This window comes from Haematobia irritans, chromosome 5 (assembly GCF_050003625.1).
Source record: "Haematobia irritans isolate KBUSLIRL chromosome 5, ASM5000362v1, whole genome shotgun sequence".
Classification (NCBI taxonomy): domain Eukaryota; kingdom Metazoa; phylum Arthropoda; class Insecta; order Diptera; family Muscidae; genus Haematobia; species Haematobia irritans.
This window is the reverse complement of record NC_134401.1, coordinates 80748108-80964212: the sequence shown is the minus strand read 5'-3', so window position 1 is coordinate 80964212 and position 216105 is coordinate 80748108. Positions and strand designations below refer to the sequence as shown.

At 34.4% G+C, this 216105-nt stretch overlaps 3 protein-coding genes and 4 long non-coding RNA genes across 7 annotated transcripts; 2 read left to right on the top strand and 5 right to left on the bottom strand.

Annotated features, from left to right (window-relative positions):
• Nucleotides 1–15250: 15250 nt before the first annotated feature.
• LOC142241575 (uncharacterized) lies at nucleotides 15251–15980 on the bottom strand. Its single transcript, XR_012723702.1, has 3 exons — nucleotides 15608–15980; nucleotides 15441–15514; nucleotides 15251–15377 (listed from the first exon to the last, which is right to left on the bottom strand). It is a non-coding gene; the product is annotated as an uncharacterized LOC142241575 (long non-coding RNA).
• An 11964-nt stretch (nucleotides 15981–27944) lies between these two features.
• Nucleotides 27945–108701, bottom strand: Tsp42Ef (Tetraspanin 42Ef). The gene is made up of 6 exons (XM_075310402.1): nucleotides 108621–108701; nucleotides 102930–103168; nucleotides 34345–34518; nucleotides 34110–34271; nucleotides 29364–29561; nucleotides 27945–28541 (listed from the first exon to the last, which is right to left on the bottom strand). Exons 2-6 carry the CDS (start codon nucleotides 102984–102986, stop codon nucleotides 28470–28472), a joined length of 663 nt encoding a protein of 220 aa, XP_075166517.1. The 5' UTR covers nucleotides 102987–103168; nucleotides 108621–108701; the 3' UTR covers nucleotides 27945–28469.
• Nucleotides 108702–119976: 11275 nt separating this feature from the next.
• Nucleotides 119977–155119, bottom strand: Tsp42Ee (Tetraspanin 42Ee). The gene is made up of 5 exons (XM_075309100.1): nucleotides 154986–155119; nucleotides 150924–151000; nucleotides 124271–124630; nucleotides 124003–124197; nucleotides 119977–120864 (listed from the first exon to the last, which is right to left on the bottom strand). The coding sequence occupies exons 2-5, from the start codon at nucleotides 150981–150983 to the stop codon at nucleotides 120793–120795; spliced, it is 687 nt and encodes a 228-aa protein (XP_075165215.1). The 5' UTR covers nucleotides 150984–151000; nucleotides 154986–155119; the 3' UTR covers nucleotides 119977–120792.
• Nucleotides 155120–155729: 610 nt separating this feature from the next.
• Nucleotides 155730–156204, bottom strand: LOC142241777 (uncharacterized). Its single transcript, XR_012723805.1, has 2 exons — nucleotides 155981–156204; nucleotides 155730–155923 (listed from the first exon to the last, which is right to left on the bottom strand). It is a non-coding gene; the product is annotated as an uncharacterized LOC142241777 (long non-coding RNA).
• A 2700-nt stretch (nucleotides 156205–158904) lies between these two features.
• Nucleotides 158905–159662, top strand: LOC142241430 (uncharacterized). The gene is made up of 2 exons (XR_012723632.1): nucleotides 158905–159405; nucleotides 159474–159662. It is a non-coding gene; the product is annotated as an uncharacterized LOC142241430 (long non-coding RNA).
• A 30316-nt stretch (nucleotides 159663–189978) lies between these two features.
• Nucleotides 189979–206046, bottom strand: LOC142239302 (23 kDa integral membrane protein-like). Its single transcript, XM_075311090.1, has 5 exons — nucleotides 205892–206046; nucleotides 195520–195711; nucleotides 190566–190727; nucleotides 190302–190499; nucleotides 189979–190217 (listed from the first exon to the last, which is right to left on the bottom strand). The coding sequence occupies exons 1-5, from the start codon at nucleotides 205949–205951 to the stop codon at nucleotides 190146–190148; spliced, it is 684 nt and encodes a 227-aa protein (XP_075167205.1). The 5' UTR covers nucleotides 205952–206046; the 3' UTR covers nucleotides 189979–190145.
• On the top strand, nucleotides 195004–195711 carry LOC142239304 (uncharacterized). Its single transcript, XR_012722983.1, has 2 exons — nucleotides 195004–195137; nucleotides 195412–195711. It is a non-coding gene; the product is annotated as an uncharacterized LOC142239304 (long non-coding RNA).
• Nucleotides 206047–216105: the final 10059 nt, after the last annotated feature.

The window sequence follows — 216105 nt, the reverse complement described above, 5'->3', positions numbered from 1 at the left end:
GTGTGCGGACGTGAGCCTTTAAAAGATTTGCCTGAGTGAGGGTTCGTGAAAGTGACTCGTACCAAAAATATCGTGCGTGAGTAAAAATCTTTCGTCCTAGATGTTCGTGACCATGAGTAAAATATTGCATACCTCTACACGCAAAGAAAAAAACGTTTGGAAAACGTGTACCGAAAACGTTTTTCTTTTGTTAGAGTTTTTTGAATTGCTTCGAAAAGTATACACTTTTATCACCAAAAAATTCGTTTGTTACAAAATGTTAATTTTTATACCCTTCACCACTACTGTGGTACAGGGTATAATAAGTTTGTGTATTTGTATGTAACGCTAAGAAGGAAATGTCTGAGACCCATCGTTTAGTATACCGATCGTCTTAAATTCTGAGTCGATTTAGCGATGTCCGTCCGTCTGTCTGTCTGTCTGTCTGTCTGTCTGTCTGTCTATCCGTCTGTCTGTCTGTTGATGTATTTTTGTGTGCAAAGTACAGCTCGCAGTTTTGGTCCGAGTGTCCTAAAATTTGGTATGGGGTCCTGTTTCGCTTCAAAGACGATCCCTATTGATTTTGGAAAAAATCGGTTCCGATTTAGATATAGCTGCCATATATATTTTTCACCGATCTGGTCATAATTGGCGTGTATATCAACCGATCTTCCTCAAATTCCGTACATCCCAATAGTTTATGAGTCTCGAAAAACCTGCAAAATATCATCCAAATCGGTTCAGATTTAGATATAGCTCCCATATATAGCTTTCGCCCGATTTACACTCCTTTGTCCACAGAGGCCAAATTTTTGCTCCGATTTAGTTGAAATTTTGCACAGGGAGTAGAATTAGCATTATAGCTATGCGTGTCAAATTTTGTGGAAATCGGTTCAGATTTAGATATAGCTCCCATATATAGCTTTCGCCCGATTTACACTCATATGACCACAGAGGCCAATCTTTTACTCCGATTTAATTGAAATTTTGCACAGGGAGTAGAATGAGCATTGTAGCTATGCGTGCCAAATTTGGTTGAAATCGGTTCAGATTTAGATATATCTCCATTATATAGCTTTCGCCCGATTTACACTCATATGACCACAGAGGCTAATTTTTTGCTCCGATTTAGTTGAAATTTTGCACAGGGAGTAGAATTAGCATTTTTGTATGCGTGCCAAATTTGGTTGAAATCGGTTCAGATTTAGATATAGCTCCCATATATATGTTTTTCTGATTTCGACAAAAATGGTCAAAATAGCAACATTTTCCTTGTAAAATCGCCACTGCTTAGTCGAATAGTTGAAAAAATGACTCTAATTTTCTTAAACTTCTAATACATATATATCGAGCGATAAATCATAAATAAACTTTTGCGAAGTTTCCTTAAGATTGCTTCAGATTTAAATGTTTCCCATATTTTTGTACTAACATTGTGTTCCACCCTAGTCCATTAGCCGACTTAAATTTTGAGTCTATAGATTTTGTAAAAGTCTATCAAATTCTGTCCAAATCGAGTGATATTTAAATGTATGTATTTGGGACAAACCTTTATATATAGCACCCAACACATTTGACGGATGTGATATGGTATCGAAAATTTAGATCTACAAAGTGGTGCAGGGTATAATATAGTCGGCCCCGCCCGACTTTAGACTTTCCTTACTTGTTTTAATAAAAAAAGTTGTTTTTGAACCAACAACACAGTCCATTTCGTTTATATCAAACACTGTTCTTTTCTGACTTTAGGTCTTTAATAAGACACATTTTACAGTTTAAAATTTAATATACTACAATGTAATGTTGAACATTTTTTCGGAATCTTCCTAACATATCTGGAATATATGTAAAAAAAAACATTGGTCGAAGCAGGGATCGAACCCACCACCCTTGGCATGCAAGTCAGACGTAGCAACCACTGCTCCATGGTGCCCAACTAAATGTATTTTTCTGTGAAATAAACTTTGTTTAATCGGCTCGTGGGCGCCGCAAGCTATGCTATATAAATATAACTTATGTGGGTAATTGTCTATTGATGACAATAACGGCTACATAGCTCAGTGGATAGTGTGTTGGCTTACAAATTGCATGGTCCGCGGTTCCATTCTCCGTCCAGGCGAAAGGTAAAAAAATTTTAAAAATTTATAAAATCGTATAATTTCTTCTACATTGTTTGTATTACAGAAAAAGGTGCTAAAGAATTAAAAAACTTCGTGGAAGTGAGAAAGATGTGAGGAAAAATGCAAATAGCCAGAAAAAAAATTTTTTCAGTTAGTCTTTATGAAATTGTTTTTACATCCTGGAAAAGAATAAACGTTTATCACAAAAAGTATATACTTTTCTTCCAAATACACTTCCTTTCATCGAAAAGCAAATGAGAAACGAACTTTGTCTAAAATTTCGTTTGGGAGGAAAGAATTATTTTTTTGCGTGTACAATTTGTGCAGTTTAATATTTACCACTGTGTTGTAAAAATATATTTTTATTTTTTTACACCCTGCGACAAACAGTGTATTATAAATTAGTGCATATGGAAGGAGAAGAGATAGACACATAGAGTCTTTTACAATATTGCTCAGTGTCGGAATCTGAGCCGATCTAACCATGTCCGATTGTCTGTGAACACATTTTTGTAATTAAAGTCTAGGTCACAGGTTAAATCCAATCTATTTGAAATTTTGCACAAGTGTGTTTTGGAAGAAATCAGTTCAGATTTAGATATATCTCCCACATATATCCATATCGGTTCAGATTTAGATAAAGACCCAATATATATGTTCTTCAAATAAGACCAAAATACTACGATTTTCCTTGTAAAATCACCACAATAATGACTCAAAATTTCCTATATCTCTTATATGTATGTATCGACCGATAAATCATAAATTGCATAAAACTGCTTTGTTTTCTAACATTGTGCTCCGCCCCAAGGCATTAGCTAAAGCTTTTTCATAAATGAAATATTTTTTATTGGAATAAAGTATTTATTTAATTTCGTTGTAATTTTTCTTAGTGTACACTTGGATATCGACATTTTAATTAGTTCCGCCTTATTCCCAATTAACTAGCTTTATTTATGTCACATCAGTGCTCAAAAACATTTGGTCAAACAAAATTATCCATTTTGATGGTTTGATCAAACTTTTGTTGCAAGAAAATATTTGCCATAGTGTGAACACAGTTCAAACATGTTTTCCCTAACTTTTATTTGAACGTGTTTGATCAAATAAAAACTGTCAAATATTTGAACGCAGTGTGACCGCAAATAAAACTTTGTGTCAAACAGGTTCTGTTTGGAACAAATTCGATCAAACACATTCGTGTCAAATATTTGACTAGTCTGACCGTAGCTTTAGAGTAAATTGTCAGCAGATGCGATGAACTAATGCATAGTACAGAGATCTTTATCGGCATAGTGGAATGTGATTAATGTAAAGATGATGTTACTTGAGTTTTGTTGTGTATACATGAGCGTGGGGTTGTTTTTATCAAAGATTATAGAAGAGGAAGATGGGATATTGGCTACTGAGCACATCAAACCATTTACCACATTAGTTTAATACTCGAACCAAACGCGTATACGACAAGTATTGACATAGCATTAAAATGCAAATAAAAAGAAATTAAGAGCACGAAATAAATTTCCATAAAGGGGAAAATGTAATTTTTTTTGCTGTTGCCTAAAATTTAACATTGTTTCATTAAGAAAATTACATTTTTCATTAAAAAATAAAAACTAAAAACAACTAAAAGATTACAAACATGTATTAAACTAATCTGCTAAATGCAACATTTGGTATGACGCAAGCCAATCTCCCATCTTCCTCAAATCTATAATCTTTGGTTTTTATTTTTGTTCATTTAGTGGTTTGTGTGTGTGTGTGTGTGTGTGTGTGTTTGTTATTCGCGGATGGTTTATTTGGCTGGATGAGGTGTTGTTTTCAATAAAGGCACATGTGTTTTTGTTGTTGTAGGAATGTTTTGGCTTTGCTTGGTTTTGTTTGGCATGCTTCAGTTGTATAGTTGGCGTTGGCGTGGGTTGTTGCATCTTTTAAGCAGATATGCAACAAGGAAATATAAAGGCATGGAATATTTTGTATTTTTGAGACATATATTGGTGTTTGTTTATTAAACCTTTTAAATGAAAGTTATTAATATTTTAACGCTAGTTCAGAAAAAAGTTATTAAGAATATTTAGGAAAATATGTTGAAATTGAAAGTATTGAAATTTTTATTATTCAATGTAAAAAATTAATATTCAATTCCAGACGAATTTGAAATATCTCAGCGTGTAGTTTAGTCATAAATTGGTAAGTATTTTATACCCTCCACCATAGGATGGGGGTATATTAACTTTGTCATTCCGTTTGTAACACATCGAAATATTGCTCTAAGACCCCATAAAGTATATATATTCTGGGTCGTGGTGAAATTGTGAGTCGATCTAAGCATGTCCGTCCGTCTGTCCGGCTGTCCGTCCGTCTGTGGAAATCACGCTAACTTCCGAACGAAACAAGCTATCGACTTGAAACTTGGCACAAGTAGTTGTTATTGATGTAGGTCGGATGGTATTGAAAATCGGCCATATCGGACCACGTTTACGTATAGCCCCCATATAAACCGATCCCCAAATTTGGCTTGGGGAGCCTCCCGGAGCAGTAAAATTCATCCGATCCGGTTGAAATTTGGTACCTGATGTTAGTATACGGCCTCTAACAACCATGCAAAAATTGGTCCATATCGGTCCATAATTATATATAGCTCCCATATAAACCGATCCCCAGATTTGACCTCCGGAGCATCTTGGAGGAGCAAAATTCATCCGATCCGGTTGAAATTTAGTACGTGGTCTTAGTATACGGTCTCTAACACCCATGCAAAAATTGGTCCATGTCGGTTCATAATTATATATAGCCCCCATATAAACCGATCCCCAGATTTGACCTCCGGAGCCTCTTGGAGGGGAAAAATTCATCCGATCCGGTTGAAATGTGGTACCTGATGTTAGTATACGGTCTCTAACAACCATGCAAAAATTGGTCCATATCGGTCCATAATTATATATAGCCCCCATATAAACCGATCCCCAGATTTGACCTCCGGAGCCTCTTGGAGGGGCAAAATTCATCCGATCCTGTTGAAATTTGGTACCTGATGTTAGTATACGGCCTCTAACAACCATGCAAAAATTGGTCCATATCGGTTCATAATTATATATAGCTAGCGGACTTATAATTTTTTTGGTAAAAGACCGAAAAGACCAAATCAACGCATCAACGCTGTTTTCCACATGGCATAAAATGTACAGTTATATTTTTGTTTCTACTCATTTGGTTTTTTTGAGCGTTGATTTGGCCTTTTCGGTCTTTTACCAAAATTATAAGTCCGCTATTTGTTGCTCGATTTTGTTAAGTAAGGGCTTATTTTCTTTGTAAAAATAGCTATACGTAAAAAACCCAAAATTGCTGTTAGCAATTTTTTTATATTTTATATGAATCTTTATATGGTTTTTTCTGCCACATTTTTACTAAAAAAACGCCGTTTTTTAACCTTTTTAAGCCGCCAACATCCAAACTACTTACCCGATTTGAAAATTTTCTGAGAATGAGTTGTAGACGGCTCAATTTTCTTTAATTTGAGTAGTATTAAGATCAAAAAGGTTAAAGAAAACGAAAGATATGCTCAAACTTGGAAGTGTACCTCCAAAAATTAAAAAAAAAAATTGTATCTCGAAAACCAATCGACAGAAAATTTTTTAAAAATCATTTTCGTGTTTAGTAGGTCATAATCAATAAGAAAAAATATGCTAGAAACAATTCACAAAATGGCTGTTGGCTATTGTTATATATAGCAAAAGTCATCCGATGCGGTTGAAATTTGGTACATTTTGTCAATATATGGCCTCTAACAGCCATGTGAAAATTGGTCAACATCGGTCTTTAGTTATATATAGCCGATGACTTATTACACAAAAATTGGTCCATATCGCCAAAAATAATCTACCAAAACTTTATTTCCATAGCAAATTTTGTCAAATTTTATTACTATAGAAAGTTGTGTCAAAATTTCATTTCTATAGAAAGTTTTGTCAAACGTTTATTTCTATAGAAAATTTTGTCAAGTTTTTATTTCTATAGAAAATTTTGTCAAATTTTTTTTTTGTCAAACTATATTATATACGTATTTAATCGGCCTTTTTTTGTTTAATATATACCCCGTATGGGCTAACTTACAATTTAGAAGACAGTGTTAAAAAGTTTTACGATAACTTGCCATCGGCAAGTGTTATCGCAACCCAAGTAATTCGATTGTGGATGACAGCCTTTAGTAGAAGTTCCTACGCAATCCATGGTGGAGGGTACATAAGATTCGGCCTGGCCGAACTTACGGCCGTATATACTTGTTTTCAAATATATTTTATCTTGGTTCCGAATGAATTTTCTCTCCGAATACTCATTTTAATATTTTACTTAAGCATATACAATTTTTGGCGAAGTCTTATATCACAACATATATATGTTTACTCATAATATGTAAATTTATACTTGTATATATTCACACATAGTATTTTTCCTATATTTAATGAAATTTTCTTTGTGTATATATATTTGTAATGCGCCAATTGGTTACTTTCATTATTTTACTTCCAGCATACACTTTGTCTCTCTTTGTAAACACATATATGTTTATGGGCTATTTCTAAATTAATATATGTTTGTATCCAAGCATATTATATTTACAAACATTGTATGTCCCAAACATAATATGTTCTAACATATTCACGTATATGTCCCAAACATATTATGCTAGTTTATGAACATTATATGTTTGCACTCAAAAATATTGTGTTTAAAAATTTGAGTTCCAAACATATAATGTTTATACCCAAACATATGAAAAACAGTCTTTTTCGTCCGTGCACTTAGAGAAGCTTTGAAACCCTCAGAAATGTCACCAGCATTACTGAGGTGGGATAATCCACCGCTGAAAAACTTTTTGGTGTTCGTTCGAAGTAGGAATCGAACCCACGACCTTGTGTATGCCAGGCGGGCATGTTAACCATTGCACGTGAGAAGGCTGTTATGATGGCAAATGTTCGATGGGAGAATTGCAAGGGTTGTAACGACACCAAGCAAATATGGCCCCATATCAACTTAAACCACACACTAGATGTGCTAATGATCTTGGGACGTCAGATATCACTCCTGATATCTGCTATAACGGGTCGCTGCCTGATAGACGATTTTGCAAAAACTATTGGCGCGAAGTATAATGACTATTGTATGAGCTGTCATGATGTGGAGGAAAAAGAATCAATTAAACACCTCTTGTGTGAGTGTCCTGCATTTTGTGTAAAGCGCAAGCAACTTTTAGGAGCATATAGCTTCAGATTACTGGCGGATCTGGAAAACGTTAACTTAAGCAGTCTGCTAATGTTTTTGGAACAATCTGGTTGGTTCAACAAGGAAAAATAATCAAGAAGGTTCAGCGGTTAAAACTAGAAGTGCCCATATGTAATAGGTACTTTTAGTTAATGTGGTATCACAATGGACTGAATAGTCTAAGTGAGCCTGAATCTTAATCGGGCTGCCGATTTAACCTAACCTAACCATTGCACCACGATGGCTCTTTCAAACAAATAATAAATATATTGTTTTATTTGTAATCCAACACAAGTATGATTGTGGCATATATGCTTGAAGCAGAATGTGTTTTGGAGTATATATTACAGAAGTTGCCTTCCGATAGGGAATAATCTTTTGCCAAAAACGTACGTCTTTTCCATTAATTTAAACAATTTATATTTTTGTTTGGACGTATTTGTTCTTGCACAATTTTTGTAAGATCAAATAAATATTTGACGGAATGGGGTGCAAATATTTGCAATATGGTGGTCACACTACGATCAAACTGTTACATTTTTACTAGGGCTGTCACCCGGGATAAATCCGGTCCCAAAATCCCGGGACGGGACGGGATTATTCCCGAATGCCGGGATTTTTTTATTTTTAATCCCGGGATTTTTCGGGATCCCGAAAAACTAATTCCAATTTATTTAATTGGTTGCTTTTTAGTATCATTCATCAATAAATTGTAGTCTTCATTCAGTGCAAACGGCCCTTAGATTTCATACCCGACAAATTGAGTTAATAAACATTTATGGTACACCTTGAGTAAGAATTTAACATACATGAGGTATACTATAAAAATCACAATTTCATCAAAAATCGAAGTAAACGATAACGCCACATAATGGTCAGTACCATGTTCGCTTTTCGCGTTGAAATTTCACGATTTATTTTTTTATTTATTTATTTTTCATAGACATCAAGCCCATTGGGCCAAATCTGTCCGAGTACACAGTGAACAATTCATTATGTTATTTTCTTTTCTTTCTCAATATAAACAAATTATAATAACTAATTAACTTATTATACCCCCCAGCACAAGTACAAAGAATAATGTATATAATATATATAAATTCAAAATTCTTTATCAAGTGGCTAACTTCACATTTTCCAATTATGTTTCTAATCTTTCAAGTACCATTATCTTAAATTGGTTTACATCATACGAAAACCGTCAATTATTATATGAAATTAAATTATTCCAAATTAGCGCGACTCGAACCAGGAACGAATTTGCTATTATGGGCGTCGAAAAAGGTGGTATTAAAATAGAAGCTGTTCTTGACGAATTCCCAAAAACAAATCGTTCTACTAAGTATTCCGGAATCCTTTTGCACATTACCTTGTAAAACATAAGCATACTTCTAACAACAATAAAATTTCTGAAGTCACATCCCAAAAAAATTTTACAATATTCTGAAACATGTTCACACGCAAAGAAAAAAAACGTTTGGAAAACGTGTACCGAAAACGTTTTTCTTTTGTTAGAGTTTTTTGAATTGCTTCGAAAATTTTGAACTTTTATCACCAAAAAAATTCGTTTGTTACAAAATTTTTATTTTTTCAATAAAAAAAGTTATTTTTGAAACAACAACACAGTCCATTTCGTTTATATCAAACACTGTTCTTTTCTGGCTTTAGGTCTTTAATAAGACACATTTTACAGTTCAAAATTTAATATAGTACAATGTAATGTTGAATATTTTTTCGGAATCTTCCGAACATATCTGGAATATATGCAAAAAAAACAAAATCAAAAAAAAACTTTGGCCGAAGCAGGGATCGAACCCACGACCCTTGGCATGAGAGTCGGACGTAGCTACCACTGCTCCACGGTGCCAAACTAAATGTTTGTTTCTGTTAAATAAACTTTGTTTATTCGGTTCGTGGGCGCCGCAAGCTATGCTATATAAATATAACTTATATGGGTATTTATCTATTGATGACCATAACAGGTACATAGCTCAGTGGTTAGTGTGTTGGCTTACAATGTGCATGGTCCGCGGTTCGATTCTCCGTCCAGGCGAAAGGTAAAAAAAATTTTAAAAATTTATAAAATCGTATAATTTCTTCTACATTGTTGGTATTACAGGAAAAGGTGTTAAGAACTAAAAATCCTCGTGGATGTGAGAAAGATGTGAGGGACAATGCAATTAGCAAGAAAATAATGTTTTTGAGCTAGTCTTTATGAAATTGTTTTTACATCCTGGAAAAGAATAAACGTTTATCACAAAAAGTATATACTTTTCTTCCAAATACACTTCCTTACAGCGAAAAGCAAATGAGAAACGAACTTTGTTTGTCTAAAATTTCGTTTGGGAGGAAAGAATTATTTTTTTGCGTGTATATTAACTCAATTGAAGCGCAGTTTCTTGTTCCTCTAGGTTAGATTAGGTGCAGCCCGATGTAAAGGGTGATACGGTCAAAATTTGGTCAATATAAACTTGACGTATTTCTTTAAATTTTGCATTTAAAAAACCTGAACACCCCTCATTTTGAAGGTATGTGTGTGTAGAATGTTGCTCCTATTTTGATTTTGGAATTCACTCTTCAGTTGTCAAAATGCCGTCCAAGCAAAAAGAGCAGCGTATCAAAGCTGGCAAAATCGCTAAAAGTTGCCAAATCAACCGTTACAAACGTAATTAAAGTGTTTGGGGAACGTTTGTCGACAGCCAGGAAGTCTGGATCGGGGGGAAATCGAAAACCGGAAGCCGCTGAGACGACAAAGAGAGTTGCCGGTAGTTTCAAGCGAAACCCTAACCTCTCTCTCCGAGATGCCGCAAATAAGCTGGGTGCATCGTCTACAACCGTGCATCGAGCCAAAAAAACGAGCCGGACTATCGACTTACAAGAAGGTAGTGACTCCAAATCGCGATGATAAACAAAATACGACGGCCAAAGCGCGATCCCGGAGGCTGTACACGACGATGCTGACGAAGTTTGACTGCGTGGTAATGGACGACAAAACCTACAAGCAGCTTCCGGGACAGGAGTTTTATACGGCAAAAGGAAGGGGAAAGGTAGCAGATATTTTCAAGCACATAAAACTGTCAAAGTTCGCAAAGAAATATCTGGTTTGGCAAGCCATATGTACCTGTAGCTTGAAAAGCAGCATTTTCATAGCTTCCGGGACTGTCAACCAAGAAATTTACGTGAAAGAGTGTTTGAATAAAGGTCTGCTGCCTTTCCTGAAGAAACACGGTTGTTCCGTACTGTTTTGGCCGGATTTGGCATCTTGCCATTACGGTAAAAAGGTCATGGAGTGGTACGCCGCCAACAACGTGCAGGTGGTTCCCAAGGACAAGAACCCTCCCAACGCGCCAGAGCTCCGCCCAATTGAAAAATACTGGGCTATTGTCAAGCGGAACCTAAAGAAGACCAAAAAACGGCTAAGGACGAGCAGCAGTTCAAGACAAACTGGCTTTCGAAGAAGGTGGACAAGGTGGCCGTACAAAATCTGATGGCAGGTGTCAAGCGTGAGGCCCGGCAATTAGGATTTGGAAAAGCGAAAGGCTAACTGAATATTTTTCCTGAATTTTATACTAATTGAACTTGAAACAGAAATTTAATTTGATTTTTTAGATAAACGATTTCACCGATTATACACGTTTTCCCTTGACCAAATTTTGACCGTATCACCCTTTATCAGGCTCACTTAGACTATTCAGTCCATTGTGATACCACATTGGTGAACTTCTCTCTTATTATCGCTGCCCGATTCCATGTTAAGGTGGGTACTATGTTCGGTTTTCGAGTTGAAAACCACTTTATTTTCGCGATTACTTTTCCTCAAATAATTAAAATTATAAATGAAAACAAACTTATTCCTGTAAAGTCTTGTCGAAATCTAGAGAAACAAGAAACAGCGCATCAATTGAGTTAATTTATCTGCTTTATATTGAACTGTTTTAATAAAGTAACCACGAAAATTTCAACGCGAAAAGCGAACATAGTACTTACCTTTAAGCTCAATGACAAGGGACCTCCTTTTTATAGCCGAGTCCGAACGGCGTTCCACATTGCTGTGAAACCACTTAGAGAAGCTTTGTAACCCTCAGAAATGTCACCAGCATTACTAAGGTAGGATAATCCACCGCTGAAAAACTTTTGATGTTCGGTCGAAACAGGAATCGAACCCACGACCTTGTGTATGCAAGGCGGGCATGCTAACCATTGCACCACGGTGGCTCCCTTCTTGTTCCTCTGGATTTCGGCAAGACTTTACAGGAATGTGTTTTTTTTTTTTCATTTATAGTTTTGATTATTTAAGGATTAGCAATCGCAAAAATAAAGTTGTTTTCAATTCGAAAACCGAATATAGTACCCACCTTGAAAAAGCAATGATAAAAGGTCCGTCAACAATATGGCAAGATCGCGTTTGTCTGATAAAAATTTGGATGCCTTAATTGATTTCGTGACAAAAATTAATCAACTATTTGATCAATTCAATTAATTAATTGATATTGGCAATATATTTCAATCAAAAATTAATATAATGCACACCCAAAATCTTATTTAATGTTGTTTGAAATAAAAGAAAATATGCGTTTCTTATAAAAATATTCAATATTTTATTTTTGTGAATTAACATACTACAAATTGGGTACTAAATTCGCGTTTAGTCGCTAAAATCAAAAATAAATCAATAAAAAAAGTATAAAAAAACCCTATTTGATGCAAATTTTAATATAACTTTATGAAAAATAGCACAAAGCAACATTTTATAAAGTTTATATTCTTTAAAATGAAAGAAAAGTAATAGTTAAAAAAATGTCGATTTTAGCGACTAATCTCGATCTTAATACTTTCTGGGTATTTAGTTCTTATTTGAGTGTTTTGTTCTAACATAACATACACATACAATTACGATCAATAACAACTAAAGGGTGAAAAATAAACTATATAAATCATTTTCTTCCTTACCATAATAACCAATAAGAAATCAGCAGTCTGTAAGCTAAATTAGTTTTTCTGAAAATAAACAGAATAATAAGAACTTATTTCTGTTCAATTAAAAGTTGAATTTGAATTCTTAGTTCCAAGATGAAGATTTATATTCTTCTTGGATTTGGAATTCACTAAATTGGCGATTTGGATTCTGAGGAAGTGCTTGGACTCTTTGAGCTTATGGAGGATCTGTACGACGATCTGAGTGCACAAATCCTTAGATGTAAATCAATGGAGGCTATAAGGAGGTCTAGAGAAGGCGGAAACAAATTGAGGTAACCTCTAATGGACAAAATGCTGATGTGAAGTCGATCTATATTAATCGACAAGAGGTCATGAATAACGAATGGCCAAGAGAGAAGCCATTGGTGCAGGAATTATGCTCCAATGGAAGGAGCTCCGACACCGAACCAACTATTACCGGAATAGATCAGATGAGTCATACTCAATTGGAAGGAGCCCTGACGTCAATCCTACTAGTTGGGTCTATAGGAATAGATCCAAAGAGTCATCAGATGAAGAGCAGTTGCCTACCAAAACTGAAGTTGATGGTACTGCTGCCACCGCACCTGATGGTACTGCTGCTATACAAGACAAAAGAGCTGCCGATGCTGAAGAGTCTGGACCAGTCTCAACCAAAGGAAACCTGGAGGAACCACCAAAGAACGTCAAATCAACTGAGATTCTGGGAGAATCCCTTTCTTTATTTTCTTTACAGGAAGAAGATTTGGCCTCTGAGAGTCAAGATTATGTGGAGGCTCGGGAAGAAGAAGGAGGTGCGGTTGTTGCTGAAAGAGCAACATATTCAAGGCATGAGTGCAAGGGGTATCCAGCAAAAGGGCGAGAGAAGCAATTAGCCACCACTCAAGTGAGCAAGCGAGGTGAAGAAGCTTCGTGGAATAGATCCAAGCAGTGTTGGCAGGTTAGGGGCCCCCCCAAATTTAGGGGTTTTTTCATGTTTAGGGGGATTTTTGGGGGTAAAAAAATATCTTAGACCTCATAAAGTGGACCAATTCTCAAGCAAATTCGGAACAATTCTGGCATGAATTATGAGAAAAAAGATGAGGGAAGTCAACAAGAAGATCCTAAATACAAGCAAGTATGCAATAGCATTATTTTCGTTATCTTTTTTAAACGCTTCTGTGGAAAGGGCATTTTTAATATTTGACACAATTAAAAACAATCTTATTTTAACTTAGCAGCTGAAAGCATTTTAAGAGTAAGACTGCTTTTTAAATTGATATATTGTATTATTACATCCAAAGAAATAATAATTTCTTCAGGGACGAAATTCTAAACAAACGAAATTGTCTTTTGTTATAAAGCAAATTTTATTTTTTATTTACTTCAAAAGAAATTTTTTTAGCATCAAAAGAAAACTTAGTTTGTCTAAAATTTCGTTTCTCAGAAAAGAAAACTCTTCTTTCAGTATATATATTTGTGTTAAATTTAATTTTTAAAGTGTATCACTACAGGACTTTTTCACGGAATTTTGGACCCGTTTTATACATTTTACATTCTTAAATTTTTTGGGGGTTTTTGAAAAAAGTCTAGACCAATTTAGGGTTTTTTTTAAGATTTGGGGAGGAAGAATCAAAAATCGCCTGGCAACACTGGATCCAAGAGAGGAAGAGTATCACTCACCGCCGGAGTGCAACGAAGGGCAGAGTTGGTGCATTTTACGATAGTGATTATCTTCAAGGAACAGTTCGCTAATCATGGATGCAGTTTGCACAACGAAGGAATAAATAGAAGGAAAATAATGCTGCATTCGCGCAGGTAGAAGAAAGCCCCAAAAGAGCCAAACTGCACACAAAAAAAATTTTTTTGATTTCAATCACGAAAATCGCGGATTCAATCATTTTTTTAATTGAAATGTCTTCAATCACGAAAATGATAGTATCAATCACCCATTTTGATTGAAAACCAACACGATTTTCAATTAAAAATTTAATTGACTTTTGTCACGGAATCAATTAATTGTGTAATTGAATCAATTAAAAACGTGATTGATTTTTAACATAAAATTCAATCACAGTTTTAATTGAATCAATTAAAATTTTAATTAATTTCGCGACAAAAATCAGTCAACTATTTGATTCATTCAATTAAATAATTAATTGAAATTGGCTATAAATTTCGATCAAAAAATTTATATATTGCGACCCCAAAATCGTATTTAGTTTTATTTAAAATTAAAGAAAATATGTGTTTCTTATAAAACATATTTAATATTTTATTATTTTTTGAATTAAGCAATAGACAAATAAATTTGGTTCTTGTCATTTGTGTTTTGTTCTAACATAACTTACAAATACAATTACTATCAATAACAACTATAGGGTGAAAAAATAAATTATATAAATCATTATCTTCCTTATAATAATAACAACCATGTTAGCATGTTCCTTCTAATATGTAGATGCGCCTAGATTTCCAATAAATCAGCAGCCTGTAAGCTAAATTAGTTTTTCTGAAAGTAAACAGAATAATTCGATTTTAATTTTGTTCAATTAAAAGTTAATTTGTTAAACATTACCTGCATAGAATATCAAGTTCAATTCTTAGTTCCAGGTTGTAGATTTATAATCTTCTTTTGCAGTTGTAGTCTTTTAGCATAAAAGGGTGTATTAAGGAGCTCGGTAATTTAATTTTAGTAACAATTCCTTTCCAAAATTTCCACACATTAAAATCGTCTATTAAAATCTGAACCAATCAAAGACAAAAATAATGGGAAAGCAATGTAATATTTGGTATTATATTGATGATACTTTGCAAATTCTGGAAATAGAAAAAAATATAAATGGAAAATACATATTTTTATTATTTTCGGATATTTTTCATATTTTTAAATCCAAAAGAAAGAACTTTTTACCATTACATAATTCAGCTCATTAGTTTATATACCAGATATACTGCTCTCTACTTGGGTTCAAACTGAAAAAGGCAGGTAAAACAAAAATGCAATTTAATGCCAACGCTACTTCGCAACTTCAAGGTGAATCTTCCACCAAACCCATACCGCTCTTGGTTTTAAGAAAACTATGAGTGAAAAAATTTATAATTTTAAAAGATCAATACGGTACCCACTTTTTTATTGCAAACATATTATTATATATTTGATAAAATGATGGAGTTGATGGGATTGATTGGTCAATTTCACGAAATAAAATTGGTCACTAAAAGAAATGAATAAAAAATATATTATTTTAGTCAGTTTAATGTAAACAGGCTCCAATGGAAAACGGTATTCACATTTCACAATTTCTTACCTTCAATAAACGTAGATTGTTTTCCATTTTTACAATGCCACAAAACACAAACACAGGTAATTTCAAATGCGTTCTGTCATATATTTTTTTCAAACCTTTACCACGTGGCCGTTTGTTGTTGCACACTTTATTTATTTCAACCCTTTGCTATGATTTGTTGTTGCGTTCAAAATATTTATGCACACATTTTGAATGCAGCAGACAGAATGTCGCCAATCATGTTTTTCAATTTACGCGAAAAACAAAAACCCAACCGTTCGTTACGAGTTACTTCCACAGACTGATCTCTCCATCATACATTGTTGAATAAATACCCATTCTCTTGTTCTCTTTTCGCTCTTTCCATTGCTCAAAATTATTCAATTTCAATCACAAAGGTGATTGGATCAATCACATGTGTAATTGGAAACGGAAAAAATTTGAATCACGTTTGTAATTGAAATTTTTTTCAGAATTGATTAACAAATTGATTGAATCAATTAATATTTTAATTGGAAACGTAACAAATATCAATCATTTTTTTAATTGGTTTTTATTCGGATTTGATTAAATAATTAATTGAATCAATTAACATATTAATTGAATCCGTTTCCAAATTCAATTAAGTGTTTAATTGAAAAAACGTTGGTGATAATTTTTTGTGTGTGGACACATGTTTGATTGTTCGAAGTGCTACGCTATAAGACTTTAGCGTAAAGTATAATTAGTCTTTAAAAGTTGAGTATTCTGTTTAGAATAAGAGGCGTAATTTGAAAGGTAATCATATTCGGTATAAATTTATGTCTATTTGGCGGCCGCAGAATGTTTAGATTTCTAAACATGCTCCATTTTACAATACCGCAAAACACAAACGCAGTCCTTTACCGCATGGCCATTTGTTGTTGCACACTTTATTTATTTCAACCCTTTTGTATGACTTGTTATTGTATTCAAACTATTTATGAACACATTTCGAACGCAGCAGACAGAATGTCGCTAATCATGTTTTTCAATTTAAGCGAAAAACAAAAACCCAACCGTTCTTTACGAGTTACTTCCACAGACTGATCTCTCCATCACATGTTGTTGAATAAATACACATTCTCTTGTTCTCTTTCTCTCCATCACTCAAAACTATTCAATTTGAATCACAAAGAAAACGGAAAAATTGTCACGTGTGCAATTGAAAATTATTTCCGAATTGATTAACAAATTAATTGAATCAATTAATATTTTAATTGGAAACGTAACAAATATCAATCATTTTTTTAATTGGTTTTTATTCGGATCTGATTAATAATTAATTGAATCAATTAACATTAGCATTGAATCCGTTTCCAAATTCAATTAAGTGTTTAATTGAAAAAAAAAAATCGGTGACAATTTTTTGTGTGTATGGAGACATGTTGTTCGGACTTGTTGCCACTTTCACCTGTAGTATCTTTAGAAGTTTCGCTTTTCTCCAATTGTTTCATTTGTTTTTTAAGTCTTCGTGTATTTTTCTAAGATTTGAGGTCGACTTCATTCTTTTCACCAACGATAGGAGACGATTTCGTTTGATACCTCAAATCCCTTGGCAGCCACACAACGAATACGGCCCACTGTGGCCACTGGTTCAATGGAATCGAGTGATTCTCCTGGTTATATTACGGAAAGTTTTTGTTTAAAATGTTGCTGTTGCTTCATATATTCCAATTCCAAACTTAATTGAGAATTGTGTAAATTGTACAATTTGCTTGGTTACATGAATTTCTTTAAAAGATTAAGCTAAAATTGCCAAACTTTCTGGTGAACTGAAGAGTTTTGGAACAACACTTTTTTCGATGGCAGTTTCATAGAACTTGATAAGACCATTTTCCTTTTGGATAACACAGAAATAAAAGTTGTTTACAAATTGTTGGTCGTTATTTATTTATTTTTGAAACACCAATACTTACAAAGAATTTGACAGACGGTGTACTTCAAAGCTACCAGGGTTGGATGAAGAAAGTTGTTTTTGTGTTTTTAACTCTACCTCTTAATAAGTGTACCCTGAGTAGAGGTGTGCGCGTCACACGAAATTCTCGTGACACGCGTGATTCACGCGTAAATCACGTGAGTCGTGAACAAAATCCAAAGCAAGTCTCGTGAATGGGACTAAAATAAATATGTCGTACGTGAGCGTGCGCGAGAAATGAAATTTATTCGTGAATGTGAGTGAATAAAATGTCTGCAAAATCATGCTCAGGAAAAAAATCAAAAGATTTAATTCATACTCGTATGTTAACTGAAATTAATTTAGCTCTCGAACTATATTCTATTTTTGAATTTTGTTACCTTTGGTGATTTCCGTTTGGAAAACGCCGTGAGTCTCGTGAATTTGTCGTGAATCTTGCGTGAGTGTGAATCTTTTAAAGTAGTTCTTGCGTGCGTGAGTACTGGTTTTCATTTCGTGAATGTGCGTGAGTGGGATTGGCTACCACAAGTATCGTGCGTGAATAAACATTTTGCTTCGTGAAAGTGCGTGAGTGTGAGTGAAATTTCAGTCACGCGCACACCTCTAACCCTGAGTCTGACCTAGCTTAAATATGCGTGGCGTAAGTGAAATTTCCCTCTACGGACATGTGGAACGCAAGAGCTGCCACCTATTGTTGGCTTTTGCACTCGCGACTTGCATTTACGTCAAGCTGCATACTATTCGGCGACCAATATAAATAGAAAAATATTTGAAATTAAGTGCATACACTTAGGGAGCAATAATTCTACAAATATAATTTTCCATTAGGGATATTTTTGGCCATATAGATGTCTCTTATTGTTGTAGCGAGAAGTTCAGTATTTATGGTATTTTAACAGAAGAAAATTTATTTAATGGAGATTCACACAATCAAGAAATATTTCTTCGAGAGTGAAATAACTCTCACGCACATATCTCTAATTGATCTATACGTGATTTAGAGCAAAGGCATTTACCTACAGCAAAACAAGTAAGGAAAGTCTAAAGTCGGGCGGGGCCGACTATATTATACCCTGCACCACTTTGTAGATCTAAATTTTCGATACCATATCACATCCGTCAAATGTGTTGGGTGTTATATATAAAGGTTTGTCCCAAATACATACATTTAAATATCACTCGATTTGGACAGAATTTGATAGACTTTTACAAAATCTATAGACTCAACATTTAAGTCGGCTAATGGACTAGGGTGGAACAAAATGTTAGTAAAAAAATATGGGAAACATTTAAATCTGAAGCAATCTTAAGGAAACTTCGCAAAAGTTTATTTATGATTTATCGCTCGATATATATGTATTACAAGTTTAAGAAAATTAGAGTCATTTTTTCAACTATTCGACTAAGCAGTGGCGATTTTACAAGGAAAATGTTGCTATCTTGACCATTTTTGTCGAAATCAGAAAAACATATATATGGGAGCTATATCTAAATCTGAACCGATTTCAACCAAATTTGGCACGCATAGCAACAATGCTAATTCTACTCCCTGTGCAAAATTTCAACTAAATCGGAGCAAAAAATTAGCCTCTGTGGTCATATGAGTGTAAATCGGGCGAAAGCTATATAATGGAGATATATCTAAATCTGAACCGATTTCAACCAAATTTGGCACGCATAGCTACAATGCTCATTCTACTCCCTGTGTAAAATTTCAATTAAATCGGAGTAAAAGATTGGCCTCTGTGGTCATATGAGTGTAAATCGGGCGAAAGCTATATATGGGAGCTATATCTAAATCTGAACCGATTTCCACCAAATTTGACACGCATAGCTATAATGCTAATTCTACTCCCTGTGCAAAATTTCAACTAAATCGGAGCAAAAATTTGGCCTCTGTGGACAAAGGAGTGTAAATCGGGCGAAAGCTATATATGGGAGCTATATCTAAATCTGAACCGATTTGGATGATATTTTGCAAGTTTTTCGAGACTCATAAACTATTGGGATGAACGGAATTTGAGGAAGATCGGTTGATATACACGCCAATTATGACCAGATCGGAGAAAATATATATATGGCAGCTATATCTAAATTGGAACCGATCAAAATCAATAGGGATCGTCTTTGAGCCGAAACAGGACCCCATACCAAATTTTAGGACAATCGGACTAAAACTGCGAGCTGTACTTTGCACACAAAAATACATCAACAGACAGACAGACAGACGGACATCGCTAAATCGACTCAGAATTTAATTCTAAGACGATCGGTATACTAAACGATGGGTCTCAGACATTTCCTTCTTAGCGTTACATACAAATGCACAAACTTATTATACCCTGTACCACAGTAGTGGTGAAGGGTATAAATATGGGAAACATTTAAGTCTGAAGCAATTTTAAGGAAACTTCGCAAAAGTTTATTTATGATTTATCGCTCGATATATATGTATTAGAAGTTCAGGAAAATTAGGCAGTGGTATTTTGACCATTTTTTCGAAATCAGAAAAACATATATATGGAAGCTATATCTAAATTTGAACCGATTTCAACCAAATTTGGCATGACGTATAGCTACAATGCTAATTCTACTCCCTGTGCAAAATTTCAACTAAATCGGTGTTAAAAATTGGCCTCTGTGGTAATATGAGTGTAAATCGGGCGAAAGCTATGTATGGGAGCTATATCTAAATTTGAACCGATTTCAACCAAATTTGGCACGCATAGCTACTCCCTGTGCAAAATTTCAATTAAATAGGAGTAAAAGATAGGCCACTGTGGTCATATGAGTGTAAATCGGTCGAACGATATATATATGGGAACAATATCTAAATCTGAACCGATTTCACTTGACTACACTACTAATTGTACTCCTAGTGCAAAATTTCAAACAAATTGGGGTAAATCTCTGGCTTCTGGGACCGTACTAGTCCATATCGGGCGAAAGATATATATGGGAGCTACATCTAAATCTGTTCACCAATGTGGTATCACAATGGACTGAATAGTCTAAGTGAGCCTGATGCATCGGGCTGGCATCTAACCTATCCTAACCTACATCTAAATCTGAACCGATTTCAATAAAATTTGGCACACTTGACTATAGTACTAACTGGTTGGCTGATAAGTCCCCGGTCTAAAAACACATTTTTTTGTCAAAATTCGTTTTTATTATTCAACATAGTTCCCTTCAAGAGCGATACAACGATTATAACAACCTTCCAATTTTTTGATACCATTTTGGTAGTACTCCTTCCGTTTTGCCTCAAAATATGCCTCAGTTTCGGCGATCACCTCTTCATTGCAGCCAAATTTTTTCCCTGCGAGCATTCTTTTAAGGTCTGAGAACAAGAAAAAGTCGCTGGGGCCAGATCTGTTGAATACGGTGGGTGGGGAAGCAATTCGAAGCCCAATTCAATTTTTGCTTCGTTCTCAATGACTTGTGGCATGTTCCTTTGATATCTTTAAGGCCTCTGCTATCTCGATCAACCTCATTTTATGGTCATTCAAAATCATTTTGTGGATATTTTTGATGTTTTCGTCGGTAAACACCTTCAGCAAACAGTATTTTATCAAAACACGAAATTCCTTTTTTTTTTCATTTTTTCACAATAACAAAAGTTGCTTCACAAAAGACGCTCTATCTCACAAACTAATTGACTTACAGACGTCAAATTTTGACACGAATCATTTGAGGGTTGGTATTATATAAAAATAATATGCATTTAATACTAGCGACGCCATCTATGTATCAGACCGGGGACTTATCAGCCAACCTGTTACACTTACAAACTAAACTGCCTGTGCCTCAGACCAACTGATCGTCGCACACAGCTATCTCTTATCTATTTTGTTACATTAAGATCCCACACACATGCGCTCTTATCAGCTAGTATAAGGATTTTATGGCGATCCTAAGTAGACAAATGCATCTCTAACATAATGATAGGGACCAATTCTAAGATATTTTTATTATTCAAAAGATATTTATTTCGAATAATAGGGTCTACTAAATAAACAATTAATAACAATACGAAAATAATCAACATAGAGTAACTTCTGCAGTTTAACTAAAATAAGGCAAAAGAAAGAAATCAGTGCCATCTTGGTTTTAATCAGTAAATTATTATCCAATCAGATATTTAGTGCTGCTTTTTAACAAAAGATGGCGCACACTTCTTTCAACAATTTAAATTAATCAGAACTGTGACACTACCGCTGTAAAATAGTTCCAATAGATGGCGCCATTTCAGTCCGTCACAATTATGACATATTATGTTTTTCTATAGGTGGCACTTTTGTACCTATCAAAATTCTATTCAATTAATTGTGATACAAAATTATTCCAATAGATGGCACAATCAAAATAACAACCCATGGGTATTAAATTCGCCTTGATTGAATTGTCAAATATCTCCATAGAAAGATTATTTTGGAGGAAAAAGATTATTATTATGAGGAAGATAGGAAATTGTTGCATTTACCAGATTAGTTCAATACATGTTGTATATAAACAATTGACGGATTAGAACTAAGAATGTTCCTGATAGCTTCTTTATCACATACCTCTCGTCATGGCGTTACAAAATGTTTACAAATAGTCAAAAAATTAAGTTCTTACAGTTCTTACTTTTTACAAAAGAACTGCCCTTTAGAGCAAATGCATGTTAATCCAAATACCATTGGATTACATGCATTTGATAGATTTAGGTGTGATGCGTAAAATACTACTTAGACTTATAAATAATTGCATGATTGGTGAAGACAATATAAACAATATTTCGAGCTCGAGCTAACCGTTGTCGTGTGTCAGGAGAATTTGTACGGAATGAACTTACTCCTTGGAAAGCTACAGTAAGACAGTTTTGGTTACATATGTTATGGGAGTTGTTACCTTGAAAATCCAAGTAAGTCCAGACATCTATTACGAATTCTTGCTTCTGCATTGCGCGTAAAAAAAATGATAGGCTAATACGAGGGCGGATCGGAAACTTCTTAGCCTATCAATGAAAGGGAATAGTTAGTTATTCAAAAATATTTTTATTTTTCAATATAATCTCCTGAAACTTCAATACACTTAGTAATTCTATTCCTTGATTAAAATAGTTTTCCTCAAGGTCTTCAAAATAGTGGGTTCAACTGTAATTGCATCTTCATTTGATGTAAAACGCTTGCCAGCAAGGAATTTTTTAGATTTGGGAACAAGTAAAAGTCACTGGGAGCTAAATCAGGAGAATAACATAAGGTGGGTGGTCAAGCAACTCGTACTTTAATTCATTGATTTTAGCCATTGTTAAAACACTCTTGTGTGCTGGTGCGTTGTCTTGATAAAAAATTATTTTTTTGTGTTTTAAGCCAGGACGTTTTTCTCGAATTTGTACATTTAATTCATCCAAAAGGTTGCAATAGTACTCTGAATTTATTGTTTTACCCTTTTGCAGATAGTCAATCAATAAAATACCTTTGAAGTCCCAAAAAGCCGTTGCCATAACCTTACCAGCCGATTGAATTGTTTTTACCTTCCTTGGGGCACTTCATCCAGCTTCAGTCCATTGTTTGGATTGTTCTTTTGTCTCTGGATTATAGTGGTGGATCCATGTCTCATCAACAGTTATGAAACGACGCTTAAAATCCATTATACTTCGCTTAAAACGATCCAAACAAGCTTGAGAAATGTTCATTCTTATGCGTTTTTGATCGACCCATATTGCAGAAAGCTTTTTCATCTGTAGTTCTTCATGCAAAATTAAATGGACTCGATCATTTGAGATGCCCATGATATAGCAATTTCACGCATTTTTATTCGTCGATCATTTAATACAATATCATGCACTTTGGCTACAATTTCTGTTGTTCTTGCTGTTTTTGGACGTCATGGTTCATCTTCAATGCTTGTACGACCACGTTTAAATTCAACAACCCAATTTTTTACTGTTGCATATGAAGGAGCACTTTCACTTAACACATTCACCATATCATTATGAATTTCTTGTGTCGATAAACCTTTTTTATGTAAATATTTAATGACAGCACGCATTTCTAATTTTTCCATTGTAAAAAAATTGCGGATGCATCTATTTTGAGTACCTGTTTCTATATGAAGGAGTTGGCATATCGAAACAAAATTTAACATGTGTTCATAACAGAGATGGAAGTTTCCAAAACACTTAACTTTTTTCTGTTTATACCGCGCTTTTTGTGCTAGGCTAAGAAGTTTCCGAACTGCCCTCGTAAATAAGCCATAAGCCACATCATTGCATGCAAAGATTATAGATTTGAGGAAGATAGGAAATTGGCTGGCGTCATACCAAATGTTAAATTTACCAGATTAGTTCAAAACATGTTTGTAATCTTTTAGTTGTTTTTCGTTTTTAGTTTTTAATTGAAAACATTTATTTTCTTAATGAAACAATGTTAAATTTTAGGCAACAACAAAAAAAATTAAATTTTCTCCTTTATGGGAATTTATTTCGTGCACTTAATTTCTTTTTATTTGCATTTTAATGCTATGTCAATACTTGTCGTATCTTTGATTGTTATGGTAAACTATGTGTACCTCCCAGTATATTTAGTTTCCAATTATTTCTTTTATTTGGTGTTTGGTATTACCAATAAAATTTCGACGTAAGCAAATGTTAGTACTCACGACAAATTAATGGTTGTCATGCCTGTAATTTCCGTTTTCTCCGACAGGACGTCTTTCTTTGCTCACTGTAGGTACTTGACTAGATGTTGCAAAGACTCAATTTTCAATATAAACACCGCACCTTCCAGCGACTAGTAACTCTACACCGAAAGAATTCTCTTCGTAAATTTTACGAAGAATTCTTCATTAACTATTCTTCCTGAATTCTTCATTAAAATAACGAAATTTTCATTCATTTTCGTAAATTTTATGAAGAACATTTTACGAATATACGAAACTTCTACGAAACATTCTACATTAACTTTTCTTCGTAAAAAGTTCGTACTTTTAACGAAACTTTCTTCATATTTCATGAATTTTGTGAAGAAGTTTTTACGAATATTTTACGAAACATTCTGCGTTAAAATTTCTTCATAAAAAGTACGAAACATTTTCTTTGAAATAACGAAGAAGTTTCATTGAAGTTGTAAAATTTCCGTTCGCGGCATTAAATTGTCTTTTATAATGTGCTTGAGTGTATTCATTTATTCTATTTTTTATGCAAGTCTATGCTACTTCTCATTTGGGTGATAGCGCGCTATGAATAAAAGTGAAGCAATAAAACTAAAAATTATTCAAAACCTTAAGAGGTAAAGTAGTGATGTAATTTTTCACACTTGCAACTACAACCAAATGCACTTTCGACTATAAATTTTTTCTAAAAGTTCGAACATTTTTCAGAAAAAAGTACGAATATTTTTCATAAAAACTACGAAAATTTTTCATAAAAAGTACGAAACATTTTCATAAAAAGAACGAAATTGTTTCATAAAAAGTACGAAGATTTTTCATAAAAAGTACGAAGATTCTTCATAAAAAGTACGAATTTTTTCTTACAAACTACGAAAATTTTGGAAGAACTTTTCTTCGTAAAAAGTACGAAATATTTCGTACTTTTAATGAAAAGTTTCTTTGGTTGTAAAACAATGACAAATTTCGTACTTTTAACGAAATTTTTCGTTCTTTTTACGAAGAAAATTCTTTCGGTGTAGACTACATTGTTTTAGCCTGTTCAATATAGATTTAGGATCAAAATGATTTGCAGGCATCCATGCATGTCCTCTAGAGTGGCTCCTTCCCAAAATTCACCAATTATCATCAACGCAGCTTCAATCGATCCCCTGTTATTGGTAGCCGTCTCAAGACTCTCTTTTGCAACTGAGGCGAACGATCGTTGATCCCTTTTAAAAGCTGACAACTCATACGTTGTTACGTTAATCGTTCCCGTTTGCAAACTTCCAAGGAATTGTATTGCTTAACCGACATCGCGCTTGGGTCGCCTGATACCTTTCTTTAGAATAAAGAAAGCAAAGAAAGAGACTGCGTTCCTTAAGTCTCTTTCTTGAGGGATTACCATCTTTTGATGTCATTACCTTACGAAAGGGAAGCCCTTGTCGTGCAACCTGCTAACTGACAGCTCTATCGTAAAGATTAGCATTTTTGAGGTACGAACATATGTACTGTCGTTTGCGTCGAAAAAAATCATAAAATTTGTAATTTTCATACATTTCTGAATTAAAACCCATAAAAGCAATACCAAAACAATTATAGAAAATTAAAATAAAACGTATGTGTATGTTAAAGCGAATATTTATTATGTTTTTATATGAATATTGCTATTTTAATTTATTCCTGGGCAGAGCTGCCTTGGAAAAAATTGATAAATTAAACAATTTTTTTCTCATAGCCCTCTACACCTTGACATTTGTTTTCTCTTTATAAGAGCACAAGGCTTAATCTTGTTATTCTCATAGACCTTATAATACATAGAAATGTGTCAGTTCCAAAAATTAATTTGCTGACATTTCGTTTTGATTTTTTCTTAAAGAGTCAGTTCCAAAAATTAATTTGCTGACATTTCGTTTTGATTTTTTCTTAAAGAGTCAGTCCCAAACATTAATTTTCGCGCATTTGCTTTTGTGTTGTTCGTAAAGAGCAATGCTGCTCAAAGTTAAATTTCGTATTTTCGCGGTTTTGGTCACAATTTTCTGCTCAAATATGATCTTTTAATATATTAATTTATTTATAAATCCTCTGTTGCATCATAAACGTTCTAATATTGTGTAAAATTGGCAAACTACATAAAGGAAAACGAAAGAGATTGTAAGCGTGCTCTTATTTTTATCGTTTATTCTTAATCTTCGGAACTGTCAAACATAGTTTGACACCAATGGCTCATCTATGTATTATCAGGTCTATGGTTATTCTCAATTATCTTTGCCGTAGTTCCAGCTAGGGTTGCCAGATGATGGTTGCCGAAATCCCGGACTTTTCGCCGTACATTCCGGGATTTGTTTAAATTTCATATAAAATGTTATTTACTAAGTAAAACAAAAACATGACTGCCAATTTTTTATATCTAATGTAAATATCATACATTGGGAACACAAAAAGTTCACTTAAAATATAATGTTATTTTAGTCTACTTCATTTTCTGCCAACTAACTTAGTTACTCCGTCTGTTTTTATAAATGATTCTAATAAACAATTCTGCTTTATGTTATAAATTATTTAAAATACTAAATACTGTGTCGCTATAAACAATACTTATAGGTATTGAAAATACAATCTGCTACCAATTTGAATAAATTTGGACGAAAAAGTTGACTACATTTTAACACTTTATTTTTCTAAATTTGCATAATTGCCACAGTAGTCAGGATAAAGTCCATAATTCTGTACAGGCTTGCAAATTCCAAAATTCTTTCTCACAAATTTGTATATCAAACATTGTGTTTTTTTTTTTTGCAAATGTTGCTGATTTTGAAAGTCGAAATATTTTTCCGAATATGCAATTGCCGTTTTCAGGAAGTCTGTAGCTTCGTGCTCATAAACGATTCTTTCTTTTAATTGGGAGCGCCCGCCTTGCATACACAAGGTCGTGGGTTCGATTCCTGCTTCGACCGAACACCAAAAAGTTTTTCAGCGGTGGATTATCCCACCTCAGTAATGCTGGTGACATTTCTGAGGGTTTCAAAGCTTCTCTAAGTGGTTTCACTGCAATGTGGAACGCCGTTCGGACTCGGCTATAAAAAGGAGGTCCCTTGTCATTGAGCTTAACATGGAATCGGGCAGCACGCAGTGATAAGAGAGAAATTCACCAATGTGGTATCACAATGAACTGAATAGTCTAAGTGAGCCTGATAAATCGGGCTGCCACCTAACCTAACCTAACCTAACCTTCTTTTAATTGAACATTTTGCATTATAGGCATAACTTTGCTTATTTCGCAAGGCAATAAAGGATACATTAAAGGATATATTTCTACAAAGATATTTGTGCCGTTTTCTATAGCCAATATCAGTTTCTGGATATTCTTCAGAATATTTTTTTAAGAAATAATGTTTAACAGCTGGCCAACATAAAATTAGTATTTCGATTGCAAGTAATTGAAATTCCGGAATTTTTGTAAAATTTTCGGACACTTCCTGGAGACGAAATACCCGGACAATCCATGCAAATACCGGCCATCTGGCAAGCCTAATTTCTAGACGAATTTCGGGACAATTAATATTTAAATTAAAAAATTAAACATTTTCAATAATTTTCCCAACCGAATTCATTTTTTATAATTTAATTAAAAGTGAATTATATGAGTTAATCTTTTAACCGATTACGTTTTCAACGTCAATCAATTTTTTATTTGAAGATATTTTGATATTTTTTTCTGTGTACGAAATAAACCTTCGCTCATACAAATGTTATACGACGTACCAAAAAAAAAAAACGCCCCTGTTGTAAAAATGTAATCATCATCTATACAAAATAGAAAATTTTATTTGTAATTTATGTTAGACATTAAAAAAACATTATTTAATAAGGCAAATTAATACAAAAAAACATTTGTTCGTATTTAATATTTTTATAGTTTTATAATTTTTAGTAGATGTGGCTAGCTGCTCAATTATAATTATTTTTTGTTTTCTTCAATTCAATACTCAACAGACAATAAATATATATATTAAATCCAACCGGTGGCATATTTAAGACACTGGAGGCATACGAGCAATGACTACAATTATCTGAGGCGAGGATAAGCTTTGGAGACAATTAAAATGTGCCTGCCTGGATGGCTAACATTCATCATATTTTTATACCAAACTTATAAGACTATAACAATGAATTGACGACACAATTAGACATCGGTATTTTTCATTGCAAATGCGATGTTTTAATCCAAGTGAGTCCTACAGCGAATTGAAAATTTTTTTGGGCATATCATGATTCCTTCGTAGAGCACTGTTGGGTCAGTGCCTCCGCTTAATAATACGAGCGTCGGCGATCGTTACGAATACTGTTACAAAGGCAGCAGGCAATAAAGGATACAATTAACTGCAAAGAAAAAAAGCAAGGGAAAATAAATTAATATTGAGAATTTCAAAATGGATTTTCTTTAATCGACTAAAAACCAAATCTGTTTTTTTGTTTTTTTTTTTTTTAATAAAAACAATTTCCAAAAATTTAGTTTGCATCACACAATTGTGATACGTAAGTAGTGAAAGCTTGGATCATCCAATGAATTTTACATGGGCTTGTCACAGGACGGAAGTACTACGTTTTTTGGATCCTTTGCATTGCTTTAAAAGACTTAGATGTTCATTTCAATAAAATAATTTAAAAAACGAAACAAAATTTTTCCCACAAATTTCATTTTTTATTGAAATTTTTTCAATTTAAACAAATTTTCCCTCCGACTGTGTGTTGAACCTGGATTTTGTTGGCACAACAACAGAACGCCATAGCACACTCATCCACAAACGCTATTGAACATGAAGCATCGAAACGCCAATTAAAATGTATGTGATATGATCATAATATGACACCAAGGAATGACAATGTAACCACTTCTCGAGATGTTCTGTATTATTATGAATAAAAATGAAGAACACAGCTCCAAATCTAACCAGCGGTTAACTTTTTTTTAACAGTCATTTGACCTATTTTCTAAGACATTTCGAAAAGAACTTCACCGGAAGTGGAAACAATTGTTGGAGGATCCTGAGATGTGCTTAAAATGAAATATTTGTGGAACAAATATTTATTTTACTGAGCAGTTATAAAATTAGAAGTCGCTATTATCCGAGCCCATTGGATTTTATTTATCCCACAAATTAAATACTCACCAACCTAAATCTTATTTTTTGAGTTTCTTACCTCCAAGCCTATTAGGATGCATGCTAGTATATTGAAGATATTCAGCAAATTGATCCAATAATCTTCAAATTTAATGCGGCATCCTGTTTCTATCAGATTTTGTGGGATATTGGGATCATGGTCAATAAAGCACGTTGGAGGAGGCATACGTTCATTCACAATATAATCTTGGGGACTAGCCCGACCACAGCAGTTGAACTGGAAAATAATCACGACAAATAAAATATATAATTTTCTATTTCAAAAGTAAGTAATTCATTAAAATTCATATAATAAATTTATAATAATAATAATATACGAAGCTATTCTAAAACGATATTTTAGACAAAGTTCACATAAAAATAAATCCTTAAAATTTGGCTAACGTCTTTTTCATTAATATAACGATACATTTTCACCAAACCAATGCAAATTTTTATTTATATCCAAAAAATCTTTCAATGACAATATTACGAAGTTTTTTCTACAGTGTATGTCTATGAATCCAATAAAATGCTAATCAAAATATTGGGTACAGTTGAAAGGAATCCATTACATTCTTAATACTCGCAAAGTAAATTTTATTAAAATTGTGCCAACCGTATTTTTTATTTATCTAACAAAACGGTTTAAACCTTTCGTTGTTGAATATAAAATACATCGTTATGATGAAAAATTTCGTTCTTTTTGAGTATTTGATACATGATAAATTTTCATTAAGACAATGAAAACTGTAGTGTGTCTTATTCTCTTTTATCGGGATAGTTTCCCATCCTCATTAATTTCAAACTTTTTAAATAATTTTTAAATAATAATTTTAAATAATTCCCTTAAATAATTTCTTTAAAATAATTTGAGCAAATGATTTTTTTTTTATTTTACCTTTCTTAATAATTCAAAAAGTATATAATTTTCTGAACTATTTTTCCGTAAGTGATCTCACAGATCCACCGTGGTGCAATGGTTAGCATGCCCGCCTTGCATACACAAGTTCGTGGGTTCGATTCCTGCTTCGACCGAACACCAAAAAGTTTCTCAGCGGTGGATTATCCCACCTCAGTAATGCTGGTGACATTTCTGAGAGTTTCAAAACTTCGCCGTTGAGCTTAACATGGAATCGGGCAGCACTCAGTGATAAGAGAGAAGTTCACCAATGTGGTAACACAATGGACTGAATAGTCTAAGTGACTATTCAGTCCATCTAACCTAACAGATCTTTTCATATTGTTCCTAAATAAATGTTCACATTTTTTCGTTACACTAAAAACATTAAGGGAAAATACAAATCAGCGAGATATCTCTATTCCATCTAGGAAAGTTAATTTAGCTTTCGGATAATCAAGATTAAATAACTTGTACATTTTTATTTTGCCATCACGTATGAGCTTCCGTCGCAAGTATTTTATTTTTGCAGCCATATGTGTCAAATTGCCATTAAAAAAATTGTCGAGATTCCAAATCGGAAATATAAATATCTTTTAATATGAGCTTATGTGACTTGTGATATTTGTTCATTAGAAGGTCTCCTTTGACGATATTTAAACATTTTAATAAGACATCCACTGGCAGGAAATAATATCATATGATTCGATTGGTATCTCATAGTGCTCGATTGGTATCTGATATTACTTAAACTGCAACAATTATTAATTCATCTTGTTTAAGGTTAGATGGCAGACCACCAATAATAATGTCTCCTCTATTCATCTGCACTGAAAAAAAAGAGTACTCGGTTCCAAAGATTTTGTCTTTACTTTAAAAAATGTGGTATTGATTCCGAGCCAAAGAAGCGGAGAATACAAGTAAGGATACTTTTAAGACACAATTCTCTTTTAAATTTAGGTTTTGTGTACTTGCTTCTAGGAAGCAAATTTTAATTTTTCGCTTTCTCAGCTTTTTTTTCTTCATATGCTATCAAAGTCCTTTAAAAACGAGTTAACGGTAACTTTATTTTCCAAATTAGGACTCGACTTCCAGTAGAAATTATGCTATGTTTGAAGTAAAAAACTTCTTTAAAATAAAGTTTTGAAAAACATGTCCTATATTTGAACGATTTTTTGCTTTGTAGTCAAGATGCAAAAAGACAACAAATTTAAAGACAATTTCATTAAATTTAAAGAATTTTTCTGAATTATTAAAGTCAAGTTGACCTTAGCCTATAAATTTTTTCTTTCATGTTAAGATACCCATTTTTAAGTCAAATCACTTAATTATAAGGACAATACGACTTCATTGAAAAGTTTTCACTGGTGTTTCTTTCAATCGTAATTCCATGGAATACAGCTTGGTCACAATATCCGAAGGAGTTATATCTATCGCCGCAATATATTGTGGAAATTTATAAGTGATACCAGAAACACCCTTCACCTTCAATTGTATAATGTCTTGAGTGAAAATCGGTGACGCCCCAGCACACTCGATATGAAATACATCTTTAAAAAACCCGCATTTGTTTTTTGTGTCCGCACGGATTAGATTTTTTTTACATTTAGAGCAAGGAGGTATTTTGTCCGTGTGGACAATTTTCGCCGGCATTTTAGTTTATTACACTACGTTGGAATTTTAATCACAGTTGATTTGTAATTCTATTTTATGCTGTGTTTCTCACTCTTCTTAATGTTTTGTTTGTATTAGGCTGTCACTTTCCCTGTAGTATAGTGGTGGTAGAATGCATTCTTCCTATTTTTTATGAAAATCACATCGTTCAAACCGTTGGAAATGTCTTTGGCGCTATACGAAGTTCAACTTTCTTCAAAATTAGTTCATTTTAACTTAAAGAAGGGGTCACATTTTTCTGGGTGTATGAATGCCCTAATCAGTACATCGACACCTTCATCTACACACCATATCCTAGCAAAAGTGAAGATATCTTTGTCTAAAGGCCATAATAAATTTAATTGTCCGAAAAGACATCCCAGCAAAAAATACTTCAGCAGTAAGAGTTTAGTTGCGCTTTTTAGTATACAATAAAGTAGGCAGTGCATCCACACTGCATGAATCGGTGGCAATAACATAAACGAGTAATCAAACAAGTTTATGATCATTCGTTTACGTTATTGCATCCAATTCATGCAGTAAAGATGCATGAAATGTAGTGCTGTTTTCCTTCACGCCAACAATGCTATACTCAAGATTATATATCTCTTCTGAGCAATATTTCTATTAAAATGAGCAATTATATCAGCGCTATGTAGAAGCTGCTCTAAATCGGGACATCGCCCACAGAAATTAGCGCTGATTCGGTTGTTTTGTAAGCAGTTGGTACTGCCTCTCTCCCTTACAATCCTGCTGAAATAGTGCTCCATTTTTTGCTGGGATAATCTCACCTCATCAAATATCAAACCACCAGTTAGGTTAGGTTAGGTATAGTGGCAGCCCGATATTTCGGGCTCACTTAGTTTATTCAGGCCATTGTGATACCACAGTGGTGAACTTCTCTCACCCATTCGATGTCCGTGTGTGTGTCAGCCCAGAAAAAAAAAAACAAACAAAATCATTCTATGCCCGTGTGGGCCTAAAAACAAAAACTCCTATCCATTCACAAGTCCTCCTATCATCGAGAGCCTTTCTTTCAACTCAGGAAATAACACCAGACTCGGTCATCTTAGTTTCGTTTGTTAACAAAAAATTCGTTATAGTAACGAAACACCTCATTGTATTTACTAGAGGTCTGCACAATTCCATTTGTAAATGCAGAGTACACGTGTACTTGCTACATGAGTACATCTATTTGAGAGAGTCGCAAAACTATTGGTACACATTTTGATGAACACCAAAAGCCACGAGTAACTTCTTGTTGCTACTCTGATGTCTTCATTACCAACAAACACATATTCCTCTTTCTCTCTTATTGAAGTGTACTCAGAGTGATCACGTCGAGTATGTTGCGAGAACAAAACTTCATAGAGCACTCCATGTACCACGTGCAGTTTCAGAAATACAAAAAACAGTTACTTTCCATAATATATGTTTTGGTTTGTTATAAAGAACGGCAAACGTTAAGGTAAGTGTGTGACATACATAAATATATGAAATATGTGATATACATTCATATCTATTATTAATAATAATGGAAAGTTTTACTTCGCACATAAAGGTAGGTACTTGTTCTGTTTTCGCGTTGAAATTTTCGCGGTTACTTTATTAAAACAGTTCAATATGAAGCAGACAAATTAACTCACTTGACGCGCAGTTTCTTTTTCCTAAAGATTTCGGCGAGACTTTACAGGAATACGTTTATTTTAATTTATAATTTTGATTATATTAGGAAAAGTAATCGCGAAAATAAAGTGGTTTTCAAATCGAAAACCGAACATAGTACCCACCTTAACTGAGAAATACTTGTGGTACCACGTGAAGTGAAGAGAATCCATGTTTTACTTTTTCTCAAGTACTTACATTTTTATTGTTCCTTTTTTTCGGAACACATATTGTTTCGGATAAGTACTTGGTGGTATTTGACAAGCAAGTGTTCTCTTCACTTCACTACTTGCGCTCTGAGAGAAAGACAGTGTATGTACTATATTCGACAGCGAATTGCATACATGTAGTAAAAAGTTATTCGATGCAGACCTCTAGTATTTACCAATTTGTTTCGTTGTCTCAATCTTAATAATACATTTCGTTAATATAACCAAAATTTTGCTATCAGTATATTGGAATAATAATTTATTTCTATAGCAAATACTCTACGACAAATAAAATAAATTAACAATTAAAATGACAGATTACTTTTTTTGGTTTGTAGACTAATAAGCCAAAACTTACCCATTCTTCATAGATGGACATAGCGCCCTCCTTCTTGAGCTCCTCTTCCCATGCTGTATCCAGAGCATTTGACAAATTGGAAGCCACAGAATCGCGGCCAGCTACCATAAAGAATACCACCACAGCTTGAGCAAGTATGGCTAGAACCATTAATACTATAAACTGAAATAAATCGATAGTAGTATAATAAAAATAAAAAATACCGAGTTATCGACGCATCACAATGCAGCCTTACCGTTACAGTGCAACCGACATTCTGTCGAATGGCTCCAAAATTTAAAAATATGAATACCACAAACGTGGTTACACCTACACCAATGTAGGCATATGCTCCCATTGAACCAACATCATTAGGGTTGTTTGTGCAGAGAATATAGACTCCGAAACCAATGATGACCGCTGCCAAAAGCTGGAAATATAGAAGAAGACAGTAAAAATTAACAATCATTGTCAGATCGGATGTATTATGTCTCTATACAAATACTGAACATATTATTATTATTATTTTCTTTTAGTTCAATTTTATACTTTTTTCTTGAAAAATCTCCAATCCAATACAACTTCTCTTATCCCAAGTATGTACCAATTTTTTTTTAAAGTGTGTACAAATAGACCGAATGTTAACAAAGAACACCTTTGGACAATTTTCAAAAATAGTAAGAATGAATTACGGAATGTGTTATTAAAATTGAACAAACGAAAAAAAAATCGTAAATATAACGAACATTTTCGCTATTGTAACGAATTCTGTTAATCAACGAAACGTTTCGTTCTATGACCGAACATTTTCATTGTCGTCTGAAAATCGCGAAAATTGTCTTTGTGTGTATGGCCATTGACAAGGAACGCTTTTCTCGTCTGGAAGGAAATTAAAATAACTGAAGATATTTCTGAAGCAAGATGTCAAAGTTTGGCATGCAACTATGTATCGAGTCCATCATAACTATATGTCGGTAACAAGCACCGTCAAAAAAAATGTTTAGATCAACCTAGAATTTGATACAATTCATTTTTAATTTAAATTACAGTGAGACCCCGCCCCCCGTAAGGAAAATATAGGTTAATTTTATAAACAAAATAAGTAAATATTTATTGACAAATCAAAGAAAGTGTATTATTTATTAGACTTAATTAATTTTTTCTCTTGCAAATATCGTAGTTTGAAGGAAAACATTGGATATTAAAGTAGCAAAAATGTTGTTTGCGCCATGGGCGCATTTTTAGTAAAATTTACAAATTTTAAGAAATTATAAACTATTTTGTGGGAAATATGAATGTAGGAAATCTTTATCCTTCATTGGGGTGTATCTTTTTTGCCCCTTTTTTTAATACATTTAACTAACGTACACAAAAAATTGAATTCAAGAAAACTTTCTTATATTGAAGAAGTTTTTACAAATTCATGATAAATTCCATAAAGTAAAATAGAGCTAAATTGGCTTTAGCGTCATGCACTAAACACAATATTTTCCAAACATGTAACACTAATTTTAGGATACGCAAGAAATTTTTATTAAAGGGAAGTTCATAATCTTTACATTAAGAATTGTTTTCCTTAAATTTAAGGCACGAATCGTTGGAATTTGCGTCCTCAGATAAAGTAATTTCGTTTTTTTTTTTTGAAGTAAAACTAATTTCCCTTAAAGTAAAGAAAGACATAAATTAACTAATCTTTGAATCTTACGATTAAAGATAAAAATGCTTCAAAACAGGCTAATACATATTTTGTATTTCAGGTATCTGTTATAATTTGGACTTTTAAACTAACATTTATTTGTATCGCAAAAAAGAACTAAAATGAGATATTAGTTTTCCCACGACAAGAACAAAACTTAATCCTATTAAAAAATTAATCGATTTAATTACGTCACCGAAATTCAAACTGAATTTACATTATGAGATGTTTCATAAGAAAAACGCCGAATCGTCTACACGGACGGAAAAGGCCGTTTCTCATATTTTTCGGTGTAAAAATTATATGTTTGGGGCATATATATTAATATGTTAAAACATTTTATGTTCGATACATTGCATTTGCATAAATATAATGTCTCTGAATACAAACATATACTAATTTAGAAATGTCGTATAAAAATATATGTTTAGAAAAAGGGAGAGAATGGAGCAAAATTATGGCGACGGAGATAGATAACAAAAGAGTACAACATAACATAGCGAGAGAATCAACCCAGCGCTGATTTTTGTGGGCGATGTCTCGATTTAGAGCAGCTTCTACATAACGCTGATATAATTGCTCATTTTAATAGAAATATTGTCCAGAAATGATATATGATCTTGAGTATAGCATTGTTAGCGTGAAGGAAATCAGCACTACATTTCATGTATCTATACTGCATAAATTGGTTGCAATAACGTAAACGAATGATCATAAACAGTTTGATTACTCGTTTACGTTATTGCCACCGATTCATGCAGTGTGGATGCACTGCCTACTTTATTGTATACTAAAAAGCGCAACTAAACTTTTACTGCTGAAGCATTTTTTTGCTGGGAAATGATTACTCTACTTGAAAGACATATTTTGTTATGGATAAATGTGCTTGCATTCATTTTGGTATGCGTCTGGCACATGAACGAGGCACCCCAAACATTTTAAATGTTTATGTCTAAACATTATTTTGACACATTCAATTGTGTATTATTCTTGTGGACTACATAGTCCGACCAAGAAAAAGTGATAAAATAGCGGAGAGCATTCAACATTTATGAAGTGATATATTTAAGAAATATAGAAAGGAATTAACTATTTGTGACCTTAAGGTGGCTATTAATTTCGAATTTTTTCACTAAAGTGAAAACTAAATCAGTAAAAAAAGGAATAAAATTATACATATTTGTTGCAGATTTTATTATAACTTGATGGGGAATAGCCCAAAGCAAGTTTTCACAAAGTTTGTATTCCTTAAAAAGTATTATTAAAGAAAAGTAATCGTGAAAAAATTGCGATTTTAGCGGCTAAACTCGATCTTAATACTCACCTTTAGGGTAAAACGTAATATTTTTTGCACAGTACAAAGAATTTTTAGTTTAAAAAAAATATGAAAAAATATATGCTTTGATTATATTGAAAAAAGTAAAAACTATCGTGTTTTCATTTCTTTTTTCTGTTTTTATTTAGACATGCAGCGAATTTCCTTCTATGAAAGCTCGAATATTATGATTTTACCTCATTTGGTTTCACAGTGGACGTGATGATTTTTTTAATTTAAAAAAATCAATCACATTATGGGAATACATTGGAAATTATTATACTCTCATGGATTTGTTTTCTATCCTTATTTGCACAATAAAAATTCTATAAAATTTCCATAATAAAAATCATAGTGGGTGGCTGTCGATGTTTGCATTTTATTATACCCTCCACCATAGGATGGGGGTATATTAACTTTGTCATCCGTTTGTAACACATCGAAATATTGCTCTAAGACCCCATAAAGTATATATATTCTGGGTCGTGGTGAAATTCTGAGTCGATCTAAGCATTTCCGTCTGTTGAAATCACGCTAACTTCCGAACGAAACAAGCTATCGACTTGAAACTTGACACAAGTAGTTGTTATTGACGTAGGTCGGATGGTATTGAAAATGGGCCATATCGGTCCACTTTTACGTATAGCCGCCATATAAACGGAACCCCAAAATTTGGCTTGCAGACCCTCTAAGAGAAGCAAATTTAATCCGATCCGGCTGAAATTTGGTACATGGTGGTGGTATATGGTCTCTAACAACCATGCAAAAATTGGTCCACATCGGTCAATAATTATATATAGCCCCCATATAAACCGATGCCCCGATTTGGCTTGTGGAGCCTCTAACAGAAGCATATTTCATCCGATCTGGCTGAAATTTTGTACATGGTGTTGGTATATGGTCTCTAACAACCACGCAAAAATTGGTCCACATCGGTTCATAATTATATATAACCCCCATATAAACCGATCCCCATTTGGCTTGCGAAGTCTCCAAGAGAAGCAAATTTCATTCAATCCGGTTGTAATTTGGAACATGGTGTTAGTATATGATCTTTAACAACCGTGCCAGAATTGGTCCATATAGGTCCATAATTATATATAGCCCACATATAAAACGTTCTCCAGATTTGACATCCGGAGCCTCTTGGAGGAGCAAAATTCATCCGATCCGGTTCAAATTTGGAAAGTGGTGTTAGTATATGGCCGCTAACAACCATACCAAAATTGTTCCATATCGGTCTATAGTTATATATAGCCGATCTCTAATCACAAAAAATTGGTCCATATCGGTACATAATCATGGTTGCCACTCGTGCCAAAAATAATCAACTAAAATTTTTATTTCTATTGAAAATTTTGTGAAAATTTTATTTCTATAGAAAATTTTGTCAAAATTTTATGTCTATTTTGTCAAACAGAATTACATACGTATTTGATCGATCTTTTGATTTGATTTAATATATACCACGTATGAACTTACATACAATTTAGAAGATGGTTTTAGGAGGTTTTAAGATACCTTGCCATCGGCAAGCGTTACCGCAACGTAAGTAATTCCATTGTGGATGGTAGTGTTTAGAAGAAGTTTCTACGCAATCCATGGTGGAGGGTACATAAAGCTTTGGCCTGGCCGAACTTACGGCCGTATATACTTGTTTTAATTTGAAATGCCGCAGTGACAGCGAGGCATCTATCGCAGAGCAACGGATCAAAATTTAAGTGAGTAGAAAATTTCTGTGCAAATTTTATTTTTTCTGCCTGTAAGGAAAAACAAGTATGGCAGACACGACTTCTATATATTGTACCTTGAACCCTACTAAATTTGTGATATTGGGAATATATCAATAATATCATTAAAAATATATAATATATCAATAATATATGAGGGTGACTGATGACTTCGCATTTGAGAAAAGTGTACACAGAAGATGAAAAATTAAACAAAACATTTTCGTTAAAAGTCAATTCGTCGAGCCACCGTGGTGCAATGGTTAGCATGCCCGCCTTGCATACACAAGGTCGTGGGTTCGATTCCTGCTTCGACCGAACACCAAAAAGTTTCTCAGCGGTGGATTAACCCACCTCAGTAATGCTGGTGACATTTCTGAATGTTTCAAAGCTTCTCTAAGTGGTTTCACTGCAATGTTGAACGTCGTTCGGCCTCGGCTATAAAAAGGAGGTCCCTTATCGTTGAACTTAACATGGAATCGGGCATCACTCAGTAATAAGAGAGAAGTTCACCACTGTGGTATCACAATGGACTGAATAGTCTAAGTGAGCCTAATACATCGGGCTGCCACATAAACTAACCTAATTCATCGATTTTGGCCAAGATCAAAAGTCGATCTTGGTCCCGACTAAAAGTCGATTTCCAAAAATATCAATAGCCGATTAGTCGTATTTGTACAGTACGAAAAGACGACTTGGAATTTTTTTACCACAAGTCGATTAGTATGCCGACTTGATTCCATGTTTGGATCAATAATTTAATTGATACAATTAACTACTTAATAAACTTAAAAAATTGAATCAATTAAGAAAATTATTGAAAATTTTTACATTTTCAATTAAATATAATTATCCCAATTCAAAATTTAATAAAAACAAAATATCCAATTAAAAATGTAATTGAAAGTTTCGTTCGGAAATAATTCGTTTCATACTATTTTCTGGTTCATTAAATTTTTACTCAAATGTAAAAAAAATTAGACTATATCTATAATCGGAAAATTCATAAGAAAGTATAAACTCCTCCAAAGGAAAAATAATTACAAATAAACAAAAAACCCAATAAATAATTGATTGCCGAAATGGAAAAATTAATAAGAGTTTTTCGACCAAAATCAATTAAAATTTTACTAATTAAAAAATTAATGGAAAGTGCCGAATAAATCTATTATTTTTTTTAATTCTAATTAATTCTGTGATTGATACTATCATTTTCGCGATTGAAGAAATTTCAATAAAAAACTTAATTGAAGCAATTAATTTCCTGAAAAAATATTGACCAAATATGAAAGATGGGCAACCTAAAGTTTAGGGTATGCAATTGACATAATTTTAAAGACAAATATCTTTAAAAGAAAGAAATTTTAATTAAAAGAAAGTTTTTTTAAGCAATGTTTATGTTTAAAAATATTCTCATTAAATTTAGAACAACAATCTTTGGAATTTGAGAATCTCCGTTAAAGACAAATGTCCTTTGGATTAAACATAAAAAGCTTCAAACATAAGCTACGACTTATTTTGAAAAAGTTTGCATCTTTGGTGTAAGTTTTTTTGTTTTTAAATTAAAATTAGATTTTTTACTTTGAAGTAGCTGTTATAATTTTGATTTTCAGACTAATTTTTTTTGTACGTGAAAAACTTTATTAATGTACACATATATCAAAAAGGAGAACCAAAATTCGATAAATGAGATTCATAGCCACACCCAGAGAAGGAATATGATAACCTCAAACATGTTTCAAGAGCACCATGTTACTTTTTCACAGCGACCATGTAGCATTTTTGTCGCAAAAATATTCTTTTCTCGTCAAACATGACATGCTTTCCGAAATCAGATACATAATCTCCGAGAAAAGAGCATGGTTTCGACAAACATGCTACATGTTTTACGTGAAAAAGTAACATTTTGGTCTTGGAACATGGATGGATCATATTCCTTCTCTGCACTGAAAAAACAATGAACCCACCAGGAAGAAAACTTTCGGTTAATTTTAGAAAATTTTGAATATTTTTAGAAAATTTTAACTAAACGGTATTACAAACGTTGGCATCACGCCGATGTCATAAAAATAAGTAAATATTTTTCGACAAATTCAAGAAAATTTATTAGACATAACTAAGTTTTTTCACTTGTTAAAGAAAATTTTGTAGTTTGAAGGAAAAACTTGGAGTTCAAAATTGCAAGAATGTCTTTAGTGATATACGAAGTTCATGATGGACGCATTTTTGGTAAAATTTACAAATTTTAAGAAATTCTGAACTATTTTGTGGAAGGTACGAATTTAGTTAATCATTATGCTTCATTTGAGTTTATTTTTTTCATCGGTTTTAGTTAATTTAACTAACGTAAACAAAAAATTATTAGAGTAAAGGAAACTTTCTCCAAACATAATAATTCCATGAACTAAAATAAAGTTAAATTGGCTTTAGTGAAATAGAGAGTTCACTTTTGTTTGAGTGCGGGTGCAAATTTTAATTTTATAGAGCCTAGATTTAGAGCAAGATAGTTTCCAAAAGTGTGTTTATTTTAAAGAAGCCGCATCTTTGGCTCGATGTCACCACCAAAACAACTTAAGGTTAGCACAAAATCTTTTTATTCATCTAAACTTGTTCTTAAGTGTATATTTCATATTTAGATATCATAATTTTTCATTTGAATTACATTTTATAACATTATTTTTTTTTTTTTGGTTTCGGTTTGGGTTTCATATCACTAAATATGTTTATATTTGGTACTTATTTATACATTTACTTTCCATATCATCGTATTTCCATTTATGTTTGTTCTGTTCGACTGATAGGAGGGAATGGAAACATTAAAAACACGTGGCTTTCAATTTTGGACCGATAAAACAAAAGTCTTCATTAAGAACAGTTGTGGGGAATCTACACTCAAAAAAAAAAAGTGAACCCTCTATTTAACAAAAGCCAGTTTAACTTTATTTCAGTTCATGGAATTATTGAGAAAGTTTCCTTTACTCTAATAACTATTTGCATACATTAGTTAAATGAACTAAAAAACGGGTAAAAATTGTACACAAATGCATCATAAAGATTTACTAAATTCTTCTTCTTTAAATTTGCAAATTTTACTACAAATGCGTCCATCTTAAACTTCGTGTGGCACGACGAAAGACATTCTTGCAATTTTTAACTCCAATTTTTTTCCTTCAAACTACAAAGTTTTCTTTAACAAGTGAAAAAATTAATTATCTCCAAAAAAATTTCTTGAATTCGTCGAAAAATATTTATTTATTTTTGTGATATCGGCGTGATGTCAGCGTTTGTAATACTGTTTAAAATAAAGTAAATTTTCTAAGATTAACCAAAATTTTTCTTCCTGCTGTGTTCAAATCGAATAAAGATTAAAACAATTTTTTCCTTGGCCTTATAATTAATATGATTCGACTTAAAACTGGGTATCTTTACACGAACGAAAATTTTGTTTGACTGAGCTCAACTTGGCTTTAATAATTCTTAAAATGTCTTTAATATTAAAGAAATCATCTTTAAGTTTGTTGACTTTTTGTATCTTGAATACTAAGCAAAAAAAGCGTTTAAAAATGGGAAATGTTTTTCAATACTTTATTTCAAAAACGTTTTTACTTGAAACATATCATAAATTCTACTTGAAGTCGAGTCTGAATTTGGAAATTTAAGTCGCCGTTAACCACTTTTTAATGGACTTTGATAGCGCATGAAGCAAAAAGCTGAAAAAACGAATAAATTCAAATTTGCTTCCTAGAATAAAGTACGCTAAACACAAATTCAAAAAAGAATTGTGTCTGGAGTTTGTCCTTATTTTAATGCTCCACTTCTTTGGTTCGGAATCAACACCAAAAAAACTTGAAAAAACGAACAAATTCAAATTTCCTTTCCAGTATTAAAAAGCATCCATGGAAAAAAACCTTCGGAACTGAGCATCCTTATTTTTTGGAGTGTATAAACCTTCTTTTGGAAGCATGGAATAATTTTATTCTACAAGTGAACCGCACATCTGATTTCTTTAGCAATTGTTTTATAGGGAGTTCCTCACCTTTCTGATTCATATCATTTTTCTGGTTTATGCTAAAATTTCCTAAATTATCAATCATTTAAACAATGCGTCATGAATGACTAAAAACATTCAAATGCAAAATTTCAGTTAAAACGCATAACGTCATAACTTCAGGTGTGAATGAGTGATCCAACAAATGTCACCAAATAATATTCTAGACCACATTTCAAAGTAATACAAAATCAAGTAAACGGAAATAATGATTCACAAGTATTCCCTGCCACAAAAGCATTGGAATACACCTCATGTAACCTGATGACATCACTGTCCATCCAAGTTTTTATCCTAGCCACAAAATGAAAGCAACAACAAAGTGGCTTTGACTATCCGGGAAAAAAGCTCAAGTGGTTAAGATTCCCTAGAGTGTTACAGGAGTGAATAAAAGAAACTGTATATCCATTGATGTAGGCCACAGTAGCTGGTGGTTGTAGGAATATTTCCATCGGAACTGGGTTAACGTAAATCAAAAGCAGCATCATTAGATGACGCCAAGTTGTCCAATTATTCGCCGTCGAAATGGTGGCGTCACAAATATGACAATAACAACATGCCGGAGACAAGAACATTTGTTGTGGTGGGTCTGAATTATGTATTGTTGTAATTCATTAAGAGGGTGAATATATTTATTAGACTGGTCCTTATGTTAAATTGAATAAGAACGCATATGAACACATTTTCAATTGAATTATTGTACTATTGTTTAATTAATTGGATGAGCCAAAAATGGAAAGATTAAAAATGTGAGTATATAATTTGATCGATATTTCGAAAAACTTCAATATTTTTCGAAAAATTCTAAACAACAGCCAGTCTAATATACAGCCATGGAATATCTTGTGTACACACTAATTCCAAGGACAATGATGGAACTTCCGAAACCAAACTAAATAAATACAACATAATTTTTTGTTGAAGTCATCACTAAATTAATAGCGAATAAGTTATACATATATTTTAATTCTAAGAGAAAATTCATTCCAAACTGATTTTTGTTTACAAAAATAAAAAGCAATTAAGTGTCACGATATATTGCTACTATTTCTTATAAAATATCATCTAATATTTAATTAACTCAAATATTTTATTGTTATATGTTAATTAACTTATTTGAATGATATCCCAGCAAACATTTCTTTTTAAGAGCATTCCGCGATCCTCTATCAATTTTTTTCCACTTCCCATGAAGTTCTTTTGGACAGGCTTATAAAGACGATACTTGGCGTATTAAATATTAATAAAAACTAAAAGTGAAATAGGGGGAAAAATGTTTTTTAGTTTTTTTTAATGTCTCATGTATCTTAGATTTTAATTTTTTTCTCCTATTGTATAAAATTTAAGATTTTGTTCGATATAAATAAAATAAAAAATAATGTTATATACATGATACTCGTAGTAATGTTCAAATCCAAAGTTCCAAATCCAAAGTGGGGGCTAAATTTTTTCTATATACAGTGAAACCTCTGAGAGGTGGACAACCACGGTCACCCCAATTTTGTCCACATTTAGGAGTTTTCCTCTTATGAGAGGTTAATTTTAATGTGTTAATAAAGCAAAAGTCTCCGGTTTTCAGAGTGTCCATGTTTGATAGGTTTCTCTGCATATATACACGGACGAAAAAGACTGTTTTTCATATGTTTGGGTGTAAAAATTATATGTTTGGAACTCAAATTTTTTAACACAATATTTTTATGTGCAAGCATATAATGTTCATAAACTAGCATAACATGTTTGCGACATATATGTTAATATGTTAAAACATATTATGTTTGGGACATAAAATGTTTATAAATATAATATGCTTAGATGCACACATATATTAATTTGGAAATAGCCTATAAACATATATGTGTTTAGAAAGAGAGACCTAGAGAGTATGCTGCAAGTAAAATAATGGAAGTAACCAATTGGCGCCTTACAAGTATATCCACACAAAGAAAATTCCATTAACATTTCTTACTACCAGTGTATGCCTGAGGTGAAACATAATATGTTTGAACGATACAAACAATATTTTGTTTGGACCAATCCTGAAAGTATATATGCATGAAACAAAATGTGTTTGGGGCATATGTTACAGAAGCGATTTTTTTTGAGGGTAGAGCTTCTACACCCTCAAAAAGAAGAATCTAATCCAAATTTGGCAAACTTGACAGCATTATGAAATGTACTCTTTGTGAAAAATTTTAATCAAATTAATATTAGACATTGGCTTCTGGGGCCATTTAAAAGCAAATCGGGCGAAATCTGAACCGATTTGCACTGAAAAAACAGTAAATCGAAATAAAATACGAATACGAAAACTAAATATTGGAGTAAAGGAACCTTTCTCCAAACATAATAATTGTATGAACTAAAATAAAGTTAAATTGGCTTTAGTGAAATACACTGTTAGAACAATATATTTTTCATATGTTAAACACAATATATTTAAGTGCCAACATGTAATGTTCCTAAACTAACACTAAATGTTTGGGACACATATGTTAATATGTTAAAATATATTATGTTTGGGGCATGAATGTTTCATAAAAATAATATGTGTGAATGTAAACATATGTAAATTTACAAATTTCGAGTAAACATATATATGTTTACAATTTCTGTGAAACGGTTGTATGTTGTTTCGGAAAACTGCTTTATGATAAGACCAAAAATTTGAAATGCTTAAGTCTAAATATTATTTAATTTGAATATTAGAATGAGTATTCGGAGTAAAGAGAATAGACATTCCGAACCAAGAGCATAGAGATTAAAAAAAAAAAAACAGTATGTGTGGACAAGTTTTTTGTTTATCATTTTGGCATTGTGGACACACATTTTTTAACGGCCTTAAAGATAAAACTGAAATTAAGTACAAAACACTATAAGTTTTAAAGGCATTTAAAATGGTGTTAAATGCTAGTAAAAAAAACGGTTCACGCCTAAATAAATTTATGTGTACATTATAAAATTATTTATGTATGTTTATACTCTTCTTTTGTTACAGTTTTTGATTTTCTTCCAAAATTTTAAACTTTTATACCAAAAACAGTTTTTTGTTATAAAATTGTTATTTTTGCAAAAAATAGTAATATTTTATTCAAAACCCATTTCGTTTATATCAAGCACTGTTTCTGACTGTAAATCTTTAATAACCCACATTTCGAAGTTTCATTATAAAAATTTAATATAGTATAAATGTCTAAATTACAAAAAAATTGGTTCGATCGGAACAGGAATTGAACCCATGACCCTTTGCATGCAAGGCAGACGTGCTAACCACTGCTCCACGTGGCCAACAAATGGATGTTTCTTTTAAATAATGTTATGTTTGCATGGGCTCATGGACGCTGCAACCTATGCTATATAAATGTAACTTATAACGATAATTGTCTACTGGTGACTATAACTGCTACGTAGCCCAGTGGATAGTGTGTTGGCTTACAAACTGTATGGTCCTCGGTTCGATTCTCCGTCCAGGCGAAAGGTCAAATTTAAAAAATTTATAAAATTGAATAATTTCTTCAACATTATTTGTATTACAGAAAAAGGTACCAAGAACTAAAAATTTCGTGGAAGTGAAAATTATGTTAGGGAATGAGCACAATCTTCTTTGGGGAAAATTCTTCCAAGCATATAATATTTTTGGGCTCAAAATGCTTCCAAACATATAATATGTTCACATAAAACAAACATATTAATGTTTCGACAGTATCCAATAATATATGTGCTTCCTGCAAAATATGTTTGGAACATATGTTAGAGAAGCGATTTTTTTTTTGAGGGTGTAGAGAGTTCATTTTTTTTGCACAAACTTAGTACACCCTGTACCACAGTGGCGTTGAAGGGTATAAATAGCTATAAAATTGGTCATACATAAAAGCGACTGAGTGTTCCATGTTATTCGTTAAACATGGTGAAACAGGTACTGAAGAGTTTGTCCAAGACTGGTTAGGTTAGGTTAGTCCAACTAAACATATCCAGAGCTGGTACTTTAGAATGAGTCCAAGTCATGTCCTAAAGTTAGTTCACTCCATAAGTTTTAACAGAACTGGTACAGGTCCATACGCAGCAGAGACTAGCTCACTGTTAGAAAAATATGTTTTTCATATATTCCGATATAAACAAAATGTGTTTCGGGCACGATTTTAAACCACAATATATTTAAGTGCGAACATGTAATGTTCCTAAACTAACACTAAATGTTTGGGACATCTATGTTAATATGTTAGAATATATTATGTTTGGGGCATGAATGTTTCATAAAAATCATATGTGTGAATGCAAACATATATAAATTTACAAATTTCGACTAAACATACATATGTTGTGATATTTTATTCAAAGCGACAGAGAGAGTATAGAGAGAAATAGAGATGGAAACCGGGAGAGTTGACGAAAGATATCAATATAACACAGCAAAAGAGTCAAAAGAGAACAATTTCTGTGAAACCGCTTGTATGTTGTTTCGGAAAACTGTTTTATGAAAAAGCCAAAAATTTGATATGTTTAAGTCTAAATATTATTTAATTTGAATAAAGAGAATATACATTCTGGACCAAGAGAATAGACATTTGAAAAACAAACAGCTTATGTTTTCGCCTTGAGAGCAGCATTTTATGTATGTGTGGACATGTGTTTTGTTTATCATTTTGGCATTATGGGCACAATTTTTTTCTTGGTTCGTTAGAAGAAATCTGGGGTCTTCATAAAAATAACGAAAGGGCACTATACTCTTTTTAGAGTTGGGACAGGAAAATGAAATAAGGAGGAAATAGTGAAAAATTACACAGTAAAATGTAAAAAAAACAAACTTTAGTTCCTCTTTATTAAAAAGTAGTCCACGAGGAGTTGACAAATATAAAAGCGGGCATTAAGTTCGAGTTTTACAGCTAAAACAATTTAAAAAGTTTATTTTCTTTAAAATGAATTATTAAAGAAAAATAAAAGGAATTTTAGAGCGATGATGTTAAATGCTAGTAAAAAACTGTTCACTCCTAAATAAATTTATGTTAATATTATAAAATTATGTATGTATGTTTATACTCGACTCCACGTTCTTCTTTTGTTAGTTTTGGAATTCCTTCCAAATTTTAAAGTTTTGTACAAAAACAGTTTTTTATTACAAGATTGTTATTTTTGCAATAAAAAATAATATTTTATCCAAAAATCAGTCAATTTAGTTTATATCAAGCACTGTTACTGACTATAAATCTTTAATAACGCACATTTCGAAGTTTCATTTAAAAAAAATTAATATAGTATAAATATAAATGTGTAAATTAAAAAAAAAAAAAAAAAAAACAAAACAAAAAAAAAGTTCGGTCGGAGCAGGGATTGAACCCACGACCCTTTGCATGCAAGGCAGACATGCTAACCACTGCTCCACGTGGCAAACAAATGTATGTTTCTGTTAAATAATGTTATGTTTGCATAGGCTTGTGGGCGCTACAAACTATGCTATATAAATGTAACTTAAAACGATAATTATCTACTGGTGACTATAACAGCTACGTAGCCCAGTGGATAGTGTATTGGCTTACAAACTGTATGGTCCTCGGTTCGATTCTCCGTGCAGGCGAAAGGTAAAATTTAAAAAATTTATAAAAGTGAATAATTTCTTCAACATTATTTGTATTACAGAGAAAGGTGCCAATAACTAAAAAATTTCGTTTACAAGTATGTTAGGGAATGAGCACAATCGTGTTTGGGAAAAATTCTTCCAGGCATATAATATTTTTGGCTCAAAATGCTTCCAAACATATAATATGTTCACATAAAACAAACATATTAATGTTTCGGCAGTATGCAATAATATATGTGCTTCCTGCAAAATATGTTTGGAACATATGTTAAAGAAGCGATTTTTTTTGAGGGTGCTGCTACCGGTTCTGCGACTGATAAATTTCTTGTAAAAAATGTCCATGTTTTAATACATTTTGTATGAAGAACATTTCAGAAATATTATATCTCTGGTGTTTATAATCGAATCGATCAAAATGACATGAAAAACGACAGAACTACCTAGAAATTAAACAACCTGATTTGTTTAAAACGTGGATTTCGGCGGCGCAATATCTATATGAAATTTGTAGATCATTTTGTAATACCACTAGCCAATCCATTTCATGCAAACACTTGGAAACAATGAATGCAAATAAAATATAAAATAAATCATCAATAAGTTTTGCAATTTATTGATGTTAGAGAATTGTGCAAGCAATGAAGGAAACTAGAGAAACTACTCACAAAAACGTGCAAATAGTATGAAAAACGGCAATAGATTTTTTATGTCTAAACTGCTACAAATATACATATGCCAATTTACACTAATTCTGCTCGCTGATTTAATGTTCCTATGAAAAGAATTTATCATATGGCTCGATTCCGCAGACAGCAATTATTCATGTGCAATCAAATTGCCAAGGTGGCCAACTAAATTGATTCTGAGAATTTCTCTAATACATTGTCATTCACTCTCTACAGCATTGAGAGTTGCATTTATTGCAGGGCTGAGTAGAATATATAGGGAAGTACAATTACTCGAGTATTGTTACACCCAGAGAAGGAATATGATCACCTCAAACATGTTTTAAGAGCAAAATGTTATTATTGGGTGGTGACCATGTAACATGGTTTTTGCAACCATGTTATTTTCTCGAAAATCATGTATCTGATTTCGGCAAGCAGGTTATATTTGACGAGAAAATAACATTTTAGTGACAAACATGTTACATGGTCACCATACAAAAATACATTTTGCTCTTGAAACATGTTTGAGGTTATCATATTCCTTCTCTGCGTGTATTAATCGATTAACCATCACTGTAATTGTAATTTCAATCTCAGTAATTAACCGAACAAATCTCACGATTAATCGAGTAATGATGGCGGCATTTCATTTAAAGGGTGATTCTTTTGAGGTTAGGATTTTCATGCATTAGTATTTGACAGATCACGTGGGATTTCAGACATGGTGTCAAAGAGAAAGATGCTCAGTATGCTTTGACATTTCATCATGAATAGACTTACTAACGAGCCACAACGTCGAATTTTCAGTGAATGGGCCCTAGAAAAGTTGGCACAAAATCCGCTTTTTTATCGACAAATTTTGTTCAGCGATGAGGCTCATTTCTGGTTGAATGGCTACGTAAATAAGCAAAATTGCCGCATTTGGAGTGAAGAGCAACCAGAAGCCGTTCAAGAACTGCCCATGCATCCCGAAAAATGCACTGTTTGGTGTGGTTTGTACGCTGGTGGAATCATTGGACCGTATTTTTTCAAAGATGCTGTTGGACGCAACGTTACGGTGAATGGCGATCGCTATCGTTCGATGCTAACAAACTTTTTGTTGCCAAAAATGGAAGAACTGAACTTGGTTGACATGTGGTTTCAACAAGATGGCGCTACATGCCACACAGCTCGCGATTCTATGGCCATTTTGAGGGAAAACTTCGGAGAACAATTCATCTCAAGAAATGGACCGGTAAGTTGGCCACCAAGATCATGCGATTTGACGCCTTTAGACTATTTTTTGTGGGGCTACGTCAAGTCTAAAGTCTACAGAAATAAGCCAGCAACTATTCCAGCTTTGGAAGACAACATTTCCGAAGAAATTCGGGCTATTCCGGCCGAAATGCTCGAAAAAGTTGCCCAAAATTGGACTTTCCGAATGGACCACCTAAGACGCAGCCGCGGTCAACATTTAAATGAAATTATCTTCAAAAAGTAAATGTTATGGACCAATCTAACGTTTCAAATAAAGAACCGATGAGATTTTGCAAATTTTATGCGTTTTTTTTTTAAAAAAAGTTATCAAGCTCTTAACAAATCACTCTTTATTATCTACACCCACACGCTCACAAAAAATCGCTTCTGTAACATATACTCCCAAACATATTTTGCTTCAAGCATATATATTTTTGGGTATTGCCCAAACATTTATATGTTTGATCTCTTCCAATATTTAATATGTTTGAAAGCATATTGGTCTAAACAATATATGTTTGGGTAGTCTAAGTTCCAAACATTTTGTATTTTTGCATCCAAATTCAATAATGTTATTATTCAATATGTTATTATGTGAACATATAATATGTTTGGAAGCATTTTGCACCCAAAAATATTATATGCTTAAAAAAATTCTCCCAAACAATATTGTGCTCAAAATTTTATTTATTTATTTATATATTTACAATCATAATGAATTATGAAAATAAACAGGTAATATAGGTGCTAACAACATAGGTTTTCAACCTGAATGCTCAAAATTTTGTTTCTGCCCAATTGTATATTCCCCCACATCTTTCTCACTTCCACGAGATTTTTTAGTTCTTAGCACCTTTTTCTGTAATACAAACATTGTAGAAGAAATTATTCAATTGTATGATTTTTTTATTTTAATTTTACCTTTTGCCGGACGGGGATTCGAGCAGCGGACCACACAGTTTGTAAGGATCCCAGAAGTAGCTGATCAATTGCCCAAGGAAAAATAAAATGTTAATTTTGTAATAACAAGCAACAACCACCAACTTAATTCAATATCGCTCCCTGTTAAATAGCGCTCCAAGCTACTAAACACATATATGTTTATAGGCTATTTCTAAATTAATATATGTTTGCATCCAAGCATATTATATTTACAAACATTTTATGTCCCAAACATAATATGTTCTAACATATTAACATATATGTCCCAAACATGTTATGCTAGTTTATGAACATTATATGCTTGCACTCAAAAATATTGTGTTTAAAAATTTGTGTTCCAAACATATAATGTTTATAGCCAAACATATGAAAAACAGTCTTTTTCATCCGTGCAGAGAAGGAATATGATCATGTTATTTTCTCGGAAATCATGTATCTGATTTCGGCAAGCAGTTTATATTTGACGAGAAAATAACATTTTAGTGACAAACATGTTACATGGTCACCATACATAAATAACATTTTGCTCTTAAAACATGTTTGAGGTGATCACACTGTTAGAAAAATATGTTTTTCATATGTTCCGATATAAACAAAATGTGTTTCGGGCACAATTTTTAAACACAATATATTTAAGTGCAAACATGTAATGTTCATAAACTAACACAAAATGTTTGGGACACATATGTTAATATGTTAGAATATATTATGTTTGGGGCATGAATTTTTCATAAAAATAATATGTGTGAATGTAAACATATATAAATTTACAAATTTCGAGTAAACATATATATGTTGTGATACTTTATTCAGAGAGCGACAGAGAGAGAGAGAGTTAGTATAGAGAAAGAAATAGATATGGAAACCGGGAGGGTTGAATAAAAAATATCAACATAACACAGCGAGAGAATGAAATGAGAGCAATTTCTGTGTATGTATGTTGTTTCGGAAAACTGTTTTATAATAAGGCCAAAAATTTGGTATGCTTATGTCTAAATATTATTTAATTTGAATAGTAGAATGAGTATTCGGAATAAAGAGAATAGATATTCGGAACCAAGAGAATAGACATTTGAAAAAAAAACAGCATATTTGTATTACAGAAAAAGATGCGAAGAACTCAAAAATTTCGTGGAAGTGAAAATTATGTGAGGGAATGAACATAATCTTCTTTGGGGAATTCTTCCAAGCATATACTGTTCTTGGACTCAAAATGCTTCCAAACATATAATATGGTCACATAAAACAAACATATTAATGTTTCGGCGGTATCCAATAATATATGTGCTTCCTGCAAAATATGTTTGGAACATATGTTAGAGAAGTGATTTTTTTTGAGGGTGCATATTCCTTCTCTGGGTGTAATATGTATGTTTCACATGCAATATGATACGCAATTTGGACTCGACTATGCAAAGGAAGTCCCTTATCTTTGAGGACCGAGAAAATTCCCATCGTTATTTTTACAAAATATTCGGCATTAACGAAACATTCTAAATTTTTTATGTATTTTTTTTTTTCGTAAGAAGTTCGTAATTTTAACGAAACTTTCTTCACATTTCGTGATATTTGTGAAGAAACATTCTGCGTTAAAATTTCTTAAACAAATCACGTCATAAAAAGCAAATTTACCTTTGCTACATACAAATGTCTCTAATAATGTGCTTTTTCAATGCTTTAATGCATGCAGAGACAAAAAGTTGTTAAATTGATGCTAAATTTACCTTTTTATACCCTCCACTATAGGATGGGGGTATATTAACTTTGTCATTCCGTTTGTAACACATCGAAATATTGCTCTAAGACCCCATAAAGTATATATATTCTGGGTCGTGGTGAAATTCTGAGTCGATCTGAGGATGTCCGTCCGCCCGTCCGTCCGTCTGTTGAAATCACGCTAACTTCCGAACGAAACAAGCTATCGACTTGAAACTTGGCACAAGTAGTTGTTATTGATGTAGGTCGGATGGTATTGCAAATGGGCCATATCGGTCCACTTTTACGTATAGCCCCCATATAAACGAACCCCCAAATTTGGCTTGCGAGGCCTCTAAGAGAAGCAAATTTCGTCCGATCCGGCTGAAATTTGGTACATGATGTTAGTATATGGTCTCTAACAACCATGCAAAAATTGGTCCACATCGGTCCATAATTATATATAGCCCCCATATAAACCGATCCCCCGATTTGGCTTGCGGGGCCTCTAAGAGAAGCAAATTTCATCCGATCCAGCTGAAATTCGGTACATGGTGTTAGTATATGGTCTCTAACAACCATGCAAAAACTGGTCCACATCGATCCATAATTATATATAGCCCCCATATAAACCGATCCCTCTAAGAGAAACAAATTTCATCCGATCCGGCTGAAATTTGGTACGTGATGTTAGTGTATGGTCTCTAATGACCATGCAAAAATTGGCCCATATCGGTCCATAATTATATATAGCCCCCATATAAACCGATCACCAGATTTGACCTCCGGAGCCTCTTGGAAGACCAAAATTCTTCCCATTCGGTTGAAATTGGGTACGTGATGTTAGTATATGGTATCCAACAACCATGCAGGAATTGGTTCATATCAGTCCATAATTATATATAGCTCCCATATAAACCGATACCCAGATTTGACCTCCGGTGCATTTTGGAGAAGCAAAATTCATCCGATCTGGTTGAAATTTGGTACGTGGTGGTAGTATATGATATATAACAACCATGCCAAAAGTGGTCCATATCAGTCCATAATCATTTATAGCCCCCATATAAACCGATCCCGCGATTTGGTTTTGGAGCCTCTTGGAGGAGCAAATTTCATCCGAGTCTATTGAAATTTCGTAGAAGTTTCTACGCAATCCATGGTGGAGGGTACATAAGATTCGGCCTGGCCGAACTTAGGGCCGTATACACTTGTTTTATTTCAAGTATGTCTCAAAAAAATCAAACGAACTAAACGTGGGTATAAATTTTAATGATCGTACAAATAAGTTCACTGCTAGAACCGTATTTGTAATAACCGTACCACCGGTTTATCATTAACGTTTTCCTATTCACCCTTTAAGGAAATCTTTTAGTGAATAGCAATTGTAAGAATTCTGCTTTCTTTGTAAAGAATTATTTCTTTGCATTTATAAAAGCCCAGACTTTTTAATAAGTTTTGTAAACAATTAAAATCAGCTGCATAAATATGGCTGATTAAATGATACAAAGTACGCCAATGATGTATGATATCATTCATTCAATAGTCTTTAATCCATTTTATTCATGAACAAAGGAGGTCATTTGATAGTCACTCTTGAACTTTACGAGTTTATTCCTTTGTGTGACTTTGTGAAACCAAACCAAAGGACACGAGTGACGCGAAGCGCTGTCTCCTCGTGTATTTGAACACAATTAATGTCTGTTCAAGTAACTACTAACATAAATGGCTTAAAAACTTATTACTTCATTTAAAAGTTAGTTTCCTAAAAGGTGGAGCAACATCATTATTCAGGAATTCACATGTTCGCATACGAAATTCATATTTGCCACACCCGACCTCTAGATATAAAAATGAGAGATAATTGAATTGAATAGCAGCGCTTCCCAAACCAACTTTAACAATGAATTCTGAAATGTTTAGTCGATAGTCTCTTTTTAAAATTTTTATATAATTTTGTTAGAAATTGTCATGGCATCAGGATGTAGGTGATAGTACGATTTGGCCCGACATCCAAAGGCTAAATCAACTGAGAGAACGGTTTTGATTCAATCGGTGTAAAAATGTAATCTATTTTAAATTAAACTAAAATGCATAATCTTAGCTTTAAACATATTTTCATTAAATTTAGGACAATAATTTTGTGTTTCTTCTTTATGTAACTGAAGTAAATCAAATTATCATTAGTATAAGGAAACCCTACTCAGGTCGAAAACTTATGTTGTTAGAACCTATATTTCCTGTTTATTTTCAAAATTCATTACGATTGTAAATATATACATAAAAAAAACTTTTTGATAAGAAAAAAATGTTTAAATTAACAGAGATATTGAATATTGTGATTTAGATAAGACAAAAAACTTCAAATAGGACTCATTGTTGCATTTTTGGGTTTAAAGACAAAATGTTTTACTTTGTAGTGTATGCTATAGTTTGAATTTTTTACTAAAATGTTTTGTACGTAAACACACCCGAAAATAAAATACAGTCCTTCGGAAAGCAATTTTAGACAAAATAAATCCCTTTTATAAAGTATTATAAAATATTTTCTTTAAAAACAAATATTTTCTTTAAAACATGAAGTTTTGACTAGCATTCACTAAAAATAATATTTACGTAATATTAAAGATTACGCAACCTACATTTTAGGATGCACAATTTACAAATTACTAAGGACAAATTTCTTTAAAATAATGAAATTATAATTAAGATAAAGTTTATAATCTTCGCTTCAAAAAAAATTATTAAATTTAGGCGACAAATTTTGGAAATTTGCGTCCCTACACTCAAAACAAGTTTACTTAGATCCAAAGATTTTGACCTTCCCTTAAGGATTTTGGTATAGATTCCGAGCCAAAGATGCGGCTTCTTTAAAATAAAGAAAATTTTTAGCGACCTATCTGGCTTTAAATCTAGGATCAATAAAATTAAAATTAGGGTATAGGTCTTAATTAACGAATTTTTATTCTCTTTTCGCGGTTTATTAATAAAGGTACTCACGTATCCAAATTATAGCGGATACTTCAAAGTAAAAAATGTTTTCTTAATTCCAAAAAAACTTTAAACCAAAGACCCTAAAGCCTCAAAATAAGTCTTAGCCTAATTTGAAGCGTTTTTATCTTAAATCTAAAGTTTCAATATTTCAGTTAATTTAAGGACAATTTATTTAAATAAAAAATGTGTTTCTTTAGTTTAAGGAAAAATTAGCCTTAGTTGAAAGACATGCGACTTTAATAGAGGGACGCAAATTTACAAAATTTGTGTCCTAAATTTAATGAAAAAGATTTTTGAAGCAAGGATTATAAACTTTATTTGAATTAAAATTTCATTATTTTAAAGAAAATTGTCCTTAATATTTTGTAAATTTCGCATCCTAATATTTAGGTTGTGTAACCTTTAATATCACGTAAATATTTTTTTCAGTGTAGGTTAAAGTCGTCTATCTTTGAACTAAAGCCAATTTTTCTTATTGTAAAGATACACATTTTTCATTTAAAGAAATCGTCCTTAACCCTTTCGACCCCGAGTTTTTATCGCTAAAATTCAATCACGCTCAAACACATTCACGAAGAAATATTTGAACTCACGCACGCCATGTGGGTAGGAATTCACGGTCACGAAATGAAAAGTCATACTCGCGCATTCTCACACATGAACAACGTTTATGCCTCACGCTTTCGCACGATTCATGACAATTTTCGTAATTCACGACAAATCTCGTGAGCCACGAATGAATATTTTCGGAACACGACAATTTTCGTGGCTCAATAAAATTCTGGTAATTAACGAAATTTCTCGTGACTCACGCTATTGAAATCTTAAGCGTGATTAAATAAGTAAAGGTGATTAAAATCGGTGAGCTTGAATTTAATCGTGAACGTGAATTTGTTCGTGATTGTGACTCTTTGTGTCTCTGTTTTACCGTGAGTGTGAATTTTATCGTTAACGTGAATTTTATCTTGAGCGTGAGTTGGATCGTGAAAGTAAATTTTTATCGGGAGTGTGATTTCGGAGAAATTTTACTTACACACAACCACGAACACATTTTGGTTTTTACTCACGCGCCACACATTTGTCTTTAGTCCCGTCACGAGATTTCGTTTAAATTTCATTCACGGCTTCGCGTGAATCACGCGTGACTCACGAAAATGTTTTTTTTTTTTTTACTTTAATCCATGTCAATTTAACTGAATGAAAATTCTATCTTAATTTTAATTTTATTGATTCTAAATTTAAAGCAACATATGTCGCTAAAAAATCTTTATTTTAAAGAAGCCGCATCTTTGGCTCGGAATCAATACCAAAATCCTTAAGTGAAGGTCAAAAGGTCAACATATATATTTCAACCGTCGAACGGAACGGACGTGTTTTTTAATAGCGGATAAAATCATCGTAATAAGTACCTACTACGAATTTCAAGTGTGGTGGGATATTAGGCCACCATGCAGAGAAATTCAAAGACATCCACTGGGTTGCTAACTTCAGGGCCCAGTGGACGAGTATCGACTGGAGTGATAGATTTGGGCAATGACCAAGAGTTAGGCCCAATTAGTCGACCTGTAGACGGGTCGACAGGTGGCGACAATTTGACAAGTCGGACCTTTTCCAAGGTAACGGCATCAAAAGGAGGTAATCCCTCACGAAAGAGATTCAAAGAACGCAGAAATGCTTTGTTTATCCTAAAGAAATTAGGATCAGTCGACCCAAGCACGTTGTCGGCTAAACAAAGCGATTCCTTAAAATGGGCTCAAGGAATTCTTGAGGCTGGAAAAAGGCAACGATCACCGGATGAGCTGCCATCCTCCAAAAGGGATCAACGATCGTTTGCCTCAGTTGCTAAAGACAGCCTTGTGATGGCTATCATTAATAAAGGAGCATTGGACGGTATGGTTCCAAAGCAAAAATGGGGGGAAATTGAGAATGCTTTGTCTGGCGTCTACTCACAGGTGCTGGAAAAGTTTCCCGGCCCAGATCCTCGACACCAAGAGGCTGGTTGGTATCAAGGACGATTTAAGCTAGTCGCATTTGAGGACCAGAGGTCTATAGAATGTTTTAAAGCTGCTCTGATACTAATTGGTGAAGTTTGGGAAGGAGCTGCTCTAGAGTTAGTCGAGAAGAAAGACATACCGGCTAGACCAAGAGCACATGCGTGTATGTTATGGCTTTCATTATATCCAAATGAAGGTGTATAAAAACGATCTGCTAAAGGATTCAGAAATGGACAAGCCTCTGTCTGAATCAGAAGTAAGCGGATCCTCTTGCGAAGTCGAGGGGGATACCAAGACATTTGAAGACATGGATAGATACCGTATGCGTGAGGAGGCTTCTACTGCCTCAGAACTCACCAAAGTTGAACCTATGGTTATTGCGAGAGTCACCGATATCTCTGAAGAGGACATTCTTGATGACTCGATTGAAGCGGCTGATGTGACGGTTGTTGAAAATCTCGATGGTCCTACGGATCCTCCAGATAAATCTTCATCATTGTAAGGCTGCATGTGCTGCCTTAAAAGTTCTCCTGATGAAAGGGGACATAGATATAGTTCTTACTCAAGAACCATATGTTTATAAAAACAAAATATGTGAATTAAGTACTCCGGGGTTCAAACTATTGCAGTATACTGGTAATGATGTAAATCGAGCCTGTATAATTGCTAAAAACGAGCTCAACTTGTTTCTGCTTCCTTCAATGTGCAATACAGACACTGTCGTTGCCAGTTTAGAAATAGCCAAATGCAAATATTGGGTATCTTCGGTCTACATGGGACATGACAGGGAGATGCCTCCATATGCCGTTAAGACCTTAGTGGAGGAGTCACTGAAAACAAAGACGAAACTCATTATGGGATGCGATGCGAATGCACATCATAGTATATGGGGAAGTAGTGATACTAATGCAAGGGGAGAGTCGCTAATAGAGTTTATTTTGCGTACTAATCTGGTAGTTTGCAACAAGGGAGATGTCCCAACCTTTGTCACTAAAAACAGGCAAGAGGTTTTGGACATCACCTTGGCCTCGCAAGAACTGAATGAAATGATATCTGAGTGGCAGGTTTTAAGTGAACACAGCTTCTCAGATCATCGCTACATCAGTTTCAAATTTAATATTCATATCACCAAGATCATATTTCCGCCAAATGTTAGGAAAGCTGACTGGAATAGGTATAGGGAATCGTTCAATATGATGATACCGGAAATAACAGAGACAAATATGAGAAATGTGCAAGATATCGAACACGCAGTGGAGCGGATTACTAAGGCCTTCAACATCTCACTGAAAGCTGCATGCCCTAGAGGAAAGCCAAGGGGGAAACATCGACCACCATGGTGGTCTACGGAATTAAGTAATATGAGGAAATCCTGCAGGAAGCTCTTTAACAAGGCAAAGTCCACCAGAGCTTCTGAGGACTGGGACGCTTACAAGAAGATTCTGAGAGGATACAAGCGAGAACTGAGAAAGGCTCAGCATAACTCTTGGAATGCTTACTGCAGCAGTATTGAGAATACGTCCGAGGCTTCCAGACTACGGAAGGTTCTAGCATCCACCAACTCCGCTCCAGGTTTCATTAAAACATCGGAGGGCAATTGGACAACGTCCAGTGAGGAGACGCTGGAGGTACTATTGGACACACATTTTCCTGGAAATCAGACGGTTGAACCATGTACTGGCGGTGCCACAGTTGCTCAGCGGTCGTTTCCTGTCGAGGAAATTGTATCGGAAACTAGAATAAGATGGGCGCTAAATAGCTTTGGACCATTCAAATCCCCTGGACCTGATGGAATTGCTCCGGCGGAGTTACAAGCTGTAACTGACAAAATTATCCCCTGGTTGTCGGTGATATATAAAGGATGTATCAACTTATCATATATCCCAGGATAGTGGAGGGAAACAAAAGTCGTCTTCATACCTAAAGCGGGAAAAGCCTCTCACTCGAGGGCGAAGGATTTCCGACCAATCAGCTTATCCTCATTCCTACTTAAGACTCTGGAGAGGATGATAGATATTTATCTTAGAACTAGCATCGATTCAAGTTTGTTCTCGAAACGACAGCATGCATACTCGAAGGGCAGGTCTACTGAGACCGCACTACATGAACTAGTCAGCTTTATTGAAAGCTCACTATCTGTCAAAGAATACACAATCGTGGCGTTTCTAGACATCGAAGGGGCGTTCAATAATGTCCATCCGAGCTCGATATTAAATGGACTGAAAACTCTGAATGTTGATCCATGTATACTCAGGCTGTTAGACGAACTGCTAATGAAGAGACGTATTTCAGCCACACTAGGACAAGCAAACATACAAAAGTATGTGAACAGAGGCACTCCCCAAGGAGGAGTTCTATCACCTCTTCTTTGGAATGTTGCTATAAATAGCCTTCTGGTTACTCTAGAAAAAGAAAGGATAAAAGTGGTGGCATACGCAGATGATGTAGCTCTGGCAGTCAGGGGAAAATGCCCATCCACAATCAGAGATATTATTCAGAGGGCCCTCCGGATGACTGAAAAATGGGCGAAAGACAATGGTCTTGGGGTAAATCCCGCAAAGACAGAATTAGTCATGTACTGCAAAGATCGCAAAACTCCCACGGTTAGGCCTATTTCCTTAGGGGGTATTGAAATTCCCTTTGGTGATTGTGCAAAATACCTTGGCGTTATTTTGGACAGGAAGCTGAACTTTAAGCTTAATATTGAAGAAAGGGCGAGGAAGGCAACTGTAGCTTTGTACTCGTGCAAAAAGGCAATAGGAAAAAAGTGGGGACTAAAACCAAAAATTGTGCATTGGCTATACACGGCAGTGGTTAGACCTATAATGCTATATGGTGTTGTAGTCTGGTGGCCGGCACTTCAGAAACCGACTGGTTTAGATAAAGTTCAGCGTATGGCGTGTTTGTGTATTTCAGGCGCATTCAGCAAGACAGGAACAAATTCCCTTAATGTCATGCTGCATCTATTGCCTTTAGACATTTTGGCCAAACAGTCAGCTGCAACAACGGCTGTGCGGTTGCGCGAACTATCGCTGTGGTCGGAAAAAGGTTACGGTCACAGTTCTGTCCTCAAAATAATGTCAGATGTGCCTAACGTAGTGGATTACACTTTGGCGAGTCCACTTTTCGACAAAAAGTTTGAGACTCTAATCCCCAACAGTGAGGCGTGGTGCACACAGACCCCGGGGAATAAAGAATATATAGATTTCTACACTGATGGCTCCAAATTGGACGGACAAGTGGGTTTCGGAGTATATTCTAATGATTTGGAACTTCAAATAGCGAAAAGATTACCTAATCACTGTAGTGTTTTTCAGGCTGAAATATTAGCAATAAGAGAGGTGGCGAATTGGCTGAGAAGTAATGTTCCAAAAAATGTGGGCATTAATATATACTCAGACAGTCAACCTGCAATAAAATCCTTGGACTCTGTGTTCCTCAACTCGAAAACGGCCATCGATTGCCGCAAATCTCTCAATGAGATGGCTGAGCAGTACAATATTCACCTAATATGGGTGCCTGGCCATAGGAACATACCGGGGAACTGCGAAGCGGATGAGTTGGCAAGGCTAGGGACTACCTTACATATTCCAGGGGAACTAGAATTTGTTGGTATGCCCCTAGCTACCTGCAAGCTCATGCTGCGTGAGAAGGCTGTTATGATGGCAAATGTTCGATGGGAGAATTGCAAGGGTTGTAACGACACCAAGCAAATATGGCCCCATTTCAACTTAAACCGCACACTAGATATGCTAATGTTCTCGAGACGTCAGATATCACTCCTGATATCTGCTATAACGGGTCGCTGCCTGATAGGAGATTTTGCAAAAACTATTGGCGCGAAGTATAATGACTATTGTATGAGCTGTCATGATGCGGAGGAAAAAGAATCAATTAAACACCTCTTGTGTGAGTGTCCTGCATTTTGTGTAAAGCGCAAGCAATTTTTAGGAGCATATAGCTTCAGATTACTGGCGGATCTGGAAAACGTTAACTTAAGCAGTCTGCTAATGTTTTTGGAACAATCTGGTTGGTTCAACAAAGAAAAATAATCAAGAAGGTTCAGCGGTTAAAACTAGAAGTGCCCATATGTAATAGGTACTTTTAGTTAATGTGGTATCACAATGGACTGAATAGTCTAAGTGAGCCTGAATCTTAATCGGGCTGCCACTTTAACCTAACCTAACCTAAGGTCAAAATCTCAACTTTTTTTGAGTGTTACAACTATTTCTTTAATCTTTTTTATTTAAATTTAAGTTATTTTTACCGGCAGAAAAACATCGTTCGTCTAAAATTGTGTTCCTTAGAAAAGGAACATCTTCTTTCAGTGTAGAGTTGTTAACCCTTTGACTACTGATGTCCACTGCAGAGGACATTCTAAACTGACACCAAACTCTAACTCCCCATTTAGTTTTGATTTATTTCTCTTTGTTATTTTAAAGTAGGTTAGGTTAGGTGGCAGCCCGATGTATCAGGCCCACTTAGACAATTCAGTCCATTGTGATACCACATTGGTGAACTTCTCTCTTATCACTGAGTGCTGCCCGATTCCATGTTAAGCTCAATGACAAGGGACCTCCTTTTTATAGCCGAGTCCGAACGGCGTTCCACATTGGAGTGAAACCACCTAGAGAAGCTTTGAAACCCTCAAAAATGTCACCAGCATTACTGAGGTGGGATAATCCACCGATGAAAAACTTTTTGGTGTTCGGTCGAAGCAGGAATCGAACCCACGACTAGTGTATGCAAGGCGGGCATGCTAACCATTGCACCACTGTGGCTCCCGTTATTTTAAAGTAAAGGCTCTACTCTAAAAAAAGAATAAATATTTAAGATTTTAATTCGGTACTTAAAGGGTTAATATATCAAAAAAAAATTAATTCGATAAACTAGATCTGTATCCCAAATTTGAAATTATAGAACATAGATTTAAAGCTAGATTGCTAGCTTTAAGATATTATTACATTGACGTACGTAAACTGGATTTTTTTAAATTTTTATTCTAATCTGAAATTTGTTTAAAGACAAAGAGTATGACTTGAAAAAAGTATTAAAATGTTGACGTTCGTAAACTGGAAATTTCAAAATTTTAATTTTAAGATGATATTTGTTTAAAGGCCAGATACTAACATCTTCAATACCGACCAAAAATATTATATAGACGAGAATTTTAATTCGCCTTAAATTTATACAAAGAAAAAAAAACAGTTTTCCTCAGCCCAATGAAATTTTTTTTTATTTTAAGTATGACTCAAAAATTTTATGAGTATAAATTTCAATTACGTATAAATAAATTCAATGCTAACTAAAGTAGAATATAATTTTCGTACTCTTCGTAAATCATAGTTACAAATTCAAAAATCTCAGTAAATTCTCATTACTTTAACATCACATTATGGAAATCTCAAAAAAAAACAAAAAATTAACGCAGTTTAGTTCAATTTTTGCACGATAGTTAATTCTTGCGATAAAACGTTATTCACATTTTTCTGTGTAGCTGCAAGGAGACAGATTAAAATCGATAAATTTCAATTATCCGAAACAATTCGCTGAAAATTTCTCGCAAATTTCAGTCTCATCGTCGTAGTTGGCTACTATTTTAAATTAACGACATGCACATTGTGGGAGATGTGCCACAATGCTAAACTACGTTGGAAGTCATTGAAAGTAATTTACATAGACAATAGTTTGTGTCAAACAATAGGAATTGTTTGGGTCACAATTGTTCCAACACATTGTGAATTCTGAGGCATAATAATTGTGAACGTGCCAGTATGGCTATGGCCCTAATTCCAAGCAGGCTTAGCGGTATTAGGAATGCGAGACAAGTTGTTGCGGTTAATAACTATGTACAACAATAAAAAGTTTCGGATGTCATAATATTGAGTTTTTTGAATTCTAACAATATTCAATGCAAAGAAAACTGCATCAGCATATACGTAAAGATCTTTAAAACACTTTAAAAAAGATAAACAAGTAAGGAAAGTCTAAAGTCGGGCGGGGCCGACTATATTATACCCTGCACCACTTTGTAGATCTAAATTTTCGATACCATATCACATCCGTCAAATGTGTTGGGTGCTATATATAAAGGTTTGTCCCAAATACATACATATAAATATCACTCGATTTGGACAGAATTTGATAGACTTTTACAAAATCTATAGACTCAAAATTTAAGTTGGCTAATGCACTAGGGAGGAACACAATTTTGGTAAAAAAAATATGGGAAACATTTAAATCTGAAGCAATTTTAAGGAAACTTCGCAAAAGTTTATTTATGATTTATCGCTCGATATATATTTATTAGAAGTTTAGGAAAATTAGAGTCATTTTTACAACTTTTCGACTAAGCAGTGGCGATTTAACAAGGAAACTGTTGGTATTTTCACCATTTTTGTCGAAATCAGAAAAACATACATATGGGAGCTATATCTAAATCTGAACCGATTTCAACCAAATTTGGCACGCATAGCTACAATGCTAATTATACTCCCTGTGCAAAATTTCAACTAAATCGGAGCAAAAAATTGGCCTCTGTGGGCAAATGAGTGTAAATCGGGCGAAAGCTATATATGGGAGCTATATCTAAATCTGAACCGATTTGGCTGATATTTTGCAAGTTTTTCGAGACTCATAAAATATTCGGATGTACGGAATTTGAGGAAGATCGGTTGATATACACGCCAATTATGACCAGATCGGTGAAAAATATATATGACAGCTATATCTAAATCTGAACCAAAATCAATGGGGATCGTCTTTGAGCCGAAACAGGACCCTATACCAAATTTTAGGACAATCGGACTAAAACTGCGAGCAGTACATAGAACACAAAAATACATCAACAGACAGACAGACGGACATCGCTAAATCGACTCAGAATTTAATTCTAAGCCGATCCGTATACTAAAAGGTTGGTCTATGATTACTCCTTCTTGGCGTTACATACAAATGCACAAACTTATTATACCCTGTACCACAGTAGTGGTGAAGGGTATAAAAATAAAATAAATAATTGGATAGTTTACTATTGTAGAGTGATATGATGTCTTGGCATGTTTTCAAATACAATTAAATTTTTAAGTACATTAAGACAAATTATACTCAAATAACTCAGAAATATCAAATCAAAACAAGCGAACCCACCAGGGAAGAAAATGAACGTTAATGCTAGATTTTTTTAAATAAAATATATTGCATACCCCCATATAACAAAAGTAAGTACATATTTTTCGACAAATTCAAGAAAATTTATTAGACATTTGTATATATATATATATATATATATATATATATATATATATATATATATATATATATATATATATATATATATATATATATATATATATATATATATATATATATATATATATATATATATATATATATATATATATATATATATATATATATATATATATATATATATATATATATATATATATATATATATATATATATATATATATATATATTCAATTGTTAAACAAGTATATAAGGCCGCAAGTTCTTATGTACCCACCACCATGGATTGCGTAGAAACTTCTACGAAAGACTATCATCCACAATCGAATTACTTGGGTTGTGGTATCTTAAAACTTCTTAACATCGTTTACTAAATTGTGAATTAGTCCATACGTGGTACGTATTACACAATACGTAGAGAGCCAGAATTGAAATATGGGGGTCGTTTATATGGGGGCTATATACAATTATGAACTTGATATGGACCAATTTTTGTGTGATTGGGGATCGATTTATCTGAGGGCCATATATAACTATAGACCGATATGGACCTAGTTAGGCATGGTTGTTAACGACTATATACTAGCACAATGTACCAAATTTCAACTCACTCGGATTAAATTTGCTCCTCCAAGAGGTTCCAAAACCAAATCTCGGGATCGGTTTATATGGGGCTATGCACGATTATGGACTGATATGGACCACTTTTGGCATGGTTGTTAAATATCATATACTACCACCACGTACCAAATTTCAAGCAGATCGGATGAATTTTGCTTCTCCAAAAGGCACCGGAGGTCAAATCTGGGGATCGGTTTATATGGGAGCTATATATAATTATGGACTGATAGGAACCAATTCCTGCATGGTTGTTGGATACCATATACCAACATCACGTACCAAATTCCAACCGAATGGGAAGAATTTTGCCCTTCCAAGGGGCTCTGGAGGTCAAATCTGGGGATCGGTTTATATGGGGCCTATATATAATTATGGACCGATATCGACCAATTTTTGCATGGGAGTTTAAGGCCATATATAACCACCACGTACCAAATTTCAACTGAATCAGATGAATTTTGGTCTTCCAAGGGGTTCCGGAGGTCAAATCTGGTGATCGGTTTATATGGGGGCCATATAATTATGAACCGATGTGGACCAATTTTTGCATGGTTGTTAGAGACCATATACTAACATCACGTACCAAATTTCAGCCGGATCGGATGAAATTTGCTTCTCTTAGAGGCCTCGCACGCCAAATCGGAGGATCGGTTTATATGGGGGCTATATATAATTATGGACCGATGTGGACCAATTTTTGCATGGTTGTTAGAGACCTCATACTAACACCATGTACAAATTTCAGCCGGATCGGATGAAATTTGCTTCTCTTAGAGGCCTCGCAAGCCAAATCGGGGGATCGGTTTATATGGGGGCTATATATAATTATGGACCGATATGGACCAATTTTTGCATGGTTGTTAGAGACCATATACTAACACCATGTACCAAATTTCAGCCGGATCGGATGAAATTTGCTTCTCTTAGAGGCCTCGCAAGCCAAATCTGGGGATCGGTTTATATGGGGGCTATACGTAAAAGTGGACTGATATGGACCAATATTTGCATGGTTGTTAGAGACCATATACTGACACCATGTACCAAATTTCAGCCGGATCGGATGAAATTTGCTTCTCTTAGGGGCCTCGCAAACCAAATCGGGGGATCGGTTTATATGGGGGCTATATATAATTATGGACCGATGTGGACCAATTTTTGCATGGTTGTTAGAGACCATATACTGACACCATGTACCAAATTTCAGCCGGATCGGATGAAATTTGCTTCTCTTAGGGGCCTCGCAAGCCAAATCGGGGGATCGGTTTATATGGGGGCTATATATAATTATGGACCGATGTGGACCAAGTTTTGCATGGTTGTTAGAGACCATATACCAACACCATGTACCAAATTTCAGCCGGATCGGATGAAATTTGCTTCTCTTAGAGGCCTCGCAAGCCAAATTTTGGGGTTCGTTTATATGGGGGCTATACGTAAAAGTGGACCGATATGGCCCATTTGCAATACCATCTGACCTACATCAATAACAACTACTTGTGCCAAGTTTGAAGTCGATAGCTTGTTTCGTTCGGAAGTTAGCGTGATTTCAACAGACGGACGGACGGACGGACGGACATGCTCAGATCGACTCAGAATTTCACCACGACCCAGAATATATATACTTTATGGGGTCTTAGAGCAATATTTCGATGTGTTACAAACGGAATGACAAAGTTAATATACCCCCCATCCTATGGTGGTGGGTATAAAAACATTTTATATTCGGATGATTTTTTTTTTTTTAATTTTCAAATTTTAGTAAATTCTGAACTATTTTGTGGAAAATACGAACTTTGTAAATGCTTTATTTAAAGTACTAAAAAACTTATTGAAGTCAAGCAAACTTTCTCATATTAAGGAAATGTTAACTAAAACGTAATGACTGCAATGAACTAAAATAAAGTCAATTTGGTGTTAGTTCCCTGGAGAATTCAATTTTTTGGAGTGTGCAGATATTTAACCTATTCGCTGCCAATGGACTGAATAGTCTAAGTGAGCCTGAAACTTAATTGGGCTGCCACTTTAACCTATTCGCTGCCAAGCCTAGATTATATGAAGTTATTCCATTTATATTTTGAGTGTTGTTTTCAAAAATCCCAAAATTTCACAGACATTTTGAGGAAAAAGCCGAACTTAAATTACCCTCTCAAAATATGTCAATGCAAATTTCAATAGATAATTTAACTTTCGTTCATGAAAATTAGATGACTGTAGTTAATTTTTCCCAAATTTCAGAAAATTTCAGAACTTTAATTGTTTTTGCTTACTTACATGAACTCAAAATAAGAAAAAAAGTTTTACACAAGCGAATTACATAATTTTACTAAATTCAATTTTTTTCCAAAATACTTCATAATTTTCCAAAATTACTAAATTGTATCCTAATTGTATCCGTCTTGAATTTTGTATGACAAAGACATTTTTACAAACAGTGACTTCTTAAACAATAGAAAGATATTACACTCAAAAAAAGTGAACTCTCTATTTCACTAAAGCCAATTTAACTTTATTTTAGTTCATGGAATTATTATGTTTGGAGAAAGTTTCATTTACTCTAATAATTTTTTGCGTACGTTAGTTAAATCAACTAAAAAACGGGAAAAAATTATCCTCAAATTAAGCAAAAAGATTTACTAAATTCTCGCTTCCCACAAAATAGTTCATTATTTCTTTAAATTTGTAAATTTTACCAAAAATGCGTTCATCATGAACTTCGTATGTCACTAAAGACATTCTTGCATTTTTTAACTCCAAGTTTTTCCTTCAAACTACAAAATTTTCTTTGACAAGTGAAAGAAATTAATAATTAATGCTAATAAATTTTCTTGCATTTGTCGAAAAATATTTACTTATTTTTGTGATATCGGCGATATGTCAGCGTTTGTAATACTATTTAGTTAAAATTTTCTAAAATTAAACAAAAATGTTCTTCCTGGTGGGTTCACTGTTTTTTCAGTGTACTTATGTTATATTTAATATTTTATTTTCAACTTTTTATTGATCTTCCCAACTTGTTATACTGCATTATAATTTTCTAAAACACACCGATATTTTCTTTCATGGTGAGGTTATATTTTTTGGGTATGAGAATCTGTTTCGATAATTTCAAATAAACTTTAAATCGAACATGGAAAAATCTCAAAAAAAAATGCTAGCCCATATTTGAAGCTGATTTTTCATCCGAAACTGCAATATCTCAGTTAACTGAGAGATTGTTTTTCCAAATCCAAAAACATATGACATTAACGAAGGGATGCAAATTTGGAGTATCCTAAATTTAAGAAAAAAAACAACGAGTTTAGTCGCCCTACGTTCAAACAAAACTGAAGAGCTTTTAAGTATGAAATGTCATCCTCCTAATGCCATCTATTCTTAATAACCGACTACACCCGTTTATTATTAATCTTCCCACAAAAATATTTATTTGAATTTAAAATAGGTATCCATCTGTTTGCAATTCACCACTGTACATTTAATTAAGTATTTCGAAAGTGCAAAAGATACTCTTTTCCACCGTGTTGCAATGGTTAGCATGTCCGTCTTGCATACACAAGGTCCTGCGTTCGGTTACTGCTTCGACCGAACAACAAAAATTGTTTCAGCTTTGCTAGTGACATTTCTGAGTGTTTCAAAACTTCTCTAAGTGGTTTCACTGCTATGTGGAACGCCGTTCGGACTCGGCTATAAAAAGGAGGTCCCTTTTCATCGAGCTTAACATTGAAACGGGCAGCACAGAGTGATAAGAGAGAAATTCACAATGTCATTGAATAGTCTATGTGAGCCTGATATATCGGGATGTCACCTAAATTAACCTACTATTTTCTTACAGTTCTTTGAATTTCCACTTTTTCCACAAGCAAATGTGTTTTTAACAAAATTTTTATTTGAGCTATAAGAATATGTTTATTCCAAAATCAAAGTCTACTTAGTTTTATCAAGCGATTTTCTTTTTTGGCTTCATGGCTTAAAAACACATTTTGAGGTTTGTAGCAAACACAATAGAAGAGAAGAAGATGGGAAATTGGCTGCTGAGAACATCAAATCATTGACGGCGCTAGGTCCCTACTTGTCGTTTACGCGTTTGGTTCGACACATTAAAATACAAATAAAAAGAAATTAAGGGTTGGAAATAACTTGGAATAAGTTAAAAAAAAAATAATTTTTTATTTATTGCTCAAAATTTACCATTGTTCAATTTAAATAATTATGTTTTTCATTAAAAGAAATTACAAACATGTATGGACCTAGCGCCGTCAATGCAACATTTGGTATGACGCAAACCAATTTCCCATCTTCTAAAGTATGTTGTCTTTGGTTTGTAGTTAAAATTTAATATAGTGGTATGTAATGCCGAACATCCTTTCGAAATTTTGCGAAAATTTGTAGAGTATACATAAAACTAGCGTAACCCGGCCCGCTTCGCTGCGCCTTGCGAAGCGTATTTGTAGGAACATTTTGCGTTAACTTAGAGAACCATATCCTTCGTGCTAAAAAAAATCGAAAAGTGGCTTGTCAAGGAAAGGTATCCTTCTCCTCAAAATATCTGAAAGTTAAGCACTATATTATAGTAACATACAAAGAATTACTGTTTCCCATCCAATAAATCGGAAAAAGCAAAAGTAGTAAAAAATTTTACCACTTTAACATTTGCTAAAATGTTGGAAAATTATGCACCCTCTACGTTGGCTGCCAATTTCATGTAAATTTAAGTTCTTTACTAAAAAGAAGTCTGACAGAAGCCTGTGCAAAATACATACAATTATGTACCGAGTTCCCATTTATGGACAACCCTCTACTTTCAATTTAAGAAAAAAAAACGAACAAAAGGGAACCCTCTGCCCACCTTTGCTCCACTCCGACCTGATATCGGACTATCACGTAACCTATATTAATTGCTCCACTCCGACCTGATATCGGACTATCACGTACCCTATATTAATTTCACAACTACTCAATGGCCCCTATAAATTCTATCGAAGTAGATCGACAACGTTTATTTCAATTTCCCCTTCCCCAACCAGATATCGAAAAATCGTATACTAATTTAAAAATCATGTATAAATTTAATCACCCCTCCCACGTTCCCTGTAAATTTCAAGTAGATCGGAGATGTTTAAATTTTGCTCTATTTTTTTAAAGGGACGTCACTTTCCCCGATACAATATCGACAAACACCGTAGTGAATAGCACCCCTAACCTTCCCTGAAAATTCTTGAAACTTTCCTCCAAGTGTGGGGCAAGGAAGGTTGCCTCTTCGTTCATAACCTTCCCCCATTGCCTTTGTAAATTTCAAGTTTTAGAGGAGGATCTCCTCCCCGACCAAATATCGAAAAGTGATGTAGCGTATCTCAGAAAATGTCAAGCAAATTATATGCCTAAAGGGGGCGGCCTCTCTTCCGTCCAAATATCGGAAAATCAGGTATCAACTATTAATATCGTAACCTCTCCCCAGTCCTCTGTAAATTTCAAGTAACTCGGTAAAGTTTAATTGTTTCTCTGTGTGTACTTAAGAGAAGCGGATGTCTCCCTATGCCCTTTTATTTTTATTAAAAAATCAGGAACCTGATATAAATTTCATAATCTCACCCATTTTTTCCGTAAAATTTCAGTCGGGGGAGTATAGTTTTGTTTTCACTGTACCTTAAAAAAAAGTCGGGCAAAGGGGTTGTCCCCCTCCCCGACCAAATATCGAAAAATAATGTAGCGGATTTTTGTCTAGATGCCAACCCCAACATTCAATGAAAATTTCAAGCAAGTCGCATAATTTTTTTCCAAGTTTCAAAAAGTAGGGCAAGGGGGAGGTCTCCTCCCCGTCCATATATGAAATCATCAAGTACCCCATATTAATTCCATAACCTCACTGCATGTTCTCTGTAAATCTCAGATAATTTAGAGAATTTTAGTTTTTTCACTGTACTTAAAAAACAGTCGAACAAGGGGGAGTTCCCCCTCCGCCACAAAATATCGAAATATAAAGTAGCGGGTCTTTGTGTAGATGCCAACCCCATCTTTCAATGAAAATTTCAAGCAAATTCGTCAACTTTGGTCCAATTTTCAAAAAGTCCGACAAAGGGGAGGCCCCCCTCCGCGACCAGGTGTCAAAAAATGAGGTACCCTATTTTCACCACATGGACGCCCCCTACGATCTCTGAAAGTTTCAAGTAAATCGGTTCAGCCGTTTCGGAGCCAACTCGGAACATACAAACAAACAAATAAACAAACATAGATTGAATTTTATATATAGATTACATCATTTCCAAAAGTCGTATTTGATACATCGTTTGCAAGAAAGGGTCCGACTAAAGTGGTTTGTTTTCGTTAAATGAAGTTTATTTACCTCGGCTTGTATGTGCCCAACAATGTGATCTATAAATAGAACTGCTAAAGAATGTGGGTTGCTTGTGCTTTGACGGCTATTCCGATAATGACAATAAGAACTGCATGGCCCAGTGGATAGTATGCTTACATACAGACAAAATCAAATGGTAAACGGTTGTATTCCTGAAATTTTATCCGGACGGAAAGAATTAGTTGTTTGCAAATGAAGGCAGACATTCTAACCATTGGATCACGAGAACTTCTTATTTAATTACAGCCAATATACATATAATGATACGCAGCCACGAACTGTATTGTACTTTAGATTTCTCTTTTAATTTACGGTAAAAATAAAAATTGTAACAAAAATGTTTTTTGGTGGTAAAAAAAAAACAAAAACGGGTATAGCAAAAGAACAACGTTTGCTATACCCGTTTTTCAAACGTTTTACTTTTTTTGTGTGTACTTTTTTTTATAAAACAAAAAATACGGAACATGATATGCATGCCATATAATTTGCATAGTTCTTGATATCCACAATAAAGTCTTGGCAATTGAGTTCAATGAACATGACATGACTCTAAACTGATCATTGACACTTTATCCATTAAGCATCCACTATTTATGTAAAAATCATTGCCGTATCTAAACATTTCTAACCAGGGGGGCTATAGCCCCCCTATCTATACTGCAGTAACAATATATAATGGAAAATCATATATAGGTTTTCACATTCTAGGGGGGGGGGGTAATTTTTTCTGGAGGGGGCTAAGCCTTCCCCCCAGAGGCCTTACTACGCTTATGGTAAAAATGTGTGGGAGCAAAAGATTTCACGACGTACTGAAACTGCAGTCATTTTAATCAATTCTCGGAAAGAGTGAATGAAATTAACAATTAAAATTCATTTGGATGTCAATGCAACGCCGCCTCAAACTGTTTACGAATGTGGACATAACATATGGAAATTAGAATTTAAAAGTCGAATTTTTGGCCTTTACATTTTTCAGAATTAATACGTTTGGGCGTTTTGTCGCATTTCTTTGAAGTAAGGAAAACGTTTCTCAAAGTAAAAGTGAAAAAGAGTAATTTAAGGAAATAATGAACTGAAATAATGAGGATTTTGCATCATTAACTTAAAGGGGTTTTGAAATTAAGAAAACACTTTTTACTTACAGAAAAAATATCACTAAAATAATTCAAATTAAAAAGTTGATTGAAGTTGAAAACCTTTTCAATTAAAAATTAAGTGATACAATCAATTAAGTCAATGATTCAAAAATTTTAAATTTTTAATAAAAAAAAATTAATTTTTTAATCAATTAATCAAATTGTGAAAACTTTTTAATTACAATTGATACAATCAACTTGTTAATCACACAGAAAAAAATCACTAAAATAATTCAAATTAAAAAGTTGATTGAAGTTGAAAACCTTTTCAATTAAAAATTAAGTTATACAATCAATTAAGTCATTGATTCAAAATTTTAAATTTTTCATAAAAAAATTAAATTTTTAATCAAATTAGTCAAATTGTAGAGAATTTTAAATTACAATTGATACAATCAAATTTGTTACTTAATCAAACTAAAAACTCTAACGGCCATTTTTATGTAGCACCGTTACTTTCTGTTAACAGTCAGTTAACAGAAAGTAAATTGCAAATATCTTTTCTCCAGTTAACTTTAGCAGCAGTTTAGTTAAGCTCCTAACTGGCATATAGAATGTATAGACAAGATGACAGATATGTCCATATATCGGTTTAAATATTAGTTAGCCAACGTAGCACTAACGGAGCTTCATGCAAATGGGGGTAAGTCAGTTAAAAAGTGATTGAAATCAATATCAATTAAATTTTTAATTGAATCAATTAAATTTTTAATCAAGTGGTATGCTCAAGTAAAACAGTGATTGATACTATTTGAATTAAAACAAGTAAGGAAAGTCTAAAGTCGGGCGGAGCCGACTATATTATACCCTGCAACACTTTGTAGATCTAAATTTTCGATACCATATCACATCCGTCAAATGTGTTGGGGGCTATATATAAAGGTTTGTCCCAAATACATACATTTAAATACCATTCGATCTGGAAGAATTTGATAGACTTCTACAAATAGACTCAAAATTTAGAAAAAAAATATGGGAAACGTTTAAATCTGAAGCAATTTTAAGGAAACTTCGAAAAAGTTTATTTATGATTTATCGCTCGATATATATGTATTAGAATTTTAGGAAAATTAGAGTCATTTTTACAACTTTTCGACTAAGCACTGGCGATTTTACAAGGAAAATGTTGGTATTTTGACCATTTTTGTCGAAATCAGAAAAACATATATATGGGAGCTATATCTAAATCTGAACCGATTTCAACCAAATTTGCACGAATAGCAACAATGCTAATTCTACTCCCTGTGCAAAATTTCAACTAAATCGGAGTTTAAAATTGGCCTCTGTGGTCATATGAGTGTAAATCGGGCGAAAGCTATATATGGGAGCTATATCTAAATCTGAACCGATTTCAACCAAATTTGGCACGCATAGCTACAATGCTAATTCTACTCCCTGTGCAAAATTTCAACTAAATCGGAGCAAAAAATTGCCCTCTGTGGTCATATGAGTGTAAATCGGGCGAAAGCTATATATGGGAGCTATATCTAAATCTGAACCGATTTCAACCAAATTTGGCACGCGTAGCAACAATGCTAATTCTACTCCCTGTGCAAAATTTCAACTAAATCGGAGTTTAAAATTGGCCTCTGTGGTCATATGAGTGTAAATCGGGCGAAAGCTATATATGGGAGCTATATCTAAATCTGAACCGATTTCAACCAAATTTGGCTCGCATAGCTACAATGGTAATTCTACTTCCTGTGCAAAATTTCAACCAAATTGGGGTAAAACTCTGGCTTCTGGGACCGTATTAGTCCATATCGGGCGAAATGTATATATGGGAGCTATATCTAAATCTGAACCGATTTCAATAAAATTTGGCACACTTGACTATAGTACTAATTGTTCTTCTTGTGCAAAATTTTAAGCAAATTAGGATAAAAATCTGGCTTCTGGGTCCATATCGGGCGAAATATATATATGGGAGCTATATCTAAATCTGAACCGATTTCTTCAAAAATCAATAGGGATCTATTCTGAGCCAAAACACATACTTGTGCCAAATTTGAAGTCGATTGGACTGCGACCTAGACTTTGATTACAAAAATGTGTTCACGGACAGACGGACAGACGGACATCGCTATATCGACTCAAGAGCCCACCCTGAGCATTTTTGCCAAAGACACCATGTGTCTATCTCGTCTCCTTCTGAGTGTTGCAAACATATGCACTAACTTATAATACCCTGTTCCACAGTGTGGCGCAGGGTATAAAAATAATTGGATCAATTAAATTCGTGATTGAATCACGAAAAAAATTTCTGTGTACTTTAAGGTAAAGTCGTAATTTAAATTGGTATTTATTTGACAGTTGTTAGTTTTGTTAAAATCTACAAAAAAGAGAATGCAAATTCGAAAAATGTGTTCTAATTTCTAAAGTTTACTTGGATCCAAAGATATTGACCTTGTCTTAAGGATTTTGGTATTGATTCCGATCCCAAGATGCGACTTCTTAAGTCTTAGCCTATATTTGAAGAGTTTTTATCTTGAATCCACAGATTTAATATTTCTGTCAATTTAAGAATGGTTTCTTTAAATCAAAAATAGGTTACTTGAAGTAAATTTTGTCCTAGACATACGACCTTAACGGTGGGACGCAAATTTCCAAAAATTGTGTCTTAAATTAAAAAAAATGTGAAGCATATATTACAAACTTTATTTTAATTAAAATTTCTTTATTTTAAAGAAATTTGTCTTTAATATTGTGTAAATAGCACATCCTAAAATTAAGATTGCGTAATCTTTAATACCGAGTAAGTATTTTTTCAGTGGAATTCATTATTAAGAAGTGCATGCCGAACTTACAACCCTATATGCTTGTTATTAATTATAATTGTTTATGTTATCACGGCATGACGATCAATGCCGGTTAGTTACTTGTTTACAATAACAAATGGGTCAATGAGTCACGACTTAAGGGATAGAAAGACAGATAATAATCGAAGGAAATATTTTGAAAACAATTACAGCCTTTCTTTTCCATCACCCAAGGACACACGCAAAAACAAAACGTTTGGAAAACGTTTGGTATTCGCTTAAAGAAAACATTGTGCAAAAGTCGATAAAACTTCATTTCAAGACGTTTTGTCCTTACAAATGAGCGATTTGACTTTAAAATGGGTACCATGTCGAGTTGAGCTGAATTTCAAAAAAGTATAGGTACCGATAATTTCTTGAGTTGTAGAGGAGATAAGATAATTTACTAGGTTTGATAACTTGGTGAAGTTCTCGAAAACCACAATAGATTAGAACTATTGTCACTTGCATTAAACACGAAATAAAATTGCAAAGTGTGCATGTGGTAAAGCAATGCGGTCATATATATTAGGGTGGTACCTAGTAAGACTTATTATCGAATTTTGTTTTAGTCACTATGGTTCTAAGTTTGTCATAAGTGAAAGGTACTTTATCATTGAGATGAAAATAGAAGCATGATAAATATTATGAAATTAAATTAATTCAATGAAATTAATTCAATGAATTTTTAATTGCAATTTCTTCAAGCACAAAAATGATAATACTAATAATCGAAATTAAATTAAAAACCAGTAAAACCCTAATGCTTCTTCACGAAAAGCCCTTTATAATATTTTAGATTTTCTGAAATCTACAATTATTTTAAAATTTTATTATTTTTTTGCGAAATTCTTCACAGGCAGATGAAATTTTCGTTTTTTAAGTATGTCTCAAACATTTTATGAACTAAACGTGGTTCTATGACCGTATGACCGTTCACATAAGTTCAATATGAACTAAAGCAAATAAAAATTTTCGTACGATTCCCAAAAATAGTAAAAATGAACTACTGTATGGTTAAAATGGTCATGAATAATTTTCTTCTTTACTTTTAGTTACTTATTTCTTCTATGAGAGGGTGTAATTTCGTGAACTGCAGAAAAGTACAATAGGCCATTAAATTTTCCTGGTTTTAAAAACACTTTGTGGAAAATGTGGAGTATAATTTAGTTCAATTTTCGTACGATAAAACAGTTTACCAATAAAACAGTTTACTTTTTTACGGTGTAAATAGTTAAAATTTTATTGAAGTTTAAATTTAATAAATCATGTTAGATTACTTATTTCTAATATTCGTGGAAAATCATCATTCAATCACAAATATTTATTTGTGAATCATTACCTTGAAATTCTTATAAATTAACACAATTTTAGAACATCCAAACATAAGATTCTTCATTTGAAGTGCTGTGCTAGAAGCTGTTTTCGCAAGTATCTCAAATCAAACACATTCCAAATTCTTAATTATTTCATCAATTGCACAGCAAGAGTGGAGTACCACAATCGACTCGGGCTATTCTATTAGAATTGTTTACAAATTTTATTTCTCAAACCGTTTGCCATTTTCATCAAATGAGACAAAACAAATGTTATCATGCTAAGCAACTACGAGTAAGTATCAATCAGGGTTACCATCATCTGAATAATTATTTAATTTTATTTTTTGTAAAAATCATAACAATAAGCTGAAACGTCATGCCGTTTGGGGCCATAAGGATATTTTTTTGACCAACATAGAGCAAGTGAAAGCGTCCACCATATTGGCTAGGATTAACCCTAAAAAAAACTATTTTTTTACTTATACTAACGGCTTATTAAAAATTGTAATTTTGAGTGCCTACACTCAAAAAAAATTAACTCTCGATTTCAGTAAAGTCAATTTAACTTTATTTTAGTTCATTAATTTGTTATGTATGGAGAAAGTTTCCTTTACTCTAATGATTTTTTGCGTACGTCAATAAAATAAATTAAAAAAACATGAAAAACAAGTATATACGGCCGTAAGTTCGGCCAGGCCGAAGCTTATGTACCCTCCACCATGGATTGCGTAGAAACTTCTACTGAAGACTGTCATCCACAATCGAATTACTTGGGTTGCGGTAACTCTTGCTGATGGCAAGGTATCTTAAAACTTCCTAACACCGTCTTCTAAATTACAAGGTAGTCCATACGTAATATATATTAAACTAAAAAAGGCCGATTAAATACGTATATAATTAAGTTTAAAGTTTCTATAGAAATAAAATTTTGACAAAATAAAATTTTGACAACATTTTCTATAGAAGTAAAATTTGGAAATAATTTTCTATAGAAATAAAATTTGGAAAAAATTTTCTATAGAAATAAAATTTTGACAAAATTTTCTATAGAAATAAAATTTTGACAAAATTTTCTATAGAAATAAAATTTTTACAAAATTATTTATTTATTTATTTATTTAAGTCTATGGATTACAATCCTTACAGACTAGCAATCTTAAAAATAAATTAAATCTAAAGTATTAATAAATTTATTTAGAGAAATTGAAAAATCTAAATCAAAGATATTATTCAACTTGTTAAATTCTTTTAAAGCTCTCAAAATGGGCTCGCAAGAAGCATAATTACTCCTATGAAAAGGAATATTAAAATAGTCATGACGTCTAAGATTCCGTACTGGTATATTAAAACCAATAATCTCTAGAAGAGGGGGACAATCTATAAATTGTCTATAGAAATAATATTTTGACAATGTTTTCCATAAAAATAAAATTTTGGTAGATTATTTTTGGCTCGAGTGGCAACATGAATATGAACCGATATGGACCAATTTTTGTGTGATTGGGGATCGGCTATATATAACTATAGACCGATATGGACCAATTTTGGCATGGATATAAGCGGCCTTATACTAACACCACGTTGCAAATTTCAACCGGATCGGATGAATTTTGCTCATCCAAGAGGCTCCGGAGATCAAATCTGGGGAACGGTTTATATGGGGACTATATATAATTATGGAACGATATGGACCAATTCTTGCGTGTTTGTTAGAGACCACATTCTAATACCATGTTCCAAATTTCAACCGGATCGGATGAATTTTGCTCCTCCAAGAGGCTCTGGGAATCGTTTTATATGGGGGGCTATATATAATTATGGGCCGATATGGACCAATTTTTGCATGGTCATTAGAGAACATATACCAACACCATGTACCAAATTTCAGCAGGATCGGATGAAATTTTCGTTTCTTCGAGGCTCCGCAAGCCAAATCGGGAGATCGGTTTATATGGGGGCTATATATAATTATGGACCGATATGGACCAATTTTTGCACGGTTGTTAAAGACCATATACTAAAACAATGTACCAAATTTCAGCCGGATCGGATGAAATTTGCTTCTCTTAGAGGTTCCGCAAGCCAAATCGGGAGATCGGTTTATATGGGGGCTATATATAATTATGGACCGATATGGACCAATTTTTGCATGGTCATTAGAGAACATATACCAATACCATGTACCAAATTTCAGCCGGATCGGATGGAATTTGCTTCTCTTAGAGCCTCCGCAAGCCAAATCGGGGGATCGGTTTATATGGGGGCTATATATAATTATGGACCGATGTGGACCAATTTGTGCATGGTTGTTAGAGACCACTAATACTTCTAATACCATGTACCAAATTTCAGCCGGATCGGATGAAATTTGCTTCTCTTAGAGCGATCGCAAGCCAAATTTGGGGGTCCGTTTATATGGGGGCTATACGTAAAAGTGGACCGATATGGAACAATTTTTGCATGGTTGTTAGAGACCATATACTAACACCATGTACCAAATTTCAGCCGGATCGGACGTTGAAGAAGTTTATAAAAATACACCAATATATAAAGTATTTATAGCGTATTTAGATTACATCATCTACTTTAAAATACCATAGAGAACTAAATCGTAACTAAATGGGCAATATAAAGGGTGATACGGTCAAAATTTGGTCAAGGGAAAACGCGTGTAAATCGGTGAAATCGTTTATTTAAAAAATCGAATTAAATTTCTTTTTCAAGTTAAATTAGTATAAAATTCAGGAAAAATATTCAGTTAGGCTTTCGCTTTTCCAAATCCGAATTGCTGGGCCTCACGCTTGACACCTGCCATCAGATTTTGTACAGTCACCTTGTCCACCTTCTTCGCCGCAGAAAGCCAGTTTGCCTTGAACTGCTGCTCGTCCTTAGCAGTTTTTTTGGTCTTCTTTAGGTTCCGCTTGACAATAGCCCAGTATTTCTCAATTGGGCGGAGCTCTGGCGTGTTGGTAGGGTTCTTGTCCTTGGGAAGCACCTGCACGTTGTTGGCGGCGTACCACTCCATGGCCTTTTTACCGTAATGGCAAGATGCCAAATCCGGCCAAAACAGTACGGAACAACCGTGTTTCTTCAGGAAAGGCAGCAGACGTTTATTCAAACACTCTTTCACGTGAATTTCTTGATTGACAGTCCCGGAAGCTATGAAAATGCTGCTTTTCAAGCCACAGGTACAGATGGCTTGCCAAACCAGATATTTCTTTGCGAACTTTGACAGTTTTATGTGCTTGAAAATATCTGCTACCCTTCCCCTTCCTTTTGCCGTATAAAACTCCTGTCCCGGAAGCTGCTTGTAGTCGGCTTTGACGTAGGTTTCGTCGTCCATTACCACGCAGTCAAAATTCGTCAGCATCCTCGTCTACAGCCTCCGGGATCGCGCTTTGGCCGTCGTATTTTGTTTATCATCGCGATTTGGAGTCACTACCTTTTTGTAAGTCGATGCACGTTTGTAGACGATACACCCAGCTTATTTGCGGCAGCTCGGAGAGAGAGGTTAGGGTTTCGCTTGAAACTACCGGCAACTCTCTTTGTCGTCTCAGCGGCTTCCGGTTTTCGATTTCCCCCCGATCCAGACTTCCTGGCTGTCGACAAACGTTCCCCAAATACTTTAATTACATTTGTAACGGTTGATTTGGCAACTTTTAGCGATTTTGCCAGCTTTGCGTGCGAGTAGCTCGGATTTTCGCGATGGGCGAGCAAAATTTTGATACGCTGCTCTTCTTGCTTGGACGGCATTTTGACAACTGAAGAGTGAATTCCAAAATCAAAATAGGAGCAACATTCTACACACACACTCCTTCAAAATGAGGGGTGTTCAGGTTTTTAAAATGCAAAATTGAAAGAAATACGTCAAGTTTATATTGCCAAATTTTGACCGTATCACCCTTTAGTTTGGTGTCGTTTTTGAATGAACTCTGTAGTGGACATCGGTAGTCAAAGGGTTATTCGTCCGTAGTTGGGCGATTCGTTTACAGAGCAGAAACACTGCTCTGAAATGGTTTGACAGTTGCGTTTGATGGGCAGAGTGAGCACATCTCGCAGATAGAACCCAAACTCGCATCGCTCAAAATTTCAGTTGGACTATTGATGCCATATGTTGGCGTTAGCGTTTGTGGCGCAAACCTTACCAGAGTCAATTCATAGCCGCAGTGAAAAAGTATTTCACATTATAAAAAATGGAGGAAAAGAAATAAAATTGTAATGAAAGCAAAATAAGAAAATCTTTCAGTTTACCAACCAACTTCCAATACATGACATCTGCATCAATGAAGTATTGCATCCCATAACAAGCCGATATAAAAATTATAAGCAATGATTCAAATTTGCTTAATTCTCATACCTCATGCCGAAAGAAAATAACTACCAAATATGAAAAATTACGCAACCTTAATTTTAGGAAACTTAAATTATATTTTTATACCCTCCACCATAGGATGGGGGTATATTAACTTTGTCATTCCGTTTGTAACACATCGAAATATTGCTCTAAGACCCCATAAAGTATATATATTCTGGGTCGTGGTGAAATTCTGAGTCGATCTAAGCATGTCCGTCCGTCCGTCCGTCTGTCCGTCTGTCCGTCCGTCCGTCTGTCCGGCTGTCCGTCCGTCTGTGGAAATCACGCTAACTTCCGAACGAAACAAGCTATCGACTTGAAACTTGGCACAAGTAGTTGTTATTGATGTAGGTCGGATGGTATTGAAAATGGGCCATATCGGACCACGTTTACGTATAGCCCCCATATAAACCGATCCCCAAATTTGGCTTGGGGAGCCTCCCGGAGCAGCAAAATTCATCCGATCCGGTTGAAATTTGGTATGTGGTCTTAGTATACGGTCTCTAACAACCATGCAAAAATTGGTCCATATCGGTCCATAATTATATATAGGCCCCATATAAACCGATCCCCAGATTTGACCTCCGGAGACTCTTGGAGGGGCAAAATTCATCCGATCCGATTGAAATTTAGTACGTGGTCTTAGTATACGGTTTTTAACAACCATGCAAAAATTGGTCCATATCGGTCCATAATTATATATAGCCTCCATATAAACCGATCCCCAGATTTGACCTCCGGAGTCTCTTGGAGGGGCAAAATTCATCCGATACGGTTGAAATTTGGTACCTGATGTTAGTTTACGGCCTCTAATAACCATGCAAAAATTGGTCCATATCGGTCCATAATTATATATGGCCCCCATATAAACCGATCCCCAGATTTGACCTCCAGAGCCTCTTGGAAGAGCAAAATTCATCCGATCCAGTTGAAATTTGGTACATGGTGTTAGTATATGGTATCTAACAACCATGCAAAAATTGGTCCATATCGGTCCATAATTATATATAGTTCCCATATAAACCGTCCCCAGATTTGACGTCCGGAACCTCTTGGAGGAGCAAAAGTCATCCGATACGGTTGAAATTTGGTACATTTTGTCAATATATGGCCTCTAACAGCCATGTAAAAATTGGTCCATATCGGTCTTTAGTTATATATAGCCGATGACTTATTACACAAAAATTGGTCCATATCGCCAAAAACAATCTACCAAAACTTTATTTCCATAGAAAATTTTGTCAAATTTTATTACTATAGAAAGTTTTGTCAAAATTTCATTTCTATAGAAAGTTTTGTCAAAAGTTTATTTCTATACAAATGTTTGTCAAAATTTTATTTCTATAGAAAATTTTGTAATTTACCAAAACTTTATTTCCATAGAAAATTTTGTCAAATTTTATTACTATAGAAAGTTTTGTTAAAATTTCATTTCTATAGAAAGTTTTGTCAAAAGTTTATTTCTATAGAAATGTTTGTCAAAATTTTATTTCTATAGAAAATTTTGTAAAAAATTTATTTCTGTAGAAAATTTTGTCAACATTTTATTTCTATACAAAATTTTGTCAAAATTTCATTTCTATACAAAATTTTTGTCAACATTTTATTTCTATAGAAATTTTTGTCAAAATTGTATTGCTATAGAAAATTTTGTCAACATTTTACTTCCATAGAAAATTTTGTCAACATTTTATTTCTATAGAAAATTTTGTCAAGTTTTTATTTCTATAGAAAATTTTGTCAAATTTTTATTTCTATAGAAAATTTTGTCAAAATTTTATTTCTATAGAAAATTTTGTCAAGGTTTCATTTCTATAGAAAATTTTGTCAAAATTTTATTTCTATAGAAAATTTTGTCAAACTAGATTATATACGTATTTAATCGGCCTTTTTTTGTTTAATATATACCCCGTATGGGCTAACTTACAATTTAGAAGACAGTGTTAAAAAGTTTTACGATACCTTGCCATCGGCAAGTGTTATCGCAACCCAAGTAATTCGATTGTGGATGACAGCCTTTAGTAGAAGTTCCTACGCAATCCACGGTGGAGGGTACATAAGATTCGGCCTGGCCGAACTTACGGCCGTATATACTTGTTTTATATTTATATTTTTTAAAGTAAAGATTTTTTTATTAAAAGAGAATTCGTAGCTTTTGCCTTAATTTCTTACATTACATTTAGCCCACGAATATCTGTAATTTGCGTAAGTAAGCCGTATGTCTTTGACGTAAGGCAAATTATCCTTAAAGTGAAGAGAATCATTTTGGATTTAAAATAGTAATTTTTAAATGGGTGGAGATATTGATTCTTTGGTTTTAAGTTAAAAACTAAGGCTTAATTTAAGGATTTTTATCTTTGATTTAAAATTTGTTTCCGAAATTAAGGAAATATTTTTACTTTGGCGTATCTTTTATAATTTAAATTTTTAAACTGACGTTTGTTTGTAGGTGGATTGCTTTTTTAATATATCGCAAAAAGAGGAAGTAAATTCGATAAAATAGATTTGTATTGCAAGTTTAAAGCCATTTTCTAATGCATATTTGGCTCTGAATCAATACCAAAATCTTTGGATCCAAATAATCTTTTCTCCAGTGCAGATTGGGATATAAAAAAAGTCATTATAGTGCAGTTTAGGTTATCACAGTTGATTGAGATCGATTGTGGTTTTTTATTATTTGGTGGATGTAGCAAAAAGTTTATAATTTATTGCATAATAATTGTTCTCTTACACGGACAAAGATTACATATCCTTGCGGATTATGCTTAGCATAGAAGACGCATTCCTCTGATTTATTTTTTGTTTCCTTATCTAAAAGTCGATAATCTTTTCAATGAAGTTATTTTATCCTTGTAGTTAAGTGATTCGAATTAAAAATGGGTATCTGTTCGTGACAGAAAATTTTGTTTGACTAAGTTCAACTTGGCTTTAATAATTCTGAGAAATTATTCAAAATTTATGAAATTGTCTTTAAATTTTTTGTTTCACAAATAGGAGATGTTTTTTCAATTCTTTATTTCAAAGATGATTTTTACTTGAAACATAGCATAATTTCTACGCGAAATCGAGTCTGAATGTAGAAATTTAAGTTTTAAAAGGCATTTATAGTACATGAAGAAACAAGCAGAAGAAAACAATAAATTAAAATGTGTTACCTAGAATCAAGTATGCAAGTATCTGCTTCTTTGGCTCGGAATCAATACCAAAATCATTAGTGTAAATACGAAATTTTTTGTCCCGTGCATGTTTTTGTTTTCAGTGTAAACACATCATCGCACAATCAGTTTTACATTTGCCAAAATTCCAATTATTGTTGATTTTTGTGAATAAAAATAACAACAACAAAAATGATATTTTGATGAAGCAAAATAAAAAATTGTTACAAAACATGTTTGTAAAATTCCAAAATCGAAAAGCATGTGCCAGAAAAATAAACATCGAAATTTACGAATACTCGATAGCTTCCATGTATCCCATATATCGGTCATATTCGTAATTCAGTATATGTGTTTTTTTGGTACTAAAACAAAATTTAAATGCTAATGACCGCTTTTTGAAATATGCAAGCATTTATTCAAATGGATTGAATTACTGAAAAAATACAAAAAAAATGTAAACTGTTTCACCGACACAAATATCACCAACATTTTTCCAATTATAATTCTAACTGAATTTTAACTGATTTACGGCCATTTTCATGTAGGTTAGGTTAGGTTAGGTGGCAGCCCGATGTATCAGGCTCACTTAGACTATTCAGTCCATCGTGATACCACATTGGTGAACTTCTCTCTTATCACTGAGTGCTGCCCGATTCCAGGTTAAGCCCAATGACAAGGGGCCTCCTTTTTATAGCCTTCGGACTCGGCTATAAAAAGGAGGCGTTGCACATTGCAGTGAAACCACTTCGAGAAGCTTTGAAACCCTCAGAAATGTCACCAGCATTACTGAGGTGGGATAATCCACCGCTGAAAAACTTTTTGGTGTTCGGTCGAAGCAGGAATCGAACCCACGACCTTGTGTATGCAAGGCGGGCATGCTAACCATTGCACCACGGTGGCTCCCATTTTCATGTAGCTCCGTTAGGTTTTAACGCCCAGTTAACAGAAAGTAAATTGCAAATATCTTCTCTCCGTTTAACTTTAACTCAGAATTTTTTAGCAGTTAAGATCCTAACTGGCATATGGAGTATAAAAGCAAGATTGCAGGTATGTCCATAGTACGGTTTAAAAGTTTGTTAGCTAACGGAACACTAATGGAGATTCATGAAAATGGGCGTTAAAAGTTTTTTCAATCAAAACAAAACTTATTTATATCAATTAAATTGTTATTTGTTTCAAATTATTTTTTAATTGGCGTTTGTGATTAATACTATCATTTCTGTGAAATTTCAATTAAAATTTATTTGGATCAAAAAGAACAAAATTATTTTTTATGTGTTTAAATTTAAAACCCCCTGCGAAAAAAGAGCTAAATTTTACGAGATTTATACAATGCTTTGTTAAAACAAGAAAACTTTATTGGCCTAGTTTGCTCCCATTTACGAATTTGCACCTTCTCATAAAAAAAAATATTGCCGAAAAATCTTAATCCTATTTATCGTACAGTAATTCATAAATTTCCATAAACGGGAAAATGTAATTTTTTTTTGTTGTTGCCTAAAATTTAACATTGCTTCATTAAGAAAATTAAGTTTTCCATTTAAAAAATAAAAAAACAAATAAAACAAGTATATACAGCACTAAGTTCGGCCGGGCCGAATCTTAAATACCCACCACCATTAACCAAATATTTGGGTTTCCTTTGAAATTTCAGGAGGGCTTGAGGACTTGAAGACACTTCCCGAAGATAAATTTAAAGATTTCACCTATGAGGACTATATCAGATTCTGGATTTATAAGAACCATTTTTGTTTGAGTTTTAGAGGAATCATTAACATCTCTTGTAAGTGTGCAAGAAAATTATAAAATAACGTCTTGATTTGAAATCCTAAATCTGTAGAAGTAAAATCTGGAAATTTTACATTGAGTTTCAAGCAATTTTCACGATCAGTGCGCCTTCTACACCCTCAAGAAGTGAAGTCGGTCTATATGGAGCATTACCAAATGGACCGATAAAAACTTAATCCGCTACACGTTTTTGTGAGCCTAAAATAGTAGAATATTTACAATTTCAGGCAAATCAGATAAAAACTACGGTTCCTAGAAACCCAAGGAGTTAAAGCGGGAGATCGTTCTTATGGGGGCTATACTAAAATATGGACCGATAATCACCTTTTTCGGCACACCTCTTTATGGCCCGAAAATACCACTAGGTTTCCAATTTCAGGCAAATTGGATAAAAACTTCGGATTATAGAAGCCCAAGAAGTAATATCGGGATATCGGTCTATATGGGGGCTATACCAAAATATGGACCGATACTCACCATTTTCGGCACACCTCTTTATGGTCCTAAAATACCTCTAGATTTCCAATTTCAGACAAATTGGATAAAAACTACGGTTTCTATAAGCCCAAGACCCCAAATCGGGAGGTCGTTTTATATGGGGACCATACCAAAACATGAACCGATACTCACAATTTTTGGCACACGTATTTGCGGTCCTACAATACCTCTAGATTTCCAATTTCAGGTAAATTGATTAAAAACTGCGGTTTCTATAAGCCCAAGAAGTAAAATCGGGAGATCGGTCTATATGGGGGCTATACCAAAACATGGACCGATACTCACCATTTTTTCCACACGTCTTTATGGTCATAAAATACCTCTAGATTTCAAATTTCAAGCAAATTGGATAAAAAATACGATTTCTATAAGCCCAAGAAGTAAAATCGGGAGATCGGTCTATATGGGGGCTATACCAAAACATGGACCGATACTCACCGTTTTTGGCACACGTCTTTATGGTCATAAAATACCTCTAGATTTCAAATTTCAAGCAAATTGGATAAAAAATACGATTTCTATAAGCCCAAGACCCCAAATCGGGAGGTCGGTTTATATGGGGACTATATCAAAACCTGGACCGATATAGCCCATCTTCGAACTTGACCTGCCTGCAGACAAAAGACGAGTTTGTGCAAAATTTCAGCACGATTGCTTCATTATTGAAGACTGTAGCGTGATTACAACAGACAGACAGACGGACATCGTTATATCGTCTTAGAATTTCTCCCTGATCAAGAATATATATACTTTATATAGTCGGAAATCGATATTTCGATGTGTTACAAACGGAATGACAAACTTATTATACCCCCGTCCCCATTCTATGGTGGTGGGTATAAAAATACACACATGTATTGAACTAGAACCGTCAATGAAACATTTGGTGTGACGTAGGCCAATTTCCCATCTTCTTTTCTCTATTGTTTTTGATTGGAATAAAGAAAATAGCATAGGACAAAAATAGGCATAATTCGCGTTCATGCATTCTCAAAAAAGAAATTTCAAACATAGGTTAGGTATAGTGGCAGCCCGATATTGCAGGCTCACTTAGACTATTCATTCATTGTGATATCACAGTGCTGAACTTCTCTCTTATCACCGAGTGCTACCCGATTCCATCTTAAGGTCAATGACAAGGGACCTCCTTTTTATAGCCGAGTCCGAACGGCGTTCCACACTGTAGTGAAACCACTTACAAAAGCTTTGAAACACTCAGAAATGTCACCAGCATTACTGAGGTTGAATAATCCACCGCTGAAAAAGTTTTTAGTGATTGGTCGAAACTGGGTTTGAACTCACAACCGTGTGTATGTAAGACGGACATGATAACCATTGCACCACATAACATATGACTCAATGGTGAATCAATATCATTTTCTTGAGTGAGGTGATTTTTCATGAGTTAGGAGATTTTTGGCGTTTCACAAATATGCGAGAATACGGATTTTCATTTGGTGAGTAAAGGGGATATTCCGTGTTCAAATATGATAGGGAAAGCCGTGCAATATTTGTGAGGAATACCTTGAAGGCAAAGTTTCGTACGAAATCTACCCGCGATGAGAGGATAGAGTATGTGTTTGTTGAACTTGTGTCGACTTCTAGGAAAATTTTAGTTGGATGTTGTTATCTATTGGGTTGGTTATCGACCCTATAATATAATAAGTTTGGGTCAGTTTAAGATTAAATTAGAATTGGGGTATGAAGACGTAATTATTACCGGTGATTTTAATTCGAATATTCTCGTTAATTCCACATTAACAGATAATATGTTAGCTATTGGGTTATATACAACTAATAATACGAATCCAACACATTTTTCGTCCTCTTCTAACACTCTTCTTGATTTGTTCTTAGTCAATAATTTATCTGACGTCCTTCTATACGACCAGATTTCAGCTACTTGTTTCTCGAAACACAACCTTATTTTTCGGTCTTATAAACTTGAACTTCAAAAGGATCAGATCGAATACAAGTACCGTGATTTCCGTACTTTGAATTATATTGAACTGCTGAATATGTTTGGACAAATAAATTGGCATGACATGTACGAACTCATCTCTGTTGACCAACAACTTTATAACGCAACTGTGCCTATTAAGAGGATCAAAATAAAATCAAGTACTAAACCATTGTTTAACGACACAATTAAGACTGCTATTAGGGAAAGGGATATTGCATACTCTCGATGGAAGCGCTTTAAATTACCACAACTTCTAGAGGAATATCGATCGGCGAGAATAATAGCATACAGATATATCAATGCAGCGAAAACCGAATATTACGCAACGCGTTTCAATTCTGCTGTAGATTCCAGGGACAACTGGAGTATTATACATGATATTGGTGTTGGGAAGTCTAAGCCATCGGGCAGTTATCATGGTGATCCAAATGATTTGAAGGAAATGTTTTCTAGTATTCCCGCCCCTCCGACAGACATATTCTTCTATGACACGGATGACAGTGTAGGAGGAAACTTATCTGAGAGGAACGATTTCAAGTTCAGGTGCGTAACCCAAGATTCTGGCTTCCAGCACTTATCCCACCATATGGAAGCATGCAAAGATTATTCCGATACCAAAATCTAATTCAGAGTCACGACCCATTGCTATTTTGAGTTATGTTTCCAAAGTGTTCGAAAAGATTTTACATAAGCAGATATATGATTATCTTCTTCGTGGTAACTTGTTATCTGAAAGACAGTCCGGTTTCCGCAGAGATCACAGTTGTGTGAGTGCACTGATCGAAGTATCAGAATCAATTTGGAGAAATATTGATGAGAACCATGTTAGTTTTCTTGTCCTCTTAGATCACTCAAAGGCTTTCGATACTGTTGATCACACAATGTTATGTCTGGAACTTCAAAGATTTTTCAATTTCTCACCTACTGCTACCTAGAGCTAAGAATTTAGGAGTGGTATTCAATAGCACTTTGAGTTGGTCAAGTCTTGTAAACACAGTTGTCGGACAGACATATGGAAAGTTACGTGCTTTATGGGTTACTCATTCATACACACCAGTCAATATTCGACTTCTCCTGGCAAAAAGTCTTTTGATACCGGGTTTGAACTCTGATACGGATCTGAACTCTTCGCAAATTGTGACTCCGTGAGCAAACATAGACTTAACGTGGCATTCAATAGTATAGTTCGTTATGTGTATGGGTTACGCAGGACCGATCATGTTTCGCATGCCTGCTTAATATCCAGTCGTTAGTATTTCTACTTAAATTGATTTACAAACGAAAACCAAGTTATCTCTGTGCTAGAATTCGGTTTACCAGATTTGATAGAAATAAAGGGTGATTTGATAAGAGCTTGATAACTTTTTTTTAAAAAAAAACGCATAAAATTTGCAAAATCTCATCGGTTCTTTATTTGAAACGTTAGATTGGTCCATGACATTTACTTTTTGAAGATAATTTCATTTAAATGTTGACCGCGGCTGCGTCTTAGGTGGTCCATTCGGAAAGTCCAATTTTGGGCAACTTTTTCGAGCATTTCGGCCGGAATAGCCCGAATTTCTTCGGAAATGTTGTCTTCCAAAGCTGGAATAGTTGCTGGCTTATTTCTGTAGACTTTAGACTTGACGTAGCCCCACAAAAAATAGTCTAAAGGCGTCAAATCGCATGATCTTGGTGGCCAACTTACCGGTCCATTTCTTGAGATGAATTGTTCTCCGAAGTTTTCCCTCAAAATGGCCATAGAATCGCGAGCTGTGTGGCATGTAGCGCCATCTTGTTGAAACCACATGTCAACCAAGTTCAGTTCTTCCATTTGTGGCAACAAAAAGTTTGTTAGCATCGAACGATAGCGATCGCCATTCACCGTAACGTTGCGTCCAACAGCATCTTTGAAAAAATACGGTCCAATGATTCCACCAGCGTACAAACCACACCAAACAGTGCATTTTTCGGGATGCATGGGCAGTTCTTGAACGGCTTCTGGTTGCTCTTCACTCCAAATGCGGCAATTTTGCTTATTTACGTAGCCATTCAACCAGAAATGAGCCTCATCGCTGTACAAAATTTGTCGATAAAAAAGCGGATTTTCTGCCAACTTTTCTAGGGCCCATTCACTGAAAATTCGACGTTGTGGCAGATCGTTCGGCTATTCATGATGAAATGTCAAAGCATACTGAGCATCTTTCTCTTTGACACCATGTCTGAAATCCCACGTGATCTGTCAAATACTAATGCATGAAAATCCTAACCTCAAAAGAATCACCCTTTAGGAATATAATACCCTTTAGAAGGACGAGTCTTGTATCCGAATGGCAGTTCTTTATTGACACAATACCTTTCTGGAACACTCTACCACCCGATATGCAATGCATCAGCAACGCATCATCTTTTAAAAAGAATATTCAAAATTTATTTCACAATTAGACTATGTACTATTAAAATTTTGCTTGTACATATTGACTTACAATCTCAATCATCAAGTATGCAATGTATTTGAATATTAAAATTAGTTTTCCATATATATTTTTTTTAAATTAAAATTAATTTTTATTTTATTTATTTTAATTTTTATTTATTTTCTTTTTATCTTCAAAATTTAATTATTATATAAATTTATTTTAACATTTTTAATCCTACACATTTAACATTTATAATCCTACACTGTAATTATAAGATTTTAATCTTGTTGTGTAGGTACTAGAGGTGTGCACGTGAGTAATATTGTGCTCACGCTCACTCACGACGGAGAAATCTTATTCACGCACACTCACGCACGATATTTTTTGGTAGGACTCACGGTCACGCACGCTCACGAAAAGAACATTTATACTCACGCACGACAATCTTTTACATGTTATGACTCACGACAAACTTCGAATAATTTTATGAGTGATTTACCTATAGAACCTGACTGAAAACATGAGTATGGTTAAAATCGGGTGCGTTATAAAACTCGTACAACCTAGGATGCCACTAAAATTATAAATGAATTCAACTCGTAAGCATTTTATGTTCGTAAGCGGGATTATTTTCGTGAGCGTGTTTTTCCGAAATTCGTTACTCACGCACACTCACGAAGATATTATTTTCGTGACTCACGCTCACGCACGACATTTGGTTGGTTAATCACGCACACTCACGCCGTTGCCGTCAGCGTGACTCACGACTCACGCGTGAGTCACGGAAATGTTCGTGAGTCACGACAATTTCGTGTCACGTGCACACCTCTAGTAGGTACTCAATAAAAATGAAATGAGTAAAGTATTAATTTTATCCTATTCCACCAGTTGTATAGCCCAGACATTGCTTCTTTTGATTGCCACTTGCTCGCATCGATGGCACATGACATGGCTGATCGGAATATTCTTTCATATGAAAAAACCTACAATTGGGTCGATTCGCCAAAAGACGAGTCGTTTTCCATTCCATTTTTTCGAAATAAATTCTCAAATGACTTCAAAAAATTCCAAATTTTTATTTGTGCCGCCAATATGTTAGACCTATATCATAAATTTTATATTGACACTTGGTATAAATTTTATTAAGCACAACACAAACAACGGTGACAATGAAATTTCAAACGATATTGCTAGAAGTAAATGCACGGAGTGCAGAAGTAACAATAAAAAATAATTCAATATAACCAATCGTCAGCCAAGTATCAATCAAACTTCGCCGTCACTCAGTCATTCATATACCCCATACTTAATGTTCGTTAACTCATCTAGAATATGAAACTACATTCAATAATACAAAAATAAATATTGATTGGTTGACAACCTCATCATAAATGTTTAATACTTTCGAAATGAATGTACATTAGGGTGGCGACAAACTAAATGAATGGCAAGTGCAAACACACAAATATTATTCTTTGCCCACACACAAAAATTTTTTTCTGATTCAATCACGAAATTAATTGATCAAATTAATTTTTAATTGAAATGTCTTCAATCACAGAAATGATAGTATCAATTAAAAAATTAATTGAAGGTCAATTAAAAAGTTAATTGATCCAATTAAAAAATTAATTAATACTATTATTTTTGTGATTAATTTTTGTTTCAATTAAAAAATTTGTTGAATCAATTAAATTTTTAATTGAATATTTTTTAAAACTCAATTAAAATTTTAATTGGAAAAATGTTCGTGAATTTTTTTTTTTGTGTCCAGTAATGGTATCTCATACTTTAAGGCCACTGAATTATGGCAATTTTTTAAACGGACCCACCCTACTTTACATATCTATAGTCTAGTAGTAAAGATATGGCTCGACAACTTATGCTCTTCACCCTATCCATGCTTGTTGTTAAGAGTCTTCATCCAATATCATTTGGTATGATGTCAGACCATATCAGACAATGCCTGAAATGACGTAGTTCGACTAATTTCGCTTATATTTCGAACATTATTTAAATACACCAGCAATTTTAAACAAGATATTCTTTATAAAAAACATATCAGTCGTAAGCAGAAATGATCAATCGGTAAATCAACATCCATTATAAAGATATTCGAAACCAGAGGCATTAAATATTTGCAAATGTTGAATAACTAAATAATTAAATAAACAAAAGAAACTTAAATTTATATGCTAATAAATTCTTTATTTTACGCATCCAACGAACTTCTACATCAAGTTCGTTTAGGTTGCACCAATATGCTTACTCCTTAAACCATTATGTGGTCCCATCAGAATTGGATGAAAATGCGTTTACCAAAAATATTAAAGAAAAGTCCAATTTTCGATCTTTGACATTTTCAAAAATTGGAATTTTTCGAGTTTCTCAAAATATGGAAAAATCGATTTTTTCCAATTTTCAACCTTGTAGAATTTTCGCGACTTTTTAAAACGAATCTTGCGATACAGAAAAGTTCCGTAGCTCTTTGTTAATAGGGAGACGAAGAGGAACATTAAAAAAACATAATGATAAAATTGAAATTCAGTTCAAAATTATTCGTTAATAAAAATGTTGATATTATTTGTATTTCTAAATACGATAAATTTTTAATGCAATCAAAATGGTGTTTAAATGCAAGTAGAAAATAGTTCACGGCTAAATAAATGTATGAGTCGATTAAAAATAAAACATTAAAAATAATGTTTGTACAGAAAGCGTTCAACATGTCTTTCAAAACTTTATTTTAAAGTAGGTTTTTACTTGAAACAGCATAATTTATACAAGAAGTCGATTCTGAAGAAGCGGAGAATTCAAGTAAGAATACAGTTAAGGCACAATTCTCTTTTAAATTTGAGTTTTGCGTACGAGACAGACGAACATTGCTAGATCGGCTCAGGGGCCGGCCCTGAGCATTCTATCTCTTCGCCTTCTGGATGTCGCAAACATATGTACTAACTTATAGTTCCCTGTTCCACAGTTTGAAATCAAAAGACGATTACTTTAATTTGAAGTCTATAGAACGCCCACTTCGACTTTTTTGGCAAAAAGACAATGAGTCGACAAGACTTCTTTTGTCCCTATTACAAAACTTCTCTGATTGAAATAAAATTTTATTAACATTGTATTCACAAATAAGTTGCGCAAATTCTAGCGATCGAATAAATGAAATTATAATGTGTTCAATTTTAGGACAGAAAATATCTAAACATATTGTGGTTGCTATAACATTATGTTGAACACTCATAATCAGGTATTTTATTCCATGAATACCACAGAAACCGACTGCTCCGAAGGCCAAATAAAATTTGATGCTTTTAATAGAAGGCATTTAAAATAATTTATGGAGGAAACTCGATCACAAAATAACGATAAATTTCAAGAGAAGGAGAAGGAATAATAATAAAAACGAAGCCTTGAATGGGAAAAAATTTAACTAGATTCGATTTTAAAGGACACTCAATTGTGCTAAAAGTAGATTAATCGTCTTTTTGTAATGTTCAAATTTGAAACGAATTTTGATTTTTTTAGCAAATCGTGTCAAATCGATTTTTTTTACCAAAATCGATTTTTATACATAAAATTGAAATTTGCTTCAAAAAGGTGAAAGTCGCGACGGCAAAGGTTGACTTTTCAACATCAGCCAAAGTTGAATTTCGACATTTTAAAAATTCCAAAACAAAAATCCAAAAATAGGCTCTACTAAAATTGGATAAAGTTGAAAAGTGGATTTTTTGCAAAACACCTATAGGCGACATCCATTTTATTTTTTTGTTAATTTTGAAAAGGTGGAAAAATCGAATATTCCAAAATTTTCAAAAAGTCGACTTTTCGATTCTGTTGACAGCCCCTAATATGGAGAACACATATCATTGTGAGATATGGGAAAATATCATATGGTTGCCACTGGCCGAACTAACAAAGAAATTTGTAAATAGACACAGCAGAAAAATCCGTTAAAACAGCAAAAAGTCATCTGAGAAAGAAAAAACAGTTTCGGTTTACTAAAATAGCAAACATATTCAGCTGGTCGCATTTAAAAGCTGGGTATTAGAGGGCAGCAATAACAGGTTGGCTGATAAGTCCCCGGTCTAACAAAGAAAAACATTTTTTTTTTGTCAAAATTCGTTTTTATTATTCAACATAGTTCCCTTCAAGAGCGATACAACGATTATAACGGCTTTCAAATTTTTTGATACCATTTTGGTAGTACTCCTTCGGTTTTGCCTCAAAGTAGGCCTCAGTTTCGGCGATTACCTCTTCATTGCAGCCAAATTTTTTCTCTGCGAGCATCCTTTTGAGGTCTGAGAACAACAAAAAGTCGCTGGGGCCAGATCTAGAGAATACGGTGGGTGGGGAAGCAATTCGAAGCCCAATTCATGAATTTTTGCCATCGTTCTCAAGACTTGTGGCACGGTGCGTTGTCTTGGTGGAACAACACTTTTTTCTTCTTCATATGGGGCCGTTTTGCCGCGATTTCGACCTTCAAACGCTCCAATAACGCCATATAATAGTCACTGTTGATGGTTTTTCCCTTCTCAAGATAATCGATAAAAATTATTCCATGCGCATCCCAAAAAACAGAGGCCATTACTTTGCCAGCGGACTTTTGAGTCTTTCCACGCTTCGGAGACGGTTCACCGGTCGCTGTCCACTCAGCCGACTGTCGATTGGACTCAGAAGTGTAGTGATGGATCCATGTTTCATCCATTGTCACATATCGACGGAAAAACTCGGGTGTATTACAAGTTAACAGCTGCAAAAACCGCTCAGAATCATCAACACGTTGTTGTTTTTGGTCATATGAGAGCTCTCGCGGCACCCATTTTACACAGAGCTTCCGCATATCCAAATATTGATGAATGATATGACCAACACGTTCCTTTGATATCTTTAAGGCCTCTGCTATCTCGATCAACTTCATTTTACGGTCATTCAAAACCATTTTGTGGATTTTTTTGATGTTTTCGTCGGTAACCACCTCTTTCGGGCATCCACTGTGTTCACCGTCCTCCGTGCTCATTTCACCACGCTTGAATTTTGCATACCAATCAATTATTGTTGATTTCCCTGGGGCAGAGTCCGGAAACTCATTATTAAGCCAAGATTTTTTCCCTTCAGAAAACAGTATTTTATCAAAACACGAAATTCCTTTTTTTCCATTTTTTTCACAATAGCAAAAGTTGCTTCACAAAAGACGCGCTATCTCACAAACTAATTGACTTACAGACGTCAAATTTTAACACGAATCATTTGAAGGTTGGTACTATAATATGCATTTAATACTAACGACGCCATCTATGTGTCAAACCGGGGACTTATCAGCCAACCTGTTATACAAATAAAAAATTTTATTTAGTTTCTTAAAAATACGGATTTAATTTCTAAGAAAATCTAAAAAAAAATTAAATATTTTTATTTTTTCCGACTTTATTTCTACATTAACTCTTATTTTCATGAAGCTCCGTTAGTGCTACGTTAGCTAACGAACTTTTAAACTTTAAACTTTTATGGACATTAAGAACTTAACTGCCGAACATTTTTCACTTAAAGTTAACCGGAGAGTCTAACGGAGCTACATGAACATTGTCGTAAGAAGGTTTGAATAACACTAGCAAATATAGGATATATTTTTTAATACAAACAAGCTCGCTTCAAGTGACGCATTGGATGGAATTTATTCGCATGGACCATTTAAGACGCAGTCGCGGTCAACATTAATATGAAATAATCTTTAAACATTAAATTATATACACAATTTTTAATTGAAATGTCTTCAATCACAGAAATGATAGTATCAATTAAAAAATTTATGGATCAAATTAAAAAATTAATTGATACTATTAATTTATATGATTGATTTTTGTTTCAATTAAAAAATTTGTTGAATCAATTAAATTTTTAATTGAATATTTTTTAAAACTCAACTAAGATTTTAATTGGAAAAATTTTTGGTGAAATTTTTTTCTGTGTATGGAGCATACTATCGACTCAAGTAAAGATTTCAAGCACTTGTCTAAATTTTATGTGTTTTATTATTTTTTTTTGGAAAAATTTTCGGTAGACTTTTAAAAATTTTTTGTTTTGAAATTGGCCATTAGCCACCGTGGTGCAATGGTTAGCATGCCTGCCTTGCATACACATGGCTCTGGGTTCAATCCAAGATTCAAACGAACAACAAAGAGTTTTTCAGCAGTAATTCTGGTGACATTTCTTTCAAATCTTTTTTAAGTGGTTTATAAAGGATTTTTATATGTCACCATCTCTAGAAGAACATTTTTCAATGTACATTAGAAGTAATGAATTTGGAAAAACTTGCAATTTTTTCTTGCTGGGTAGTTGTAAGTGTGATGAACTAAACTGTAGTTTAAACCCCACCAAAACGAACTACATCTTTCTTTCCGTTTCAAAATTTTAAACATGAGTTAATCTACAAAGACGAAAATGAATATATCGTATATTTAGTGTTTTGAAATTTGTTAGAGAATTAGAATGCTTCGAACATTCACTATTAAGCAAGAAATTTGTTGCTTGGTGCCATAAATGTGTCGAATTAACGGCATCATTTTTTATAATTCTATTTTTATTACACATATGTTCCGAGTGTATGACTCAATAGCTCACGGCAAGAGTTCACAGAAAATATTTTCAAAATAATGTATTCCAATTTTTTGTTGTTGTTTTTTTTTTTTTTTTAACTTATAACATATATTTACACACCGAGAAAAAAATTCAATAACAACGATAACATTATAAATAATAAAAGAATGTTGAAAATTTTTGTGTAAAGCACTATAACCGCAAACCGTGCACATTTTCTACATGTACATATTACGAAATATTTGTATACCCTCCACCATAGGATGGGGGGTATATTAACTTTGTCATTCCGTTTGTAACACATCGAAATATTGCTCTAAGACCCCCATAAAGTATATATATTCTGGGTCGTGGTGAAATTCTGAGTCGATTTGAGCACATCCGTCCGTCCGTCTGTTGAAATCACGCTAACTTCCGAACGAAACAAGCTATCGACTTGAAACTTGGCATAAGTAGTTATTATTGATGTAGGTCGGATGGTATTGCAAATGGGCAATATCGGACCACTTTTACATATAGCCCCCATATAAACCGATCCCCAGATTTGGCTTGCAGAGCCTCTTGGAGGAGAAAAATTCATCCTATTTGCTTGAAATTTGGTATGTGGTGTTAGTATATGGTCTATAATAACCATGCAAAAATTGGTCCATATCGGTCAATAAATATATATAGCCCACCATATAAACCGATCCCCAGATTTGACCTCCGGAGCCTCTTTAAGGAGCAAAATTCATCCGATCCAGTTGAAATTTGGTATGTGGTGTCTGTATATGATCTCTAACAACCACGCAAAAATTGGTCCATATAGGTCCATAATTATATATAGCCCCCATATAAACCGATCTCCAGATTTGATCTCCGGAGCCTCTTGGAGGAGCAAAATTCATCCGATCCCGTTGAAATTTGGTACGTGGTGTTAGAAAATGTCTCTAACAACCATGCAAAATTTGATTCATATCGGTCCATAATTATATAGACCCCATATAAATCGATCCCCAGATTTGAACTCCGGAGCCTCTTGGAAGAGCAAAATTTGGTTCATATCGGTCCATAATTATATATAGCCCCCATATAAATCGCTCCCCAGATTTGACCTCCGGAACCTCTTGGAGGTTCCATATCGGTCTATAGTTATATATAGCCAATGGCCAATCACACAAAAATTGCTCCATATCGCCAAAAATAATCTACCAAAAGTTTATTTCTATAGAAAATTTTGTCAAAACTTTATTTCTATAGAAAATTTAGTCAAAATTTTATTTCTATAGAAAATTATGTCAACATTTTATTTCTATAGAAAATTATGTCAACATTTTATTTCTATAGAAAATTTTGTCGAACTGAATTATATACGTCTTTAATCGGCCTTTTTTTGTTTAATATATCCCCCGTATGGACTAACTTACAATTTAGAAGACGGTGTTAAGGATTTTTTAAGATACCTTGCCATCGGCAAGTGTTACCGCAACCCAAGTAATTCGGTTGTGGATGACAGTCTTCAGTAGAAGTTTGTACGCAATCCATGGTGGAGGGTACATAAGATTCGGCCTGGCCGAACTTACGGCCGTATATACTTGTTTCAAAGTGGTTTCCTTAAAAAAGTATTTCCTTAAAAAAAAGTACTCGCATTGATTATAGCCAACTGTTATGTATCCCATTTGTGGTTGCTACAAAATAGCACTACACTCAAAAATAAAACTACTACACTAAAAATATTTCTTGAATTTTTCGAAAATTATATCGGCGTGATGTCAGCGTTTGTAATACTGTTTAGTTAAAATTTTCTAAAAATAGTTTAAATTGTCAAAAATTAACCAAAATTTTCTTCCTAGTGGGTTCACTGTTTTTTCAGTTTAGTGTCAAACTGTAAATTATAAACGGATGGCAATTATTATGTTTAAGTTAACATTTCGCCAATAGGAGAAAGTTTCCTTCACTTTAATACTTTTTGTGTACGATCGTATTTCACACAAAATAGTTCGTAATTTCTTAAATTTGTACACAGAAAAAAATTTGCGTAGTTAAACTAATGTTAAATTAAACTTATTTTTATTGCAAAAAAATGATTTGTTTGTAGTTAAATTTTATTATTTTTTGCGAAATTTTCCGTTTTTTAAATATGTCTCAAACATTTTAAGAACTAAACGTGAGTATAAAGTTCAACGACCGTACACATAAGTTCAATATGAACTAAAGCAAATGAAAATTTTCGTACGATTCCCAAAAATAGTAAGAATGAACTACTGTATGGTTAAAATGGTCATGATTTGGCGCCAATGATTTTCTTCTTTAATTTTAGTTTCTTCTTTCTTCTTCTATGAGAGGGTGTAATTTCGAGAACTGCAGTTAAAAATTACAACGGGGCATTAAATTTTCCTGGTTTTAACAACGCTTTGTGGAAATCTCAAAATGTGGAGTAAAATTTAGTTCAATTTTCGTACGAGTTAGTTTATGCAGTTTACTTTTTTTTTCGTTGTATATTCTTCCCCCAAATGCGCCCATCATGAACTTTGTATGGCGTTAAAGACATTTATAAATTTTTGAACTCCAATTTTTAACTTCAAACTACGAAATTTTCTTTAAAAAATGAAAAAAATTAATTATGTCTAATATTTACATGTTATTTTTTACCTTATTAAATATTTACTTATTTTTTTTTTAATTTTAAATTTAAATTTTTAATTATTTCTAAAATTAACCTAAATTTTAATTCATGGTGGGTTCACGGTTTTTGAGTGTAATATTCATCCATCTACATAAGTGCTTAAATAAAAGCTCTCGAGTTTCAACGAATATTTTATCGATATACAATTGATTGGACAATTGTTTTTATAAACTCACACCAGAGTTTTCAAAATCGATAAAGGTGTTACATAACAGATTTATTTTATTAATATTTTGAAAATAACCATCTTAGTGGTATTATATTCGTATTTCACACCGTGAATTATGTTTTTGTCATTACTTTTGTGAATTAAATAATCAATTATGGCTATTTTTGAATTTAGGGGCATTTCTTAGAATCCCCACCACGTCACAAACAGTCGTATTCGACATTTAAACTAGAGGTGAGCGCGTGACACGAAATTCTCGTGACACACGTGACTGGCGAGAGTCGTGAACAAAATCCAAAGCAACTCTCGTGAATGTGCATGAATGGGACTAAAATAAGTATGTCGTGCGTGAGAAATAAAATCGGTTCGTAAATGTGCGTGAATAAAATTTCTGCAATATCACGCTCACGAAAAAAAAAATCAAGATTTAATTCATACTCGTTACCTCTGCTGATTTCCGTTTGGAAAATGTCGTGAGTATCGTCAATTTCTCGTGAATCACGTGAATCGTGCGTGAGCGCTAGTCTTTCAAAGTAGTTCGTGCGTGAGCGCTAGTCTTTAAAAGTAGTTCGTGCGTGAGTACTGGCTATTATTTCGTGAATGTGAGTGAGTGAGATTGGCTACCACACGTATCGTGCGTGAGCGTGTGTGAATAAATATTTTGCTTCGTGAAAGTGCATAAGTGTGAGTGATATTTTAGACACCTCTAATTTAAACTTCATCGGGAAAGCGTCGCCAATATTGAGAATTTGTACCACGTGAAGTTACTAAATTAAATGGTTGTTAAAGTAACTTTATTATGCGTTTATTTTGAAAAAATTAAGAGTACCAATAAGGGCTCTCAAAAGTATAAGGACATGTTATCTCATAAAAATATTGCTTTTAGATCTGTAGGTTAGGTTAGGTTAGGTTAAAGTGGCAGCCCGATTAAGATTCAGGCTCACTTAGACTATTCAGTCCATTCTGATACCACATTAACTAAAAGTACCTATTTCATATGGGCACTTCTAGTTTTAACCGTTGAACTTTCTCGATTATTTTCTTCTGTTGAACCAACCAGATTGTTCCAAAAACATTAGCAGACTGCTTAATTTAACGTTTTACAGGTCCGCCAGTAATCTCAAGCTATATGCTCCTAAAATTCACTTACGCCTTACACAAAAAGCAGGACACTCACACAAGAGGTGTTTTATTGATTCCTTTTCCTCCGCATCATGACAGCTCATACAATAGTCATTATACTTCGCACCTATAGTTTTTGCAAAATCGCCTATCAGGCAGCGACCCGTTATAGCAGATATCAGGAGTGATATCTGGCGTCTCGAGAACATTAGCATATCTAGTGTGCGGTTTAAGTTGAAATGGGTCCATATTTGCTTGGTGTCGTTACAACCCTTGCAATTCTCCCATCGAACATTTGCCATCATAACAGCCTTCTCACGCAGCATGAGCTTGCAGGTAGCTAGGGGCATACCAACAAATTCTAGTTCCCCTGGAATATGTAAGGTAGTTCTTAGCCTTGCTAGATCTGTACATTTATTAGTTCTCATTTATTAAAAAATGCAAATGCCACAGTTCCTTATAACTAAAGAATCCACAGCAGCAGAATTCGTTGTACTAGTGATGCTGATGTGCCCCCGTGTGACAGGGCAGTCTGTTTGGAAAAATATCGCAAAAACTTTATTTTATTGAATTTCGACAAATTTTCACCAATATATCTTTCAGAATTTTAAGCGTAAATTCTGTCGTTCAACCGACAAAATCAAATAGTGTCGGCCAGTAAGTTCACATTTAAAACATATTCTATATTGCAAAAAAATCATTCTATAAAAGTATATTAAAATCAATTAAAAATTATTTATCAAACAAACCAAAAAACTTACCAGACATATTATATCCAGAATATATATGAACTTTTTTATCGTTGATGTAGATGCCATGGCTTTTCTCGATCACTTTGTGTACGTTGTTATGACGATAATGGTATCTCAAACTTGAAACTGGTATGTGTACTTTGGACCACCGCCTTCATGTAGTTTACTTCAAGTCGTCGTTGATAAAATTTTCCTCTTGTATTCTTCTTTTCCAGAACCAGAGTATAGAAGTAAAAAAAAACTGCAAACTAAATCCAATAAATTTGACTATTATTTATTAAGTTCGTTATGTTGAATTTCTTGATATTTATTATTAAAAATAATCGTTGACATCATTGTATTATAGTCCCACAATGGCCAAAAACACTAATTGAACAAATCAACTTTGAAAGAAACACACCGAACAACATGAATGTTTATCTCAAAGTGAACACATAACAGATTGCATGTGTGTGCTACAGTGTCAAGCAAAATGTTTCATATAGAATTCGGAGTTTAGAAGACGCTGTTCGGAATCACAATGATTCTGTGAAAAAATATTGACTACCGGCAATAAGTTTGGTAAGCTACAAATTAGATTTTTTTGAATATCTACTCTAATCGTCGTTTTGGTCACCCCAACCGGCTACTCGCCTTTTGGTGGTTGTTGAAATCGTTTAATCGACTCCTAACGAAAAATTCGGATTTGAATTGAAAGGAACAGTGATGTAAATTTTTTATGGGAAATTCGATAATGTGTGTAGAGGATATTTTAATTTGAACCTAGCAATGTTTTTTATAGTAACATACCAATGCAATGATTTTTATGACTCATAAAAGGGACGTGCATGGGAATTTAAATAGATAAAAAGCACAGTGGACAGTGTTTTGGCTTACAAACTGTATGGTCCACGGTTCGATTCCTCGTCCAGGTGAAAGATAACATTAAAAAAAAAAAAATAATATAAAATCAAATAATTTCTTCTACATCCCAGCAAAAAAGGTGTCGCCAAAAAAAGTAGTGAAAATGTTCTTTGCGGATCCGGAAGTAGTACAAAATTGGCGCAGAAGCGATGACTTTATCATAGGAAGGATGTCCACCATTTCAACAGCCCACTATGGGCGGAAATTGAAAATTTGCGGCAAAAATTATTTACAATCAATGTACTATCGCCAATCATGATATATCGATATATCTTATTAAAATCAAATGTTACCAACAAAAAGGGAGTCAATCCCCCTTATTCCAGGCGCGTTACTATATAGGGGTCGAAATTGTAATTCCACTTGGAGTACTATAGAATATACTCTTAGATGAAGTTTAATTTATACTTGCTTATTTTCCTTATTAAGAAAGCGCATTATCCCCAGAACTTGATGTAAATAGTATAAACCAGTTGTCATTTTATTAAATTAATTTTATTAATTAATATTAAACAAATATTAACCATCAAAATCTCTTTCTTCGGTATATAACTCTAATTCCGCGATTTTGATAAAATTTGGTACAACGTGTTATCTTGGTCAAAGGACAAACACTGTTGAATTTGGAAAAAATTGGATCTAAGTTAGATATAGCCCCCATATAAATGTATCGCCAGATTTCGACAAATGAGTCCATACTGCGCTTATTTACTACCCGATTGTCTTCAAATTTAACATCAAATTCATCAAATTCGGTTCAGATTTAGATATAGCTCCCATATATATGTATCACCCGATTTTCCCAAATTTGACTATAAAACCCTTACATTTATTTTAGTATGGGCAAATTTGGGCAAACAAACTTTACAGCACGTAAAAGTATACTTTCTCACGAACAATTATAAGCAAAAATATTCATTAACAATCGTTAACATTTCTAGTTCTATTCCTCGCACATATACATATGTACTAAAATGTTCACATATAAACCGCACTTTTGAATCCACAAATTCAAGTTCGAAAATAAAAATATTTTTTAAAGTGTTTACAACATTTTGAACTACTAAACCTCCTCTTAGAATCTACATTTAAAAGTTTTCTATATTCACTTTTATTACGAAAAAAAAAATTAGACACGAAATTTTTAAATTTTTAGCTTTCCATTACCGAAAGCATTTTCTTCGTAAAAAGAACGAAAAATTTCGTTAAAAGTACGAAATTTGTCATTGTTTTACAACCAAAGAAACTTTTCATTAAAAGTACGAAATATTTCGTACTTTTTACGAAGAAAAGTTCTTCCAAAATTTTCGTAGTTTGTAAGAAAAAAAAATCGTACTTTTTATGAAGAATCTTCGTACTTTTTATGAAAAATCTTCGTACTTTTTATGAAACAATTTCATTCTTTTTATGAAAATGTTTCGTACTTTTTATGAAAAATTTTCGTAGTTTTTATGAAAAATTTTCGTCCTTTTTATGAAAAACTTTCGTACTTTTTTTCAAAAATGTTCGAACTTTTAGAAAAAAAATTTTTAGTCGAAAGTGCATTTGGTTCAGTGTTGCCAACTCCCCAAGGCCAAAAAGCACCAAAAAAATATTATAAATTCTAACATACCACCTTCCACCACAAAATCGAAAATTAAATGCTCTACTAAAAAAAAAAAAAAAAAAAACTTCCGAAGATGTATTAAGAGGGGTATTAAGATCGAGTTTAGCCGCTAAAATAGTCATTTTAGCAAACTTTGTGAAAATTTGCTTTTGGTTATTCCCCATCAAGTTATAATAAAATTTGCAGCAAATATGCATAATTTTATGCCCATTTTTACTGAAATAGTTTTCACTTTTGCGGCAAAACTCAAACTTTGTACTCACCATTATGAACCGCTATTCAAGTATACACCTTGATCAGTTTTAATGCTTTCGTCCAATTCATTTTGATCAGTGATATTTTTCACCTTTCAAAATATTAATATATGGAAGGATCTATTGCTTATTTCAGTTGTGCGTGCTTTTGTGATTTTAATACAAACGTTTTTAATGACATCTTTACCAAATTCAAAAATTCGACACTCATCGCTCGACTTTCCTACAGAATACCCTAAATAACAATATTAATTAAAAAATAATCAATACCAACTTCCTAACAATCAAATTCTATATTTGGCAATAAATTTCAGTTTCTTCGGCTCTTGACAGTCTAATCAAAATTGTTGTATCAATTAAACTTAATACTGTTCAAAATAAAAAAAGCACCAAAAGCACTAAATGAAAATGCCAGAAAGCACCAAGTTGGTGCTTTTTTTGAAAAGGCACCAAAAAGGCAATTTGGTGCTTTTTAGAAATCAAAAAGCACTAAATTTGGTGCTAAAAGCACCAAATTGGCAACACTGATTTGGTTGTAGTTACAAGTGTGAAAAATGACATCACTACTTTACATCTTAAGTTTTTGAATAATTTTTAGTTTTATTGCTTCACTTTTATTCATAGCGCGCTATCACCCAAATGAGAAGTAGCATAGACTTGCATAAAAAAATAGAATAAAGGAATACACTCAAGCACATTATAAAAGACAATTTAATGCCGCGAACGGAAATTTTACAACTTCAGTGAAACTTCTTCGTTATTTCAAAGAAAATGTTTCGTACTTTGTATGAAGAAATTTTAACGCAGAATGTTTCGTAAAATATTCGTAAAAACTTCTTCACAAAATTCATGAAATTTGAAGAAGGTTTTGTTAAAAGTACGAACTTTTTACGAAGAAAAGTTAATGTAGAATATTTCGTAGAAGTTTCGTATATTCCTAAAATGTTCTTCGTAAAATTTACGAAAATTAATGAAAATTTCGTTATTTTAATGAAGAATTCACGAAGAATAGTTAATGAAGAACTCTTCGTAAAATTAACGAAGAGAATTCTTTCGGTATAATCATGGGGTTTGTCATGAATCACGAGAATTTTCGTGAATCGTACGAATTGTCGTGTCACGAAAATTTTCGTGAATCACGAATATTGTAGTAAATCACGAATATTGTCGTGAATCACAAGAATTTTCGAGAAATTTCGTGAATCACGAGAATTTTCGTGAGTCACGAAAATTTTAGTGTCCCGAAAATCACGAGAATTGTCATGAGCGTGAGGTTATAAACGTTATTCGTGCGTGAGTATGACTTTTCATTTCGCGAATGTGCGTGAGCGTTAATTCCTACCCACATGCCGTACGTGAATGTGCATGAGGAAAAAATATTTCTTCGTGAATGTGCGTGAGTAAAATTCCACTCACGCGCACATCCGTCGGCATCCCGGAATATTCCGGGATCCCGCGGTTCAATATTTTGAAATCCAGGGATATATATATATATATATATATATATATATATATATATATATATATATATATATATATATATATATATATATATATATATATATATATATATATATATATATATATATATATATATATATATATATATATATATATATATATATATATATATATATATATATATATATATATATATATATATATATATATATATATATATTTATTTCTGAAATTCCGACCGAAAATTCGTCAAATTCTGCTTGATATTGCATATATAACGCAATTGTAAAAGTGGCGATATTTTTTATCATTTGTTTACGAACTTTATTTTGGACTTAGTATGAGCAATTTTTAATTCGGTTTACGCCGTTTCGATTAACGTCGTCAAATTCCGGAACCAATTACAACGTTAATCGAGGGATTACTGTACGACACTGTTGCACAAAGTACCTAACGTTAAATGATGATTGTATAACATAAATACCTTAATGTTAAATGCTAAAGCCCATATTTAGAACAATTTACAAACAGTTTTAAAGGAAATTATATTTTAAAAGTAGGTTTAACTTTTAATTAAAATTTTTTGAATGTTTGTTTAAAATGCCAAAAAACAAAGAGACCTATCTAATGGGTTAAAATAGTCGTATAAAGAATTTTTTATTCCGCATATTTTCGTTTAACACGCACATCTTTGTAAAATATGCAAATTTATTTTCAATTATTTTTTTTTTTTTTTTTTGCTGATGCTTTAGCATTGAGAGCAATAACGGCTCAAATCGCAATCCACACACTTGTTGCTTATAGTATTGTCCGTTAGTATTTTTTTAATTCAAACTATTTAAATTTTTGGATTACGGTTTCACTTTCTTTAAAGCACTTGGTATGCATCATTCCGGTTTCATTTTCATATATTTTATTCATTGGTATGATTTTTAATGACACAATGGTAAACAAATGGAAACTAGCTTATTTGAAGCTCTGATATTTATTTATCTACAATATACCGGTAAAACGTCGCATGGTTTATATTTTCTTAGACCACAATCACTCTAATCGCGGCAAAGATATGCGCCCAATTTTCATATGCATTTGTGTACACGCTATGCACGGCATACATGTATTCGAGTTTCACTTTATTATGACCGATATGTTTGTTTTGCTGTTTCCTTTTGGAAATGTTAATCGGTTTCTCCCTTTGTACATTCCGTCGTCATAAACAAAATGAAAACAAAAACATGTTGCACCCCACCACGAAAACATTTTGCAATGCAATCATATTGTGTTTCTGTAGTTAGCCTAGTCCACACGCACTTTGTCCATATTTTTTCGTAAAAATATCTGACCGTTACACGTAAACCGTCTCTTGGACTATGTCCAAAAATGCCACCAGAATTATAGCAATTGGCCGAAAATAAATACTAAAGAGATCGGAATAAATCGTCTTTTGCACATTACTATGCGACCGAGCGAAATTACCTCAAAGCGCCAATGAAAAGAGTAAACAGCAGACTGAATATGAATGGATGGAAGCGGAATGCCAACGAGTATTGGGTGAATGAAAGCGCCAAAAATCTTTTATATCAATCTGTGTAACCCTGTTAATTCTAGAGCTTTATTGAAGAAGCTTTTGGCTAGAGCGCTAGTGGTATAAATCAAAGATACAACCATGTTCAAAGAATCATTGAATGTAATGACAGTTCTACAACAAGTATCAACATGGAATTAGAGGTGTGCACGTGACTCACGAAAATTTTCGGACTCACGTTGTTAGTCACGCTGAATGCAATGGCTTGAGTAAGCGTGATTAACAAATCAAATGTTGTGCGTTAGCGTGGGTCACGAAAATAATTTCTTCGTGAGTGAAGGTGGAATTACATACAATGCGTTAATGCGTCCGTTGATTGAAGAGTTGAATTTTCTCTTTCAAAGCAACAGCTCGGTTAGAGTGCTTCAAACAGAAAAAATCAACCCTTCCATCAACGCACGGATTAACGCATGGTATGTAATTCAACCTTGAGTAACGAATTTCGGAAAAATATCCTCTCGAAAATAAACCCGCCCACAGACATAAAACGCATTCGTTTACAATTTTAGTGACACCTGGCATGTTGAGAGTTTAATAACGCATTCGATTCTAATCATGCTCATGTTTTCAGATTAAAGGTGTGCACTAGAGTGACCGCAACTTATATGGGGCAAAAAATTGTCGGAATCTTGTTCGCCTTAACCCCACAAAACGAATCCCCTATCCAGATATTGGGATCATTAGCGTAGCTAGACAATTTTCCTATGGGGGGCTAAAGCCCCCCTAGCTAAAATTTTATAGACTGAACTTATAGGTTCAACTAATGTTTTATTTCATAAAATTGAATAAAAAAAATAGACATCAAAATAACTCGACAATCAATTTATAATAAAGCAACTAAAAGTACCCTACGGGAAATTGGTGCAAATTGCCACTGACGGACCTATCACAGAACTGGTACCTGTGCTCCAGTTAGTTGCAATTTTCACATTTAGTGAAATAAAATTATCAGAATAACCTTTTGTTCGACATATTTCAAAAGTTTTTTTTTCATTTCGGGTTCGATTTGGAGCCCAAATTGAAACAGATTTCTAAGAGTTTGTCCGAGACCAGTTCTGTGGTTAATCCATTTCCCGTAGGGTAGTTCCACACTTTTCCCAGCAAACAATTGGGAGTTGTTCTAAAGGCACAACTTTAAAAGCACTTCCAAAAATGTCCTCACAAAGAAGTTAACTATTTTAACTGCACAGGATTTTTTTACTTCATTTTTTTATATGTTAACGTCGTGTTAACGTCGTTTAATCGGTCTCAAATTTTGGCTATCCCAATATCTGGAAAGGGGATTCGTTTTGTGAGGTTGAGGCGAATGCTCCTAGTGGCACCAGGTCGCGTTTTCGAAGCTAAAGGCTGGCGTAGGTTAGGTTAGGTTAGGTGGCAGCCCGATGTATCAGGCTCACTTAGACTATTCAGTCCATTGTGATACCACAGTGGTGAACTTCTCTCTTATCACTGAGTTCTTCCCGATTCCATGTTAAGCTCAATGACAAGGGACCACCTTTTTATAGCCGAGTCCGAACGGCGTTCCATATTCGAGTGAAACCACTTAGAGAAGCTTTAAACCCCTCAGAAATGTTACCAGCATTACTGAGGTGGGATAATCCACCGCTGAAAAACTTTTTGGTGTTCGGTCGAAGCAGGAATCGAACCCACGACCTTGTGTATGCAAGGCGGGCATGCTAACCATTGCACCACGGTGGTGTATAAAATATATTTAAAAATGTCCAAACTTGTTTTTTTCTGTGTGTGTACTGAATCCAGTGTAGCAGTATTCCACGTAGAGGTGTGCACGTGCGTAATATTTTATGCAGACTCACGACCAGAGAATGAATCCGACCCATTTTTGTCGGCGGCGGCTAACACTAATTTTTTGCCTGCTGCGGATTGACGGCTAAGCCGATATAAATTTGTCCATTCGGGGGCGGACAATTATCCATTATAAATTCAATTTGAAGTTATCAGAATGGTAATGAAATAAGTTGTACAAACAATCATACAATCACATTTCCATTTCTTTAAAATTTTCTTGCACAATTATTATAGCAACTTGATACTGACGGATTTTGGGTGGAAAGTTAAACATTTTGACAAAAAATACAACAATTATTATTAAATTTTTCCTATTTAAATCAATATTTTTGATAAATTGCGCCTAATTTTGAGTCGAAAATTGGTCGGCGGCGCGACTCGGCGGCTTCATTCTCTGCTCATTCCTATTCAACCGTCGAACGGAACGGACGTGTTTTTCAATAGCGGATAAACTCATCGTAATAGGTACCTACTACGAATTTCAAGTGTGGTGGGATATTAAGCCACCATGCAGCGAAATTCCAAGTCATCCACTGGGTTGCTAACTTCAGGGCCCAGTGGACGGGTATCGACTGGAGTTATAAATCTGGGCAATGACCAAGAGTTAGGCCCAATTAGTCGACCTGTAGACGGGTCGACAGGTGGCGACACTCTGACAAGTCGAACTTTTTCTAAGGTAACGACATCAAAAGGAGGTAATCCCTCACGAAAGAGATTCAAGGAACGCAGAAATGCTTTGTTTATCCTAAAGAAGTTAGGATCAGTCGACCCAAGCACGCTGTCGGCTAAACAAAGCGATTCCTTAAAATGGGCTCAAGGAATTCTTGAGACTGGAAAAAGGGAACGATCGCCGGATGAGCTGCCATCCTCCAAAAGGGATCAAAGATCGTTTGCCTCAGTTGCTAAAGATAGCCTTGTGATGGCTATCATTAATAAAGGAGCATTGGACGGTATGGTTCCAAAGCAAAAATGGGGGGAAATTGAGAATGCTCTATCTGTCGTCTACTCACAGGTGCTGGAAAAGTTTCCCGGCCCAGATCCTCGACACCAAGAGGCTGGTTGGTATCAAGGACGATTTAAGCTAGTCGCATTTGAGGACCAGAGGTCTATAGAATGTTTTAAAGCTGCTCTGATACTAATTGGTGAAGTTTGGGAAGGAGCTGCTCTAGAGTTAGTCGAGAAGAAAGACATACCGGCTAGACCTAGAGCACATGCCTGGATATCTGCAAACCCTTCTGACCCTGAATCTATTTTAAATAGACTGAAACGATGCAATCCAGATCTTCCAACAGCTGATTGGAAGGTTGGCCGTTTGGATGAAGTGGATGGGCCAAGACGGCATGCAGTGTTTATATTGAACACTCAGTCTTTGCCACATCTGGCAAAGTCCCAGCGCCAAACGATCAGCTAAAGGATTCAGAAATGGACAAGTCTCTGTCTGAATCAGAAGTAAGCGGATCCTCTTGCGAAGTCGAGGGAGATACCAAAGTTGAAGACATGGATAGATACCGTATGCGTGAGGAGGCTTCTATTGCCTCAGAACTCACCAAAGTCGAACCTATGGTTATTGCGAGAGTCACCGATATCTCTGAAGAGGACATTCTTGATGACTCGATCGAAGCGGCTGATGTGACGGTTGTTGAAAATCTCGATGGTCCTACGGATCCTCCAGATAAATCTTCATCATTGTAAGGCTGCATGTGCTGCCTTAAAAGTTCTCCTGATGAAAGGGGACATAGACATAGTTCTTATTCAAGAACCATATGTTTATAGAAACAAAATATGTGAATTAAGTACTCCGGGGTACAAACTATTGCAGTATACTGGTAATGATGTAATTCGAGCCTGTATAATTGCTAAAAACGAGCTTAACTTGTTTCTGCTTCCTTCAATGTGCAATGCAGACACTGTCGTTGCCAATTTAGAAATAGCCAAATGCAAATATTGGGTATCCAACAGCGTTGCCAATTTAGCTTTTTTCCCGCTAGATTTGGCTTTTTTTGAAGACGTTTAGCGGGAAAAAATTCATTTAGCTTTTTTTCTGGCTTTTTTCATGACCCTTTTAGCTATTTTTGGCTTTTTTATTTTCGACATGTTCCTATTGAAATATGGATAAAACTTCGTTTTTATCTAAGTCTTGCTGCCAGAATAAGGTTTTTCACATGTTTCAAATCTTAATTGAAACATTAATAATTATTCCAGCCATTATGCGGGCATTTTTGCAGCAAATACACCTTGTTGTAAAGTTCTTGCCTCGTATTCATAAAAGTTATCGTAAACTTTAAATCTACTATTACCATGCAAATTCCTTATATAAACTGTCAGTAAATTATTAGGAGTATTAGCATTTGACTCGTTTATCCTTTTTATGTTATTTTAATATTCTAAAGTTATTATGATATTACTAAGTTAAAATAGTAGATGTGAATTGCTTTGTACACTGAAAAAAGGCCAAAGATTTCATGTCCTTAAAATACGAACGCGAATTTTGGTTATAATAGCATTTGTGAATTTCTCTTATATAAACTGTTTCCCTTGTCCAAAAGCCGATAAAGTCGTTTTGTCCTTATAGTTAAGTGATTCAACTTAAAAATGGGTATCTTTTCATGAAAGAAGGCTAGGGTCAATTCTAAAAACTTCTTAAAATTAATGAAATAGTCTTTAAATTTGTGGAGTTTTTGTATGCTGACCACAAACCAAAATAGCGTTCGAAAATAGAAGAGGTTTTTCAACATTTTATTTTAAAAACGTATACATAGAATAATTTCTACTTAAAGTCGAGTCTGAATTTGGAAATTTAAGTTGTCGTTAGCACGTTTTTAAAGCACTTTGGAACCGTACATAGAAATAATATAATAATAATAAATAAAACAATAATAATAAATTTTTGAATGTGGTATTATTTTTTTAACATAAAAAAAAAATGCAATAAAAAACTCGTCTGTTATTTAATAATGGAATGGATTTACATTTAAGAAAATTGGACAACAATAGGTTTCTATGGGAAATTTTCGAATAAAAGTTATTCAGTATAAACTTGCAAGACAGTTAGAATGGGTTTTATTCTCTTGGGTAAAATTAGGAGAAGTGTACACGTTCACGAATTTATCATTAATTCAGTTAAAACGAAATATATAGATATTTTCTAATGCAGTTCTATGTGACATGATTAACCAGCTGACAATTGCAAGTTCACTGGGAAAAATGTTTTTACAAGGAAATATAAACGAAGGACTTCCAGTAAAAATTTGTGATAGTAATCAAAATGTATCGAGTACGCCAACAGAGCTAATATGACTTAGATTTTCTTACAGTCTCACAGAAATGGAATTAAATTAAATACAATTAAAATAATATGCATTTGAAGTGAAATAAAGCCTTTAAGTTTGTTAAATTTCAATCAAAAATGGGACTTTTGATACAAAAAAATTTAGCTTTTTTTCTAGCTATTTTTTAAAATTTTTTAGCTTTTTTTGGCTAGTTTTTTGGACAAATCTAGCGGTTTTTGGTGAAACAATTCTGGCAACGCTGCTCCGTAACTCGGTTTGACTCAGAGTTACAACAATTTTATTCATAACATAAATTTTTAAGGACAAAATAAGCTATCGTTTGTGATATCGTGCGTGTTTTTATTATTTACTGTTCTCGAGTTATGGCTTAATACGTCAACTTTTTGGCCAAAACATTCGTTTTTTTTTCAAATTCGTGCGTGAATAAGATTTTTCCGTCGTAAGCAGAGAATGAAGCCGCCGAGTCGCACCGCCGACAAATTTTCGACTCAAAAATTCTCGAGTTATGGCTCAATACGTCAACTTTTTGGCCAAAACATTCGTTTTTTTTTCAAATTCGTGCGTGAATAAGATTTTTCCGCCGTGAGCAGAGAATGAAGCCGCCGAGTCGCACCGCCGACCAATTTTCGACTCAAAAATTCTCGAGTTATGGCTCAATACGTCAACTTTTTGGCCAAAACATTCGTTTTTTTTCAAATTCGTGCGTGAATAAGATTTTTCCGTCGTGAGCAGAGAATGAAGCCGCCGAGTCGCGTCGCCGACCAATTTTCGACTCAAAATTAGGCGCAATTTATCAAAAATATTGATTTAAATAGGAAAAATTTAATAATAATTGTTGTATTTTTTGTCAAAATGTTTAACTTTCCACCCAAAATCCGTCAGTATCAAGTTGCTATAATAATTGTGCAAGAAAATTTTAAAGAAACGGAAATGTGATTGTATGATTATTTGTACAACTTATTTCATTACCATTCTGATAACTTCAAATTGAATTTATAATGGATAATTGTCCGCCCCCGAATGGACAAATTTATATCGGCTTAGCCGTCAATCCGCCGGAGGCAAAAAATTAGTGTTAGCCGCCGCCGACCAAAATGGGTCGGATTCATTCTCTGGTCGTGAGTCTGCATAAAATATTACGCACGTGCACACCTCTACGTGGAATACTGCTACACTGGATTCAGTACACACACAGAAAAAAACAAGTTTGGACATTTTTAAATATATTTTATACACCACCGTGGTGCAATGGTTAGCATGCCCGCCTTGCATACACAAGGTCGTGGGTTCGATTCCTGCTACGACCGAACACCAAAAAGTTTTTCAGCGGTGGATTATCCCACCTCAGTAATGCTGGTAACATTTCTGAGGGGTTTAAAGCTTCTCTAAGTGGTTTCACTCGAATATGGAACGCCGTTCGGACTCGGCTATAAAAAGGTGGTCCCTTGTCATTGAGCTTAACATGGAATCGGGAAGAACTCAGTGATAAGAGAGAAGTTCACCACTGTGGTATCACAATGGACTGAATAGTCTATGTGAGCCTGATACATCGGGCTGCCACATAACCTAACCTAACCTAACCTAACCTATACACTTATACTTTTTCAGTAATTCTCTATTTTAAGAAACAATTTTTCAACGAAGCGATAGCATGCGGAATTGTTTACTAATGAAATTTCTAATGAGTTTACAAAAAATGACGCTGTCTGCAATCGGAAGGCATCGTTTGCCGTTAGCGAAGTGTTGTATACACTTTTATTAATGTAATTCCTGCATTGCATAGTAGTTAGCTTAAAGTTGGTCTATACAAGCGAACTTAAAGTTAGTGTTTTTGGTAGTCAGCTACTCAATTGACGGCAGGGTATATACACAAAATATATAATTCTTTCCTCCCAAGCGAAATTTTATACAAAACAGTTTGTTTGGAACAAAAGTGTAATTTTTTTATATGTCGACAAAACGAAGAATCGAACCGCGGACTATAGAGCTTGTATCTTATTGTCATCAACAGACAATTATCTCCATATCCATCACGCACAAGCAACGCCTACAGTCTATACACTCATAGAAAAAGTCTGCTAATAACAGCAATCGATGTCTGTCTTTATATTTTTGTACTTCAATGTCTAACGAACAACAAATTATAAAATGTTTATGTTATAAATTTGTCCCCAAGGCATATAGAGGAACTAACAGTTTTTGGTATATTTTTAAACTGCAATATACTTACAAGCTCATAAATGCGATCAGCAAACATTTTGTTTGCTGTTATGCCTCAATTTGATAAATATTCAGATTTTCGGGCAAATACTACAGATATTTATAAAATATTGTTTTAATTGTGTTACGAAAGCCCCTAAGTTGATATGTTTATTTGTATCAGCTAAACTAAAACATGTTTTAGTGTAATCGAGCTTAAAAATAGCAGACAATGTTTGCTACTTCAGTAAACTGTGACTGCTTTTCCTTTTTCAGCAGACTTTTTGATGTTTTAGTAGACTGTTCTGCTGTTTCTACTAATTTCACACAAACCGATGCAAAGAAACTTTATTTATGGAAAACAAAACACTGTAGCCGGTCCGTTACAACGAAGCACATTGGTCCAAATTTTTTTATAGCCTAAAGGTGGGTACTATGTTCGGTTTTCGAGTTGAAAATCACTTTATTTTCGCGATTACTTTGCCTGAAATCAAAATTATAAATTAAAACCAAAATATTCCTGTAAAGTCTTGCCGAAATCTAGGGGAACAAGAAACTGTGCATCAATTGAATTAATTTATCTGCTTCATATTGAACTGTTTTATTAAAGTAACCGCGAAAATTTCAACTCGAAAAGCGAACATAGTACTTACCTTAAAACGTAGTGGTCAGGTATATATATATATATATATATATATATATATATATATATATATATATATATATATATATATATATATATATATATATATATATATATATATATATATATATATATATATATATATATATATATATATATATATATATATATATATATATATATATATATATATATATATATATATTGGGATTACCTAACAAAGAAAAACACATTTTTTTGTCAAAATTCGTTTTTTTATTCAACATAGTTCCCTTCAAGAGCGATACACGACCTTTCAATTTTTTGATACCATTTTGGTAGTACTCCTTCGGTTTTGCCTCCAAATGGGCCTCAGTTTCGGCAATCACCTCTTCTTTGCAGCCAAATTTTTACCTTGCGAGCATACTTTTGAGGTCTGAGAACAAGAAAAATTCGCTGGGGGCCAGATCAGGAGAATACGGTGGGTGGGGAAGCAATTCGAAGCCCAATTCATGAATTTTTGCAATCGTTCTCAATGACTTGTGGCACGGTGCGTTGTCTTCCACCAAGACAACACTTTTTTCTTCTTCATATGGGGCCGTTTTGCCGCGATTTCGACCTTCCAACGCTCCAATAACGTCATATAATAGTCACTGTTGATGGTTTCTCCCTTCTCAAGATAATCGATAAAAATTATTCCATTCTATTTTGCACAGAATCATTTTGACACGAATCATTTGAAGGTTGGTTCTAAAGTGTGATACGGTCAAAATTTGGTCAATATAAACTTGACGTATTTCTTTCCATTTTGCATTTAAAAAACCTGAACACCCCTCATTTTGAAGGTGTGTGTGTATAGAATGTTGCTCCTATTTTGATTTTGGAATTCACTCTTCAGTTGTCAAAATGCTGTCCAAGCAAGAAGAGCAGCGTATCAAAATTTTGCTCGCGCATCGCGAAAATCCGAGCTACTCGCACGCAAAGCTGGCAAAATCGCTAAAAGTTGCCTAATCAACCGTTACAAATGTAATTAAAGTGTTTGGGGAACGTTTGTCGACAGCCAGGAAGTCTGGATCGGAGGGAAATCGAAAACCGGAAGCCGCTGAGACGACAAAGAGAGTTGCCGGTAGTTTCAAGCGAAACCCTAACCTCTCTCAACCGTGCATCGAGCCAAAAAACGAGCCGGACTATCGACTTACAAGAAGGTAGTGACTCCAAATCGTGATGATAAACAAAATACGACGGCCAAAGCGCGATCCCGGAGGCCGACTAGAAGCAGCTTCCGGGACAGGAGTTTTATACGGCAAAAGGAAGGGGAAAGGTAGCAGATATTTTCAAGCACATAAAACTGTCAAAGTTCGCAAAGAAATGTCTGGTTTGGCATACCATCTGTACCTGTGGCTTGAAAAGCAGCTTTTTCATAGCTTCCGGGACTGTCAACCAAGAAATTTACGTGAAAGAGTGTTTGAATAAACGTCTGCTGCCTTTCCTGAAGAAACACGGTTGTTCCGTACTGTTTTGGCCGGATTTGGCATCTTGCCATTACGGTAAAAAGGCCATGGAGTGGTACGCCGCCAACAACGTGCAGGTGGTTCCCAAGGACAAGAACCCTCCCAACACGCCAGAGCTCCGCCCAATTGAGAAATACTGGGCTATTGTCAAGCGGAACCTAAAGAAGACCAAAAAAACTGCTAAGGACGAGCAGCAGTTCAAGGCAAACTGGCTTTCTGCGGCGAAGAAGGTGGACAAGGTGGCTGTACAAAATCTGATGGCAGGTGTCAAGCGTGAGGCCCGGCAATTCGGATTTGGAAAAGCGAAAGCCTAACTGAATATTTTTCCTGAATTTTATACTAATTGAACTTGAAAATGAAATTTAATTTGATTTTTTTAATAAACGATTTCACCGATTTACACGCGTTTTCCCTTGACCAAATTTTGACCTATCACCCTTTATATAAAAATAATATGCATTTAATACTAGCAACGTCATCTATGTGTCAGACCGGGGACTTATCAGCCAACCTGTTAATCTAATATTTCGATGTGTTACAAACGGAATGAAAAAGCAAATCCCATGCGGGAGAATATAAAAAGAAGGAATGTCGTACAACTTTCCCATACAGTTTCCTTCAAACCATATCGGACATATCGAATATATCGATCACTGGATGGATTTTTTGGGCAAAGTCGATTTTCGGCAAAAAAAAGCAATAGTTATTTTCCTAAAATTTCTTCGAGTTTTTTGTATTTGAGTGTTTTAATTGAGACAAATTCAACACTGGGACAATTCGATAAGAAATAAATATCAAAAACGCTTCGGCTTCGGTTGATCGACCTCCTAACGCCGATTATCGATTTTTGGCCTAATGCCCAAGCCGATTCTTCGATCGAGCTCTAGTGCACCTGTAACAGGTAGATAAATGAAATATAGGCAAATTTCCTATATTCCAAAAAATTTATTTCCTTACGTTTTGAAAGTATTGAAAACTTCTTAGTGCGAATGGACTGACATATTTTTCTATGGTTATTCGTATATATGACAAGCTTTCTATAAGAAAGGAAGCCAAATTTATCATTCCATACGATATTATACTAAATTTGAGGAAAACTTGTATTAGTTTATTAGGTCCGATCGGACCAAACGGCAACGCTGACTGTGTAGGTATACTCTCAGAGTCAGAAATATTTGCTTCGTTTTACACTTTTAATCCAATGTCGACTTTGCGACAAAATTAATAGTCGATTTAAGGCGAATGGAATGCCTTGCCTACAAAGGGCCATGGGTTCATTTCCAGTTTCGGCCAAACACCAAAAAGATTTTCAACGGTGGATTATCCCCTCTAGGTGATTTCACCGCAATGTGGAACCGCATTCGGACTCTGCTATAAAAATAAGGTCCACAATAAAAATGTGATAAAAATAGAATGGGGCATCATTCAGTGAGAGTTCACCACTATGGTCTAAGTGAACCTAAAATATCGTACTGCCACTATATCAAACCAAACCAAATGGTATTATATATGGAAAGAATAAAAATTCGGTCCAAACTGGCTAAAAGACAGCTGTTTTGTATTTCTATATCCTCTTCAATTCTTAATATTTTCCCAAGTATACCAGTCCAGTACATTGCGATTTATGATTTTAGCGATTTGTAATGTCATAGTATGACCTTCGTTCGATGTGCGCTGTCCCCTCTCATTGTTATTGTTTTCGTTTTTGTTGTTCGTCTTTATTTGATCAAATATTTGTTTTCTCGGATTTCAACTAAATATTTGTTTTCTCGGATTTCTATCTAAACAACCGACTATCTAAACAACAAAAACAAATTAATCGGTTCCAATTAATTTTATTAAATATTGTTTCGAGGAATTTTATTTCGGATAACTGCATTATATGAATATAAATAATAGAAGATGTGTTTATAATAAAAACATTGGATTGAATACACAATATGGAGAACAATTATAAATACATTTCATGTTTTGGTTTATTGTGCTGCTTACAGGTTGTTTTTGTGTTTATGTAGGAGGTACGTATAAAAAAGTATTGAGATTTCTTTAAGAAAAAAATAACAATGATAAAATAAAAGTAAATCAAAACAAAAAAATTCATCATTAATTACACGAAACTGATTTTCTTTGTGCATCCACACCTTTAAATATTGGAGGGAGATTTGTAGATACTTATAAAAACGTACAAAATGGAATACAAGTATAAATATAATATATATTATATATATGCGCGACATTATGTACATATACATGTTTAAAAAAAGACATCAAGGAAATTCATTTGTGTTGTTAATCGTGTTAATATACAGTTGAATTCACTTCATTTTTATACTCCAATTTTTATGGATTACAAAAAATGAAACTATAAATAGATAATTGTATAGTATATAGGCGATTTATACAGTATATTGTTACCTAAGCATGTTTATATCCTGGTATTATGCAGTTAGGTAGCCTTCTAATAACTTATCTAAACTTTTAATAACAATTCTTGTTTAAATTACTATTGAGAGAAAAAACAGTGGTCGCGTGTATATTTGTGTGCGTAAAATAATTCGAAGAAAAAACGTTGTTGCGATTGGTGACTTAAAGTTTCTGATGTTAATACCAATGATCGATGGTCATTGACTCCATCTTAATAGGCATTTCTTCGCTTATAGTTGCGAACATTGTTGGCCAAGCAACATGCGAAAATAAATCCAACAAGCTGCAAAGAAAAAGAAAGAAAATTTGAATTATTGATTAGAACCACCAAAAGCTAATTTGATTTTGATTGATTAACACCTAATGATGACTGTCACTCACATATTTCGCTTTTGTAAACATTTAATCATCATTTTGACACAAAATATAAGTAATGACAGTATCGGGGATATAATTTGAATATAAAAAAGTCAATGCCACATTCTAGTCCTTTTTCTATAGTGGGTTAGCAGTATAATGTGTTTAATTACATACACTCATAGAATAAAGTCTTTTTGCTGCTTCATTTTTGTAATTCGTGGTCTCTCGAAGTAGAGACGTAATTTTTTGGAATTTAAAATGTACTCAAATTATTTTCAAGAATAAAAACTAGTTGTTTGTGTATTCAAGCCCTCTAATAGCCTTAAAATTTCCTAAACACGATCAGCAATTAAGGCCTAAAGGAGCTACATGAAAATTACCGTTGATGTGTTACTGCAGTTCCTAGCTTAAAGCTTTGTTTGTTTCAGCTAATTTAAGCCATGTATAACAGGTTGGCTGATACGTCCCCGGTCTGACACATAGATGGCGTCGTTAGTATTAAATGCATATTATTTTTATATAGTACCAACCTTCAAATGATTCGTGTCAAAATTTGACGTCTGTAAGTCAATTAGTTTGTGAGATAGAGCGTCTTTTGTGAAGCAACTTTTGTTATTGTGAAAAAAAAAGGAATTTCGTGTTTTAATAAAATACTGTTTTCTGAAGGGGAAAAATACGGTGGAAGCACAAACTTGGCTTGATAATGAGTTTCCGGACTCTGCCCCAGGGAAATCAACAATAATTGATTGGTATGCAAAATTCAAAATGAGCACGGAGGACGGTGAACGCAGTGGAGCCCGAAAGAGGTGGTTACCGACGAAAACATCAAACAAATCCACAAAATGATTTTGAATGACCGTAAAATGAAGTTGATCGAGTTAGCAGAGGCCTTAAAGATGTCAAAGGAACGTGTTGGTCATATCATTCATCAATATTTGGATATGCGGAAGCTCTGTGCAAAATGGGTGCCGCGCGAGCTCACATTTTACCAAAAACAACAACGTGTTGATGATTCTGAGCGGTGTTTGCAGCTGTTAACTCGTAATACATCCGAGTTTTTCCGTCGATATGTGACAATGGATGAAACATGGCTCCATCACTACACTCCTGAGTCCAATCGACAGTCGGCTGAGTGGACAACGACCGGTGAACCGTCTCCGAAGCGTGGAAAGACTCAAAAGTCCGCTGGCAAAGTAATGACCTCTGTTTTTTGGGATGCGCATGGAATAATTTTTATCGATTATATTGAGAAGGGAAAACCCATCAACAGTGACTATTATATGGCGTTATTGGAGCGGTTAAAGGTCGAAATCGAAGAAGAAAAAGGTGTTGTTCCACCAAGACAACGCACCGTGCCACAAGTCTTGAGAACGATGGCAAAAATTCATGAATTGGGCTTCGAATTGCTTCCCACCCACCGTATTCTCCAGTTCTGGCCCCCAGCGACGTTTTCTTGTTCTCAGACCTCAAAAGGATGTTGGCTGCAATGAAGAGGTGATCGCCGAAACTGAGGCCTATTTTGAGGCAAAACCGAAGGAGTACTACCGAAATGGTATCAAAAAATTGGAAGGTCGTTATAATCGTTGTATCGCTCTTGAAGGGATCTATGTTGAATAATAAAAACGAATTTTGACAAAAAAAAAAAACGTGTTTTTCTTTGTTAGACCGGGGACTTATCAGCCAACCTGTTAAATGTAATCGAGTTAACAAATAACTTGCTTGCTTTTTCGGCAAACAATGATTGCTTTTCCTTTTTCAGTAGAGTTTTTGTGTTTTAGAAGATTTCTTTGCTGACCATGCTAATTTACTTGTGCATAATATCTGTGTAAAGTTAAAAAAAAATATTTTAGCAAACCGTGGAATTTTTAAGGAAGGATTTTCGCTATTTTTACAAAAAAAAAACCAAAAAAATGTCACAGCTTAATTTGTAAAAAGTTTTTATGTTTTAACCAAATTATGGATACGTGCTGGGCTTTTCTATGTTAGTCTTAACTATAAAGCATCTATGTAACGCCGATCTCGGAATAGTTGGATTATTTTTTTTTTAAGATTTTGTACTTCTTATAAACTTTTAGCTGCAAAGGCCCAGATCAAATTATTTCTTATTCTGAAGCCTAGAATTTGTTTATCTTAAAGGCCATGAGAACCAATATTATTATTCTCATTTCCTAATCGATCCTCATCAACAATTTCACATTTAGATGTAGTGCCAAGACTACCACATAATATTCAGTTTTTAGGTTATAATCTTTAACTTTGGCAAAAAAGATACGGCGTGCAATAATTACTTATCCTTATTGTTTGATACAGAGTATATAATTTTTTTACAAAGCGGACTCGCATTTTGGTTTCAACTTCAAAAACTCGACATTTCGTGTTTTCGGCTTTTTGAGTATTAGGAAAAGTCGGTCGGCCTTTTAAATTGTTTAAAATTAGACATTTAGATTATTTCAGAATAATTTTTAAATAAATAATATATGTGGGCAACAAATAAACTCAGAGCTGTCACTAAAATATTTGCATAATATTCCCATTTTCATTCAATGTCTATTTTTTCGTTAAAAATCGATTAATCGATTTTGGCCAACAAAAGTCCACTAGTCAATTGCTGACTTCTGTACAGGCGAGGAGTATATCGCTGATTCTGACACTAACACTTATCTAATAGAAAAAGTCATCGAAATTCTCTTAATTTTGGGAACTCACAGTAATTCTCCAAATCTATGAGTGCGATTGAAATTATGAGTGTGACTAAGATCGGAGGAGTGATTTCTTTAAAAAATTACATTGGTCACGCATAATCACTCGTGAATTGGATCAGTTCGCAAAAAAAAAAAAAAAAAAAAAACGAATAAAAAGCATTTGTCGCAGAAGGAATAATCTAAATTAACATTAATTTCAAATACAAATATATTTTTGAATATGCTTTTTTATGAATGTACTAACGGTTTTGAATTTCGTAAATTATGATGGTTTACATTAACTACAATTTGATAAGAATCGACCAATTTTGTCAATTATTACATTATTCTAAACCCAGTTTCTCATTTATTATTCTTACCTCAACGCTAATCAAGCCAATGCCAAAGTACTTAGCTTTTTCTGAACTTCCAGAGATGTACTCAGAAGCAACTTTCTTGCAACCAGAATACGAATTGATTATGATGCAGGTCTCATCAGGAGGACAACAGCTCTTTGGTGGGTATTTGCCAATCAAAGCGTAATCAGCAAAGCTATTTGCACCACAGCAATGTAACTGAAATGGAATTGTAGCAGATAGAGTGTTAAAACCTTAATGACACAATAACTTTTATTTACAACAATCTTACCGATTTTTGGATAGCTTCAAATACGCCGGTTTCACGAGCCTCACGTTGCCAGGCACTTTCGATGACTTGATCCATAGCATTGGTAATCTTATCCTTGTTGGTCCACAATAAAACCACAATAACCAATTGAATAATGAGCAGAACCAACATCAAAACGGCATAGCACATTGTCATGCAAACGTCTTCACGGATGGCACCGCAACAGCCCAAGAACGAGATAAATACCACGATCGAACCGAGGGTTATCATACCAATTGGCAAAACAGCTTGTGGAGGGAAACCAACATTGCCATCATGTTCGATCATGCCAATGTTATTCAAAACAATGACTCCAAAAACAATGGTCAAAATGCCGAGAATCTAAAATTACAAAAATAAAAATAAACACAAATTTAGAACTATCGCACTGAAATGGACAGCAGGTATTGTTTGTAAACATTGGTCAATGTGTAATAGGATCATCTACTTTGGTATAAAAAAAATGTTTATATGATTTGTAGTTCGATATTTTGGTTAATAGAGTCATTGAAAAGAAAACGCCAGATACAAATCTACAGTCAACAAGAGGAAATTTCCCAAATGTTTTCTCCATAAGGAGTTAGCATAAAGGGCCCAAAATTGAGTTATCTCTCCCAGCCAGATCTATACTAAAGGCTGTGGAAAGATTCATTCGCCCGAATCGAAACATATACAGTCCAGGCGTGTATAGATTTGTATCTGGCGTTTTCTTTTCAATGACTCTATTAATCATGTTCCTTAATCTAAATCTGTCCATAAAGCTCGATTAATAATTGTAAAATTTTAGTTTTTGTTTTATTCACCTCCGCCAAAAGGGAGTAGAGAACTAGTAGAAGAAACTCAAAAGACGTCAATCGCATCAGCTGGGCAGCAAATTCGATGATATCCAAGATGATGTTCGAAGAAGTTTCAATTATCAGGAACGTTCACAAAATTATTAACGGATTTAAAAAAGTAGACTAGAGAATATACTCATTTCAATGGGAGATTTCAAGCCAAAATTTCTATGTCCTACTCAATGGTGCGGTAAACGTGAGATCTGTATGCGCTCATAATTAACCTGCGGCAAATTTCTGCAGAAAGACCACTACTTAAGTCATTCATAAGTGAACTGCTGATTAGAGAGAATTTTAAAAATCCACTTTTTGGCTTATTAGAGCAAATTTCCATGCTAATTAAAAAATTTCAAAACTCTAGCTAGTCATTCGTTGATGCAACAGAAGATTGAATAAACATAATGGACCACTCATACCCAGATTAGTGTAAAGTTGCGAATGATAGATGTAAAACTAGTTGAGTTTTCAATAAATAAAAATGAAGTCATCTACATTAAGTTTACGACTTTTGCAATATACGTATTATTCCATCGTAAATATATGCCCCAAAAGACACAGTTTGCGACAGGCCAAGCTTGACTGACGTCTGTGTACATAGGCCGAATTACATCCATATCCATTCATTGTGCGCTTTAAAAGTTGATTAGGAGAAGCTGAGTTGAGGATCACTATAAAAAGACACTCACACACCGATAGAAGCGTTGACAGAACTCCAGTTGACTTTTCCAACGATAGACCCTAGGTTAGGTTAGGGTAGGTTAAAGTGGCAGCACGATTAAGTTTCAGGCTCACTTAGCCTATTCAGTCCATTGTGATACCACCTAAAACCAAAAAGCTGGGCGAAGTTTTTCAATCGATACTTTATCGTTGGCTTGGTCTCCAAGCCAACGAAATGTCAAAATTACCTTCAGTTATTGGTGTCTTCAACGTAATTTATTCCTAGATTATACCCAGCGTGGGAAAGTTGGCAGACTAATAACAATACAGAAGCTAGACGAAAATTGTTGAAACATACGGGGAAATCTTTCTCCTCTCATTTGCATGAAGCTTGATTATTTCCTGCTCCTTTTAAATCCTGTTGAATCTCTATGGATTATCACAGATATTATGGGAGCCACCGTGGTGCAATGATTTGCATGATTATCCGAGGTCCCAAAACATGGAATCGGACAGCACTCAATGATAAGAGAGAAGTATCGGGTACACTCAAAGAAAAGTTTGCCAAAATCGTATTTTTTTCTTAAATGTGTGGCGAACAACAAATTGTACATTTTTAGGTTATATTTAAGAAATAAAAAAATAAGTTTTTTTATATTACTATTATTTTTTTATTATATTTATTACTAGCGTAACCCGGCCCGCTTCGCTGCGCCTTGCGAAGCGTATTTGTAGGAACATTTTGCGTTAACTTAGAGAACCATATCCTTCGTGCTAAAAAAATCGAAAAGTGGCTTGTCAAGGAAAGGTATCCTTCTCCTCAAAATATCTGAAAGTTAAGCACTATATTATAGTAACATACAAAGAATTACTGTTTCCCTTCCAATAAATCGGAAAAAGCAAAAGTAGTAAAAAATTTTACCACTTTAACATTTGCTAAAATGTTGGAAAATTATGCACCCTCTACGTTGGCTGCCAATTTCATGTAAATTTAAGTTCTTTACTAAAAAGAAGTCTGACAGAAGCCTGTGCAAAATACATAAAATTATGTACCGAGTTCCCATTTACGAACAACCCTCTACTTTCAATTTAAGAAAAAAAAAAACGAACAAAAGGGAACCCTCTGCCCACCTTTGCTCCACTCCGACCTGATATCGGACTAGCACGTACCCTATATTAATTGCTCCACTCCGACTTGATATCGGACTATCACGTACCCTATATTAATTTCACAACTACTCAATGGTCCCTATAAATTCTATCGAAGTAAATCGACAAAGTTTATTTCAATTTCCCCTTCCCCAACCAGATATCGAAAAATCATATACTAATTTAAAAATCATGTATAAATTTAATCACCCCTCCCACGTTCCCTGTAAATTTCAAGTGGATCGGAGATGTTTAAATTTTGCTCTATTTTTTGAAAGGGACGTCACTTTCCCCGATACAATATCGACAAACACCGTAGTGAATAGCACCCCTAACCTTCCCTGAAAATTCTTGAAACTTTCCTCCAAGTGTGGGGCAAGGAAGGTTGCCTCTTCGTTCATAACCTTCCCCCATTGCCTTTGTAAATTTCAAGTTTTAGAGGAGGACCTCCTCCCCGACCAAATATCGAAAAGTGATGTAGCGTATCTCAGAAAATGTCAAGCAAATTATAAGCCTAAAGGGGGCGGCCTCTCTATCGCAAAATCAGGTATCAACTATTAATATCGTAACCTCTCCCTAGTCCTCTGTAAATTTCAAGTAACTCGGTAAAGTTTAATTGTTTCTCTGTGTGTACTTAAGAGAAGCGGATGTCTCCCTATGCCCTTTTATTTTTATTAAAAATCAGGAACCTGATATTTCATAATCTCACCCATTTTTTCCGTAAAATTTCAGTCGGGGGAGTTTAGTTTTGTTTTCACTGTACCTTAAAAAAAGTCGGACAAAGGGGTTGTCCCCCTCCCCGACCAAATATCGAAAAATAATGTAGCGGATTTTTGTCTAGATGCCAACCCCAACATTCAATGAAAATTTCAAGCAAGTCGCATAATTTTTTTCCAAGTTTCAAAAAGTAGGGCAAGGGGGAGGTCTCCTCCCCGTCCATATATGAAATCATCAAGTACCCCATATTAATTCCATCACTGCATGTTCTCTGTAAATCTCAGATAATTTAGAGAATTTTAGTTTTTTCACTGTACTTAAAAAACAGTCGAACAAGGGGGAGGTCCCCCTCCGCCACAAAATATCGAAATATAAAGTAGCGGATCTTTGTGTGGATGCCAACCCCAACCTTCAATGAAAATTTCAAGCAAATTCATCAACTTTGGTCCAATTTTCAAAAAGTCCGACAAAGGGGAGGTCCCGCTCCGCGACCAGGTGTCAAAAAATGAGGTACCCTATTTTCACCACATGGACGCCCCCTACGATCTTTGAAAGTTTCAAGTAAATCGGTTCAGCCGTTTCGGAGCCAACTCGGAACATACAAACAAATAAACAAACATAGATTGAATTTTATATATGAATATTTATTTAAAAAAATCTATATATATATATATATATATATATATATATATATATATATATATATATATATATATATATATATATATATATATATATATATATATATATATATATATATATATATATATATATATATATATATATATATATATATATATATATATATATATATATATATATATATATATAGATTTTTTTAAATAAATATTCAGATTACAGAGCATATTCTTAATAAATTGTTTTTACTTAATTTTTTGTTTCAATCTTGTTTTAGTGTAATGGAGCTTAAAAATAGCATACAATGTTTGCCATTTCAGCAAGCAGTGACTGCTTTTCCTTTTTCAGCGGTTTTCTTTATGCTGTTTCTACTAAAAATACTGCTAGGCCTCTAACGTCAATAAATGCTCCATGGACTTAAGGGCATTTGTATCGGTTTTAATGAATGGGCCTGAAATATACAATGAGAACATTTCCTAATATTAGGGGTTTCCAAATATTTGAAAGCTCATTCCAAACATTAACAATAATTCCTGCCGTGACTTTTAATATAAAAACTATCTAGCTTTTTTAGGTTTTATTTGGGGAAGAGTCAAGCGGTTTTTGGTGAAGTAATTCTGGCAACGCTGTTTATATCCCCAGCGTTAACTTGTGAAACAGATACGACATCGATATCTATTCCATTTGGCTATAATCGATACAAAATTCATTCCGCATACTTACTTCACTAACCATCATTTCGAGGATATACAAATATTTCCGGTCACTTGAGTAGGAATATTACTACAGGTTTATCCATTATTGACATAGAGGGGTGGTGACCCCATGACCCTTAGCATGAACTATATAAAGCACGCAATTTGAAAGGCTACAAATAAAACGAGCATGGTTTTATCACAAAGTCTAACAAATCAACAGGATAATTGTTTCGTCAGAGCTACTACGATATTCTTAGCAATAAAAGTTGCTGTCATTGGAGAAAGCCGAGGCGACCAATCGATTTGTTAGTTTACAGTTATGACAGCTATAAACTATTGTAGAGTTTTATTGAACTCATTTAGAATTTTTTTCCCAGCAAATATTCGGAGAAATGAAATCAGTATATAAATAGAAAGTAGATAAAAGCTCTAGGGTTCTTGGTGATGAATTTGTTATGAGATAGGTATATTTCCTTGATGCATTACTCTAATATTTAGGCTGTATACGAAAGCAGTACAAATACAAATAAACAAGGAATTAGTTTGAAAAAAAATAATAAATTTTATAAAATTCGTTCCTTTGCTGTTTATTGCTCACTTAGCGTCTTTTTTCGCCGATGAGAAAGGGGTTTTTTCACCATGTTTAATTGGGACCAAACTATTTTCTTGTATATCGTAACATTTTAAATTGTAGTCATGTTCTTTTAATTGAGAGAACAAATTGTACGAGTACCATAAACATGGCGACCATTTTCTTTATTCAAACAATATTTTTATCAATAACATCCCAGCAAAAAAAAAACTTGGAAGTTGTTCGAAAGGCACAACTTTAAAAACACTTCCAAAAGTGGCAATCATACTTTTCTCTGTTGGTTAAGCTACTCTTATAGTTTATGGTTTTAAGTTGAAATCAAAACAACAAAAATGATTGAAGAAGAAACCAACAATAACAAACAAAATAAATCAAAAATTTTAATTAAAAAATTTATTGAGTTAATTTCTTAATCAAAATTAAGCCCAATCATGTAATTAAATAAATCAATCAATTACATTTACAATTGTATCAATTAATCACACAAAAAAATTTCACGAAAATTTTTCCAATTAAAATTTTAATTGAGTTTTAAAAAATATTCAATTAAAAATTTAATTGATTCAACAAATTTTTTAATTGAAACAAAAATCAATCACAAAAATAATAGTATCAATTAATTTTTTAATTGGATCAATTAACTTTTTGATTGACCTTCAATTAATTTTTTAATTAATACTATCATTTCTGTGATTGAAGACATTTCAATTAAAAATTAATTGGATCAACTAATTTCGTGATTGAATCAGATTTTTTTTGTTTGTGTGATGTTTTAATCGTCAACAGGATTTGTGATGTGTATATCAATTTTAATAAATTGAAAAAAAAAACAATTTCATTCTGGACTGGACAAATAAGTTAAGAGACGTGACATTTGTATAGTATATTGTCCTCAAATTTTCTTTTTAATTTTCCCAACGATAAATGAAATTGGATGATTTTTCACTTTCTGAGGCATTACCATGTCAAAACCTTCAGATGGCAATTCTGTGTGACCTTCCCAATGAACTTATTCTTATCATATTAAAATAGATTTATGACATTGCTGGATGCAGAAATTTAACAATATAAGAGTCGTTAAGATTCTTCGCTTTAAATTGATGCATACAATATTTTCCATTATCATATATTGCATGGAGGATGAATCTCTCTCGCGAGTCAATTACAGCTGCAAATGAATTCTATCTGCTGTTGTCAATGGATGCATTTTATTTTTTTATTGTACGCGGTTCACAGTCCACTCTTATCAAATGAATTATTTTATTCATTGATATCCGTCCAAGAAATTCACTAAATAATTCCATAGCATAAACATTTTTGGATAAAAAGATTTACAACAAAAGGGTATAAACTTTTCCGGGAGATGGTTCTGAAGATGAAACAATCTTTGAACTTTTATTTAAATTTTACATAAAGCTATAATATTTTTCGGCGAAGTTTAGCAATTGTTTGTGATGTCTCCACAATTGCATAATATTAATAATGAAAACGATACATGGTAAACTTGATAATAATATGAAAGATTATTTATATTTTAAGGATTTAACAACACTCCCCTGAATTGCTCCGTTGTTTATTATGAAAGAATGTAGAACTGGTTTGGTGGAATTGTTGGTGTTGTTATCATCTTTGACTTCCGGTGAGGTGATTCAATTATTTGCTTTAGTATTTTATCTCAAATGTATGTGGTGAGTAACAGCTTCTGGAGAAAATATCTATGTATGTGTATACGCTCTATATATGTTTTTGTCTAGACTCGTAATATTATTAGAAACTTTTTTTCTAAACCACAATATTCAATGAACATTTAAATACCCAAATAGAAAAAATCCTCTTAAAAAAATTGTATTGTGTGAAAAACCTTTTCGGATTTCTTATTGATTTAAACTCGATATTGTGGTTGGGTCACTTACACACAGAAAAAATATCACCAAAATATTTTCAATTAAAAACTTGATTGAAGTTGAAAAGATAATCAATTAAAAAATTACCTGATACAATTAACTTTTCCATAAAATTAAAAAATAAAATCAGTTAATGATATGATTGAAAAATTTTACATTTTTAATTAATATAATAATAAAAATACTATTGAATTTTGTTCAGAAATAAGTAGTGTCACTATTTTTTCATTTTTGATTCATAATTATAATCGGCAAATTCAAAAAGTATAAAGTGTTATCAAAAAAACAATAACATTTTTTCATTATAAGTATAAATAAATAAAAAAAAAATAATTAGCCTCAATTAAAAAAGTAATTGTGTTTTTCGAACAAAATCAATAAAAAAATTTATTGAACCAACTAAAAAATCAATTGCAACCGCCGATGACATCGATTAATTTGTTAATCAATTGCCATTTTAATTAAATTAAAAATATTACCAAATAAAAAACAAAATTGAAAATTTTGTTCGGAATTAATTAGTTTCCAAAGAAAAATCCACTAAAACCCTAAAGTGAATGTTATTACACAGGAATATAGAAGCGGAATTGGCGAATGGTACAAGAAACGCGACTACGACTAGGGGACTACCTCAGGGAGGAGTGATATCGCCTTTACTCTGGCTACTAGTAGTAGATGAGATCCTCACTGTTCTGCACAACAAAGGGATAAAGATAGTGGCGTATGCGGATAATATTGTCATAATGGCATCGGGCAAATTTCTGGACACGATCTCGGATATAATGAGTGAGGCCCTGCAAATTTTATCCGACAGGGCAATGCGGTGCGGTTTGGGCGTTAACCCAAGGAAAACGGAGCTAGTGCTCTTCACTAGGGGGAGAAAAATGACCGGGTATAAGGGTCCACAATTTCAAGGGACGAGATGAGTCTTTCGAAATCGGCTAAGTACCTAGGAGTTGTCCTGGATTCCAGACTAAACTGGCCGGAGAACACGGCAGTTAAACTAAAGAAGACCTACGCGGCACTTTATGCGTGTCAAAGGCTGGTTGGGGGACGTTGGGGAATGAAACTCTCCCTCTTTCACTGGCTGTCCACGGCAGTTGTGAGACCTGTAGCCACCTACGGATGCCATGCCTGGTGGACGATTACGAACCATCAGAATCATATACGTTCAACAGGATAAACAGGACGGCCATTATTTACATGACTGGCGCAATGAGGATAACGGCCACAGCAGCACTAGAGGTACTGATGGGAGTCACCCCACAGGATCTGCATATCAGAAGAACAGCGGAGATTATACTCATGAGGCTGAAGAGCCTAGACTCGCTCGGAAACGCGGTAAGCAGACACATGGAACTCGTTGCTTCAATTGGGCGAGATATTAGGACGGACTTTATGGCGACTCAGCATGTACATGAGGGACAGCTGAGATCGATTATACCAAGTAAAGAGGAGTGGAGAGAGGGACGCATACACTTTGGAGACCTGAATATATATACGGACGGCTCGAAGATGGATGAGGGCACGGGCAGTGGTATCTACTGCGAAGAGCTGGGTATCAGCGATTCATACAAGATGGATGACGGATGCAGCATCCTTCAGGCAGAGGTGTTTGCCATTGCGAAGGCTGCAGAACTACTGTTGATGCAGCAATTAAGGCCTTAGGAAACCCGAACATAACGTCGAAGGTAGTCAGCCGTTGTCGTAGAGAGCTTAGAGTTCTCACTGAACATCATTATGGAATAAGGGGAAATGAGGAGGCGGATGTGTTGGCTAAAGAAGGTGCATGCGGGACGAACAACATCGTTACGGACCAGCAGAGATGATCTGATCTGGCAACCAGCAGAGATGATCTGAGAGCATTGATAGGCATCATAACAGGACACAACACCCTTGGAAAACACATGGTAAGGATTGGCTTAATGACTGATGGTATTTGTAGATGGTGTCTGGACCCAGAGGCAACAGAAGACTCCTACAATTTTCTGTGCCATTGTCCAGCATTATGCTTTAGAAGAAACTAGATACTGGGCTCTTTTTTCTTTCAGGATATAACGGTCGTACGGAACTGCAACATGAAAGATATACTTGCCTTCATAAAGGCCTCGGGATGGAAAACCTAGGAAAACTTTCTTTAGAACTCGCCTGCAAACTCAAATGATTGAGGAGGACGAAGAAGAACAACAATGAGGAAACACAATGGATCAACATGGTCTAAGAGGGAGCCAGCCCTTTTTGTTACGGGCTGGTCTCATCCTCCATAACCTAACCTAACAGGAAAATTCATAAAAAATGTAAATTTTTAATTGGGCCAATTCAATAATTAATTGAAACTGATCAAATATATCTGTAATATTCAATTAACTCTGCTATTGATACTATCATTTTCGTGAAACAATTTCAATTAAAAAATTAATTGTATCATTTAATTTGGCCATTGAAGCAGAAAAACAGTTTCAGATTTTTTTCTGGTATAGCCTTCGAAGGAATCTATTATTTTTATTAATTTCGCAATTTTACATTGCATGATCTGTTGTTAATACAAAGAATTAGAAAGTACAAAATGTGGGTTTGATGGTGACATTTTAATTATCCTAGGTACCATGAAATGTATTGTAGTCCTGTGAGATGTGTCATCAGTAATTACAAATTGCTAATTTTGTCACGTTGCCTGTTTTTCTTAATTAAAAATAAAATGTTTGAATTGCACCTGTATTATTCATAAAGAAAAGAAAAAATATAGTCCAGATTATGAGGGTCATTTTGCCCCATTATAATACTGGCGTGGCAACTACATTTCACCATTGTGCTCCTGGTACAAATGACTATGAATTACGATTGTAATTTGTGGAATGGGAATGTAAACTTCCCTATGGTATTTCACTAAAATACATTGGTCATTATGAGCCAAGGGAATGCAAAGAGTTGTGCTGTTGACTTTTTTTAGGACATGTTGCTTAGAGAAAACAGCCATCACCCACCACCCCATGAATAGAATTTATTTTGTTAGACAAAAAGCACATTGCAGTGTATATGCTACTTATGGTACGAATAGGTTTATGATCGGTATAGAAGTAGAGGCGTATGGGGAAAGTCCGTACGTGTGTATATGGCCAAATTGAGAAATGTTGCGATTGTTTGGTAAGACAACGCATAGCATAATGGATAAAAAAACACTTGTTTATTGTTCAAATACACGCTTATTTTTGGCGTCAATGTCTGACATCACTTATATACTTTAAGATGATATGTACATCATTCACTGGTAGCCAAAACGAAAGCTTCAAATTTTTGATGTTTTTTTTATTGAATTTCCTTTGAAACAAAAGAAGTTCGTTTTTTAACGACGCATACACAGAAAAATGTCTTTCGGATTCTATTAATTGATCAATTGAAACTTCTTCAATCACGAAAATGATAGTATCAATCACAGAATTAATTAGAAATAAAATATAAACTTGATTAAAAAAATTTAAATGATTTCATCGACACTTTAATTGGTTCAATTGAAAATTTATTTGATTTTGGTCCAAGAAATCAATTATTTTGGGCAACCAATTATTTATTGTATTATCATGTATTTATTTATAATTATTGTTTCCTTTAAATGATATAATTATCTTGTAATTTTATAACAGTTTCCTAATACGGTTATAGTTGGAGTTTTCTTTAGTTTTCAGTCAGTATTTACTAAACCAATGAATAACGTTTTCCGAACAAAATTTTCAATTATATATTTAATTGGAAATATTTTTGTATATAATTAAAATGTTAATTGGGATAATTAATTAATATTTTAACTAGGTTGAAGTTAGGTTAAAGTGGCAGCCCGATTTGATTCAGGCTCACTTAGACTAGACTATTTATTGTGATATTTTAACTAAGTAATGCAAACAAGTTTTAAATAATTTTCTTAATTTAAATTTATTAAAAATCGTCAGTTAATTTTTTAATTGGTTGCGTTTTCAACTTCAATTAAATTGTTAATTGAAAACATTGGGGTTATATTTTTTCTGTGTAAGCCACTGTGGTGCAATGGTTAGCATGTCCGCCGTACATACACAAGGTCGTGGGTTGGATTCCTGCTTCGACCGAACACCAAACATTTTTCAGCGGTAATGGGAGTTCACCAATGTGGTATCCCAATGGACTGAATAGTCTAAGTGAGCCTGATACATCAGGCTGCCACCTAACCTAACCTAGTCAAATACTTCAGTCTCGCTTTATGAATATAAAGATTTTTTTTAAGAAAAATATGTTTTTTAATATTTGATATAATCCAATTTGTGAATTTGTTTTAATATTTAAAAGATAGATATGCCTTTTATTGACAAATATCGAATCCAGTTTTTACTTCATAAGCTGGAAGAGGAGATTAAACCAGCATATCCTGGTTTCATCGTTTATTTTAACTGTTTTTTGCTGGATCAGAATTGTTGACCAGTTTCCTTCTCAGCGTCCGACAGTAATGGAAAAGCGGCTAAAGTGGCACTACACAGAAAAAATCCGTAGTTAAACTAACGCTAAATTTAATTGCAAAAAATATTTTTTGGTAGCTAAATTTTATTTATTTATTTTAATGTTAATTTAATGAAATCTTACTGTTTTTAATATGTCTCAAACATTTTATGAACTAAATGTGGATATAAAGTTCAATGGCCGTACACATAAGTTCAATATGAAATAGTAAGAATGAACTACTGTATGATAATGATCATGATTTGGCGCCAATGATTTTCATCTTAACTTTTAGTTTATTTTTCTTCTATGAGAGGGTGTTAATTCGTGAAATGCAGTTAAAAAGTACAACAGGGCATTACATTTTCCTGGTTTTAACAACGCTGAGGAAATCTCAAATTGTGGAGTATAATTTAGTTCAATTTTCGCACGAGTTAGTTCGTTCTTGCTATAAAACAGTTTACTTTCTTTTCTGTGTAGCGCGATTACAACAAATGATAGATCAGCATAAGCTAGATTATCTCAGAAATTCTCGGTGCTCGATATGGTCAGGAATAGGCATCTGAGGAAAGGAATAAGAAACTTATATCCTGCACAGAAAAAAAAATCACGAAAATTTTTCCAATTAAAATCTTAATTGAGTTTTAAGAAATATTCAATTAAAAATTTAATTGATTCAACAAATTTTTTAATTGAAACAAAAATCAATCACACAAATTAATAGTTTAAATTAATTTTTTAATTGGATCAATTAATTTCTTAATTGATTGTCAATTATTTTTTTAATTGATATTATCATTTCTGTGCTTGAAGACATTTCAATTAAAAAATTAATTGGATCAATTAATTTCGTTATTGAATCGGAAAAAAAATTTTTGTGTGTGTGGTAAAGGGCATAAAAGACGGTATTAACTTTGTCGATTTTTTTGGACAAGGTGTTAAAAAGTCGAATTTCGATATTTATATGCATGTTTTAAAGATATTTCGATTGCAAATCGTTTAATCCAAACGATTTTACTTCTAAAAGGAAAGAAACAATAAATAAAAAGACGGCAATGAGATTGTGATATTCTCAAGCTACCAAGTACACACAAAAAAATTCTTTTTTTTGATTCAATCACGAAATTAATTGATCCAATTAATTTTTAATTGAAATGTCTTCAATCACAGAAATGATAGTATCAATTAAAAAATTAAATGAAGGTCAATTAAAAAGTTAATTGATCCAATTAAAAAATTAATTGATACTATTATTTTTGTGATTGAATTTTGTTTCAATTAAAAAAATTGTTGAATCAATTAAATTTTTAATTGAATATTTTTTAAAACTCAATTTAAATTTTAATTGGAAAAATTTTCGTGGAATTTTTTTGTGTGTACTAACGCCAAATGTTATGTTGTATTGGTTCTCCCGTCATGCTGAGAGCTTGTTATAGTTTTCTTCAACGCTAAATTAAACTTTAATTATAAAAAAACATGAAAATTTAACTATTCAATCAAAATTCAACCCCAAATTTGTCATCGCGCCATATAGACTCCATACTCTGATCTCATGCTTTAGTTATCCCATGTTACTGTGACCATTATGACGTACATTTCATACTATTTGCCATTAGATTATCAATTTACGAAAAGAACAAAATAACTCCTCAGAGGTTCATCCGTGAAAGAGACTTCAGAAAAACCCCGAAAGAGACTTCAGAAAATACCAATGCTTACGTCATGGTTTTAAGTAAAACAAAAGCACGCACACACGCACACACACAAATAAAACAAAAACATGTTTAAAAATGCTGATATGTTGTCTGGGTTTGTGCGTGTATCGTTTGTATCGTTCGTGTGTTTTTGCCTTTACGGCTTTCATTGTCTTCCCTTTTATTGTTGCTTTTGGATATTACAGGGGGTTAAATTTCATACCCACTCAAAACAACAGACTTTCAATAACGTTGAGTTGTCAGTCAACTGATTTGCAGATTGTTCCCTCGCCTGTGGATACTGGCCACTGCATAGTGTTAACGCGCCAACAAGTACAGCATCAAAATGAAAACCAGTATTTCGTTTTATCATCTCTGTGTGAACATAACTCTTTCTCGGTGTGGCATTCGGTGGTATATGCCAACATCAAGAGATTTCGCATTGCCCCAGATTTATGTAAAGGGTGATTTGTTAAGAGCTTGATAACTTTTTTTTTAAAAAAAACGCATAAAATTTGCAAAATCTCATCGGTTCTTTATTTGAAACGTTAGATTGGTCCATGACATTTACTTTTTGAAGATAATTTCATTTAAATGTTGACCGCGGCTGCGTCTTAGGTGGTCCATTCGGAAAGTCCAATTTTGGGCAACTTTTTCGAGCATTTCGGCCGGAATAGCCCGAATTTCTTCGGAAATGTTGTCTTCCAAAGCTGGAATAGTTGCTGGCTTATTTCTGTAGACTTTAGACTTGACGTAGCCCCACAAAAAATAGTCTAAAGGCGTCAAATCGCATGATCTTGGTGGCCAACTTACCGGTCCATTTCTTGAGATGAATTGTTCTCCGAAGTTTTCCCTCAAAATGGCCATAGAATCGCGAGCTGTGTGGCATGTAGCGCCATCTTGTTGAAACCACATGTCAACCAAGTTCAGTTCTTCCATTTTTGGCAACAAAAAGTTTGTTAGCATCGAACGATAGCGATCGCCATTCACCGTAACGTTGCGTCCAACAGCATCCTTGAAAAAATACGGTCCAATGATTCCACCAGCGTACAAACCACACCAAACAGTGCATTTTTCGGGATGCATGGGCAGTTCTTGAACGGCTTCTGGTTGCTCTTCACTCCCAATGCGGCAATTTTGCTTATTTACGTAGCCATTCAACCAGAAATGAGCCTCATCGCTGAACAAAATTTGTCGATAAAAAAGCGGATTTTCTGCCACTGATTTTGGTAATAAAATTCAATGATTTGCAAGCGTTGCTCGTTAGTAAGTCTATTCATGATGAAATGTCAAAGCATACTGAGCATCTTTCTCTTTGACACCATGTCTGAAATCCCACGTGATCTGTCAAATACTAATGCATGAAAATCCTAACCTCAAAAGAATCACCCTTTATAAGGCTGAGATTTTATCCACTCTGTTTTGTATTTAGAACAAGTAGCAAAAACACAGCATAGAAGCAACAAACATATGTACAAAGCTTGTATGTGAGCACAACAATAGTTGTGGAATTGCATTGAAATTTAATATAGAATTTGCTTGGATGCTTTTATAATCCCCTTTATATATCATTCACCCCATGGTGGCGTCCTTGGTCGTAATCGCTCGCCATAATAATTTGGTGTGTACACTTTGCAACTGAAGGAGGAATTTCACTTTCTACGCATTACTTTCATTGATGGCAAAACTTCTACACCCATTCACAATGAAACCGAAGAGGAGATCCGATGATGTGAATCTTCTTTTGGGGGAAAATGTTGCAGACACTTTTTGCGTTTCACGAAAATTCACTACTACGCAGTATATAAATGTCCATTAGAGATATGTGGGAGGGAAATGAACTGAGAGGAAGAGAATTTTGTTTACCCCCATTTTCCCCCACTTCCAGGATTCCTTAAAATATATTATCCAAAAAAAAATTCCAGTAAAGCAAATATCTAAGAAAAAAACCTTAGCTTGCGTTTGAACGGAACCACTCTGAAATATTTTAAATAACCTAAAATTTCACCAGAAATTTTTCGTGTCTCACGCGTGAGTCACGCTGATGGCAACGGCAAGAGTGTGCGTGATTAACAAACCAAATGTCGTGCGTGAGCGTGAGTCACGAACCTAATTTCTTCGTGAGTGTGCGTGAGTAACGAATTTCGGAAAAACACGCTCACGAAAATAATCCCGCCCACGGACATAAAACGCTTAATAGTTGAATTCATTTACAATTTTATTGACACCTGGGATGTTAAGAGTTTATTAACGCTCTCGATTTTAATCATGCTCATGTTTTCCCTAAGGTAAATTACTCATAAAATTTTTCGTGAGTCACGACATTTTGGTGCGTGAGTACAAATTTTCTTTTCGTGAGTGTGCGTGAGAGTGAGTCCTACCAAACAATATCGTGCGTGAGTAAGATTTTTACGTCGTGAGTATGCGTGAGCGTGAGTAAAATATTACCCACGTGCACACTTCTAATGAGAACATCTGAACCTATATCGATTATATTTTGCCTGTCGACCAAGTTTCACAATGAATTAACTTGTGGAAAAAATCTGAAAATTATCGATTAAGAATCAAGAAAATATGATGATTTCCTTTTTTCTATTAAGACTTGATTCATTTTTGACGTGAACTTCAGTTAACAATTCAATGGAGTCATTTAAATTCTTAATAGGTTTGCAACAAAAATCAATCAATTATTTAATTGAACCAATTAAAAAAAAAATAATTTTTTATGAAAATAAATATATAATAAACAAATGAAGTTTTAATCTGTCGAAAAGTTATTTTTTACCTATTACCAAAAATGATTAACATTGCTAACACAATCTTGATTTTTAGTAAAAATAACATTTTTGCAGAATTTATTAAAAAATTAAATAACTAGACATTTCAGCTTTTATTTTAATTAGATATTTGTTTAATTTGTTTTATTATTTATTTTAAACCTGGACATCATTCGTCTTTTTGTATTTAAAAACGTTAAAAATTATATAGTCAACAAAAATGGGAAGCAAAAATTTTATTCAGTTTATTTCTATTTAATACATAGGAGCCACCGTAGTTCAATGGTTAGCATGTCCAACCCAAGTTCAACCCAAGTTTCGACCAAACACCAACAAGTTTTCCAGAGGTGGATTATCCCCTTTCAGTAATGCTGGTGACATTTCTGAAAGTTTCAAAGCTTCCCTAAGTGGTTTTATCGCACTGTGGAACCGACTTGGATATAAAAAGTAAGTATCTTGTCAATGAGCTAAAAATAGAATCGGGCAGCACTCAGTGATAAGAAAGAAGTTCACCACTGTGATATCACAACGAACGGAATAGTCTAAGTGAACCTGAAATATCGGGCTGCCACTATAACTAACAACCTAATTAATAAATTAAATGGTTGTATAAGTATAATTTATATTGATCAATCGCAATCGTCAACAAATGTTTTAGATCGAAAATAAAATTGGCCGTCGTTATATTGAATATGTCAAAATTGTCAATCACTTGTATAATTGATCAAATTTGCCCAATTTGGTTAAATGTTTATTTGCATCAATCAATTTTTTTATAGAATTAGTTTTTTCAACACATTTTTTAATAGAAAAAATGTAGTATTATTTCTGCGTACTAAATTCAATGCAAATCGAATAAGAATTGTGACATTTATTGCCCAAGCATCTATGTTGAATAATTATTATAATTCAGTCAAATGCTGAAGAAAGACGAAAAGTGACGAAAAATGCAAAATGATTTACAGAAAATCTCGTAGATTTTCTCTTGGAGTATTTGGAACCAAATACTAAAATATGACTGACACTTTGAGATTAAATTTTGGTCCAATTAAAAAATGTGTAAAATCTGCATAAGTTTATATTACTTTTATTTTATTTATTTATTGATTATTCTTACACCATTTGGTATTTTTTGTAAACAAATATCAAATCCTATTAAATATCAAATCTATATGACTTTTAGTAAGGAAAGGTTTTAATACAAATTTCGTTTTATTTAAGCCTCTTTATACTCTGTATCCAACTGTGCTATTTTCATTATATAGCATATGCAATATGCGATATAAAGGGTGATTCTTTTGAGGTTAGGATTTTCATGCATTAGTATTTGACAGATCACGTGGGATTTCAGACATGGTGTCAAAGAGAAAGATGCTCAGTATGCTTTGACATTTCATCATGAATAGACTTACTAACGAGCAACGCTTGCAAATCATTGAATTTTATTACCAAAATCAGTGTTCGGTTCGAAATGTGTTTATCGACAAATTTTGTTCAGCGATGAGGCTCATTTCTGGTTGAATGGCTACGTAAATAAGCAAAATTGCCGCATTGGGAGTGAAGAGCAACCAGAAGCCGTTCAAGAACTGCCCATGCATCCCGAAAAATGCACTGTTTGGTGTGGTTTGTACGCTGGTGGAATCATTGGACCGTATTTTTTCAAAGATGCTGTTGGACGCAACGTTACGGTGAATGGCGATCGCTATCGTTCGATGCTAACAAACTTTTTGTTGCCAAAAATGGAAGAACTGAACTTGGTTGACATGTGGTTTCAAGAAGATGGCGCTACATGCCACACAGCTCGCGATTCTATGGCCATTTTGAGGGAAAACTTCGGAGAACAATTCATCTCAAGAAATGGACCGGTAAGTTGGCCACCAAGATCATGCGATTTGACGCCTTTAGACTATTTTTTGTGGGGCTACGTCAAGTCTAAAGTCTACAGAAATAAGCCAGCAACTATTCCAGCTTTGGAAGACAACATTTCCGAAGAAATTCGGGCTATTCCGGCCGAAATGCTCGAAAAAGTTGCCCAAAATTGGACTTTCCGAATGGACCACCTAAGACGCAGCCGCGGTCAACATTTAAATGAAATTATCTTCAAAAAGTAAATGTCATGGACCAATCTAACGTTTCAAATAAAGAACCGATGAGATTTTGCAAATTTTATGCGTTTTTTTTAAAAAAAAGTTATCAAGCTCTTAACAAATCACCCTTTACAACACAATATTTTCCAGGGCCATATACTTGGTTGGTAGTTGGAAGAAAAATAAAAACTTTTTATTCAAAAAGTATAGCTGTTTCCTCTACATTATATAAAAAATTAAAAATATTTATCAGTAGTTAATAACAGACTTTTTCGTGCAAAGTATATAATTGAATACATATCACTGCAAGTCGGGAAACAATATTTCTGTTCCCAAACAAATAGTAATTGCGCTAAGATAAGGAAATTATAAATCTTATTTCTTCAAAAGGGTGAGAAATTGCAATTGCATGTAACGAACCTCTACTCTAAACTTATTTCTCACTAAGATAAGGAACTTATAGTTAAATCTTTTCTCCCAAGAGAATGTGAATTTCTTTGCCATGTAACGAAGTAAAGTTGAAAATTGTTGTTCTATAAAAAACAGAAATGTGCTATAGATGCAAACTCTCATCCTAAGATGATTCATATGTCTACCAATTTTTTGCATATCAACGTTTCAAAATGAACAACGCAATAAATCGATATTCCGAGAAACCGCAATACCCTGTAATTTCAATTTAAAATGATTCAAAAATATTATTATGCTGATTACTTAGACATAAAGGTTCAAAGCACGTTGCCAATGTTCTTTGCTCAGTGGATCATACTATGCTGACTCAATAGAAACTCAATCATTGCCAAGAAAAATGTTCCTGAATTCAAAACGAAATGCATAATGGTTTATTCTACAAATTGTTCTTAAATCAGAAGCTAAAGCTTGCTGTTAAGTATTTTGTAATTTAATACAATTTTTTATCAAAATAAACAAACGAACGAAAAAAAGCATTATCAACAACGATGGCCACCAGCCCAGTTATATAGTGGTGTTAGTAAAACAAAAATCTGGTTTTGAATGACAGCCAAGAAAACCGGTTGTGAAATATACGTACGCAAAAAACATACAGTTTCGAAATTATCTGAATGATTTCATCGAACGAATACAAAAGCTTAAAAAAGAAAACAATCCAATTTTGTTGAAAATCATTATTAAAAACAGTCTAAAAAGTGTTCTAGACAATATTACATACATTCATCACAAAAACAAAACGAATAGTTCTGTATATATTGTTAAGTTATTTGAAAATAACAATAGACAAATTCGCATGCATTTGTAGACACACATCGAAAGCCATCGACAATTTTTATTAGGCGGGCAAACTGATAAAAAGGTGCATCTGACAAATCACCAAACAAATCTTGGAGATAGAAAATATACGAATATGTCATTCTGCTCTATTAACGGATAAACAGGTTCCAGGTAACACATCGGGAACCATCATAGGGAACCTTTTTCGTAATGCCATGTCTAAATGGTATGCCACAGTGTGTGAGAAACCACAGAAAAAGATTTAGTGGAAAGAAATAAACAACCGGCGTTTGGTTTGGTTGAAAAAGTGTAATCGTATATTCTCCGCCCGCATTCGACTTGCCGCGAGTTCTAAAACTATTTTTTATTTTTGTCATGTATCTCTAGTTTAGATACTCATTTTACTTCGGCGCATTCCTTTTTCTGAAATCCTTATAAGTCCGTGCTTGGTATCTTGTCGTAGTCACCATCAGTGTTAAAAGTAATTTCTGAACCTTACCCCCAAATATCATGAAAACCCCGGATTTTTTTTTTAATTTTTCCAAAAATCCTCACAAATTTTTAGGAATGTAAATAAGTACAAAATGGTTTTCCAAATTTTGTGACAAAAATTCTATCTAAAAATATTTAATAATACATATCAATTTAAAAAGCAGGTAAAACATAATAATTCAATTTATACATTATTTACATCAAATCTATTAAAAATGTATAAGTGAAAAGTCAGTCTATAAAGTCAATTCAGTAAATAAAGGGTGATTTGCTAAGAGCTTGATAACTTTTTTTTAAAAAAAAACGCATAAAATTTGCAAAATCTCATCGGTTCTTTATTTGAAACGTTAGATTGGTCCATGACATTTACTTTTTGAAGATAATTTCATTTAAATGTTGACCGCGGCTGCGTCTTAGGTGGTCCATTCGGAAAGTCCAATTTTGGGCAACTTTTTCGAGCATTTCGGCCGGAATAGCCCGAATTTCTTCGGAAATGTTGTCTTCCAAAGCTGGAATAGTTGCTGGCTTATTTCTGTAGACTTTAGACTTGACGTAGCCCCACAAAAAATAGTCTAAAGGCGTCAAATCGCATGATCTTGGTGGCCAACTTACCGGTCCATTTCTTGAGATGAATTGTTCTCCGAAGTTTTCCCTCAAAATGGCCATAGAATCGCGAGCTGTGTGGCATGTAGCGCCATCTTGTTGAAACCACATGTCAACCAAGTTCAGTTCTTCCATTTTTGGCAACAAAAAGTTTGTTAGCATCGAACGATAGCGATCGCCATTCACCGTAACGTTGCGTCCAACAGCATCTTTGAAAAAATACGGTCCAATGATTCCACCAGCGTACAAACCACACCAAACAGTGCATTTTTCGGGATGCATGGGCAGTTCTTGAACGGCTTCTGGTTGCTCTTCACTCCAAATGCGGCAATTTTGCTTATTTACGTAGCCATTCAACCAGAAATGAGCCTCATCGCTGAACAAAATTTGTCGATAAAAAAGCGGATTTTCTGCCAACTTTTCTAGGGCCCATTCACTGAAAATTCGACGTTGTGGCAGATCGTTCGGCTATTCATGATGAAATGTCAAAGCATACTGAGCATCTTTCACTTTGACACCATGTCTGAAATCCCACGTGATCTGTCAAATACTAATGCATGAAAATCCTAACCTCAAAAGAATCACCCTTTATATACATTATTCGCCAAAAAGAGTCAAAAATTTCTAAATTTTCTGCAGTTGCTGTGTACAAACTTTTGATGTAAATAATTACATAATTTCACTTGTAACATTATGACACCCATCATTTAAGGAATATTTAACTCTTAAAGTGCTTTCAGATGTTGAAGTTAATATACGATTTCTTAATTTGTTTTTAACTATGTCGAACATTGAAAATGTCCGTTCAACAGATTCATTTAAAAAGGGTAGCGCAAATAATGCTAAAGCATACTATCACATCTTTTTATCTCTCCAAATTCATTCAAGAATTGTTCCAAATTTAGCTGAGAATGGTCCCACTATATATGGTCTAAGATATTTTTACCGCTAAAAATTCCCCCAAATAAATGTTACCCCTAAAAATGCCACTAAACGTGGAAAACCCCCTACATTTTGGGGGAAACCCGCAACACTGGTCACACCACGCTCTACAGTCACAGTCTGGCATCCAACCATGCTCAATCTCCCTTACAACTCCAACCAATTCTGTTGACTCTTATTCATTTTAGATCATAATCTGGACAAACAATAAATATCTAATGGACGTTAATCTGAACTGCTTCTGTTCTTAGACAAACATACAAAATGAATAATATTATTTTTGTCATAGCTCTTTATTACTCTCAACACATTTTCTATATATACAAGAAAAGAGAATATAAAAAAACACCGTACACTATACAAGGTATACGGAGGTATGTGTGCATGTCTGCCTTTTGCAAATTGCGCTAATGATTCCCAGTATTAATTTTCGGAATTGAATGAAATTAACTGTTTGTAAACAACAATACAAACACACCAGCCAAACCAGGTGTGAGTTGGTGTAAGTGCTAAATGCATGAAGCTATTCCTGGCCATGGGTAAGGGCGTCACATTTACTACTGGATTTCTCACATTTTAAAGTCATGCATGATTTTCATTTTGTACATGAAATATTACACATCGTATTTGTGGGTGAATCGTAAAAAGCGCGCGTCACCTTGGTACAAAAACCACCTGTAATTGTATTTGTTGCCATGAGATGCTAAAAATAACACTATAATAAATTTCAAATTGTTCAATTGCTGGATATATGTTAGTCGTATGGTTTTGTTTATGGAATACCTGGCTGGGCGGTATATTGTTGCAATATTTTACACACAAGTCGTTGACAATCATCACGGACGTACACAATTAAATAGGTAATAGTCCCCATTTTTGAATTTGTTTATGTTTTTTTTTTGTCGCAAAATAAAAATGTGTTAAACAAATAAAATAAAAATATGAGCTAATGTAAAATTCACAAACGCTTAAAGTATTTGTATTCGTCAGGTAGATCCACCATAGATATTTGACTGAAGCGAATGTCAATGAAATGTTTGATGGAATTTCCGATGATTAAGAAGAAAATGATTGACACTTGAGGGATGGGAGGTTTTACAATTAACATTGCGCATTTATCCAATTTATGACAACTTTCCCACAATGGTCCCTCCCTCAAAGATATTAGGGATACGAAAATAATCGTTCAAATAACCCCAAACGATTTTTCAAAAATCAAAAAAAAAATACTTTCGACTTTTGTGTTACAACTTTCGACTTTTTGATGAATTGTCGTTATACAAAATTTGATTACAAAAATTCCACTTTTTGACAACAAGTCGAAAATTCGATTTTCTTATTCCTAAGGAGTGCAAAAGTGTGTAAATATAACCATAGCGATAGGCGAACACTTGTGTACGTGCATTTCTTATGGAAATCCCAAAATCCGCGACGGAATATCGTGACGGCTAGCGGCGTGTCGCCGAATTAAAAGCTATTCTAATTCCTTGGCGGAAAATGGAATATTGTTGTCATCGCTTATCAATTTTCTGAACTCACCACTATTGCCTGGCCACGTGGACATTCTTTTATTTTCAAATAACTCAACAAAAAACATGATATTACATGATTTTATTCAACTCCTTTATTAAATATTGGAAAATCATGCTAAATTGACCATCTACAAAGCTCGGAAACAAGAAAAGATGACAAGCTTATTGTATTTGTCGTCGCGGCAAAAATGTTTCGCCTACCGCCTACACTAAGTCGGATATAATATTTTTCGACTACTTGATTTTGATGATTTTTCACAATTGATTTGTCGAAACGATCGAATTTTAATGTTTGTCAATTGTAAGAAGAATCAATAAGTCGACTTTTAAATTTTTTCAAAATTTGAATAAGACTACACACAAAAAAATTTCACGAAAATTTTTCCAATTAAAATTTTAATTTAGTTTTAAAAAATATTCAATTAAAATTTTAATTGATTCAACAAATTTTTTAAATGAAACAAAAATCAATCACAAAACAATAGTATCAATTAATTTTTTAATTGATACTTTCATTTCTGTGATTGAAGACATTTCAATCAAAAAATTAATTGGATCAATTAATTTCGTGATTGAATCGTAAAAAAAATTTTTTTGTGTGTACTTTCGACTATTGCAAAAGTAAATTTTCCGACTATCAAAAATTTGAAAATGTTGCTTTTAGAGTCGAAAGATTCATTTTTTTTATGAAATTTCAGAAAAAAGAGCAACACCACATTTCTTTTTCAATTTAAATTCGGTTTTTCAATTTTTTGTTAAAGTTCGATTAGTCGATTTTGTAGGGTTTGCCCAACATCAAAAGTAGAATTAAACACATTTTAGTTTGGATGCACCACTAAGTTAATCAAAGAACTAATATGACTCAATAAAAGCGATGTATTAAGAATAAGTCTGAAGTTTTCTTAAATTAACGCACAACAGTAAACAAAATATTTCCCTTCCGCATTCGGTGGTTTTTGAGAATATTCCAGGACAAAAAAAAATATTTTTGGTTCGAACTGTTCTTCACTAAGACTTAGAATTAAAAAAATGTAAAGCAGACGCCCGCTGCTCCGTTTTTAAAGACTTTTCATGAGTTTCTGAACTGAGAGCATCTTTATTATATACAATCTATTAGAAATTCAATTATCATAAGGCTAATAAGAGGTTAAAAACGAGATGCAGTTACTCCAATACGCATGTGAGTAATTACTTAAAAATATGGTCACAATTTTATGCATGAATTGATCAAACTTATTAAAATTGTATAATTTATAGTATATTTTTATGTAGTATATGAATCTTTAGCTTGCATACTAAGGTTTGGAAAATAATTTCTCCGTACTTTTTTCTTACTCAATAGGCAATTACAGTAAAAATATTTTTCCTTAACAAAACATCTATGGCAACTAAAAATATGCCTGTACCGAAACAAAATTCTGGGTAATTGTTTCGATTTTAGGTTAAGCTTCTAAGCATTACAAAGTAAGAACTCGATTTTCATAAAACTGACGAAAGATATAGCCCTGAATATATACAGACATTATGGTTTCTTAAGTGCAGAGACATACACACATACATATGAATAGATAATGTACTTGTACTTGTCAATACAGTCGACTCCGCTTTACTGAAACGTTAAAAATGCAGCCATTTAATTTCAGTTATCCGAAGTTTTTGCTAAAGCGGACTACGGATAACTGAAAAAAACTTCCAGTAATGCGAACTTCGGATAACTGAAAAAGTTTCAGTAAAGCGGACTCCGTATAACTGGAAAAAAATCCACTCAATTTCAGTTAACCGAACTTATGACCAATGCTATGTACATAAAATAATAAAAACAAGGTGTTTGATTCCGTCACAGGTTTGTGTAGGAAAATTGGAATTCATTTATTTGTGATTTAGAGTGATTTAAACTGTTTTGAAAGTGCCATCTTCACTTGAAATAAAGCGTTCTCAATACGGAGAAGAAAATGTACTCTCTCTCAATAGCGAGAATGTGGCATTTTCAGTAAAGCGAAGTCATACTAATGTGACGAAACTCATTTGAACACAAAAAACTTTTCAGTAATCCGATTTTTTCAGTTAAGCGGAGTTTCACTAAAGCGGAGTAATTTAAATGAAATGGACAGAAAAAACAACTGGGGAATGCGATCGATTTCAGTTATCCGAGGTTTTTCAGTAAAGCGCATTGCGCTAAAGCGGAGTCGACTGTATAACCTAGACACTGTCAATAATTAATAAATTTCAACAAAAGCCCCACTTAAAGAAGCAGCTGCTTTAGATTAGTCAGAAGTTTCACAAGCAAAACAAAAAACAAATGTGCATACATGTATTGGCGCATTATTCACAAAAGAATTTACTGTTTAAATAACATACACAGTTGAGAAATTTTATGCCAGTTGAGAATAGGGTTGTAATATACAAAGTTATGATTAAACAAATTATAAGAGGTAGTTTTGGAATAGAGATCTAATAAACGATTTCCGTGTAATTAACTTCATGTAAATAAAATTCGAAAAGTCAAAAGTGAAATATATATATATATAAGAGGTTTGCACCTAGTCTGAAATGTTATTAAAATAGTTACGTTTTTAAATAAAAATTAAATTGAGTTTTCCAATCAACGTCAATTAAATTTTTAATTGAAACAGTGATTTTTAATTTTAATTTTTAATCAATTATTTGTCATGCCAAATTAAATACTATACTTTCCATGACGACGTTTCCATGAAGACATTTCTATTAATTGGATAAATTTTTTATGGGAAAAGTGTTGTAATTTGTCATGAATTCTTTTTATGGGGAAAAGTGTTGCGAAATGAGCTTCTTTGAATGTTTGATTTTTTATCGCTGAACAATCCACTGATCAAAATACATTCTATAAATTGTACTTTGAAAGGGTATTTTTTTTTTACTACTGCTATGATTTAAAAGACCCTCTTCCTAAACAGTTAGAGATTTTTCTTCCCCCAAATAAATGTTTTAAAATGATGCTACAGATTATTTGAAATGCAAAACCATATTTAATGGAAGCCACTGTAAAGCTCACCCCAAACATCAACTTAAGTAATTTACAAATTTTTGCAAAATAAAATAAGTTTGTACCATACATTGTTTTTATGTTACATAGACAATACTAATTCATTCATAAAGTAAAGGTGAGATATACGCAAATATTAAACAACGAACTTTGCACACCTGTTTGTGGAAAACCAGATTTGTGAGTAGACCTTAATACAGGCATTGGATGCACTAATACAAACGCCCCAAGTATTTTGTAAACAAGTTAAATATACAAAATACATACGATTGCTCCCAATATGCAATGGTAGTAGTTTGAGATCTTAAACGTTTAGATGTTTTTGTATTGGTTAGTTGATATTGACTTTCGATTTTCCCGTGAAAAACAATTAACGGTGGCAGAGACTACAACAAATTCAGATAAAAAAAATTGTGCAGTCACAATTTTTATAAGATGTTGTACTCCAAACAATCACACTACTTTGCATCTAGATACAATTTTGTCATATACAAATGAACAATAGCATCAGTGAATAATGTATACATGTATTTTATTTATTGTATGTATAAAAATTAACTGCATATTTTAAACAGGGAAACTTACCGACACAATGGCATTGAATATAAAAAGCACATATTTCACCAGAGTGGTTCCACAATCCATGTTGATTTAGATGTTATCTGAAAATAAACACAAATGATGATATAGTTTAGATAAATTATCTTAAAAGTTTGATAAGGTGGACGGGTCACAGGAATATGAGCAAATAAGGAATTTTGTCTTGTACTTTGCGAAATATATAAAAAAAGAAATCTTATTTATGTTAGCAAATTGTTGTTGCCCTAAACTGTTTATGAGTTTTATTCGACAAGGAATTAATGTTGCTTTGAGATCAGTAGAACAATTGAAATGTGTGTATATCATACACAATGAAATGATTCATGCCCAGGAAACGGGAATTTAAAGCATGTATTTGCTTAGTTTAACGTCACATCCACAGATTTAAATAAGCATCGTAAAATATAGTGGGATTGCCAACGTCTGTAAATTGCGTTCTATCTTAATGCCGGTTTGTATGTATTTCGTTCTCAGTAATACATATTTGAAAAATAACTAAAAAAAAAGAAAAAATGTAATGTAAGGCATTTAACTAAATTAAAAAGCCAAAGTAATATACTGAGAAAACTCTCAAAAAAGCATTATCTAAACTATATTAACTTTTTTACATATATGCCAACAAATGTATAAAGTTGGTCTGTTTTTGTAGGCCTCTGTATGTAAATATATATTATTTAAAATGTCATTTTCCTAAAAAACATAAAATTGAAAAGTGTTTTAAATATACTAGTCTTTTAAACAATTCTAGTCAAATTTTAGCTAATCATGTTATTGTGAACATATCACAAAAAATAATATGAAACTAAGCTTAATATTCTGAATATAACCAATATTCATAAATCACCAATTATTTTCGCGAAATTGAACAACAAAACTTTATTCGAGCTCGCACTCAAAATAACAATATGATTTCTCCAAAGGCTCGTTGAATGAACGTATCGACTTGGTTGCAAAACATTCAAAGATACTCGAATAGGGCCACTCTCCAAAGTCGAGTTATATCGTATTTGCTTTGAAATATTGATATTTGCAATCGTATAATCTCCTCTAGAACAAGGAATTATAAAATGGTAACAATAATGGGAAAATACACAGATAATACACAATTCCAAATATCTGACCAAATGGTTTAAGAGCAATTGTATAGGAGCAAATTCCGCAGAAATATCCCACACACAAAAAAATATTTTCTGATTCAATCACGAAAATAATGGATCCAATTATTTTTTTAATTGAAATGTCTTCAATCACAGAAATGATAGAATCAATTAAAAAAAATAATTGGCAGCCAATTAAAAAATTAATTGATACTATTAATTTTTCCGATTGATTTTTATTTAAATTAAAAAATTTTTTGAATCAATTAAATTTTTAATTGAATATTTTTAAAACTCAATTAAGATTTTAATCGGAAAAATTTTCGTGAAATTTTTTTCTGTGCATTAAGGTGGTGATAGTGGCTACCCGTTATTTAAGACTCACTCATTCAGTTCATTGTGGTACCACAAGTGGTGAACTTCTCCTTATCCAGAGTGCTGTCCGATTCTACGATTAGGTCAATGACAAGGGTCCTCATTTTAATAGCCGAGTTCGAACACTTTTATGCAAAGCATGCATCCTAACCTTTGCATTAGTATCGTTGCAAAAAAAAAACAAAAAAACAAACAAAAAAACACCCAATTAATGTTTTCGGTTGCATTGTGAAAGAGCGTTAGTCCTGCTTTGTGTTTGTACTTCCGCATCCCGCAAAATGATGGCAATTGCACGCTAGCTGAGAATTGTAAGGAAACTCAACCAACACAAACTCCATTTCATCCATTAACAATAATCTAAATTTGGGTAACTAGTCAATTATGTAAATAAAAAAGGCCTTCCCGCTAAGCGGCTATTTTGTAGATGGGGCTAAACAAAGGACACCTGTATTTGAAATATAACCAAAATTATAGTATTTAGAAAACTTAATAATGGTGTCGTTAACAGAAGCAGTTCAAACTTTAATTTGGTCTGAACTTTAAGCCAGTTTAAACATTTTTATTTTTTTTATATTTTACACATTAAAACCGTTCAAACTTTAAAGCGGGTTATACTTTAATTTTACTCATTCAGGATGGCATTGACAAAACAAACAAAAACTACTTATGCTATGGTCACACTGGGCAAATATTTGACAGAAACCAAAAAAGAATCCGTGGCCACAGCCAAACCAGCAAACATTTTTAGCTCATATTGGATATATAATATCATGGTAGGATTATTTTCCAAAACCCGTATCCAGATATTTGGAAAATGGTTCTGGAAAAATGTTTAGACACTCATTTTGGTGTAAATATTTGCCTAGTGTGACCATAGCCTTAGTTGATGGTACCATAGTAAAAGTGCGTTATGCGGAGGTTCGATTCTTAAATAGAGGCAAAATATAAAGCATTCCTTAATCCAAATTTCACCATTATAACATCAATTTCACCAAGTTACTTCAACAACACCAAAATGAAACGCACCAAATAGATGCCAGTAATCGATGACATATATAAGAAAGCTTGTTAACACTTCAAATTCAGGATATTTGAAAAAGATTTAAATTTCATTTAAAAACAAAAAATTTTCCGGGGAAAAGCACTGGCTTGGAATTAAATTTGAAGTGAGTATGAGATTTTCGTTTGATATGATATTGAATACAGTCAATCTTGTGTTCGTCTCGATGATAGAACATCCTCACAACGAGAAGAATAGAGTGATCAAAACCGGTGGACCGATTTATTTTCTTATGTATTTCGTTGATTTTTATGACAATAAATTTGAGCCCGCCGGTTTTAGAAAATAGTCAGGTGTTTGAAAACTGCATATTATTGAAATTCGAATGCTTCCAACGTAAAGTAATGTATTTGAAATGAAATTTCAAATCGAGCTGCGGCGTTAGGAGCTCAGAACAACTATTCCTAGCTATTAGTTTCCGGTCGTTGAACATGCCACTTATAGAAAAAACAATTTACAACGTTGCTCATTGCCCTCAACGTTTTCCTCACTTTCATATGGATTTGTTGTTGTTTTTTTTTTTTTTTTTTTCAATTAAAAAAAAATAAACAAAATATTTGAATGTATATAGCAGCCATGGATTTGTGTGTTACGAAGCACTTAAGATCTCATAACTCTGCTAATTGAGCCAGATGGAGAGAAGGGTGGCAGGAGTGTCCGCATCGTTATGGCAACTAAACAACAATTGGATAGACGACTATTTGATTTAATTATATACGATGATCTCTCCATTTTGATTCACACACACACAATGCCAAAAATATAAGGGCAGGGTAGGAACAAAGAGTACCAAGAAATTATTTCGCAGTTTCCTATATGGAGTAACATAATAACACTAGGGTCGGTCTATGGTATAGAAATAAGCCAGCAGTTGTGAGTTTATACTGACTGGCATGTATTATTTGCTGCTTTGTTCTGTTTTATATGCCTGGCACGAAAGAACAATAGAATCGTTCCGCCGGCATCATTCATATACATAGCCATAGACGCAACTGGTGGTGGTGGTAATTTAGAGATGTTATTGTGTTGTTGCTTTTGTAGATGAACAAAAAATTCGAAGCAAGCTTCTGAAGTACATATACACACATTTAAATGGTTAACAAGAAAAGGTTAAGTGGAAGATTGTTTACAACTAATGCGTCATCTCTATTTTTTACAATGAAAGTTCATTAATCTATTTGTATTCCCTTTTGTAAAAGTACGTTGATCTCCGAATCTAAATTTCTTTGTTGCCTCATGATGCTTTCACAGTAGGATGGGAAAATAGCTTTTGTTCGTCTTAACTTTTGTATCCATTTTCTTTTGTGTGGTACACTTTCCGAGTCACCTCCAATTGACACCGATACGAAAAACAACAAAAAGGAAATAACAAACACTGGCTGGCATCCTCGCTTCAAGGAGACCAATCACACATTTTTGGATTTTGGCACATCACATTCCTCTATTTAAGTTTTCTCGACAGTATTTAGGCATAATATATCTCTCGACAAATTCACTTTGTAAACATCAATTTACCTTCACAAATAGTTTGAGCAATTTTCCTTTTAATTTGATGAGCCGTTAACGAACGAGTTTTTAAGCGCGACAAATTCAACTACGAGCTTTCGGTCTCTTGGTTTCTTAACGATTGAATTCAAGTTGAAGAGTGGGCAATCGATTCTTTTTATAGCGATAAACGATTACGATACACACAATCCGATTTTGAAATCGGAAAAATGTAACCGGTAGAGAACCGGATAATGAAATCGAAAATACGGCGCATCCGGTAATCATAAGGGAGAGCGCACATAAGTTGTGTGTAAACATAACCATAGCGATAGGCGAACACTCATGCCAAATGATTACTGGAAGTCGTTCATTTCATAGCAGCGTTGCCTTTTTGGTCCAAGAGATTTCTAATTTTAAAATTTGGTCCCATGGTCGGACTTTGGTCCATTTTCATTTGGTCAAATTTATAAATTTTTTGAAGTATTTAAAATTTTTATCACGTCCCTGCCAACATTTTTTGAATTTGGGGACTCTTTTGAGAATCCCCACTACGTCGAAAACAATCATATACGACATCAAAAACTCGTCGGAAAAGCGCCGTCACTATTGAGAAGTTGTACCACGCCAAGTTACTACAAAAATGTTTCGCATGAGTGCAATTATTAGGTGCCTTTATAGATCAATTTAGAACGATAAGGGACCCTCCAAACAATCAGAAAAAGTGCATTTTAAGATAGTTGTAAAAGAATCATTGTGGTCGAGTAAAACACGTTTGTTTAGATATTTATTAATTTGATTAAACATTTACAAATTCTTAAAAATATAACATTTATACCACTATCACATTACATTTAACATAATTTTTGGCATTAATGATGATGTTGAGTTACAAGTAGCGAGTTACATGTTGCTGCGTCTATCAACCAGTGTTTTTATTCCATGGAGGCAGCGTGTCTGTAAAATATCTGAAAAACAATCACTTTATTCCATTTGGAAAATCACCAAATTGTTCACCAATATACCTTTCACAATTTTAAGCGTATAATCTATGTTTTCAGAACTTTATTTTCGTTTTTATTTAATTAAAATATAACAAGCTGGTTGCGCTTGGCGTTTCACAAAAAATAAAATCGTAGTAGGGATGGCAAAATACCTTCATGTACTTTTTGATGTACCTTTTCATGATGGTTGAAGTGACATTTACGAGTCTGTAGTAACGATGACGATGAAATGGAACTTTGAAATGCTGGCAGGGTTAACAGCACATGAAGAAAACAGCTGGAATAATTAATAAAATTTATTTCCTAGAATCAAGTACGCAAAACTCAAATTTACATGTGTATGTGTCCTTACTTCAATTCTCTGTTTCTTTGGCTCAGAATCAATACTAAAATTATTATTGTACACACAAAATCTTTGAAACCAACCATCAATGTTTTTTTTATGTGGGATTAGATACCATTTCAATCACAGAAAATCGAATTAAAATTTCGTGTTTTAGGTCTTGGGCCAGGTTTTACATATTTTTGGACAATTTTAGCCCTATACTCGAATGCGCGCAAAAAGTAGAATAGTAGGATTGAGCTATATAAGAATATGGGCCTCATGAAATGATGGATGCAAAGCAACACTACAGCAAATTGGATGAAAATTCGGAAAACTATTATAATCTCTCTAGAAGTAAAATCGTGACTGTTGTTGTCTTTAACCATCTCTAAGTCGAAAGTTGAAGTCAACTTTTTGTAATATTGAATTTCGACTTTTGATTTCAACTAAAATTGACTTTATTTCAAATTTTAAAAAAGTTGAAAAGTCGACGTTTTGATTCCTAGATAGGTTAGGTGACAGCCCGATGCATCAGGCTCACTTAGACTATTCAGTCCATTGTGATACCACAGTGGTGAACTTCTCTCTTATCACTGAGTACTGCCCGATTCCATGTTAAGCTCAATGAGAAGGAACCTCCTTTTTATAGCCGAATCCAAACGGCATTCCACATTGCAGTGAAACCACTTAGAGAAGTTTTGAAATCCCCAGAAATGTCACCAGCATTACTGAGGTGGGATAATCCACCGCTGAAAAACTTTTTGGTGTTCGGTCGAAGCAGGAATCGAACCCACGACCTTATGTGGGCAAAGCGGGCATGCTAACCATTGCACAACGGTGGCTCCCAACCATGATTCCTATGACAACCGCTAAATCATAAAATTCCTTTCTGGTTTACTTAACTTTTTAAAATTATTTAATAAAAGCACTATGTACAATAATATAATACTTTTTAAAGTATTTTCTTCGAAATTGGAAATTTGGTCCGCTGGAGGGAAATTTGGTCCGATTTTGGAAAAAATTTGGTCCAAAATAAATTTTCGTTGTGGCAACGCTGTTTCATAGACAATCAAAGACCATAGAAGAGAAAGATACCCAGTGGTGTTTGTCTACAAGACATCCTCAACGAATCGTGCACGACCGTTTAAAATCCTTGAAGACATACTGTGGACACTTCACACAAATAATTGAAGACATTTTCTCACACAAATGTCGCAAAATTCCGGCACGAATTTATAAGCGACAATGTGAACGATCATGTCAATGACAACATCGCTCACAGTTTCGTCTACTTTGTCGTTAATGATAAGCTGTCTTCCACGGTTTCGTCGAAGACACAGTCATAAGCATTTTCGTTGATGACTTAATAGGGGACAGAATCTTCCATGATCTCGTCGATGACAACATTAATGAGAATTTCTAGCATTTCGTCCTTGACGACATATTTTCCGCTATATATTTTTTTTTATTATATTTATTATATAGTTTTATTATATAGTTGCCTTATTTACATAAAAAGAACTATTTTAAAATAATGAATATAGTTTTTACTTTTTTATGCATATTGTTTTTATTTTATGATAAATCAATATAAATATTTTCATTACAACTATTAAACTTTACACCACATGTTTACAAGGGCAAGTTCTTTCCTTTTTTACATTTTGCTACATCTGAAAAATATAGAATAAATGTAAAACAACTTTAATTTTTTTTAAACACATTACAGAAAAACTTATCTTATAATCCGTTCACAATATTTGAGTCTTCAACTTTCAATGATCAAACTTTGAATGTCTAATTTATTCTGCACTGCTTTGTATATTTTTATCTGATATCCCGTTAACTTTCATTAAAGGCCAGTATGCACCTCTAGCGAAAAATTTCATTCCCATAAGAAATGCATTGCTATTTATGCTAACGAAATTTTCGGTAGCGTTCAATTTCGTAAGCTGGTACGCACCTCTAATGAAAATAACAGGGGTGTCAAAAGCATATTTTGGCAGCAAACATTTAATTTATTACAATCATTGTGTGCGTAAAAGTTTTAAAAGGCCTGTAAATAATAACCAATTTATTTGAGGAATATTTGGAACATATATTAACAATTTTTAAAAGCGATTAGCTGGTTTAAAATTTGTGTACACAGCCCTGTTTTTTTGTTGTAGACTTAAATAAATTTTTGCTACCGAAAATTTCGCTACAGGTGCATACCGGCCTTAAAAGAGGAAAAAATTGTTATCCACGATAATACGCAGAACGCTGGCAGTGAACATGTCGATGATGACATATGCACAGTACTTCGATTATCGAATCGACAAGCATATCTTTTTTCTCTTTACTTAAATTCTGTTGTTTAGGACACTACGCAAGGCATTGGCAGTGAATATGTCGATAGCGACATTTGCACAGTACGTCGATTATAATGTCGACAAACAAATGTATTGTAGGCAACATTAAGACCATGTCGATGAAATTATCTACAAAGGCATATTGCAATATTTTCTTTAAGACGTTTTTGAAGACAAATTCTTCGTAGACAGATTTCCCATTAGGATATGAAATGAGGTGTGCTTGTGTTATGTGCTTTACAGACTATCTGTTATTCCGGACGGAATGTCGGTGTTTGTAAAGAATCCTACAGTGTGTCGGATCGATACAACTTGTCGGCGATGACTAAATAATCGGCAAATGTGTTATCGATCCCATAAACATGCAGCAGTATCGATTATGCCTTCGGACTTAACTGATAATGTGCACAATATATGGGATATGTTCGACACGAGCACTGTCGTCCGGAATAACTGATAGTCTGTAAAGCGCATTACCCATGGCTGAACGAGAAGGTTAAATCATGGGCCCATATGATCCCTGCCAGCATTTCAAAGTTCCATTTCATCCTCATCGCTACCACAGATTCGTAAGTGACACTGCAACAATCGCCAACTGTGATAGTATTTTGCCATCACTATTTGCATGAAAGTATTTTGCCATCACTATTGTTACAAGAGCCATTTTATATTTTGTGAAACACCAAGCACAACTAGCTTCTTATAATTTATTTAAATAAAACGATAATGAAGTGCTGAAATCATAGTTATTTCGCTTAAAATTGTGAAAGGTATATTAGTGAACAATTTTTGACTTTCCAAATGAAATAAAGTCATAGTTTTTCAAATATTTTGCCAGACACGCTGCCTCCACTGGAAATAAAAGCACTGGCTGATAGACGCTACAACATGTAAATTGCAACTTGTAACTCAACATCAATCTTTTATTAATGCATAAAAATATGTTAAATGTGATGTGATAGTCGTATAAATGTTATACTTATGAGAATTTATAAATGTTTAATAAAATTAATAAACATCTAAACAATCGTGTTTTACTTGACCACAATGATTCTTTTATAACTATCTTAAAATGCATTTTCTCTGATTGCTTGAAGGGGCTCTTATTGGCGTCCTTCTAAATGTATCCAGAAGGGCACCTAATAATTGCACTCATGCGATACTTTTTTGTAGTAACTTGGCGTGGTACAACTTCTCAATAGTGACGGCGCTTTTCCGAGGAGTTTTGGATATCGTATACGACTGTTTTCGACGTGATGGGGATTCTCAGAAGCGCCCCCAAATTCAAAAAATGTTGGCAGGGATTACAATTTTTTTATTTCGACAAAATTTCAAGATGTCAAAATCATATGTTTATGGTGATAGCAGCTCTCCAAATGACACTGCATAGCAAATGCATTTCAAACAAACTCGCGCATTCATAGCTTGAGTATCTTGATAACATGTTCCAGACCCAAAATACCACAATCAGTTTTTAAACTGCATTATAAACTATTTTTGTTAATAGATGGCGAAGGTCCATTTGACTGACTTCCATTCTTAACTTTGGTGGGTATTATAGTCTCATATCGGCGTTCCTCGGATGAATTATCCACTTCACAATCACTCATAGATGACGCAATTAAATTGGAACCTTTATTTTTCTCTGGATTTGAATTATTTTTTTTCAGGACAATTGAAAGAATAAATAATTGCCACTTTTACCAATACCATACGATTCTTTTATCAGCTGATTTTGACTTCTTAAAATTGTAAACAACATATTGAAATTTGTTGTTTTTGTTATCGCGATTCAACCTCCTTATTCAGCCATGGCATTCCCCTTACACTGCACGAACAATTGTGTTAACAACATGAAGAAATAAGAAGAAGCATAAACAATGAAGATGGACGAAAAGTTATGCGTGAAGCCATTTTTTAATAAAAAAAGGGAAGAAACAATAAAAATTCCGATCGGAATAAGCAATCATTAATTTCATTGCAAATATGCATGTTTTAATTATGAAAATAAATTTGTTTTTGCTAATGTTTGGCGAACACGTGAAAATTTGTGCCTCCCAACCAGAAAAAATCAAAGTTGTTTTGATTTTATGCCAACACGTCCCCGCAACACGCGAACATTGCATTATACAAGCGGATTTGTCGCCGCAACGTGTTGTGTCGCAGGGTTTATTCGACCGTATAGGGTCCCCTTTAGTATCAGTGTGCAAAGATAGCCATAGCGATATGCGGTTATTTTCTCGGAAATCATGTATCTGATTTCGGCAAGCAGGTTATATTTGACGAGAAAATAACATTTTAGTGACAAACATGTTACATGGTCACCATCTATTCAACCGTCGAACGGAACGGACGTGTTTTTTAATAGCGGATAAAATTATCGTAATAAGTACCTACTAGGAATTTCAAGTGTGGTGGGATATTAGCCCACCATGCAGAGAAATTCAAAGACATCCACTGGGTTGCTAACTTCAGGGCCCAGTGGACGGGTATCGACTGGAGTTATAAATTTGGGCAATGACCAAGAGTTAGGCCCAATTAGTCGACCTGTAGACGGGTCGACAGGTGGCGACAATTTGACAAGTCGAACCTTTTCCAAGGTAACGGCATCAAAAGGAGGTAATCCCTCACGAAAGAGATTCAAGGAACGCAGAAATGCTTTGTTTATCCTAAAGAAATTAGGATCAGTCGACCTAAGCACGTTGTCGGCTAAACAAAGCGATTCCTTAAAATGGGCTCAAGGAATTCTTGAGGCTGGAAAAAGGGAACGATCACCGGATGAGCTGCCATCCTCCAAAAGGGATCAACGATTGTTTGCCTCAGTTGCTAAAAACAACCTTGTGATGGCTATCATAAATAAAGGAGCATTGGACGGTATGGTTCCAAAGCAAAAATGTGGGGAAATTGAGAATGCTTTGTCTGGCGTCTACTCACAGGTGCTGGGAAAGTTTCCCGACCCAGATCCTCGACACCAAGAGGCTGGTTGGTATCAAGGACGATTTAAGCTAGTCGCATTTGAGGACCAGAGGTCTATAGAATGTTTTAAAGCTGCTCTGATACTAATTGGTGAAGTTTGGGAAGGAGCTGCTCTAGAGTTAGTCGAGAAGAAAGACATACCGGTTAGACCTAGAGCACATGCGTGGATACCTGCAAACCCTCCTGACCCTAAATCTATTTTAAATAGACTGAAACAATGCAATCCAGATCTTCCAACAGCTGATTGGAAGGTTGGCCGTTTGGATGAAGTGGATGGGCCACGACGGCATGCAGTGTTTATATTGAACACTCAGTCTTTGCCACATCTAGCAAAGTCCCAGGGCCGTGTATGTTATGGCTTTCATTATATTCAAATGAAGGTGTATAAAAACGATCAGCTAAAGGATTCAGAAATGGACAAGCCTCTGTCTGAATCAGAAGTAAGCGGATCCTCTTGCGAAGTCGAGGGAGATACCAAAGTTGAAGACATGGATAGATACCGTATGCGTGAGGAGGCTTCCACTGCCTCAGAACTCACCAAAGTTAAACCTATGGTTATTGCGAGAGTTACCGAGATCTCTGAAGAGGACATTCTTGATGACTCGATTGAAGCGACTGATGTGACGGTTGTTGAAAATCTCGATGGTCCTACGGGTCCTCCAGATAAATCTTCATCATTGTAAGGTTGCATGTGCTGCCTTAAAAGTTCTCCTGATGAAAGGGGTTCTTATTCAAGAACCATATGTTTATAGAAAGAAAATATGTGAAATAAGTACTCCGGGGTTCAAACTATTGCAGTATACTGGTAATGATGTAATTCGAGCCTGTATAATTGCTAAAAACGAGCTCAACTTGTTTCTGCTTCCTTCAATGTGCAATGCAGACACTGTCGTTGCCAATTTAGAAATAGCCAAATGCAAATATTGGGTATCTTCGGTCTATATGGGACATGACAGGGAGATGCCTCCATGTGCCGTTAAGACCTTAGTTGAGGAGTAACTGAAAACAAAGGCGAAACTCATTATGGGATGCGATGCGAATGCGCATCATAGTATTTGCGGAAGTAGTGATACTAATGCAAGGGGAGAGTCGCTAATAGAGTTTATTTTGCGTACTAATCTGGTAGTTTGCAACAAGGGAGATGTCCCAACCTTTGTCACTAAAAACAGGCAAGAGGTTTTGGACATCACCTTGGCCTCGCAAGAACTGAATGAAATGATATCTGAGTGGCAGGTTTTAAGTGAACACAGCTTCTCAGATCATCGCTACATCAGTTTCAAATTTGATGTTCATACCACCAAGACCATATTTCCGCCAAATGTTAGGAAAGCTGACTGGAATAGGTATAGGGAATCGTTCAATATGATGATACCGGAAATACCAGAGACAAATATGAGCACTGTGCAAGTTATCGAACACGCAGTGGAGAGGATTACTAAGGCCTTCAACATTTCACTGAAAGCTGCATGCCCTAAAGGGAAGCCAAGGGGGAAAAATCGACCACCATGGTGGTCTACGGAGTTAGGTAATATGAGGAAATCCTGCAGGAAGCTCTTTAACAAAGCAAAGTTCACCAGAGCTCCTGTGGATTGGTACGCTGACAAGAAGAATCTGAGAGGATACAAGCGAGAACTGAGAAAGGCTCAGCATAACTCTTGGAATGATTACTGCAGCAGCATTGAGAATACATCCGAGGCATCCAGACTACGGAAGGTTCTAGCATCCACGAGCTCCGCTGCAGGTTTCATTAAAACATCGGAGGGCAATTGGACAACGTCCAGTGAGGAGACGCTGGATGTACTATTGGACACACATTTTCCCGGAAATCAGACGGTTGAACCATGCACTGGCGGTGCCACAGTGGCTCAGCGGTCGTTTCCTATCGAGAAAATTGTATCAGAATCTAGAATAAAATGGGCGTTAAATAGCTTTGGACCATTCAAATCCCCCGGACCTGATGGAATTACTCCGGCGGAGTTAAAAGCGGTGGCTGACAGAATTATCCCCTGGTTGTCTCCGATATATATAGGATGTATCAACTTAGCATATATTCCACGAAAGTGGAGAGAATCAAAAGTCGTTTTCATACCTAAAGCGGGAAAAGCCTCTCACTCGAATGCGAAGGATTTCCGACCAATCAGCTTATCATCATTCCTACTTAAGACTCTGGAGAGGATGATAGATATTTATCTTAGAACTAGCGTCGATTCAAGTTTGCTCTCGAAACGACAACATGCATACTCGAAGGGCAAGTCTACTGAGACCGCATTACATGAACTAGTCAGCTTTATTGAAAGCTCACTATCTGTCAACGAATACACAATCGTGGCATTTCTAGACATCGAAGGGGCGTTCAATAACGTCCATCCGAGCTCGATATTAAATGGACTGTCAACTCTGAATGTTGATCCAGGTATACTTAGGCTGTTAGACGAACTTCTAAGGAAGAGACGCATTTCAGCCACACTAGGACAAGCAAACATACAAAGGTATGTGAATAGAGGCACTCCTCAAGGAGGATTTATATCAGCTCTTCTTTGGAATGTTGCTATAAACGACCTTCTGGTTTCCAGAGAGCCCTCCGGATGACTGAGAAATGGGCGAAAAATAATGATCTTGGGGTAAATCCTGCAAAGGCAGAACTAGTCATGTACTGCAAAGATTGCAACACTCCCACGGTTAGGCCCATTTCCTTAGGAGGTGTTGAAATTCCCTTTAGGGAGTGTGCAAAATACCTTGGCGTTATTTTGGACAGGAAGCTGAACTTTAAGCTTAATATTGAAGAAAGGGCGAGGAAAGTAACGGTAGCTTTATACTTTTGCAAAAAGGCAATAGGGAAAAAGTGGGGACTAAAACCAAAAATTGTACATTGGCTATACACGGCAGTGGTTAGACCTATAATGCTATATGGTGTTGTAGTCTGGTGGCCGGCACTTCACCAGCCGACAAGTTTAGACAAAGTTCAGCGTATGGCGTGCTTGTGTATCTCAGGTGCATTCAGCAAGACAGGAACAAACTCCCTTAATGTCATACTGCATCTATTGCCTTTAGACATTTTGGCCAAACAGTCAGCTGCAACAACGGCTGTGCGGTTGCGCGAGCTATCGATGTGGTCGGAAAAAAGAGACGGTCACAGTTCGGTCCTCAAAATAATGCCAGATGTGCCTAACGTAGTGGATTACACTTTGGCGAGTCCACTTTTCGACAAAAAGTTTGAGACTCTAATTTCCAACAGTGAGGCGTGGGGGAATAAACTGACCCCGGGGAATAAAAGATATATAGATTTCTACACTGATGGCACCAAATTGGATGGCCAAGTGGGTTTCGGAGTATATTCTAAAGATCTGGAACTTCGAATAGCGAAAAGATTACCTGGTCACTGTAGTGTTTTTCAGGCTGAAATATTAGCAATAAGAGAAGTGGTGAATTGGCTGTGAAGTAATGCTCCAAGCAATATTGGCATTAATATATACTCAGACAGTCAACCTGCAATAAAATCCTTGGACTCTGTGTTCCTCAACTCGAAAACGGCCATCGACTGCCGCAAATCTCTCAATGAATGGCTGAGCAGCACAATATTCACCTAATATGGGTGCCTGGCCATAGGAACATACCGGGGAACTGCGAAGCAGATGAGCTAGCAAGGCTAGGAACTACCTTACATATTCCAGGGGAACTAGAATCTGTTGGTATGTCTCTGGCTACCTGCAAGCTCTTACTGCGTGAGAAGGCTGTCATGATGGCAAATGTTCGATGGGAGAATTGTAAGGGTTGTAACGACACCAAGCAAATATGGCCCCATTTAAACTTAAACCGCACACTAGATATGCTAGTGTTCTCGAGACGCCAGATATCACTCCTGATATCTGATATAACGGGTCGCTGCCTAATAGGCGATTTTGCAAAAACTATTGGTGCGAAGTATAATGACTATTGTATGAGCTGTCATGATGCGGAGGAAAAGGAATCAATAAAACACCTCTTGTGTGAGTGTCCTGCATTTTGTGTAAGGCGTAAGCAAATTTTAGGGGCATATAGCTTCAGATTACTAGCGGACCTGGAAAACGTTAACTTAAGCAGTCTGCTAATGTTTTTGGAACAATCTGGTTGGTTCAACAGAAGAAAATAATCGAGAAGGTTCAACGGTTAAAACTAGAAGTGCCCATATGTAATAGGTACTTTTAGTTAATGTGGTATCACAATGGACTGAATAGTCTAAGTGAGCCTGAATCTTAATCGGGCTGCCACTTTAACCTAACCTAACCTAACCTACATGGTCACCATACAAAAATAACATTTTGCTCTTGAAACATGTTTGAGGTGATTATATTCCTTCTCTGTGTGTGTTTGTCCTTCTAGAGATTGTTTTTGACTTTAGTAACTATACTCGAACTTAATACCAATATAAAGTATGATGCAATATAAGTGCTTTTTAAAAATCCATAATTTGATTACCTTTTCTCCATTTTATATCCATAGGAAACATATACTTCGGCTCACAATTTCACATACGCTTCGTAATATCAAACATACTGCTTTAGCTCATAACACATTACAAGAATGCTGTTGCTGGATTTTTACAGGAGAATTTGGATTCCTTGCGATTCAATGTACTTCTTTAGACGCTGTATGTATATTTCGTGATCATAAATTTAGAGTTTTATTTGGGGTAACCAGTAATAAATATTTATGACAAATCGAAAATAGGAAATAACAAGTAAGTAAAGTCTAAAGTCGGGCGGGGCCGACTATATTATACCCTTCACCCCTATGTAGGCCAAAATTTGTGTTACATCTCAACTACTTCACATTTGCTGGAAGCTATATAAAGGGGACAATTTTTTTTACTCCTATAAAATCTTTAGAATTAAAATTTAAATCGGCTAACGCTATCCAGTTCATTGGAGGAAACTTCCATTGAAAATGGGTCTAAAATGTGTAACAGTCTACCATATTTCCCCAACTCTGGTGTACGTATATATGGGAGCTATATATAATCTGAACCGATTTTGACTAAATTTGACATGTATAGTTAGAATAATAATTCTGCTATCTATGCGAAATTTCACGTAAATGGGAGTATCTTTGGCCCCCCTGGTCATATGAGTGCAAATAGGACGGAAGATATATATGGGAGCCATATCTAAATCTGAACCGATTTCAACCAAATTTGGCACAATTACCGATACTACTAAACGCACTCCTTGCGCGAAATTTGAAGCAAATCACGGCAAAACCCTGGATTTTGAGGCCATATAAGTTCAAATCGGACGAAAGATATATAGGAGCTATATCTAAATCTGAATCGATTTTGACCATATTTGGCATATACAATAGTATCGTTCAAAGTACCGCTTGTGCAAAATTTGAAGTAAGTCAGGGCAAAACTCTGGCTTTTGAGACCATATAAGTCCAAATCGGGCGAAAGATATATATGTGAGCTATATCTAAATCTGAACCGATTTTAACAAAATTTGACACACTTAACGATACTATAAAACATACTCCTTGTGCAAAATTTTAAGCAAGTCAGGGCAAAACTCTGGCTTTTGAGGCCATATAAGTCCAAATCGGACAAAAGATATATATAGGAGCTATACCTAAATCTGAACCGATTTTAACAAAATTTGACACACTTAACGATACTATTAAACGTACCCCTTGTGCAAAATTTGAAGCAAATCACGGCAAAACTCTACCTTTTGTGGCCATATAAGTTCAAATCGGACGAAAGATATATATGGGAGCTATATCTAAATTTGAACCGATTTCAATCAAATTTACCAAGCATTGGTAGAATGTAAATTCTACCCTCTGTGCAAAATTTCACGAAGATCGGTAGTAAACTTTGGCCTCTGTGGTCATATGAGTCTAAATCGGACGAAAGATATATATGGGAGCTATATCTAAATCTGAACCGATTTGGCTGATATTTTGCAAGATTTTCGAGATTCATTATATATTTGGATGTACGGTATTTCAAGAAAATCGGTTGATAAACACGCTAACTATGACCAAATCGGAGATAAATATATATGGCAGCTATATCTAAATCTGAACCGATTTTTTCCAAAACCAATAGCGATTGTCTCTGTCCCAAGAAACGGCCCTATGCCAAATTTGAGGACGATCGGACTTAAATTGCGAGCTGTACTTTGTGCACAAAATTACATATACAGACAGACGGACGGACAGACAGACAGACAGACAGACGTACATCGCTAAATCGACTCAGAATTTAATTCTAAGCCGATCGGTATACTAAAAGATGGGTCTATGACCACTATTTCTTGGCGTTACATACAAATTCACAAACTTATTATACCCTGTACCACAGTAGTGGTGAAGGGTATAAAAATAACATCAAAAGCGAGGTTATTAAACAATCGATGTACCACAAAAATACATCTTAATACCCACCATTAGTGTGTAAATCAGGTACACACAAAAAAATTTTTTTTTTTGATTTCAATCACGAAAATCGCGGATTCAATCATTTTTAATTGAAATGTCTTCAATCACGAAAATGATAGTATCAATCACTCATTTTGATTGAAAACCAACACGATTTTCAATTAAAAAATTAATTGAATTTTATCACGGAATCAATTAATTGTGTGATTGAATCAATTAAAAAAGTGATTGGTTTTTGACATAAAATTCAATCACAGTTTTAATTGAATCTATTAAAATATTAATTAATTTCGCGACAAAAATCAATCAACTATTTGATTGATTCAATTAAATTATTAATTGATATTGGCAATAAATTTCAATCAAAAAATGTATATATTGCGCCCATAAAATCATATTTAGTTTTATTTGAAACAAAGGAAAATATGCGTTTCTTATAAAAAAAGTAAATATTCAATATTTTATTTTCCTGAATTATGCTATAGGCTAAAGAATGTGGTATTTGTTATTTGTGTGTTTTGTTCTAATAGCTCATTCACATTAGGCTCGAAATCGAGCAAAAGTGGATTTGAAATCCCCTTTTTATAAGGCAAATGGTTAAAATTTAGTTAAAGTGGATTTTGGAAGTGTAATGTGAATGAGGTATAACATAACTTAGACATACAACAAGTATATACGGCCGTAAGTTCGGCCAGGCCGAAGCTTATGTACCCTCCATCATGGATTGCGTAGAAACTTCTTCTAAACACTGCCATCCAGAATCGAATTACTTTAGTTGCGGTAACGCTTGCCGATGGCAAGGTATCTTAAAACCTCCTAACACCATCTTCTAAATTGTATGTAAGTCCATACGTGGTATATATTAAATCAAAAAATATCGATCCAATATTCAGTTTGACAAAGTAGACATAAAATTTTTACAAAATTTTCTACAGAAATAAAATTTTAACAAAATTTTCTATAGAAATAAAATTTTCACAAAATTTTCTATAGAAATAAAAATTTTGACAAAATTTTCTATAGAAAGAAAATTTTGACAAAAATTTCTACAGAAATAAAATTTTAACAAAATTTTCTATAGAAATAAACTTTTGACAAAATTTTCTATAGAAATAAAATCTTGGTAGATTATTTTTGGCTCGAGTGGCAACCATGATTATGAACCGAATAAAATTTGAACAAAATTTTCTATAGAAATAAAATTTTGACAAAATTTTCTATAGAAATAAAATTCTGACAATGATGAAAATTTTATTATGAACCGAATAAAATTTTAACAAAATTTTCTCTAGAAATAAAATTTTGACAAAATTTTCTATAGAAATAAAATTTTGGTAGATTATTTTTGGCTCTAGTGGCAACCATGATTATGAACCGATATGGACCAATTTTTGTGTGATTGGACCAATTTTGGTATGGTTGTTAGCGACCATATACTAACACCACGTTCCTAATTTGAACCGGATCGGATGAATTTTGCTCCTCCAAGAGGCTCCGGAGGTCAAATCTGGAGAACGTTTTATATGGGGGCTATATATAATTATGGACCGATACGGACCAATTCTGCCACGGTTGTTAAAGATCATATACTAACACCATGTTCCAAATTACAACCGGATTGGATGAAATTTGCTTCTCTTGGAGACTTCGCAAGCCAAATCTGGGGATCGGTTTATATGGGGGCTATATATAATTATGAACCGATGTGGACCAATTTTTGCATGGTTGTTAGAGACCATATACCAATACCATGCACAAAATTTCAGCCGGATCGGATGCAATTTGCTTCTCTTTGAGGCTTCGCAAGCCAAATCTGGAGATCGGTTTATATGGGGTCTATATATAATTATGGACCGATGTGGACCAATTTTTGCATGGTTGTTAGAGACCATATACCAACATCATGTACCAAATTTCAGCCGGATCGGGTGAAATTTGCCTCTCTTTGAGACTCCGCAAGCCAAATCTGGGGATCGGTTTATATGGGGGCTATACATAATTATGCACCGATATGGACCAATTTTTGCATGATTATTAAAGACCATATACTAACACCACGTACCAAATTTCAACCGGATCGGATGAAGTTTGCTCCTCTAAGAGGCTCCGGAGGTCAAATCTGGGGTTCGGTTCATATGGGGGCTATATATAATTATGGACCGATGTGGACCAATTTTTGCATGGTTGTTAGAGACCATATACTAACACCATGTGCCAAATTTCAGCCGGATCGGATGAAATTTGCTTCTCTTAGAGGCTCCGCAAGCCAAATCTGGGGATCGGTTTATATGGGGGCTATATATAATTATGGACCGATGTGGACCAATTTTTGCATGGCTATTAGTGACCATATACTAACACCATGTACCAAATTTCAGCCGGATCGGATGAAATTTGCTTCTCTTAGAGGCTCCGGAAGCCAAATCTGGGGATCGGTTTATATGGGGGCTATATATAATTATGGACCGATATGGACCAATTTTGGCATGATTATTGGAGACCATATACTAACACCATATACCAAATTTCAACCGGATCGGATGAAATATGCTTCTCTTAGAGGCTCCACAAGCCAAATCTGGGGATCGGTTTATAAGGGGGCTATATATAATTATGGACCGATGTGAACCAATTTTTGCACGGTTGTTAGAGACCATATACCAACACCATGTACCAAATTTCAGCCGGATCGGATGAAATTTGCTTCTCTTTTAGGCTCCGCAAGCCAAATCTGGGGATCGGTTTATATGGGGGCTATATATAATTATTGACCGATGTGGACCAATTTTTGCATGGTTGTTAGAGAACATATACCAACACCATGTAACAAATTTTAGCCGGTTCGGATGAAATATGCTTCTGTTAGAGGCTCCACAAGCCAAATCTGAGGGTCCCTTTATATGGGGGCTATACGTAAAAGTGGACCGATATGGCCCATTTTCAATACCGTCCGACCTCCATCGATAACAACTACTTGTGCCAAGTTTCAAGTCGATAGCTTGTTTCGTTCGGAAGTTAGCGTGATTTCAACAGACGGACGGACGGACGGACGGACATGCTTAGATCGACTCAGAATTTCACCACGACCCAGAATATATATACTTTATGGGGTCTTAGAGCAATATTTCGATGTGTTACAAACGGAATGACAAAGTTAATATACCCCCATCCTATGATGGAGGGTATAAAATTATGATCAATAATATATATTTCAACCGTCGAATGGAACGGACGTGTTTTTTAATAGCGGATAAAATCATCGTAATAAGTACCTACTACGAATTTCAAGTGTGGTGGGATATTAGGCCACCATGCAGAGAAATTCAAAGACATCCACTGGGTTGCTAACTTCAGGGCCCAGTGGACGAGTATCGACTGGAGTTATAGATTTGGGCAATGACCAAGAGTTAGGCCCAATTAGTCGACCTGTAGACGGGTCGACAGGTGGCGACAATTTGACAAGTCGGACCTTTTCCAAGGTAACGGCATCAAAAGGAGGTAATCCCTCACGAAAGAGATTCAAAGAACGCAGAAATGCTTTGTTTATCCTAAAGAAATTAGGATCAGTCGACCCAAGCACGTTGTCGGCTAAACAAAGCGATTCCTTAAAATGGGCTCAAGGAATTCTTGAGGCTGGAAAAAGGGAACGATCACCGGATGAGCTGCCATCCTCCAAAAGGGATCAACGATCGTTTGCCTCAGTTGCTAAAGACAGCCTTGTGATGGCTATCATTAATAAAGGAGCATTGGACGGTATGGTTCCAAAGCAAAAATGGGGGGAAATTGAGAATGCTTTGTCTAGCGTCTACTCACAGGTGCTGGAAAAGTTTCCCGGCCCAGATCCTCGACACCAAGAGGCTGGTTGGTATCAAGGACGATTTAAGCTAGTCGCATTTGAGGACCAGAGGTCTATAGAATGTTTTAAAGCTGCTCTGATACTAATTGGTGAAGTTTGGGAAGGAGCTGCTCTAGAGTTAGTCGAGAAGAAAGACATACCGGCTAGACCAAGAGCACATGCGTGGATACCTGCAAACCCTCCTGACCCGGAATCTTTTTTAAATAGACTGAAACAATGCAATCCAGATCTTCCAACAGCTGATTGGAAGGTTGGCCGTTTGGATGAAGTGGATGGGCCAAGACGGCATGCAGTGTTTATATTGAACACTCAGTCTTTGCCACATCTAGCAAAGTCCCAGGGCCGTGTATGTTATGGCTTTCATTATATCCAAATGAAGGTGTATAAAAACGATCAGCTAAAGGATTCAGAAATGGACAAGCCTCTGTCTGAATCAGAAGTAAGCGGATCCTCTTGCGAAGTCGAGGGGGATACCAAGACATTTGAAGACATGGATAGATACCGTATGCGTGAGGAGGCTTCTACTGCCTCAGAACTCACCAAAGTTGAACCTATGGTTATTGCGAGAGTCACCGATATCTCTGAAGAGGACATTCTTGGTGACTCGATTGAAGCGGCTGATGTGACGGTTGTTGAAAATCTCGATGGTCCTACGGATCCTCCAGATAAATCTTCATCATTGTAAGGCTGCATGTGCTGCCTTAAAAGTTCTCCTGATGAAAGGGGACATAGATATAGTTCTTATTCAAGAACCATATGTTTATAAAAACAAAATATGTGAATTAAGTACTCCGGGGTTCAAACTATTGCAGTATACTGGTAATGATGTAAATCGAGCCTGTATAATTGCTAAAAACGAGCTCAACTTGTTTCTGCTTCCTTCAATGTGCAATACAGACACTGTCGTTGCCAGTTTAGAAATAGCCAAATGCAAATATTGGGTATCTTCGGTCTACATGGGACATGACAGGGAGATGCCTCCATATGCCGTTAAGACCTTAGTGGAGGAGTCACTGAAAACAAAGACGAAACTCATTATGGGATGCGATGCGAATGCACATCATAGTATATGGGGAAGTAGTGATACTAATGCAAGGGGAGAGTCGCTAATAGAGTTTATTTTGCGTACTAATCTGGTAGTTTGCAACAAGGGAGATGTCCCAACCTTTGTCACTAAAAACAAGCAAGAGGTTTTGGACATCACCTTGGCCTCGCAAGAACTGAATGAAATGATATCTGAGTGGCAGGTTTTAAGTGAACACAGCTTCTCAGATCATCGCTACATCAGTTTCAAATTTAATGTTCATATCAGCAAGATCATATTTCCGCCAAATGTTAGGAAAGCTGACTGGAATAGGTATAGGGAATCGTTCAATATGATGATACCGGAAATAACAGAGACAAATATGAGAAATGTGCAAGATATCGAACACGCAGTGGAGCGGATTACTAAGGCCTTCAACATCTCACTGAAAGCTGCATGCCCTAGAGGAAAGCCAAGGGGGAAACATCGACCACCATGGTGGTCTACGGAATTAAGTAATATGAGGAAATCCTGCAGGAAGCTCTTTAACAAGGCAAAGTCCACCAGAGCTTCTGAGGACTGGGACGCTTACAAGAAGATTCTGAGAGGATACAAGCGAGAACTGAGAAAGGCTCAGCATAACTCTTGGAATGCTTACTGCAGCAGTATTGAGAATACGTCCGAGGCTTCCAGACTACGGAAGGTTCTAGCATCCACCAACTCCGCTCCAGGTTTCATTAAAACATCGGAGGGCAATTGGACAACGTCCAGTGAGGAGACGCTGGAGGTACTATTGGACACACATTTTCCTGGAAATCAGACGGTTGAACCATGTACTGGCGGTGCCACAGTTGCTCAGCGGTCGTTTCCTGTCGAGGAAATTGTATCGGAAACTAGAATAAGATGGGCGCTAAATAGCTTTGGACCATTCAAATCCCCTGGACCTGATGGAATTACTCCGGCGGAGTTACAAGCTGTAACTGACAAAATTATCCCCTGGTTGTCGGTGATATATAAAGGATGTATCAACTTATCATATATCCCAGGAAAGTGGAGGGAAACAAAAGTCGTCTTCATACCTAAAGCGGGAAAAGCCTCTCACTCGAGGGCGAAGGATTTCCGACCAATCAGCTTATCCTCATTCCTACTTAAGACTCTGGAGAGGATGATAGATATTTATCTTAGAACTAGCATCGATTCAAGTTTGTTCTCGAAACGACAGCATGCATACTCGAAGGGCAGGTCTACTGAGACCGCACTACATGATCTAGTCAGCTTTATTGAAAGCTCACTATCTGTCAAAGAATACACAATCGTGGCGTTTCTAGACATCGAAGGGGCGTTCAATAATGTCCATCCGAGCTCGATATAAAATGGACTGAAAACTCTGAATGTTGATCCATGTATACTCAGGCTGTTAGACGAACTGCTAATGAAGAGACGTATTTCAGCCACACTAGGACAAGCAAACATACAAAAGTATGTGAAGAGAGGCACTCCCCAAGGAGGAGTTCTATCACCTCTTCTTTGGAATGTTGCTATAAATAGCCTTCTGGTTACTCTAGAAAAAGAAAGGATAAAAGTGGTGGCATACGCAGATGATGTAGCTCTGGCAGTCAGGGGAAAATTCCCATCCACAATCAGAGATATTATTCAGAGGGCCCTCCGGATGACTGAAAAATGGGCGAAAGACAATGGCCTTGGGGTAAATCCCGCAAAGACAGAATTAGTCATGTACTGCAAAGATCGCAAAACTCCCACGGTTAGGCCTATTTCCTTAGGGGGTATTGAAATTCCCTTTGGTGATTGTGCAAAATACCTTGGCGTTATTTTGGACAGGAAGCTGAACTTTAAGCTTAATATTGAAGAAAGGGCGAGGAAGGCAACTGTAGCTTTGTACTCGTGCAAAAAGGCAATAGGAAAAAAGTGGGGACTAAAACCAAAAATTGTGCATTGGCTATACACGGCAGTGGTTAGACCTATAATGCTATATGGTGTTGTAGTCTGGTGGCCGGCACTTCAGAAACCGACTGGTTTAGATAAAGTTCGGTGTATGGCGTGTTTGTGTATTTCAGGCGCATTCAGCAAGACAGGAACAAATTCCCTTAATGTCATGCTGCATCTATTGCCTTTAGACATTTTGGCCAAACAGTCAGCTGCAACAACGGCTGTGCGGTTGCGCGAACTATCGCTGTGGTCGGAAAAAGGTTACGGTCACAGTTCTGTCCTCAAAATAATGTCAGATGTGCCTAACGTAGTGGATTACACTTTGGCGAGTCCACTTTTCGACAAAAAGTTTGAGACTCTAATCCCCAACAGTGAGGCGTGGTGCACACAGACCCCGGGGAATAAAGAATATATAGATTTCTACACTGATGGCTCCAAATTGGACGGACAAGTGGGTTTCGGAGTATATTCTAATGATTTGGAACTTCAAATAGCGAAAAGATTACCTAATCACTGTAGTGTTTTTCAGGCTGAAATATTAGCAATAAGAGAGGTGGCGAATTGGCTGAGAAGTAATGTTCCAAAAAATGTGGGCATTAATATATACTCAGACAGTCAACCTGCAATAAAATCCTTGGACTCTGTGTTCCTCAACTCGAAAACGGCCATCGATTGCCGCAAATCTCTCAATGAGATGGCTGAGCAGTACAATATTCACCTAATATGGGTGCCTGGCCATAGGAACATACCGGGGAACTGCGAAGCGGATGAGTTGGCAAGGCTAGGGACTACCTTACATATTCCAGGGGAACTAGAATTTGTTGGTATGCCCCTAGCTACCTGCAAGCTCATGCTGCGTGAGAAGGCTGTTATGATGGCAAATGTTCGATGGGATAATTGCAAGGGTTGTAACGACACCAAGCAAATATGGCCCCACTTCAACTTAAACCGCACACTAGATATGCTAATGTTCTCGAGACGTCAGATATCACTCCTGATATCTGCTATAACGGGTCGCTGCCTGATAGGAGATTTTGCAAAAACTATTGGCGCGAAGTATAATGACTATTGTATGAGCTGTCATGATGCGGAGGAAAAAGAATCAATTAAACACCTCTTGTGTGAGTGTCCTGCATTTTGTGTAAAGCGCAAGCAACTTTTTGGAGCATATAGCTTCAGATTACTGGCGGATCTGGAAAACGTTAACTTAAGCAGTCTGCTAATGTTTTTGGAACAATCTGGTTGGTTCAACAAAGAAAAATAATCAAGAAGGTTCAGCGGTTAAAACTAGAAGTGCCCATATGTAATAGGTACTTTTAGTTAATGTGGTATCACAATGGACTGAATAGTCTAATGGCCAGTTTCTCATCCTCCGATTAATTTTAACCGGTGGATAGACCTCCGGTTAGTAAAATTTTTGTATGGGATCAGCTGTTTTATCGACACGATAATTAATAACAAGACATTGAGAAACTGGCCCTAAGTGAGCCTGAATCTTAATCGGGCTGCCACTTTAACCTAACCTAACCTATGATCAATAACAACTAAAGGTGAGTACTAAGTTCGAGTTTAGCCGCTAAAGTGAAAACTAAATCAGTAAAAATAAAGGTATAAAATTATGCATATTTGTTGCAAATTACATTATAACTTGATGGGGAATAGCCCAAAGCAAATTTTCACAAAGTTTGTACTCCTTAAAATGGATTATTAGAGAACAGCAATCGTGAAAAAATGACGATTTTAGCGGCTAAACTCGAACTTAATACCAACCTTAAAGGTGAGTACTATGTTCGGGTTTTTCACCAAAACACTAAATTAGAAGTACAAATGATAAGTCCCCGGTCTGACACATAGATGGCGTCGCTAGTATTAAATGCATATTATTTTTATATAGTACCAACCTTCAAATGATTCGTGTCAAAATTTGACGTCTTTTGTGAAGCAACTTTTGTTATTGTGAAAAAATGGAAAAAAGGAATTTCGTGTTTTTATAAAATACTGTTTTCTGAAGGGAAAAAATACGGTGGAAGCAAAAACTTGGCTTGATAATGAGTTTCCGGACTCTGCCCCAGGGAAACCAACAATAATTGATTGGTATGCAAAATTCAAGAGTGGTGAAATGAGCACGGAGGACGGTGAACGCAGTGGACGCCCGAAAGAGGTGGTTACCGACGAAAACATCAAAAAAATCCACAAAATGATTTTGAATGACATAAAATGAAGTTGATCGAGATAGCAGAGGCCTTAAAGATATCAAAGGAATATGTTGGTCATATCATTCATCAATATTTGGATATGCGGAAGCTCTGCAACGTGTTGATGATTTTGAGCGGTGTTTGCAGCTGTTAACTCGTAATACACCCGATTTTTTCCGTCCGATATGTGACAATGGATGAAACATGGCTCCATCACCACACTCCTGAGTCCAATCGACAGTCGGCTGAGTGGACAGCGACCGGTGAACCGTCTCCGAAGCGTGGAAAGACTCAAAAGTCCGCTGGCAAAGTAATGGCCTCTGTTTTTTGGGATGCGCATGGAATAATTTTTATCGATTATCTTGAGAAGGGAAAAACCATCAACAGTGACTATTATATGGAGTTATTGGAGCGTTTGAAGGTCGAAATCGCGGCAAAACGGTCCAATATGAAGAAGAAAAAAGTGTTGTTCCGCCAAGACAACGCACCGTGCCACAAGTCATTGAATTCATGAATTTGGCTTCGAATTGCTTCCCCACCCACCGTATTCTCCAGATCTGGCCCCCAGCGAATTTTTCTTGTTCTCAGACCTCAAAAGGATGCTCGCAGGGAAAAAATTTGGCTGCAATGAAGAGGTGATCGCCGAAACTGAGGCCTATTTTGAGGCAAAACCGAAGGAGTACTACCAAAATGGTATCAAAAAATTGGAAGGTCGTTATATTCGTTGTATCGCTCTTGAAGGGAACTATGTTGAATAATAAAAACGAATTTTGACAAAAAATGTGTTTTTCTTTGTTAGACCGCGGACTTATCAGCCAACCTGTTATTTATGAAGACGATTATATTTTGATCGAGTCTTGCCAAATAATGGATGGAAAAGATCCAAGGAATTGATACCAAATAATTTTATATTTCTAAATTAATTAAAAAAGTAACAGTGAAAACAAGCTGGTTTTCAGCTTGAAAACTGAACATAGTACTAAGCTTAAAAGGTTAAAAATAAACTGTATAAATCATTGTCTTCTTTATCATATTAACGATGTCAGCATGTTCCTTCTAATATGTAGATGCGCCTAGATTTCCAATAAATCAGCAGCCTGTAAGCTAAATTAGTTTTTCTGAAAGTAAACAGAATAATTCGAATTTGATTTTGTTCAATTAAAAGTTAATTTTGTTAAACATTACCTGCATAGAATATCAAGTTCAAATCTTAGTTCCAGGTTGCAGATTTATATTCTTCTTTTGCGGTTGTAATCTTTTAGCATGAAAATGTGTATTAAGGAGCTCGGTAATTTACTTTTAGTAACAATTCCTTTCCAAGATTTCCACACATTGAAATCGTCTATAAAAATTTAAAAAACATAAAAAATTTGCCAACGTCGATCACAAATCGGGGTCGAGATTGTCCCTATTTGATGTAGGAAAGGCTTATCGTATAGCAGGTATGTGGACACGTACCAAGGCTTGTTCATTGCATTTTCGTGAATACTGAAATAATCCTTACCATGGGTCATAGATTTCTCCACAAACTGGTTATTCCATCTTCTCCATAATTCTTCTTCAATGCACCTTAAGGTTATTTTTCCGTATATTTGGCTTCCAGAGTTGCCGCCATCTTTGCTGTACCGTCTGCTTCTTCTTTAATTTCAATGTTCCTGTGGCCGGGAACCCAGACCACATGGCAGGATACAATACTAGAGTTCTCTAGTTCCGAGTGAAATCTCGAGGCGATGTAGTTATCATTATTAGCACAAGCCAGAACCTTGCACGCAGCAAGGCTATCAGTGAAAATGACACACTTCCCATATTCATTCTCAACTGCAATCTGCGAGGCTTTGTAGAGAGCAAAAATCTCTCCAAACATAGACGAGGCCTTGAAATTGATTTTAAAATAAAACCTCTTTTCAAGACCCGGTATATAAATACCACAGCCCGTGGTGTTGTCAGTTACAAAGGCATCCGTCGAGATAATGACAAACTCGTCCTCTTTATACCACTCGATTTTTTGATGTAGATGGTATGAATGACCTCATCTGGTGTTTCATCTTTCTTGCTAGATAATTGGTTGAGTTTGCATGACAGAACACCTATTGGACTGTTTAAAATTAGAGACGTATTCAATATTATCAAAAACCGATATAAAATCGTAATAAATATGGCTATAACTGGATTTAACTAAGGGATTGTCAGACACGATATCAAATAAATCAAAATTATATTTCCTCACCTTTATCAATTCCTTAGCCTTAAGAAAAATAGCTCTGAAATCAGGAGACAATTCATGAGCCAATGCATACAGTGAGTGAACTGGAGTACTTCTGCAGACACCAAGACATCTCCTACGTATTGAGGGCCTTTGTAAAAGTTTAATGCCACTTTCGGGTGCAGCCCACCTTTAATGGAAGTGAGACATTTTAGCATATTGACTCTATTTTGAGTCTCCTTGGCAATCGAAATGTAGCGTTCATTAACTGAGAGGGAATTGGTGATAAATCTGCCCAGAAATTTCATTTTTTCACCTGAGGAACAATTACGTCGCCAATTGTCAGACCAATTAACTTCTTGCTACCTTTTGCAAAATACATCGTGTTACATTTCTCAGGATTGAAGGACAAGTTTAATTTCTCACCATTTTGCAAACACAGCAGTTTTACAGATTAGATTTCTTTGGCCCCGCTTAAAAAGCCTGTTATATGACATCAGAACAAAATAATGTGCATATTGAAACAATTGTGTGTTACCATCTTCAAAACCATGAAGGCCTGCCGTGTACAGGTTAAACAAGATGGGCGAAAGTCAACTGCCCTGCGGAAGACCACACCACAACTTCCTCATTTCCCAACTTGAGTTTTCTTAAGGATAGAAAATTTATAATCACAGTACATACGGTCAAGCCGACACTCAACATCTCCTATAAAACTCCAAGTTTCACACAATTATAGGCATTGTCAACATCCAATGCTAAAATAATGACTTTATAATTATTTTGTTTCAGAATGGCAACTCTATGCAGTAGTTCATTGAGACAATTACTTGTAGACGAGTGTTTAATATAAGCAAACCACCTCTTAGGTATGAGATCATTTGCCTTAATATGAGGAATGATTCGCTCTTTGACCATGAGATTTATACACTTGAGAAAAAATGAAATAAGTGAGATAGTTACAAATATCATTATAATTATTATTTGGTTTAGGAATTGGTACAATTTTAATGATTCTCCAACTATCACCAATACAATTCTCACCAAAAGCATTATTAATTGTAATGAGTGCTCTCTTAGAGACACCAGGCAGGACTTTCATCATAGCATATGTTACCCCATCATCACCAGCCGACGATCTTATTTTTCTCTTGTTTAAACAGTTTTCAAATTCTTCAAAAGTAAAGGGATCCACTCTCAAAAAAGATTTACATTCATTTCTCAGTACCAGGGGTTCAGAAACTCGCACCACCTGCTCCTCCAGCATCTCAAGGTACTCCATATTTCTTTCTACACTCCATAATTCTTCCCTTAGGTTTATTCCGACCACGTAGGCTGTTTATGAATCTCCACGCCATTCTGATATTAAGTGTATTGCCTTCTATGACCTTAGATTTCCAATTTGCAATCTCTTTCCTCGCATTCTCCAGATTTGCAAAGGAAGGATCAATTCTAGCTGTTTTGGTTGCTGCAAGTTGCCTCCTGAAACAAGTCTTCAATGCAGCTCGATCATTGTTTATTTCACTTCACTTATCAAGTTCCACTTTGCTCAAAGAGTTCATTAATTTATTTCTAGATAGATTTTTTTTTAAATTCCCAGTATCAATAATCACAGTTACAGGAAATGCCGACTGACTCCAATATAACCCTGGTTGACATCCCAAGAGCCTGATAAATCAGCGCTAACAAAAGACAAATCCAAAACAGAACCTTGCGAATCCTCATTTGGCTGAAAAGTGTATCTTCCATCATTTAAACGTTTCAGTCTGGAATCATTAATAATTGATTCAAGTTCTTTGCCTTTTATATTTAAAGTTCCATCACCCCAAATAGTGTTTCTAGCGTTGAAATCACCCATTTTCACAACGGTCAAAAAGATACATAATTTCACAACTTCTGTATGTCAACAGGAAGACTTTGTGGAAAATATTCCTTAAATTTGTGGTTTTGACGATGAACACATCAAATTCAGGTTCAAAAGTTATAACAGCATATCTAATGTTTTTTCTAAGCCCAATTGAAACCCCAAGTGATTTTCTCTAGTTCCGTCACTCTTTTGTCTTCCGCCATATAAAAAGGGGCAGAAGGTTGAGATTTAGCAAGCATCCTTGGCTGAATCTGTACTCCAGGTTGTTTATTTTTTTTTTTTTGAAAAGTGAGCTGTAAGTACAGGGAGTGAGGATTTCATTGACCTCCTTGTCCTTATTGTTCACATATTCACTCGAAGTTTCATTTGTCCTCTTTTTTTACCATCAGCTCAGGAAATTGATCATCATCCTCCAGTAGATCGAAACGATTTTGTTCAGCTCCACAACTTCTCTTTGGACATCTTTTTTCTTGTCATTATTTTGTTTGCAGCAATTTCTTGCTGCCAAACTAGGCATCCTTCATTTTCATTTGGCATATGACTTTCACTTTTGCACAAAATACATCTATTTTTACCACAGTTGTCATCTCACACTTCTTCATTCGCCCCACATATAGACAAGGTTTTTTGACCTGCATCCATTCTTTGTGTGTCCCAGTCTGCCACAATTGTGACATTGACGGACAGCAGGATAAAAAGTGTTAACATTTAACACAGTCTTCTCAAATATTATCTATTTAGGATGGTCATAACCACAAAAACCCCCTTAACAATCTCCGTGGGATGAAAAACGTTGGGATCCTCTGGATCCCTCTTAGTAAATCTCTTTACAGATAGAATTTTATTTCCTGATATCGCCCTAGCCATGATATCCTCCTCACTAAAGCAAAGAGGTACGTCTCTAATTACACCATAAGGCTCAATGAAATTTCTTAGGACAAAGGAGACTACCTTTTTGATTTTCTCAAACTCGTCCGTTTTTATATCTCTAATCTTAGAAATGAGATATAGGCCATTCTTCACTTTTTTTATTTGGCATGTTGTCCACCTCGGACAAGTCTACAGGTACTACAATCTCACCTGCATGGTTTTCTGAATACCGTACCTAAGACTCACGTACTTTTCTTTTCTTGGGATCATTATCCGCCTCATCATCACGCCCCTTTACACTCTTGCCACAATTTTCTTCAGCATCTCTTCTTTCCTTTTCCATACACACACCAACATCTGCCACAAAATGGCCACCTTCAGTATCATCATCCATATTCTTTGCCCTTATTGGGCGCGTCATTTTTGATTTTTTACAGCCTTTTCTTTTGCATCGATTCTGCACGCAATCATAGAGTTTGAGGGCCCTGCCCTCACATCTTTTCCACTCATCTCGGCCTCCACACTGGCCACACACTCGTAAGCCACACCACACAAAAACAGCATTTTTTTTTAAATTTTAGTGGCTCAACAAGAGTCCAAACAACTGTTTAAAACAGTAAAATCAATTAACATTTTCTCGACGTTTCACAGGTAAATTTGTTATAATTATTTTTCCTAATATACGTCTGCACAGTTCAAGATGGTTACCACAAGTGTGTTAATTCATTACAGAATTTTCATCCAAAAGGACTACGAAGAATTTGCAATTTTTTTAATGAAAAATACTATTTAATTACCGTAAATAACCCCCGTAATAAGAGAAAATTGAGAAAATATTCATACTTTACCTAAACAACAAAAAATAATTATATCGAATTGGTTAAAGTCTTGTTTGTGACAAATGCGATGCTCCTGACGGCGTTGATATTTGATACAATGGCGCTGGAAAATGCTCGATGAAAAAAAATAATATTTATAATAATACTAAATCCAAATATTATTAGAGTAAAATACTTCAAAATTTACAGAAGCTAGTTTTTATACCCTTCACCACTACTGTGGTACAGGCTATAATAAGTTTGTGCATTTGTATGTAACGCCAAGAAATAGTGGTCATAGACCCATCTTTTAGTATACCGATCGGCTTAGAATTAAATTCTGAGTCGATTTAGCGATGTCCGTCTGTCTGTCCGTCCGTCTGTCTGTATATGTAATTTTGTGCACAAAGTACAGCTCGCAATTTTAGTCCGATAGTCCACAAATTTGGCATAGGGCCGTTTCTTGGGACAGAGACAATCGCTATTGGTTTTGGAAAAAATCGGTTCAGATTTAGATATAGCTGCCATATATTTATCCCCGATTTGGTCATAGTTAGCGTGTTTATCAACCGATTTTCTTGAAATACCGTACATCCAAATATTTTATGAATCTTGAAAATCTTGTAAAATATCAGCCAAATCGGTTCAGATTTAGATATAGCTCCCATATATATCTTTCGTCCGATTTAGACTCATATGACCACAGAGGCCAAAGTTTACTACGGATCTTCGTGAAATTTTGCACAGAGGGTAGAATTGACATTCTATCAATGCTTGGTAAATTTGATTGAAATCGGTTCAAATTTAGATATGGCTCCCATATACATCTTTCGTTCCATTTTAACTTATATGGCCTCAAAAGCCAGAGTTTTCCCATGATTTGCTTCAAATTTTGCACAAGGGATACGTTTAATAGTATAGTTAAGTGTGTCAAATTTTGTTAAAATCGGTTCAGATTTAAATATAGCTCACATATATATCTTTCGCCCGATTTGGACTTTTATGGTCTCAAAAGCCAGAGTTTTGCCCTGACTTACTTCAAATTTTGCACAAGCGGTACTTTTAACGATACTATTGTATGTGTCAAATATGGTCAAAATCGATTCAGATTTAGATATAGCTCCTATATATATCCGATTTGAACTTATATGGCTTCAAAATCCAGGGGTTTGCCGCGATTTGCTTCAAATTTCGCACAAGGAGTACGTTTAGTAGTATCGGTAATTGTGCCAAATTTGGTTGAAATCGGTTCAGATTTATATATGGCTCCCATATATATCTTCCGTCCGATTTGCACTCATATGACCAGGGGGCCAAAGTTATACTCCCATTTACGTGAAATTTCGCATAGATAGCAGAATTTTTACTCTAACTATACATGTCAAATTTAGTCAAAAAATCTAAAATCACATTTTAGACCCATTTTCAATGGAAGTTTCCTCCAATTAACTGGATAGTGTTAGCCGATTTAAATTTTAATTCTAGAGATTTTGTAGAAGTAAAAAAAAATTGTCCCCTTTATATAGCTTCCAGCAAATGTGAAGTAGTTGAGATGGTAACCCAAATTTTGGCCTACATAGGGGTGAAGGGTATAATTTAGTCGGCCCCGCCCGACTTTAGACTTTACTTACTTGTTTCAATTACACTTTCCTTTTTTGTATTCATATAAAACCACGTGCCACTTCTGAATAAATAAATTAACACAAAACAGTAAATCCGTATTCTCCGTCCATTCCAAGAAAATTATCAACACACGACTGACGCGCAAAATGAAAATCGTGTGTACCTGCTCAATGCTTTTATAAAATTCTTTTCGCTGCAAAAAAGTTAAAAAATTAAATGGTCACGAAAAAAATGTAAATGGTCTTTATGGCCATGTAATGGTTCTAGACATGTCTATATGTATATACCTCTACATATACTTTTTTCCCTGCAAAAAAGTTAAAAAATTGAATGGCCAGGTACATGATTTTCCTGACCATGTAATGGTCTCAAATTCTATCATTTAAATAATAAAATAGGTTTGCGGCATCTGAGGACCATTTAAATGTTTATTGCCAACATATATTTTTCTCCGTTCGAAAATTATTTTTACAAAGACAAAATACATGGGTTTCGCGACAATTACATACTCTAGATAAGCATTAAATGGATGCGACAATCATGTCCAAACATGGTTTTTCTGTGCGTGTAGAAAGTTCTACAAACTCCTGTCATCCACAGTCGAATTACAGTAGGTAAAGGATATAAGCACATCTCATATAAGAAATTTAAGCATATAAGAAAGTCATTAAAAACACAATACCCTCTTTTTCTTGTGAATAATAATTGCCTATAAGAAAAAAACACATATAAGAAACAAAAATGTTAATGAGGTAACACTTGCCGATGGCAAGGTATATACCTTCAGTTCTTGGGACTGGTCCCAAACCGGTCGATTCATCTGTCCTTTATAGCCGGTACAGGTCCTTTAACTGGTTAGGTGACCGGTGAAATTAACATGGGGTTGTCATAGGAAGGGTCAATTGACCCCCACATAGATACCTACAAACCAATCCTTTAACAGGTTGTTTTCAACCCACCAATTAACCAGTTCAAATAGACATGTTAGAGAGACAGTTCTAAAAAAAACAAAATTTTCCACCAATTTTACTTCTTATTTCTATCAATGTTTTTTATTTGTATTATGTTATTTTATCTAATTTTTACAATTTGAAAAACTTTTTCGCTCCGGCCAGGTTTTAAACCTGGGTTTACTGGCAGCATAACAAAACGCCTTAACGCATTCAGCCATAAACGCCATTGAACACCCAGCGTTGAAACGTCAATTTAAATGTTTGTGATATTGGTAGAAAATGAACAAATGTAGGGAAAATATAACTGAAAAAAAAATCTAAAAATAGAACTGTCCCTGTTATAGATGCAAAAGGGCCAGAAATGTGTTAATTAACCCTGTGATAGAGACATTTGAACCTATCCCCTAGGTTCATTGTGGTCTAGAGACAAATTCATGAAGTGGCTACCAATTGGCTAAATAAAGGGTGATTTGTTAAGAGCTTGATAACTTTTTTTTTAAAAAAAACGCATAAAATTTGCAAAATCTCATCGGTTCTTTATTTGAAACGTTAGATTGGTCCATGACATTTACTTTTTGAAGATAATTTCATTTAAATGTTGACCGCGGCTGCGTCTTAGGTGGTCCATTCGGAAAGTCCAATTTTGGGCAACTTTTTCGAGCATTTCGGCCGGAATAGCCCGAATTTCTTCGGAAATGTTGTCTTCCAAAGCTGGAATAGTTGCTGGCTTATTTCTGTAGACTTTAGACTTGACGTAGCCCCACAAAAAATAGTCTAAAGGCGTCAAATCGCATGATCTTGGTGGCCAACTTACCGGTCCATTTCTTGAGATGAATTGTTCTCCGAAGTTTTCCCTCAAAATGGCCATAGAATCGCGAGCTGTGTGGCATGTAGCGCCATCTTGTTGAAACCACATGTCAACCAAGTTTAGTTCTTCCATTTTTGGCAACAAAAAGTTTGTTAGCATCGAACGATAGCGATCGCCATTCACCGTAACGTTGCGTCCAACAGCATCTTTGAAAAAATACGGTCCAATGATTCCACCAGCGTACAAACCACACCAAACAGTGCATTTTTCGGGATGCATGGGCAGTTCTTGAAAGGGCTTCTGGTTGCTCTTCACTCCAAATGCGGCAATTTTGCTTATTTACGTAGCCATTCAACCAGAAATGAGCCTCATGTTGCTGAACAAAATTTGTCGATAAAAAAGCGGATTTTCTGCCACTGATTTTGGTAATAAAATTCAATGATTTGCAAGCGTTGCTCGTTAGTAAGTCTATTCATGATGAAATGTCAAAGCATACTGAGCATCTTTCTCTTTGACACCATGTCTGAAATCCCACGTGATCTGTCAAATACTAATGCATGAAAATCCTAACCTCAAAAGAATCACCCTTTACAACCAGTCCCATGACCGGTATAAAATTCCAATTGCTTGGAAATAGGGGTTAATTGGCACCAAAAAACTGAAGGGTATATATTAAACCTTCATGTATGTGTGTAAGGGTGTGCACATACGGTTTTGTTCTTGTTTTGACATATTTGAAAAGTTTTTATGTTGGCCAAAAACGAATGGAACTAAATTGTTTCCTCCAAACTTAAAGGAAATCAATAGATCAACGGTTAATTTTATGTTAAAATAATATTGACTCTAAACGGAAAAGTGTCCCTATGTTACATTTTCTACTTGTAAACAAAAAACATCTGTTAGATCCTCAAATCAACGTTAAACCCTAAAGTACAAAAATATAATAGCAGACATCGACTGCTGTTTTTGTCAGACTTTTTTTCTATGAGTGTAAGCAGAGATCTCGTTATTTTGCCTGTCTGAACACTTGGGATTAGTAAAGAGATTTAACATTGTCTTCTAAACTGTAAGTTAGTTCATATGTAGTCTATAGGGCTGTTTTCTGTTAGTATTGGATGCAACATTTGTATGCGCTATCCAGAACATCTCATTGGTGCAAACGAAGTCGCTTTTCTCAGATTATTTTTAAACAACTGATGCCAGTGTTGCACAGTTTTGGACATGTCCTAAAGATAAACGGAAAGTCTGCTTTCTTTTAGTCCGTCACGGCTGGGGGATCCAGTACTACCAGTTTGTTTCTTCATGAGGCTGCAGAAGTCAAATTTGGGGTCGGTTTATATGGGGGCTATGGAATTATCAACCGATATGGATAGAAAGCATATACTAACATCACATGTCAAATTTCAACCGGATCGGATGACACTTGCTTTCCATTGAGATTCCTGAAGTTAAACCTGGGGGTCCGTTTATGTGGGGACTATATGTTAGGTTAGGTTAGGTGGCAGCCCGATGTATCAGGCTCACTTAGACTATTCAGTTCATTGTGATACCACATTGGTGAACTTCTCTCTTATCACTGAGTACTGCCCGATTCCATGTTAAGCTAAATGACAAGGGACCTCCTTTTTATATCCGAGTCCGAACGGCGTTCCACATTGCAGTGAAACCACTTAGAGAAGCTTTGAAACCCTCAGAAATGTCACCAGCATTACTGAGGTGGGATAATCCACCGCTGAAAAACTTTTTTGGTGTTCGATCGAAGCAGGAATCGAACCCACGACCTAGTGTATGCAAGGCGGGCATGCTAACCATTGCACAACGGTGGCTATGCATGGGGACTATATGTAATTATGAACCAAATTTTGCATGGTGATTAGAGGCCATGACATAACATCACGTACCAAATTTCCACTGGATCGGATGAAATATGAACCTCAGTGTGATCAGTAGAACGTATATACTGACATTTCAACCCGATCGAAAGAAATTTGATTTTCCAAGAGGCTCAAGGAATTGTAAGAGGCCATAGACTAAATTCACGTACCAAATTTCAATCAGATCGGATGAAATTTGCTCCTTCAATATGCTCCAAAATCCAAATCTGGGGATCGGTTTGTATGGGGTCTACGAGTATGTATACTTATAAACCGATATGGACCAATTTTTGCGTGATTGTTAGAGGCCATAGACTAACACTACGTACCAAATTTCAATCGGTCTGTTTGATCGTAGATCTCAGTTTGTAATACAAGTCCGTTTTACAATACGTATCTGCAAAAATTGAGGAGGGCTTGAAAACTAAGTCCATAAAGAAAATTCGCCATATACATATCGAATGATGGTTCTGAAAACAACATTTAATTTTCGTAGACTCACTGAGTCACAATTAGCAAAAAGTTCACAGTCATAAATCAGTCCTGATACCAGTAAAGTTTTCCCTAAGACAATTCGTATATTTAGCGGTGTGCCCTTAACTTAGCATAAGTTTGACCAACAGAATTGACATGATCTGTCCAACTAAGTGAACTATTGAATATTATTCCTAATTGTTTATAAGGATATCTGGTGTCTGTGGGTGGAAATGTTTGTTCCTGTGTATTATAAGATATTTCGAGTTAGTGGAGTTGAACTTGTCTATAGTATCTCTGGTACTGCCAACTCGGCCTCTCAAAAAACCCTGGACGACATCAGCATACATAAGAAAGAAGAAGAAATTTTGTTATTAGAAACAGCAGAAAAGTTTGCTGGAAAAGGAAAAGCAGTCACTGTTTGCTGAAATAGCAAACATTGTCTGCTATTTTTTTAAGCTCGATTACACTAAAAAACTTTTCAGTTTGGATGAAACAAATAAAAATAATTAGTTTAGTTTATTAATTTAAAGGCATAACAGCAAACAAAATTTTACCTGATCGCATTTAAGTGCTTGTGAGAATATTACAGTGCAAAAATATACAAAAAACTACTTTTGGTTCTTAAATATGCTTTGGAGAAAAATTTGTAACCTAAAAATTGTATAATTTATTGTTCGTTAGACCCTAAAGTACAAAAATATAACAGCAGACATCGACTGCTGTTTTTATCAGACTTTTTTCTATGAGTGTAAGCAGAGATCGTTGGCATATAGAGGGGACCAATAATTTTACCCGTCCTTATGAACAGCTAGGGAGCCACCGTGGTGCAGTGGTTAGCATGCCCACCTTGCATACACAGGGTCGTGGTTTCAAACCCAGTTTCGACCAAACACCAAAAAGTTTTTTTCAGCGGTGGATAATCTCACCTCAGTAATGCTGGTGACATTTCTGAATGTTTCAAAGTTTCTCTAAGTGGTTTTACTGCAATGTGGAACGCCGTCCGGACTCGGCTATAAAAAGGATATCTCTCAGTGATAATAGAGAAGTTCACCACTGTGGTATCACAATGGACTGAGTAGTCTAAGTGAGCCTGAAATATCGGGCCGCCCTATACCTAACCTAACCCTACGTTATGGAGAGATAAAAGTCTCGATTAACTGATTACATCCTGTCCCTAAGGTACAACGTAATCAGATCTAATGCTGTTGACGAGAATGTAAAGAAACGCCTTAAGATATTCCGACATTTGCAAGTACAATATCTTCTCAAAAACTTTAGGAAGCAATGTATTGAAATGGGACGGTAATCCAAATTCCATTTGGGAACCGGAATGATATTTTCATTCTTCCACACAGAAGAGTAGGTACAAAGTTGCATGTTTATATTACAATTTTCAAAAATTACATTTGCGCCAAAAACGGATGTCCAGAACAACATGTAGGTTCTCTAAATGAATTTTTCATTATGTTTATTGGCGATTTATTCAAAATACATTCATACATATATATTTATCATAATAAAAATAATATTTGTTAAAAACATACTAAATTATAAAATTGATTTAAGTACTAAACGAAATGATTTTTGTTTTTGCAAAACAGACATTTAATAATTTGATCTTCGGTAATTGTTGCGCACTTGATTGGCCAAGCAACAAGCAAATATGAAGGCAATAAGCTGTAAATAAAAGAATTCAATATATGAGATAATACTTCATAAAAAAATCCATTTCCCTCCCATAGAAACTATTTTCAAATTTACCTCAATTCCAGCAACACCTAAACCAGCATAGCGAATAATATCAAGGTTCTTTGACCATGTCCTGTCAAAGGCTGATCGACAACCGGGGCGCAAGAGGGCTTCAACCATTGAACAACTCGTGGCAGAGGCACCACAACAGGATTTGGGAACTGTTTCCAAAGTGTAATCGGTGGGTCCATTGTAGCCGCAGCATTTTAACTAAATGTGGAAAATAGTGGCAACTTTAATATGCGAAAAAAAATATTTTGTTAGAGTGTAGCTTACGCCCAATTCGAGACCATCCATGAGGCTGCGGTCGGTTTGACGTTGATCCCAAATGGATTTTATGCTGTAGTCCATGGCGTTCAGGATTGCTTCTCGTTTTACCCAAATGAAAATTACCAAAGCCAATTGGCATAGGAATAGGGCGAACATGATTACGGAATACTGTAAATATGAGGACAACATTAGGATTTTATTGAAATCGTTCTGGTTAAAAATTTTAGAGCCGAAAATCAGATTGTTTCGTGGTTTCCATTTTTGAATAAATGCGTTGGAACTTTTCTATCCATGTTTTGACAAGATTTTATCCCTCATATGCAAAAAATTTACAGAATACTTCAAGTCTACTTTTGCCATATAAATTCATTCGATAAACTGACAATAAATTGTTTTACATATGGGCATATAAATATAAATTAATTTTGTAATAAAGTATATTTTTATACCCTCCACCATAGGATGGGGGTATATTAACTTTGTCATTCCGTTTGTAACACATCGAAATATTGCTCTAAGACCCCATAAAGTATATATATTCTGGGTCGTGGTGAAATTCTGAGTCGATCTGAGCATGTCCGTCCGTCCGTCCGTCTGTTGAAATCACGCTAACTTCCGAACGAAACAAGCTATCGACTTGAAACTTGGCACAAGTAGTTGTTATTGATGTAGGTCGGATGGTATTGAAAATGGGCCATATCGGTCCACTTTTACGCATAAGCGTAGGAAGGCCTCTGGGGAGGGGGCTTAGACCCCCCAGAATTTGAAAACCTATTTACGATTTTACATTTTTACAAAAATTAAACAAGTATATACCCGTACAACGCACAAAGTTCCACTAAAGACTTTCATGCACAATCGAATTACTTGGGTTGTGGTAGAAGTCAGATATTTATGAAATAAAGCGGTAGTAATTGATATTAAAACTATTCTTTCATAAATAAATATCTTAATAATGCTGCAAAAAAGCGTCGCCAAAAAAGAAGTGAAAATGTTCTTTTTGGGTCTGGAAGTGGTACAAAATTGGCGGAGAAGCGATGAATGTAATATGAACTTGTCATAGAACGAATGTCCACTGTTTCAACAGCCGTTGCAATGAATTTGCATCACTTCTTAAGGTGTGAACCGAATTCAGTGTTTTGAATGTGAATTAAAAATTTTGTAATATTTTCCGAAGTAAATAATTTTTATACTTTTTTATGATTTTTAATGCATTCTAACGCTTGTTTGAAACGTTTTCCCTCGAATATTTTCAAATATTATTGATTTTTCTATAATGGATTTAGCTTTTTGGTGGCAAAATTTGAATAATTTGTTCTATTTTATTTATTCTTACTCTTTTTTTAAACTATTTGAAAAAAGAAAACAAAAAATTACGCATTAAAGTATATAAAAAAAATAAAAAACTTCCTGTGTAGTTAAAATAGTTAACTTCTTTGTGAGGACATTTTTGGAAGTGCTTTTAAAGTTGTGCCTTTCGAACAACTCCCAATTTTTTGCTGGGAAAAGTGTGGAACTACCCTACGGGAAATGGATTAACCACAGAACTGGTACAGGACTAGTCCCTGGTGTGTATGGACCAGTCCCAGTTATGGTCAAAACGTATGGAAGGGACCGTCCACTTTAACATGAGTTTGTCATTGATGGAATAAACTTACATTTTAGGACGCGTTTTGGACTCATCCCAAAGGACACGTCCTGGGACAATTTAGTAGGAGCAACCCATAAACAGGTCCTCAGGAACCAGTCTCGGACAAACTCTTAGAAATCTCTTTCAATTTGGGCTCCTAATCGAACCCGAAATGAAAAAATAAACTTTTGAAATATGTCGAACAAAAGGTTATTCTAATAATTTTATTTCACTAAATGTGAAAATTGCAGCTAACTGGAGCACAGGTATCAGTTCTGTGATAGGTCCGTCAGTGGAAATTTGCACCAATTTCCCGTAGGGTACTTTTAGTTGCTTTATTATAAATTGATTATCGACTTATTTTGATGTCTATTTTTTTATTCAATTTTATGGAATAAAATATTAGTTGAACCTATAAGTTCAGTCTATAAAGTTTTAGCTAGGGGGGCTATAGCCCCCCTACGAAAATTGTCTAGCTACGCTAATGCTTTTACGTATAGCCCCCATATAAACGGACCCCCAAATTTGGCTTGCGATTGCTCTAAGAGAAGCAAATTTCATCCGATCCGGCTGAAATTTGGTACATGGTAACAACCATGCAAAAATTGGCCCATATCGGTCCACAATTACATATAGCCCCCATATAAACCGATCCCCCGATTTGGCTTGCGAAGCCTCTAAGAGAACCAAATTTCCTCCGATCCGGCTGAAATTTGGTACATGGTGTTAGTATATGGTCTCTAATAACCATGCAAAAATTGGTCCACATCGGTTCATAATTATATATAGTCCCCATATAAATCGATCCCTAGATATGACCTCCGGAGCCTCTTAGAGGAGCAAAAGTCATCCGATCCGATTGAAATTTGGTCCGTGGTGTTAGTATATTGTCTCTAACAACCATGCCAAAAGTGGTCGATATCGGTCCATAATTATATATAGCCCCCATATAAGCCGATCCCCAGATTTGACATCCGGAGCCTCTTAGAGGAGCAAAATTCATCCGATCCGGTTGAAATTGGATACGTGGTATTAGTATATGGTATCTAACAACCATGCAAGAATTGGTCCATATCGGTCCATAATTATATATAGCCCCCATATAAAGCGATCCTCAGATTTGTCCTCCGGAGCCTCTTGGAGGAGCAAAATTAATCCGATCCGGTTGAAATTTGGAACGTGGTGTTAGAATGTGGTCTCCAACAAACACGCAAGAATTGGTCCATATCGGTCCATAATTATATGTAGCCCCCATATAAACCGTTCCCCAGATTTGATCTCCGGAGCCTCTTAGAGGATCATCCGATCCGGTTGAAATGGTGTTAGTATAAGGCCGCTAATAACCAAGCCAAAATTGGTCCATATCGGTCTATAGTTATATATAGGCGATCCCCAATCACACAAAAATTGGTCCTTATCGGTTCATAATCATGGTTGCCACTCGAGCCAAAAATAATCTACCAAAATTTTATTTTTATAGAAAACATTGTCAAAATGTTATTTCTATAGAAAATTTTGTCAAAATTTTATTTCTATAGAAAATTTTATCCAAACTTTATTTCTATAGAAAATTTTTTTTCCAAATTTTACTTCTATAGAAAATGTTGTCAAAATTTTATTTCTATAGAAAATGTTGTCAAAATTTTATTTCTATAGAAACTTTAAACTTAATTATATACGTATTTAATGGGAGCCACCGTGGTGCAATGGTTAGCATGCCCGCCTTGCATACACAAGGTCGTGGGTTCGATTCCTGCTTCGACCGAACACCAAAAAGTTTTTCAGCGGTGGATTATCCCACCTCAGTAATGCTGGTGACATTTCTGAGGGTTTCAAAACTTCTCTAAGTAGTTTCACTGCAATGTGGAACGCCGTTCGGACTCGGCTATAAAAAGGAGGTCCTTTGTCATTGAGTTTAACATGGAATCGGGCAGCACTCAGTGATAAGAGAGAAGTTCACCAATGTGGTATCACAATGGACTGAATAGTCTAAGTTAGCCTGATACATCGGGCTGCCACCTAACCTAACCTAACCTACGTATTTAATCGGCCTTTTTTAGTTTAATATATTTTTAAGATACCTTGCCATCGGCAAGTGTTACCGCAACCCAAGTAATTCGATTGTGGATGACAGTCTTCAGTAAAAGCTTCTACGCAATCCATGGTGGAGGGTACATAAGTTTCGGCCTGGCCGAACTTACGTCCGTATATACTTGTTTATTTCTAATTAATTCTGTGATTTCAAATTCATATTTCATGAAAAGATGATGTACAGTGGGAGAAAAGATGATTCAATTTGTAAGAGGAAATTTCCCAAATGTTTTCTCCATAAGCAGTTAGCATAAAGGGCCCAAAATTGAGTTATCTCTCCCAGCCAGATCTATACTAAAGGCTGTGGAAAGGTTCATTCGCCCGAACCGAAACATGTACAGTCCAGGCGTGTATAGATTTGTATCTGGCGTTTTCTTTTCAATGGCTCTATTAACCATGTTCCTTAATCTATCTGTCCATAAAGCTCGAAAAATAATTGTGTATTTAGATATAATGCATTTGGACGTCAATTGCCTGTTTTCGGTATCAGGCTAACATGAAATATAATAAGATTACAAATATGTATTAAACTAATCTGGTAAATGCAACATTTGGTATGACGCAAGCCAATTTCCTATCTTCCTCAAATCTGTAATCTTTGATTAACACTATCAAAGCCCAATTCACATCTTCTTTTTCTATGGTCTTTGGTTTAGACAAAAACACGAACAAAACACCGTAAAAGAGATAAAAAACAACATATGACAAATAAAGAAGTTAAAAGAGGGAAACAATTTAAACCAAAATTAAAACTGTAAAGTAAAAATTCCTATTTTCCCAGAAAAACTGTACAAAACTTAACGCAGAAAGAACACCAGGGAACATAATATACATCTTTTAATGATTTACATTTTAAGGTGGGTATTAAGTTCGAGTTTAGCCGTTAAAATTGCCGCCTTTGTGTGAGATTGAATAAATAAATTTAATGCAGTATCGTCATATAATTTTAATAAACCATATTAGTCATTATGTCTTGTATTGCAATGCAATTTGTAAAGATACGTTGCCAATAAAGACACAACAAAATAAAAATAATTTACTTGAAGTAATTTTTTTTGGCATAAATGTTGAATGAAAAGAGTGCAGAAACAGGCCGATAAACCAAATTGAAAATTCTTCATTTTCTTTTAGATTCGTAACATCATACCCATTTTTTTCCAACTCTCTCATACATATATGGAGCTAAACTCATAAGCCTATTGGAAAAAAGAGAAAGCATATAGACATTATTCTACTTACCGTCATAGTGCAGCATGAGTTTTCTCTAATCGCACCACAGCATCCTAGGAAGGCTATAACGAAAATTATACATCCCAGAACCAGTACAGCGATGGGAACCGTATGAGTTTCAGCTGAATTTACAATATCCTTGATGTCCCCAATACTTGAGAGCATAAGGGATCCGAAAACGATGAGAAGAATACCACATACCTGAAAGAAATGCAAAAAATAATTCGATTAAAATATATTTTCATTTTTTAATGTAAATCCATAGCCAATTACACTAGTTTACACCGAAAATGTACATTTGGTGAGAGGTGACCCTTTTTATGTATTTTCATCTGCTGAATTCGAAAAAAGCTTAACTGTTTTTATGGATCAGTTGATATCCTCATATTTTTAGTTTTTGTCCTTTTTTCACTTGATATATAATCGGACATTTCTAGCTCGAGATATGATTTGTCAAGTGAAAAAGGACGATAAAATAAAAACATAAGAATATCTCAAAAACTGTTCCATACAAAAATTTAACCTTTTTTTCGAATTTAGCAGATTTAAATGAAATGAGAATACGGAAAAGTCTCCTCTCTTCAAATGTACATGAAAAAAAATATTTTGTAAAGTAGTGTTATTGGTACGGCTCCTTCCTTAAAATTTGGTTAGTCGACTTTAAAATGGGTATCTAAAGAAAACTCTATTGAACAGAGGTCAATTTGGTTTCAATAAATCTCAAAAAAATACTTCAATATTAATGAAATTTTTATAATTTTTTGTATCTTCACTACAAAGCAAAAACCGTTCAAAATCGGTAATCCTGTGTTACTTTAAAATTTCAATAATTTATACTTGAAGGTGAGTTTGAATTTGGAATTTTAATTTGCACTTAACAAATTTATGAAGGACTTAGATGAAACAGTTAGAAAAACGAATTGTTTAATGTAATTTCCTGCTGTTTTGGTACGGAATCAATATCAAAATTAAAAATCTATTGAATTCTTCGGCCAATTAAATTTTTAATTGATATTGATTGAAAAAAGTTCAATTAAAAGATTAATTTATTATTTTTTCTATCTGGTTTCATCATTTAATATCAAAGTCCTTCATAAACGTCTTGACCAAAACATACCATCAAGTATAAATTATATAATTTTTTCCTACTTCAGAAAGGCTTTTAGCTTTGTAGTCAAGATGTAAATAGTCAAGAAACCTTCAGAATTATGAAAGCCAAGTCGAAATTAGTCCAACAAAATTTTCTTCCTTGAAAAGATACCCATCGACGAAACGCTTTAAATGAAAAGTTCAACTTTTGGTCAAGTAAAAGACATTTATATTAGAAAAATAATATGTATCTTAAATAACATAGCTTATATTGCCAGCCAGTGTCTCATTTGTTGTAATATCTACTGTGATAAAATCTCATTAAATGAATTGTATTTAAAAATCAAATTAATAAAGAAGAATTTGAAAAATTAAAAAAAAAATGAATATTAGAAAAATTCGTCTTCTATGCTACGCAAGGTTCGGTTAAGTTAGGTTAAAGTGGCAGCCCGATTAAGATTCACGCTCACTTAGACTATTCAGTCCATTGTGATACCACTAAAAGTACCCATTAGTTTTAACCGCTGAACCTTCTCGATTATTTTCTTCTGTTGAACCAACAAGATTGTTCCAAAAACATTATCAGACTGCTTAAGTTAACGTTTTCAAGGTCCGCCAGTAATCTAAAGCTATATGCGCCTAAAATTTGCTTACGCCTTAAGGTGAGTACTATGTTCGGATTTTTCACCAAAACACTAAATTAAAAATACAAATATATTTATGAAGACGACTATATTTTGATCGAGTCTTGCCAAATAATGGATGGAAAAGATCCAAGGAATTGCAAATAATTTAATTTTTCTAAATTAGTTAATTAAACAAAGTAACCGTGAAAACCAGCTGGTTTTCAGCTTGAAAACTGAACATAGTACTCAGCTTTACACAAAATGCAGGACACTCACACAAGAGGTGTTTAATTGATTCCTTTTCCTCCACATCATGACAGCTCATACAATAGTCATTATACTTCGCGCCAATAGTTTTTGCAAATTCGCCTATCAGGCAGCGACCCGTTATAGCAGATATCAGGAGTGAAATCTGACGTCTCAAGAACACTAGCATATCTAGTGTGCGGTTTAAGTTTAAATGGGGCCATATTTGCTCGGTGTCGTTACAACCCTTACAATTCTCCCGTCGAACTTTTGCCATCATAACAATCTTCTCACGCAGTATGCGCAAGCTCATACATACATAGCCAAGGACATACCAACAGATTCTAGTTCCCCTAGCCTTGCCAACTCATCCGCTTCGCAACTCCCCGGTATGTTCCTATGGCCAGTCACCCATATTAGGTGAATATTATGCTGCTCAGCTATCTCATTGAGAGATTTGCGGCAGTCGACGGCCGTTTTCGAGTTAAGGAACATAGAGTCCAAGCATTTTATCGCAGGTTGACTGTCTGAGTATATATTAATGCCAAAATTTTTTGGAACATTACTTCTCAGCCAATTCGCTACTTCTCTTATTGCTAATATTTCAGCCTGAAAAACACTACACTTGTCCATCCAATTTGGAGCCATTAGTGTAGAAGTCTATATATCGTTTAAAGGGTGATACGGCCAAAATTTGGTCAATATAAACTTGACGTATTTCTTTCAATTTTGCATTTAAAAAACCTGAACACCCCTCATTTTGAAGGTGTGTGTGTGTGTAGAATGTTGCTCCTATTTTGATTTTGGAATTCACTCTTCAGTTGTCTAAATGCCGTCCAAACAAGAGCAGCGTATCAAAATTTTGCTCGCGCATCGCGAAAATCCGAGCTACTCGCACGCAAAGCTGGCAAAATCGCTAAAAGTTGCCAAATCAACCGTTACAAATGTAATTAAAGTATTTGGGGAACGTTTGTCGACAGCCAGGAAGTCTGGATCGGGGGGAAATCGAAAACCGGAAGCCGCTGAAACGACAAAGAGAGTTGCCGGTAGTTTCAAGCGAAACCCTAACCTCTCTCTCCGAGATGCCGCAAATAAGCTGGGTGTATCGTCTGCAACCGTGCATCGAGCCAAAAAACGAGCCGGACTATGGACTTACAAGAAGGTAGTGACTCCAAATCGCGATGATAAACAAAATACAACGGCCAAAGCGCGATCCCGGAGGCTGTACACGACGATGCAGACGAAGTTTGACTGCGTGGTAATGGACGACGAAACCTACGTCAAAGCCGACTACAAGCAGCTTCCGGGACAGGAGTTTTATACGGCAAAAGGAAGGGGAAAGGTAGCAGATATTTTCAAGCACATAAAACTGTCAAAGTTCGCAAAGAAATATCTGGTTTGGCAAGCCATCTGTACCTGTGGCTTGAAAAGCAGCATTTTCATAGCTTCCGGGACTGTCAATCAAGAAATTTACGTGAAAGAGTGTTTGAATAAACGTCTGCTGCCTTTCCTGAAGAAACACGGTTGTTCCGTACTGTTTTGGCCGGATTTGGCATCTTGCCATTACGGTAAAAAGGCCATGGAGTGGTACGCCGCCAACAACGTGCAGGTGGTTCCCAAGGACAAGAACCCTCCCAACACGCCAGAGCTCCGCCCAATTGAGAAATACTGGGCTATTGTCAAGTGGAACCTAAAGTAGACCAAACAATTATATACGGCCGTAAGTTCGGCCAGGCCGAAGTTTATGTACCCTCCATCATGGATTGCGTAGAAACTTCTTCTAAACACTGTCATCCAGAATCGAATTACTTAAGTTGCGGTAACGCTTGGCAAGGTATCTTAAAACCTCCTAACACCATCTTCTAAATTGTATGTAAGTCCATACGTGGTATATATTAAATCAAAAAAGATCGATCCAAAACGTATATAATTCAGTTTGACAAAGTAGACATAAAATTTTTACAAAATTTTCTGCAGAAATAAAATTTTAACAAAATTTTCTATAGAAATAAAATTTTCACAAAATTTTCTATAGAAATAAAAATTTTGACAAAATTTTCTATAGAAAGAAAATTTTGACAAAAATTTCTACAGAAATAAAATTTTAACAAAATTTTCTATAGAAATAAACTTTTCACAAAATTTTCTATAGAAATAAAATTTTGTTAGATTATTTTTGGCTCGAGTGGCAACCATGATTATGAACCGAATAAAATTTGAAAAAATTTTCTATAGAAATAAAATTTTGACAAAATTTTCTATAGAAATAAAATTTTGACAAAATTTTCTATAGAAATAAAATTCTGACAATGATGAAAATTTTATTATGAACCGAATAAAATTTTAACAAAATTTTCTCTAGAAATAAAATTTTGACAAAATTTTCTATAGAAATACAATTTTGGTAGATTATTTTTGGCTCTAGTGGCAACCATGATTATGAACCGATATGGACCAATTTTTGTGTGATTGGACCAATTTTGGTATGGTTGTTAGCGACCATATACTAACACCACGTTCCTAATTTGAACCGGATCGGATGAATTTTGCTCCTCCAAGAGGCTCCGGAGGTCAAATCTGGAGAACGTTTTATATGGGGGCTATATATAATTATGGACCGATATGGACCAATTCTGAAGATCATATACTAACACCATGTACCAAATTTCAGCCGGATCGGATGAAATTTTCTTCTCTTTGAGGCTCGGCAAGCCAAATCTGGGCATCGGTTTATATGGGGGCTATATATAATTATGGACCGATGTGGACCAATTTTTGCATGGTTGTTAGAGACCATATACCAATACCATGTACCAAATTTCAGCCGGATCGGATGAAATATGCTTCGCTTAGAGGCTCCACAAGCCAAATCTGGGGATCGGTTTATATGGGGGCTATATATAATTATTGACCGATATGGACCAATTTTTGCGTGGTTGTTAGAGACCATATACCAACATCATGTACCAAATTTCAGCCGGATCGGATGAAATTTTTTTCTCTTTGAGGCTCGGCAAGCCAAATCTGGGGATCGGTTTATATGGGGGCTATATATAATTATGGACCGATGTGAACCAATTTTTGCACGGTTGTTAGAGACCATATACCAACACCACATACCAAATTTCAGCCGGATCGGATGAAATATACTTCTGTTAGAGGCTCCACAAGCCAAATCTGAGGGTCCCTTTATATGGGGGCTATACGTAAAAGTGGACCGATATGACCCATTTTCAATACCATCCGACCTACATCGATAACAACTACTTGTGCCAAGTTTCAAGTCGATAGCTTGTTTCGTTCGGAAGTTAGCGTGATTTCAACAGACGGACGGATGGACGGACGGACGGACATGCTTAGATCGACTCAGAATTTCACCACGACCCAGAATATATATATACTTTATGGGGCTTAGAGCAATATTTCGATGTGTTACAAACGGAATGACAAAGTTAATATACCCCCATCCTATGATGGAGGGTATAAAAACTGCTAAGGACGAGCAGCAGTTCAAGGCAAACTGGCTTTCTGCGGCGAAGAAGGTGGACAAGGTGGCTGTACAAAATCTGATGGCAGGTGTCAAGCGTGAGGCCCGGCAATTCGGATTTGGAAAAGCGAAAGCCTAACTGAATATTTTTCCTGAATTTTATACTAATTGAACTTGAAAAAGAAATTTAATTTGATTTCTTAAATAAACGATTTCACCGATTTACACGCGTTTTCCCTTGACCAAATTTTGACCGTATCACCCTTTATAAACGCAGATTCACGCGGATTTCACAAAACTAAGTAAATATTTTTCGATAAATTTAAGATAAATTTTCAATTGATAAGGAGAGTAAAAAAGACATAAAATTGTAAATATTTGTTGCACGTTTTATTATAACTTGATGGGGAATATCGCAAAGCAAATTTTCACAAAGATTGTATTCCTTAAATTGGATTATTCAAGAAAAGTAATCATGGAAAATTTAATACCCACCTATAAAGAAAATTTTTTAGCTTTAAGGCCGGTATGCACCTCTAGCGAAAAATTTCATTCCCATAAGAAATGCATTGCTATTTATGCTAACGAAATTTTCGGTAGCGTTCAATTTCGTAAGCTGGTACGCACCTCTAATGAAAATAACAGGGTTGTCAAAAGCATATTTTGGCAGCAAACATTTAATTTATTACAATCATTGTGTGCGTAAAAGTTTTAAAAGGTCTGTAAATAATAAACAATTTATTTGAGGAATATTTGGAACATATATTAACAATTTTTAAAAGCGATTAGCTGGTTTAAAATTTGTGTACACAGCCCTGATTTTTTGTTGTAGACTTAGATAAATTTTTGCTACCGAAAATTTCGCTAGAGGTGCATACCGGCCTTTAAGGAACAAATTGGAGTTTATTTAATTTATACTCCTTTTTTAGTTAATTTAACTTACGCGTAGAAATAATTAAATCTATGAATTAAAATAGAATTAAATCGGCAACAGTAAAGATTCTTCTTCAAAATCATATAAATAGATCGATGATCTATTTATTTCAGGCTTCCGAAAGTGGAGCAAACAATTCATGTTTTGTTTCTGTGTCAATAAATTTATCATCAGCTAGCGAGTATAGATTTTTGATAGAGTTATGATTCACTTCAAGTCTACCAACTCACTCACTCACACATGACACATGGTTAAGTAAAGAGCTGTTATCAATATCAACAACGACGACATTGAAGAAAATCTATATCATGGAAATTGTTTGTGGTATTAGACGATGTCAAATATCTAATTAACTCAAATAATTATACGATACACTGAGTAAGAGGAGTGAAAAAATATTTGTTTGTATGAATAAAATAAATTAACAATTTACGTGTGTTTCGTATTTTTTGTGAATTTTTAGCAATGTGTTTTCTTAGGTGTTATCTATAGATTTTGTCGATTTCATTTTCGATGTCCTATGTATGCCTGAGCACTTGAACGTGGATGTTAAGATAGTGTTTCACAGTGAATAACGTCATGTTTTATGGCTACTTTTGTCTTTTAATGCATTGTAAAGAAAGGAAATTTAATGCATGAATAATGCATTCATGATCCTGTGGAGCTTGTAAGTTGCGAGTTTTGCCCTTTTAGTTTTGAATTTCATATGAACTTAATAGCCCAAGCCAAGATGTTCTAATGTCATTACAAAATTATTGCGCCAAACCATATCATATTGAGATGTATGGGTTAATATATCGAAATATCGGCGAAGAAATCCTGACATTGGCGCTGCATTCTCACAATAGATGGCGTCAAACTGATAAACTCACACTGACTGAGTCTATTCTACAACAAGATTTTTGCTGTTTAAAGCCTACACTGAAAAAAAAAACAGTGAACCCACCAGGAAGGAAAAGGATTAATTTTAGAAAATTTTAACTAAACAGTATTACATACGCTGGCATCACGCCGATATCACAAAAATAAGTAAATATTTTTCAACAAATTCAAGAAAATTTATTAGACATAAGAAATACGAATTTAAGAAATCTTTATGCTTAATTTGTGTATAATTTTTTCCACGTTTTATAGTTAATTTAACTAACGTACGCAAAAAGTTATTATAGTAAAGGAAACTTTCTTTAAACATAATAATTCCATGAATTTTTGAATTTTAAATTTTTTTGAGTGTAGTATCAAGGCATATTAAGAAATGTATTCTCAGTATTACAAAAAGGACAATGTCAGTCGCCATATGCGATTGTCAGTCAAATTGAAAAAATTGGAATTGTTCAACAAGTTTCAATTTTTACACAAATGGAAATTGTTATTACATTTTCCACGAAATTTTTTCTGTCACCATTCTCAAGCATATTTAACATTTAAATTTTTTACATGGATAATTTTTTTCGAATTATTATTACATCCCAGCAAAAAAAGAGTCGCCAAAAAAGTAATGAAAATGTGGTGCAAAATTGACATAGAAGCGATGAATTTAACATGGGCTTGTCATAGGACGGAAGTTCTCCATTTCAATAGTCGTTGCACTGCATTTGCATCACTTCTTTATGTGTGATCCGAATTCAATGTTTTGGATGTTTTTTTGAAAAATGCTGTGATATTTTGTGAAATAAGTAATTTTTAATGGATTCTAACGCTTGTCGGAAACGTTTGACCTCAAATATTTTCGAAAATTCATAATTTTTTCAGATAGGATTTAGCGTTTTTTTTTCGAAAAAATTTAAATGATTTGTACCATTTTATGAATTCTTACTCAGTTTTTAACCTACTTGAAACAAAAAAGTTAAAATCACCCATTAAAAGTATGAAAACCCAAAGTTATAAAAAATTGAATTAAAAGAACTTCCTGGGTAGTTAAAATAAAAAACATCATTGGGAGTGCATCTTCTGGAAGTGCTTTTAAAGTTGTGCCTTTGGAAGAACTTCCAAATTTTTTTGCTGGGATCCTTTAAAATTATCGTATAAAATAAGTATCGCTATAAAAAGTTTAATTAGTTTAAGAAATAATTATTTCCAATTAAAAATAAAATTGAACGTTTTGTTGGGAAATAATAATTTTTTAACAATTAAATTTTGATAACTGTATTTATAATTGAAAAAATCATAAGAAGTGTTTATTAAATTGCAAGAAAATGATTTCATTTAAATTTAAATCAACTATAAATAAATAAAAAAATACAATAAGTAATTGATTATTCAATTAAAAAAATAATTGAGTTTTGCGATCAAAATCAATTAAATTTTTAATTGATCCAATTAAAAAATTAAATGCCGAAGAAAACAGTTAATTTTTTAATCAAGCGTAGTTTTAATTTCTATTAATTTTGTGATTGATTAATATTTTAATTAATAAGTTAATTGCGTTAGTTATTTTTTAATTCTACACTGCAAAAAATATCTCCAAAATATTTCCAATTAAAAAGTTGATTGAAGTTATAAAATTAATTAATTGTATCAATTAACTGTTTAACCAAATACATACTTTACATATTTGTTTTCTTTTTTGTTTTATTCTTTTTTTAGTATTGTTTCAGTGTATGATGGATACTCAATTTAGTTCTAATTTTTTAGCGTTTATCTTGTTTTTACATATGTAATTTTGTTTTTATGCTTTGTATTTTTTACTAATAGGATAATATGTGAAATAAATAAATAACAAATATTTCCAATTAAAATTTAATGAAAATTTTGTGTGGAAATAATTAGTTTCATACTATTCATTGGTTCTGTTTTCGAGTTGAAAATCACTTTATTTTTACGAGTACTTTTTCTGAAATAACCAAATTAATCATGAAATCAAACATATTCGTGTTAAATCTTGAAGAAATCTAAATGAAAAGGAAAGTGTGCATAAATTGAATTAAATATTTTGCTTTAAATTAAATTATTTTAATAAAGTAACCGCGAAATTTTCAACGCGAAAAGCGAACATAGTACTCACCTTAAAGCAGAAATAATTATAAATAAATAAATAAATAATAATGCAAGAAATAAGAGATTACCTCAATTAAAAAAATAGCTGAGTTTTTTGATCAAAATCAATAAAATTTTTATTGGAACTTAATTGAAAGTGCGAAAGAAATCCATTAACCTTTTAATAACATATAATTGATATTTCTTAATAATTATGTGATATAATTTTTGAGTACGTTTTAATTTCTATAAAATTTTTAATTAGAAATATTGTGGTTTTTATTTACTTTACAAAAAAAGTATAAAAACAAAAATATGTTTATTATTTTAATGTAGAGAAATGATTCATTTTCAATTTTAGAGAGAATTGGTTACACACATTTTAAGGCAAAGTAGAAAAGATTCAATCGTCATTTCACATTTTAATTTAAGTATAAGACTCAATATAAAATATATTTTGTTTTTCAATCTATAGTTTTTGCTATTTTTTTTATTTTAGATATTCATATTTGAGTTCATTATTTATTCTCAAACTATTTTGCTTTTTGCTGCAATACTCGAAATAACTGTACGTTTTGAAACTGCGGAATGATAAGATAACAACAGAACACCTTTTTCCGTTATGCCATTATTTACCTGTACTGGCAAAGTGATATGTGGAGCAAAAAACAAGAGATTCCCTCGTCATTTGATAGGAATTAATACAGAAATTCAAATTCGTACATACATGTGTAGATACTACTGTGGTTAATTAACTAAAACCTCAGTGTGATAACGAATGCAAATAAGTTAAACAAAACTTGGGATTAATTGTAGATCATAGGACAATAGGTGAAAGAAGTAGAATTACTATATATGTCAATAAGAACGTTGGAGATCAGTGTTAGTCATCAGTTCAGTACTCATCCCATTTTTTTTTTAATTTCACATGAAATAGGGGACATTTTTTATTGCCATTATTACTAAAACTAACATGTTTATCGTATATTAGGATCATATAATTGTCTTATTTTGTTTTCTCACCACAAAGAGTATGTTGAATATAAAAAGCACATATTTGACAAAAACTCCACCGCAATCCATTTTATTCGATTAACACCAAGGTTCTTCACTGGGCAAAATTTATAATGATACTACACTTATCTAGAACAATGACGACTCTTTACTCATTATTAATAGTCGAAGTTTAAAAAGCTTTAGCAAATGTAAATACAATTACACCAATACATGTGGCAACACCACGTTAAATTATTGTCAGAGAGAATAAAAACACAAGAGAACGAAATTGTGAAGCAAAACTGCGCTAGTAGGTGGCAGTCATGAGGAAAATTTCTCTCAAATATCATACAGTTTACGTTGGCGTCACCCAGTTCAGTTCTCTGCCGACTTTACGAAACGTAAAGCAAATAGGATGTAAAACCTACTTTATCGTCTATAGAAATATTCTCAAGATTCCAATATTTTTTCTATAAAAGTCTTTATTCAATATAATATAACGAATGGAAAAAACAGAATGACAACAAATTCAAAATACATTTTGTCATAATATAAAAGCAAAGGCTGCTTGATGAACATGTTGCAAAGTAGTATTTCCAACACTCCTCCTCAACATATGCATTATGTAAAACAAATTACTTCAATCCAATAATATTTACAAATTTCTGGTGTTTGTCCTTCGTCAAGTTCTTTGTGAAGATAAACGTATTTCACTGGATTCCACCAATTGTCGTATATGATGATACTTGATATCTGTGTGTTTTGTCCGATTGTGGTAGACAGGATTCGTAGCTATATTTATTGCTCCTTGATTATCTACATTAAGTGCCACAGCATCATCATTCCAAAATCCTAGCTCTTTCAACAAACGCTTTAGGTATATTGCTTCCTTTGATGCACTTGACATTGAGATGTATTCCGCTTCGGTGCTACTTAAAGCGGTTGTACTTTGTTTTTTGGATTCCCAGGAAATGGCGGATTGACCAAAGAAAAATATGGATCCTGAATAAGATTTGCGGTCCACTGTACATCCACCCCAGTCTGCATCAGCGTAACCAAAGATATTTTTGTTTCCTTGCTTTAATTTTAATTTCATATTTTGGGTACCTTTCAAATATCTTAAAATTTGTTTGGCTGCAGTAAAATGCTCTATGTGTGGGTCTGAATTTCTCTGCGATAATTTCGATACAGAATGTAATATGTCAGGACGCGTGGTTACCGACAAATAAATTAGTGATCCAATCAACGACTGATAGGAAGTTTTATCCACCCTCTTACAATCTCCATTGCAGTTTAATTGGAACCCTGGTGTCAACGGTACACTAGCAGGTTTGCAGTCTTCTAATCCATATTCTTCTAACAGCTCTTTTATATAGTTTGCCTGCCCAATTTCAATATTTCCGGGTTTACCTTCACGGTGTACTTGCATTCCTAATGAATGTTCCAATAATCCTTTACCGGTTATTTCAAATTCTTTTCCAATTTGCGATTTAATTCGTACTATCTCATTTTCATAATAATGATAGGCAATAATGATATCGTCGACGTACACTGCGAGAAGTATAAAATTTTTATTTCATACCATCGTATACAAAAATGGTTCATTATCGCATTTTTTTAATCCAATTTTACGAAGACGCTCGTCTAGTTTTGAATTCCACTCTCTTCCCGCCTGCTTTAATCCATAGATTGATTTTTGTAGACGTAAAACTTTGTTAGGATGATTTCTATCCTTAAAACCATCTGGTTGATGCATATATATTTCGTCACTAAGATCTCCATTTAAGTATGCGGTCACAACATCTATTTGGTGTATATGCATTTCATATTCGACTGCTGAAGCCAGCAACATCCTGATCGTAGCATATCTCACAACAGGTGAGAACGTTTCTTGATAGTCTATGCCATAACTTTGACTACATCCTTTTGCTACTAGTCTGGCTTTATAGCGCACAATTTCACCTTTGGCATTTTTCTTCAAAGTGTAAACCCATTTCGATTTAATTGCCTTATGTCCTTTATGAAGTTGTTGTAAAGTCCAGGTATCATTTTCTTCTAACGACTTCATTTCTTTTTCCATAGCTTCTATCCACTGTTTATTAAATTTGCTGGATAATGCTTCCTCATATGTGACAGGTACATTTTGAGTTTCCTCCACCACATTATTCAGCATATTGTAAACTTTTCTTGGACGTCCAGGATTTCCGGTACGAATAATTCGTGGTCTACCAGGTCCACGTCGCTCTGCATTGTTTTCCTCTACAAGCTCCTCCTCCTCGGAAGAAGAAAAAATCATGAAAACTTTGATCACTTGATGATGTGGCTTGGTCCACAGAACCAATATTTTCAACACTTTCTACATCATCATTTTGGACTTCATGAGTTTCAGAAGTTCCCCTTTCTGAATTATTGATTTGTTCAATTTGTCTATTATCTTCAAATGATATATATTCGAGATTTTCACTGACTTCACCACAGCCAGGAAAATAACTCTCATCAAAAATGACATCTCGTCGTTCAATTACTTTGCGTGTACTTGGGTCATACAACCGATAAGCTTTCGATACCCTGGAGTATCCAACCATGATGTAACTTGCTCCTTTGGCGTCAAATTTACCCTTCCTTTTCTTGTTGTGTGATACAGCATGTGATCCGAATATCTTGAAATGATTCACTTTTGGCTTTCTACCGGTCCAAATCTCAAAAGGAGTTTTATTGCCCAAAATTTTTGATGGACATCGATTTCGCAAATATGCTGCTGTTGTTACACCTTCTGCCCACAAACTTTTGTCCAGATTTGAGCCAATGAGTAGACACCTACCCATTTCAGCCAAAGTGCGGTTGGCCCTTTCCGCTACCCCATTTTGTTGCGGAGAATAGGGAACCTTTAACTGGTGTTGAATACCTTGACCGTCTAAATATCTTTTAAATTCATTACTGCAATATTCGCCTCCATTGCCTGTTCTGAGATTTGATTTCCATATTCTTGAATGACTTGAAAATTTGAAATACTTCGCTTTTACGTTTCATGAAGTAAACAAAGATATTTCTGGACGTATCGTCAATAAAAGTAACAAAATACTTTGAACCACCAGCCGACACTTCATTTATTGGCCCACATACATCTGAATGTATGATTTCGAGTAATTGTTACGATCTAGTGTCAGAATGTTTTGAATAAGGTAAAGTATGGATTTTTCCTACCATACACGTATTGCAATTTACATTAGGTGAATTTACAGAAATATTTAAATCTTCTACCATACCATTTCTTGACAAATCAGCAAGACTTTTGAAATTTAAATGGCCATATCTTCGATGCCACAGATTGTTAACTGAATTTGCACTACAGATTTTCTGCTTAGTTTCTTGTGCTTCGATAACAAATAGTTTATTATCTCTCTTTGCTCGTAAAACTAATTCGACATCGGCAGTTACTACAGCACAGTTTTTATGAAATTTTACTACACACCCATTTTGTACAAGGCTACTGATGGAAATAAAATTACCGCTCAGATCCGTTGAATAGAGGACATTCTTAAATTTGATTTCTTCTCCGTTCAATCTAATGGAAACCATACCTCGGCCCTTTGCAGAAATTGTATTTTTGTCGGCAAGCATAATTGTTTCGTCCCAGTCAACCATCTCAGTAAAAAAGTTCTTATTAGAACACATGTGGCTTGTTGCACCGCTATCCAAATACCATAAAGATTTACCATCTTGTTTTGCTTCGGCCAATGCCACCAATGTCCTTTCTTGCGACAGTTAAAACACTTACCATCTTTTTCCTTCTTTATGTTATGTGAATTTCCTTGATCCGTTCTGTTTTTTCTTGTCACAGCACCAAAAGCATTTTAATTTAATGATGAGTCTTCTTCTTTTAAATTTGCTCTTCGCTGCCACTTTTCTTGAAGTTTGAGTTTTAACGATGATAATGACGGAAGTTCGTCTCTTGTTTCAATTGCCACGACAAAATTTTCGTATTCTTTTTCCAGGCTTGATAACAAAATTATGACTAATAATTCCTCCTGGATTTGTATTCCGATATCTGATAGTGCTCTTGTAGTCTTTCATATTCAAGTTTAGAAGTTTTTTATATAAGGATACCTTATGCAGCGGTCCTTTCGGCTTGTACACTTCCTTAAGCTTTCCCCATGCCTCATTCGAAATTGTGCAATGCTTGACGTAGTTTAATTGCGTTGATTTCAGGCTTAACGTTATTGTTGCCAAGGCCTTTTCATCAATGTCGTCCCATATGGCTTTGTTTTCTGCTGTCAATGCCGGATCCTTTTTCAAGACACCACTAGCGTGCTTCCAATATCCGCTACGGATGAGAACGCTTTTCATTTGAATGTACCACGATTCATAATTTCTCTCGTCCAGCTTTTCTATTTGGTACAACGATGAACTCATCTTTCCGTATTTTTTCCCTTTACGAAAATCTTGAAAAAAACTATCTTGATATTATTCCTTTGAAAATTTCCTTTAAATTGATTCTTGATTTACAGCCTCCAGTACGCCCTGGGCCCATAACCTGATAGAAATATTCTCAAGATTCCAATATATCGCACAGACCAAAAAACACGAATGCTATTTAAGAATTGTTTTTTCTATAAAAGTCTTTATTCAATATAATATAACGAATGGAAAAAACAGAATGACAACAAACTCAAAATACATTTTGTCATAATAAAAAGTAATATTTCCAACAATCGTACACCCTCAAAAAAAATCGCTTCTCTAACATATGTTCCAAACATATTTTGCAGGAAGCACATATATTATTGGATACCGCCGAAACATTAATATGTTTGTTTTATGTGAGCATATTATATGTTTGGAAGCATTTTGAGTCCAAAAATAGTTTATGCTTGGAAGAATTCCCCAAAGAAGATTGTGTTCATTCCCTCGTATAATGTTCACTTCCACGAAATTTTTGAGTTCTTCGCATATTTTTCTGTAATACAAATGTCTATTCTCTTGGTTCCGAATGTCTTCTCTTTATGCCGAATACTCATTCTACTATTCAAATTAAATAATATTTAGACTTAAGCATACCAAATTTTTGGCCTTATTATGAAACAGTTTTCCGAAACAACATACAAGCGGTTTCACATAAATTGCTCTCATTTCATTCTCTCGCTGTGTTATGTTGATATCTTTTTATTCAACGCTCCCGGTTTCCATCTCTATTTCTTTCTCTATACTAACTCTCTCTCTCTCTCTCTCTCTCTGTCGCTCTCTGAATAAAGTATCACAACATATATATGTTTACTCGAAATTTGTAAATTTATATATGTTTACATTCACACATATTATTTTTATGAAACATTCATGCCCCAAACATAATATATTCTAACATATTAACATATGTATCCCAAACATTTTGTGTTAGTTTAGGAACATTACATGTTTGCACTTAAATATATTGTGTTTAACAATTGTGCCCGAAACACATTTTGTTTATATCGGAACATATGAAAAACATATTTTTTCTAACAGTGTAATAAACGTTCTTTTTTATAAATGTTTTCATTGCATTAAATTTTTAGGCAAACTCTTTTTTTGTTCTCTAAACGACAGAAGGGTTAATATCTATGTTCGCACTACACTAAAAAAGATTACTTGAATTCAAAGATCTTTACCTTTCTTTAAGGATTTTGGTATTGATTCCGAGCCGTTAGTATTGTGTACATTGCATGTCCTGAAACTTTGGTTTCATAATCTTTCATATTCTCTGCAAGCATTCCAAAAGTCCATTTCATCCTCATCGCTACCACAGACTCGTAAGTGACACTACAAGAATCGCCAAATGTGATGGGGGAAGCGTATCAAAATCACTATTTTTACAAGAGCCATTTTATATTTGTGAAACACCAAGCGTAACTAGCTTATTATAATTTATTTAATTAAAAACTAGAATGAAGTATTGAAAACATAGTTATTACGCTAAAAATTGTAAAAAGGTATATTGGTGAACAATTTTCGACTTTCCAAATGGAATAAAAATAAACACTGATATACTGTTAGAAAAATATGTTTTTCATATATTCTGATATAAACAAAATGTGTTTCGGGCACAATTTTAAAACACAATATATTTAAGTGCAAACATGTAATGTTCCTAAACTAACACTAAATGTTTGGGACATCTATGTTAATATGTTAGAATATATTATGTTTGGGGCATGACTGTTTCATAAAAATCATATGTGTGAATGCAAACATATATAAACATACATATGTTGTGATTTTTATTCAAAGCGACAGAGAGAGTATAGAGATGGAAACCGGGAGAGTTGACGAAAGATATCAACATAACACAGCGAAAGAATCAAAAGAGAACAATTTCTGTGAAAACGCTTGTATGTTGTTTCGGAAAACTGTTTTATGATAAAGCCAAAAATTTGATATGCTTAAGTCTAAATATTATTTAATTTGAATAAAGAGAATATACATTCGGGACCAAGAGAATAGCCATTTGAAAAACAAACAGCATATGTTTTCGCCTTGAGAGCAGCATTTTATGTATGTGTGGACATGTGTTTTGTTTATCATTTTTTGGCATTATGGGCACACTTTTTTTCTTGGTTCGTTAAAAGAAATCAGAGGTCTTCATAAAAATAACGAAAAGGCACTATACTCTTTTTAGAGTTGGGACAATAAAATGAAATAAGTAGGAAATAGTGAAAAATTACACAGTAAAATGTATAAAAACAAAGTTTAGTTCCTCTTTATTAATAAGTAGTCCACGAGGAGTTGACGGACACCTTCAAATATAAAAGCGGGCATTAAGTTCGAGTTTTGTAGCTAAAACAATTTAAAAAGTTTATTTTCTTTAAAATGAATTATTAAAGAAAAATAAAAGGCATTTTAGAGCGATGGTGTTAAATGCTAGTAAAAAACTGTTCACGCCTAAATAAATGTATGTTTATATTATAAAATTATTTATGTATGTTTATACTCGACTCCACGTTCTTCTTTTGTTAGAGTTTTTGAATTCCCTCCAAATTTTAAAGTTTTGTACCAAAAACAGTTTTTGTTGTTAGTTTTGCAATAAAAAATAATATTTTATCCAAAAATCAGTCAATTTCGTTTATATCAAGCACTGTTACTGAGTATAAATCTTTAAGTTTCGAAGTTTCATTATAAAAATTTAATATAGTATAAATATACATGTGTAAATAAAAAAAGTGTTCGGTCGGAGCAGGAATTGAACCCACGACGCTTTGCATGCAAGGCAGACATGCTAACCACTGCTCCACGTGGCAAACAAATGTATGTTTCTATTAAATAATGTTATGTTTGCATGGGCCCGTGGGCGCTGCAAACTATGCTATATAAATGTAGGTTAGGTTAGGTTAGGTTATCGGTATAAAACTCTGGCTACTGGGTCCATATTAGTGCATATCGGGCGAAAGATATATATGGGAGCTATATCTAAATCTGAACCGATTTCTTCCAAAATCAATAAAGTTCTATTCTGACCCAAATTAGGAACATGTGCCAAATTTGAAGGCGATTGGACTTAAATTGCGACCTAGACTTTGATCACAAAAATGTGTTCACAGACAGATGGACGGACGGACGGACGGACATGGTTATATCGACTCAGGGACCCACCCTGAGCATTATTGTCAAAGACACCATGTGTCTATTTCGTCTCCTTCTGGGTGTTACAAACATATGCACTAACTTATAATACCCTGTTCCACAGTGTGGCGCAGGGTATAATAAGATATTTTGTAATACAAACAAAATTGTACGATGGTTACATAGACAGTCTCTTCCGATATAGTGGGATTTTTTACATTAAAAATTGTATGGAAATGAAAGAAACTTATTTAGATGTCACAATCATAAAACAGAGTCACTATATTTCACTATATGCAAATGTTCGCTCAATATTCCAAAACGGAATACACCATCTATATTTGAAAATAAAGTAACTGTCATAATAAATGTTGCCATTATCATAACCACATCCTTGCAGTAATTATGAAAATGTTTTGAAATTATGCAATTGCATAAGTGGCTATATACGGTAATATGACCCAGTGTTTATAAAGGTTTACTTTGTCTACCAGTCTATTGGAATGTCGGTTTGCAGAAATATGACAATACTAAATTAGGAAGAGCAACCTTCTTTTAAACAATTGAGAGGCCGTTAGGACATGGGCTATAACTATGTATGTGGGACAAGGCAACTATTATTACTTGGTACCTCATTCAAATAGGAGAATGCAATTTCAAAAGTAATTGGAAATTTTTACTTAAATTATTTCATTTCATAGTTTATTTTATCGAAAGAAAATAACCAAAAAACAATTGAATTATTTTGTATATTCCTCTATACTTAGGCTAAAATAAACCCCATTCACATTAGACTCAAAATCTACTAAAAATGGATTTGAAATCCCTTATTAACAAAGAAAAATACAGTTAAAAATTGTTAAAGTAGATTTTGGAAGTGTAATAAGAATGATGATTTACCCAATGGCACTAAAAATAATGTTTTTTGTAGTATTTATCTCTCTATTTTATATAAAATATGGTAAAGAAAAATTCCCGGGAATTCGCGGGATCCCGTTCCTGGAAAAAAACCCTATTTTGTACGCAATCCATGGGGGAGACTTTGTTTTTCTTTCCTTACATCACTTTAAGAAATTCTGGTTGTCCTTTCCGATGGCCACATACCTAGCAATGTATATATATAAATGTAACTTATAACGATAATTATCTAATGGTGACTATAACAGCTACGTAGCCCAGTGGATAGTGTGTTGGCTTACAAGCTGTATGGTCCTCGGTTCGATTCTCCGTACAGGCGAAAGGTAAAATTAAAAAAAAATTATAAAAGTGAATAATTTCTTCAACATTATTTGTATTACAGAAAAAGGTGCCAAGAACTAAAAAATTTCGTGGAAGTGAAAATTACGAGTATATTAGGGAATGAGCACAATCGTGTTTGGGAAAAATTCTTCCAAGCATATAATATTTTTGGCTCAAAATGCTTCCAAACATATAATATGCTCACATAAAACAAACATATTAATGTTTCGGCAGTATCCAATAATATATGTACTTCCTGCAAAATAGGTTTGGAACATATGTTAAAGAAGCGATTTTTTGTGAGGGTGTACAGATTTAGACACAGCCCTATATATATGTTTTTCCGATTTAGGAAAAATGGCCAGAATACCCACATTTTACACACAACGTTAACGATGACTTCCCCAGACTTCCCACACAATTAGTTAAGGTGTGGCAAAATACTGTTATACTTCTAATAGTACATATCTATCGTTCGATAAACCATAAATGCAAATTTGTGCAATTGGATAAAAATGGCTCTAGCATTTTATTTCCCATATTTATACCCCTCACCACTACTGTGGTACAGGGTATAATAAGTTTGTGCATTTGTATGTAACGCCAATAACGAAAAGTCGTTTAGTATACCGATCGTCTTAGAATTAAATTCTGAGTCGATATATGTCTGTCTGTATATGTAATTTTGTGTGCAAAGTACAGGTCGCAGTTCAAGTCCGATCGTCCTCAAATTTGGCACATAGTTTTACTTTGGCTCAAAGACAATCTGTGTTGATTCGGTTCAGATTTAGATATGGATGCCATATATTTATTAATATGCAAAATATCAGCCAAATCGGTTCAGATTTAGATATATCTCCATTATATATCTTTCGTATTTTCACTTATGTAGCCTCAGAGTTTTGTCCTGATTTGCTTCAAATTTCGAACAAGGAGTGCGTTTAATAGTATCGTTAAGTGTACCAATATTGGTTAAAATCGGTTTCGATTTAGATATAAAGTAATCCCTTGATTTACGTCGTCAAATTTTTTGTTCCATCAAACTTCGATTTACTTCGCAATTCGATTTACGTCGTCGATTTTTTTGCCCACTTTATCAGGAACGCCTTCCATACGTAATATAAATATCAACGATGATGACATCGAAACATTTTTTTTCGGAAATTCTTACTGAAATTGCTGAACTTCCTTTATTTTTGAAGTTTTCTATTGTGTTCACGCACATTCATACATAAATGGACTTAGGAGTAAGTATCAACAATTGTTAATTCGGTTTACGTCTACGTCGTTTCGACTAACGTTGTCAAATTCCGGAACCAATCGAGGGATTACTGTAGCTCCCATATATATCTTTCGCCCGTTATGGACTTATATGGCCCCAGAGACCAGAGTTATACCATAATTTGCTT

Excerpts from the sequence above, each read along its gene's own strand:
- Tsp42Ee (XM_075309100.1), bottom strand. The coding sequence starts at position 150,983 with ATGGATTGTGGAACCACTCTGGTGAAATATGTGCTTTTTATATTCAAT. Across the intron at positions 124,631-150,923 it reads TATTCAATGCCATTGTGTCG|ATTCTCGGCATTTTGACCAT; the intron begins GTAAGTTTCCCT and ends TTGTAATTTTAG. Across the intron at positions 124,198-124,270 it reads TTGAAGCTATCCAAAAATCG|TTACATTGCTGTGGTGCAAA; the intron begins GTAAGATTGTTG and ends ATTCCATTTCAG.
- Tsp42Ef (XM_075310402.1), bottom strand. The coding sequence starts at position 102,986 with ATGGCATCTACATCAACGATAAAAAAGTTCATATATATTCTGGATATA. Across the intron at positions 29,562-34,109 it reads TGTCCATCTATGAAGAATGG|TTCAACTGCTGTGGTCGGGC; the intron begins GTAAGTTTTGGC and ends ATTATTTTCCAG. Across the intron at positions 28,542-29,363 it reads GCATCCTAATAGGCTTGGAG|TTAATTGTATCCTTTATTGC; the intron begins GTAAGAAACTCA and ends TTTTCTTTGCAG.
- LOC142239302 (XM_075311090.1), bottom strand. The coding sequence starts at position 205,951 with ATGGATTGCGGTGGAGTTTTTGTCAAATATGTGCTTTTTATATTCAAC. Across the intron at positions 190,500-190,565 it reads TGGATGGTCTCGAATTGGGC|TTAAAATGCTGCGGCTACAA; the intron begins GTAAGCTACACT and ends TTCCACATTTAG. Across the intron at positions 190,218-190,301 it reads TAGGTGTTGCTGGAATTGAG|CTTATTGCCTTCATATTTGC; the intron begins GTAAATTTGAAA and ends TTTTATTTACAG.